The sequence below is a fragment of the Oncorhynchus gorbuscha genome, linkage group LG05 (assembly GCF_021184085.1).
Source record: "Oncorhynchus gorbuscha isolate QuinsamMale2020 ecotype Even-year linkage group LG05, OgorEven_v1.0, whole genome shotgun sequence".
NCBI lineage: Eukaryota > Metazoa > Chordata > Actinopteri > Salmoniformes > Salmonidae > Oncorhynchus > Oncorhynchus gorbuscha.
Window position 1 is genome coordinate 55,472,613 of NC_060177.1, and position 288,358 is coordinate 55,760,970.

The 288,358-nt window shown below is 42.6% G+C and overlaps 2 protein-coding genes, 1 long non-coding RNA gene and 1 pseudogene across 6 annotated transcripts; 1 reads left to right on the top strand and 3 right to left on the bottom strand.

The window, feature by feature from the left end:
- Positions 1 to 14,174: 14,174 nt before the first annotated feature.
- Positions 14,175 to 242,443, top strand: LOC124036092 (transient receptor potential cation channel subfamily M member 3-like). Of its 3 annotated transcripts, XM_046350235.1 has the most exons (26): positions 14,175 to 14,453; positions 125,446 to 125,525; positions 130,594 to 130,795; positions 131,270 to 131,483; positions 132,554 to 132,678; positions 133,262 to 133,433; positions 153,990 to 154,164; positions 154,647 to 154,770; positions 164,878 to 164,950; positions 166,710 to 166,810; positions 166,970 to 167,104; positions 167,467 to 167,517; positions 173,237 to 173,377; positions 179,338 to 179,367; positions 187,151 to 187,443; positions 197,593 to 197,821; positions 199,141 to 199,305; positions 204,645 to 204,785; positions 206,305 to 206,433; positions 206,818 to 207,069; positions 209,059 to 209,233; positions 209,765 to 209,857; positions 214,149 to 214,299; positions 215,390 to 215,583; positions 236,684 to 236,816; positions 237,969 to 242,443. In XM_046350235.1, the coding sequence occupies exons 1-26, from the start codon at positions 14,361 to 14,363 to the stop codon at positions 239,509 to 239,511; spliced, it is 5,214 nt and encodes a 1,737-aa protein (XP_046206191.1). In that variant the 5' UTR covers positions 14,175 to 14,360; the 3' UTR covers positions 239,512 to 242,443. The 3 variants fall into 3 exon arrangements, with proteins under 3 accessions (XP_046206191.1, XP_046206193.1, XP_046206192.1); XM_046350237.1 differs by lacking the exon at positions 209,765 to 209,857 and having other exon boundaries at positions 199,141 to 199,341; XM_046350236.1 differs by lacking the exon at positions 209,765 to 209,857.
- LOC124036093 lies at positions 34,978 to 36,795 on the bottom strand (annotated as a pseudogene).
- Positions 200,185 to 202,365, bottom strand: LOC124036095. The gene is made up of 3 exons (XR_006838850.1): positions 202,233 to 202,365; positions 201,058 to 201,330; positions 200,185 to 200,866 (listed from the first exon to the last, which is right to left on the bottom strand). It is a non-coding gene; the product is annotated as an uncharacterized LOC124036095 (long non-coding RNA).
- Positions 242,444 to 270,394: 27,951 nt separating the features above from the next.
- LOC124035155 (protein FAM219A-like) lies at positions 270,395 to 282,011 on the bottom strand. Of its 2 annotated transcripts, none has more exons than XM_046348576.1 (6): positions 281,751 to 282,011; positions 280,632 to 280,734; positions 276,064 to 276,166; positions 275,762 to 275,842; positions 275,515 to 275,569; positions 270,395 to 271,995 (listed from the first exon to the last, which is right to left on the bottom strand). In XM_046348576.1, the coding sequence occupies exons 1-6, from the start codon at positions 281,817 to 281,819 to the stop codon at positions 271,837 to 271,839; spliced, it is 570 nt and encodes a 189-aa protein (XP_046204532.1). In that variant the 5' UTR covers positions 281,820 to 282,011; the 3' UTR covers positions 270,395 to 271,836. The 2 variants fall into 2 exon arrangements, with proteins under 2 accessions (XP_046204532.1, XP_046204531.1); XM_046348575.1 differs by having other exon boundaries at positions 275,494 to 275,569.
- Positions 282,012 to 288,358: the final 6,347 nt, after the last annotated feature.

Here is a 288,358-nt window from a genome sequence, read left to right on the forward strand (position 1 = left end):
TTACATCTGCTGCAGAGGATAAGTTCATTAGAGTTACCAGCCTCAGATTGCAGCCCACATAAATGCTTCACATAGTTCAAATAACAGACACATCTCAACATCAACTGTTCAGAGGAGACTGAATGAATCAGGCCGTCATGGTCAAATTGCTGCAAAGAAAACACTACTAAAGGACACCAATAAGAAGAAGAGATTTGCTTGGGCCAAGAAACACAAGCAATGGACATTAGAGAGGTGGAAATCCGTCCTTTGGTCAAAATCAAATCAAATTTTATTTGTCACATACACATGGTTAGCAGATGTTAATGCGAGTGTAGCGAAATGCTTGTGCTTCTAGTTCCGACAATGCAGTAATAACCAATGAGTAATCTAACCTAACAATTTCCTGAAGTCCATGATCATCTCCTTTGTTTTGTTGACGTTGAGTGTGAGGTTATTTTCCTGACACCACACTCCGAGGGCACTCACCCCCTCCCTGTAGGCCATCTCGTCGTTGTTGGTAATCACTGTAGTGTCGTCTACAAACTTGATGAATGAGTTGGAGGCGTGCATGGCCACGCAGTCATGGGTGAACAGTGAGTACAGGAGAGGGCTCAGAACGCACCCTTGTGGGGCCCAGTGTTGATCTATGGTGTTAACCTCTTGCTCCTACCTGACACGCAGGCGTCCCATCTAGACATCTGGAAATGCAAATGCGCTATGCTAAATGCTAATAGCACTCGTTAAAACTCAAACGTTCATTAAAATACACATGCAGGGTATTGAATTAAAGCTACACCCGTTGTGAATCCAGGCAACAAGTCAGATTTTTAAAATGCTTTTCGGCGAAAGCATGAGAAGCTATTATCTGATAGCATGTAACACCCCAAAAGACCCGCAGGGGACGTAAACAAAATAATTAGCATAGTCGGCGCTACACAAACCGCACAAATAAAATATAAAACATTCATTACCTTTGACCATCTTCTTTGTTGGCACTCCTAGATGTCCCATAATCACTATTGGGTCTTTTTTCCGATAAAATCGGTCCATATATAGCCTAGATATCGATCTATGAATACTGTGTGATCAAGAAAAAAATTGCATTTTATAACGTAACGTCATTTTTTTAAATTAAAAAAGTCGACGATAAACTTTCACAAAACACTTCGAAATACTTTTGTAATGCAACTTTAGGTATTAGTAAACGTTAATAAGCGATCAAATTGATCACGAGGCGATGTATATTCAATAGCTGTACGTCTGGAAATAATGTCCGGGTAAATCTCAACCAAAATATCCGGTCGGAGACCTGAAGAAATGGGCTGTCTCTTCTTCGTTTGACTAAGAAACAAAGCCTAGGCAAATGACAAGACTGTTGACATCGTGTGGAAGCTGTAGGAATTGCAATCTCGGCTCCAGGTCATTTGCTTTCCCATAGACAATACATGCAAGTGGCGCATTGATATATTTTCCAATTTTCAGTGATCAGATTTTCCTGCGCTTTTCGATGAAACGCACGTTCTGTTATAGTCACAGCCGTGATTTAACCAGTTTTATAAACGTCTGAGTGTTTTCTATCCACACATACTAATCATATGCATATACTATATTCCTGGCATGAGTAGCAGGGCGCTGAAATGTTACGCGATTTTTAACAGAATGTTCTAAAAAGTAGAGGGTCGACTTAAGAGGTTAAATGCTGAGCTGTAGTCGTTGAACAGCATTATCTTTTACATGTAAAATTTTTTTACCCCTTTTTCTACCCAATTTCGTGGTATCGAATTGTTAGTAGCTACTATCTTGTCTCATCACTACAACTCCCATATGAGCTCGGGAGAGACGAAGGTTGAAAGTCATGCGTCCTCCGATACACAACCCAACCAACCCAACCACCTTCTTAACACAGCGCGCATCCAACCCGGAAGCCAGCTGCATCAATATGTCGGAGGAAACACTGTGCACCTGGCAACCTTGGTTAGCGTGCACTGCGCCCGGCCCGCCACAGGAGTCGCTGGTGCACGATGAGACAAGGATATCCCTACTGGCCAAACCCTCCCTAACCTGGACGACGCTATGCCAATTGTGCGACGCCCCACGGATCTCCCGGTCGCGGCCGGTTACGACAGACTTAACCAGCATGATTACCACAGTATTCTGCAGTGATACGCCATCTCATATGGTTTGCGCTTAGTGGGACTCTCATTTGTTTTTCAACAGGATAATGACCCAAAACACACCTCCAGGCTTTGTATGGGCTATTTGACCAAGGAGAGTGATGGAGTGCTGCATCAGATGATCTGGCCTCTACAATCACCCAAACTCAACCCAATTGAGATGGTTTGGGATGAGTTGGACCGCAGAGTGAAGAAAAAGCAGCCAACAAGTGCACAGCATATGTGGGAACTCCTTCAAGACTGTTGGAAAAGCATTAGACTCTCACGGACGCGTATGGTAACAAGCCTAATTAGTCAGTGGACAATACCAGGCACTAAACCAGCCTGTTGGGAAAAGAACATTGTCATTGATGGTGTTCTTTTCTACACATAAGACCATACAAAATGATTAACTTTCTTTCTGATGCATTTCAGTCATTTCAAACCATACTTCCTTCATATTGAAATACTTTCAAAAGTACTGTCAGACTGATTTGTAATAGACTGTCATAGCCCCAATTAAAATAGTTAACATTGGCTGTTTATTACATCACCTTTTTTACATGGTGGGGTCGCAAAATCTTTTGATATCAAAATGTGGTCACGGGCAAAAAAGGTTTGGGAAGCCCTACAGTAAAGGTTGATTCAGTCCAAACATCAACAGGAGTCGTGTTATCAAAGATCACTGAGCCTTGTTGTGCCAACCCTGCTGTTTGTCGAGGAATGAGGCCTGCCAGCAATCACTATAGCCATGCTTTGATGAGTTCCTTGATAGACATTTACTGTGGGAGATGGCTACTGGCAAGGAATGACAAGTCTAACAATCATTCATTTCAGGAACAGAGAGGAGGGAAAGTGGTGATCTCTGGAGGTAGAGTAGGGGATGAAATGAGATGGGGAGTGGTGAACATGTCATGATGACCTTCAAATATATTTATCCTCACTTGTTTGATGTGGATGCTGTCTCAGGCTTAAGTGCAACGTTTTTATTCTTACCGATATTTAGAGGAGGAAAAATGGTAATGGCCTGTTGCCATGGTGACCAGGATCTCATTTAACACTTGCCAGAAGATACCGATCCTACTGTTACACTTGTTTACACTGAGCTGCACTGGGGCCTGAAGGCATTACATTAAGACACCATGGAGCCAGCGCGAGATATGGGTCGGAAAATGTACCTCAATGCAGGGTTGGAATATGCCACTATACTCCAAATTTGACCTCTATCCTCACTGCTCCATCGAGAATATTGAAATACTGCTCCTTTTCTCAGAAAACTGCCCTTTTTGTCCTTATGCTAGCAACAGTTGCTACAGCAAGCCATTTTGGAATGGCACGTGGTGTTGAACAACAAAGGAGCTAATTGGCTGATACTGCCATTCCATAATGGTTGCTAGCTAGCACAAGGACAAAATGGGCAGTTCTCAATAGAGCAGTGTAGATAATGGTAAAATTTGGAGTACTTTGCATATCCCATTCCTGCATTGAGGTATTTTTTCCAACCCATATCTCGCGCCGGCTCCACAGTATCTTAATGTTCCAACCCCAGTGCAGCTCAGTGTAAACAAGCATAACTTTAGGGTCAATATCTTCTGACAAATTTAACACACCACTGGCAATGACCATTATCTGCATGTTTTTGAGTAAGTATGTTTGTCTTTGAGTTTATGTCATTGAATGCATGCATGAGAGAAAGTCAAAGAGAGATTGTGGGAGATTAAGGACAGTTTAGATTGATGGTTGGTCTGCATGCTTGTGATGATTATATGAATGACAGTGGGATTCCCACTCCAATTTTCTATGCGAAGGCAGCACTGGAAACGTAAGTGGGAAGATTGTGTGGATGCAGGAATTGAACCCCGGTCTTTGGGGTTGTAATATATGCGCTTGGAGCCAGTCCTGTTGCCACTCAACCACAGGCTCTTGCTGATATTTATGGCTTTGTGATAGTAGGATGTGTGATAGGAGCTCTGCCCTGGGGGCTAATCGCACCCTCTCCAGATGGCGAAAGCCCAGCCCAGCATAGGTCTTCCTGCCTCAGGGTGAGAGATGCGGGTTCTGGGATGTGGAGGAAGGGGGGCATGGAGGGCTGAAAGAGAGGGGTGATGCTAGCGCAATAAGCCATGTTCACACAGCACCTCCAGGAATAGAGCAGCTCAGAGAGGAGTGCAGAGACAGTCTGTCCCCTAACTCTGTTTGGTTCACAGAGAAGATGCAGATTTTTAATTTGTGTAATTAGGTATTTGAGGGATGTATTAGCACAATCTCTTCCTAGTGAGTGACAGGTGGAAAATGTTTTCATATTCATGCCTGTCACTTTGCAAATAGGGCTTGTCAGGTTGGGTCTAACTGCGCAGGGATGTTCCAGAGCAGAGATACAGTACAAGACTATAACACACAAACACACACAGTGGTGGTTCTAGCTTGGATGGCTCCCTGGGCGAACCCCCCCCAAAAAAAGCACCATTCTGCACTAACTGTAATTTCTATTCAGACATTTGGAACACACATAAATAATCATAACATTTAAAACTACATAAATATAAAAATATATACAAAAATAAGACTCATAAATATTAAAAAGAAGTAACAAAGAGAAATAGAAACAAATGTGTGTTGATTTGGCACTCGAGCATCAATACATTACCCATCCCACAACTCTGTCAACCAAGAGTCAAGACTACATTACCCATCCCACAACTCTGTCAACCAAGAGTCAAGACTACATTACCCATCCCACAACTCTGTCAACCAAGAGTCAAGACTACATTACCCATCCCACAACTCTGTCAACCAAGAGTCAAGACTACATTACCCATCCCACAACTCTGTCAACCAAGAGTCAAGACTACATTACCCATCCCACAACTCTGTCAACCAAGAGTTAAGACGAAACCAATTCACCTTGGTGGTGTGCAGATGGGTTTTATATTATTCTTAACTATTTCGCACAAACCAGAAAAAAATGCAACAATATCTCTGTGAAACTATATATTCCCAGTAGTATGAATGAATTGTAGTTAATTTGGTAGCATTTCGTAGTGTGTCTGATTTTACTAATTGCGTTAGTACTGTACAAAGTTAGAGGGGTGCTATTTGATAGATTCTCCGGCTCCCCCTAGCTCTGGCTTCCAGTGGGGAGAACTGAGGTCAACCTACCCCCACCCCCTCTCCATCTCGTACTTCTGAGTGGGAGACCTTCCCAGGCCCGCCTAGCTTACAAACTAGAATCAGGGCGTCCACTCCGACAAGGTTAATTGACCCACAGTCCCACACGGTGACATGATATCATTGACGTCACGTGCAAAAGAGCGATAGAAAACCGATCACGCAAATGTCACCATTACGCTAGTTATTTTGTGCGTCCACCTCATGCTGCACTGGCAAGATGCCACCTATAACTAATAATCTGCCACTGCACACACACACACACACACACACACACACACACACACACACACACACACACACACACACACACACACACACACACACACACACACACACACACACACACACACACACACACACACACACACACACACACACACACACACACACACACACACACACACACACACACACACACACACACACACACAGGGATACCATGCTGCATAAATCTGCTGTGTTACCATTTACCCCTCACACACATCTTTAATGGGTTTTATAGATGATGATACTAAACGGGTTATATTCTCCTAGACAAAAGTAGACCTAGAATTTAGTATGACTAGGAAGAATGTTTGGGGAATGGGGTTAGAAATAGCACTGAAAGGTGAACATTAGGCTAGCCTCTGTCTCACTCCTGGAGAAGGCAGAACATGTTGAAAGCGGATTGCAGCAGAGAACTAAAATGGTTTGTCTAAATCAGGCCATTTCGATTTGATGGTGGGCTCCAGACCAGTGATCAAGTTAGGAGAATGTGGCGCCAAACATCTGGCTGACAAAAAAATAATTTACCAGACATTTGAGAAATGTGCCGCATCCATATGCATTTTGTGCATAAACCTGATTAGGGCGTCCACGCATGATGCTCAGAATGACATAAATCGCATCTAGAGTATGGTAATTCATATTAACAACACATGCAAGTCGGGGATGCAACGCTGTGTGGTCCTTCTTACCTAATTCAGATGTCCAATTTGAACACATTAGAATAACTGTCCACATTAACTTTTCCTCAGACAACAAGACGAGTAATGAACAGAAAAATCACTATCCTATGTCAATCTACTATACTAGAAACTTTTAGGCTACCTTTTCTATTATCAGCTTGTCGACAAATAAATAGCTTATTCCAAACAGATTCTGGGACAGTTGTTAAACGATAGATCCCAAATTCATACAACCACTAGAACTAGGCTACATAAAAAAAAAGGTTAAAAGGCAATGAGTCTGACGCAACAGATCAGAACGCTTAAAATGTTGATAAACTATTACTTATTCACATTATAAGTGCAGCAATATGCACATGGCAGAAGGCTACGCGCAAATGTTCGTTCCATAATACGGGAAAACACCATTGTCAAAAAGGCACTGCACATGGGAGCGGTATCATGTGACAGAGACGAAAATATCCATTAGAAATTTAGAAAGAGAGGAGATCTAATAGGCTACTTTGAAGGTAAGCCATGCCTCATAATATGTATTAAAACATTCAAGTTTCAAACAATTAAGTATGTTTTCATTGCAAAGTGGTGTGTGACGCGCTGATGAAGCCTGCCTTACATTGCCGTTTGATGTCGCGTTCAAAACAACTGGGATCTCGATAATCTTAGACTTCAGTGCGTTCATGACAACTCGGAAAACACGAGCTCCGACGGTGAAAACTTGGTATGAACGGTCAACGAACTCAGAATTCCAACTCATGAACGCAGACTTTCTTTTAGAGCTACACTTTTCCGACATGAAGATAACTGAAGTCGTATTTGTCAGTTCCCAGTTGTCGTGAAAGCAGCTCTTGCGCTGTCTGTCAGATTTTCCACTGTTTGTGCGAGATGAACCAGACAATACAAAGAATATACTGTAGACATGTGTAAATTAAATGTAACTAAATTATGCAAATTTACCTGTAGCCTCATAAGCATGACCAGTTAATTGTATTTCCATTGACTGGTATTTCCATCAATGAATAGGCTTACATTTTCCAATGGGATTTTTTAAATCTGTTCCTGGACAATTGGCCAGTGCCAATTTAATTTATCTGCTTTTCTATTTTTTTAATGGACAATAGCCAGCTATTACGGGCTAATTGAAAAATCTGTCACAGACATCACACAATATAAAACCAATTTTAGGATTAGCCATTGTATTCAGATATTTTGTACAGATTTGCTATCAAATGTCTGATCTTGTACAAAGACCAATTTCCATCCCTACACTTTTCACCTTAGAGGGACAGTAAAAGAGTGATACAGGTGATTGGCATTAATTGTGATGTTTGCACTAGCACTGCTCAATACTAAAACACTTCAGTCATTCACTGTAAATTGCCTCACCAATTTCCTCCCTAAGCCATACTCAAGGTTCCTTTGGGAAAATAATCAGTCTGAGATGGTAAAATCCGGCCTGTTCGGTCTTGTTCGCTCTGTCATTTTAATGTCTTCTGAGTGCAGTGGTAATTGAATTGTTGATGGGCTTCGCCCTTCTTACTTACATGGAGCAGAAAACAGAATACAACATATTGCGCTCCATAGTAGTGGACAAATGGTATGTTGGACTGAGGCCCTCTGGTGGCAAACGTGTGTGCTCCAATTGGATTTAGACAAGCCTGTGGGAGAACGTGTTGCTGACACAACCCACTTATCCCATGGGTAACCTTCTGACAGCAACATCTTCCTCCGGAAGTCAATGTGTTCTCTGGAGCTCAGGGATGAGGATTGTGAAGTGATCACTGAAAAACTTCTCAAAACATAATTATTATGAAGTAGTGGGGCTGGAGCTGGAACTAGTGATCTGCATTAGAGGGTTTCCATCTAGTGCTTGTACAGGGGCAGTGCAGGACAGTGACTCCAGTCTGCTGTGTGTGAGGTGAATGCCAACAGGACTGCCGAGCCAAGAGCTGGAGAAGCAACAGGATCACAATCAGGAATGAAGGAGTGATCAAGGGGAGGGAGAAGAGGAAAGGGAGGATGAGAGAGAGAGTGGGATGCTTCTCTGTTGGTGGTTCCATTGCTGTACAGCACACAAACACACACACCCGAAAACACACGAGGTGCATTCAGTTCATTTGAGCATTTGCTGCGTTGCGGAACGGTTTGTACTGAACGGCACGTTTCCCCAAAACGTTCTTGTACATTCTTGAACAGACCATGAGGTTCGTTTGCTCCCATTTGGTTGGTGTGGCGAGCTGTAGCTCAGTTGGTAGAGCATGGCGCTTGTAACGCCAGGGAAGTGGGTTCAATCCCCGGGACCACCCATACGTAGAATGTATGCACACATGACTGTAAGTCGCTTTGGATAAAAGCGTCTGCTAAATGGCATATATTATATATATATATTATAAGTAATGAGTGACGTATTTAAAGGCCAGTTGCCATGCTGACAGCATTCCCCAACCCACAACCCAACCCATACCTGCTTGTCAACTGGTTGTTCACTACAGCACTGAACGCAGCTATGGACACACACGGACACTGTGTATATAACACTGTGATGTTGGATCATAGAGGTCTGTCATTCAGTATCTAAACTAGATTTGATTTGACATCTGAGCGATTGGCTAAGGTGACTCTGGCTGACAGCAAACTCAAAGTCCTTCAGAGTCTGGAAAGGCTGTTTTGATGTTGTCTGCACAATGTGTTGATAATGAGGGGGCTGGACTTTTACTGGTTGGTTCTCCTCCATGTCTTTGTCACTCAAACACCCACAGGCACAGCCACACACAGCCCCTGAACGCAGCTCCCTTCCATTACAACTGTTGCATTTTCAAATCCAAACAACGAGAGGTCTCAACCCGACAGGAAAAAAAGCCTTTGCGTGAACCAATCAATGTGTCCACTCAGTTTCTGAACAAATACTGCATTAAAAACAGCCTCTTTTCCAGACCAGTGAGTCACAGCTCTTCCTCGCTGTATTGTCACTTTGGTCATGTCAGCCAGGATAGAGATGACTGGGGTTAGAGTATGTCAGATTGTTGGCCTCAAAGGACAATTCCACCATTTTATAACCCGTTATTATGCTGTCAGTATACATGCACTATTGTAAGATTTGATACACATTTTGATGTTTTATCATTTATGTTAGTCAATTCCTCGGTTTTGTCATTGTTTAAGCTTCTGCCTTGCCCCCGACTACAGTATACTACAATCCCCAAGGTGCATTTCGCCTCCCAGGATCCAATGCTCCACCCAGTCTGCAGTTAGCTTAGATGGCTAGCAAGCCCAGACGAAGCTTATGTCACAACCCAAAACTAATGTAAAATACACTCATAACTTATATTATGATGCCTGCATGAATATATGTTCATGTCATTGTCAACAATCAACTGCAATACACAACAAATATAGAATTTAGATGCTAACCATAAATTACTGTATGTGATGGTTAGCTAGCATGCCAACTGCTACATTCAAAAAAATATTGACAGTCAAGTTAAACAACAACAGCCAAGTTCAAGCTTAGCAAATGTCTTATACAACAGTCCAAACAACATGTATGCCAGTTGGAACACAACATTTATTATGACATTTACAGTCAAATCACTACAGAATCCTAGTCTCATGCTTGAAGCCTGTATCTTTGGTGCTAACATTAACACTGGTAGCTAGCTAAGTAGCTAACCTTGCTGCATCTGACATAAAGTGTTTTCAACCATAACAATAACAGCCAAATACAGCCTTAGACACTGTCCAGGCAACCATTCAACAACACCTATCGGAACTAATAAAATGTATGAAGTTTACAAGTAATTCACTTTGAAAATATAGCCTTGAAAAGGGTGCAATGGCTGCCGGAGCTGCAACTTCGTTGGTGATGGTTGGAATAGTTTTCCAAATGGAATCATGGGGGTTTGAGTAAGCTGACAATAAATATAATTTTATAATTGTATAGGTTTTTGAGTCTATTACAAATATTTACAGGTGTTATTCGACCAAGACAACCAGAGCAACATGTAGCAGTGAGTTCCAATATGATCAGAAAACTACTTAAGGGAGTAGATCGCTGAAAATGACTGTCCATAATTAATTTTAATTAGTCATATCAGGGATCCTCCTTGAAAATGTTATACATTTCCCGATTGTGCTCATCAATTAACAGACAATAGACATGAAATCATAAAATTACACTAAACTGTGTAGGACATCACTAAATACTTCATAATAACAACCCAAATGTTAAAAGTGGCAGAGTTGACCTTTAACATTTTCTCTTGTTAGAATGAATGGTGAATTCAGTTCAGTCATTGTCTTTGTTCTGTATCTTAAAAAAAAACGGGTTTGTGGCTGCCGTGAACTTGTGGGCACACAGTACTGAGTGTGTGGTGTGTTATTGTACTGGTGTAACTGGGGAGTGTTCTTGTGTTTGTGTGGTGTGTGTTTGTACTGGTGTAACTGTGGAGTGTTGTGTGTGTGTGGTGTGTGTTTGTACTGGTGTAACCCAGGAGTGAAACTGAGCCGGTACAGAGAACCAGTAAAATAGATTAGCCGATCACAATAATAGCACCCCCTGGTTTGCACGTCAATCAAGAGCATCCCAAATATGCTCAATTGGTGACATGTCTGGTGAGTATTGCAGGTCATGGAAGCACCGGGACATTTTTACCATCCAGGAATTGTGTACAGATCCTTTCGATATGGGGCCATGCATTATCATGCTGAAACATGAGGTGATGGCAGTGGATGATTGGCACGATAATGGGCTTCAGGATCTCGTCACGATATCTCTGTGCATTCAAATTGCCATAAAATAATAAAATGCAATTGTGTTCGTTGTCCGTAGCTTGTGCCTGCCCATACCATAACCCTCACCTCCACGATGGGGCACTCTGTCACAACGGTGACATCAGCAAACCGCTCGCCCACACAACGCCATACACCTGGTCTGTGGTTGTGTGGCTGGTTGGACGTCCTGCCAAATTCTTATGGTAAACGACGTTTACTGCCTCGGCTTATGGTAGAGAAATGAACATTCAATTCTCCGGAAAGCACTCTGGTCGACATTCCTACAGTCAACATGCCATTGTGTTGTGTGAAAAATCTGCATAGTCTAGAGTGGCCTTTTATTGTCCCCAGAACAAGGTGCACCTGTGTAATGATCATGCTGTTTAATCAGTTTCTTGATATACCACACCTGTCAGGTGGATGGATTATCTTGGCAAAGGAGAAATGCTTACTATCAGGGATGTAAACACATTTGTTTACAACATTTGAGAGAAATAAGCTTTTAGTGCATATTAAGGAACATTTCTGGGATATTTTATTTCAGCTCATGAAACATGTTACGTTCATTATAATTCCAACCCTCAGATTTCCACAGACAAACCCATCTTTCCCAGTCCACTACCATTTTACTATTTCCTTTTTCAATACATGATGGCTTACGAGGTTCTGAACCTCTCTATTTGTACCATTTCTACCGGGATTGCCCTAAAAAATACATCTATGAGTATAATCCTATTTCCCATTGATTAATTGTGGTTTTTTAGATCTCCTAACAGTACTGTTTGTAGGTCCATCTGAACACAGAAATGATGACTTAACAACCAGTCCTGGACCTGACACCAAAACGGAGCCACCGAAGGACACAACCAAAAGGGATGATCTATTGGTTCTGTTTCCTAGTGGCAGACTCTGCACAGAAATGACTGTTTAATGCCCCAATATATTGAGCCATATTTTTGTGGCGATAATTTTATATGATAGTTTAAATTGAAAAAAATGGATTGATGTGTCAATTGCTGTTTTGTATATCAGTTCATAAATCCGATGCCATGATATTGGGACATAAAAAAATCTGTTCCCAACTATCTTGAATGTTATGTGGCATAGTTGTCAAGGACACTCCAAGAAACACTCACATCAAACCACACCCCCAAGCCAACTAACGTTTGGCTTCTGTCATGGCACCAGCATTTCTTGAGGAGGAAGCCAAAAAACAAGCCCTAATCAGCAGTTGCAGTTCCCCTTTAATATTTAAGTTTTAACCCTCCAAACTCATGTTCGTTATATAAGTATGCCCATTGAACTTTATCTGGTTTGCCATTCCAAATAAAATGACATTTCTTGCATGGTTTGAAAAGTTATTCTCCTGGAGTCAGTAGAACCATGAACAAGTATGATTTGTTTCAGCATCTTTAGAGAATGCAAATGTATGCTTAGGGACTGTCTTATGTACTCTAAACATGCTATTTTTTTTCGCCGACATAAAGGTTGACAGTATTTCATTTGCAACCACAGAAAATAGGCCTATGCATCCAAGACTTAACTGAAATACAATCTATCAGAAACATGTTGGATTGTTGTCACACATTTTCATTTCCTTAAAACCGGTCAAAATGATTTTGTATGGAAATCCCCAGGTCTCTAAATGTCCTCGCTCCAGGAGAGAAGCAGACATTAAAAGAGAAAAGTATTGTAACTTCAAATTGTTGATGATACATTCATTCTATGGATTTACGTCTTTATTCTGGTGAACAAGGCTTTATTTATTATTCTAAAGCAATAATTAATGACAGAAGAGAAACTTTGTGTAGCCTAACATATAGCCTACCAGATGTTGTAAATTATAATCAGAAAAATATCTAAATGATGTGTAAAAACATATTTTTTTCCACACCCACTGTCAATTTAAAAAAAAATGTTATTGAATGACTGCTTATTGAATCGGTCTGTACCAGTCTGAACTTGTGAAGTTTGCCACTGAGGAGATCATCACATTAGCATCACATTTTTTATATGAAGGTTTGTATGATTGGCTTATGAGAGTTTTCCCAGCTTGTCCCTGTGGGCAAGGTATTGTTGTGGTTATGTTGGTGTAAATCAATAGCATTCACTAGGGAGGGGCTATTAAAGTCTTCTCCCACGTGAAGAGGATGTTGATTAAAGAATCCCTTTGAGCCGTGGTGGAGAAGGTTAGCGAGGAATCAATACCAGAGCAAGGTAAGAGAGTTTTCTAAGTCTTCTCAGAGATAGAAAGTGATAGATCGAGAGAGAGAGAGGTCTACAATATGGACATTTTTCCTTAGTATTTGCTACAACCTTTTTTTTAGGAGGATTCAATTAGATTTTTTAAAAAGTGCTTGCTTTAGTCATTCTGATGATTTTACCAACATAGATGATTACTGATGTATTCAGTATTGAAATTATACTGATTTGAATGTTCTATTTTTTCCTATATTCTATTAATCTCCATTCCAAATGAAGGGAGGTGTATCTGTGACACTCACTCCTCTCGCTGTATCTTTCTTAAACGCCATACCTCTCTCCATCAATCCCCCCTCTCTCTTACTTGCTTGCTATCCTCACTCTACTTTCTCTTCTCTAATCTCCTTTTCTCTCTCTCCTTCTCTTTCTGCTTGTGCTCAAGCTCTGCTCTCCCTTTTACTCTCTCTTTACCTAATTTATTTATCTTCTCTCAGCCTATTTTCTCTCAGCCTTGTCCATTCTCTTTCTTTCTCTCTTTTTCTCCCCCTATCACACTCTCTCTCTCTCTCTCTCTCTCTCTCTCTCTCTCTCTCTCTCTCTCTCTCTCTCTCTCTCTCTCTCTCTCTCTCTTTTCGTCTTGGAGACGGTGCTGTGCAGCTCCCTGTCACTCTGCTCGGTTTACGTGCTATGCTCTGAGCTGCCGTGCTGTGCTGCGCTCCTCCTCTCCTTCTTGCTTCTCTCGACTCTCTTTCTCCGTCACCTGTTTGTTCTTTACTCTGTTCTGCTCTGCTAGTTTGGAACGTATGCACCGGATCGACTGGGATACTGGGATACTGCATGTGGAGAGAGGGCTGGATGCTTCAGGTGCTCAGAACTCGGCCGTCGGACCCCGTGGATCTGTGGGGTGGGAAGGGAGGGGAGGGGTGGGGGAGAGAGAGAGAGGGGAGGAAGGGCACCCAGGTGAAGGAAGGGCTGACCTGCTGTGGAACAAGGATGAAGGTGGTGGTCTGGTGTTGTGGGTCATGTTCTGCCGGGATCTGAGTTGTTCTATTTGGCTGGAGACCCCGTTGCTTTGCCCCCCCGGAGGGGCTCTTTTCCTGGAAAAGCCGGGAAAAGCCAGGCGGGAGGAGCGGGAACCATGAACCAGCAGCTGGATCCTCCGCGGCCAATCAACTGGACCATCAGGAAACTGTGCGCCGCAGCCTTCCTACCATCCGTACGCCTGCTCAAGGTATGGCTACCAGAGGGGACTGGGGAGTGGAGGAGGAGAAGTGGAGTAGGAGAGAAGGTTGTGTAGGAGGAGAGGGATGATGAATGTAGGGGGGGAGTTTGAGATTGACATAAGAGGGTGGTTAAGAAAAACCTAAAAGTACATTTACACAGGAATATGCTTCTCCCAGATCTGTTTATTCTGTCTTACCTACTCCTATTTGGTTTTTGGCAAGACAACTCAAACAGACCAGGCGGGGACCAAAGTGTCACAGGAGGAGGATACAAGGAAGAATAGCCATTATACTGTGTACAATGACTGTTTGGTGAAGATATCTGAGCAATTAGGTTCAAATAGTGTTATATCCAATCTACACTGCCCTGTTTTCTGTTTGCCATTTTTTGCTACAGTGTTAGGAGCTAGTAACACAAGCATTTTTCTAAACTTTGATTTGATTTGTTTGATTTGATTAGATGTGTGATTCATTCTTGATGTGCCTTCCTTGAGGTTTTGCTTAGCTGGGTGAAAGTGACCACGCTGTAACAAATGTTCTCTGGTGGTGGGGTGCCGTTTATGATTAGGGAGGACGATTATTATTTTAGGAAATTATGATCATGGCCTTATTTCTATTACAGCATATTGGAGCTCAATATAATGAAATCACCTGCACACACAGTTCACTTTCACAGCATCATCACGTCTACTGCTCTCCTCCTCTGATATTTTCACTTCACTTGTGGACTTCAGTGCACAACACAACACCTGTCTGGGACCAGGCGAAAAAAAACTATAACTAACCAATGATGTACTGTATATAACGCCTGGATGACTGACATGGGGCGATGTATTGAAGCCACCTCCCAGCCATCTTGGTACTCATCCTCCATTGGAAAAACAGATTTTGGAAGCTATATAAATGCATTTATTGATGTGTACATTCATTTTTGACACATTTATTCTGTTACACCTTAATGCATACTTTTCAATTATATTATGTTAGCTAAAATTAAGTATATTGTTTGAAAATACTAATGTTACTGTCCACACTAAAACAAAAAAGTACTTAAATACATGTACTTAAATACATGTAATTTTGTCAGTTAAACATTGGATTGAAATACTGTAGAATTACATTCATTCCTATGGAGGACTGCTCCTACTGGGGAGTACCAATATGGCTGAATGTTCCTACTGGGGAGTACCAATATGGCTGAATGTTCCTACTGGGGAGTACCAATATGGCTGAATGCTCCTACTGGGGAGTACCAATATGGCTGAATGTTCCTACTGGGGAGTACCAATATGGCTGAATGCTGCTACTGGGGAGTACCAATATGGCTGAATGCTTCTACTGGGGAGTACCAATATGGCTGAATGTTCCTACTGGGGAGTACTAATATGGCTGAATGTTCCTACTGGGGAGTACCAATATGGCTGAATGTTCCTACTGGGGAGTACCAATATTGGTGAATGTTCCTACTGGGGAGTACCAATATAGCTGAATGCTCCTAATGGGGAGTACCAGTATGGCTGAATGTTCCTACTGGGGAGTACCAATATGGCTGAATGCTCCTAATGGGGAGTACCAGTATGGCTGAATGTTCCTTCTGGGGAGTACCAGTATGGCTGAATGTTCCTACTGGGGAGTACCAATATAGCTGAATGCTCCTAATGGGGAGTACCAGTATGGCTGAATGTTCCTACTGGGGAGTACCAGTATGGCTGAATGTTCCTACTGGGGAGTACCAATATAGCTGAATGTTCCTACTGGGGAGTACCAATATGGCTGAATGTTCCTACTGGGGAGTACCAATATGGCTGAATGCTCCTAATGGGGAGTACCAGTATGGCTGAATGCTCCTACTGGGGAGTACCAATATGGCTGAATGCTCCTACTGGGGAGTACCAATATGGCTGAATGCTCCTACTGGGGAGTACCAATATGGCTGAATGCTCCTACTGGGGAGTACCAATATGGCTGAATGCTCCTACTAGGGAATACCAATATGGCTGACCGGTGGCTTCAAAGACTCTCAATAGCCAAAACATAGCATCAGCAAATCAGAGTTTATAAACACCATTGGAACTAACCCACAGTCCAATCCATGTGTATAGCAGTTTAATAGTTAATAGTGGCAATAATTTCATTTAACCGAAAGCTTACCTTGACTTGCATCAAAGCTGGGACCGAGAGACTGAAAAACAGCTTCTATATCAAGGCCATCAGACTGTTAAACAGCCAACACTAACATTGAGTGGTTGCTGCCAACATACTGACTCATCTCTAGCCACTTTAATAATAAAAAATGGGATGTAATAAATGTATCACTAGCCACTTTATATGCCACTAGCCACTATATGCCACTTCATATAATGTTTACATACCCTATGTTACTCATCTCATATGTATATACTGTACTCTATACCATCTACTGCATCTTGCCTATGCCGTTTTGCCATCGCTCATCCATATATTTGTATGTACATATTCTTATTAATTCCTTTACACTTGTGTGTATAAGGTAGTTGTTGTGAAATTGTTAGATTGCTTGTTAGATATTCCTGCATGGTCAGAACTAGAAGCACAAGCATTTCGCTACACTCGCATTAACATCTGCTAACCCTGTGTATGTGACAAAGAAATGTTGATTTGATTTTGATTTGACTTGGAAGAGTTGAAGTATTGGATAGCCTTAACCAGCTAGCTAACATAAATATTATGCTTCTCTGTTTGAGTCAGGTTGTTGAGTCGGCTAAATTAGCTGTATTAGCTAGCTAAGTAAGCGAAAGTGATGTTCTCCCTCTCTGCTGCTACTCAATTGTTTTAGAAATTAATTTGTCCAAAATGGCTCAACTATTGTCTTTCTCTGTTTGATTCAACTACTCACCACATATAATGCACTGCAGTGCTAGCAGGCTCTAACATATGCTTTTAGTACTAGATTCATTCTCTGATCCTTTGATTGGAGGGACAACATGTTAGTTCATGCTGCAAGAGCTCTGATAAGTTGGAGGACATCCTCCGGAAGTTGTCATAATTACTGTGCAAGTCTATGGAAGGGGTTGAGAATCATGAGCCTTCTAGGTTTTGTACTGAAGTCAATATACACCGAGGAGGACAGAAGCTAGCTGTCCTCCGGCTACCCTACAGAGTGCTGTTGAGGCTACTGTAAACCTTCATTGCAAAACAATGTGTTTTTAATGTTTCACTATTTTTATAGTGAATGGTTATCCTCTTCCTCCTCTGAGGAGGAGCCTCCACTGGTTTGGTTGTGTGCCTGTGTTCAGTGTATTTGCACATTGTATGAGAGGGAGTGATAAATGTGATTTACATATGAGGCAATTTATTGGCTGTCACAAGATATTTATAGACCTGGTTATAAACTGTCTTTATTCATTGGCTAGTGTGAACATGTTAAAGGCTGTTTATAACCATGCATTTTGACACACATTATTATAGAGCTCTTGTCTGTGTTCTCCCCAGTCTTCTTTTGATCTCTCAGCATCAAAGTCTCACAGCAAGTACTGTATCTCTATGATGTTAAACCAGGCCAGTTGAATGCGTGTGTGTGTGTGGACGTGTTTGTATTTGCATGTGTATAGCTCAGTCAAATGAATTCTATTGTAATATACTGCTGGGGTCTGTATGCATGAGTGTATAAGGCATTAACAGAGAGATGGGAAACGTGTGTGCATTGATGTGAGTGGCTTTCTAATCACTGATGGGTCTAGATAGTGTGTCTGGTTCATCTCAGGAGATGTCAGAATGGTTAGTGTAAGTTCAGCCTAATAAGCCTATCGTTATCATGTGTGCACATTTATGCACCTCAAGCCCTTGCCCAGTCTCCCGTGGCTTTAACCTAATTACCTGGCTACCATGTAAAGCATTGTCTAGTGTGTGTGTGTGTGTGTGTGTGTGTGTGTGTGTGTGTGTGTGTGTGTGTGTGTGTGTGTGTGTGTGTGTGTGTGTGTGTGTGTGTGTGTGTGTGTGTGTGTGTGTGTGTGTGTGTGTGTGTGTGTGTGTGTGTGTGTGTGTGTGTGTGTGTGTGTGTGCGTGTGTGCGTGTGTGTGTGTTTGCGTTCGTGCGGCTGTTAGGCAAAAGGTACAATCACTGAAAGCACACCCATATTCACATTTGCTCGACATACTGAAATAAATCAATCTTACCGTATTGCTCCACTCCTTTTTACGAGACCAAAAATAACATTCGGTGTGTCATTGAACTGCGAGAAATACTTAATTCTGCAGGAGTTAATTTCATATAAGGTTACATGAGAGATGTTACAGTCCTGTCAGTGATGGTTCTAGTGTCTTATATGCAATGAGCGCATGGCCCACAAACACTATGCACATTTTTATATAGATTGGAGTCTATTAATTTAGTAGCATTTAGATAACTGATCAGTAGTTCAATCAGATTTCAACCAAAAAACAGATATCAACCAAAATAAGATGTATTTTTCATTAAATCAAAAAGACGTCAGGAAAAAGACGACTGAATCTGGTTGTGACCTGGTTATAAGACACCCTGACCAGATTTCAACCAGTAAAATATGTCTTTATCACGTCGTATTCCCACTGGGGTGGGTTATAATCAAAGTAAAATGTCTCCAATCAATATTGTGCTAATATACTTCAACAAGTGCCTGTGGAGAGGAGTCTAATGTGTTGTCCTTTTTTCAGTCAATAATGCTCGATGGAGTAGACTACATGGGGAGCCAGTTTGTGTTGTCGGGGCTGTCTATCCCTGTCTAGATGGACAATATGCTGGATAAAGACATGGATGACTCCAAAGAGGAATTTAATACAACTTTAGAATCCATTGGTTAGAATGGAAAATGTGTATTCTCCCTTTCCCAACACCAACAAACACACACACGTTGACACAGGTTGAGTAGCAGTGCAGAGCCCCCTGATGGAGATCAATTGTGGGCGGTTAGGTGCCTTGCTCAAGGGTACAAAGGCAGGAGATGGTACAATGACCAACAGCCCTGCAGCTGCCAGTTCAGTTGCATTCCCATGTCTGTGTTGCCCGGCCCGGGGCTTAAACCAGCAACCTTCCAGCTGCTGGTCTGCCTCTCCAGCCTCTGTTTCTCAATCCTGGTCGTGGGAAACTAAAGGGGTGCAAAATCTTATTTTTGTCTCAACACTACACAGCTGATTCGAATGACCAACGTATCAAGCTTTGTTTTGAATCAGATGTGTAGTGCTAAGGCAAAACCAAAAATGTGCCCCCCTTTGGGTCCCTAGGACCAGGATCAGGAAACACTGCTAAGCTAGGCTACTACAGGGCTAGGCTACTACAGGGCTAGGCTACTACAGCACTAGGCTACTACAGGGCTATGCTTCTACAGCACTAGGCTACTACAGGGCTAGGCTACTACAGGGCTAGGCTACTACAGGGCTAGGCTACTACAGCACTAGGCTACTACAGGAGCAATGAATGAGTGCGGTGCCATGGCTACAATGGTTCATCCATTGTTGAAAATGTGATTTTCTGGATTTTTGTTTTAGATTCCGTCTCTCACAGTTGAAGTGTACCTCTATGATAACAATTACAGACCTCTACATGCTTTGTAAGTAGGAAAACCTGCAAAATCGGCAGTGTATCAAATACTTGTTCTCCCCACTGTATGTAGTATAAAAAAATAATAATTGCTATTCATATTTGAAAATATATTTACTCTTTTCCCTCAAACTTTCCCTCAAACACAAACGTCCTCTTTCTATCATTCCATCATTCCCTCCCTTCCTCACTCACTCACTCACTCACTCACTCACTCACTCACTCACTCACTCACTCACTCACTCACTCACTCACTCACTCACTCACTCACTCACTCACTCACTCACTCACTCACTCACTCAATCACACACACCTGCACGCTCACACACACTCACTCACTCTTCATACAAGGTCAAATGGGGAGCGCCAAGGCACACTGGATCCACCTAAAGGATTTGGTGTCAAATTAGCTCTGGAGGCAACAACAGAACTTCATGGAAAATCAAATGAATGTGCAAACCCCCCTGAAATAGAGAAGGGGCTATAGATGTTGCATTAGATTGATACATTCTGTATTTGTTTTGTACGCTGCCACCACTGCCATCCTGGTTAAGCAAAGCTTGCATAGCATCACCTCTCCTGTGCTTGAAGGAGAACTGGTCACAGACTCCTCTGTCTAAATTGTTTTTAACACACATCACGTTACATCTCAAACTAAATAAAGTTAGCTCTGAGGTGCTCTCGCAAACTTTACATGACCTTATGATCTACTATTATGGATAGCCTACAAAATTGTACTCTGTAACGGATAGATTTGAAACAGAACTTAAGAACAATACTTAATTCTAAACATACTTAAGTAAAAGTAAAATGACTCACTTTCAGTACTCGCAAAAGCTACTCAATTATAGTAACGAGAGTATTTGTATTTGAGAGAGAGTGTGTGTGTGTGTGTGTCTCAGTCACCAGATCTCAACCCAATTTACAGTGCCTTCAGAAAGTATTCATACCCTTGACTCATTCCAGCATTTTGTTGTGTTATAGCTTGAATTTTTTCTCTCACTCATTTATAACAATAACCGGTAATCACAAAGTGAAAACATGCTTTAATAAATGTTTGCAAATTTAATGAACATGAAATACAGAAATACAATATCTAATTTACAAAAGTATTCACACTCCTCACACCCCACATGTTAGAATCACATTTGACAGCGATTACAGCTGTAAGTCTTGAAGTGCTTTGCATGCCTGGATTGTATAATATTTGCACAGTATTATTTTTTAAATTCTTCAAGCTCTGTCAAATTGATTGTGATCATTGCTAGACAGCCATTTTCAAGTCTTGCCATAGATCTTCAAGCCGATTTATGTCAAAACTTTATATAGGCCACTCAGGAACATTCAATGTAGTATTGGTAAGCAACACCAGTTCATATTTGGTCTTATGTTTTAGCTTATTGTCCTGCTGAAATTCCATTGGTATCTTCTAACCAGCATCCTTGCCCACATTGATTTAAAGGTAATTCAGAATAATGATATTGATAGGCCTCCCAAGTGGCGCAGTGGTCTAAGGCAGTGCATCTCATTGCTAATGGTGTCACTGCAGACCCTGGTTCAATTCCAGACTGTATCACACCTGGCCATGATTGGGTGTCCCATGGCGCACAATAGGCCCAGCATCGTCCGGGTTTGGCTGTGGTGGGACGTCATTGTGAATAAGAAATTGTTCTTAATTGACTTGCCTGGTTAAATATATATTTTTAAAAACGGATGTCTGTCAGGGTGGGTATGAACAGTGAAAATAAAGATGAGATTTAGAGATAGCCAAAAGTGTTGGATGCTCATGGGTCCAGTGTGCGATGGTAATTCAATAAGTCTGTGCCATTATTCAGTCCGATCCCAACTGGTAATTAATCAAGTTCTCTGACGTTTTCAACCAGTAATTAAATCCCCCATTAAAAGAGTTTTCCCTTCGACCTTCAACCTTTTACTGCAATGGGCTAAATCAGAGTCACAGTGTCTTAAACAAATCTATGTTGAAACAACAGTATACACCTCACACACATGGTTATGGGCTTTAAAAAAAGAAGACACCTGTACCATAATACCATGTATTACATTTTGAGTTTGCATCACAATATTACACTTTATATACATCACAGAAGAGTGAAATATAACAAAACCGTTTGAAATAGAAACACCAGATTTTTGCCGGGTTTTTGAAATAATGTTAATTAATTATGAAATTCTAAAAAAGGTGACCGACAGCCTCGATTCGGTCTTATGTAGCAAAATTTGAAATTGTGTTTTTTACATTGGATTAAAGTAGAGACACAGAGCTAGAATATGGTATGTCATACACTGTAGTTGAGGAACAATGGGAAAGTAATTCTGCTTTGAAAGTTGATAATCCCGTAACCCCACTTTTGAGAAAATGGCCCTTGAATGTTCTGGTACAACTGCTGGAGAGCTGTTCTTTGTCTACACCCATTCAGAATCGTTCACACCCTCTTAAGCCTTTGCCCCATCCATCTCTTTAAGGAATCATATGTGAGGACATGTGGTAAACACACGCTACAAGAAAATCGAAGTTATTTGTAACATGCACAGGATATAGAAAACGGTGTAAACTGTACAGTGAAGTGGTTACTTGCATTGTAGCAATATCAACAACAGAAAGTGTCCAGATCAAAATATTGAATCAATATCTTATCATTATTAGATGACCCTTATTGATGGGTCACGTGAAGGAAATGATATAACACCCCACATCTAGCTAAGTGTATGGGTAAATATTGTCTAGACATGAAATACAATATCAAATCAAATCAAATTGAATTTGTCACATACACCACATACAACAGGTGTAGACCTTACAGTGAAATGCTTACTTACAATCCCTTAACCAACAATGCAGTTTTAAGAAAATACCCCCCAAAAAGTAAGAGATAAGAATAACAAATTATTAAAGAGCAGCAGTAAATAACAATAGCCTAGCTGGGGGCAATGCAAATAGTCTCGTTAGCCATTTGATTAGCTGTTCAAGAGTCTTATGGCTTGGGGGTAAAAGCTATTTAGGAGCCTCTTGGACCTAGATTCGACGTTCCGATACCGTTTTCCGTGCGGTAGCAGAGAGCACAGTCTATGGCTAGGGTGCCTGGAGTCTTTGTCAATTTTTAGGGCCTTCCTCTGACCCTACCTGGTGTAGAGGTCCTGGATGGCAGGAAGCTTGGCCCCAGTGATGTACTGGGCCGTACGCACTACCCTCTGTAGTGCCTTGCAGTCGGAGGCCGAGCAATTGCCGTACCAGGCAGGCAGTGATGCAACCAGTCAGGATGCTCTCGATGGTGCAGCTGTAAAACCTTTTGAGGATCTGAGGACCCATGCCACATATTTTCAGTCTCCTGAGGGGGAATAGGTTTTGTCATGCCCTCTTCATGACTGTCTTGGTGTGCTTGGACCATGTTAGTTTGTTGGTGATGTGGACGCCAATGAACTTGAGGGACTCAACCTGCTCCAGTACAGCCCCGTCGATGAGAATGGGGGCAAACTCTGTCCTTTTCCTGTAGTCCACAATCATATCCTTTGTCTTGATCACATTGAGAGGTTGTTGTCCTTGCACCACACGTTCAGGTCTTTGGCCTCCTCATAGGCTGTCTCATCATTGTCGATGATCAGGCCTGTCACTGTTGTGTCATCAGCAAACTTAATGATGGTGTTGGTGTCGAGCCAGGGTGTGCAGTCATGAGTGAACAGGGAGTACAGGAGGGGACTGAGCACGCACCCCTGAGGGGTCCCCGTGTTGAGGATCAGCGTAGAGGATGTGAGTAAGGGTGTAACCTACCCTTACCACCTGGGGGCATCCCGTCAGGAAGTCCATGATCCAGTTGCAGAGGGAGGTGTTTAGTCCCAGGGTCCTTAGCTTAGTGATGAGCCTTGATTGCACTATGGTGTTGAACGCTGAGCTGTAGTCAATGAATAGCATTCTCACATAGGTGTTCCTTTTGTCCAGGTGTGAGTGAAAGAGCAGTGTGGAGTGTAATAGAGATTGCACCATCTGTGGATCTGTTGGTGCGGTATGCAAATTGGAGTGGGTTTCTAGGGTTTCTGGGATAATGATGTTGATGTGAGCCATGACCAGCCTTTTAAAGCATTTTATGGCTACAGACGTAAGTGCTACGGGTCGGTAGTCATTTAGGCAGGTTACCTTAGTGTTCTTGGGCACAAGGACTATGGTGGTCTGCTTGAAACAGGTTGGTATTACAGACTCAGACAGGGAGAGGTTGAAAATGTCAGTGAAGACGCATGCTCGGAGTACACGTCCTGGTTATCACTAAGCTAAGGACCCTGTGACTGAACACCTCCAGTGCTTAATTTGAGCCAGAACAGGATCTGGCACCTTTCAAGTTTGGACTGCTTCCTTCCGGATCCCATTTGCCAGGATCCGGTACCTCTCTTGGCACGCAACAGCATTTTCACTGTTTGCAATGTAGAAATGACAATATAACTAATAAGAGTTAATTTAAGTTGTCTCTTCTGTAATACTCCTTCCCCTAAAAAATGTAACGTGAAAATGTGCCTGATATTCTAAGAATTGATTTGAAATCTGTCCGTGAACAGCATGCAGCCAAAACCTTTCACAATATTTCAAATACAATTGCAGGAAAACACAGGTTGGAAAGCAAATGGATTCTGCTGAAAAGAGATGACTAATTTGGCTGTAGGCTATCAAATTATGTTATCAACTTCCAAATACGCCTGTTGAGCAAACAGCATTCTTTTACAAAGTAAAATTTGAAACTGGAAAGATTTTTTTATGACTATATTGTTATTTTATATTTTTTAGGACTATTTCCTCCTCATATTGTGCAATATGTGTCTACACACACCAAGGCTATCGATGGATTCAAGACAATGTCGTTTTTATTGATCTCAGATTCTCAGTTTGTCAGTGTCAAAGTAGCCTTTCATTTAGATTATTTGTGAGGTATTAAAAAATATTACGCTAATTAGTCTTCAGTCATTTATAATGTTGTTGAATTTCGTTAAATGCATTTAGAAAAGACCACATTTTTCCCAGACCCTAGGCGTAAAAAAAGTGTGCGTCTTCTTCAAGTGAATCTACACTAATGCTTTATGCCAGCACATAAAAGCTATGATATGCATGCAATGCTTTATTATAAAGATGATCATTTTTTTAATACGTTCCGGTACCTCAGAGGGCCCCAGGTCACCCCCCCCTCTCTCATTCACTTTCTGATCCGGCACCTCCCAATTTACAAATTAAGCACTGAACAGCTCCCTCTGCAACTGGATCCTGGACTTTCAGACAATACGTCCCCAGGTGGTGATGGTAGGCAACAAAACATCCGAAGCTCAACAAGGGGGCCCTCAGGGGTGTGTGCTTAGTCCCCTCCTGTACTCCCTGTTCACCAACGACTGCGTGGCTGTGCACGACTCCAACACCATCATTAAGTCTGCCGATGACACGACAGTGGTAGTCCTGATCACAGACGACAATGATACAGCCTATAGGTAGGAGGTCAAAGACCTGACAGTGTGGTGCCATTACAACAGCATCTCCTTCAATGCCAGCAAGACAAAGGTCTGATCGTGGACTACAAGAAACGGAGGCCCTAGCACGCCCCCATTCACATCGACGGGGCTGTAGTGGAGCGGGTCAAGAGCTTCAAGTTCCTTGCTGTCCACATCACTAAGGATCTATTATGTGTGCGTGTGTATGCATCTTTGGCTTGGTTGATCACTGGCCCGTGGTCCCAGAAGTAATCACCTCCTGTCCTGACTCTCTTATGCACTCTACACCACACACAGTCATTGCTTGATGACAGTAAAAGGTTTTTGGTTAGGTGCACTTAGCATTATTAAATCAGTCTGATCAATTATTATAAGTGCTACCTTCTTCCTGTGCGCTTATAATGTGGAGTGAGACACTTCCATCTGGGTGTAAGTAGTTGTGAATGCATGCCTCTGTGTGTGTGTGTGTGTGTGTGTGTGTGTGTGTGTGTGTGTGTGTGTGTGTGTGTGTGTGTGTGTGTGTGTGTGTGTGTGTGTGTGCGTGCGTGCGTGCGTGCGTGCGTGCGTGCGTGCGTGCGTGCGTGCGTGCGTGTGTGTGCGTTCGTGTGTGTGTGTGTCTTCTAAGGCGTGTTTATTCTTGAGTATTTAAATGTTGTTGGTATTCTACATGCCTGTTAGTTTGTGCATTCATTGTGGGGTAATTGATAGATGTCCAATTGACCAAAGGTGAATCAATACATACATTTCTCTCAATACACTTCTGTTTGATGATGTATCTATGTTTATGGGGTATATTACACTCAAGGCTGTTAGAGTAATGAAGATGTAAATTAAGAGAAGTAAGAGGATACGTAGGTACATTTCCACTTGTTCAGACGTGTACCAGACGGGTTTGCTCTGGGTTATAAAACACCAAGAGTGAAGCTAAGCTGTATTGTGAATCTAGTCCCAGATTAAGACTATAATGTGGTCTAATGAGATGAAGCCATTATCTGCTTTGTAAGGAGTATTACCATAGTAGAATGTGCCCATATTAAGAAAATTCATACATTTCAATATACACTGCTCAACAAAATAAAGGGAACACTTAAACAACACAATGTAACTCCAAGTCAATCACACTTCTGTGAAATCAAACTGTCCACTTCGAAAGCAACACTGATTGACAATGCATTTCACATGCTGTTGTGCAAATGGAATAGACAACAGGTGGACATTATAGGCAGTTATCAAGACACCCCCAATAAAGGAGTGGTTCTGCAGGTGGTGACCACAGACCACTTCTCAGTTCCTATGCTTCCTGGCTGATGTTTTGGTCACCTTTGAATGCTGGCGGTGCTTCCACTCTAGTGGTAGCATGAGACGGCCGTCTACAACCCACACAAGTGGCTCAGGTAGTGCAGCTCATCCAGGATGGCACATCAATGCGAGCTGTGGCAAGAAGGTTTGCTGTGTCTGTCAGCGTAGTGTCCAGAGCATGGAGGCGCTACCAGGAGACAGGCCAGTACATCAGGAGATGTGGAGGAGGCCGTAGGAGGGCAACAACCCAGCAGCAGGACCGCTACCTCCGCCTTTGTGCAAGGAGGAGCAGGGGGAGCACTGCCAGAGCCCTGCAAAATGACCTCCAGCAGACCACAAATGTGCATGTGTCTGCTCAAACGGTCAGAAACAGACTCCATGAGGGTGGTATGAGGGCAGGTGGGGGTTCTGCTTACAGCACAACAAAGTGCAGGACGTTTGGCATTTGACAGAGAACACCAAGATTGGCAAATTCGCCACTGGTGGCCTGTGCTCTTCACAGATGAAATCAGGTTCACACTGAGCACATGTGACAGACGTGACAGTCTGGAGACGCCGTGGAGAACATTCTGCTGCCTGTAACATCCTCCAGCATGACCGGTTTGGCGGTGGGTCAGTCATGGTGTGGGGTGGCATTTCTTCGGGGGGCCGCACAGCCCTCCATGTGCTCGCCAGAGGTAGCCTGACTGCCATTAGGTACCGAGATAAGATCCTCAGACCCCTTGTGAGACCATATGCTGGTGCGGTTGGCCCTGGGTTCCTCCTAATGCAAGACAATGCTAGACCTCATGTGACTGGAGTGTGTCAGCAGTTCCTGCAAGAGGAAGGCATTGATGCTATGGACTGGCCCACCCCCGTTCCCCAGACCTGAATCCAATTGAGCACATCTGGGACATCATGTCTCGCTCCATCCACCAACGCCACGTCTTAGATGTTTCTGCTTCACTATAACAACACTTACAGTTGACCGGGGCAGCTCTAGTAGGGCAGAATTTTGATGAACTGACTTGTTGGAAAGGTGGCATCCTATGACGTTACCACATTGAAAGTCACTGAGCTCTTCAGTAAGGCTAATCTACTGCCAATGTTTTTCTATGGAGATTACATGGCTGTGTGCTCGATTTTATACACCTGTCAGCAACGGTGTGGCTGAAATAGCCGACTCCACTAATTTGAAGGGGTGTTCCATACTTTTGTATATATAGTGTATATATAGTGTATATATAGTGTATTTCAAACATTTACATACATGTGCATCTTTGCTAAAATGCATTTAAATGCATGACAATTTTCCCTGAAATGCATGACTATGCATAGTCTACATGGTGGCCAAAGTGGTTCCTAATTTGGCTTCTAAAATTACTCTTTACCTATTGATCAATAAAAATATATTTTAAAAAGCCCTAGGCTGTTTTTATATTTGTTTTGATTCAAGTTTTTATTGAGTTGAACAGAAACTATACATCGTACAACACTCCACAATATGTCAAAGGGTAGGTATATGTCTTGTGGTCCTTCTATAGCTCAGTTGGTAGAGCATGGCGCTTGTAACGCCAGGGTAGTGTGTTCGATTCCCGGGACCACCCATACGTAGAATGTATGCACACATGACTGTAAGTCGCTTTGGATAAAAGAGTCTGCTAAATGGCATATATTATTATATATTATTTTGTGCTTCCAATGAGTTAGTGGTGTTATGGTGTGTTTGTAAACCAAATGGGAAGTGGGAATTTTCCAACTGGTAATTACTAGTTAAATCCAACACAAATCTCCTTGTGACAGGGAGAATGGAAGCTTGGGCCAAATGTTTATTTTCAGCACTCTGAACAGCGTACAGTATGGTAGTGGTAGCCTTTAGGTGGAATGATGAGACAACGATGAGACAGCCTATAGGGAGGTCAGAGCCCTGGTCGTGTGATGCAACTGCTCGCACTACAGAGGGTAATGCATACGGCCCAGTACACCACTGTGGCCAAGCTTTCTGCCATCCAGGACCTCTATATCAGGCGGTGTCAGAGGAAGGCCCTAAAAATTGTGAAAGACTTCAGCCATCCTAGTCATAGACTGTTCTCTCTGCTACCGCACAGCAATCGGTACCGGAGCGCCAAGTCGTGGTCCAAACGGCTTCTTAATAGCTTCTACCCCCAAGCCATAAGACTCCTGAACAGCTAATTGAAGGGCTACTCAGATCTTCTATACGGTTTCTGTCCTCACTAGTATATTCAGGTTAGACCTTTTCAGACATTTTGACATAGACAAGTGTCAAACACTGAATTAGAATTCTATTGATATCTAGGAATCTAACTTTACAGTGTCCAGTCTCCCTGAGTCATGTGCATCTTTTCATAGATTATTTCAGTTGTCATTGCTCAACTCAGACAGTGTTTTGGTCTCTAACGCTTCGGCTCAGAGATGGTTTTTCATCCGTTTTTTCTCTTAATGAAACTCTTTTTGGGGATCCAATACCATGGCTTTGTTTGGTCCCAAGCTTGTAGAATACCTGAATCACTTGCTCTGAATAGGAGTTGGGTTTTTGGTTTGGCTTTTGGTTTTCCATTTTACTCCCGCTCTCTGTTTTTCTGACTGTCTCTCTAAAATGTGTTTAATCTCTCTTTCTCACCACTCCAGCAAAGCATATTATCTTTGTAGTGATGGTTTCTCTCATTAGCATTGAGTGGTGGCATCTTAAATCACTGGAGAGCAGTGTGCTGCTTCCATATATTTCCCAAAGCCAACACACACTCCCAGTACACAAGAACACACACACGCGCACACAAACTCGGAAGTCAGTTATCTGCTTCGTTCTGTAGAGAGTATTGTTTTGTTGTTTTCGTGTACTTATGTTTAGCGTAGCTCTCTGGAGCCGGGAGATAATAACCCAGTAATATAAGTGGATCAGTCCCTCAAAATGGACTTAATGGTTAAATGTCTGTCCCCGTTGGAGACGGCATACCTAATACAGACAGTCTGGATTTTGTTTACGCTCAATGTTCCCACTTAATGTTCCTTGTTTTACTACCCTAATGTGGACCCCGCAAGGATGGTTAAGCCAACCAAACACACACACACACACACGCACGCACACGCACACGCACACACACACACACACGCACGCACGCACGCACACACACACACACACACACACACACACTCTCTCTAACTGCAGAGCTCGGCTGACCTTTGAAACTGTGCTGCAGTATTAAGCCATCCTCCTCCTCTCCTCCTTAATAGCTGCTGTTAAATAGGCTTGATACCCGTGTCAGAGCGGCTATCTCAGGGATTAACAGGGAGCATAGACATTGTTTATTTTCTCTTGCTCCTGTGTGGGGAAAGGGTGCTTACATACCCCAGACGAACCAATAGGACAAACCATTTGGGAGTTCTGACAACAATCAGGTTAACAACACATGTTCACATCCATGTGTGTGTTGTGTGTGTGTGTGTGGGGGGAGGGGGGGGGTTGGTTCTTCTATCCTTGTGGGGATAGTAAAACAAGGAAAATTCTCCTCATGGGGACATTACCCATGTCCCCATGAGGACAAAGGCTAGGGTAAAGGGTTAGTGACTAGGGTTAGGAGTTACTTTTAGGGTTTGGGTTATGGGTTAGATTTATGGTAAGGGTTAGGGATTAGGGAATACAGAAATTGTACAGGAGATGGCTTGCTAAGTCACATTTTTATTACGGATATGCTGCGGTTATAGGTACGAGGCGGAACCTTGAGTGTACAATTGCTTTTCTACAACGGGCTACCAATTAAATAAAAAGCGTTATTTTGATAAGTGTATTCATAGGATACTACAGTACATTCCAAAGAATTTTAGACCCTTCACTTTTTCCACATTTTGTTGCGTTGCAGCCTTATTCTAAAATGGATTTTTCCTCATCAATCTACACACAATAGCCCATAATGACAAAGCGAAAACAGGTTTTTAGAATTCTTTTGCAAATTTACACTACCGTTCAAAGGTTTTGGGTAACACAGATTTTTTTCCTCAACTGGCAGCTTCATTAAATAGTACCCGCAAAACACGAGTCTCAACGTCAACAATGAAGAGGTGACTCCAGAATGCTGGACTTCTAGGAGTTGTAAAGAAAAAGACATATCTCAGACTGGCCAACAAAAATAATATATTAAGATAGGAAAACTAACACAGACACTGGACAGGAACTCTGCCTACAAGGCCAGCATCCCAGAGTCACCTCTTCACTGTTGACGTTGAGACTGGTGTTTTGCGGGTACTATTTAATGAAGCTTCCAGTTGAGGACTTGTGAGGCGTCTGTTTCTCAAACTAGACACTCTAGTGTACTTGTCCTCTTGCTCAGTTGTGCACCAGGGCCTCCCACTACTCTTTCTATTCTGGTTAGAGCCAGTTTGTGTTGTTCTGTGAAGGGAGTAGTACACAGCGTTGTATGAGAGCTTCAGTTTCTTGGCAATTTCTCGCATGGAATAGCATTCATTTCTCAGAACAAGAATAGACTGACGAGTTTCAGAAGAAAGTTCTTTGTTTCTGGCCATTTTGAGCCTGTAATCGAACCCACAAATGCTGATGCTCCAGATATTCAACTAGTCTATATTCATTTATTGCTTCTTTAATCAGGACACCAGTCTTCAGCTGTGCTAACAAAATTGCAAAAGGGTTTTCTAATGATCAATTAGCCTTTTAAAATTATAAACTTGGATTAGCTAACATAATGTGCCATTGGAACACAGGAGTGATGGTTGCTGATACTGGGGTTCTGTACACCTATATAGATATATATATTTTTTAAATCAGCCGTTTCCAGCTTCAATGGTCATTTACAACATTAACAATGTCTACACTGTATTTCTGATCAATTTGATCTATATGCTATTTTAATGGACACATTTTATTGTATTTTCTTTCAAAAACAAGGACATTTCTAAGTGTCCCCAAACTTTAACGGTATTGTATGTAAAATCAAAAACATGTCTTATTTAAGTATTCAGACCATTTGCTTTGAGACTCGAAATTGAGCTGGACATGATTTGGAAAGGCACACACCTGTCTATATAAGGTTCCATATGAGGTCGAAGGAATTATCCGTAGACCTACAAGACAGGATTGTGTAGAGGCACAGATCTGGGGAAGGATATGAAGAAATTTCTGCAGCATTGAAGGTTCCCAAGAACACAGTGGCCGCCATCATTCTTAAATGAAAGAAGTTTGGAACCACCAAGACTCTTCCTAGAGCTGGCCGCCCGGCAAAACTGAGCAATCAGGGGAGAAGGGACTTGGTCAGGGAGGTCGAAAAGAGCTCCAGAGGTCCTCTGTGGAGATGGGAGAACCTTCCAGAAGGACAACCATCTCTGCAGCACTCCACCAATCAGGCCTTTATGGTAAAGTGGCCAGACAGAAGCCACTCCTCAGTAAAAGGCACATGACAGCCCTCTTAGAGTTTGCTAAAAGGGACCTAAAGGACTCTGGTCTGATGAAACGAAGAGTGAACTCTTTGGCCTGAATGCGAAGCGTCACGTCTGGGGGAAACCAGGCACCGCTCATCACCTGGTTAATACCATCCCTATAGTAAAGCATGGTGGTGGCAGCATCATGCTGTGGGGATGTTTTTCAGTGGCAGGGACTGGAAGACAGGATCGAGGGAAAGATTTACAGAGCAAAGTACAGAGAGATCCTTGATCCTGCTCCAGACCGCTCAGGATCTCAGACTGGGGCAAAGGTTCACCTTCCAATGGGCCTAAAACCTTAACACACAGCCAAGACAACGCAGGAGTGGCTTCGGGACAAGTCTCTGAATGTCCTTTTGTGGCCCAGCCAGAGCCCGGACTTGAACCCAATCTAACATCTCTGGAGAGACCTAAAAATAGCTGTGCAGTGATGCTCCCCATCCAACCTGACAGCTTGAGAGTATCTACACAGAACAATGGGTGAAACTTTATAGTTGCTAGCCATGCCGGCTGCCCATTCATTATATTGGTTGGGTTGACAGAGATTCGACCCTGTCGTGAAGTCTTTTTGTTCTTTATCTATGGACCCAGTCGTTCGTTCTAAATGTTCCATTGCCATGCTGGCTGGAAAGGCTCTTATCCATTGCTTGCTACATGCTTTTTACAGTGGTTATCAAGTTAATGAATTGGCTGGCTGGGCGATGAGACAGTGGAATACGCAGGATTTCTCAGATAGAACAGAAAAAAAATATATACATTTTTGCATCCTAGGCTTACCCGTGCTAAGCTGTTTGTTTTTTACCATGGCTTAGAACGCATCTCAACCAATCACAATGCTTATTTCTACCAACCCATTGTAGAAAATAAGATTTTGAATGGAAATTAAATGTAGGTCCCCACGAGGATAGAAGAACATAACGTGTGTGTGAAAGAATGATGTGCACTTCATGTTTGTGTGCTTGCATTAATATATTTTTATGGGATTTTTAAACACAGGTAGATAAATGGGTGATTTTGTATGTGTGTGTGTGAGCGGAGAGCGAGAGAGAGACAGATTGCATGGAAAAGTTAATGGGATTGTGTGTGTCTCTGAGTTATAGGCCATGGATTAAAAATGGGTTTTCCTTCTCTCTCTTTCGCTCTGTTTTCTCTTGACCCTGCATAACCATGGACATGTCCATGTCTTCTCCATCTGACCCAGAGCCTCGAGCAGTGTTGATAATAGTTGCTCTAAGGGTGTTACGAATCCCTTTTGGCCCGACAGTCTAGGGGGGATGGTAATGAGATCCGTAACATAACTCATGCAAATTATTATTGTGACAAAGTAAAAGTGTGAACGAAATAACCACGACAACAGAAATCTACCGTCAAACTCTAGGTTTATTTATAAACACACGGTAATGGGGGGAGCAGGAAAAGGGGCTGAGCTGGACCCAAGGAAAGAAACAATAAATATACCAAAACACACCCCTAAGCTAGACTAGCCTACTTTAACAGCTAACTAACTAACCAAAAATACAGTGGGTGGTCCGCCCAGTTCTACCTAGTGTATTTAACAAAGTTCACCTACGGGTAGTGTATGCCCATGGGCGACTTGTCTTGGTTTCCCCTTTTCCCACGAGCAACAAACAAACACCATAACCAAAAACAATACTCACAGGTGATGACAAAGTGCTATGGAGGTGCTTAAACAAAAGAGAGGTTAAGACACAAAGCGAGAGTGAAACACAGAGACCTACAGACATGGCATTTACAGAGATATTGAGCTGAGCTGAGCTAGAGATTGAGCTGAGCTCTAGAACAAACAAATTATGGGGTTTTTAAACCATGGGGAAGGAACTGTGATAGGTCAGGAAATAGGAGGAGGTGTGTCTTCTGATTGATGATTGATTGTTGACTGATTGGGGAGTGATGGTTTTCACCTGTGAGGGGAGAAGGAGAGAAAAGAAACACACACACAGGATACACACACACACAGGATAACTGTATCCGTAACAAAGGGGTAGGGGTTCTTTGTGTGACGGGCCTGTTTTGGAGTCGCTGTAAGATGATGCTAGAGTTTGATGAATACCACTCAAGAGGTCTGCTCCATCTCAGGTTGAGACAAAGAGTGAGGAGGGCAGAACAAAAAATTGTTAACTGTGGCTGAGGTCTCGGGGATTTGATCTAGCAACCGTACGGTTAATGGCCCAACGCTCTAACCCAGGGGTGTCAAAGTCAAATGGACGGAGGGCCAAATAAAAAATTTAGCTACTAGCCGAGGGCCGGACTGTTCGAATGTTCATTGAAAAATTTTTAAATGACGCATATAGTCTAGTGAACCTAATTGAACCTACTGAAAACCTAACAAATATATTCCAATATGATCAGATAAATAAAGCAATATTTTCTTATGGCTCTGTCAGTAATCTTTAATTTTCAACAGACACAAAAGACAAATTTCCTTTATATAAAAATCCCCATAACATGAACATTAAATGAAAGAAACCGGTATTCAAGGCACCATCAGTAGCCTATATTTTCTATTTTAGCAAAAGTGGGCTAAATTTACTTCAAAGAAAAAAACAATAATAGCAATTTTCTATCATCCACTCAACTGAAATATTTTTAAAATATAATTGGATTGAACTACAATAAAATAAAGTGCAAAAATCTATTAATCAAAAACAACACTTTGTTTAAGGAGAAGTAACATGCAGTGAAAACAAATATTAAACTTTAACTTTTAAACTTGAACTGAGTAAAAACTCTAAATATGTGATTGCACAGTAATGTTCACTTGTTTGAGGTTGAGGGTGATACTTGGTGGTGTCCCATCTTTTCCACAAGTTCATCAATGTTCGGGGTAAGGCTCTGAGCTGAGGAAATCCTCAGAATTGAGTGGAGGTGTTCAGCAGTAAGTCGACTTCTGTGTGATGTTTTGTTCAAGTTCATCAAAGAAAACAGTTGTTCACACAGGTATGTGCTGCCAAACATAGACAACGTTTGAGCAGCCTGGATGCGCAGCTGGGGCATTGTGTCGGGAGGAAACGGGCGAACTCCGCAGCACCCACTGCCGCATATTTTGCCCTCAGTGCATCATTGCATTGGAGGTCAATCAACTCCATTTGGAGGTTTGGTGGTGAGCTTTCCACGTCAACAGCAAATGGGTTACCGAGCAGTTCCAACCTGCTTTTTTGTGCTTCAAAGTCAGCAAATCGGCGTCGAAAGTCAGCGGCAAGCATACCTATTTTATCAGCCAACTGTGCGCTCGGGAACGCACTGGTAGAGAGCTTCTCTTTCATGGTCTGGCAGCTGGGAAAGTGGCTCAAATTTTCTTTCCGCATCTGCGTCTCCCACAGAGTCAGTTTGGTTTTAAATGCCTTCACTGTACTGTACATATCAGAGATGACACGATCCCGACCCTGCAGCTGCAAGTTCATTGCATTCAGATGACTCGTAATGTCACACAGAAAAGCCATTTCACACAGAAACATTTTGTCTCGGAGTTGTGTTGTGTCTTTCCCTTTGCTGTCCAAGAACAGACAAATCTCCTCACGAAGCTCGAAACATCTTTGAAGCACCTTTCCCTGGCTTAGCCATCGCACCTCTGTGTGATAAGGCAAATCACCATGCTCCGTTTCTAACTCCATCAGAAATGCCTTGAACTGGCGGTGATTCAAACCTTTGGCTCTGATAAAGTTAACTGTGCGCGTGATGATGCTCATTACATGCTCCATTTTCAAGGCTTTACCGCACAACGCTTCCTGGTGTATGATACAATGATAAGCTGTCAGCTCACCTGTCGCGTTTTTCTCTTGCATCTTTTCCCGTATCTTCTCCACCAGTCCGCTCCTGTGTCCACACATCGCAGGTGCTCCGTCGGTTGTCAAACCCACGAGTTTTTCCCAAGGCAGCTCCATCTCATTTACACATCTTGACACCTCTTCATACAAATCATGCCCCGTAGTTGTGCCATGCATAGGACGTAAAGCCAAAAACTCCTCTGTCACGCTTAGGCTGGAGTCCACTCCGCGGATGAAAATTGACAACTGGGCAATGTCAGAAATGTCGGTGCTCTCATCCACAGCCAAGGAATATGCAATGAAATCTTTTCCCTTTTTCACAAGCTGCTCTTTTAGATTGATGGACAACTGGTCTACTCTCTCGGCAATGGTGTTTCTGCTCAGACTCACATTTAAAAAGAGTTGCCTTTTTCTGGGCAAACTTCGTCACAAACTTTAATCATGCAGTTTTTGATGAAATCCCCTCCGTAAATGGCCGGGCTGATTTAGCGATCTCTTCTGCCAAAATAAAACTGGCCTTGACAGCAGCCTGGCCTTGTGATTTGGCTTTTTTGAACAGAGCCTGTCGAGATTTGAGGCCTCGTTTTAATTCCTCTGCCTTTTGTAGCCTTTGTTCCATGTCCATATTCTTGTTTTTGTCCGCGTGTTTCGTTTCATAATGTCGTCTCAGATTATACTCTTTCAGTACCGCCACACTTTCTCCACACAGAAGACACACAGGTTTTCCAGCTACCTCCGTGAACAAATACTCCGACTCCCACCTTGTTTGAAACCCCCGGTTCTCAGTGTCCACCTTCCGTTTTGCCATTTTTGATGGGTATCTGAAAGTTAATTTTACTGTGATGCTGACAACTGCTGTGCCAATAAATATTGAAATGAAGCAGCCTACTGCTCGGTGCGTCACCGTTGCATTGTGGGAAATGTAGTATTGGTGCGTGTAAAAGATCTGCGGGCTGCCGGCTTGCTGCAGTCTGCGGGCCGGTTCTAATAACAAATCAAGATCATCCCAGGGGCCGTAAAAAACCTTCTCGCGGGCCGGATGTGGCCCGCGGGCCTTGACTCTGACATATGTGCTCTAACCACTAGGCTACCTGCCGCCCCCAAATATATAACTGGGCTGGGCTTGACAATCTGGACCCTCTATTTCTGAAACTATCCGCCGCCATTGTCGCAACCCCTATTCAACCTCTCTTTCGCAAGCCTGTTCAACCTCTCTTTCATATCGTCTGAGATCCCCAAGGATTGGAAAGCTGCCGCAGTCATCCCCCTCTTCAAAGGGGGAGACACCCTGGACCCAAACTGTTACAGACCTATATCCATTCTGCCCTGCCAATCTAAGGTCTTAGAAAGCCAAGTCAACAAACAGGTCACTGACCATCTCGAATCCCACCGTACCTTCTCCGCTATGCAATCTGGTTTCCGAGCCGGTCACGGGTGCACCTCAGCCACACTCAAGGTACTAAACGACATCATAATCGCCATTGATAAAAGACAGTACTGTGCAGCCGTCTTCATCGACCTTGCCAAGGCTTTCGACTCTGTCAATCACCATATTCTTATCGGCAGACTCAGTAGCCTTGGTTTATCGGATGACTGCCTTGCCTGGTTCACCAATTACTTTGCAGACAGAGTTCAGTGTGTCAAATCGGAGGGCATGTTGTCCGGTCCTCTGGCAGTCTCTATGGGGGTGCCACAGGGTTCAATTCTCGGGCCGACTCTTTTCTCTGTGTATATCAATGATGTTGCTCTTGCTGCGGGCGATTCCCTGATCCACCTCTACGCAGACGACACCATTCTATACACTTTCGGCCCGTCATTGGACACTGTGCTATCTAACCTCCAATCAAGCTTCAATGCCATACAACACTCCTTCCGTGGCCTCCAACTGCTCTTAAACGCTAGTAAAACCAAATGCATGCTTTTCAACCGATCGCTGCCTGCACCCGCTTGCCCGACTAGCATCACCACACTGGATGGTTCCGACCTTGAATATGTGGACACCTATAAGTACCTAGGTGTCTGGATAGACTGCAAACTCTCCTTCCAGACCCATATCAAACATCTCCAATCGAAAATCAAATCAAGAGTCGGCTTTCTATTCCGCAACAAAGCCTCCTTCACTCTCGCTGCCAAGCTTACCCTAGTAAAACTGACTATCCTACCGATCCTCGACTTCGGCGATGTCATCTACAAAATTGCTTCCAACACTCTTCTCAGCAAACTGGATGCAGTTTATCACAGTGCTATCCGTTTTGTCACTAAAGCACCTTATACTACCCACCACTGCGACTTGTATGCTCTAGTCGGCTGGCCCTCACTACATATTCGTCGCCAGACCCACTGGCTCCAGGTCATCTACAAGGCCATGCTAGGCAAAGCTCCGCCTTATCTCAGCTCACTGGTCACAATGGCAACACCCATCCGTAGCACGCGCTCCAGCAGGTGTATCTCATTGATCATCCCTAAAGCCAACACCTCATTCGGCTGCCTTTCGTTCCAGTACTCTGCTGCCTGTGACTGGAACGAATTGCAAAAATCGCTGAAGTTGGAGACTTTTATCTCCCTCACCAACTTCAAACATCAGCTATCTGAGCAGCTAACCGATCGCTGCAGCTGTACATAATCTATTGGTAAATAGCCCACCCATTTTCACCTACCTCATCCCCACAGTTTTTATTTAATTACTTTTCTGCTCTTTTGCACAAGAATATCTCTACCTGTACATGATCATCTGATCATTTATCACTCCAGTGTTAATCTGCAATATTGTAATTATTCGCCTACCTCCTCATGCCTTTTGCACACATTGTATATAGACTCCCCTTTTTTCTCTACTGTGTTATTGACTTGTTAATTGTTTACTCCATGTGTAACTCTGTGTTGTCTGTTCACACTGCTATGCTTTATCTTGGCCAGGTCGCAGTTGCAAATGAGAACCTGTTCTCAACTAGCCTACCTGGTTAAATAAAGGTGAAATAAAAAAATAAAAAAATAAAATAGGCCACCATGACAAGACAATTAGATTCCTGTGGAGGAACCTTTGTGAATGTCTGAGTGTGCTCTGTGCCTGTAAGCGTGTGCACATACTGCAGATTACACAGTCTGTTCTGGCGTACGCTCTCATTGGCATGCTTGTGCAATGTGCACACTTCAGTGTGTGTGTGTGTGTGTGTGTGTGTGTGTGTGTGTGTGTACAGTGTGTGTTTGTGTGCGGTGTTTGTTACCTACATAGAATTAGGAATTAGAATAGTAATTTCATAGGATCTCTGGTTACATATGTGTTGTTGCGAGACTTTGCATGACACATATGACTGTGACATTAGGGTTCTGTGCAAGAGTGCAGAGGCAGCACATCAATAGGATTATACCCTCGTGTGTAAAGGCAGAGATTAGTAAGTGGCTCCTGCATGAGAGGGCCATTCTTTCTGCCAGTCCTTGGCTATTTCCCCGAAAGATATATAACTCTTATTGCGATAGTGGTTATAATAATTATGTTCCGATATCCATAGACATACTGCTTAGAATGCATGTCCAATGATATTGCATTATGTAGGGATGGGCATGATTAATTGAATATCCGGATATCCAACTGGACGTTAGTATACAATTACTTGAGTGTTTTTTTTTGTCCGATTTTAACAATGAACAATCTTGGTGATATTTTTCCCTATAAAGTACATTACTTTTGATCAAATCAAAGTTTATTGGTTGCGTACACAGATTTGCAGATGTTATCACAGGTGCAGCGAAATGCTTGTGTGTTCTAGCTCCAACAGTGCCGTAATAACTAGCAATAAAAGATAAACAATATATGATACACAGAAAAAAAATATAAAATTAATTATATAGGATGAGCCATGACTAGAATACAGTATATACATATATAGTGGATGAAACAGTATGTAAACATTATTAAAGTGACCAGTGTTCAGTGACTCTATGTACATAGGGCAGCGGTCTCTAAGGCGCAGGGTAAAGTACTGGGTGGTAGCAGGCTACAACAGTGACTCAGGTTCAGGGCAGGGTACAGGAAGGAGGCCTGCTAGTGTTGACTGTTTAATTAACAGTCCGATGTCCTGGAGATAGAAGCTGTTTCTCGGTCCCAGCTTCGACGCATCTGTACTGTCTCTGCTTCTAGACGGTATTGGGGTGAACAGGCAGTGGCTCGGGTGGCTGAGGTCCACTTGTCTAAATTGATGGGTCATGTGAAGGAAATTATATAACCACCCCACAGCCACATCTAGCTAAGTGGATGGGTTAATATTGTCTAGACATGTACACATGTTTATGAAATACAATAGATGGCCGTAAAAACCCTCAGATACACCTGGCTAGCTTGATGGATCAGGTAATCATCTGGCGAAATGGAGCTAAACAATGAACCGGAATAATCCCAAATCATACTACTGCCAATGCAAACGTAGTCATAGCTGTAGTATGAATCTGCAAATAACATCACTCCACAGATCATGCACGTAATGCCAGATAGTGAGCAAAACACTTTAACTTGCAGTGAAAACGGCTTTCTGATGAAATGTATCCCATCTGAAAATGGAACTAGACTCTTACCCCCGTATACACGGATGAACGCTGACAGACTGCAAACCATTGAACATTTAACGTTTTGTTATTAGCTACATCTTGTTTGGCCAGTGTTGTGTCAAGTCACTCCGGTTCACACTGACCGTGGCGTGTTCAGAAAGCAGCCCAATCACAACTGATCTGTCAATAGAACCTGCTAAATTCAGGGCATCAATGTTGTTGAGAAAAGGTAGAAAGGTAGAAAGGTCTATCAACACTTACTGAGCATGCTCACGTTATAGACAGAAGCTCGCTCCATGGCAGACCAATCCAATCTCATCTCCTGGCATGTCCAGCCCACCCATTATCCCAGCCAATCATGGCTAGTTCCTGTCTTTTTCCGTTGCTAAACCAACTAGGCTCGTAATTTAACAATTGTATTCATATTTACGGATGTAATACAAGTTTGTTATTAAGGCACATGAATGTTCACATTTTCCAGAAAGGCATTTCTGCCCCAAAAAGTATTTAGATAAAAAAAATGAATGCTTATGTTCAATAGCCTCTCCTGTGAAGTAGTGACGTCCGACATTTGCCCAGTTCTCTGAAATGAGTCACATATGGCCTCAGGATATGTGGTTTCCTGTTTAGACATAGTCCAGTATAATCCCTTGAGAGTTGTCGCGGTGGGTGGGTGTATACAAGGCAGTGACAGTGACCAAAGAAAATGATCTTTGGCGATAATGCAGTCGGAATTTCATGCTATTCCAAATCGGGAGAACAAAAGGACTTAAGTTCCTGTACGTTACCACAATCACACCATTAGTTGTTATGAAACAAACCCCTCAACCTTTCTTTTTCCTGGAGAGTTCTTTCTTCCTGTCCGCACGATAGAAGGAGAACGCAGCTGACTGAATTGACGGGGACAATATATCCGGAGAGAGCCATGATTCCGTAAAACACATTATGTTACCATCGCTGATGTCTCTCTGGAAGGATAGAGCTTGTCTAGTTTATTGTCCAGGGACTGAACATTGGTGAGTAATATAATAGGAAGCGGTGGGCTCCACTGCTGCCTCAGGAAGCACAATCAAAAGATCCAGGGAAGTCAAATTTCTGTTTGAATTTCTGGTGAGGGACGGCCGATCTTAATATCCAAACGTTATTTCCGGCTGTCTTTAATAATACAAGAAACGTGCTGAGTAAATAACACCAAAATAAAGTTGTCTAGGGGCAAGAGACAGGGCGGCCGTGTCTGTCGGCGCCATCTTGACCAAAGCCCTATTACACCCTATTCCCTAACAAGGATATACAGTGCCTTCAGAAAGTATACCCCTTGACTTATTCCGAATGTTGTTGTGTTGCAGCGTGAATTCAAAATGTATTCAGTTGATATTTTTCCATTCACCCATCTACTGACAATACCCCATAATCCCAAATTGAAAACAGGTTTTTAGACATTTTTGCAAATTTCTTGAAAATGAAATACAGAAATATCTATGTATTCACATCCTTGAGTCAATACATGTTAGAGTTACATTTGTCAGTGATTACAGCTGTGAGTCTTTCTGGGTAAGTCTCTAAGAGCTTTGCACACCTGGATGTACAATATTTGCACATTATTATAAAACAAATTCTTCAAGCTCTCATAGATTTTCGAGACGTTTTAAGTCAAAACTGTAACTAGGTCACTCATGAACATTGAATGTCATCTTGCTAAGCAACTCCAGTGTATATTTGGCCTTGTGTTTGAGGTTATTGTCCTGCTGAAAGGTGAATTTGTCTCCCAGTGTCTGTTGGAAAGCTGACTGAAATAGGTTTTCCTCTAGTATTTTGCCTGTGCTTATCTCTAATCCGTTTATTTTTATCCTGAAAAACTCTGTTGTCCTTGCCAATGACAAGCATTTATTTGCAGTATTACTTTAGTGCAGTGGTCACCAACCTGTCGAACCCAATCAACTGGTCATTTCTAGTCATTACTAATTGATCACCAAACATTTCTGGAAAACACCCAACCATAAAGCCTTGTGTTCCGATTTTATTTTTTTCGTTTCGTGCTGTTGGAGTTAGGTGCACTTGATTCAGCAGCGCTAGCGCCGGGAAGGCAAAGTGTTTGATAGCATTCCATTGACTCCAACCATTGTTATGAGCCGTCCTCCCCTCAGCAGCCTCCACTGCTATAGACCTACCGCTGGCCAATCAGATAGCTCAGATCACCGTGTCTGCAAAGTTTCCTCGAGCCATAGACTGTAAAAAGAAGTCTCAAATGCACAGCAAAGTTGATACTGTGAGATTTCAAAACGTTTAAAACCATGACTAGAGAGAGAGAGTCAAGGAATACGTCAAAGAGCTGCTGTTTTTAGGAGTAAGATCATGTTTGTTGTTATTCAGCACTGTGAACACGTTGATCATAAAATGCCACGAAATGTTCTTTCTCCCTACTTCCACTCATGCTACTAATAGCACTGCAGCTGCAATGAATGTGTATAGCAAATTGTTCCGATAACCTTGCGTTATTATTATGTTATTATTAGAGGCTTTTTTAATAATGAGGAATATTTCACTTTCTCTGGTCAGAGGAGTAACACCATGAATTGGTGCATGAAGCAGAAATAAGGCAGTGCGACTTCAGTTTCGCCATCAGCTGAAAGATGTGTTATATGATCACACCCTTTTCTCAGCGGAGTGAGGGAAGGCAGTGGGATGGTGAGTCTGTGAGAGGCATCTTCATCACTGTTCCCTGCCTCCCCTCAGACTGACCATCAGATGCAGCCCATCAGTCCAGTAAAAAAATATATAAAAAATAATGATTATGCTCAGCTGTCTCACATGTAATACAACAAATCCTCAGTGTGATCATATAACACATTTTTCAAAATAGAATTTCTAAATGGTTTGAGAAGAACAACATTGTCAGGACAATTTAAGCATAGCCAATATGCGGTGATAATGTATTGGGCCTATAGCCTAAATGCACAAACATCATTGCTACAAAAACTGTTTTTGATTGGTTATTGTTGCATAGGCTTACGTTTTTTAAGTCATGTTTTAAAAAAATGTGAGGGGTAGATCTCGGCTTGCATTTTGACTAAGAAAGTGATCTTGACTCAGAAAAGTTTGGTGACCACTGCTTTAGTGTCTTATTGCAAACAGGATGCATGTTTCTGAATATTTTTTCTTTTCATTCTGTCAATTAGGTTAGTATTGTGGAGACACTACAATGTTGTTGATCTGTCCTCAGTTTACTTCTATCACAGACAATACACTCTGTAACTGTTTTAACGTCACCCTTGGCATAATGGTGAAATCCCTGGGCTGTTTCCTTCCTCTCCGGCAAGTTGTGTGGTGTGGCATATCTGGGGGGGGGGGGTGAACGGCTCCCCAGTGGGCCAGACTGGCTGCCAAGTGGGTGTACAACTTCCTCCGCATATTTGTAATCAAACGGCAGAATCTTCTCCATCTCCTTAGTTATCATACTCTGCTTCCACTGGACGTTCCATTGATTTTATAACTCAGTCCACCAGAAAGTGGAGAGCATTAGCACCACTTTCACAGTTTTATCTTTGAAAAGTAAATGGGTTAGAAAGGATTGCCTACACATACTTATCGACCGAAGCCTGCTACATGGCAGACCAATTCAAATTCATCTCTCGGTATGTCCAGCACATACATTATCTCAGCCAATCATGGCTAGCGGGAACATTCCTGACCTTTTCTGTGCCTAATCCATCTAGGCACGTAATTTAACAATTTTATTCTTATTTACAGATTGCATACACATTTGTTATTAAAGGCACATGAATTGCACATGGTCCAGAGGGTATTTTGATAAAAGAAATACATGTTTAAGTTTAAATGCCTCTCGTGTGAAGTAGTGACGAGCAATATACATATCTGTATTCCCAGTCATTATAAATGTATAGATTAGTGCCTAATGAATTTAATTTTCTATAACCTAGTAAAATCTTTGAAATTGTTGCATGTTGCGTTTATATTTTGGTACTAAATTCAATGCATAAAACTACAAATGTCAGCAATGACACACAATAGCATGCTGTAGTATATTTTGAAAAATTTGAATGAACGACTGACAAGCTTTCAATAATCGTAATTTTGTTGCAATGTGATTTTCTGGATATTTTAGATTCCGTCTCTCATAGTTGAAGTGTACCTATGATAAAAATGACAGACCTCTACATGCTTTGTAAGTAGGAAAACCTGCAAAATCGGCAGTGTATCAAATACTTGTTCTCCCCACTGTATATGAAGTTTCCACACTCGTTGTGCATGTAATATTTAAAAAAGTGAAAGTGTTTTTGTTAAGAGAGAGATGTGATTTGAGAAGCTATAAGATATTTGTTTTACCTAACTTTGCACAGTGAGCAGTCACCGCCCCGAAGTGAGGTCAGAGAGTGTCAGCCTTCCGGAACTGCACCTTTCGAGCAAAATGTATAAATTATGGGTTAAGAGAAAACAAACACACCAGACCAGAAAAACATGAAGCGGCAGCTGCACGTTTGAACCTCAACATGAGGTTGAGACGATAAACTCAACTCCCGGACAATCACTAGTACGGCTGATTAGCTGTCCTAAGTAAAGTATCTTCGAAAGCTAATTTAAGTAGGACCATCATGTTACTCTGCTCAAACCATCGATACGGCTGGCTAGCCTATCTTCAAAGAAGCATCTTCAAGAGCGAATGGAAGGAAAATAAACTCTGTAGTTCTGTTCAGGACTACACGACAAGTCACCAGATACTGGACAACTACAAAAAATGACAACAGTAGAAGAGTTGTTGGAACCATTTCCAACAATCAGAGCATGCCACGAAAAGGCCCAAACCCCTTTCCAAGGCTGTCCGGTTCACCGAGAGATCCCAGGTGAACCCAGGCATTTCACGTAAATACATAAATTATTTCTTGCTCAAAGCAGGTGGCGGTTTGTGTGCAAAGGATATGGTTACTGTAGGTGAGAATAGTTTCTGAATGTACCAATTGTAAGTGTCTCAGTCCCTCACTCTCTCTCTCCCCCTCACCCTCGCCCTCTCTTCTTTAACAAGCAGCCATGTTGTTGTCAGTCCGCTAGGGACATGTATGTTTATCCTGTGTTCCCATTTAATTAGCTAGTAAATAAATAATAAAACCGATTTGTGCAGAACTGAATCATAAGTAAGATTTGGGTTTTTGCAGATGCAAGTAGGTAATGACTGTTCAGAATGATAATAGGATATGAGGTTATGATAAATGTTATAGGTAAAGACCTTTTTAGAGTTTAATTTGGGAGATGGAAACTCTTTAATGAACCACTCTCGTGGTGCCCCAGATTGAAATTAAATTAATGATTTTATTTAACTAGGCAAGTCAGTTAAGAACAAATTCAAATTTACAATGACGGCTTACCCCGGCCAAACCCTAACCCGGACGAAGCTGGGCCAATTGTGCGCTGCCCCATGGGACTCCCAATCACGGCCGGTTGTGATACAGGGTCTCTAGTGACGCCACTGGCATTGGGATACAGTTCCTTAGACCGCCGCACCACTCAGGAGCCCTATTGAGATAGTTGTTACATGATTCATTTAAATTGGGTAACAATTGAACATAGTTAGTTAATTAGATAAATAACCGTCTTCAGATTCATGTTAAAGTCAAGTCACAACAAGACTAATTTAAATTGGCTGGGGTCTGTCCATAGACAGCTGAAGGATACATTGCAGGAGGGGTGAAATATGATAATTTTAGCTAGCTAGACAGTTCTACCTTGCCGTAAGACAAACCCAACCCTCATTATAAAGCTAGCTAGCGAGTTACCAATCAACACATTTCTTGACAAGCTAGCTAGCTAGCCCATTTAACTACATGATAAAAACGACTAACATACATTGGCTGTTGACTGTCTATAGGCAGCTGAGGCTGCAGACCAGATGGATCCACATTCAAGATGGGGAAAATATATACATTTTTGTTAACAATTATCTTCTAGTTAGTTCTAGCTTTTTAGCTAAGAGAAACCAAACCCTCACTATAGGCTAGCTAGCTAGCAAGCAACATGTTGCTAAGTAGCTAAAATATATATTGAAAGGTATATGGACACCCCTTCAAATGAATGGATTCAGCTATTTCAGCCACACCCATTGCTGACAGGTGGAGAAAATCGAGCACACAGCCATGCATTATCCATAGACAAACATAGGTAGTAGAATGGCCGTACTTAAGAGCTCAGTGACTTACAACGTGGCACCGTCATAGGATGTGTCACGGATCCCCTCGGTACATCTGCTCATTCTGTTCACCAATTCCGGAGGTCTACGTCATCGGCTTTCCAGGCTTCACTGAACAGGATTCATTATCATCAACCCGGGACTGTCTTGTCTGATTACACACACCTGGTTCCCATTTCCCCGGATTAGTATGTTATATATGTGCCCTCTGTTCCCTCTGTCGGTTATTGTTCCCATGTCCGAGTACCTTTGCGTTGGTGCAGCTGTTATGCGGCGTGCTTTATATACTGTGTATTACAGGTATCATCCCATGTTGTTCAACAAGGTTTACCCCTCGCTCTTTTGTTTGGACACAGCCCAGTGTTTTTGTATACGTGTTTGTTTTGGGTGTATTAAAAAACCCTATTGTGTATTCCTGTGCCTGTCTCCAAATCCTATATACCAGCGTGACAGGATGCCACCTTTCCAACAAGTCAGTTCATCAAATGTTTTGCGAAGTGGTAGGCCTCACAAGCTCATAGAATGGGACCGCCGAGTGCTGAAAATGGGTTGTCTTTGGTTGCAACACTCACTATCGAGTTCCAAACTGCCTCTAGAAGCAACGTCAGCCCAACGTCAGCACAGCACACCATCGAACCCCATTTGGAATGCCAAATGCGAGCCAGACCTAATCGACCAACATCAGTGTTCTCATGGCAGAATGGAAGCCCCCGCAGCAATGTTCCAACATCTAGTGGAAAGCCTTCCCAGAAGAGTGGAAGCTGTTACAGCAGCAAAGGGGGGACCAACTCCATATTAATGCCCATGATTTTGGAATGAGATGTTCGACGAGCAGGTGTCCATATACTTTTGGTCATGTAGCCCAGAATATTTAACAATAACTAGCATTAGCAGTTAAATTAGACTAATACATACAATTGACCTAATGTGGAGAGTTTGTGTTGCAACCTTACAGATCAATATCTTTGGTATTGTACCCCTGATTTTGTCACACGCGCTGGGGTGCTTAGTTCATGGAATACAGAGTTAATTTTCAAACTCTCAAATGGCACAGAATATTTTGGGTGGTCTCTCTGTAAAAGTTGCTGGCCACACACCAATACATGGATTTGACAGTCAAACTATTCCCTTAAGTAGCAGCCAATCATTGTCACTGTTGATGTCCTATGCCGTGTCTTAAGTCCTTGAAGTTAATTAACAGAACATTTGTTTTTTCCCCTTTTCTGTGATGGCAGCTTTGCACAATCTTGGCATTCTCTCAACCAGCTTCATGAGTTAGTCACCTGAAATGCATGTCATTAACACAACCAGTCATGATGTATTCATCTTATTGTCAAACAAATCACCTGCACATGTTCGTCCACTCCAAAATAATTCCAGCATCCAAACAGTGCACTCTGCACTCGACCCATTTAATGAATGGAAAGAGACAAAACACCAAAAAGTGTAATGACATTTGGTTATTGGGTCTACACTCTATGTGTACACTTTTGTACCCTGAAAGAATTGATGCATCTTGCTGACAAAATGACCTTTTTCGTAGAATGAAAAGTTGGGACACCTGAAAAGGGGTTGAGATAAGTGCAGCCACATGGGATGTTTTTTTTTTTTTAAAAATTTTTTTTACACAGAGTTGGGGGTGTTTGTTTAATTTGGAAGTTATTATTTTAATATTTACCACTGTATCATTTTAAACAAATAGGAGAATGTTTCATTTTACTGCTTTGAAACTTGTAAACTCACTTTTTAGAAAATGAAGGGTTTGGTAAACCTACTGGAGAGCTCTTCTTAGTCTACATCCATTCTGCATTGTTCACACCCTCTTAAGCCTTAGCCCCACCCATCTCTTTAAAGATTCACATGTGAGGACATGTACTAAACAACCAAGATGTAAAGACTGGTTTATAATACGTCTATTCGACAGTTGTATCAGTGACAAAATGAATATTCTATTGTCGTCCGCCATCAAACTTGTCATTGTCGTTATGAAAAAGTATAAACACAAAAACTACAGGCTGCATGACATCAGTAGCCTGGTGGTCCAACATAGCATAACTATTGTATTTTAACTCTAATAAACCCACCCATTTAAAAAATGAATTTAGTATATGTCAATCTGGCACACAAGGCAACTAAAAGCAACTCCCTAAACAAGATTTTGGTTAGTTTATAGCTTGTTAGCTGGCTAGCCAGGTCAGATAATAACCATATCATATAGCTGACAACTTATTCACTTTAGCTATTTGTCTTCATTATTACAGGAAAATGAACTCACAACTAGATCAATATTTACAAGTTAATAGCGAGCCAATGACAAAAACTGGCTTATGGTTTGTCTTGTTGGCCTAACATTATATCTTAATTTGACTTTGGTGCAGGTCTTGTTCTTCACATTACTGTCTTTGGTAAACACACACTCAAGTTTATTTGTCACATGCAGAGGATACAGATGGTGTAGTGAAATGGTTACGTGCGTAGTGTAGTCTCTTGTTTAGACATGTAGCTAGCTAGCTAAACAATGAACCATAATCCCAACTCATATCATTACTACCCTGCATGAATGTGCAGGTAGCTAACCAACCAGGTTCAATGTCAGCTAGCTAGATAACATTAGGCTATAACTAGCAATGCAAATTTCTCTGAGAAACGAATACTTTTACTGCACAGATCATACACGTAAGGTCAGCTAGCGAGCCAACCAGCTAACATTAGCTAGTTAGCTAACAGTGTGATTTAACTTGAAATAGAAACAACTTTCTGACAAAATTAGAAACATTTAATGTCTGAAAATGTAACTAGCTTGACTATACATGGATGGACACTTCTCCCTCTGTCACGGATACCATGGTTGAAGTTTGAAGATGTAATCCGGAGACACACTGTAAAAAATGATTTGTGGAATCTACTCAAAATACTGTAGGCAACACAATTACAATTACTATTATTGAGTAGATATTTTCACTTGTTTTTATGAGTAGATAAGCTTGAGTAAGTTGTTTAGCTGTGTTCAAATACATTGAGTAAAGATAATAGAATTAAAACGATTATATTAAGTTGATTGAACTCAAATAGATCCATGAAACTTATTAACAGAATGATTAATCTTATTATACAGTGCATTCGGAAAGTATTCAGACCCCTTGACTTTTTCCACATTTTGCTACATTACAGCCTTGTTCTAAAATTGATCATTTTATTATTGTTTATCCATCTACACACAATACCACAATGACAAAGCAAAAACAGGTTTTTAGAAATCTCTGCAAAAAAAATTAAATATAATATTTACATAAATATTCAGACCTTTTTCTCAGTACTCAGAATCTCAGAAGCAACTTTGGCAGTGATTACAGCTTTGAGTCTTTTGAGTCCTCTGATTACAGCTTTGAGTTATGTAGCTACAAGCTTGTTACACCTGTATTTGGGGAGTTTCTCCCATTCTTCTCTGCAGATCCTCAAGCTCTGTCAACTTGGATGGGGCGGGTTGCTGCACAGCTATTTTCAGTTCTCTCCAAAGATGTTCGATCGGGTTCAAGTCCGGCCTCTGGCTGGGCCACTCAAGGACATTCAGGGACTTGTCCCAAAGCCACTCCTGTGTTGTCTTGAATGTGCTTAGGGACGTTGTCCTTCTGGAAGATTCTCCCATCTTCACAGAGGAACTTTGGCGCTCTGCCCTTCTTCCATGATTCCTCAGTTTGGCCGAGTGGCCAGCTCTATGAAGAATCCTGGTGGTTCCAAACTTTTTCATTTTAGTATGATGGAGGCCACTGTTCTTGGGGACCTTCAATGCTGCAGAATTTGTTTTGGTACCTTTTGCCAACTCTGTGCTCAATTTTGTCTTGGAGCTTTACGGACAATTCCTTTGACCTCATGCCTTGGTTTTTGCTCTGACACGCACTGTCAACTGCGGGACCTTATATAAGTTCCTCGGCATACACATCACAGACAAACTGAATTGGTCCACTCACACTGACAGCGTCGTGAAGAAGGCGCAGCAGCGCCTGCCTCAGGAGGCTGAAGAAATTCGGCTTGTCACCAAAAGCACTCACAAACTTCTACAGATGCACAATCGAGAGCATCCTGGCGGGCTGTATCACCGCCTGGTACGGCAACTTCAACCGTAAGGCTCTCCAGAGGGTAGTGAGGACTGCACAACGCATCACCGGGGCAAACTACCTGCCCTCCAGGACACCTCACCACCCGTTGTTACAGGAAGGCCATAAAGATCATCAAGGACATCAACCACCCGAACCACTGCCTGTTCACCCCGCTATCATCCAGAAGGCGAGGTCAGTACAGGTGCATCAAAGCTGGGACCGAGAGACTGAAAAACAGCTTCTATCTCAAGGCCATCAGACTGTTAAACAGCCACCACTAACATTGAGTGGCTGCTGCCAACACACTGTCATTGACACTGACCCAACTCCAGCCATTTTAATAATGGGAATTGATGGGAAATGATGTAAATATATCACTAGCCACTTTAAACAATGCTACCTTATATAATGTTACTTACCCTACATTATTCATCTCATATGCATATGTATATACTGTACTCTACATCATCGACTGCATCCTTATGTAACACATGTATCACTAGCCACTTTAACTATGCCACTTTGTTTACTTTGCCTACACACTCATCTCATATGTATATACTGTACTCGATACCATCTACTGTATGCTGCTCTGTACCATCACTCATTCATATATCCTTATGTACATGTTCCTTATCCCCTTACACTGTGTATAAGACAGTAGTTTTGGAATTGTTAGTTAGATTACTTGTTGGTTATCACTGCATTGTCGGAACTAGAAGCACAAGCATTTCGCTACACTCGCATTTAACATCTGCTAACCATGTGTATGTGACAAATAAAATTTGATTTGATTTGATTTATATTGACAGGTGTGTGCTTTTCCAAATCGTGTCCAATCAATTGAATTTACCACAGGTGGACTCCAATAGAGTTGTAGAAACATCTCAAGGATGATCAATGGATCACCTGAGCTAATTCTTTGAATCTAATAGGAAACGGTCTGAATACTTTTTTATTTTTAATACATTTGCAAACATTTCTAAACCTGTTTTTGCTTTGCCATTATGTGTAGATTGATGAGGACATTTTTTAAATGTAATATATTTTAGAATAAGGCTGTAACATAACAAAATGTGGAAAAAGGGAAGGAGTCTGAATAATTTCCCACTGTATACTTATTGTTACATTATATTTTGACTTAGAAAGGTTCACATTTTTACTTTGGATGTACTCGATCAGATCAAGGTATCAGGACACCAGGAAGCCTTGAAAACCGTTGTTTAAACATCAACGGCTTGCAAAACAGCTCTTATTAAACTGTACAGAAATTATTCTCAAATTATTAGTTGTCAAATGACAGAATTGCAATCAACTTTGCAGGTACCTTCTAATTGCTGCAGGTAGGCAAAACCGTAGAATTAGGAACTAGAACACTAACACTAGCTAGTATAGGATCCTGTGGGCAGAACCATCTGGGATAGAACAGAGCTTCAACTCCATAGACTTCATAAGAACCAAAAATACTCTCATGGAAACCATTGATAACTAAACTCAGCAAAAAGAAATGTCCCTTTTTCAGGACCCTGTCTTTCAAAGATAATTAGTAAAAATCCAAATAACTTCACAGATCTACATTGTAAAAGGTGTAAATACTGTTTCCTATGCTTGTTCAATGAACAATAAAGAATTATTGAACATGCACCTGTGGAACGGTCGTTAAGACACTAACAGCTTACAGACGGTAGGCAATTAAGGTCACAGTTATGAAAACTTAGGACACTAAAGAGGCATTTCTACTGACTCTGAAAAACCCCAAAAGAAAGATGCCCAGGATTCCTGCTCATCTGTGTTAACGTGCCTTAGGCATGCTATAAGGAGGCATGAGGACTGCAGATGTGGCCAGGGCAATAAATTGCAATGTCTGTACTGTGAGACGCCTAAGACAGCACTACGGGGAGACAGGACGGAGAGCTGATCATCCTCACAGTGGCAGAACACCTGCACAGGATCGGTACATCCAAACAGCACACCTGAAGCACAGGGACAGGATGGCAACAACAACTGCCCGAGTTACACCAGGAACGCACAATTCCTCCATCAGTGCTCAGACTGTCCGCAATAAGCTGAGAGAGGCTAGACTGAGGGCTTGTGGGCCTGTTGTAAGGTAGGTCCTCGCCAGACATCACCGGGAACAACGTCACCTATGGGCACAAACCCACCATCGCTGGACCAGACAGGACTGGCAAAAAGTGCTCTTCTCTGATGAGTCACGGTTTTGTCTCACCAGGGTTGATGGTCGGATTCGCATTTATCGTTGAAGAAATGAGCGTTACACCGAGGCCTGTACTCTGGAGCGGGATCGATTTGAAGGTGGAGGGTCCGTCCTGGTCTGGGGCGGTGTGTCACAGCATCATCGGACTGAGCTTGTTGTCATTGCAGGAAATCTCAATGCTGTGCGTTACAGGGAAGACATCCTCCTCCCTTATGTGGTATCCTGCAGGCTCATCCTAACATGACCCTCCAGCATGACCATGCCACCAGCCATACTGCTCGTTCTGTACATGATATCCTGCAAGACAGGAATGTCAGTGTTCTGCCATGGCCAGCGAAGAGCCTGGATCTCAATCCCATTGAGCACATCTGGGACCTGTTGGATCGGAGGGCTAGGGCCATTCCCCCCAGAAATGTCTGGGAACGTGCATGTGCCTTGGTGGAGGGTGGGGTAACATCTCACAGCAAGAACTGGCAAATCTGGTGCAGTCCATGAGGAGGAGATGCACTGCAGTACCTAATGCAGCTGGTGGCCACACCAGATACTGACTGTTACTTTTGATTTTGACCCACCCTTTGTTCAGGGACACATGATTCATTTTCTGTTAGTCATATGTCTGTGGAACTTGTTAAGTTGTCTCAGTTGTTGAATCTTGTTATGTTCATACAAATATTTACACATGTTAAGATTGCTGAAAATAAACGCAGTTGACAGTGAGAGGACGTTTCTTTTTTTTACTGAGTTTATAATAATGGGGTCTCATGGAGTCTCAAATAGCTTGTTTGCACTGTGGGATATTTGTCAAACTAAAATGTTGGCTACAATGCAAAACAAAGAAAGAGATTACAACTCCAATAATCATGTAATCTGAACATCTTTACTAGTTTTTCCCATAACATTTCCCAGTTCACAAACACTGCCGATGGATGCCACCTATATTACCTTTGTAATATATAAATTGTCAAATTTTGATTTTTTTTTCTCCAAAAGTTCCCATAAAAGTTTCCAATAGAAATCCATTCAAAATAAACTACAAGGTTTTGTAGGTAGACTATCAGTGATGCAGGTAGCATTGTGATGTCATAACAACCATACTGTGCAGACAGACCTAGATAGAATTTAATTTTACCTGTGGTAAAATGGTTTTACCTTGATGAAATCTCCAAATTGTAAAACTGATTAAAATGTCAGTATTTCAAAATCAACCATATGGGAACACAATTTACATTTATGTTTTACAATGACATCCTTAATTAAAAACACATTTTGTAGCTTTGTGTACAAAACACAACTTAAATACAGTGACAGTGAATCTTTAACTTACACCTTGAGGACACCTACACATTCTGACCAGCTCATGTTATAGACATAAGCGTGCTACATGGCAGACCAATCAGAACTAATCTCTTGGCATGTCTAGACCATCTGTTATCTCAGCCAATCATGGCTAGCGGGATGGTTACTGTCGTTTTTTTTGTGTGTGGCTAAACCAACTAGGCTCATAATAAATCAATTGTATTCATATTTACAGATGGCATACAAGTTTGTTATTCAGGCACATGAAAGTTCAGACGTTCCAGAAGGCATAACTGCCCAAAAACTTTTAAAATACATTATTTTATTCACTTTCCTTCTGAGGCGAGAATTGCATACGCCTAGTTTCCTTAAACGAGTCACATATATGCACATATATTTTTTTTCTTTGTGAATTTGCTGAATACATTTATCCAATAGAAATATATGTTAATATATTGGTTAAATGTATTCAGCAAATACACAAAGAAATGTAAAAATGATTTTTTTAAATACATTCCAATACATATTTTTTCCTATATGGGGGACACCCATACACAAACCATCTCTCTTCCTTCTCACTTTCTCGCATCTGCATTTATTTGCATGTTTGTGTTTCAGCTTCTCCCCTTGGAATGTAATGGATTGATAGGAGGGGGGTGTGGGATGGGAAAAAAGCAATTAAACTTCCAGATGAATTATCACGGCACATAAATGTATGAGCATGGGATGGAGTCAAGTCCCAGGATTAATTATGTGCTGGCATTGCCATGAGACAAGTAATTTCTGCACCAGCGAGACACGTGCGGCTATTCTACATGGTAATGTCTGCGCCTGTACGCTGTGTTGTTACACTATTACGTGTGAAGGTCATATTTCATCTGGGTTCATGTATAGCAGCAATTTACATAATTTCTCTGGGCCATAACTGCTAACACAGTCATCTGATAGAATTACAGGGATCTCACCTCTTTCACCCCTTCTCCCCCAACTGTCTTTCTCTCTTTCTCTCTCCTACCCTCTCTCCCCCTCTGTCACTACATTCAGACACTTTTCACAAGTGAACGTGTAGATTGCCATTGGGTATCATGGGTAAAATTCTCAGTGCCTACAATGCATCTGCTACTGTGGAGCCCGAAACGGTAGAAATTAGGACAGTGTTATTTTTTTCTTCTTCTGTTAAGTGGTGAGCCAATCAGCGCAATGCAGGCAATTCCATAGGACTGCTCTTAGTACTGGATTTCTCCTTGAATATACTTACATTCTAGAAATATTGTGAAAGAAATGGTAAATGTTGCACCTGCCTATTATAGCAAGCTACATAGATGATGGAGGATGATATGTTATGTTTGGAAGTTACTGATGTGATGTGTATAACAACTTTGTTGATTATAGCCCTCATAAATCAATGCAGGTAATATCAGTAGTTGTCTCCCGCTTTGACTTGTGGAATCAGAAAGTCAAATGATGTGTGATCATGGTACTCTCTTGCTCCCTCTCTACATGGGCAGCCTTTCCCTCTAATCCTGTAACTGAGACACTTCCTCATTTCCATTCATTCTTAGCCTATCATCCTGGGAGCCAAGTTCTTGAGAGAGATGGAGGGAGAGAGAGATCCAAGTCAAAGAGGGAGGAAAATAGAGCAAAATGATACGGGAGGAAAAGTGGTACCAGAGCGAACAAACTTAGAACCCAGAATCAAATCTGACGTGCACTGTCCAGCTACTCAATTTGGCTTTCAGGGCTGAGATTTTCAAATCTGTACGGAACAGAGGTAGCAGAACAGTAGGCTTACCACCCACTCTAAAAGTCTCTGCCAAAGCCCGTCCCGCAGCCACCTACCATTCCAATGTTTTCGATGCTGACCATTATCAGTGCCACCTCTGCAAAATCAGGATTTGTCAAAAGAATCAGTGACACTAAACCACTGCACAAGAATAATTCACCCCCCCATCACAGACTCTGCACGAGGTGTACAGACTTTCACATTTATATTAACAGTCTGTCACAAGAGACCACAGAAAGAGATTAAAAAGACAGTGGTGAGGGAGGGAGTACAGAATAAGGGCAGCGGAGATCAACGAACAAAAGAGAGAAATGCAGGTCAAAAGACCTAATAGGAAATGGAGAGATGGAAGGAGAAGTAAAGAGAGAAAAGGATAGGGGGGGTGATAGAAGAGGTTTGCCCCCAATGATCCTGCGCCAGCTCTCCCTTGCCTTATCTGTCTTGTCCAGACATGGAAGACACGCATGTACCCACAATGCAGTGTGGTTCTTACCTATCAGCCTGGAAAGAGGCCCTAACCCCATCCCATCAGCGAGACGGGGTTGCCTGCCAAGGCACGGGGTTCTCCAGCTCCGGTTCCAAAGGTCTAAGAGCTTTACATGCCCTACAGACTGTGTTGCATCACAATTTGTGCCATTCTCAGTCATTCATTCAGAAATAGAACTTACTGTGTTACACTTCTAACCATAGGCCACAGGCAAGGGCCACTGATAAGAAGGCTATGCTGCAGTGCACGTAGATCAGCACCACTTGTTTGTGTAATGTCCGTTACATTAAAATACTTTAAAATGTTTGGGTTCATACTGTACAGTTTGTGCTAACAGGCGGGTTACGTTATAGGCATCGTGTTTGCATTGTCTGAGGTTACGATGTGTGACAAAACTACTGATACAGATTAACCCCTGGGTTGATGAGTTTTAGAAGCCACTCCCCAGTTCCAAGGAGCCATTCACTGGTGTGTGTGATGTCATTTCGCCACCACAGGTGTGAAAATAGGCTTAAAGTTGTATTTTAAAAGGTTTGATTTGTGTTCAGGAGAGGAAGGGGACAGAGACAGAGTGTTATGGAGAGTGTGTTATGGTAAGACACTTCAATTTGTAGGTTGATGTACATTGGGATGAATCTTGTCATGGAGGCAGAGTGATTTCCTTTAGATGGGCCAGGTGAAAAGTCAAATTAGCCATATATTGTTAAAAAAAATTGTCTTCATCAAATAAGCAACTACTTACAGTTATTATTATTATGTATTTATTACAAACATCCCAATAGGGCAGACAGGGGTCAATAATCCAGTAAGGTACAAAACGGCAGGCAGGCTCGTGGTCCTGGCAGGCAGAACGGTCAAAACCGGGAAAGACTAGAAGACAGGAGCAAGAAACAGGCAGGAGCAGGGAAACAAAAGCTGGTAGGTTTCACAAACAAAATGAAGTGCCAACAGACAAACAGAGAACACAGGTATAAATACACAGAGGATAATGGGGAAGATGGGCAACCCCTGGAGGGGGGTGGAGACAAGCACAAAGACAGGTGAAACAGATCAAGGCGTGACAATATAAGCATTTTATTATGTCACTTAAGCATTTTATTATGTCACTTATGTACATCGGATCATTTTAACATGTTGGTTATAGGGAGCCTATTGCACTAGCTTAGCTGTGCTTTAGAACAAATATACTAGATTGGTGGTTTCCAAACTGAGGGTCCGCGGAGGTAATGCAGGGGGTCGGTGGCCAGATATCTTTTTTTTCTTCTATATTGCTAGCAACAACTTAAGGGGCCTGTGGAACACGTTTAGAGAGTACTATACAATACAATGTAATATTATTAATCTACAATATAGGCTACCCTTAGATGCACAACAGGGCCTGGGAGGCTAACATGGATTCCTCAGTCCTCCATCAGTGATACATTTTTCAACTCAATACTTCTAATACTTCTTATGCACTCTAATTTAAGCTTGAAAACTGTGAAATGTTATTTCTGTTCCATGGCAGAATGTGTAGAATTGCAGGAAATTAACTTGAAAACTGCTACAGTTTCTCTCCGATGTGAAGAGGGGGGCCTTTAAAATTGTATTTTCCAGGGCTTGAGACTTGGTTAGTCCGTCCATGCGCTGCAGCAGTCATAGTAAAACTCCTTGTATGCTATTTCTATGGCATTCTAAAGTCGGAGTTGTGTTCTGATTTTGAGGGGTCCCTGATGAATTGGCCATATGGGGACACTGTTGGACAGGATAAACTGTTTATGCAAGCTCATTGGCTTATAACTGCCATATTGTTGGAGCTAGAGTCTTGGAAAATATTGCATCGAAAGATGTCCGTCTTTAGATGTTATTTACCAAAGTTGGTGTTGATTGGGTCAGCGGTCCTGGAAAATAAGTTTGAAGTAGGCCAATCATAACAAATTGTCCAAAATACATCAAAAGCATACAGCATGATCTGTTTGATTTTGAGTTCTGATATTTGGCAAGTGTGTGATAAGTACAGAAGTCGCTCATTTTAGGACGATGTGTCCAATTTGGCCTGATGGTGGCACTGTGGGGCTACAGCTTGAACCCTGCCATGGCTGCTTGCAGCTAGATTAAAATATTGATATTTTGTATCTACTGTTAAAAGGCTGGCATCTGTGGGACAGCTATGTGTCCTCTTTCATCATCATCATATTCAGAGTTTGGAACAAACATTATTTTCAATCATTTGGTTCTGAACAGAATCATTCTTATTTTCATTCCACTCCAATGTTCCGACCTGCAAAATAAGGTTCGAACAAAAAACCAAAAAGATTTATATAGTCCCGTTCTGTTCCTTTTTAAACCTCTTCAATCAATTTTTTAAAACATTTAGCTCGGCATTTAGCTCGGCATTAAAATAATCTATCCACACGAGTCAGTGTGGATAGAGCAGCTTGTTATGGAGCGGTCAAGCTATAGTTGTTTACATGCACGATGGACAGACAAGTGTAAGGAGTGAGATGCGACTGAAATTTTGTGGGTGGGGAGAGAGCGAGACAGGGTGGAGGAAGGGACTTGGCTTAAAGAACTGGCCATCTCGTTATGACATGTATTACCTCAATTACAGTAGCTATGCCCACAGAATTAAATCTTGGGAGGAATGGCTTTCATGGAGTCACTTTGAATGTCTTTGTACTTCCGAGAGTTGGCTTAACATGTTTGACTGTGCAGAGAGACACCAGAATTAAAAACATGTCTTACCTTTCTGTAGTTAATAAATCCAATGTCATATGTCATAAGTATATTATTTTTAAATAGCATTGAAAAGTTGATTCATTCTTCTGTAATTAAAATTATCTCCCTAATTTCTGAATCACACTTATGCTTCAGAGGGGGAGAGTCTGATAGCCTACACAAGCACACACATTCGCAAAGATTTTCAGCTGGCAGGCAATCGATAGAGGGAGGGCTTGGCATAGGCGCTTTGTTGCATTTTTGTGGGACTGAAACAAATGCCTGGAACGTAAAATAAAGTTTCTAACCAGTTTCCATGCTTTTAAAATAATGGCTCTGTTAAGGAAAAGTATATTTAGTATTTATTAGGATCACCACTTGACCTTTCTGCCGAGGGAGTGGCCTTTTCTTCCTGGGGACCAAAAAGGAAACAACACAACAATTAAAATACATAATATACAAAACTATGAAATAACACATATGGAGTCATGTAGTAACCAAGAAAGTGTTAAACAATTTGTATTTGTAAGTCGCTCTGGATAAGAGCGTCTGCTAAATGACTTAAATGTAAATGTAAATGTTAAACAAATCAAAATATATTTTAGATTCTTCAAAGTAGCCACCCTTTACCTTGATGATAGCGTTGCACACCCGTGACCTTCTCTCAACCAGCTTCATGTGGAATGCTTTTCCAGCAATCTTGAAGGAGTTCCCACATATGCTGAGCACTTGTTGGCTGCTTTTTCTTCACTCTGCGATCTAACTCAGCCCATACCATTTCAATTGGGTTGAGGTTAGGTGATTGTAGAGGACAGGTCATCTGATGCAGCACTCTTAATCTCCTTCTTGGTCAAATAGCCCTTACACAGCCTGGGGGTGTGTTGGATCATTATCCTGTTGAAAAATAAAAGAGAGTCCCACTAAGCACAAACCAGTTAAGATGGCGTATCACTGCAGAATGCTGTGGTAGCCATGCTTGTTAACTTCTAATGGCTGCAGGGGCAGTATTGAGTAGCTTCGATGAAAATGTGTCCATTGTAAATGGCCAGCTCCTCAGTCTCAGTTGCTAATATATGCATATTATTATTAGTATTGGATAGAAAACTTTAAAGTTTTCAAAACTGTCAAAATATTGTCTGTGAGTATAACAGAACTGATATTGCAGGCGAAACCCTGAGGAAAAACAAACCAGGAAGTGGATTCTATTTTGAAAACTCCATGTTCCCTAGCCTCCTTTTGCTCCATTTAAAGGGATATCAACCAGATTCCTTTTCTTATTGCTTCTTCAAGGTGTCAACAGTCTTCAGACATAGTTTCAGGCTTTTATTTTGAAAAATGAGCCAGAAAGATAACATCGCGTCAAGTGGTCGCATGAGTTTTGCTCGCGCAACAGAGTTTGGACAGCCATTTTCCCTCTCCTACTGATAGACATTTGTGGTTGATATATTATCGATTATATATTTTTAAAACAACCTGAGGATTGATTATAAAAAACGTTTGACATGTTTCTGTGGACATTACGGAAACTATTTGGAATTTGTCTGCGTTGTCATGACCGCTCTTTCCTGTGGATTTCTGAACATAACGCGCCAAACAAACAGAGGTATTTTGGATATAAAAATTATCTTTATGGAACAAAAGGAACATTTGTGTAACTGGGAGTCTCGTGAGTGAAAACATCCAAAGATCAAAGGTAAACGATTAATTTGATTGCTTTTCTGATTTTCGTGACCAAGCTACTTGATGCTAAGTGTACATAATGTTTGTCGAGCGATCAATATACTTACACAAACGCTTCGATTGCTTACGCTTTAAAGCACATTTTAAAAATCTGACATGACAGGTGGATGAACAAAAGGCTAAGTTGTGTTTTCCTATATTGCACTTGTGATTTCATGAATATAAATATTTTTTGTAATATTCATTGAATGTAGCGCTATGCAATTCAGCGGTTGTTGATGACAATCATCCCGTTAACGGGATTGCAGCCATAACAAGTTAAGAATGCCTTGCATTCTAAAGAATTCACTGACAGTGTCACCACAAAGTACCCCACACCATCACACCTCCTCCTCCCTGCTTCACGGTGGGAACCACACATGTGGACATCATCTGTTTACCTACTCTGCTTCTTAGAAAGCCATGGTGAAAATCACAAATTTGGACTCATCAGACCAAAGGACAGATTTCCACCGGTCTAATGCCCATTCCTCGTGTTTCTTGGCCCAAGCAAGTCTCTTCTTCTTACTGGTCTCCTTTAGTAGTGGTTTCTTTGCAGCAATTCAACCATGAAGGCCCAATTCACACAGTCTCCTCTGAACAGTTGATGTTGACATGTCTCTGTTACTTAAACTCTATGAAGTATTTATTTGGGCTGCAATCTGAGGTGCAGTTAATTCTAAGGAATTTATCCTCTGCAGCAGAGGTAACTCTGGGTCTTCCTTTTTTTGTGGTGGTCCTCATGAGTGCCAGTTTCATCATAGCGCTTGATGGTTTTTGCGACTGCACTTGAAGAAACTTTCAAAGTTCTTGAAATGTTCAGAATTGACTGACCTTCATGTCTTAAAGTAATGGACTGTCATTTCTCTTTGCTTATTTGAGCTGTTCTTGCCATAATATGGACTTGGTATTTGAGCAAATATGGCTATCTTCTGTATACCACCCCTACCTTGTCACTACACAACTGATGGGCTCAAATGCATTAACAAGGAAAGAAATATCACAAATACATTAACAAAGCACAACTGTTAATTTAAATTCATTCCAAGTGACTACCTCATGGAGCTGGTTGAGAGAATGCCAAGAGTATGCAAAGCTGTCATCAAAGCAAAGTGTCGACTTTGAAGAATCTCAAATATAATATGGATTTTGATTTGTTAAACACTTTTTTCGTTACTACATTATTCCATATGTGTTATTTCATAGTTTTGATGTCTTCTCTATTATCCTACAATGTAGAAAATAGCAAAAACACAAAGGAAACCCCTTTAAAATAGTATAAATAAAATCAAATAAAAACTTGAATGTGCAGGTGTGTCCAAACCTGTAACGTTCGTCGTCCTGGTCTGAGGACTAGTAGGAGAGATCGGACCAATATGCAGCATGGTACGTGTCCATGTTCATATTTATTAAACAGAGTACACTAAACAAAATAACAACGGCGAATGTAACGAAACAGTTGACATACACTAAACAGAAAACAACTACCCACAAATCAAGTGGGAAAAACAGGCTACCTAAATATGGTTCTCAATCAGAGCTGATTGACAGCTGCCCCTGATTGAGAACCATACCAGGCCAAACACATAGAAAACCAAAACTAGAACAACACATAGAATGCCCACCCCAACTCACGCCCTGACCAACCTAAACAAAAAACATGACAAAGGAACTAAGGTCAGGACATGAGAAAACCTTTGACTGGCACTATATATATTACAATTTAGCCATTCAGCAGACGCTCCCATCCAGAGCGGCCCACAGCTAATGCATTGATCTTAATATAGCTAGGCATTATAACCATATATCACAGTCGTATCACAACCATGTATCACATACATAATACAATGCAAAATACAGTACAGAATGTATAAAAATGTCCTGTGTGTCTCTTCACAGTCCCAATCATGCCATTAGATTTTCTTGTGCACCGGGGCCTCCCACTCTACGGACAATTCCTTTGACCCCATGGCTTGGTTTTTGTTCTGCACTGTCAACTGTGGCACGCTGCTACGCTGTGTTTGACACTTTTTTTCTCCATTTGTTCCGGTGCCTCAGAGCCCCCTGGATAACCCCACCCGAATTAAACACTGCAAAGGCTGCATTGAAATCTAACTGTGACTTGGTAAGGTTGGACCCAGGTGCAGAGAAGAGACCAGATGAGGAATCAGTGGTTAGGGATAAAGAGCATTCTTTACTGAGAGACGGTAGCCGCAGGATCACAGTACACTTGAAAAAACAACAAACACTGAGTCTCGAAAACTCACCCAGGAAACGAACGCACACGGTAAACAATTTAAGCTTCTGCAAAGGATCACCGAATACACACCTCTTTTAACCGGGACACAGTCATATAATAATAAGAAACACTTGAGTCAGATAAAAGTCTCTAGAGCTGTCTCTGCCGGCCTCTGGTGCCAGGAGGGACCATGCCACTAACAGTACAACTCCCGCAATCTTCTTATTACCAATTTTATTCAATCAATCATCAAGTAATTTTTGTCAGTGCAGTACATGTTGAGTGCCCTTATCTATAAGAATGCTGAAAGGCAGTTGTTAATTTGTTTACAGAGAAATAGCATTGAATTTCGTCAAACACCATTTTTTCTCCAACAGTTTGCTATGAGCTGCAGCAAGCTGATGGGTCTGCTGATAGAACCAGGAAAGGCCACTTTAACATTGTTGGGTAGCGGAATGACTTTGGCTTCCCTCCAGGCCTGAGGACAAAGACTTCCCTCTAGGCTCAGATTAAAGATATGACAGATATGAGTGGCTATAGAGTCAGCTAACATCCTCGGTAGCTTTCCATCTAAGGTGTCAATGCCAGGAGGTATGTCATTATTGATTGATAACAAAACATTATCCACCTATCCCACACTACCTTTACAAAATTCAAACTTACAATGCTTTTCTTTCATTATAGTTTTTTATGCATGTATGATGCACTGTTCGTTGTTGGCATTCCCTGCCTAAATTGGCCACTTTGCCAATGAAGCAATCATTAAAATAATTGGTGACCTCAAATGGTTTTGTAATGAATAAGCCATCTGATTCGATGAAAGATGGAGTTGAATTTGTCTCTCCACCCATCATTTCCTTTAAAGTAGTATTTTTTATTATTATCTTGACTTCATAATACAATTTCTTCTTCTTTTTGTTTGTGTGTGTAATTGCAGGCATGTGTCTATTTGTGTCTGTACGGATGCGAGTGTATGTGGGTGTGTAGGAGTGTTGTGTGGCCTCACTAGTTGGCCGGAGTGATGAGGATGGTGCTGTCTGCTTAAACCTGGCTGGGCTGACACTTCATTTTCGGGGACATAGCATTGTTGTCACACCACTAATCTTGGCATATCAAGTCGCCCAGTGATACACAACACACATGGGAGGAGGGAATGGAGTGTCAATAAACGGATGGCCTCTCTTCATCTTCCTCATCCCTGTCCTAAAGCCTTAAAGGGGAAATCTGGGATTCGTACACTTTGTTGTTTAAATCCCAGATTGCCGCAGATCTTTGCAATATACTTATAATTCCAATTAACATTAGCGGCAAATACAGTAGGGGAGGAACAGCCAACATTGTTTCGTGATTATTCCACCACTGTTCAGTTATTCCAACACAGTTCCACAGCTGTATTACATAACTGTTACATAACTGATTTATGAACCTCTTTCACTGTTAATCTATTCACTCACCTTTCCCGTCTCTGTAACCCTTTAGATACCTTTCAGAACATCCATTATTAATGCTTATAAATGCTTTATAATCACTTACAAATGCACATATTTTATTAATGGTAATCGGTATTATAAAGAGTTATCACCATCTGTCCAGAGCTAGGATTCAATGTGTTTACATACATTCATAATATTTCTCCTTGTCGCGTTCGTTGTACGGATGAGACCAAGGCGCAGCGTGAGATGAATACATCTTCTTATTTAATGAAACGAAGCACACTCAAACAAACGTACAAAACAACAACGTGAACGTGAACGTGAAGCTGTATATGAAAAGTGCAGACACAGGCAACTAACACATAGACAATCACCCACAAATTACCCAAGGAATATGGCTGTGACGTTCTTTCGTCGGGAGAAAGAGAGGAGGACCAAAGCGCAGCGTGGTAAGTGTTCATGATGATGTTTAATTAAAACTCAGAACACTAAACAATAAATGACAACGTGAATTTACAAAACCAAAACAGTACCGTGTGGCCCAAACAAACACCCACAAACACGCTACCCACGGCGGCCTCAAGCGCCAGGAGGGGTAGAGTGTGGGAGCAGACGTGACAGTACCCCCCCCCCCTCTCTCTAGGGGGCACCACCCGGCGTCCCACCTGGGCGAACCAGCCGAGACATGGGCCCTGGGCAAGCCGGTTGGGGCGTGGAAGCCCAACGAACTGGCAGGAGTGTGAGAGGCTGGCGAGCCGGGCTGATGGCGTGGAAGATTGAAGACACTGGTCGATCCCGCTGCAGAGAGGGAGCTCGAAGATCCGGTGGAATGTGACATGGAATGGGAAGCCGCCGAGCCAACCGAGGCAAGGAAACCTCTCAAGCCAGCTAGGGCGTGGAAGCCAGATGAGCTGGCTAGGCACCCCCGGTTCCATAGGTGGCAACCCAGAGCCGATGCCACCATACCAACTGGAACGCCAGTACTCCCCAATGCTTCGTGTGATGGCTTCTGCATTCTGTCACATGGAATTGAAGCTGGAGAGACGAAGCAGGTACGGAGAGTAAAACATTTACTATATAACGGACATAGAACGAGACAGGAACAGCATCAGCAAACAGGTAACACAAACAAAAGACAATCAATGCAGCAGCGGGGAACAGAGCTGGGGAACTGACAAATATAGGGAAGGTAATAACAGGTGATGAGTGAGTCCGGGTGAGTCCAATATCGCTGATGCTCGTGATGAGGGAAGACAGGTGTGCGTAATGGATAGAAGGAGTGCGTGATGCAGGGCAGCCTGGAGCCCTCGAGGACAAGGGGGGGTAAGAGCGGGAGCAGACGTCACAGTAATACACTGATGATTAGCACAAAACAAGCAAAGTTGCATATGAATTGGACATCTTCAGTTCAACAACAAAATGTACTGTACACCATGTTTACATCGATAAAGAAACCTACTCAAAGTTGCAATAGGTGACAGTATGGAACCACATACCAAAAATAAGTTGATACATAAGCCATCTGTAAATCACATGGTTTGTAGTACATAATGTAATTGACATCAAATACCTTACACAGTCCACTTCGTCTCAATATGACTATAAATGCATGGAAATGGTCATCAAAAGCGTTTCAAGGTTTGAGCCACCCAATAGAACTTGCTCATCTTTCACAGCAATGTCCTTGGTTTTGTAAAACAAAGGCACGTTCATGATTACTTCAACACGCACTGCATGATCAAGCCAAGGCAAAAGTCAGCACCTTAGTGCTTTAACCATTTAATTTGTTATGGCTGGGGACAGTATTGAGTAGCTTGGATGAATACGGTGCCCAGAGGTGCCCAGAGTAAACTGCCTGCTACTCAGGCCCAGTTGCTAATACATGGATATTATTAGTCGATTTGGATAGAAAACACTCTGAAGTTTCTAAAACTGTTTGAATGATGTCTGTGAGTATAACATAACTCATATGGCAGGCAAAAACCTGAGAAAAAAATCCAACCAGGAAGTGGTAAATCTGAGGTTGGTAGTTTTTCAAGTCATTCCCTATTGAAGATACAGTGGGATATTGTTCATGTTGCACTTCCTAATGCTTCCACTAGATGTCAACAATCTTTAGAACCTTGTTTGATGCTTCTACTGTGAAGTAGGACCGAATGAAAGGGGAATGAGTCAGGTGTCTGGCAGAATGCCTTGAGCTTGTGAAGCTCGTTCACGTGAGAGCGAGCTCTGTTCCATCGCAATTCTACAGACAAAGGAATTCTCCGGTTGGAACATTATTGAAGATTTATGTTAAAAACATCCTAAAGATTGATTCGATACTTCGTTTGACATGTTTCTATGGACTATAACGGAAGATTTTGACTTTGTCTGCTCGGACGTCATGAAGTTGGATTAATGGGCTGAACGCGCTAACAACAAGGAGGAATTTGGACATAAATGATGGACATTATCAAACAAAACAAACATTTATTGTGGAACTGGGATTCCTGGCAATGCATTCTGATGAAGATCCTCAAAGGTAAGTGAATATTTATAATGTTATTTCTGACTTCTGTTGATTGCACAATATGGCGGATATCTCTTTGGCTTGTTTGGTCTCTGAGCACCGTACTCAGATTATTGCATGGTTTGCCTTTTCAGTAAAGCTTTTTTGAAATCTGACACAGCATTAACCTCTTGAAACTAGGGGCACTATTTTCATTTTTGGAAAAATAACGTTCCCAAAGTAAACAGGCTATTTTGTTAGGACAAGATGCTTGAATATGCATATAATTGACAGCTAAATTGACAATAAAAATATTGTCTGTGAGTATAACAGAACTGATATTGCAGGCAAAAGCCTGAGAAAAATCCAATCAGGAAGTGACTCATGTTTTAAAAGCTCTGCATTCCAATGCGTCCCTATTGAGCAGTGAATGGGCTATCAACCAGATTCCATTTTCTACGTATTCCCCAAGGTGTCTACAGAATTTTGACGTAGTTTCACGCTTTTATGTTGAAGAATGAGCGTAAACGACTACATTGCGTAAGTGGCCGGCTGAGTGCTCTCAGAGTAATTCTTCCTCCCAGTCTTACTGAAAATACAGCTGTCCTGGTTGATTTATTATCGAATAGATATTTGAAAAACACATTGAGGATTGATTATAAACAACGTTTGCCATGTTTCTGTCGATATTATGGAGCTAATTTGGAATATTTGTTGGCGTTGTCGTGACCGCAATTTCCGGTCGAATTCTCAGCCAAACGTGATTTGCTATCTAACTGGGAGTCTCGTGAGTGAAAACATCTGAAGCTCATCAAAGGTAAACGATTTAATCCCACCACAGTGTCCGATTTCAATTCGGCTTTATGGCGAAAGCACCACAAAGGATTATGTTAGGTCACCGCCAAGTAACAGAAAAAACACAGCCATTTTTCCAGTCAAAGAGTCACAAAAATCAAAAATTCCAGTCACAAAAATCAAAAATAGAGATAGAATTAATCATTAACCGTTGATGATCTTCATCCAAATGACACTCATAGACAATACATGTATGTTTTGTTCGGTAAAGTTCATATTTATGTAAAAAATCTCAGTATACATTGGCGCGTTATGTTCAGTAGTTCCAAAAACATCCAGTGATTTTGCAGAGAGCCACATCAATTTACAGAAATACTCATTATAAATGATGATGAAAATATAAGTGTTATACATGGAACTTTAGATACACTTCTCCTTAAACATTTTCTGCAACGTCTGAAAAATTGGAACATAAGCAAACTTGTCAGTTACGTCTACATGATCATAACTTCCAGTTGTTTTGTTTCTTCAATTATCAAATCTAACACCAAGCACTTTCTACACTAGGTTAACCTGTTTCCCATTTCTGTGCAAAATACTTTTTTCTGTGTTTCTGTGTCCTGTAAATATTTACATTTCAGAGCTGCACAGGAGATTGTTGGCACTTTAATTCTGGAGGACGGGAATGGTGTCAAGTACACCAAACACATGGTTTCTATGTGTTTGATGCCATTCATTCGCTCCATTCCAGCCATTATTATTAGCTGTACTCCCCTCAACAGCCTCCACTGCAGAGCTGTCTCTTTAGCTTGACCGTGTATCTCAATAACTGCTTCTGCCATGGAAGTAACAAAACTATTTACAGTTGTCTGACCTACACCCACAGCTTGCAGTTGTGCAATAGCTGACGCACACAAATCAACGGTGTTCTTGTTGGATATTGGCAAGACATAAGACGTTATTGGCATGACATCAAAACCACTTGGCTGACTTAACATTTGCATTCACATCCATTTCAGTGTTTAATAGAACATCATCTTGTCCTTTGTGTACCATGTTTAAATGTTTTCTTAACCCTGAAAAAGTACCAAATACAAGACAACAACCTGTTTGACCACATTTCAGCTTAAGTGTTTTACCAGGCAAAGTTCATGAATCCACTTGAGATGCTACACAAGCAAGTTGGTACTCTCATGACTAACATGACAAACACAAATCCTATTTGAACTCAATATTTCTGTATTAGTGTAGGAAATTAGCTCTGCAACACGTGGACTCTCCTTAATAACCTTCCCAATATCTATCTTGTACACAATTGTCTGTAAGAAGGTGTACATACTGTGCAGCATAAGACTGTAAGAGTTCCCAAACACAAAGCGTGTCTTGAATAGCTCATCAAAGGCACCAAGAGCACTTGTAGAGTTGCATGGCAGAGCTTGCTTGTCCAGGATGATGAACTAACTATGGATACTGCTACTTTTGGTCCAGACAGCAAGGAGGTACGGTTGACTGCTTTGGGCAATGGCATCAAGGTGTTCCTGGATACTGGTTCCTGCCGGAAGACAAAAACAAAAAAAGAAACCATACCATTATTCTCAGCCCACTCAAGTGACGCATGGAAGAGCACCAGTGAGCCAGTGACTCAGCCCCTGTAATAGGGTTAGAGGCAGAGAGTCCCAGTGGAGAGAGGGGAACCGGCCAGGCAGAGGCAGCAAGGGCGGTTCGATGCTCCAGTGACTTTCCGTTCTCCTTCACACCACTGGGCCAGACTACACTGATCATAGGATGCACTGAAGAGATGAGTCTTCAATAAAGACTGAAAGGTCGAGACTGAGTCTGCGTCTCTCACATGGATAGGCAGACCATTCCATAAAAATGGAGCTCTATAGGAGAAAGCCCTGCCTCCTGCCAGCTGTTTGCTTAGAAATTCTAGGATCAGTAAGGAGGCCTGCATCTTGTGACCGTAGCTTACGTGTAGGTATGTGCGCCAGGACCAAATCGGAAAGATAGGTAGGAGAATGCCCATGTCTTGCTTTGTAGGTAAGCAGTAAAAACCTTGAATTCAGCCCTATCCTTAACAGGAAGCCAGTGTTGAGAGTCTAGCACTGGAGTAAGATTATACAATTTCTTTAGCACTAACTGAAATGTATTTAGTGCTTTATCCGGGTTCCCGGAAAGTAGAGCATTGCAGTAGTCTAATCTAGAAGTGACAAAAGCATGGATACATTTTTTCTGCATCATTTTTGGACAGTTTCTGATTTCTGCAATGTTAAGATTATGGAAAAAAGCTGTCCTTGAAATATTCTTGATATGTTAGTCAAAAGAGAGATCAGGGTCCAGAGTAACGCGGAGGGCCTTCACAGTTTTATTTGAGACGACTGTACAAATTTAAAACAACAAAAATCTCATATTTAAAATTCCTCAAGCATACAAGTATTTTACACCATTTTAAAGATACAATTCTTGTTAATCCAGCCACACACAGTGTCTGATTTCAAAAAGGCTTTACAGCGAAAGCACCACAAACTATCATGTTAGGTAAGCACCTAGTCACAGAAAAACACAGACATTTTTCCAGCCAAAGAGAGGAGTCACAAAAAGCAGAAATATAGATCAAATTAATCACTAACCTTTGATGATCTTCATCAGATGACAATCATAGGACTTAATGTTACACAATACATGTATGTTTTGTTCTATAAAGTGCATATTTATATCCAAAAATCTCATTTTACATTGGCGTGTTACGTTCAGTAGTGCCAAAACATGCGGTGATTTTGAAGAGAGCCACATCAATTTACAGAAATACTCATAATACACATTGATTAAAGATACAAATACTATTATACATTGAACTTTATATAAACATCTCCTTAATGTAACCGCTGTGTCTGTTTAAAAAAAAATCTATACGGAAAAAGCACACCATGCAATAATCTGAGTACGGTGCTCAGGTGACAAATCAAGCCAAACAGATATCCGCCATGACATTAGTCTGAAATAGTATTATAAAGATTCACTTACCTTTGATGATCTTCATCAGAATGCACTCCCAGAAATCCCAGTTCCAAAATAAATTTTGATTTGTTCGATAAAGTTAATCATTTATGTCCAAATTCCTCCTTTTGTTAGCATGTTCAGTTCACAAATCGAAACTCACGACGAGCGGGCAGGTCCAGCCGAAAGGTCGGACGAAAAGTCCAAAAAGTTATGTTACAGGTTGTAGAAACATGTCAAACGAAGTATAGAATCAATCTTTATGATGTTTTTATCATAAATCTTCAATAATGTTCCAACCAGAGAATTCCTTTGTCTGTAGAAAAGCAATGGTAACTCTCACATGAACACGCGTCACGGGCCCATGGCACTCTGCCAGACACCTGAATCAATCCCCTCTCATTTGATAACAAGGTTGTAAAGATTGTTGACATATAGTGGAAGCCTTAGGAAGTGCAAAATGACCCCACAGACACAATATATTTTAATGGCAATGAGTTGAAAAACTACAAACCTCAGATTTCACACTTCCTGGTTGGATTTTTCTCAGGTTTTCACCTGCCATATGAGTTCTGTTATACTCACATACATCATTCAAACAGTTTTAGAAACTTCAGCGTGTTTTCTATCCAAATATACTAATTATATGCATATTCTAGCTTTTAAGGCTGAATAGCAGGCAGTTTACTCTGGGCACCTTATTGATTCAAGCTACTCAATACTGCTCCCCAGTCACCAAGAAGTTAAAAGTAGAACTTGTGTCTGAAACACAGGCTTCCAGGGAGGGCAATTTTGGGGCCACCATGTTTCATCGAAATGTACAGCTGTGTATCGTCCGCATAGCAGATGAAAGTTAACATGATGTTTCCGAACAACGTCACCAAGAGGTAAAATATATAGTGAAAACAACAGTGGTCCTAAAACGGAACCTTGAAGAACACTGAAGTTTACAGTTGGCATATCATTCCGACAGATACAAACATATCTTTCCGACAGATAAGATCTCAACCAGGCCAGAACTTGTCTGTATAGACCAATTTGGGTTTCCAATCTCTCCAAAAAAATGTGGTGATCGATGGTATCAAAGCAGCACTAAGGTCTAGGAACACGAGGACAGAGCCTTTGTCTGACACCATTAAAAGGTCCTTTAACACCTTCACGAGTGCAGTCTCAGTGCTATGATTGGGTCTAAAACCAGACTGAAGTGTTACGTATACAATGTTTTTGAGAGGAATGGGAGATTCGATGTAGGCCAATAGTTTTTATTTTTCTGGGTCAAGGTATGGCTTTTTCAAGAAAGGCTTTATTACTGCCACTTTTAGTGAGTTTTGTACAAATCCGGTGGATAGGGAGCCATTTATTATGTTCAACATAGGAGGGCCAAGTACAGGAAGCAGCTCTTTCAGCAGTTTAGTTGGAATATGGTTCAGTATGCAGCTTTAAGGTTTAGAGACCAAGACTATTTTCATCATTGTGTCAAGAGATATAGGATTACAAAACTTGAGTGTCTCCCTTGATCCTAGGTCCTGGCAGTGTTGTGCAGACTCAGGACAACTGAGCTCTGGAGAAATACACAGATTTAAAGAGGAGTCTGTAATTTTCTTTCTAATGATCATGATCTTTTCATCAAAGAGGTTCATGAATTTATCACTGCTGAAGTGAAAGTAATCCTCTCTTGGGGAATGCTGCTTTTTAGTTAGCTTTGCGACAGTATAAAAAAAGCCATTTTGGATTGTTTTTATTCTCCTCAATTAAGTTGGAAAATTAGGATGATCGAAAAGCCGCGAGGGGTCTTCGATACGGCACGGTACTGTCTTTCCAAGCTAGTCAGAAGATTTCCGTTCCAATTTTCTGGAACCTTGCTTCAGGGCTCTGGTATTTTCTGTATACCAGTGCGCTAGTTTCTTATGACATATCCATTTGCAATGCAAACCCTGTTGCTGAAATTGCTATAGGTATCTGAAATACAGCCTAGACACAGACAGCTTTCTTGCTTGCCTGGTTTAGTGCTTACCGGTCATCTCTGCTGTGAGAATATTAATCATCTTTCGTCAGGTGCCATCAGTCAGCCCTTTGGTTCGAGAGTATTCCTTGATGACAAGATCACCACCAGATTCCTTCTTCAGTATGTAATGGATTAACAATGAAAAGAAGATGATCAAGCACAATCCAGAACCAACCTTACCCACTCTCATCGGACACCGCTGGTAAAAATGCACGCACTGGATTACAGCTCCCAACTGTCAGAAGGGTAAGCTGATATATGGAACATTAGTGAGTAGAAAGAGAGGTTAGCAAATGAATGATTCTAAACAGAGTCTCATTACATTACACTCAGAAATGTACATGTTTAGCTTCATCCTCAGCTCTTTGTCGTTTTCTTGAAGGGCTCCCATCATCGCTCAGAATGACAGTATCAATCGACTCAATGGAGGAGATCTCCAACAAAGAACTGGCAAAGGAGGAAGTCATCTGGGAAGATACTGTCCCACAAAGTGGTTGAATATTGTAAAGGTTTTGACAAAGACAGACATTTCAAATGAATGTGAGAAAGCAATATAGCTCTATACAAAGTGACTACCCCAATGGAGAGGCTGACAGTTAAACCCTTCTCTAACTTTATTACCGTGAAAAACGAACACATACCAGGATCAGTATCGTTGCCCAGTGTCATTGTGAAAACATCGGGACTTGCCTGTGTCACCATCTCCTTAATTAAACACTTCTCCATCAACTTCAGTTCCCGACTTATCAGCTTTGCATTCGTGTGGCTTGAGACTGGTATGTAAAATTTCAGGAATGCTGAGACAAACAATTTCAAAATAACGATTAGTGGGAGAATTACACTCAATTGTTCTCTTTGCTGTTCTCAAGTCTATTCTACAGATGCTTTAACAAAAAAGCATTACTATGTGAGTTAGAGTGTAACGGCAATCCTATAGCAAAACTGTGAAATGTTTGCATTAGATATTTGATTTATTCCCAATGGGAATAAATACGTTTGCTAAGCACTGAAATACATTTAGTTTACATTTCACAAAAGTAGTGCACTGGTCCTGTATTAGCAGACCGATATAGACATCTTCAACGCGAGCAAAAAAAAATAAAAAATGCCCCCCCCATTTAATTGGGAGACCACATAGCAATTTAAAGTTTGTGTCTTTTAGAGACCCAATCCGTAATAAAGAACATTTATCATAGTTGGGTTTTAGTCCAGATAAACTGGTGAAATTATCCAGGTCCTCAATATACACATTCAGGGTTTATTAAGATTGTGGACTCAAGAGAAAACCCAAATCATCGGCATACATTGATATCATTGTTTCTAATTCATTCATTTCTAAGCCCTTCATTTTATCATTGGATCTGATTCTATAGCTATAATTCAATGGCCATAACAAACAGATATGATGAAAAGGGCAACCTCAAAATTGCCAGAGAAATAACCATTATTTATAATTTGACATAAGAGTGTTGTTATACATTACTTTTATCGATCTTATAAGACCTTCCCCAAAATGTAAATAATCCAGCCACTAATAAATACATTGTAGCTGTACTTTATCGGAGGGTTTATCAAAATTTGCAATAAAGATTATGCCTCGTTTCCCTGCATTATTTCTAATAATTGTCTAATCTCCAAAATATCTTCATTTCAATATTCCTGTCTGATTGTGATGAATAATATCCGATAATTCTATGAGCAATACCTTTTGCCAATATTTTGTACTTAGACTCTGTGGCTTTATACTGTCCACCCAGCTCCTGTTTCAGTAGGAGAGCAATCATCTCTTTTTTGTGTGTCAGATAGTTTCACATATATATATGAATAATTGAAACATGCGGATTTTCATAAATAATAATTCATAAAATGTTTCATATTTTTATTGGAATACCATCAAGGCCAGGGGTTTTTCCCAGTCTGAAAGGAGTCAATTGCCAACCATAGTTCGTCCTGTGTAAATTGTCCTTCGTAAGATGGTTTTTGTGTTGCAGATAAGTTTACCAGATTTTTAAGGCAAAGGATATCACAACCCTTCATCAAGTGAAGATGAAGGAAGTTGAGAGGACATATTTGTGTAGAAGCATTTTGCTCTTCATTCAAAATGCTACGAAAAATATACAATGCAGTCGGAAAGTTCAGACCCCTGGACTTTTCCCACATTTTGTTACGTTACAGCCTTATTCTAAAATGGATTCAAATATTTTTTTCTCTCATCAATCTACACACAATACCCCATAATGACAAAGTGAAAACAGGTTCTTAGAAATGTTTGCATATGTATTAAAAATAAAAGACAGAAATAGCTTATTTACATACAGTGGCAAGAAAAAGTATGTGAACCCTTTGGAATTACCTGGATTTCTGCATAAATTGGTCATAACATTTGATCTGATCTTTGTCTAAGTCACAACAATATACAAACACAGTGTGTAAACTTTAAACTTTCACAGTGTAGGCTGGAAAAAGTATGTGAACCCCTAGGCTAATGACTTTTCCAAAAGCTAATTGGAGTCAGGAGTCAGCTAACCTGGATTCGAATCAATTAACTGAGATTGGAGATATTGGTTAGAGCTGCCGGACCCTATAAAGAACAGGCACACAATTTGAGTTTGCTATTCACAAGAAGCATTGCCTGATGTGAACCATGCCTTGAGGAAAAGAAATCTCAAAAGATCTAAGATTAAGAATTGTTGACTAGCATAAAGCAGGAAACGGTTACAGAACTTATTTCTAAAAGCCGTGATGTTCAACAGTCCATGGTAAGACAAATTGTCTATAAATGGAGAACATTCGGTACAGTTTCTACTCTACCTAAAAGTGGCCGTCCTGCAAAGATGACTGCAAAGCACAGTGCAGAATGCTTAATGAGGTTAAGAAGAGTCCTAGAGTGTCAGCTAAAGACTTACAGAAATCTCTGGGACATGCTAACATCTCTGTTGACGAGTCTACAAGACATAAAACACTAAACAAGAATGGCGTTCATGGGAGGACACCATGGAAGAAGCCATTGCTGTCCAAAAAGAACATTGCTGCACATCTGAGGTTCGCAAAAGAGCACCTGGATGTTCCACATTACTACTGGAAAATTATTCTGTGGACAGGTGAAACTAAAGTTTAGTTGTTTGGAAGGAACACACAACACTATGTGTGGAGAAAAAAAGGCACAGCACACAAACATCAAAACCTCATCCCCACTGTAAAGTATGGTAGAGGGAGCATCATGGTTTGGGGCTGCTTTGCTGCCTCAGGGCCTGGACAGCTGTAAGGAGGTCTGTGTGTAGCTGGTGTATAGGTGTCAGGCGCAGGACAGCAGATATGAGTAAATAAACGTATTTTACTCAACATATAATAAATGCAATACAAAAACAGAGCCCACAATAACGGACCTTCCTACATAGAAACAATCCCTCACAAACAAACATGGGGGAACAGAGGGTTAATGAACAGGTCATTGGGGGATGAAACCAGGTGTGTAAGACAAAGACAAAACAAATGGAAAATGAAAAGTGGATCGGCGATGGCTAGAAGGCCGGTGACATCGACTGCCGAACGCCGCCCGAAGAAGGAGAGGGACCGACTTCGGCGGAAGTCGTGACAACAGCTTGATATCATCGACAGAAAAAGTTTATCAAGACATTTTGCAGGGAAATGTTAGGCTATCTGTCCGCCAATTGAAGCGCAACAGAAGTTGGGTGATCCAACAGGACAACGACAAAAAACACAGTAGTAAATCAACAACAGAATGTCTCCAACAAAAGAAAATACACCATCTAAAGTGGCCCAGTCCTGACCTCAACCCAATAGAGATGCTGTGGCATGACATCAAAAGAGCAGTTCACACCAGACATCCCAGGAATATTGCTGAATATTGCTGAACTGATACAGTTTTATAACGGTCCTCCTGACCGTTGTGCTGGTCTGATCTGCAACCACAGAACACGTTTGTTTGAGATTATTGCTACAAAAAGGAGGGTCAACCAGTTATTAAACCAATTGTTCACATACTTTCTCCACCCTGCACTATAAATGTTTACACAGTGTGTTCAATAAAGACATGAAAACATATAATTGTTTGAGTGTTATTAGTTTAAGTAAATTGTGTTTGTCTATTGTTGTGATGTAGATGAAGATCAGATGAAATTCTAGGACAAATCTTTGCAGAAGTCCAGGTAATTTCAAATGGTTCACATACTTTTTCTTGCCACTGTAAGTACTCAGACCCTTTGCTATGAAATTTTGCTCGAAATTGAGCTCAGGTACAAACTGTTTCCATTGGTCATCCTTGAGATGTTGCAACAACTTGATTCGAGTCCACCTGTGGTAAATTCAATTGATTGAACATGATTTGGAAAGGCACACACCAATCAGGCCTTTATGGTGGAGTGGCCAGACGGAAGCCACTCCTTAGTTAAAATGCACATGAAGGCCCACTTGGAGTTTGCTAAAAAGGCATCTAAAGACTCTCAGACCTTGGTTAACAAGATTATCTGTTCTGATGAAAACAAGATTGAACAATTTGGCCTGAATTCCCAGTGTCACATCTGGAGGAAACCTGGCACCATCCCTATGGTGAAGCATGGTGGTGGCAGCATCATGCTGTGGGGATGATTTTTAGTGGCAGGGACTGGGAGACTAGTCAGGATTGAGGGAAAGATTAATGGAGCAAAGTACAGAGAGATCCTTGATGAAAACCTGCCCCAGAGGACCTCCAACTGGGGCAAAGGTTCACTTTCCAATAGGACAACGACCCTAAGCACACAGCCAAGACAACGCAGGAATGGATTCGGGACAAGTCTCTGAATATCCTTGAGTGGCCCAGCCTGAGCCCGGACTAGATTCCGATCTAACATCTCTGGAGAGAGCTGAAAATGGCTATGCTGCAATGCAACGATCCTCATCCAACCTGACGGAGCATGAGAGGATCTGCAGAGAAGAATGCGAGAAACTCCCCAAATACAGGTGTAACATGCTTGTAATGTCATACCCAAGAAGACTCGAGGCTCTAATCGCTGCCAAAGTTGCTTTAGCAAAGTACTGAGTAAAGGCTCTGAATACTTATTGGAATCTGATATATACAGTTGAAGACGGAAGTTTACATACACTTAGGTTTGAATGATTAAAACTCATTTTTCAGCCACTCCACAAATTTCTTGTTAATTGATGCTACCCATCCCTTTAGCGGGATAATTGTCATCAACAACCGCTGAATTGCATAGCGCCTCAGTCAAATAATATTACAAAAAATAATTATATTCATGAAATCACAAGTGCAATATAGCAAAACATATCTTAGCCTTTTGTTAACCCACCTGTCGTGTCGATCGCTCGACAAAACATTATGAACACCTAGCATCAAGTAGCTTGGTCACGAAAATCAGAAAAGCAATCAAATTAATCGTTTACCTTAGATGATCTTCGGATGTTTTCGCTCACGAGACTCCCAGTTACACAATAAATGTTCCTTTTGTTCCATAAAGATAATTTTAATATCCAAAATACCTCAGTTTGTTTGGCGCGTTATGTTTAGAAATCCACAGGAAAGAGCGGTCACGACAACGCAGACAAATTCCAAATAGTATCCGTAATGTCCACAGAAACATGTCAAACGTTTTTTTATAATCAATCTTCAGGTTGTAGTTAAACTATATAATCGATAATATATCAACCGCAACTGTCTTTTTCAGTAGGAGAGGGAAAGGCAATGGCTGCCCAAACTTTGTTGCGCCAAGCAAAACGCTGCTGGCACCCGCCCATACAATGACGCGATGTTATCTTTCTCGCTCATTTTTCAAAATAAAAGCCTAAAACTATGTCTAAAGACTGTTGACACCTTGAGGAAGCAATAGGAAAATGAATCTGGTTGATATCCCTTTAAATGGAGCAAAGGCAGGCTATGGAACATGTAGTTTTCAAAATAGAATCCACATCCTGGTTTGATTTTCCTCAGAGTGTCGCCTGCAATATCAGTTATTTTATACTCACAGACAATATTTTGACAGTTTTGGAAATTTTAGAGTATTTTCTATCTTAATCTGACAATTATATGCATATTCTAGCATCTGGTCCTGAGAAATAGGCCGTTTACTTTGGGAACGTTATTTTTCCAAACATAAAAATAGTGCCCCCTAGCTTCAAGAGGTTAACAAACTATAGTTTTGGCAAGTTGGTTATGACATCTACTTTGTGCATGACACAAGTAATTTACCCAACAATTGTTTACAGACAGATTATTTCACTTATAATTCACTGTATCACAATGCTAGTTGGTCAGACGTTTACAAACACTAAGTTGACTACAAACACTAAACAGCTTGGAAAATCCAGGAAGGGATGTCATGGATTTAGAAGCTTCTGATAGAAGCCTAATTGACATCATTTGAGTCAATTGGAGGTGTACCTGTGGATGTATTTCAAGGCCTTCCTTCAAACTCAATGCCTCTTTGCTTGACATCATGGGGAAATCAAAATAAATCAGCCAATACCTCAATCACATTGTATGATTTTTAAGTAATTAATTAATTTCATTTTATTGCATGACATAAGTATTTGATCACCTACCAACCAGTAAGAATTCCGGCTCTCACAGACCTGTTAGTTTTTCTTTAAGAAGCCCCCTGTAACGTCGTTCGTCTGTTGTATGAAGAGAGTCAGACCGAAATGCAGCGTGTAGGTTACTCATGACTTTAATGAAAATAATCGCGGTACATGAAATAACTGTATATGAAAACAACAAACGAAACGTGAAACCTATTACAGCCTATCTGGTGACTACAACACTAAGACAGGAACAAACACCCACAAAATACAACGGCCCACTCAGGCTACCTAAATCTCACGGTTCCCAATCAGAGACAACAAGATTGAACAATTTGCACCTGACTCTGATTGAGAATCGGCACCATCCCTAGGCAACCAAGCCTAACTAGACACACCCCTAATCATACATAATCCCAATTAATACAAACCCCAATACGAAACACAACATATAAACCCATGTCACACCCTGGCCTACCCAAACATATACCAAAAACACAAAATACAATGACCAAGGCGTGACAAGAACCCCCCAAATACAGGTGCGGACTCCCGGACGCACCTCAAAGTTGCTTTAGCATAGAGAGGGTCCGGGTGGGCGTCTGTCCATGGTGGCGGTTCTGGCTCGGGATGTGGACCCCACTCCACAAATGTCCTAGTTCCTCCCCATCGCGTCCTGGGATAATCCACCTTCTCCGCCGACCATGGCCTAATAGTCCTCACCCTGATCCCCACATAACTGAGGGGCAGCTCGGGGCCGAGGGGCAGCTCGGGACTGAGGGGCAGCTCGGGACAGAGGGGCAGCTCAGGACAGAGGGGCATCTCGGGACAGAGGGGCAGCTCGGGACAGAGGGGCAGCTCGGGACAGAGGGGCAGTTCAGGTCAGAGGGGCATCTCAGGACAGAGGGGCAGCTCGGGACAGAGGGGCAGATCGGGACAGAGGGGCATCTCGGGACAGAGGGGCAGCTTCGGGACAGAGGGGCAGCTAATATACAGAGGGCAGCTTTTTCGGGACAGAGGGGCAGCTCGGGACAGAGGGGCAGCTCAGGACAGAGGGGCATCTCAGGACAGAGGGGCAGCTCGGGACAGAGGGGCAGCCCGGGACAGAAGGGAAGCCCGGTACTGAGAGGCAGCCCAGTACTGAGAGGAAGCCCAGTACTGAGAGGAGGCTCAGTACTGAGAGGAAGCTCAGGCAGGTAGTAGGCTCCGGTAAACCCATGTCACACCCTGGCCTACCCAAACATATACCAAAAACACAAAATACAATGACCAAGGCGTGACACCCCCCTGTTCTCCATTTACATTTACATTTAAGTCATTCATTACCTGTATTAACTGCACCTGTTTGAACTCGTTACCTGTATAAAAGATACCTGTCCACACACTCAATCAAACAGACTCCAACCTCTCCACAATAGCCAAGACCAGGGAGCTGTGTAAGGACATCAGGGATAAAATTGTAGACCTGCACAAGGCTGGGATGGGCTACAGGACAATAGGCAAGCAGTTTGGTGAGAAGGCAACAACTGTTGGCGCAATTATTAGAAAATGGAAGTTCAAGATGACGGTCAATCACCCTCGGTCTGGGGCTCCATGCAAGATCTCACCTCGTGGGGCATCAATGATCATGAGGAAGGTGAGGGATCAGCCCAGAACTACACGGCAGGACCTGGTCAATGACCTGAAGAGAGCTGGGACCACAGTCTCTCCCATTCTTATGTCATTTTCTCTCTTCCCTGCCTGTACTGTAAAAGTCTTTAAGTCTGAGTTGTGTGAAAGTATTGAAGGGACATTTGTTTTAATGAGCGTTACCTGTGTTCCTCCTAACCAGCAGCCTTGTCTATAGACATGGGTTCATCCTAATTTAACTAATGGGAGGGTGTAGGACCACAGCAGCGTCTCCAGCACACAAGAGGAAAACCACCCACAGAGAAATAGAATAGAGCCAGCCACCCTCAAATACAAAGAGAGAGCCAGCAGTGCACTGTGATGAGAACTGGTATTGTCAACAGAAAAAAAGACTGAAACTTTTTAATGCAGCATACTGTAAGTATGCATTGTAGGAAAATGTTGTGGGCGTGGACAGAATTGTTGTATTTCAAATGGTTCTGTAATTCCACCCCACAGAATACAGAACCTTACTGAATTTTTGGAGCATCAAAAACCTTTTGGCCACTAGTGGGTGAATGGTATTGTTGTTTCTGGTTAATTAACATACGTTGCTTTGAAAGAGAATATATTTGTTGCACCCATGAGTGAGATTGATGTACCAATTTAACTCCTATGTGGTTATCGTGCTCCATCTATTTAAAATGTTATGTTATGTTGTTATGGCCTCCAGAGTTGCAAGTCATATAAAACACCAAATATTTATTAATATTCTGAAATGTTTGTAACGATTTTACCTAGCAGCCAACCTGCTTGCACCAATCTCTTGTAATTATAGTAAAATAGTGTGAAATACAAACCCCTCCCCTCAACAAATGTCATGAATAGATTCATTAATAAATCCATTAATTAATTGATTCATTCCGATTACGATAGCACTTTTTTACAGTATAAAACAGCCAATTTTACAGTATTGTTCTGTTTGTCATTACACAGTACTTGCTTTGATACTGTATTTCTATTAAACAAAGTGTAGTGTAATATATGAAATACAGCATTTTACTTGTCACTAAGCTGCCTGCAACTACTGTCAAATTCATGGCAACCCCTTTACTGTGTGTGTGTGTGTGTGTGTGTGTGTGTGTGTGTGTGTGTGTGTGTGTGTGTGTGTGTGTGTGTGTGTGTGTGTGTGTGTGTGTGTGTGTGTGTGTGTGTGTGTGTGTGTGTGTGTGTGTGTGTGCGTGCGTGCGTGCGTGCGTGAGAGAGAAAGAACAGGCACCTCGCAAATGGAGAGTGAGCCAGAAGAGCTGCAAACAATATGTTATCTTCTCACGCCTTGATCAGTGTGACAAAGACAAAAGTTAATCTTTAGAAATTCGAGGCAAGTTCTGATGCTATCGGAATGTTGGGACACCAAAAAAAAAGTTTACTTTATTTAAATGACACTCTATACCTAGAAAGCATGTTGTTAAAGTGTGTACAAGTGCGTGTGATTGTGTCATGATGACACAATCTCTGATTGTCACAGATCTGCTCTTGAATATGGATATCATCAGACATCCCCTCCCCCTCTGTGTTTGTGTGACTTCTTGATCTACCTATGTCAGCAGGATATGTCCCTAATCAGGTGTTGAAAAACAACGCAAAGCAGATGGGATGGCTTATCGCTGCAGAATGCTGTGGTAGCCATGCTGGTTAAGTGTGCCTTGAATTCTAAATAAATCACTGACAGTGTCACCAGCAAAGAACCCCCACACCATCACACCTCCTCCGCCATGTTTCACAGTGGGAACTACACATGCAGAGATCATCCGTTCACCTACTCCGCGTCTCACAAACGGCAGTTGGAACCAGAAATCTCAAATTTGGGCTCATCAGACCAAAGGTCAGATTTCCACCTGTCTAATGTCCATTGCTCGTGTTTCTTGGCCCAAGCAAGTCTCTTATTCTTATTGGTGTCCTTTAGTAGTGTTTGTTTTACAGCAATTCGACCATGAAGGCCTGAACAGTTGATGTTGAGATGTGTCTGTTTCATAAACTCTGTAAAGCATTTATTTGGGTTGCAAATTCTGAGGCTGGTAACTCTAATGAACTTATCCTCATCAGCAGACGTAACTATGGGCCTTCCTTCCCTGTGGTGCTCTTCAAGACAGCCAGTTGCATCATAGCTCTTCATGGTTTTTACAACTGCACTTGAAGAAAGTTCTTGAAGTTGTCTTAAAGTAATGATAGACTATACACAATCTTGATTTTTACCAAATAGGCCTTCAACCACCCCTACATTGTCACAACACATCTGATTGGCCCAAACGCAGTATTAACTTTTAACAAGGCACATCTGTTAATTGAAATGCATTCCAGGTGACTACCTCATGAAGCTGGTGGAGAGAATGCCAAAAGTGTGCAACGCTGTCACCAAGGCAAAGGGTGGCTACTTTGAAGAATCTCAAATATAAAATATATTTTGATTGGTTTAACACTTTTTTGGTTACTACATGATTCCATATGTGTGATTTCATAGTTTTGATGTATTCATTTTTTATTTAAACAAATAAATAATTCAACCTTTATTTAACCAGGTAGACTAGTTGAGAACAAGTTCTCATTTTCAACTGCGACCTGGCCAAGATAAAGCATAGCAGTGTGAACAGACAACACAGAGTAACACATGGAGTAAACAATTAACAAGTCAATAACACAGTAGAAAAAAGGAGAGTCTATATACATTGTGTGCAAAAGGCATGAGGAGGTAGGCAAATAATTAAACTTTTGCAGATTAACACTGGAGTGATAAATGATCAGATGGTCATGTACAGGTAGAGATATTGGTGTGCAAAAGAGCAGAAAAGTAAATCAATATAAACAGTATTGGGATGAGGTAGGTAAAATTGGGTGGGCTATTTACCGATAGACTATGTACAGCTGCAGCGATTGGTTAGCTGCTCAGATAGCAGATGTTTGAGGTTGGTGAGGGAGATAAAAGTCTCCAACTTCAGCGATTTTTGCAATTCATTCCAGTCACATGCAGCAGAGAACTGGAACGAAAGGCGGCCAAGTGAGGTGTTGGCTTTAGGGATGATCAGTGAGATACACCTGCTGGAGCGCGTGCTACGGGTGGGTGTTGCCATCGTGACCAGTGAACTGAGATAAGGCGGAGCTTTACCTAGCATAGACTTATAGATGATTATTAGTCTACAATGTAGAAAATAGTAAAAATAAAGAAAAACCCTTGAATGAGTAGGTGTGTCCAAACGTTTGACTGGTTCTATAGGATGAAGGTACTGTGTTTTTGCATGGGTAATGTAGTACACACATGCATGAGCACACCTGCACACCCCACGCACACACACACAATTTTAATTTTGTTTGTGTTGTTGTTTATTGTTGTGGGGGAGTTTACAGATACATTATCCATTTCAAATTATAAATGTATAAACCTTCTACCTGTAGGCTGACATTCCCCCAAAAATCTGAATAAACAGGAAAAGGAAAGAAAAAATACATGGGCCTCCACCCCCAATCTCCCATCAGACTCCCCTCATCCCCACCCAGCCAACATGTCTCCATCCACCAAAAAGAAAACAGAAAAGAAGTGGGCCTCCACCCCATTCCAGCAACCCCACCTGGCCAACTTGTCTCCATCCATATCTGGACTACATTTGGAAATATTCAGACCCCTTGACTTTTTCCGCATTTTGTTACTTAACAGTCTTATTTTAAAAAATGGATTAAATTGTAGTTTTTTTCTCATCAATCAAAAAACGGAGAAAATACATAACATAAGTATTCAGACCCTTTACAGTAATTTGGCAGTGATTACAGCCTTGAGTCTTCTTGGGTATGACGGAAGAAGCATGGCACACCTGTATTTGCGGAGTTTCTCCCATTCTTCTCTGCAGATCCTCTCAAGCTCTGCCAGGTTGGATAGGCAGTGTCGCTGCACAGCTATTTTCGGTCTTCTCCAGAGATGTTCGATTGCTTTCAAGTCCGGGCACTGGCTGGGCCACTCAAGGACATTCGGAGACTTATCCCAAAGCCACTCCTGTGTTGTCTTTGCTGCGTGCTCACGGTCGTTGTCCTTTTGCAAGTTGAACCTTCACCCCAGTCTGGGGTCCTGAAAGCTCTGGAGTAGACTTTCATCAAGGATATCTCTTTACTTTGCTTCGTTCATCTTTCCCTTGACACTGACTAGTCTCCCAGTCCCTGCCTCTGAAAAACATCCCCACAGCATAATGTTGCCACCACCGTGCTTCACCGTAGGAATGGTGCCAGGCTTCCTCCGTACGTGATGCTTGCGATTCAGGGCTAAGAGTTAAATCTTGGTTTCATCGGACCAGAGAATCTTGTTTCTCATGGTCGGAGAGTCTGTTAGGTTCCTTTTAGTAAACTCCAAGCGGGTTGTCATGTGTATTTACAGAGGAGTGGCTTCCGTCAGGTTCTTGGTCACCTCTCTGACCAATGCACCTGAGCTCAATTTCGAGTCTCATGGCAAAGGGTGTGCATTCTTCTGCAAATATTTCCAAAGATCTGTTTTCGCTTTGTCATTATGGGGCATTGTGTGTTGATTGATGAAGAGAAACATGAATTGGATCCATTTGAGAATAAGGCTTAATGTAACCAAATGTGGAAAAAGTCAATGGGTCTGAATACTTATCGAATTTCCTGAATGTGTTGATTTTTTTTGGATCGTTTATTTGTACTGTATTTGTTGGGCTTTAGCTGAAGGGTACAGCCCTACGAAGTTTTAACATGAGATCCTCTCTAATCTTTACAGGAATGTGGTTCTGAATATAAATGGAAACACATCCACCTTTGGCATTTCTGTATTTTCTTTAGATGTTATATACATGTATTACTACCACTGTATCATCAAATATATTATCTAAGTGAGTTTCAGAGATTGTCAGAATATGAATGTCATCTGTTAAAATGATCGATTTCATGAACCTTGTTTCTTAAGCTACATGTGTTAACGTGGGATATCTGTAGCACTTTTCTGGGATGATTGATTGTTGTCATTGCTTTACAGGGAAGCTTAGCGGAAGTACACATGCTCATGTTATTTATGTTACTGCAGGGTGAGCTGCACACAGTAGATGTCCTACTAGGACACACCGCCTCAGTGCTAACAGTATAACTCTGGTGGTTTATAGGCACATGATTACTCTGTACAATAACTGTAGGATCATTAGAGACATTCAGGGCAGTTACAGGGACATAAATTAGGTTACTTAAATTGTGTCTTCCAATGCCCATGGGATAATGTACATTTGCTGGAGAACTATGACAACTCAGCAACACAAATGGTAGGGATTAACTGAGCTTGGGTCATTGATAAGTCATTGTCTCAACACAGCCTTATAATGCTGTGAAGGGATCCAGGAACCCAAATGATTTGGGGGGATCTCATCCTCCTTGTAAAGAAGGTATCAAAATTGTCAATAATTGTTACACCCGCATAGCTGCAAAAGTCTTGTAGGCAGTTATGGAGGGCTGAAAGTCTGCTGAAACGTCCAATACCACAATTTAGGGAGGGCATAGGGCCAGACATTATGGGGCGGTTGTTGGTGTCAAGTAGAGACCCGATCAGTTCTTTAAAATACATCTTCAGATCTTCTGAGCTGCCCTTCATAATGTGCTTAAATCCCACATGAACTACGATAGACTCAATTTCCTGATGCTGGTTGAAAATGTTTGGCAGCAGTTTATTGATGTCTTGTACTCGTGCTCCTGGACAGCACACCATTTCTTGCTACAGGAACCGAGCCATTTCTAACACTCACACAATTCGTTGAACCTTTTCCATCTTCTCCACTACTAGTTAGAGGAGGAGAAGCAGATGGAGACAACTTCCTTGGCAGGCAAGTTCCAGGTAGCACAGGCCATTTGGATGGGGACAGATGACAAGGCGGGGAAGCATCCATCAGGCCTGAGCGGCGTCCTGCCACAGGAGTTTCCATTTCTGATGTGGAAAAAGAAACATTGCAGGTGTTTCCGATTGGACATTTCAGCCACAATATTTTGCTCAAGTCTGTGCATGTGCACATGTGTCTGCTCCTGAAATGTACTGCCCTCATTCCCAGCTATGCCTGAGGGGGTTTGGGAGGGAGGATAAGGGCTGAGCTTCATAGTTTTCATTATTCATAGTAACACAACACATAGCAGAGCAGGAGAGGGAAGTCGGGAAGATGGGAGGAGACAGAGGAGAAAAGTTGATAGAGGAGAAGAGAAGAGAGGATGGTGGGTGACGAGGGGTTAGTGTGTTATCTAAAATGAGAGCACCCCACCAGATCAGGGACCTGGTCTAGAGAGACACCCCGAGGGCTGGGGCTCAGCCAGTACAGAACCTCTCTCGCTCTAGCAGAAGGCTCAGAGGGTTAGTCTTGTCACTGACCACTCCACCAGTCTAGAGAGATTTACATTTTGCTTCCTTTCAGACTGGGACCCCAAACAAATAGTCCCTGGCATTTCTAACACACCAGACCATTTTGTTCCCACACCAGCTATTTTTTTCCTCAAGACCCCAACATCTGCCTATGTTTTCCCTTGAGGCGACCATTATTAGCCAGATAGTGATCATATTTCACACACAAAAACAAGTTAAACAAAGAACTGGGCTAAAAACGGACCTGCCCATCTAGCATTTCGGGCAAATGCCAGATGGGCTGGTCTGTTTTTAGCCCAGAGGCCCATCCACACCTGCTTCCCTTTTTCCCTCATCCTCCCACCCCAATGCATCTGGTCACCATAGCCCTCTATACTTTGCCTATAGGCTTTGAACGTCTCTCAAAGCCCTGACACGCACACTATGATCGGCCATCACCTGCTGTCCCTGCAGTTTCAGCGACCACCTAGTGTGTGGTTGAGAGAGGTGGCCACATTCCCCATTCAACATGTAGCAAATATTTTGTAGGAAACAACTTCGCCATCATGATCATGTCGTAAAATTGTCTTTAGACATAGGGCAATGTTGTCATTATCTAGTAAAGTTAGTGAAAAATAGCCAGAAATGCTAACGTTAGCTAGCTAAAATCTTGCGGTCTTCCCTCAATCTGAGCTAGCTAGCTAATGTTATTCTGCATCAAAAATCAATCTTTTTGATGCAGAATAACTATTCTAATTATTTGCCTCTTTTTGAAATGTAATTGTATTTCCAAACCACTGTAATGCACTTTGGATGAAGTCTTCATCAGCGCCAATTGACAATGTATTAAGTAAAATGCTCAGTCCGGCATCAGTCCTAATACGGATGTTCAAAACAATATTGTGACGTAGTAAACTGGATTAATGTCAAGGGGAAAAGTTAATAGAATTATGAATGTTGCAGAGTAGCTATCAACTTCTAAAATGTGATGTGGTATTATATTTCACAGTGAAAGGCTACTGGGGTTGACAGTGTGATTTCTTGAAGGCTACCTGGTCTGGTCCCTGTGGCAATTCCAATGGGGAGCGTCTTTGATGGAATTGGGCTTGGATCCACTGTGGTGTGTGATGCTCTTTAGCTGTCTGTCTACCCAGGGTCTCTAACACAATCATTTACATTTACATTTAAGTCATTTAGCAGACGCTCTTATCCAGAGCGACTTACAAATTGGTGCATTCACCTTATGACATCCAGTGGAACAGCCACTTTACAATAGTGCATCTAAATCTTTTAAGGGGGGGGTGAGAAGGATTACTTTATCCTATCCTAGGTATTCCTTAAAGAGGTGGGGTTTCAGGTGTCTCCGGAAGGTGGTGATTGACTCCGCTGTCCTGGCGTCGTGAGGGAGTTTGTTCCACCATTGGGGAGCCAGAGCAGCGAACAGTTTTGACTGGGCTGAGCGGGAACTGTACTTCCTCAGTGGTAGGGAGGCGAGCAGGCTAGAGGTGAATGAACGCAGTGCCCTTATTTGGGTGTAGGGCCTGATCAGAGCCTGGAGGTACTGAGGTGCCGTTCCCCTCACAGCTCCGTAGGCAAGCACCAAGGTCTTGTAGCGGATGCGAGCTTCAACTGGAAGCCAGTGGAGAGAGCGGAGGAGCGGGGTGACGTGAGAGAACTTGGGAAGGTTGAACACTAGACGGGCTGCGGCGTTCTGGATGAGTTGTAGGGGTTTAATGGCACAGGCAGGGAGCCCAGCCAACAGCGAGTTGCAGTAATCCAGACGGGAGATGACAAGTGCCTGGATTAGGACCTGCGCCGCTTCCTGTGTGAGGCAGGGTCGTACTCTGCGGATGTTGTAGAGCATGAACCTACAGGAACGGGCCACCGCCTTGATGTTAGTTGAGAACGACAGGGTGTTGTCCAGGATGATGTGGGCATTTCTTTAAATCAGGAATGACTAAACCAAGCACATAACTAAACCAAGCACGGCAATCTATCGAACAAGGCAGATTAGGGGATTTGCAAACCATGCAGCCAAACTGATTGAACTAGTTCTGACAAGAGCAGAATGACACTAAATTCAATTCTCAATATTTTGCCTTTGATGTGATTAGAACACCAGAGTGTTTGAGACTTGCATTATTGTGTTGGGGTGTGAGAGTGTTCAGGTGACTCTCAGGCAATTTGTATGCGTGTGGGACTGTGTTTGCGTGTGGGTGTGTTTGTATGTATGTAAGTGCTGTATGTATATCATTGATGGTGTGCCAGAAGATGAGATCTGTCACTGTCAGCTGTTCCTGCTGTGCCACAAGGTGGCAGGTAGCCTACCAATTAAGAGCATTAGGCCAGTAACCAAAAGGTTGCTTTTTCGAATCCCGAGCCGGCAAGGTTGAAATGTCTGCCATTCTGCCCTTGAGCAATGCAGTTAAACACCCCATCAACACCTGCTCCCCAGCCCCCTGAATCAGAGGGGTTGGGTTTAAATGCAGAAGACACATTTCAGTTGTGCAACTGACTAGGCATCCCCTTTCGAAGACTATATATATATTTTTTTACCTGTATTTAACAAGGCAAGTCAGTTAAGAAAAAATTATTATTTACAATGACAGCCTTGGAACTGTGGGGTAACCGCCTTGTTCAGGGGCAGAACAACAGATTTTTACCTTGTCAGCTCAGGGACTCGATCTAGCAAACTTTGGTTACTGGCCCAACACTCTACCCACTAGTCTACCTGCCATCCAACATAGAGTAATACACCTTTTAATGAATATACGTACATGCTTGTGTATACTTACATGCTTGTGTGTGTGCCAGAGGTGTACCAGAGGAAGCTATAGGAGAATGGCCTCATTGTAAAGACTGAAACGGAATAAATGGAACAGAGTCAAACGTGGTCTCCATATGTTTGATGTGTTTCATACCGTTCCATCAATTCCATTCCAGCCATTACAATGAGCCCGTCATCCTATAGTTCCACTAGCCTCCTCTGGTGTGTGTGTGTGTGTGTGTGTGTGTGTGTGTGTGTGTGTGTGTGTGTGTGTGTGTGTGTGTGTGTGTGTGTGTGTGTGTGTGTGTGTGTGTGTGTGTGTGTGTGTGTGTGTGTGTGTGTGTGTGTGTGTGGCAAATTGATTTAAGCCTAGCTGTTTATCTCTGCTTTTGCTCGGTAACTACAAATTCAAGTTTGATTATGTCCACGAAATTGAAACCGCACTTTCACTTTTGTCCCCAAAATGAGACGTGGGATGGGGAATGTTCTATGTTTTTCCTGCGAGAGACCCAGAAATAGAGCTTTTGTTCCAGAAGAAAAACATGCATTTCTGATTCACTCTATTTTTGTCTCTGAAATGGTTTTCTAAACCCTAACCCTAAACCCTAACCCTATAACCCTAACCCTATACTCTAGAAATGGCAATGAGTATACATTATAAATCACCTAATTCAGATTATTTTATTGAGCTCAAATGGATCGTAAAGGGCTTTTTTGATAAAGGCTACTCTAGTGAGATTCATCTGAAAAAATGTGGTGGTCCAAGTTTGATTTTCCTGTCGATCCTAAAGAAGATTGGATTCTGTCCCAGTGAGATTTGTGACGGCTGTTCTGCCCCAAGGCTACGGTTAATGGCGTCAGATGCGAATCGCTGTGTGTCCTCGGCTAAAAGTGTGCTATGTGAATCACCACAAGTTTTACCTTATCTACACCAATAGAATCATCATGAGAGAGAAAGAGAAAGTGAGAGACAGAGAGCGAGAGAGACAGAGAGTGAGAGAGACAGAGAGTGAGAGAGACAGAGAGTGAGAGACAGAGAGAGAGGCAGAGAGACAGAGAGAGAGGCAGAGAGACAGAGAGAGAGGCAGAGAGACAGAGAGAGAGGCAGAGAGAGAGGCAGAGAGACAGAGAGAGAGGCAGAGAGACAGAGAGAGAGGCAGAGACAGAGAGAGAGGCAGAGAGACAGAGAGAGAGGCAGAGAGGCAGAGAGACAGAGAGAGAGGCAGAGAGACAGAGAGAGAGGCAGAGAGACAGAGAGAGAGGCAGAGAGAGAGGCAGAGAGAGAGGCAGAGAGAGAGGCAGAGAGACAGAGAGAGAGGCAGAGAGACAGAGAGAGAGGCAGAGAGACAGAGAGAGAGGCAGAGAGGCAGAGAGACAGAGAGAGAGGCAGAGAGGCAGAGAGACAGAGAGAGAGGCAGAGAGACAGAGAGAGAGGCAGAGAGACAGAGAGAGAGGCAGAGAGACAGAGAGAGAGGCAGAGAGAGAGGCAGAGAGAGAGGCAGAGAGAGAGGCAGAGAGACAGAGAGAGAGGCAGAGAGACAGAGAGAGAGGCAGAGAGGCAGAGAGACAGAGAGAGGCAGAGAGACAGAGAGAGAGGCAGAGAGGCAGAGAGACAGAGAGAGAGGCAGAGAGACAGAGAGAGAGGCAGAGAGGCAGAGAGACAGAGAGAGAGGCAGAGAGACAGAGAGAGAGGAAGAGAGGCAGAGAGACAGAGAGAGAGACAGAGAGAGAGGCAGAGAGACAGAGAGAGAGGCAGAGAGACAGAGAGAGAGGCAGTGAGACAGAGAGAGAGGCAGTGAGAGAGCAAGGTGAAATGGAAAAGGGAGGGGAAGTATGTATTATGCCATGACTCTTTTTATGATTAAGACTGTATCCCCCCATTCCTCCACCCACTGAGTCAGACCGCATAAGAAGCAATTTCACAGCTCTCAGAGTCGTGCCACCTCAACACCTGAAACGAAATTGCACACTGTTCTAAAAAGCCATCATAGCATAGGACAGTACAGCACAGCAGAGCACACAGAAAGCCATATAACAGACTGGAGCCATATCTGCACACAACTGTAAACTATACATGGTGCAGCAGAGCCCAGTCGCTAGCATAGTATCTCTGGTTGTATGGATGTGCGATGTGTAATGCAGTGAACCATAGTGAACAATGAAATTGTAAATCCATCAATGGAGAAAAGAGTGTTGGCAAGGCTAATGTTCACAGAGCAACTGTAGTTTTGCAACAGAAGACGAAAATGTGTGTTTCTAATTGGTAGTCCCTAACTGTTTCAGTCTGTTTTCTTCTGTTTGGTGCCAAATGAACACAACCCAAGTAGAGATATCTGTTAAGTCATGCTGAAAGGACACTGATTACTTTATTAATTTAACCTCTACAGGATCGGTGACCCCTATTTTGACTGGAGCAAGATTGACCTTATCTCTGATGTGGAAACTGCCTGGAAATTCATTCATGATGTTTGTTTTTTCAAATAGTTAACAAACATGCCCCATTCCACAGGTTCAGGGTTAAAGGGCGGGATAATCCATGGTTTTCTTCTGTCTTGTATTATTCATGACCGTAATCTAGCCTGGGCTAAAGCAAGGAAATCATGTTCTGATGCTGATTGGCTACGAAGCAAGTGTTATTTTCTTCTCAGGAAGGCCAAGTCTGAATATTTTATGTCTGTTACCACTGATAACCTGAATGACCCTAGAAAGTTTTGGAAGGATATTAAGTCTATGTCTGGTAACAGTAATGTTAATGAATTACCGTCATGTGTTTTGAAGGACTCTGTTGCTGTATATGACAAAACTGAAACGTTTCAATGAGCACTTTGTATCATCTTGTAGGCTGTTTGATTCAGTGTCCTCTGTCTCTGTACAACCCCGTGTGGATGAACCAGTGAGAGCTGGTCAAACTTTTAGCTGTTTGCCATTCTCAATGCAGGTGGTACATAAAGCCCTGAAATCCTTAGATCAGAGAAAGCCTGCAGGTCCTGCTCTTTTGGATCGCTGCTTTTTAAACCTGGCAGCTGATTTCATAGCTGAACCACTTACATACTTGTTCAATCTTACCCTGGAATGTAATGACATTCCAACGATCTGGAAATCAGCATTTGTCCTACCACTTTTAAAAGGGGGAGATCCAACTCTTTTAAATAATTATAGGCCAATCTCAAAGGTTTCACCCCTGGTGAAAATACTTGAATCCCTTGTGAGTGAACAGCTAAAAGAGTTTTATTTATTAACTCTTTTATCAATGTACCAATTGGGCTTCAGGAAGAAGAATAGCACAATTACAGCAGCCATGAAGGTTTTAAATTATATTACTGAAGCCCTTGACAAAAAACAGCACTGTGTCTCACTTTTTATTGATCTCTCTAAGGCTTTTGATAGAGTTTATCATGCTATACTAAGGCAGAGATTGTCGAGTGTAGATCTTTCAGAGCATGCAGTTGCATGGTTTGCTAACTATCTGTCTGAGAGAACTCAGTGCACTCAATTTGATGGGCTTATGTCTGTTAAATTGTCTGTCTTTAATGGTGTGCCCCAAGGCTCTGTACTTGGTCCTCTCTTATTCACTATTTATATAAATGATTTAGACAAAAATGTCTGAAGCTTGTCCTCAATACTGACAAAACTAAACTAATGGTGTTTTTTAAAGCAATAAATAGACCTCTGAACCTTTCACCTATTACTACTTGTCAGGGCAAGGAGATTGAGGTTGTAACCTCATATAAATATCTTGGCATTTTAATTGATGACAGCCTCTTTTAAATTGCATATTCAACAACTTACAAAAAAATTGAAGCTGGAATTGGGATTTTATTTTAGGAATAAGGCCTGTTTTTCTTTTGAAGCCAGAAGGAGGCTAATATCATCTACATTTATGCCTTTACTAGACTATGGGGATATTCTAGATATGAATGCTTCCGCTCAGTGTTTGAGATCAATTGACACCCTTTACATGGCACTTTGAGATTTATTTTAAACTGTAAAACCCTTACGCACCACTGCACTTTGTATACCAGGGTTGTCTGGCCTTCTCTAGTCACTCATAGGCTCAGTCACTGGTATACTTTTATTTACAAAGCCATTTTGGGTTTACTACCTTTTTATTTGGGCATTTTTATTGTTCAGAAATGTGGTGGGTACTCTCTTTGTGAATTATATGGTTTTTACTAGATTATTGTAGTTTTTCATGTTGTTTGTCAGTCATTTTTGTAATGACTTGGTGCTGCCTATCTTGGCCAGGACACTCTTGAAAAAAAAGATTTTACATCTCAATGAGCCCTTCCTGGTTAAATAAACAAAATATCCTTGCTTCAGGTCCTGACTTACAGGCAGTTAGATTTGGGTATGTCATGTTAGGCGAAAATGTTTACAAAATGGTACGATCCTTATTATTGTTGTCCAGGCCATATGCAGATGCAGGAGTGTGGGTGTGTATGCTCATGTGTTATGTTTGATGTGTACTTTTATCTTGTATGTAGGAATCAACATTGATTCCCTGCATTTCAGATCAAGCACACACACACCAGGAGGGCTGTTTCCATGGTTATTTCCACGTATTACCAGGATATGGATATTCAGTATCTTTTTATCCTTTGCTCTCTTAACCAAACCTTTCCCGCCCCCATGCTGTTTCACAAGTAGCGTTACTTGCACTGACTGTTCAAGGCCCTGTCACTCTCCCTGTCTCTCATTTTCACTCAATCAGCATTCGTTTACTTTCTCTCACTCTCATACTGTACATTGTCTCTTTCTGGCATTCCTTTATTTCACATTCTCTCTCTCTCTCTCTCTCTCTCTCTCTCTCTCTCTCTCTCTCTCTCTCTCTCTCTCTCTCTCTCTCTCTCTCTCTCTCTCTCTCTCTCTCTCTCTCTCTCCTCTCTCTCCTCTCTGTGAAGGGTCAGGGTTGTCCCCTCCCATGTTCTCAGACAGAATGGCCTTGCCACTCCTAATTAGTGGTCGCTTGGGCAAGCGCCTAGCACGGCTTAGTGAAGGCCTATGGGAAAGAGAGCTGCTTATTCTACCCTCAGGAGATGGATTGAAAACGACGAGCCTAAAAAAAGCACTCTCTATCACACACACACACACACACACACACACACATGTAAACACACACACACACACACACATATATATATACACACGCACATACACACCACATATTTACTCATCTTATCTTTCCATTTGATGTGGCATGGTGCATTCATTGTAAGGTGATTTTAAGGGGCTGGCTAATCACACCTTGTTCCCAAGGATTAATGTGTGTTTGTTGTGATTGGCAAAAAGCCTATAGTCAGGGTTTTAGTAAATGCCTTCCCCTCGTCACTGAAAGAGGGGCTTTGTGGCCTGTTCGGATTGCACACATTTGTTTATGACTAGCCAATAAAGTCTGTCTGTAACTCGGCATACACACAGGGGCTGACACAATGAACACAGCTCTCACTCATGCTTATGCTGTTAGCTAGCCCAGTGACAGTTCAAGAGCACCCATCCTCCTCTCCTCTATCCAACGCTCCCTGATTTTCTACAGTATCTTCAACTTCATACAACTTCATATCATCTCCTCTTTTCTCTTCGCCTCGGCAAATTAGACAATCAGTTTCTGATATCTCATATAATAACACTTTACAGTACAACATAACCTTTCCTGTGTATGTGTGGGTTCCCAGTGTATGATTTATATACTGAACAGAAATATAAACACAACATGTAAAGTGCTCGTCCCATGTTTCATGAGCTAAAATAAAAAAAAACTGAAATGTTCCATACGCACAAAAAGCTTATTTCTCAAAAATTTGTTTACATTTCTATTAGTGAGCATTTTTCCTTTGCTAATGTAATCCATCCACCTGACAGGTGTGGCATATAAAGAAGCTGATTAAACAGCATGATCATTACACAGGTAAACCTAGTTCTGGGGTGTAATGAACTTCGTCTGTTGTTTGAAGAGAGTCAGACCGAAATGCTGCGTGTAGGTGACTAACACAGAGACAGGTACAATCACCCACGAAATACAACGCGCACTCAGGCTGCCTAAATACGGTTCCCAATCCGAGACAACGAGAATCAGCTGACTCCAATTAGGAATCGCCTCAGGCAGCCAAGCCTAACTAGACACACCCCTAATAATACACACTCCCAATTAATACAACCCCAATACGAAATACAACATATAAACCCATGTCACACCCTGGCCTACCCAAACATATAACAAAAACACAAGATACAATGACCAAGGCGTGACAGAACCCCCCCCCCTAAGGTGCGGACTCCGGGACGCACCTCAAGAGCATAGGGAGGGTCCGGGTGGGCGTCTGTCCATGGTGGCGGTTCTGGCTCGGGACGTGGACCCCACTCCATAAATGTCCTAGTTCCTCCCCTTCGCGTCCTAGGATAATCCACCTTCTCCGCCGATCATGGCCTAATAGTCCTCACCCTGATCCCCACATAACTGAGGGGCAGCTCGGGACCGAGGGGCAGCTCGGGACCGAGGGGCAGCTCGGGACCGAGGGGCAGCTCGGGACCGAGGGGCAGCTCGGGACAGAGGGGCATCTCGGGACAGAGGGGCATCTCGGGACAGAGGGGCAGCTCGGGACAGAGGGGCAGCTCGGGATAGAGGGGCAGCTCGGGACAGAGGGGCAGCCCGGGACCGAAGCAGCCCGTTACTGAGGGGAAGCCCGGTACTGAGAGGCAGCCCAGTACAGAGAGGAAGCCTAGTACTGAAAGGAAGCTCAGTACTGAGAGGAAGCTCAGGCAGGTAGTAGGCTCCGGTAAATCCTGGCTGGCTGGTGGACCTGGATGATTAAGGTTGTCTGGCCGATCTAGAAGATCTTGGCAAACTGGCACTTCTGGCGGATCCTGGCAGACTGGCACTTCTGGTGGATCCTGGCAGACTGGTGACGCTGGGCCGACTGGCTGCGCTGGGCAGACAGGAGACTCCGGCAGCGCAGGAGAGGAGAAAAGCTCTGGCTGCGCTGAACAGGCGAGGTGCACTGGACGCGCTGGGCCGACTGGGAGCACTGGCGGCGCTGGGCAGACAGGAGACTCCAGCAGCGCAGGAGAGGAGAAAGGCTCTGGCTGCAATAAACAGGCGGGAGACTCCAACAGCGCAGGAGAGGAGAACAGCTCTGGCTGCGCTAAACAGGCGAGGCGCACTGGAGGCCTGGTGCGTGGTGCTGGAACTGGTGGTACTGGCGCGAGGACACGCACAGGAAGCCTGGTGCGGGGAGCTGCTACCGGAGGACTGGTGTGTAGAGGTGGCTCTGGATAGACCGGACCGTGCAGGCGCACTGGAGCTCTTGAGCACCGAGCCTGCCCAAGCTTACCTGGCTCGATGCCCACTCTAGCCCGGCCAATAGGAAGGGCTGGTATGAGTCGCAGCTGGCTCTGCACCCGCACTGGAAACACCGTGCGCTCCATAGCATAACATGGTGCCTGCCCGGTCTCTCTAGCCCAACGGTGAGCACAGGGAGTATGCACAGGTTTCCTACCTGGCATAACTATTCTCCCTTTTAGCCCCCCCCAATAATTTTTTTGGGGTGACTTTCCGGTTTCCAACTGCGTCGCAGTGCTGCCTCCTCATACTCGCGCCTCTCCGCTTTAGCTACTTCTATTTCCTCCTTGGGACGGCGCTATTCTCCCGGCTGCGCCCAGGGTCCTTTTCCGTCTAATATCATCTCCCAAGACCAGAAGTCCTCATATTGCTGCTCCTCACAATTAACAGGGAGAGTAGGCTCAGGTCTGACTCCTGACTCTGCCACTCTCTCTCTGCGCTTTCCCCCGTTACCTACGGTTTTCGCTCTGTATAGCCGTGCTTTCCTTTTCGATTCCATCCGTGTATAGCCCTCTTCGCATTGCTGTAGGGAATCCCAGGCGGGCTCCTGCACTCGCTCTGGGTCAGCCGCCCAGCTGTCGATTTCCTCCCACCTCGTATAATCCCTGCTTCTGCCATCCATAGCGTCCTCCTTTAGCTCCTGCCAGTTCACACGCTGCTCGGTCTGTGAATGGTGGGTGATTCTGTAATGAACTTCGTCTGTTGTTTGAAGAGAGTCAGACCGAAATGCTGCGTGTAGGTTACTCATGACTTTTAATGAAGAAAATACGGTACATGAAATAACTGAAAATACGAAAACAACAAACGAGTGAAACTAATTACAGCCTATCTGGTGACTAACACAGAGACAGGTACAATCACCCACGAAATACAACTCGCACTCAGGCTGCCTAAATACGGTTCCCAATCCGAGACAACGAGAATCAGCTGACTCCAATTAGGAATCGCCTCAGGCAGCCAAGCCTAACTAGACACACCCCTAATAATACACACTCCCAATTAATAAAACCCCAATATGAAATACAACATATAAACCCATGTCACACCCTGGCCTACCCAAACATATAACAAAAACACAAGATACAATGACCAAGGCGTGACTAGGAATAATAAAAGGCCACATTAAAATGTGCAGTTTTGTCACACAACACAATGCCACAGATGTCCCAAGTTTTAAGGAAGTGTGCAATTGTCATGCTGACTGCAGGAATGTCCACTAGAGCTGTTGCCAGAGGATATAATGTTAATTTCTCTACCGTAAGCCGCCTCCAGCGTCGTTTTAAGAGAATTTGGCAGTGCGTCCTACTGCCCTCACAACCACAGACCACGTATAACCACGCCAGCCCAGGACCTCCGCATCCAGTTTCTTCACCTGCAGGATCTTTTGAATCTTTTGAATTTCAATAGACTAATTTCCTTATATGAACTGCAACTCAGTAAAATCTTTGACATTTTTGCATGTTGCATTTATATTTTTGTTCAGTATGTACATACCTTGATAAACTTTAGGTGATAGCCCATTAGGTTGCGCAAATGTTCTCATAAGACAAAAACTATGCAATAGTGGTTATGATTTTAGGTTGTTTAAAACATTCACCAGATGTTCCCAGAACACATTTAGTCTGTTCTTTAAAAGTTTCCCAGAATGCTTTATTAGGCTGTGGGAGCATTGTGTGAAAATGACAGGAGATATGTCCTCAAAATATCAAAACTGTCCAGTGCTAATGTTTCCATTAGGTTTCAAAAAACATTCGCCTAAAGTGGCAAGAACAGTCCTAAACATTATTTTTGAAATGTTATTTAAAAGTTCCTAAAACAGTTATTTAGATTGTGGGAACATTGTGAGGATTCGACAAGAGATGAACAAAACACTAAACTGTCCAGTTGGGCTGACATTCAGATAATGTTGGTATCAGAGTGCACAAAACATTCCTTTGACTTTGCAAGAATGTTGACAGAACATTTAATTAGGTTGTGGGAACAGTGTGGGTACATTACAAGATATAGGTTACTAAAACAAAAAAAACAGCACAATTCGGAAAGTATTCAGACCCCTTCACTTTTTCCACATTGTTTTACATTACAGGCTTATTCTAAAATGGCAAAAAAAAGTCCTAATCAATCTACACACAATACCCCATAATGACAAAGCGAAAGCAGATTTTTAAAAATGTTTGCAAAACTATTTAAAATAAAAACAGAAATACCTTATTTACATAAGTATTCAGGATCAAGGGAAAGATGAACAAAGCAAAGTTAAGAGCGATCTTGATGAAAACCTGCTCCAGAAGGCTCATGACCTCAGACTGGGGTGAAGTTTCACCTTCCAACAGGAAAATGACCATAAGCACACAGCCAAGAAAACCCAGGAGTTGCAAGTCTCTGAATGTCCTTGAGTGGCCAATCATGATGTTTTCAGAGCCTGGGAGACTTGAACAAAGCAGATCAAAAACATCTCTGGAAGGTTCACCTTCCAACAGAAAATGACCTGCCAAGAAATAGCTGTGTCCTTGAGTGGCCAAGACAGAGCCTGGACCCAGATCAAACATCCAACCTGGCAGAGCTGGCAGAGCTTGAGAGGATGTGTAGAGAAAAATGGGAGAAACTCCCCAAATATAGGTGTGCCAAGCTTGTTTCATCATACCCAAAAAGACTCAAGGCTGTAATCGCTGCCAAAGGTGGTTCAACAAAGTAATGAGTAAAGGATCTGAATAATTATGCAAATATGATTATCATATACTCATTATGGGGTATTGTGTGTAGATTGAGGGATGTTTTTTTACATCCATTTTAGAATAAGGCTGTAGCGTAACACAATTTGGAAAAAGTGAAGGGGTCTGATTACTCTCCGAATGCAATGTATGTTCAGCTGTGATGACAGTCAAACAATGTTTAACTTTAGTTGCGCAGGACATTCCCTTAATGTTTTAAGAATGAAATAAGTCTGTTTTTATGGCTGTCATATCATATTTGTTTAACAAAATTGTCACCTGACGTTTATGTAATATATATATATACATTTTATCTTGGAGATCATTTCAAGAACATTCATACAATCTTATATTTAAATTTGACCTAATATAATTATCAACATTCTCAGCATTAAAAATTAAAGCAGATTAGAAAACATCCCCATTATGTTTCTCTTCAATTTTATTTGCAATTTACATTTGAGGACTATTGGTGGTGGTATAGAGACACATGGCATTTTTTTTTTAATTCACAGGACACTTGAACAGCGTTTAATCATACAAAGACAACCATATTTTTTATGCTTCATGGGTTGACAATCTGCACATATGGGGTTTGAACCTGCAGTGTTTGTTTCCCAGGTCTTATATCCTTTGCGCCACCAAGTAAGCATGCTTGCATCTCTTTATATCTGTTGGTATAAAGCGATATGGTCAATCAGGAATTCTATGCCTCCTTTTTAATCTTCTTAGACATAACTAACTCAGCGAACTACTGGTAACTGGGTTAGCCATCACTTCGCACATCCTCTTTATATGCTGGGTACTTCTGGACCCATATTTACAATGTATCCAAGAGTGCTGATCTAGGATTATTTTTCTTTCCAGATCATGAAAAATAATCCAGGTTGTGGGAACAGTCTGGTGTAGTGTAAAACATTTGGTTGTGTTTGTATGATAATCAGTAGTGTTAGTGAGTGTTTTGCATGCATGAATGTGATAATGCAGGGTGTTGAAAGGTGCCAAAGCAAACAACCAAAAGGCCACCAAGAAACACAACAAAATCTAGAAAGGTGTTTGCAAGGAGAGAGTCTCCTCCATGAATGGGCAAGTGGTGTATTTATCCTGGGACACACCGGGCCCAGGTGTTTCCCATGTAGCTGACGACCCTCCCAACTCTGCCCACCGGCATCCTAATAAGGAAAACAAGAGTAAAGAGAGAATACGGCAGACAGAGTGGGAGGGTCGTCACAACATGCTGTTCAAATGTCCTAAATTAAAGTCCCATGTGTCTCTACTATCACCTACAATAGAGTCCTCAAATGCGAATTGACATTAAATCTAGGGAGAAACATAATGGGGATGTTTTTCAATCTGCTTTAATTTGCATGCTGAGAATGTTAGGTAAAATGTAAATATAAGATTTTCTAAATGTTCTTGAAATGTATTGAGGACCTCTAAGACAAGGTAAAATGTATATAGCATGAACATCAATGGAATATTATTTTAACCAAAAACAAATTTGTTATGAACTTCATACAAACAGACTTATTTCATTCTTACAACATTAAGGTAATTTATTGTGCAACCTAATTTAAACATTGCACGAATGTCATTAAAACTGAGCATATTTTGTTCTTTTACGAATATATCTCTTGTAATGTACTCACACTGTTCCCATAACCTAATTACATGTTCTGGGAACCATTAAAGAACTGCTGTGTTGTGTCAACATTCTTGCAACATCAAAGGAATGTTTTGTGCACTCTGATACAAACATGTATCTGAATGAAGCATAAATGGAAAGTTTGGGGGTTTTGTGAATATATCTCTTGTCATGTCCCCGCAATGTTACCACAACCTAATGAAACATTCTGGGAACCATTAAAGAATGGACTACATTCATCAGCACAACTGGACAGTTTTTGTGTTTTGGGAACATATCTTTTGGGATGTCACCACAATGTTACCATCAGACTGTTCTCACAACTTAATGAAACATTCTGGGAACCTTTAAAGAACAGAGAAAATATCTTGTAGGAAGGTTCTTGCAACATCAGGCAAATATTTTATACAAACATTCTATTATCATCACCATGAATGGACAGTTTTCAAGTTATGAGAACATTTGCCTCGACCTAAAACAAATTCTGGGAACTTTCACAAAACCGGTTTTGGTTTGCTGGAAAAACATTACTTGTCCATTGTGTTGTTACATTACCTGGAAACCTAATGATAACTTTTATGGAATGTTCTGTATGGAATGTTCTGTAGGTATTGTTAAAGATGTTGTGCACAACATCTTTGGTCAATTAGCAGTTACTCTTATCCAGAGTAACTTAATCCTTCCTCAGACTTTGGTTTGGCTGGCGCCTCGCTCAACTTGGCTAGGCGAACCGAACGAGTGAGCTCGCATACTCCCTTAAAAGACCTTCGCTTGATAAACAAGAAAAAAGCGGCAATAGTACTGTTTGTCCATCTCGAGACGCCGTAGCTAGTACACAATTCCTCAAAATTGTCCGGATTAATCTGTCATTAATTTTGACGATTTTGATCTTAGTAGTGCAATTTTTACATCTAACGAAGTTGTTTGGTTCAGTGTCTCTCAATTTAATTATTTTTTAATTAAATGTTTCTAGTTGAATAACAACAAACACTTAATTGAAGAATCCCTACTGTTGACCAATCACCGACAAAAGAGGCGTAGTGTTACGCTCGTCGATGGAAGGATCGGACCAGGGTGCAGCGTGGTAGGCGTACATTTTAATTTATTAAATGAACACCGAAAAATAAACAAATACAAAACGTAACGTCTAGTAGGGCTAAACAGCACAGTACCAAAAACAAGATCCCACAAACTACAAGTGGAAAAAGTCTGCCTAAGTATGATCCCCAATCAGAGACAACTATAGACAGCTGCCTCTGATTGGGAACCATACCAGGCCAACAAAGATATAGAAAACAGAGATTGCCCACCCTAGTCACACCCTGACCTAACCAAATAGAGAATTAAAAGGATCTCTAAGGTCAGGGAGCGTGACACATAGTGGCTACCGACTTTGGCTACCGATTTCGGCTTGCCTTGAGAAAAAATGTAGTCTACATGAACAGCCGAAAATGCCCTTGTCGAAGACCAAAATTAACATAAACATCACAAAATGTTGTAATAAATCCACAAACTGTTCTGCACTGTTTGGGATGGGAAGCATGAGGACACCTTTACAGTCAGCACATTCAACTAAGGTAGATAAACAACAACATATCACAGTCATATCATATAAAATGTTTTTGTAACCGTTACTGAGAATGATATTGCTGTTCGGGCCGATTCCTTACAAATATATTTCTGTATTTTAAAATAAAAAATACATGTATTTTTTAAGAAATACATTTCATGTATTTATTTGATATATTGATCTTTATGGTATTTTGTATTTGTATTTTGTAATTCTTGCCCATCACTGTGTGTTTGTGCGCATCACTTTGTCTGTGGGTTTGTGTGTTCAATATTTGGAGGGCATGGTTTTCTGTCACAATCACGCATGTATTGTACAGTACAGTGCCTTCAGATAGTATTTATACGCCTTAAATTCTTCAATATTTGTGACCCATTGCCTGGAAAGTTGAAAAACTTGTAACCTTACTTTTGAGAAAATGGCCCTTGAATACTTTGGTAAACCTACTGGAGAGCTCTTCTTTGACTACACCCATTCAGCATCGTTCACACCCTTTTTATTAATTTGTAAAAATCTTCAACAACATACCTCCAACTTTGGCATTATGGGGTCTTGTGTGTAGGGCAGTGACAAATAAAATACTTAATTTAATCCATTGTGAATTCAGCCTGTAACAAAAAAAAGTCAAAGCGTGTGAATACTTTCTGAAGGCACTGGACGTGGTCTCATGCTTACTATGAGTGTGGGAGAATGTTAATATGTATGGTATAGAGAATGGTCCCAAGGTAAAGCAGAGTTCATGGCCCTTCATGTGTACAGCTAATGTCATACAAATTGAATGAGCTGGAGCACTTCTCTGAAGTGGCCACTTCCTCTCTAGAGGCCATAGTTCAGGAAAGGTCTGGGTGAATTACATATAGTAGCTCAACTCATGACATATTGATGATAGGCATCAAGATAGCAGAGAGTCTGCTGGAGGTTTGGATTGGCAGTATGTTACTCACTGAACAGCTGAAATGGGAAATATGTTTGCAACCCACTCCTCTATTCCATCCACTTGCCGAGTAACCAGCTCACATGCTTTAAATGCAATGACCTTGACCAGTGTGCCTATGAAGGAAAAACGGTGTGTCAGATCCAAGAGGGTCTGAAAAGTTTTGCAAGGTACTGTAAGTTTCTGTTATGTTCTAATGAGTGTGTGTACATGTGGGGCTTGAAACATAAATGTAAATGTATTTCAGATCATTTGGAAATGTTCCCCATTAAAACAGCTTCCAGGTGTTATTGTCCACCTCTCCCCACTCTGCGTAAAAGCATTCAGGTCACAGCAAAATCAACTGGTTGGAAGATAACAGTTTGGTGTTTTGTTTTGGGGGTAAAAGGACCTTGAATTATCATCCGTTGAGGCACATTGGATCCATTAGAAATGGAACTTCAACATGACAAACACATCCTGCCGACACTCAGTCCATTAAAAGTCCATTAAAAGAAAACCAACAGAGTTCTTAATCTGTTTGGGGGGTCCCGTTTCTAAGTTCACGAACACTCATTCTCAGCAGAATACGGAATACAGAGTAGCTTTTGTTTTGATGTTGGCATCCATTTTATTTCATATTGGCTTCCTTTTTGTGGCATATTGGAGTTGGAGTTTGGAGAATAGGCGAGGCTTTATATGAATTGTTTTATCATGTCCTTGTAATATGTTTTCCCTTTGTGTTGTATCATTAGCTGCTCTCTCCACTCCCAATTACAGTATTGACATGGAAGCTGGTGATGCTGGACATACTATGGATGAAACTGAGGAACTGAACTCATTCTATAGGACCATTAGGCGAGTGTGTCTGCAGGATTTCTCAGCTTTCGTTGGCTATTTGAAAGTCATTGCTCGCAGATTAGCAACCTTCCTGACCTCCCAAGAGACATATCACATTCTGACTATGGATTTTTACTGTCACAAATGTTGTCTAATATTCCCAGTGGAAGTTCTGTCAAAATCTCAAGATCAGTTTACCACATTGAATCCTCAAAACGGAGAACATTTTGACTGGATTTTGTCCATTATGTACCTGGCTACAATACCATACTCATGGGTTGCGACAAGTCTAGATTTTCTCAGATGGCCACTGTAATTTGATGCTGCCCTGTATTAATAAACAAAGTGTTTAGATAAAGTATGTAAGGGATTTCTCTGTTTATTTAACTTGATGGGGTCAAGATGTCACTTTTTTTTGCCAATTCAACAGTTACGTCAGAATGCTACGCTGATAAGTATAATACACAAAGGCCAATGTGTATGGCTAACACAGGATACGTTGAAAAATTAGCATTTACTTCCCCCAGGCATTTCTTCGGATGGAAAGTTGCTCAGAGGGCAGGTCTGTTGGGGGTAGCTGGCGAGGTCAAGCTGTTACACAGCTCTTTTGAAGTGCTAGTTTATATCCTGTCTGTGCTTGGTCTGCTAATCCAGGGATTATACAGCTTTAAAAGTAATATGGGCAGGTTTTAATTAGCCTGAACAGGGGGGAAACCGGTGAAATAACACTCTAATAATACTCTAATCTGCACTAAATTAAAATCCTACTCAAACAAACACACGTACACAGACAATTGAGGGAAATACACAAAGCACACATGCATAAACTAAACACACATATGAACACAAAATTGTAATATGGCCTTCTGTGTTACTTCCTGCTTACACAAAAAAACAAAGAGCCACACAAATTCAAACACATGCACATGAACACACACAAACACAAACACACTTGCACTACTTTTCAAAAGTTTGGGGTCACTTAAAAATGTCTTTGTTTTTGAAAGAAAAGCACATTTTTTCATCCATTAAAAAAACGTCAAATTGGTCAGAAATACAGTGTAGACTTTGTTAATGTTGTAAATGACGATTGCAGCTGGAAACATCAGATTTGTTTAATGGAATATCTACAGAGGCCCATTACAGAGGCCCATTATCAGCAACCATCACTCCTGTGTTCCAATGGCACGTTGTGTTAGCTAATCCAAGTTAATAATTTTAAGCTAATTGATCATTCATTAGAAAACCCCTTTGCAATTATGTTAGCACAGCTGAAAACTGTTGTACTGATTGAAGAAGAAATAAAACTGGCCTTCTTTAGACTAGTTTAGTATCTGGAGAATCAGCATTTGTGAGTTTGATTACAGGCTCAAAATGACCAGAAACAAAGATCTTTCTTCTGAAACTTGTCAGTCGATTCTTGTTCTGAGAAATTAAGGCTTTTCAATGCGAGAATTTGCTAAGAAACTGAAGACTTCAGAGAACAGCGCAATCTGGCTCTAACCAGAATAGAAAGAGGAGTGGGAGGCCCCAGTCCACAACAGAGCAAGAGGACAAGTACATTAGAGTGTCTAGTTTGAGAAACAGGTGCCTCACTAGTCCTCAACTGGCAGATTCATTAAATAGTACCCCAAAAACACCAGTTTCAACATCAACAGTGAAGAGGCGACTCCGGGGTGCTGGCCTTCTTGGCAGAGTTGCAAAGAAATAGCCATATCTCAGACTGGCCAATAAAAATAAAATATTAAGATGGGCAAAATAACACGGGCACTGGACAGAGGGATATTGGAAAAAAAGTGTTAAGGACAGACTAATCTAAATTTGAGGTGTTCGGATCACAAAGAAGAAGATTCGTGAGGCGCAGAAAAAATGTAAAGATGCTGGAGGAGTGCTTGACCCATTTGTAAACCATGGTGGAGGCAATGTGATAGTCTGGGGTGTTTTGATGGTGGTGAAGTCGGAGATTTATTCAGGTTAAAAGGGATCTTGAAGAAAGAAGGCTATCACTCCATTTTGCAACGCCACGCCCTGTGGACAGTGAATAATTGGAGCCAATTTCCTCCTACAACAGGACAATGACCCAAAGCACAGCTCCAAACTATGCAATAACTATTTAGGGAAGAAGCAGTCAGCTTGTATTCTGTCTATAATGGAGTGGCCAGCACAATCATCAAATCTCAACCTATTGAGCTGTTGTGGGAGCAGCTTGACCGTATGGTACGATAGAAGTGCCCATCAAGCCAATCCAACTTGTGGGAGGTTGCTTCAGGAAGCATGGGGTGAAATCTCTTCAGATTACCTCAACAAATTGACAACTAGAATGCCAAAGGTCTACAAAGCTGTAATTTCTGCAAATGGAGGATTATTTGACGAAAGCAAAGTTTGAAGAACACAATTATTATTTCAATTAAAAATCATGATTTATAACCTTGTCAACGTCTTGTCTATATTTGCTATTCATTTTGCAACTCATTTCATGTATGTTTTCATGGAAAACAAGGGCCTTTCTAAGCGACCCCAATCTTTTGAACCAGAGTGTATATGGAGAAAGAGGAAAGAGAGATAATGTTATAATAATCTGCATTAAATCCAAGAAGGTCCCCATTAGGCCATCTCAGCAGTTCTTGGAGGTGTCAGGATTGTTATGTGCTGCTCACTCCTACCAATGGCTGTGGAGACAGGAAGCAGACAGGTGAGCACTAATAGAGGACTCACTGCAATGAATATATGAGTGACGTGATGCCCTGGCTAATATGGCCTCTTGCCAATCAGCTCTCCCTAGTGGGCAATCTCCTTGACAGAAAGCTGCCCACTGCTACAACAGTGAGAACTGGGAAGAAGGCCCATTCAGCCATTCATGGTGGAGAGAATACTTGTAGTGTTTTTACAGTAAATAAACATCTGCAGATGTGTTGTTGTCACAAATGTACTGTATATGTGACTGTATTTGTGTGTGTGTGTGTGTGTGTGTGTGTGTGTGTGTGTGTGTGTGTGTGTGTGTGTGTGTGTGTGTGTGTGTGTGTGTGTGTGTGTGTGTGTGTGTGTGTGTGTGTGTGTGTGTGTGTGTGTGTGTGTGTGTGTGTGTGTGTGTGTGTGGAATGATGGAAATGAGTATGTGTGTGGAATGATGGAAATGAGCAGAGTTCTCTCTATCTGATACAGTAATGAGGGATTTGTTACTTTTGGGGCATCTGATTGGATAGACCAGGGTGGTGAGAGAAAGGAGTTTGTCAAGGCTGTGGAGTTTCAGCAGTGGGTCTTCCTGATCAGGCTAATCCCCCTATAGTTCCACAAGCACACATACATACACCAGAGGAGGCCGGTGGGAGGAACTATATGAGGACGGGCTTATTGTAATGGCTGGAATGAAATTAATGGAACGGTATCAAACAAATAGAAAGTACATGTTGAACTCATTCCATTTATTCCATCCCAGCCATTACAATGAGTATGTCCTCCTGTCGCTCCACCCACCAGCCTCCTCTGACACACACACATTCCAGTGGGATCAGAGGGCCAGAGTGGCTCTGGTTTAGCCTTAAAGCCTTTAGACCGTGGGTTGGACTGGACAGGACTGGTGTCAGGGTCCAGCGAGAGTGTGAGGTTTAGAGAGATAGAGATGCCTTCAGCACTGGTCCTGTTTTTCACAGAACGCTCCCAGCAATGCAGCACAGCAACACACTCAGGTAAGTGACTAAGGTGTCTGATTCAGGAGTACTGTTTTTGATCTACAGTACCTTATTCTAACTCAGAGTCCCCAGTGACGGTTCTGAGGTGTAAACCTACTGGTTTCTAATATTACATAAGTACTTCTTATTGAATTTTCATTGTCCTCCAAGAGAGGCTAAAAAGGCCTATCTCTAGCAGCTAATGTAGTCTCATATAACAGCACAAAAATAACACATTCTCTGTGCAGAGGCATGATAAGAGAAACTGTTGTGAATTCTCACAGGTACTGGTTTTTATTGAATGACATTTTGATGTAGCCTAGACATAACAACCACAAGAGAAGGAAAATAATTGGTACCACTTAAAACAGAATGTTTTAGATGGTCTTTAATCCACTGTCAGTTCTCTTTATTCCATTAACTTTTCTACATTCAGTTTACGTAAATTCATTGCTGTATTTTGCATTCGTTAGGAAATGAAATGTTATTTTTGTCAAGAGATTCTGTTTCATTTGATGTATTACTTTCCTTTATAAAATCCTCATTTCCATTTACTGTTCTCCATGGCCTCTAGTGGCCTTCATTTGAATAATTTATGTACCTTTCTACGAACATAATATATACAATAGTATGTGAGCTTCAAATACTAACTGCTGTGGACACAGGAGAGAACATGAAAGATTTTTTAAATATTTTTTATATTTCACTTACTGTTCTGACCATCACTCATATTTAAATAATCTATAGGTGTAATAGTTTAATTTGATCACTTGTCACAGAGAAATGTCCTGTGCAGCAGGAAATGCAATATTGTAGTGTATTTAAAATGGCAAACTTGATTTGACCTAAAGAAAAAAAGTTATCACTCACAACAAACAAGAAATGTATGACCTGTTGCTGCAGGATTATTTTCCTGCTGTGGAAAACTGGTCAAATTATGATAATACTTATTCCCAAAACAAGTGTCTCACTATACAGTATGCTAAAGTGCATCTTCCTCAGTCAAAAGTAGGGTTGCAAAATTCCTGGACCTTTCAATAAATTCCCTTGTTTTCCAGAAATCCTGGTTGGAGGATTCCAGATTTCCATTTTATTCCCTCTTGATTCTCAGGAATCCAGGAAAACCAGGGAATTTATAGAAAGTTCCAGGAATTTTGTAACCCTAGTCATGAGTCATCTAACTGGGACAGTCAATTAAAATGAGATGCTCATCCAAAAAGCGTGTATTTTCGTCCAGACCATCATGAAAGAATGGGTTAATTGGAATCTTCCACTGTTTGCATTTGTCTAAAATAAAGGAAAAGTAATTGAAAAGACAAAGAAAATTCCAAAGGCATTTAGCTCTTTATTTCATGCACATGGTGATTAAAACAGTTAAAGTGCAATTGATACAAGTAGCTAAGCATGTAATCCTTTGGCTCACTGCTCCTGCCAGAGGTCCAATTAGTAAAACCAGGAGCATCTTCCAAAATCAGTTTGACAGCAATTAAGTTAAAGAGAATATCTTCACACAGTAACAAAACATAATTTCAGTTCTATTTTCAGAGTTTATATAGTTTTATAAAGTTAAGTCAAAACTCAAATCTAGACTACACACACAGAGATAGAGATTAAAGAGAAAGAGCACAAAGACAATGGAGGGTAGTACAGGGGTCTTGTGGTCTCTGTGTCCATTTGTATCCCAGTTATGGTTTTCTGTTGTTTTTGTGTTTTCCCTGTTGTGTGATTTTCTGATCTTATCTTATGTTGTGTTCCTTCGCTCCCACCGTGCTTTTACAGAGAACATGAAAACATCGCCAGTCTCATGCCATCGCTGTTACACCTACTCCCGTCGTAAACGGGAGGGATCTACTTTGTTCGCAGCAGTGTATGAGCAAGTTGGCTCCAAACTGTCAGGGGGGGGGATGCTCGCTGAGTCAGGTTGACCCATCTAAAGTAGCCCCCCTGCCCCTCCCCTCCCCGTGGCTTGACTTGTTCAGAGTAATGGTTAATCGTGAGAAGTCTGGTGTCAGGGTAAGTGTGCCTGTGTGGAGTTCGGCCTGCCAGGCGGTCGGGAGGTTGGAGGTCGTGCCGGCAAGGATTTTGGCATGCCGTGGGGTGACAGGGCCAGTCAGGCGGAGAGACAGTGTGTTGTTCTAATTCCGACGGAGGGGAAAGCCCTGTACAAGCAGAGTGGGTTGGGAATAAGGGGGATAGGATTTCTCCTAGAGACATTTTTTTTTTGCTGTGTGGTGTTCCTGCCATAGCTGCTGTGGGTTAAAGGGAGGCTCGGTTCCTATCCTGCTGTGTGTTTTAGCTGTCCCGTCCCGGAGTTGGGAGGTGCCGTGTTCCCAGACACCCCTACTGTCATGCTCAGTCCGCAAAACCTCATGCAAATTAACACTTCTTGTGTGGATGGGGTCTACGCAAACAACAACAAGTAATCTAGCAAATTAGCAACTACCTTATACACACAAATGTAAGGGATGAATAAGAATATGTGCATATAAATATATAGATGAGTGATGGCCGTGCGGCGTAGGTAATATGCAGTAGATGGTATAGAGCAGTATATACATATGAGATGAGTGACGTAGGATATGTAAACATTATTAAAGTGGCGTTATTTAAAGTGACTAATGATAGGCAAGATGCAGTAGATGGTAGAGAGCAGCATATACATATGAGATGAGTAATGTAGGATATGTAAATATTATTAAAGTGGCGTTATTTAAAGTGACTAGTGATACCTTTATTAAGCCCATTTATTCAAGTGGCCAGAGATTGAGTCTGCAGGTTGACCACAGCCTCTATGTTTAACATGGCCTTGAGACAGAAGCGGTTTTTCAGTCTCTCGGTCCCAGCTTTGATGCACCTGTACTGACCTTGCCTTCTGGATGATAGCGGGATGAACAGGCAGTGGCTCGGGTGGTTGTGGTCCTTGATGATCTTTTTGGCCTTCCTATTGTAACAGTATAACTTTAGTCCGTCCCCTCGCCCCTACCCGGGCTCGAACCAGGGACCCTCTGCACACACAGACAACTGACACCCACAAAGCATCGTTAGCCATCGCTCCACAAAAGCTGCAGCCCTTGCAGAGCAAGGGGGACAACTACTTCAAGGTCTGAGTGAGTGACGTCACCGATTGAAATGCTATTAGCGCCACCGCTAACTAGCTAGCCATTTCACATCGGTTACACTGTGACATCAGGTGCTGTAGGTGTCCTGAAGGGCAGGTAGATTGCCCCCGGGGATCAATCAAATATATTTATAAAGCCCTTCTTACATCAGCTGATGTCACAAAGTACTGTACAGAAACCCAGCCTAAAACCCCAAACAGCAAGCGATGCAGGTGTAGAGGCACGGTGGCTAGAAAAAACTCCCTAGAAAGGCAGGAACCTAGGAAGAAACCGAGAGAGGAACAGGCTATGAGGGGTGGCCAGTTCTCTTCTGGCTGTGCCGGGTGGAGATTATAACAGAACATGGCCACGATGTTCAAATGTTCATAGATGACCAGCAGCAAATAATAATAATCACATTGGTTGAAGAGGGAGCAACAGGTCAGCACCTCAGGAGTAAATGTCAGTTGGCTTTTCATAGCCGATCGTTCAGAGTATCTCTACCACTCCTGCTGTGTTACGAAGCGGCTCAAAGTCCGTAACAAAAAGGGAGACAACATGGAGATGAAGAATAACAAAATATATTTATTAACTGAAGTAAAGTAAATACAATTAACAATGGTGTGTGCACTCAGAAGTGTAAGTGAGTGGTTGCGTGTATACATGTGATAATGAGGGGTTTTGAAAGGTGCCAACGCAAACAAACAAAACAGCCACAAAAATGCCTAAACCAAAATATGTCTGTCTGCATGGAGAGAGTCTCCCCAATGATGGATTGAGTTCCCCCCCCCCCCCATAAAACCGAGGACCAACAAGGACCCCGGAACACCATACCAGTCACACAAATTTACCTGGCACAGTTGGTGTGCTTTTCTCCATTCTGGAGCGGCAACCAGATAGTTTTGCTCAGTGCACTGGCGCACAACGGTATATGGACCTTGAAACCTGGCTTGAAAAGGAGAACAAACAATTGGTGACGAGGCTAAGTTCGCCGATCAAATATGCCCTTCATCCTCTCCTGTGAAGACACAGGGACTGAGGGGGCTCGGGAGACTTCGTCGGGAGACTTCGTCGGGAGACTTCGTCATTCTGGAGAACAGATAGAAGTCCACGCACCCTATGTCCAAACACAAGGTCATTTGGACTGAAACCTGTATTCTCCTGTGAAACCTCCCTAGCGTCTAACAGTAACCAAGGCTACCCCTCCTCCCAATTCTTATCCATCTCAGTACAATAAGCTCTCAACAAAGACTTAAGTGTTTGATGGAAATGTTCCAGTGCTCCTTGACTTTGCACGTGATAGGCACTAGACAAATTGTGTTTAATATGGAGCTGTTGGAGAACCTGACCAAACAGATTAGAGGTGAAATTAGATCCTTGATCACTCTGAATGACCTTAGGGATTCCAATTAGTGAGATTCAGCGCCAAATTCAAACCACAGAAATCTCATAATTACAATTCCTAAAACATATATGTGTCTTATATCATTTTAAAAGTCATATTGTTGTTAATCCCACCAAAGTGTCCGATTTCAAATATGCTTTTCAGCAAAAGCACTACAAACTATTATGTTAGGTCTCCACTAAACCACAATAAGCACAGCCATTTTCCAGCTAAATATGGCATTCACAAAAAGCAGAAATAGAGATAAGATTAATCACTAACCTTGAATTATCTTCATCAGATGACACTCATATGACTTCATGTTACACAATACATGCATGTTTTGTTTGATAAAGTTCATATTATATTTTAAAAAATCTGGGTTTCACTAATCTAGATTCACTAGTTCCAAAAACATCAAGTGATTTTGCATAGCCACATCGTTTCAACAGAAATACTCATCATCAATGTATATAATACAATAATAATACAAGTTATACACATGGAATTATAGATATACCTCTCCTTAATGCAACCGCTGTGTCAGATTTCAAAAAATGTTTACGGAAAAAGCAACCCATGCAATAATCTGAGATGGCGCTCAGAACAGTAGTCAAATTAGCCGCCATGTTGGAGTCAACAGAAACCAGAAAATACATGATACAGTTTTCCTTACCTTTGATGAACTTCATCAGAATGCAGTCCTATGAATTCCGGGTCCACAATAAATGCTTGATTTCTTCGAAAATGTCCGTTATTTATGTCCAATTAGCAACTTCGGTTAGCACCTTTGGTAAACAATACCAAAGTCACAAAGTGTGTCCACTATAATGTGACGAAACGTCCAAAAGTTCCGTAACAGTCAGTAGAAACATGCCAAACGATGTACTGAATCAATCTTTAGAATGTTGTTTACATATATCTTGAATAACATTCCAACCGGAGAATTAGAATGACTTCAGATGACCGGTGGAACGCAGGTCCTTCCCCTGTGAACGCGCATGGTGAAAGCATGGTCAACTCGTGGCAGTGGCGACTATTTCCTGTCTCATTCAACCCCCCTTCATATTAAAGTCATCAGACAAAGTTCTATTGACTGGTGACACCTAGTGGAAGGCTTAGGAAGTGAAAACTCATCCATATCTCGCTGTAATTTCAATGAGAGATTGGTTGAAAATCTGCCACCCCCAGAAAAAATCCAAACAGGAAACAGCCGCAGCTAACGCCGTAGGCTTAGATTTAACGTAAGCACAAGTACTGAATTTACCCCTAGCCCTGAGAACCGGACATTTGTTTTTCCCATGACCCGAACCTTGACAGTAATGACACTCTTGACCAAAGTCAGCTTTACCACGGGAGTCAGGCTCAACCCTAGTTGAATGAAACTCTGCCCGTGAACAAGAGTATCTCCGTGAGCGAGGCCCAAATCTCTCTGAACGCCCCCATTCACTCCGAATACGGGGCTCTGCAAAAACACTTTTGTGAGTCAAAACATACTCGTCCTCCAAAACCACAGCTTCAGCGACAGTCTTTACTTTTCGTTCGTTAATGTACACGGCTATATGATCAGGCATTGTGTCCTTAAATTGCTCTAGCATAATCAGATCACACAGCCCTTGAAAAGTCATAACTGCAGAGGCGGAACACCAGCAATTAAACTGTGAAGATAACTCTCACGCTAATTCAACATGAGTCTGTTTATTATCCCTTTTTAAAGTTCTAAATCGTTGGTGGTAATCCTCAGGGACCAATTCGTAAATCTGTAACACAGCCATTTTAAACTTATCATGTTTGACACTAAGAGCTGAATATGCTTCATGCGCTTTACCAGTGAACACACACTGCAACATTAAAGTGCGGTCAGACTTAGGCCAACTCCTAGCGTCAGCAACACGCTCAAACAACCAAAAAAAAGAATGTCTCAGAGTCCTTCTCATTAAATTTAGGCAACAACTGTAAGTTCCCAACAATATCAAATGTGTCCGGGGCACGACCAAAAGAGGAACGACCCCTAGGTAAATCTGGGTCACCTTCCCAGAGAAAACACTCCCCCGAGAGCTTTCTTTCCCTAACCAGCTCTAGCCGCTCTTGTTGCAGCTTGATTTTAGCACGCGCCATACCTTGTTTAAATGCCAATTCCTTTTCATACTTTACACAATCATGCTCTAGCTGCAACAGAAGCAGTTCTTTCTGCTGTTCAAAAAGAAGACTACTAGGACTAACTGATGGAGCGGCCATTGTAACGTTACGGGGAGACGGGGAGTCCTCAGCAGAGGCTGCCCCAGTGGTGACTTCAAGAATACCACTCTCCATCAGATTGGCCTTCAATATGAACATAATATAATTTTTGGGACATTTATCACTAATTTTAACCTTGTAGTGTTCAGCAATCTTCAACAGCTGTTCTTTTGTACATAATTCCAACAGTACTTCTGATGGAAAGCGATTTAACTTGTCTACATTAGACTCCATAGTCAGAAGTAAATACAAAAAAAGAATCTCTGTCATGTTTTGTCATTAATTATCATGTCTTGTCCCTGTGCTTCCCCTTCTATTCGTTTCCCTCTGCTGGTCTTATTAGGTTCTTTCCCTCTTTCTATCCCTCTCTCTCCCCCTCCCTCTCTCACTCTCTCGCTCTCTCTTCTCTCTATCGTTCCGTTCCTGCTCCCAGCTGTTCCTATTCCCCTAATCATCATTTAGTCTTCCCACACCTGTTCCCGATCCTTTTCCCTGATTAGAGTCCCTATTTCTCTCCTTGTTTTCCGTACCTGCCCTGTCGGATCCTCATCTATAATTCACCGTGCTGTGTCTATGTTTTGCCCTGTCGTGTCGTGTTTCCCTCAGATGCTGCGTGGTGAGCAGGTGTCTGAGTCTGCTAGGTTCAAGTGCCTTCCCGAGGCAACCTGCAGTTCTCGATCAAGTCTCCAGTCTGTTCTCGTCTTTACGAGTAGTATTATGCTTTTTGTTTTGTAAAGTTTCTTACTGGATTAAAAACTCTGTTTTCGCCTAGTCGCTTTTGGGTCCTCATTCACCTGCATAACAGAAGGATCCGACCAAGGAATGGACCCAGCGACTACAGATGCTCGTTACACTGCCGTCGAGATCCAAGGAGCCATGCTCGGCAGACACGAGCAGGAATTGTCTGCTGCTCGCCATGCCGTGGAGAACCTGGCCGCTCAGGTTTCCGACCTCTCTGGACAGTTCCAGAGTCTTCGTCTCGTGCCACCTGTTACTTCCTGGCCTGCCGAGCCTCCAGAACCTAGGGTTAATAACCCACCTTGCTACTCCGGGCAGCCCACTGAGTGCCGCTCCTTTCTCACCCAGTGTGAGATTGTGTTCTCTCTCCAACCCAACACATACTCTAGAGAGAGAGCTCGGGTTGCTTACGTCATTTCACTCCTTACTGGCCGGGCCCGAGAGTGGGGCACAGCTATCTGGGAGGCAAGGGCTGATTGTTCTAACAATTACCAGAACTTTAAAGAGGAGATGATTCGGGTTTTTGACCGTTCAGTTTTTGGTGGGGAGGCTTCTAGGGCCCTGGCTTCCCTATGCCAAGGTGATCGATCCATAACGGATTACTCTATAGAGTTTCGTACTCTTGCTGCCTCTAGTGACTGGAACGAGCCGGCGCTGCTCGCTCGTTTTCTGGAGGGACTCCACACAGTGGTCAAAGATGAGATTCTCTCTCGGGAGGTTCCTTCCAGTGTGGACTCTTTGATTGCTCTCGCCATCCCTCCCATTTCTTCTGTCCCCACTTCTCAGGAGGAACCTGGCGATTTGACAGGAGTGCCGGAGGAATATCATGATCTGCGCACGGTCTTCAGTCGGTCCCGAGCCAACTCCCTTCCTCCTCACCGGTCGTATGATTGTAGTATTGATCTCCTTCCGGGGACCACTCCTCCTCGGGGTAGACTATACTCTCTGTCGGCTCCCGAACGTAAGGCTCTCGAGGATTATTTATCTGTGTCTCTTGACGCCGGTACCATAGTGCCTTCTTCCTCTCCGGCCGGGGCGGGGTTCTTTTTTGTTAAGAAGAAGGACGGTACTCTGCGCCCCTGCGTGGATTATCGAGGGCTGAATGACATAACGGTTAAGAATCGTTATCCGCTTCCCCTTATGTCATCAGCCTTCGAGATTCTGCAGGGAGCCAGGTGCTTTACTAAGTTGGACCTTCGTAACGCTTACCATCTCGTGCGCATCAGAGAGGGGGACGAGTGGAAAACGGCGTTTAACACTCCGTTAGGGCATTTTGAGTACTGGGTTCTGCCGTTTGGTCTCGCCAATGCGCCAGCTGTTTTTCAGGCATTAGTTAATGATGTTCTGAGAGACATGCTGAACATCTTTGTTTTTGTCTATCTTGACGATATCCTGATTTTTTCACCGTCACTCGAGATTCATGTTCAGCACGTTCGACGTGTTCTACAGCGCCTTTTAGAGAATTGTCTCTACGTAAAGGCTGAGAAGTGCTCTTTTCATGTCTCCTCCGTTACTTTTCTCGGTTCCGTTATTTCCGCTGAAGGCATTCAGATGGATTCCGCTAAGGTCCAAGCTGTCAGTGATTGGCCCGTTCCAAGGTCACGTGTCGAGTTGCAGCGCTTTTTAGGTTTCGCTAATTTCTATCGGCGTTTCATTCGTAATTTTGGTCAAGTTGCTGCCCCTCTCACAGCTCTTACTTCTGTCAAGACGTGTTTTAAGTGGTCCGGTTCCGCCCAGGGAGCTTTTGATCTTCTAAAGGAACGTTTTACGTCCGCTCCTATCCTCGTTACTCCTGACGTCACTAGACAATTCATTGTCGAGGTTGACGCTTCAGAGGTAGGCGTGGAAGCCATTCTATCCCAGCGCTTCCAGTCTGACGATAAGGTTCATCCTTGCGCTTATTTTTCTCATCGCCTGTCGCCATCTGAGCGCAACTATGATGTGGGTAACCGTGAACTGCTCGCCATCCGCTTAGCCCTAGGCGAATGGCGACAGTGGTTGGAGGGGGCGACCGTTCCTTTTGTCGTTTGGACAGACCATAAGAACCTTGAGTACATCCGTTCTGCCAAACGACTTAATGCCCGTCAAGCTCGTTGGGCGTTGTTTTTCGCTCGTTTCGAGTTTGTGATTTCTTACCGTCCGGGTAGCAAGAACACCAAGCCTGATGCCTTATCCCGTCTGTTTAGTTCTTCTGTGGCTTCTACTGATCCCGAGGGGATTCTTCCTTATGGGCGTGTTGTCGGGTTGACAGTCTGGGGAATTGAAAGACAGGTTAAGCAAGCACTCACGCACACTGCGTCGCCGCGCGCTTGTCCTAGTAACCTCCTTTTCGTTCCTGTTTCCACTCGTCTGGCTGTTCTTCAGTGGGCTCACTCTGCCAAGTTAGCTGGTCATCCCGGTGTTCGAGGCACTCTTGCGTCTATTCGCCAGCGCTTTCGGTGGCCGACTCAGGAGCGTGACACGCGCCGTTTCGTGGCTGCTTGTTCGGACTGCGCGCAGACTAAGTCGGGTAACTCTCCTCCTGCCGGTCGTCTCAGACCGCTCCCCATTCCTTCTCGACCATGGTCTCACATCGCCCTAGACTTCATTACCGGTCTGCCTTTGTCTGCGGGGAAGACTGTGATTCTTACGGTTGTCGATAGGTTCTCTAAGGCGGCACATTTCATTCCCCTCGCTAAACTTCCTTCCGCTAAGGAGACGGCACAAATCATTATCGAGAATGTGTTCAGAATTCATGGCCTCCCGTTAGACGCCGTTTCAGACAGAGGCCCGCAATTCACGTCACAGTTTTGGAGGGAGTTCTGTCGTTTGATTGGTGCGTCCGTCAGTCTCTCTTCCGGGTTTCATCCCCAGTCTAACGGTCAAGCAGAGAGGGCCAATCAGACGATTGGTCGCATACTACGCAGCCTTTCTTTCAGAAACCCTGCGTCTTGGGCAGAACAGCTCCCCTGGGCAGAATACGCTCACAACTCGCTTCCTTCGTCTTCTACCGGGTTATCTCCGTTTCAGAGTAGTCTGGGTTACCAGCCTCCTCTGTTCTCATCCCAGCTTGCCGAGTCCAGCGTTCCCTCCGCTCAAGCGTTTGTCCAACGTTGTGAGCGCACCTGGGGAGGGTGAGGTCTGCACTTTGCCGCTACAGGGCACAGACTGTGAGAGCCGCCAATAAACGCAGGATTAAGAGTCCAAGGTATTGTTGCGGCCAGAGAGTGTGGCTTTCCACTCGCAACCTTCCTCTTACGACAGCTTCTCGTAAGTTGACTCCGCGGTTCATTGGTCCGTTCCGTGTCTCCCAGGTCGTCAATCCTGTCGCTGTGCGACTGCTTCTTCCGCGACATCTTCGTCGCGTCCATCCTGTCTTCCATGTCTCCTGTGTCAAGCCCTTTCTTCGCACCCCCGTTCGTCTTCCCTCCCCCCTCCCGTCCTTGTCGAGAGCGCACCTATTTACAAGGTACATAAGATCATGGACATGCGTTCTCGGGGACGGGGTCACCAATACTTAGTGGATTGGGAGGGTTACGGTCCTGAGGAGAGGAGTTGGGTTCCGTCTCGGGACGTGCTGGACCGTTCACTCATTGATGATTTCCTCCGTTGCCGCCAGGATTCCTCCTCGAGTGCGCCAGGAGGCGCTCGGTGAGTGGGGGGTACTGTCATGTTTTGTCATTAATTATCATGTCTTGTCCCTGTGCTTCCCCTTCTATTCGTTTCCCTCTGCTGGTCTTATTAGGTTCTTTCCCTCTTTCTATCCCTCTCTCTCCCCTCCCTCTCTCACTCTCTCGCTCTCTCTTCTCTCTATCGTTCCGTTCCTGCTCCCAGCTGTTCCTATTCCCCTAATCATCATTTAGTCTTCCCACACCTGTTCCCGATCCTTTTCCCTGATTAGAGTCCCTATTTCTCTCCTTGTTTTCCGTACCTGCCCTGTCGGATCCTCATCTATAATTCACCGTGCTGTGTCTATGTTTTGCCCTGTCGTGTCGTGTTTCCCTCAGATGCTGCGTGGTGAGCAGGTGTCTGAGTCTGCTAGGTTCAAGTGCCTTCCCGAGGCAACCTGCAGTTCTCGATCAAGTCTCCAGTCTGTTCTCGTCTTTACGAGTAGTATTATGCTTTTTGTTTTGTAAAGTTTCTTACTGGATTAAAAACTCTGTTTTCGCCAAGTCGCTTTTGGGTCCTCATTCACCTGCATAACACTCTCGCTCTTTCCTTCTGCTGAACACACCAGACCAGACCACAAGATAAGTGACAATCACACTGGGCACCACAGAAGAGAGAGATGAGATATATATATGGAGCTACCCCAAAACCTACAGTAACTCAACCCTAGTCTTCGTGCAGATTTGCGGTGGGTAATTACGCACTGCAGCCCACAGGCAAGGAAATAAACCACCCAGCACGCTGGCAGATTCCCCTAAACCACGGATGTGCCCCGAGACAACTGCTCAATCCACACACACCACACAAAAATAAACAAAATAACCATGCCCAACGTATTCCAAAATGAAGCACGTAGCTAAGCCTAACAGGGGAAAAAGGCTATAGCTCCAGGTAGTAAGTGTCACTACCCTACCCAAATCTCCCACTGAAGTACTCAGCCGACTGTACTCACCTCCTCGAACCATGTCCCAACAGCGAGTAGAGCAAGAGTCTCCAGCCTGGGCAGTGGCCTGGAAACTAACCAATATAATCTCCTCAACGTAGCACAGAACCAACTATCCACTACAGTGGCAAGTTTACCAAACAAACAAAGGCCTGGTCCTACCAAACCAGTACTGGTCCTACAACTCAAACAAGCTGTAACAAAAGATGCAAACAAAGCACCTAAAGAGTTCGCAAACATTAACTCCACGTTTTCTCCCAAACACAATAAACATACTAGTAAGCCCAACGACACTAGTATTAGTCCTTCATAATGCTATGCGCCAAAATGTCTAGGAACCAACCTTATGATCCTGGACGAGCCCCCACTTGTCACGAACCGGCTCAAAGTCCGTAACAAAAAGGGAGACAATATGGAGATAAATAATAACAAAATATATTTATTAACTGAAGTAAAGTAAATACACTTAACAATGGTGTGTGTACTCAGTAGTGTAAGTGAGTGGTTGCGTGTATACATGTGATAATGAGGGGTGTTGAAAGGTGCCAATGCAAACCAACAAAACAGCCACAAAAATGCCTAAACCAAAATTTGTCTGTCTGCATGGGAAGAGTCTCCCCAATGAATGGGGAAGAGGTGCATTTATTCTGGGACACACCAGAGCCCAGGTGTGTCCCATTTCTCTGATGACCCTCCCGGCTCCGCCCACCGGCATCCTATTAAGGAAAACGAGCAAAGAGAAAGAATTTGGCAGACAGAGTGGGAGGGTTGTCACATGCTGTCTCTAGAGAGTTGAAAACAGCAGGTTTGGGACAAGGAGGTACCTTTGGTGAACAGCTCAGGGTTCCATGGCTGCAGGCAGAACAGTTGAAACTGGAGCAGCAGCATGACCAGGTAGACTGGGGACAGCAAGGAGTCATCAGGGCATGTAGCCCTGAGGCATGTTCCTAAGGCTCAGGTTCTCCGAGAGAGGGAGAGAGAGAAAAAGAGAGAGAACTTGAAACTTTCCACCTTCGCCACTACTGTCCCATCGATGTGGATGGGGGGGTGCTCCCTCTGCGGTTTCCTGAAGTCCATGATCATCTCCTTTGTTTTGCTGACTTTGAGTGAGAGGTTATTTTCCTGACACCACACTCCGAGGGCCTTCAACTCCTCCCTGTAGGCTGTCTCGTCGTTGTTGGTAATCAAGCCTGTAGTGTTGTCTGCAAACTTGATGATTGAGTTGGAAGCGTGCATGGCCACGCAGTCATGGGTGAACAGGGAGTACAGGTGAGGACTGAGAACGCACCATTGTATGGCCCCAGTGTTCAGGATCAGCAGGGTGGAGATGTTGTTTCCTACCTTCACCACCTGGGGGTGTCCCGTCAGAAATACAAGGCGGGGTCGAGCCCCAGGGTCTCGAGCTTAATGATGAATTTGGAGAGTACTATGGTATTAAATGCTAAGCTGTAGTCAATGAACAGCATTCTTACATAGGTATTCCTCTTGTCCAGAGAGATGTTTGTGTCTGTCGGCGCGATGCATGAAGAAACCAGGTGGCTGTACCGACTCTGACAACATATCCCGAGTGAGCCATGTTTCCGTGAAACAGAGAATGTTACAATCTCTGATGTCTCTCTGGAAGGCAACTCGTGCCCTAATTTCATCCACCTTGTTATGTAGAGTTGGACATTGGCGTGTAATATGCTCAGGAGTGGTGGATGGTGTGCTCACCTTCTGAGTCTGACCAGTAGGCCGCTCCGTCTGCCTCTCCTGCGGCGACCGTGTTGTTAAGAACCAGTGTCCAGGGAGGAGTTCAGAACAAAGGATCCACTTCAGGAAAGACATATTCCTGGTTGTAATGTTGGTAAGTTATCATCGCTTTTATATCCAACAGTTCTTCCCGGCTGTATGTAATAACACTTGAGATTTCCTGGGCAAACAATGTAAGAAATAATACAGAAAATAATACAGCAAAAGACTAGTAACTGCATAGTTTCCTTAGGACCTGAAGTGAGGCGACCATCTCTGTCGGCTCTACAGAGGGAGAGGCTCTGGATAAGAAAGACTCATAAAAGACTGAACATGTTTTCCTCTAGGAATTTGCCTGTGCTTAGCTCTATTTCATCCTAAAAAATTCCCCAATCCTTGCCGATGACAAGCATACGCATGTAAATGATGCATGTAAATGATGCAGCCACCACCATGCTTGAAAATATGAAGAGTGTTACTCAGTGATGTAATGTGTGTGATTTGACCCAAACATAACACTTTGTATTCAGGACATGAAGTTCATTTCTTTGCCACATTATTTGCAGTTTTACCTTACCTTTACCCCTCCCTGGTCTTGAGGGGTAAAGGTTGTTGTGGTTGCTGTGGTTGAATCTGTGTTTGAAATTCACTGCTCGACTGAGGGACCTTACAGATAATTGTAAGTGTGGGGCACAGAGATGATGTAGTCAATAGGGTTCCCCAGTAAACAGCCGGCGCAACAGCACACCATAATTGCTAATTAGCAAGTGATTTGGCTTGCTAGCACAAAATGACAAGTTCGTGTTTCTTGACCCAATCAAAAAACTGAACAAATTAGATATATACAGTACACACATTGACTTGTTCTTGCCAGCACAGTCACCAGATCTCAACCCTATTGAGCTGTTGTGGGAGCAGCTTGACCATATGGTACGTAAGGGGCGGTAGGGTAGCCTAGTGGTTTGAGCGTTGGACTAGTAACCGAGAGGTTGCAAGATCGATTCCCCGAGCTGACGAGGTACAAATCTGTCGTTCTGCCCCTGAACAGGCAGTTAACCCACTGTTCCTAGACAGTCATTGAAAATAAGAATTTGTTCTTAACTGACTTGCCTAGTAAAATAAAAGTTAAATTAAAAAAGAAGTGCCCATCAAGCCAATCCAACTTGTGGGAGGTGCTTCAGGAAGCATGGAGTGAAATCTCTTCAGATTACACCCCATTACACCCTTACTCCAAAACAAGATATGATTGAATAGCTAAATGAATAGTGTGTAATATAAATAATAAGCATAATGTCAGGGATGGGCTGGAACGGAAACCTGCACACCAAGTAACTAGATCTTTAGGAGCAAGGTTGGCCATGCATATTCTAGGTCTATCCGTTGTTACTTTTAACATAATTTTTGTAGTCCTACAACCAATTCTAAGAGTAAACCAATAGCATTTATAACCCATTGGAGTTATACTCCTCAGTCTCTCCAGGACCTGGGACTTTCTTTCGGACCTTCATCTGCAGAAATTAGACCAGGACTTGCTTCATTATTCTCAAGAGATATAATATTTCACATTTCGTTGCAATTGTGTTTTTCTATTGTCATAGATCTATCTTTGGGTCTGGAAATCTAATCATTAGCTATCTAGCTTAGCTAGCTACTAGCTAACATTAGCTGGCTAACATTGTTGTTTTTAGCAGATCAAGCTATAACGCTTGTGTAATAAATAAATAAATAATATTGGAATGCTGTCTATCCTATTTACATGTAGCTACCTAGCTGACGTTACCTAGAAAAGATGGATAACTTGATAAACAACTTACCCGTGTGCTACACAACCCTTACTATCCACAACGTTACTATCCATGCAGGCAATGCACCCCTTTGTGATGCCTCTTTGGTAAATATATAAACTTGTTGTAGCTCTCACCCTCAGACACCTGCAGTAGACATGACAGCAACATCCCACCGACACACACGTTTCTTTCCATTGGCTGTCAGTTATGCTAGAATACCATGGAAATGAGGAAATGTTCCATATTTATGGACTCCACAGGTGCAGGATGAAGAACTGCTCATATCTAATACATTCAAACAGAATTTACTGCCTGGGTGCACAGACCATCCGCTTACTCTCTACACTTTATCTCAATGGGGAAACGCCTGTGTCGATAACTATATAAAATCTTTGCCTTTGAGTGTGTGTTAGTTTGCATGGATGAGTTTGTGTGAGTTAAAATACAAGTGCATGTAAGTGTAAGCTTGCGTTCTGCTCTACTGCGGTGTGTGCGCACATGCTTGATAGTCATTTCCAACACTTGGTTTTAAGACATCAAATATGCACCTTAAATAGTCGATAGCAGATAGGAGACCTGTGGCTATGTGGTTTATATGTACGCACTTCAAATTCTGCAAGAGCTAGCTACCTGGTCCTTGAAGAGAATGTGTCTGTGTAAGACTAACTAAATCCCCTAGGTATTGAGAAGCTTAATATGGTGATCCTCCCTCCCACTCTAATGAAGTGCTTTGTCACTTGGTATAGACATGCCTCTCCTCCTCCCAGGTAATGAGTTGGGCTCAGACTGGGCTCAGACTCGCACTGAGGGTTTAGCTTGGTACTAGCTGCTTGCATGCTTCTTGATGTGGCACCTGTAATGCTCTAGCCTCACTCGCTCACATTAAGAATCCTGTTGTTTGAGTTTGAGGGACGAAGTGACTGAGCGTCTTCTCTTCTCTCTACAGGCACAGAAATCGTGGATAGAAAGAGCATTCAGCAAGAGAGAATGTGTTCATATCATAGTGAGCGCCAAAGACCCCCATAGGTAAGTGAGTTTTTGGAATATAATTTTGTCATCCAATGTGAAAGGGAAATTATATTACTTACATCCTCCCAGACACCATACATGGCACAGTTGATCATCGGCGGCCACTGATTGACAGAATACCTGGGGCACGAGATGGTTGTTGTCTACAACGCAGCATGACAGAAATATGTCATGTTTTCAAACTAATGGTATCTTCTTTGAGAAATAAAATGATCTGTGTATTTGAACAACAGCATAAATACACCTATTTCACTATTGCATAATAAAACCGAATGACCACTATTGCACTGCAATAATCGAAAACACATTTTCTAACTGGGGATAGCTAGCTAACATAAAGTTGCAAAGCATGATGCGCTAGCTAGTTAATAAACATATTTCTGTGTTAGTTAGATATGAGTTTAAAAGACTTGATATTTTCTAAGTATCTAGCAAGCTACTGTACCAGCTAGCTATAGCTAGCTAGCTGCTTATCAACGGTAGATAACTGGTTAATTTGACCAAAATAAACCGACAAACTATTTTTCTATATTTCTCAAAAATAGTGTAGCTGGTTAATTAATTTGTTAATTTGTTTTATTCTGTTTTTTGTCCACACAACTTGTCACCCTGCCACCTACAGTAGAATCTGACAAACTAAATCAGGGAGAAAATACAAAATTGGCTATGTTTTTCTCCCTACCAGATCCATGATGAGGAAGGTCTTGCTAGTTTATCCCTCTATCCTTATCCACTATTGTTAGTTGTAGTTGTCCGGTTTATCAAGTACCACGCTCCTATGACTGTTAAGAGGATTTTTTTTTACAAGTTAATTACAAATTGACTTTTTTCTTTAGTGCCATCTAATAGAGCAGATCTAGCCATGTCCAGGTTCCCATCTTCAACTTAGAGTCACGTGCAGAAGTAAGTCATCTGGCGCGAGAGACTGATTGGGACGAGACCCAGCCCCAGAAGTTCTGACTGAACGCACATTTGAGTGCCGCAGGAAGGTCCATTTCTTTGTGTTATTGTAAATTATGCCATATGCAGTTCTCACTTATGGCAACACAATCCAAGCAATGCTTGAACGGAGGCGGAACTGCCTCTGCTGGCAGTCACTGAGGGGCAGATTAGTAAATAACTGAACAGCTTGTTTGGAACAATACATTTTTCAAACTTTTATGAGCATTTAAAACAACGACAGTCCATCATTACTTTAAGACATGAAGGTCAGTGAATCTGGAAAATGTCAAGATCTTTGAAAGTTTCCTCAAGTGCAGTCAAAAAAATCATCAAGCGCTAATTGAAATGCATTCCAGGTGACTACCTCATGAATCTGGTTGAGAGAGTGCCAAGAATATAGCAAAACTGTTATAAAAGGCAAAGGCATACATTTTGATTTGTTTAACACTTTTTTGGATACTACATGATTAGTCATATGTTATTTCCTAATTTTGATATCTTCACTATTAGTCTACAATGTATAAATAGTAAAAATAAAGAAAACCATTGAATGAGTATACATATACTGTCTATATATACAGTGTATATATATATACACTGTCTATATATATATATATATATATATATATATATATATATATATATATATATATATACTGTATATATATATATATACTCTATACAGTGCATTCGGAAATTATGGAGACCTTTTCACATTTTCCACATTTTGTTACGTTCTACAATTGTTACATCATTTTTTTCTCTTATCAATCTACACACAATACCCCATAACGACAAAGCAAAAAACGTTTTTTATAAATGTTTATAAATAAAAATCAGAAATATCTTATTTACATAAGTATTCACATCATTTGCTACTGTATGAGACTCGAAATTGAGCTCAGGTGCATCCTGTTTCCATTAACCATCCTTGAGATGTTTCTACAACTTGATTTGGGTTCACCTGTGGTAACAACATTGACACACTCCTCTCTCTATAAGGTCCAGAGTTGACAGTGCATGTCAGAACAAAAACTATGAGCACGAAAGAATTGTCCGTAGCGCTCCGAGACATTATTGTATCAAGGCACAGATCTGGAGAAGGGTACCAAAAAAATTCTGCAACGTTGAGTGGCCTCTGTCATTCTTAAATGGAAGAAGTTTGGAACCACCAAGACTCTTCCTAGAGATGGCCACCCGGCCAAATTGAGCAAGTGGGAGAGAAGTGCCTTGGTCAGGGAGGTGACCAAGAACCCGATGGCCACACGGACAGAGCTCCAGAGTTCCTCTGTGGACATGGGAGAATCTTCCAGAGGGACAACCATCTCTACAGCACTCCATCGATCAGGCCTTTATGGTATGGTGGCCAGACAGAAGTCACTCCTCTGTAAAAGGCACATGACAGCCTGCTTGGAGTTTTTCAAAAGGCACCTAAAGACTCTCAGACCATGAGTAACAAGATTGTCTGGTCTGGTGAAACCAAGATGAAACTATTTGGCCTGAATGCCAAGCGTCACTTCTGGACTAAACCTGGCACCATCCCTATGGTGAAGCATGGAGGAGGCAGCATCATGCTGTAGGGATGTTCTTCAGAGGCAGGGACTGGGATACTAGTCAGGATCGAGGGAAAGATGAACAGAGCAAAGTACAGAGAGATACTTGATGAAAACCTGCTCCAGAGAGCTCAGGACTGCAGACTGGGGCAAAGGTTCACCTTCCAACAGAAAAACAACCCTAAGCACACGACCAAGACAACACAGGAGTGGCTTCGGGACAAGTATCTGAATGTCCTTGAATCCAAAAGCTTCCCACAATAAGTTGGGTGAATTTTTAAGTTGGGCCCATTCCTACTGACAAAGTTGGTGTAACTGAGTCAGGTTTTAGGCCTCCTTGCTCGCACATGCTTTTTCAGTTCTGCCCACAAATGTTCTATAGGATTGAGGTCGGGGCTTTGTGATTGCCACTCATTATGGCCAAACAGCTCTATTTTTGTTTCATCAGACCAGAGGACATTTCTCCAAAAAGGTACTATTTTTGTCCCCATGTGCAGTTGCAAACCGTAGTCTGGCTTTTTTATGGTGATTTTGGAGCAGTGGCTTCTTCCTTGTTGAGCGGCCTTTCAGGTTATGTCGATATAGGACTCGTTTTATTGTGGATATAGATACTTTTGTACCCGTTTCCTCCAGCATCTTCACAAGGTCCTTTGCTGTTGTTCTGGGATTGATTTGCACTTTTCACACCGAAGTACGTTCATCTCTAGGAGACAGAACGTGTCTCCTTCCTGAGCGGTATGACGGCTAATCCGTGGTTCCATGGTGTTTATACTTGCATACTATTGTTTGTACAGATGAACGTGGTACATTAAGCCGTTTGGAAATTGCTCCCAAGGATGAACCAGACTTGTGGAGGTCTACACACCTTTTTGGCTGATTACTTTTGATTTTCCCATGATGTCAAGCACAGGTACAGGTACACCTCCAATTGGCTCAAATGATGTCAATTAGCTTCTAAAGCTTCTAAAGCCATGACATTTTCTGGAATTTCCCAAGCTGTTTAAAGGCACAGTCAACTTAGTGTTTGTAAACTTCTAACCCACTGGAATACAGTGAATTATAAGTGAAATAATCTGTCTGTAAACATTTGTTGGAAAAAGTAGATGTCCTAACCGACTTGCCAAAACTATAATTTTTTAACAAGAAATTTGTGGAGTGGTTGAAAAACGAGTTTTAATGACTCCAACCTAAGTGTATGTTAACCTATGACTTCAACTGTGTGTATATATATATATATATATACACAGTTGTGTGTATGTGTGTGTATACTACCATTCAAAAGTTTGGGGTCACTTCGAATCCATTAAAATAATATCAAATTTGTCCGAAATACAGTGTAGATGATGCCAGCATCTGCTTTTCTTTTTCTTTTTTTTCATGTCTATTTTTTATTAAATCCTCACCCTGTACTTGCTTCCTGTCTCCCAGCGTCTGTCATCTCAAGACCGTTACAAAGGGTTATTCAAAAGTTCTGCTTTGGGAACAGTTGAAGAACCCTTTTTAGGTTCTAAATAGCACATTTTCTTCTAAGTGTATGTGATAATGTCAGTCGAATGAAGGAGAGGTGTATCTCTAAAGAATGTAATTAAATGTTTGTTTCAATGACTCTGCCATATGTTCTGCCTAAGTGGGCATTCAGAACAAACATAATAAACATACAATAAAATATTGTGAATCACCAAAATCACTATTTCTAGGGAGTTACATCACACTGAAATAAAGCTTGCAATTTGCAGAATGTAGCACAGAAAAAAATGATGTTTCCCATCCCCCTTCCCCTTCCCCTCTCTATCGCTGTCAAATGGTATTATGGAAATGTAGACTACTGCTATCGCTCCAGGTGACAGATGGAGAGGAAACTGCCTGACTCGAGCACAACCCACACATCACACTAGAAGCTACTGTTTGTAAGCTCTTTAGGAAAAATGTTGGTGCTCCAGGATCAAATTGTTACTTTTACATCTGTAAAAAACTAGTCGACGGCGTGCAGGTGGATAGAAATGTTTTTATTTTTATCTCAGGCCGGCACTTACATCATCTCAGAATAAAGTTTCCAGTTGTCTGCTTTCAGGGGCTCCTGTCTGGACCTGTCACATTTCAACTCCATTTATGTCCCGTGCATATGACCATTGACCTATGTCTAATGGCTACATTACATGGTTTAACAGATTTGAAGGAAGGAGAGAGAGTCTGCTGCATGGGGTTTGTGTGGACAGCCTTTGAAATCTGTTCTCTCACAGTAGATGAAAGGGAACTTTACCCACATGTCACTACCTCCTCCCCAGCTCTAGTGCACATCTGGGGTCTGTTCAGAAGGATGCAACACATTCAGAGAGAAATGTATTATGTAGAACAAACCTGAATGTCTGATATGTAGAATATGGGAATCATGTCAGCCCTATTCATGACATTTCGATCGGCAATGCTCTTTGTTTCACTTCACCTCTTGAGTTTAATGAGGAGAGTGAGGAGGAAGACGAGGAGGCTGGGAAGGAAGATGAAGAGGAGGAGAGTGAGGAAGAGGAAGCCAGCCCCTGCTCTGACTACCTGTTCACCTGTTCCCTCCTCAGGTGCTTCTGCGGCCGTCTGATTGGTCAGCACATTGGCCTGCCCCCCGGCATCTCCTCCAGTCAGAATGATAAGGCGGAGCGTCTGGTTAAGAATGACAGCCTATCGGAGAAATGGTCTATCAGCAAACACACCCAGCTCAGCCCCACCGACGCCTTTGGAACCATCGAGTTCCAGGGAGGGGGCCACTCTAACAAAGCCATGGTGACCGCTTTATACATGGGATTGAATGATATAACATTGTTTTACATAGACATAGGATTGATAGATAAATAAGGACATACTCACATTATCATTATCTGTAGACAGATAGGGCCTATCTACATGACTGCAGGCAGATATCTTGATGAGAGTTAAAATAATTCCAATGATATAATAAATAATAAATAATAAAATGATTCCAATGAGCTTATTAAATGTATGTACTCAAAGGTTTTGAACAGCTTTATTGTGCTCTCTCATTTTAATCTATATTTTACATAGATTCAATACCAACAAAACGATACCTATTGGATGATTATATTATACCAGGCATTTCTTTATTTTCTGTTTCACAAATATTTGTCTTACGTACAAGAAAATGCACTGTGATGGGAAAAAATTCAAGACAAAAAAAGTGAGAAGACATACATTAACATTAAACATACAAATGTATTTCATTTGTGTGTTCATTTGCAGTATGTGCGTGTGTCCTATGACACCAAACCAGAACTCCTGCTGCACCTTATGACTAAAGAGTGGCAGCTGGACCTTCCCAAGCTGCTCATCTCAGTGCATGGGGGCCTGCAGAACTTTGAGCTGCAGCCCAAACTCAAACAGGTCTTTGGCAAGGGCCTCATCAAGGCTGCCATGACAACGGGAGCCTGGATCTTCACTGGCGGGGTCAACACAGGTGGGCTGGGTGGGTGGAGGAATAAACCAGGCCCACTTAGCGGGCTAATAACAACCACGTGCTGTGTCGTTGTTACCCATTAACCCTATGCTTCTGTTTGTCGCTGCTCTTGTTTTGTGTTAATCGTTTTTTTAAACTCAGCTTAACCCTAATGCTTACCCTAATCTTAACTGTAGCTGCAACATTACATTTGGGTGTAATCTCGCTGGCGGGTGGTCACCTCATAGGGTTCAAACCCCCGAGCTGCACGTTCAAACCCCCGAGCTGACAAGGTACAAATCAGTCGTTCTGCCCCTGAACAGGCAGTTAACCCACTGTTCCTAGGCCGACATTGAAAATAAGAATTTGTTCTTAACTGACTTGCCTAGTTAAATAAAGGTAAAATAAAATAAATATGGGAAAGGTTATCAACAGAAAGAGAAGAGAGACAGGTGTGACATAAATGAGAGAGGCGCAGAGATTGGAAGAGAAGGAATGGGGGAAGACAGATGGTGAGAAACTGAAGAAATAGAATAGAAACAGAGAAGGAAAGAAAAAGACGGGAGGGTGACAAATGTACGGCGAGGACGCAGGGCACAGAAAGAAGTGAATAGTGAGTGTCAAGGCAGAAGGTTGAAATGAGATAATAATAATTGATTGGATTTATATAGCACTTGTTTACCAACTGAGGGACCCATAGCGCTTTACATACATAGTAGGGGGAAACTCACCTCATCCGGCACCTACCTGGGTGATGCACGGTGACCCTCCAGGCGTGACTGGGGGGAGATAGAGGGGAAGAGAGTTTGAGAGAAAGGGGGGGGGGGCTGATATATACAGTACCTGTCTGTCACTCTGGGTGCTGTGTTAATGTCTGACTTTATCTTTTAGTAGAGGGTGTGTCATTTATTTAAGATCAGTCTATGTATCAATAATGACAGGATGCCTCTCTTTCTTAATCTCTCTGTCTAAAACACATACACATAAAACTCTCACTCACATGTACAATCTATTATCTCTCTCATGTCACACACATATACACTCTCTCTCTCTCCCCCTCTCTCTGTCACATATTACAAACATACACTCAGGGGTGATCCGGCATGTGGGTGATGCGCTGAAGGACCATGCCTCTAAATCCCGGGGGAAGATCTGCACTATCGGCATTGCCCCCTGGGGCATTGTGGAGAACCAGGAGGACCTGGTGGGAAAAGACGTAAGTTACAGTGTGTGTGTGAGTGCTTGCAAGCCTGTGTGCATGTGTGAGTGCATTCATACATGTGTGCCCATACTGTGTGTGTGTGTGTGTGTGTGTGTGTGTGTGTGTGTGTGTGTGTGTGTGTGTGTGTGTGTGTGTGTGTGTGTGTGTGTGTGTGTGTGTGTGTGTGTGTGTGTGTGTGTGTGTGTGTGTGTGTGTGTGTGTGTGTGTGTGGACGTGCTATTTCTAGGGGGTTTAGAGTTAAGGTTAGAATTACATTAGTGGTTAGGGTTAGGAGCTAGGATCAGGGTTAGGGTTAAGGTTAGGTTTTTGGGTTAAGGTTAGGGTTAGGGTTAAGGGTTAGGGAAAATAGGATTTTGAATGGGACTGAATTGAGTGTCCCCACAAGGTTAGCTGTACAAGACTGTGTGTGCGTGTGCATGTGTGTGTGTTTGTGCCTTCTACTGTATTTCTGTGTATATGGGTGTTTCGGTCTCAAGCAGTTGACCAGAGAATAAATTTTGTCTTTGACAGTTTATTTTCTAAACATGCTGAGTAAGCGGAACGTGTTGATGATGAATACTTTGTCGTGGTCCAACAGGTGGTCCGACCGTATCAGACCATGTCCAACCCGCTGAGCAAGCTGACTGTGCTCAACAGCCTGCACTCCCATTTCATCCTGGCCGATAATGGGACAACAGGGAAGTACGGTGCAGAGGTCAGACTGCGTAGACAGCTCGAGAAACACATCTCCTTGCAGAAAATCAACACACGTGAGTGGAGCCGGCCCCTGTCAATCACAGCAAGAGCCAAAAAAAGATACCTGCACAGTGCACACTGTATAAATAATGACCTCCCAACGTTACTGTATTCACTTATGGGAGAGTGTTTTGAATTCAATTTTGTGCAAGTATTTTCAGTTATTTTAATATTCCCTAAGTAATTTACACTGCATCTGTTAAATCTGCTGGATGTTGGTACTCTACTACGACCCAATGCCAGGCTCGTTCATGTAGACAACCTGGTCAATATTTCATATTCATATTCATGATGGTATTCTGTCAGATTTAGCCTGATGTAATTCTCTTCAAAACGCTTTGAAACTGGCCCTCTCTATCTTGGAGATTTTTATCCACAACCAAGTATTTAATCACCTGATGACACAGGTCATCATCACCTCAACTGAAGCCAGTAATCCTCCCTTTCCACTTCTTCTAGTGTGTGTGTGTGCATGTGTGTGTGTGTGTGTGTGTGTGTGTGTGTGTGTGTGTGTGTGTGTGTGTGTGTGTGTGTGTGTGTGTGTGTGTGTGTGTGTGTGTGTGTGTGTGTGTGTGTGTGTGTGTGTGTGTTTGAGAGAGTACAATTAACTTTTTCAAATGATCTTAGTGATGGATACAGTTACATATCAGGACATTATTTTTCACAATATATCTCAATATTATTTTGGAGCTAGTCGGCTGTACCTGCGCAAAAAAAAACGAAATTATTTTTCCTTCTCTTGTTCTCCGTCTTTAAAAACAGAAAATGGTGAGCCAATATGTTTTCAGCACTTTTATTATTTCCATGACTGATGACTCGTTTTCTCATGGCTCTCTCTTATCCCTCTGCAGCAGACATATGGTAAGTAATATGTTTGGAACATCATCGCAATAAAATTGCAGTATCGAATCGCAATTCGTATGGAATCGTGATACTTAAAGAATTGCAATATATATCGTATTGGCACATCCGTATTGTGATAATATCAAATAGTGACATCCCTGGTAATTCTCAGCCCTAATATGTCTATTTGTTAGTGTATCCTCCACAACGGCATTATTTCTGAAGAAGGATTGTGAGCTTGTCTATGTGAGGCGCTTGTCACATCACATTCTTCTACTTGAATTTCCAACGTTTTATGGAGCCTGAGCACTACGTTTATTTGCATAAATATAAAATGCACACACCTCGTTGCCGCCACTCTTAAAATAGACTTCTCAATCATTTGAAATGGAGCAAATCCAGAAATGAACCTGCTTCTGAAAACTGTATTTTTCATCAGTTATTTTTAACCAAATTCCTGCTATGATTGATTGTACCTGTCGGCTGGTTTTATCAACAAATCCCTGTTTTCAGGGACACAAATGCTTCATTTGTAAATGATGTCTGAGTGTTGGAGTGTGCCCCTGGCTATCTGTAATTTAAAAAAACAAGAAAATCGTGCCGTCTGGTTTGCTTAATATAAGGAATTTGAAATTACTTAACAATTACATTTAACAATTACACTTTTAACAATTACATTTACTTTTGATAGTTAAGTATATTTAAAACCCAATATTTTAAGACTTTTAGTCAAGTAGTATTTTTCTGTGTGACTTTCACTTCTACTTGAGTAATTTTGTATTAAGGTATCTTTAATTTGACTTAAGTATGACAACTGGGTACTTTTTCCACCACTGCTTGGACTAACAACATGACTTTGACAATTAGAGTGTCGCTGCTCAAAACATAATTTAACTTCTACCACAGTTGAATGTCTGTAGACCGTCGCTACGACTGTCAGTTTCCTTGTCGCACAGACATGAAAAAAGTTAGTCTCTGCGACTGTCACAACGTCTGTTATCGTGGTTACCAGACTGCCATAGCAACCACTTCAAATCCTCCTGTGATGCAGATGATGCAGGAGTTCTACAATTCTCAGATAGATTTGCCTACTTTATTTTCGACACACTGTGGCAGTAAGCTATTTTCTGTAAGTTTGCCATTACCTTGTAAATAATTATATTGTTGTGGGTTTATTTTTTCCTTTAATAATGAATTAAAAGTAGCTAAAGTTAAGACGTTGTCAGCTATACCCTGTTCATTATTTGAACTGGCTAGCCAGTTAGCTAGCTAGTTAATTAACTAGCTAACAACGAACAAAAACATTGTTTTTAGAAAACTGCCTTTATTTGCCTGGCTTGCTAGGTTGACATTTACTGAATACATTTTTAAACGGATACGTTTATTGGTGTAAAAATAGAGAAGGTATGCTATTTGGAGCACAAGGCTGATGTCATGCAGAGGCTGTCGTTTTATGTTTATATTTTTCAAAACGACAACAACAAGTTTGATGTCGGACGACAATAGAATGTTCATGTCGCAGTGACAATTGTTTACAGACAGGTTGCTAGACGGACTGTAGACCAGACTTTTCTCCTATCTTTATGTACATATCTACCTCATATACTTCGTACCCCTGTACATTGATCTGGTACGGGTACTCCCTGTGTATAGCTTCATTCTTGTGTATAGCTTCATTCTTGTGTATCGCTTCATTCTTGTGTAGTGCTGGGGGAGTTTGGTTATTAAATAACTAATTGTCCTACATCGGTTCAATTACTTGAATTCCAATTAGTATTGGGGTTTTTTGTGAGCCAAACAGGCTATTTCTCTAGAGAAATCAAATAATTGACGAGAGAAATCAAGTCAAGAACAATGTGGGATGCTTTTGGTTGTAGTTGTAGTTTTCATGAAACAAATGTTCAACCTAGTTCAGCGCTATCTGATGCTGTCTGGTCCATAGCATTGAAGGCAAGGAAGCCAGCGAGCATCTGGCCCCCTTCACAAAACAATAAATAATAAATAATCAGTGTTGAGCTAAACTGAGCGAGCTGGTGCAACAAAAAATAAATGTCAAGGGAAGGCAGCGATGGATTTGGCGTCACTCCTAGCTAATCCCTTTGAGAGCATAAGTCATTGACAGAAAAACTTGAACTGTTGTATCTCGTTGTGTCCTCCGGTGGCTAGCTAGCCAGTGAGCTAAAATTGTCCCTTTCCTAAATTATACATGGGTGGAGATAAGGATTTCGACTTGTGGTTTGACTAAATTCTCCATACTGGCCAATGATTACAGTATAACGGCGGTTATGATCCAATCATTAATTCATACATTGTTGTGCCCCTGCACTGAGAGGATGGAAGTTCAATATGTAGCTAGATGTAGTAGGCTGATGTTAACTAGCTTACCGTTGCCCATGACTGGAATTTAGGTTAGCGGGGAAGCATTTTAGTCAGGTAGCTTAGGGCATCAAAAAATGTGTGTACCATAAGACAGAGTGATAGACTGTTTCAAAAACATGAAAGAGAGGAGGATGGCATTGGCGTTTCGCTTCAAGTTGGGTAAGTCAACATGTTTTTCTGCTTGCACAAACGTGCACACACACACACACGCATACAGAAATCAGAACCATGGACAGCCACATCATATTTAGCCTACGTTGATTGGACTAAATGGTTTTTGGTATCATTTAGTTGTCACTGTCTCAGACTAAGCAGAGGTGATTTGATGATGTTGAAATTGTGCTGGAATAGTGGAGGCAGCTCCTGTTTTCTTTGTAACTTGTGGTAACTCTCTGTGGTTCTAAATCAAAAGTTGTTTAGTGGTGTTTAATGTTGGAAACAGTAACTTGCTTGACGATGCTGTAGGTCATAGAACTAACTGTCTGTTACTGGACATGCAATATGCTTTGTGGACTTCACTGGACAAAGCTATGGATAAATGTTTTCTGCCAATGTGTCTTCTTATTGTCTCGGCCTTTAGGCCATATACAGCCGTGGCCAAAAGTTTTGAGAATTACACAAATACTAATTTTCACAAAGTTTTCTGCTTCAGTGTCTTTAGATATTATTGTCAGATGTTACTATGGAATACTGAAGTATAATTACAAGCATTTCATAAGTGTCAAAGGCTTTTATTGACAATTACATGAAGTTGATGCCAAGAGTCAATATTTGCAGTGTTGACCCTTCTTTTTCAAGACCTCTGCAATCCGCCCTGGCATGCTGTCAATTAACTTCTGGGCCACATCCTGACTGATAGCAGCCCATTCTTGCATAATCAATGCTTGGAGTTTGTCAGAATTTGTGGGGTTTTGTTTGTCCACCAGCCTCTTGAGTATTGACCACAAGCTCTCAATGGGATTAAGGTCTGGGGAGTTTCCTGGCCATGGACCCAAAATATTGATGTTTTGTTCCCAAAGCCACTTAGTTATCACTTTTCCTTATGGCAAGGTGCTCCATCATGCTGGAAAAAGCATTGTTCGTCACCAAACTGTTCCTGGATGGATGGGAGAAGTTGTTCTCGGAGGATGTGTTGGTACGATTCTTTATTCATGTCTGTGTTCTTAGGCAAAATTGTGAGTGAGCCCACTCCCTTGGCTGAGAAGCAACCCCACACATGAATGGTCTCAGGATATTTTACTGTTGGCATGACACAGGACTGATGGTAGCGCTCACTTTGTCTTCTCCGGCCAAGCTTTTATCCGGATGCCCCAAACAATCGGAAAGGGGATTCATCCCTGTACCTTTTGCAGAATATCAGTCTGTCCCTGATGTTTTTCCTGGAGAGAAGTGGCTTCTTTGCTGCCCTTCTTGACACCAGGCCATCCTCCAAAAGTCTTCGCCTCACTGTGCGTGCAGATGCACTCACAGCTACCTGCTGCCTTTCCTGATGAACTTATCTGGGATATGTGGGACTCTAGAGTCCCATCTCGCCAACAGCCAGTGAAATTGCAGGGCACCAAATTCAAAACCACAGAAATCTCATACTTAAAATTCCTCAAACATACAAGTATTATACACCATTTTAAAGATACACTTCTGGTTAACTTCTCTAGGGTAGGGGGCAGCATTCAGAATTTTGGATGAAAAGCATGCCCAAATTAAACGGCCTGCTACTCGGGCCCAGACGATATGATATGCATATAACTGGTAGAGTTGGATAGAAAACACTCTAACGTTTCCAAAACTGTTAAAATATTGTCTGTGAGTAAAACAGACCTGATTTGGCAGGTGAAAACCTGAGAGAAATCCATTCAGGAAGTATTTTATAATGTTGGTTTTGTATTTTTCTATTCAATGCCATTACAGTATCCATTGAATTAGGACTCAATTTGCAGTTCCTATGCCTTCCACTAGATGTCAACAGTCTTTAGAAATTGTTTCAGGCTTGTATTCTTATAAATTAGGGAGTAAGACCAGTCTGGACGTGTCACAGAGCTTTTTCATGCGCAATCCTGAGAGAGTGCATTTCTTGTTTACCTTTTATATTGACAACGTTATTGTCCGGTTGAAATATTATAGATCATTTAGGCTAAAAACAACCTGATGATTGAATACAATTAGGATTTTTTGTCTGCCTGTTTTGACTGCGTTTGAGCCTGTGGATTACTGAAGAAAACACGTGAACAAAACTGAGGTTTTTGGATATAAAGAGACTTTATCGGAAAAAAAGGAACATTTATTGAATAAATGAATGTCTTCTGAGTGCAACCATATGAAGATCATCAAAGGTAAGGGATTAATTTTATCTCTATTTCTGAGTTTTGTAACTCTTCTGCTTGGCTGGTTACTGTTTGTAATAATTTGTCAACTGGATTATCTTCTCAAATAATCGTAAGGTATGCTTTTGCCGTAAAGCATTTTTTAAATCTGACACCGTGGTTGGATTCACAAGAAGTTCATCTTTAAACCTATGTAAAATATGTTTTGTTTTCTGAATTTTTATAATGAGTATTTCTGTATTTGAATTTGGCGCTCTGCAATCTCACTGGATGTTGGCCAGATGGGACGCTAGCGTCCCACATACCCTAGAGAGGTTAATCCAGCCCGTGTATCTGATTTCAAAAAGGCTTTATGGCGAAAGCCTTTATGTTAGGTCAGCGCCTAGCCACAGAAAAACATACAGCCATTTTTCAAAGAAGGAGAGGTGACACAAAAGACAGAAATAGCGTTAAAATTAATCACTAAACTTTGATGATCTTCACCGGATGGCACTCCCAGGACTCCATGTTAGACAATAAATGTGTGTTTTGTTCGATAAAGTTCATCTTTATGTCCAAAAACCTCATTTGAAATAGGTATGTTATGTTCAGAAATGCATTGTCTCAAACAAACATCCGGTGAAAGTGTAGAGAGCCACATCAAATTACAGAAATACTCATTATAAACATTGATAAAAGATGCAAGTGTTAAACACATAATTAAAGATAAATGCAACCGCTCCTTAACCTCTTGGTCCTACCTGGCACGCAGGCGTCCCATCTAGACATCTGGAAATGCAAATGCGCTACGCTAAATGCTAATAGTACTAGTTAAAACTCAAACGTTCATTAAAATACACATGCAGGGTATTGAATTAAAGCTACACTCGTTGTGAATCCAGGCAACAAGTCAGATTTTTAAAATGCTTTTCGGCGAAAGCATGAGAAGCTATTATCTGATAGCATGTAACACCCCAAAAGACCCTCAGGGGACGTAAACAAAATAATTAGCATAGTCGTCCCTACACAAACCGCACAAATAAAATATAAAACATTCATTACCTTTGACCATCTTCTTTGTTGGCACTCCTAGATGTCCCATAATCACTATTGGGTCTTTTTTTCGATTAAATCGGTCCATATATAGCCTAGATATCGATCTATGAAGACTGTGTGATAAACGGAAAAAAATTGCGTCTTATAACGTAACGTCATTTTTTTAAATTAAAAAAGTCGACGATAAACTTTCACAAAACACTTCAAAATACTTTTGTAATGCAACTTTAGGTATTATTAAACGTTAATAAGCGATCAAATTGATCACGAGGCGAAGTATATTCTTTAGCTGTCCGTCTGGAAATAATGTCCGGGTAATTCTCAACCAAAATATCCGGTCGGAGAACGGAGGAAATGCGTTGCCTTGCGTCTGTTTGACCAAGAAACAAAGCCTAGGCAAATGACAAGACTCTAGACAACGTGTGGAAGCTGTAGGTATTGCAACCTCAGCCCCATTAAATGTGGTTCACCTTTATCAATGGGTTCAAGTCGTGCATGGATATATTTTCCCATTTTCAGTGATCAGATTTTCCTGCGCTTTTCGATGAAACGCACGTTCTGTTATAGTCACAGCCGTGATTTAACCAGTTTTAGAAACGTCTGAGTGTTTTCTATCCACACATACTAATCATATGCATATACTATATACTATATATGCATATACTATAAGCGCTGTGTCAGATTTCAAAAAATGTTTTACGGTAAAAGCACACCATGCAATTATGTTAGGTCAGCTCCTAGCCACAGAAAAACATACAGCCATTTTCCAACCAAGGAGATGTGTCACAAAAAAAAAAATTGCGTTATAAATATTCACTTACCTTTGATGATCTTCATCCGAATACAGTCCCAGGAATCCCAGGTCCACAATAAATGTTTGTTTTGTTCGATTAAGTCCATAATTTATGTCCAAATACCTCCTTTTTGTTTGCGCGTTTAGTACAGTAATTCAAATGCACAATGCGAAAGCATTTAGTTGAGACGAAAAGTCAAAAAAGTTATATGACAGTTCGTAGAAACATGTCAAACGATGTATAGAATCAATCTTTAGGATGTTTTTATCATAAATCTCCAATAATATTCCAACAGGACAATTCCTTTGTCTCGCTCTCACGGCCGCGTGTGTGATTTAGCTCATGGCATTCTGCCAGACCTCTTAGTCAAACAGCTATTATTCGCTCCACCTTCACAGTAGAAGCCTGAAACAAGGTTCTAAAGACTGTTAACATCTAGTGGAAGCCTTAGGAAGTGCAATATGACCCCATAGACACTGTATATTGGATAGGCAAAGACTTGAAAACCTACAAACCTCAGATTACCTACTTCCTGGTGGATTTCTTCTCAGGTTCTTGCCTGCCATATGAGTTCTGTTATACTCACAGACATCATTCAAACAGTTTCATAAACTTCAGAGTGTTTTCTATCCACATATACTAATTATATGCATATTCTAGCTTTTGGGCCTGAGTAGCAGGCAGTTTACTCTGGGCATCTTATTCATCCAAGCTACTCAATATTGCCCTCCAGTCCCAACGAAGTCAAACTCAATCAGCATGACAGAGTGATCTCCAGCCTTGTCCTCGTCAACACTCACACCTGTGTTAATGAGAGAATCACTGACATGATGTCAGCAGGTCCTTTTGTGGCAGGGCTGAAATGCAGTGGAAATGTTTTTGGGGGATTCAGTTCATTTGCATGGCAAAGAGGGACTTTGCAATTCATTTCAATTCATCTGATCACTCTTCATAACATTCTGGAGTATATGCAAATTGGCATCATACAAACTGAGGCAGCAGACTTTGTGAAATTAATATTTGTGTCATTCTCAAAACTTTTGGCCACGACTGTATATTTCATGGTCGCAAGGCATATGAATTTACAGGGTATAGAGTAAACAACACTGAATGTTTTGTACACTCAGTGTATGGCAGTCACTGCTCTGGTTTTTATCCTGTCAAACAGAAAGGGCCATGACTCTAGCCCAGAGGCTGAGATATCACCCACCAATGGCGACTGTGAAGTCAACAGGAAGCAGGTAGAGACTTGCAGCCTCTGTCCATCCTGTCATGTGACTTATGGGCTTCCCTTTGTCATCCTATGCCTGGGCTCATATAAAAGGGGCTGGGGAGGCAAAAGGACGCCAATTCGTCAAAACAGCATCTCAACTGGACATTCATAGCGTAATTAACAGCATCCTAACATACAAACCATCCCCAACCAACTCACCATTCCCAAACCAAGCAGTATACTATCCACAAAGCATTCCCAACCATCCATGAATTAACAGCATCCAAACAGACCATTCCCAAAATAGACCTTGATTTCGGGCTTTACGACGCTCGTTCGAAGCCTGCATGAATTTCATTCATTAAGTTGGAAAAGCCGACAGCCAGAGCATTGAGTCACACTGTTGGTTTTACTGCTCATTGACAGTACCAGGCTCCTATTATTAGGGCACAATTAACGAAACATAATGAGTGTTTCTTATTGGACAAGCTCCCATAGTACCTCCCCATTTCAGATTGTTGGCTTTCATTTTGTGCTTAATGAATACCACCCAAGGCTTTAGACGGCGCACCATTCCTTTATTTGATTACTTGTCCACAGTCAAGAAACAAACGCATACATTTCTCTCTCAGCAGGGTCCCCTGGGATATGTCACACCACAAGGTTTCTCAGACAAAAGTAAAACATCATTTTAGTTTGAATAGCCACATATCGGAATGAAAGGAACACAGAGATAGATTTCAATGATCTACCCCCGAGCTCTCCCCCTCCATCAATGGCAAATCTGAACATAATTCTATCCTCCTGATTTCTGCTTACAAGCCAAAATTAAAGCAGGATGTACCAGTGACCAGCGAAAATACGAGAGTGGTTAGATGACACGGATGCTATGCTACGGGACTGTTTTGCTAGCACAGACGGGAATATGTTCCGGGATTCATCCAATGGAATTGAGGATTATACCACCTCAGTCATCGGCTTCATCAATAATTGCATAGACGACGTCGTCCCCACAGTGACCGCAGTGACGTGTTGAGCGTGAAAAACCCAGCAGGGTTTCAGTTCTTGACACAAACCGATGCGCCTGGCACCTACTACCATACCCTGTTCAAAGGCACTTCAATCTTTTGTCTGGCACATTCACCACTCTGAATAGCGCATACACACAATCCATGTCTCAATTGACACAAGGCAGGCTTAAAAGGCTTAAAAACCTGTTTCCTCCTCTTGATCTACACTGATTGAAGTGGATTTAACAAGTGACATCAATAAGGGATCATAGCTTTAAACCTGGATGCACCTGGTCAGTCTATGTCATGGAAAGACCAGGTGTCCTTAATGTTTTGTATACTCAGTGTATATGCGTCAGCCTACTAATTATACAATTGTAAAATAGGCTCTATTATATGTCAAAATTCTAATCTGATTCGCTAGCCTATAATTGTAACTTTGTAGGCCACATGTCCTGCACCAGCATTGCATTCTCTCACAGCTTCATGGTTTGAACGAGATTTGTAATTCTAGTCCATATGACACAGTATAATACAGTACAGAACATTAATACAGTCCACACTCAAAAATATGATTTCATCTTCATTGCTCTCATTCTCAAACTGAACAGGATATCAGTAGGCTTAGTTCCACACGCACAGATATGACTTTATATATATTTATTTATTTGACAAATTGACTCGCCTTCTGAAGTTCCACTGTACACGGCACAGTCATTCGTTAGGCAGCACAAAAGGTTTTACATCAGCAAGAGCAGGGAAGGTCGTGTCCATTGCAGTGTGTAATGCAGTGTAGCTTAGTTTTTTTTTATACATACACCATCCCAGTAGCACAAAGACTATTGGAAATATAACTTTCCCTGTTTTTCTCTGAGCATGCTCTTCGAATAGGCTAGGCCTACGACCTAAAGTATAGGCTATGGATCGTTTTATTGAGACCACACAAGGCGCACTTGAAATTGCGTTACCAGCAGAGACTCGGGGAGGAGGGACATCATCGGGAACACATGAGATACCATAATAAGCAACTAATTCTCAAGCCCTGAGCAATATGAAATTTAATTGATAACAAATTGCATGACCATCCCCTGGACAAAGAAAACAAATACTAAACGCTCCCCCTGACTGAAATGTAAAAAGCATGACCCTCCACAATTTTCCTCTGGGTAACTATTCTGTCAATTCCGATCTCTCCCTTACTAATCTCAATGGCAGTGTGTTACACAATACCTGTCATAATTTTGCTAGTGAAAACGTAAGAGTCTAAGATTTCTTGTACCAAACTGTAGTAAACTTGGTGAAGGAACGTTATTTTAGATGAGTTATATCGATTAACATTGTCATGGATATTAGTCATTCTTTACATTGTGTTTCACTTGCATGCAGACCCAAGCCTCCCACCGCAATGCCGACGCATTTGGAACAACTAACCTCTTTTAAGCGTTGTGTGTTTGAGATACAGACTGTTTGATTCTTGGATTGGATTTATACACTTCTTCTGCAACCATTAGTCTGAGCTACAGCGGTGTTTGTGAGACCAGGGAGGATCACAAAAACAGTTATTCTCACAACAACAACAAAAAGTCTGTAAAGTCAGAACGGTTTGAGCTACAACCTATTATTATGAACCATCTATGAAAAGCTGAGACTCTCACGGACACGTACATTCAATGGAGGCTCAAGCCACACAATAGTTATTAGAAAGTAAGAGATTATTCCACATAGAAGATCATAGGAAATCCCAGGACGTGTTTTTAATATTGTAATAAACTCACATAGTTGCTGTCACGAACTCAACACACCACACATTTGTCACTGACGAGTTGGATGTTCATTTTCACATCAAGCAAACAATTTCTCTACTCTTTTGTAGCATACTTATTCATACATGATTTATTTATCAACATTTGTCGATTGAACTCATGAATGCAACTGTTCATGTCAAAATATTTTTACTAGTAGCCCTGGTTGTCCTGAAAATAAAAATGGTAAAACACTTCAATGTGAGGCTAAATATAGTATGAGGGCAGAGCATGCAGATTAATGAAAGTGGGGAATTTCAGGTTTTTCACTGTGGGAGGCCTGGGACCAATGGAGATAAGTCAAGGAAGAAATTGGCTCCTAGTAGATCTAATGACTAAAACATTCTCCTCACGTCTCTCCTGTAGCTTAAACTAAAACAGTGCTTATTTTTCAGTGAATACTCCCTCCCACTGCATATTACATGAGGCTGTTGCCTCGTGTGCTATTGTGAATGAATATCAAAGGGACAGCTCAGCTCAAGCTGAGGGTAAACAGAATAAATGGTTAGAGACAGGGCTTTGGGTGAAGTGCTGTTTTTAGTGGCTGTGGCCAGTACATTCACATTCCAGATTAGATACGGTACATGCTTCTCTCCTCCTGACACTGTCTGGCAGCAGCAAGAGATGCAAATATCCCTGACCAGCTTCCTCTAAAAACAACTGCTCCGGGTCAGCATGTATCCTCCCATCTCCTTAGCTGTTGTCCTTCTTCCCTTCTTCCTCTTGTCTTCTTACAGTATGTGCTCCTTGGTCTTTCTTACTGATAAAGTATGGATTATTGTTTTCAACATTGTGTTACAAAACATACTAGGTAAGAGAGATCCCTCAGCCTTCAACACCATAGTGCTCATCACTCGAGGCCCTGGGTCTGAACCCCGCCCTGTGCAACTGGGTCCTGGACTTCCTGACGGGCCGACCCCAGGTGGTGAGGGTAGGAAACAACACCTCCGCCACACTGATCCTCAACACGGGGACCCCACAAGGGTGCGTTCTCAGCCCCCTCCCTGTTCACACATGACTGCGTGGCCACTCACGTCTCCAACTCAATCATCAAGTTTGCTGATGACATAACAGTTGTAGGCCTAATTACCAACAACGACGAGACAACATATAGGGAGTTCCTTGGTGTGCACATCATTGACAACCAGAAACGGTCCATTCACACAGACAGTGTGGTGAAGAAGGCTGAAAAAAATTGGCTTGTCCCATAAGACCCTTCTATAGATGCACCATTGAGAGCATCCTGCCGGACTGTATCACCGCCTGGTATGGAAATTGCACACAACGGTAGGGCTCTCCAGAGGGTGATGCGATCAGTCCAACGCATCACCGGTGGCACACTGCCTGCCCTCCAGGACATCTACAGCACCCAGTGTCACAGGAAGGGCAACAATATCATCAAGGACCAGCTTCTATCTCCACAACATCAGATTCAACACTCACCACTAGCCAGCCTCCGCCCAGTACCCTGCCCTGAACCTTAGTCACTGTTACTAGCCAGCTACCACCCGGTACTCTGTCACTTAATAATGTTTACATACTGTTTTGTCCATTTTGTATGTATATACTGTATTCTAGTCAAGGCTCATATAACTATATATATACAATTTCTATTCATATGCAGTCCCAACTGTCTATACACACAATTATATACATTTTGGGGATTTGTGTGTATTGTTTTGTATTGTTAGGTTTTGTATTGTATGTGGATCTAGAAATATAAGCATTTCGCTGCTGTGTTAACATCAGCAACATATTTGTACGCAACCAATACAAATGTATTTGATTTGATTCGTATGACCATAGGAATAGCCGCTAGATCATCTAGCCATTGTCATCCATCCCCCTGCCCTCTAGTCCACATTCAGCATCTCTTATTTATGCACTTGTCATCTCCCATTGTCCCCCTTTAAACAACTCATCCTCACATAGCCTTGTTCCTATTTGTCCAAGGCCAGGCGACTACAGGAAGCCTTGAAGAACAGTGCTGTCTCTGTTCACACCAGACTCCCGCCTTACTCCCGTCTCTCCACATAACCAGCCAGATAATAGAGTGAGACTGCAGATGGAAGCAAAACTCTCCAGTCTCTGGTGATGGCCACAGTTCTCTGTTGTTTGCAATCATGCACTAGTCTCAGAGAGAGAAAGGGAATGAAAGAGGAAGTGGAAAGCGAGGCGAGGTGATTCCTTTGAGAGTACTCTTCTGAATAGGAGGATGAGAATATACAAGAGGATGGAGAGAGGAGAGACATTTGTCATGCTGTGTGAATTTTCTCTTCATGTATCCTTCACTTACTCCCGCATCAGCTCTGTGTAGGGGGGGTGGGGGGGTCTGTTCCTCAAAGTCACACCGTTTTTATTCACAGTAATATGTAAAGGATGAGAAATGGCCCCTACTGAAATTGGATTCTAATCAGATGCTATGAAGCCCTAACGTCACCTGGGATCCACAGTACAGATAATGAGTTTTTAGAAGAGAGTGGCCGTAGATGAAGAGATGATTGGAGTGGTTAGGACAGTGGACTCAAACTCAATTCCTGGAGGGCCTGGATATGCAGGTATGCTCTAACCCAGCACTAACACAACCGATTCAACTGATCAACCAATCATGATCTTCAATAGACACCTTCCTTGATTAGTTGAATGCGGTATGCTAATGCTGGGCTGGAGTAAAAACATACACACTGGCCAGGTAGATAATTGTATTTGAGACCACGGGGTTAGGAAGAGGTGAGTGAAATACCCATCACCTTTCATTTGTCATGGTGGAAGTGCAGTGCCTGTTGAAGCGGCGACTGAGGTGTGGCTATAAGCAGATGGCTAACGGTGTGAAGAGAGAGAGATGGCTCACTGTCAGTATTGTCATCTCTGAGACTGCCAGGGAAATCAGCAGGGAAGCCAGGGAAAGGGAATCATACCAGGGACAGGTGATCCACGTTATCAGGAGTGTCTCTGTCACCATGTGCACTGACCAAAACCAGGGGTTTTACAGGTGTCATTTCCCAGTAGAACAGACATAGTAAACAGACAGGACTCTGTCAGGATCCGGACCCAGAACAAGTTCAATACAGACCGTGGGTCCTGACTTTTAAAAATATAAATGAAAATAAAGTTGTTGTTTTTTTGTATAGAGGTTTTCAATTTATTGAGAGTTGTATAACAATAGAATACACAAGGTGCAATTTCGAAATTCTGTAGTGCATGTGCAGTTTTCCTCTTTTTATGTCATTCACTGACAGACCTGAGAGAGCTATTTATATCCTGAAATGTCCAGTTGATCAACTACTAGTCCATGTTAGCTAGATAGGTAAGTTAGGCTAACCAACTATCTAAATCTTGTAGTTATCATACCAGAATATGGACCCAGGGGCCTCGACCCCAGGGGGCCCCCATTTATTTTGTTGAGTCATTCTGTTTCCATATGAACACACACAAGACATGGCAAAATGTGTTTTGCAGGAAAAAAATGGCAACATCTTCTCTCTGCCATCAAGAGGGGTGTGAACATGTTGAATAGTTTGGGGTCGCATGGGTTGCTAGGTAGGGTTTTAGGCTGGATATCTGTATACCACTTTGTGACAACTGGTGTTGTAAAATGGCCATATACATTCGTGGCCAAAAGTTTTGAGAATGACACAAATGCTAATTTTCACAAAGTCTGCTGCCTCAGTGTCTTTAGATATTTTTGGCAGATGTCACTATGGAATACTGATGTAAAATTACAAGCATTTGATAAATGCCAAAGGCTTTTATTGACAATTACATGAAGTTGATGTAAAGAGTCAATATTTGCAGTGTTGAACCTTCTTTTTCAAGAACTCTGCAATCCGCCCTGGCACGCTGTCAATTAACTTCTGGGCCACATCCTGACTGATGGCAGCCCATTCTTGCATAATCAATGCTTGGAGTTTGTCAGAATTTGTGGGGTCTGTTTGTCCACCCACCTCTTACATTTACATTTACATTTAAGTCATTTAGCAGACGCTCTTATCCAGAGCGACTTACAAATTGGTGCATTCACCTTATGACATCCAGTGGAACAACCACTTTACAATAGTGCATCTAAATATTTTAAGGGGGGTGAGAAGGATTACTTTATCCTATCCTAGGTATTCCTTAAAGAGGTGGGGTTTCAGGTGTCTCCGGAAGGTGGTGATTGACTCCGCTGTCCTGGCGTCGTGAGGGAGTTTGTTCCACCATTGGGGAGCCAGAGCAGCGAACAGTTTTGACTGAGCTGAGCGGGAACTGTACTTCCTCAGTGGTAGGGAGGCGAGCAGGCCAGAGGTGGATGAACGCAGTGCCCTTATTTGGGTGTAGGGCCTGATCAGAGCCTGGAGGTACTGAGGTGCCGTTCCCCTCACAGCTCCGTAGGCAAGCACCATGGTCTTGTAGCGGATGCGAGCTTCAACTGGAAGCCAGTGGAGAGAGCGGAGGAGCGGGGTGACGTGAGAGAACTTGGGAAGGTTGAACACTAGACGGGCTGCGGCGTTCTGGATGAGTTGTAGGGGTTTAATGGCACAGGCAGGGAGCCCAGCCAACAGCGAGTTGCAGTAATCCAGACGGGAGATGACAAGTGCCTGGATTAGGACCTGCGCCGCTTCCTGTGTGAGGCAGGGTCGTACTCTGCGGATGTTGTAGAGCATGAACCTACAGGAACGGGCCACCGCCTTGATGTTAGTTGAGAACGACAGTTTGTTGTCCAGGATCACGCCAAGGTTCTTAGCGCTCTGGGAGCAGGACTTGAGGATTGAGCACAAGTTCTCAATGGGATTAAGGTCTGGGGAGTTTCCTGGCCATGGACCCAAAATATTGATGTTTTGTTCCCAAAGCCATTTAGTTATCACTTTTCCTTATGGCAAGGTGCTCCATCATGCTGGAAAAAGCATTGTTCATTGATGCTTTACTGTTGGCATGGCACAGGACTGATGGTAGCACTCACCTTGTCTACTCCGGACAAGCTTTTTTCCGGATGCCCCAAATAATCTGAGAAAATTACTTTACCCCAGTTCTCAGCAGTCAAATCCCTGTACCTTTTGCAGAATATCAGTCTGTCCCTGATGTTTTTCCTGGAGAGAAGTGGCTTCTTTGCTGCCCTTCTTGACACCAGCCATCCTCCAAAAGTCTTCACCTCACTGTGCGTGCAGATGCACTCACACCTGCCTGTTGCCATTCCTGAGCAAGCTCTGTATTGGTGGGGCCCCGATCCCGCAGTTGAATCAACTTTAGGAGACGGTCCTGGCGCTTGCTGGACTTTCTTGGGTGCCCTGAAGCCTTCTTCACAACATTCAAACTGCTCTCCTTGAAGTTCTTGATGATCCGATAAATGGTTGATTTAAATGCAATCTTACTGGCAGCAATATCCTTGCCTGTGAAGCCCTTTTTGTGCAAAGCAATGATGACGACACGTGTTTCCACGTGTTTCCAGGTAACCATGGTTGACAGAGGAAGAACAATGATTCCAAGCACCACCCTCCTTTTGAAGTTTCCAGTCTGTTATTCAAACTCAATCAGCATGACAGAGTGATCTCCAGCCTTGTCCTCGTCAACACCCACACCTGTGTTAACGAGAGAATCACTGACATGTCAGCTGGTCCTTTTGTGGCAGGGCTGAAATGCAGTGGAAATGTTTTTGGGGGGAGTCAGTTCATTTGCATGGCAAAGAGGGACTTTGCAATTCATCTGATCACTCTTCATAACATTCTAGAGTGTATGCAAATTGCCATCATACAAACTGAGGCGGCAGACTTTGTGAAAATGTATATTTGTGTCATTCTCAAAACTTTTGGCCACGACTGTATATTTCACGGTCGCAAGGCATATGAATTTACAGGGTATAGAGTAAACAACACTGAATGTTTTGTACACTCAGTGTATGGCAGTCACTGCTCTGGTTTTTATCCTGTCAAACAGAAAGGGCCATGACTCTAGCCCAGAGGCTGAGATATCACCCACCAATGGCGACTGTGAAGTCAACAGGAAGCAGGTAGAGACTTGCAGCCTCTGTCCATCCTGTCATGTGACTTATGGGCTTCCCTTTGTCATCCTATGCCTGGGCTCATATAAAAGGGGCTGGGGAGGCAAAAGGACGCCAATTACTGTACAGTAAAATACATTTGATTCAATTTGGTGGTTTGACAAAATCCAACCTTTCCCACCTAGGACATTTGTATGACCAGACCTACTCAAATAGTGGTTGAGTAGGCCTACCCCTGCAGTAAACAATATCCCACAATCCGGTGGTCTAGCGGTTAGTTCCACCACTTCCAGCACACAGTCATACCTGTGCTGGCATGGGTTCAAATCTCTTCCATTTCACACTTGCACCTTTCTTTCCATGCTATCCCTCTGAAAAGGTCAATTCCCACAATCTAACTTAATTCTCTTGGTCTTAGTGAGCATGACTCGTTTTGGGTCACAAATCCTTCCACGACGCAGCACAGCTGAAATAGAATTGGATGGATTCTATCCAGTAGAGAACAGAAGAACAGACCAGTCAAAGCGCGACGGAGACATAAGTAACGGAAATGGAGCAGCAGCTTTGTAGAACCCCGGACCTTTATGTCCATCTCTAACCTTCTCTTCTCTACATTTCACATCTTAATACATTCATGGCTCCAATTTGCCAGTCCTCTCTGAAGAAATAGGTGCTAGCAAATGCAGTCGGGATGATGAGGGTAGGCCGAGACGTGTGAAAACGACCCACATAGAGAAACCTCCTCCAGCCATGCTAATGTTTCTCTGGGTGAGTCAATGGAACCATAATGAGGTCCTTTTAAGCGTGTCACATGTGTTCCCCTCACAACCCCTCCCTCCCGGGCTAAAGATAGATGTTGGAGGATGGTGAGGCTCGCTCTAACGGCCCTTTTTCTCTCCTCCTCCCCTCTTCCATGCTGTCGCTCTCTTTCTTTCTCTGAATATTTTTGAGCAGTGGCCGTGGACGTCGGAGAGGGAGAGGTAGAGAGAAAGAGAGAAAAAAAGAGTGAGGGGGGGAGGAAGAAAGTAGATACAGAGGGGTGGTTGGGTGTGTGGAGCTGCCAGCGGAGACAGAAAGAGAGATGGAGCGAGAGCATTCAAAGAGAGAAAGGGATTGATCTGCTCCAGTTACGAGCTCCTAGCCTCCACTAATCTAACACAGAAAACTCCAAATTGATGTCTCTTATATAAATGGGATGGTAGTGAACATATTAGTGATGGGGTAATGGTATCTGTTAAAGAATCTGTTTGATATTGGGTTTGTAAATGCCCTGATTTCATTTCAGCAAGATGACTATTAGCTGTTGTGGAAACGTTATCAGAGGAGGTACTGACACAGTGTGTGCTGACAAAACAAATGACTTGTCTAGCAAAGCCTAACGTTCTACTCCATAGACTCCAGAGTAATCTCCTCCCCACACAAGTATGAGAGATTAGTTATCTTTTTGGGAAATGTTTCAATATTTTCCATTTTGGAGAGCTCTTTTCACAGCTCTTCTATCCTACCCAAACAAAGAGCACAAAGATAACTGTCCACCTGTTTCTAAATGGCTCTGTGATGTAAGTTAAGAAGGAATACTGATGTCCCTACTCTACCTGAGAGACCAAAGATATTCATATAATAACAATATAGCATGGTCATTTATCAGACCGCTTTTATTCAAAGCCATTTGCAGAACTGCTAGCATTGACACTTAAACAAATATTCTGTAGATGTGGCCCAAGTGGGAATGGAAACCCACCACTCAGCACCTTGTTGCGAACACCTTGCTCTAACCCTCAGACATATCAACTAGCTTTAGTAGGAGACATACTGTAAGACAGTGCAGTCTGTATCTGCTCTTTCATCCTGAGTTTGAGTGCTGTGGTGTGTTGTGGTGTATGCAGGCACCGCTCTCTCGCTCTCTCTCTCTAGCCAATTAGCAACGACCCAGCTGCGCTCTCCCTTCCTCATCTGGTGTCTTGTCAATTGGAGCCTAATCCCTTCAGGTGCGAGTGGTGTCCCTCAAACCGCAGTAGCCATCATCGCTTGCTCACGACACATGAAGAGGTAAAGAGTAAGAGAAGAAGTCAATTAAAACCATTATGAATAGACGAGCCTACTTGTTCTCCTGCGCCTGATGTACAGTGTGGTGATGTTCTTACCTTTAAAGTATGCTAGGCCCTAAAATAGCTCCCTCTTTATGTAACTTTGCCTGTAGCGAGCAAGACACAATGATGGCACATGTGTGAGCGGGCCCTGAGTCAGTGGCCCACCTATCCACAGTGAAATTATGCAGGCAAGGTTGGGAGGGAGGATCCAGCAGGGACATGGCTTTTGAATTTGAGTGAAAAAACTGACTGGCGGCAGCTAAATGAGAGGCAGAGAGTGTGACAGAAAGAGAGAGAGAGAGAGAGAGAGAGAGAGAGAGAGAGAGAGAGAGAGAGAGAGAGAGCGAGAAGCTCAGAGAGAACTGGGCGTCCTTGTGGGGGTTTGGTACTGTAGGGCTTATGTGCATCCTTTCTCTTTCCAAGCCCGTTCTCCCAGCCTGTGTAAGCTTCAGAACCCACCTGTTAATTACCTCTAATGAGTCTTAAAGGGATAGTTCAGGATTTTGGCAATGAAACCCTTTATCTACTTCCACGGAGTCAGATGAACTTCCGGATACTATTTGTATGTCTCTTAGTCCAGAATGAAGGAAGGTAGAGGTAGTTTCTCGGGCCAAAGCTAACTAGCTTAGCTCAGGAGACTGTCTTTGCGCTAACACTAGTTAGGACTTCATTGCCAAAATCCCGAAATATCCCTTTAATAGCTTCTGATTAGCCAGTTTGAGGCCGTCCCTCTGCAGCAGGAGGGTACTCGCTCCAGGGCATGCTCAGAAATATCCGTAGAAATAGGAAACTCTCTCTGAATGCTGTTGCCAGACCTGTGGCACAAATTCATCTTTAAGCAGCATTTCTATTTTAGTTGAGAGGTGAGATGTCGGGGCACTCGTTGAATCGTGGCACGCAACACGGCCCCCATTTAAATTTTGTCAGTCCCACCTCCCTCATGGCTGTCTGTCAGGGTACTCCTGTGGGATTTAATGAGTGCTTTTCGTTTGCACCTTTTTTTCTCTCTGTTTTCTGATTTCTTTCCTGTCTGGTTTTCCTTCCTTCTTCCACCACTATCTCTCTTTCTCTTTTGCTCCCTCCCCCTTCCTCCCTTTCTGTCTCTGTAGGTATTGGTCAGGGAGTGCCAGTGGTGGCTCTGATAGTGGAGGGGGGTCCTAATGTGATCTCCATCGTGTTAGAGTACCTAAGGGACACGCCACCTGTGCCCGTGGTGGTGTGTGATGGGAGCGGGCGTGCTTCGGACATCCTGGCATTTGGACACAAGTACTCTGAGGAGGGAGGGTACGTGTCACATATCACATACACAGATTTGCTACAGTATTGCGGGTGCATTAAGGTGCCTTAGTAGTGTGTCCCAAATACAGTCCTAATCCTTAGGATAAATGTTAAATGGATAATTAAGGCAATGAGGCCCTTTATGAACTCGTGGATACCAATTTTATGTCTGTGTCCAATATGAAGGAAGTTAGAGGTAGTGTTGTGAGCCAATGGCTGTAGTTAGCGCAACTACCTATAACGTCCTTCATACTGGACACAGAAACATAAAAATGGTATCCCCGAGTTCATCTGACTCTGGGTAAGTAGATAAAGGGCATCATTGCCAAAATCCTGAGGTGTGCCTTTAATACTTCAACTTAAATGTAAGTTTCCCGTCTAGGTCTCTTTTACCCTTATCGGCCACAATTCATCATCTCTCCTTTCTCCCTTCTGCTCTTCCTCCCTCTTTCCCTCCCCTCTTTCTCCTTTTCGCTAATTTTTACCAGGATCATAAATGAGTCTCTGAGGGACCAGTTGCTGGTGACCATCCAGAAGACCTTCACGTACAGCCGGACCCAGGCCCAGCACCTCTTCATCATCCTCATGGAATGCATGAAGAAGAAGGAGCTGGTGAGTGTTCAGGCTCGCTCACTCGTCACCTTGGAAACATCCCCTACCCCAACTCCCCATGCCTCTACTGCAGGGCTTTACAACCCTGTTTCCCGGAGAGCTACCCACCTGTAGGTTCTCTCTCCAACCCCAGTTGTAACTAACCTGACTCCGCTTATCAACCAGCTAATTAATAGAATCAGGTGTGCTAGATTAGAGTAGGAGTGAAAACCTACAGGATATTATAGCAGCTCCACCTCCACGTCTAATAGGCTAGTGGAATTTCTGCCATATTTGCTTACATCTGCATCTAGGGGATTGGGGCTGTGACAGGGCTATGTATTTAAAGGCCCTCTGATGTCATCCAGGACCTACTGGTTCGGCTTTAGGCTGCTTTCTCTCCTGTCCATCTGTCATATCCATTTGAAACATACTCCACAAGCTGTGTTTAGTGAACTGTCACTCACATAATTAACCTTCCCCAATTAACCTTCCCTAGCTCAGGCGGTGACAAGGTCTCTTCAAATCAGTGTTTCTTGCAGAGAGAAGCTGCATGCTTATTATAGTGATCATCCTCAATGTGTAGTACACTGTCCCACTACAAACACAATGATACATATTATCACTGCACTATGCCTGGCACAAAGTCACATTTCACAGTGCAAGAAACAAGCACTATGGTAAGTGGATAATGAAGGTAATCACATGGTAATCAGTGAGTTTTGAGTTCCAGACAGACGGTATTAGTCACACACACACACACACACACACACACACACACACACACACACACACACACACACACACACACACACACACACACACACACACACACACACACACACACACACACACACACACACACACACACACACACACACACACACACACACACACACACACATACTGTGCCTGACACTCACTGTGCCTGTACTCACACCTGCTGTGTCCATTCCAAACCATGAGATATTAATATGCAAATGCTAACTCTGTTATATAAAGGTTTTAAAATACATACTGTGCCTGAGATTAAAATAACACTCACTGTGCCTGTACTCATTAAACACCTGAGCCTCCATTAGTCTGCATGCACCAAACAAACACATGCTTTGCTTTAAAATATTCTGATTTAACAGTTGGTTACACAAGCACATGCATCATGTAATTTGCATGGAAAGAGAGAGAGAGAGAGAGAGAGAGAGAGAGAGAGAGAGAGAGAGAGAGAGAGAGAGAGAGAGAGAGAGAGAGAGAGAGAGAGAGAGAGAGAGAGAGATGCTCATCACAGATGTTGGGTGTGTAAGTGGACTGATCTGAGCTCTGTGAGGTTTCCACGCTCAAGCAGATGGAACTCCAGGGCACCCAGTCGCGTGGAGTCTCTAGAGCAGCTGTGGAGCCAAGAATATCTGATAGGCAAAAGAGTAAATCTCTTCCTCAACTACTGCCACCACTATCTACCACTGTTTTACTACAGTACAGTACGTCATCTATGGGATGGATCATACTGAGGAAGATTGGATGGTTTGTGCTGCCACCTTGGTCTAGTTTGGCTGAGGCTAATGCGGGCTAATGCTAATGCCAAGCACGGTAGTGTGACGTTGAGTAGATACAGCTTGATAGAGTTCAGACCAAGGCAATGCCGTAAGATTTCTAATGACGTGGGACTAATGTGTTTGGATGATGGAATATGACTGAGAATCCTTTGGGCTTGTAAGCCTATATGTCACCATCACATTCAAATCTGCACGGTTTCACACAGCAGGTGCAGTGCTCTTTCGTGTAGTCAGTGTTTCGATGAAGATTTCTATTAGTAGCCATCTCCCTAGCGGGTCATGTGTAAGGAATGTGTACTGAACACTAAACTTTTGACTACATTTTATACATTCCACATTTTGTTGTGTTACAGCTTGAATTCAAAATGTATGAAAACATATTTAATTCCTACCCAATTACACACAATACACCATAATGGTAAAGTGAGAAGTATTAGACATTTTTGAAAATGTATTGAGAATGAAATGCTAGAAATGTCTAATTTCCTTAAGTATTCACACCCCTGAATCACCTTTGGCATCGATTACAGCTGTCATTCTTTCTGGGTGAGTCTCTATGAACTTTGCACACCTGGATTGTACAATATTTGCACAATATTATTTTTAAAGCTCTGTCAAGTTGGCTGTTGATCATTGCTAGACAGCCATTTTCAAGTCTTTCCAATAGATTTTCAATCCGATTTAAAATGTAACAAGGCAACTGAGGAATATTAAATGTCTTGGTAAGCAACTCCAGTGTATATATTTGGCCTTGTGTTTTCGTTTATTATCCTGATGAAAGGTGAATTTGTCTCCCAGTATCTGTTGGAAATAGGTTTACTGTTAGGATTTTGCCTGTACTTAACTCTATTCTATTCTTTTTATCACATTTTTACTCCTGAACTGATTTAGGCTTACCATGACAAAGGGGCTGAATAATTATTGACTCAAGCCATTTCAGCTTTACATTTTTTATTCATTTGTAAAAACATAATTCCACTTTGACATTATGGGGTATTGTGTGTAGGCCAGTGACACAACATCTGAAAATAACACATTTAGAATTCAAACACCAACACAAAAAATGTGACCGACCACCTTGATTCAGTGTTAAGTAGCTAAATTTGAAATGGTGTTTTTTTCCGTTGGATGAAAGCAGGAACACAGGGCTACAAAATGGTATGTAATATACTGCATTTGACAAAAATGGGAAAGTAATTCTGCTTTGAAAGTTGATAAACTTGTAACCTCACTTTGAGAAAATGGCCTTTGAATGTTTTGGTCCCTACTGGAGAGCTCTTCTTTATTTACACTCAGCATCGTTCACACCCTTTTAAGCTTTAGCCCCAACCCAAACTCTGACTGTTTTACTCGGCCGAGCAGAGCTGGTTAGGTTGTTTTCATGTTATCCAGAGCATTGGTGACTGTAACTGTGCTGCTTGCAACAATTTAATTAAGCTTTTATGCCGACGTTTCCTGACACCGGCCATATTCAACTGTTGTTGAGTGTTCGTAAATTCATCAGTTATTCTGCACTCTGGCAAACTCAGATGAAAGAGCTCTGAAATCGGAGTAGATGGCCAGACTGAATTTACGAACGCACCTGAAATGGTTACATAGTGGAGTATTTTGTCAAGACATGTAGCTAGCTAGCTAAACAGTGAACCATAATCACAACTCTTGACGTTACTACCCTGCATGAATCTGTAGGTAGCTAACCAACATCGAGCCAGCCAGCTAATGTTAGCTAGCTAACAATACACTTTAACTTGAAATGAAACCACTTTCTTACCCATGTACATCATAGATGGACGCGTCTCCTGTCACGGATGCCATGGTTGCCCTTAGTTTGAAGAAGTAATCTGGAGACAGATGTTTTCTCCATCTCCTTAGCTATCATACTCGAATTCCACTGAACTCTGTCCTTCAGAAAGGAGACAGCAACACTTATGCAGTTTCACTATGCGATACATTTTAAAAAAGCCACGTCAGACAGGATTACCAACACATACTGACCAGCTCTAATAGACAGATGCGTGTTATATGGCAGACCAATCCAAACTCATCTCTCGGTATGTCCAGCATTCTCATTATCTCAGCCAACCATGGCTAGCGGGAAGGTTGCTCACTTTTTCTGTGGTTAAACCAACTAGGTTTGTAATTTAGCAATTGTATTCGTATTTACAGATGGCATACAAGTTTGTTATTAAGGCACATGAAAGTTCACATGTTCGAGAAGGCATCTCCGCCAAAAAACGCATTTTGTCAAAAAAAGGTTTACGTTCAAACGGCTCTGTGAAGTAGTGAGCCACGACATAGAGTACGTCTAGATTCCTGAAAAGGGTCACAAATGAAGAATAAGTCAAGGAGTGTGAGTAAATAGGGAATTAGTATTATTTAATCAAAGTGAAATGATGCCAATATGTTTGGCCACAGACAAAAAATGCTGGAGTATAGATCCAAATGAAAGGTTTTTGCTTCACTGTCCATATAAATATGTAGGAGTGTATTTATAGATAGACATGTTATACCAACGGTAAGCACTCAATCAAACATTTCCCTGTAGGATACAAATGGAGAAGAAGATGGGTGTATTTCTTCCCCCTGCAAAATGACAAAACAAATAACCCCCTTGTGATCAAATTATACACCTACCATTGACTAACACTAGCTGTGGCAACATGGTGCTCCCTCCCTAGCACATGGCTCCACAGAGGATCACCTTGGGGTATGTGTGTTGGAGTGTGCCCCTGGCTAGCCGTCAATTTTAAAAACAAGAAAATGGTGCTTTGCTGCTTTGTTTAATATAAGGAATTTCAAATTATTTATGCTTTTACTTCTACTTTTGATACTTAAGTATATTTAAAACCAAATACTTTTAGACTTTTACTCAAGTAGTATTTTACTGGTTGACTTTCACGTTTACTTGAGTAACTTTCTATTAAGGCATCTATACTTTTACTGAATTATGACAATGGGGTACTTTTTCCACCACTGACGAGCAACATGATCAAACAGCATCCATTCTCACTTAAAGGTGGTGCTTCCCACTAGTGACTAGTATGTCTCTTCTCTCCTCTGCCCTCTCCTCGACGTGTGATGGTGTGACAGGCGGATGTCTATGGTGTGTCATCAATCATTGCCGAGTGACACGTGTCAATCAATAGGCATGAAAGTGTCAGTCATCTACAGAATGAGATATTCCCTTCACACAGACTGTAGACCAATTGGTATTAGAGGCTACAGCATATCTGTGTGCAAGAGAAAAACATGTATGGAAGTATATGTGTAACCAACGAACGCATACATCACGATTAAATATAGACATGTTATACCAACAGTAAGCACTCAAGAAAATATTTCCCTGTAGGATACAAATTGAGAAGAGGAGGGGTGTATTTCTTACCCCTGCATACGGACAGAAAACTAAGCCTCTCTTGTGATCAAATTATACCCCTAGCTGTGGCAACATGGTGCTCCCTCCATAACACATGGCTCCGCAGAGGGTCACCTTGGGGGCTATGGTGGGTGGAGGAGGAGGAGGATCGGTAGGAGTAGGAGGAAGAGGAGAGGAAAAAATAAGTTGACGAGGTGGAGGCCACCTTCAGTCATCGTTTCTGTCATTCACATATAGGAAGCAGTGATCTGGTGGGTTCCACTGGAGGCTGCTGAGAGGAGGACGACTAAATATTGTCCGGAACGGAGCAAATGGAATTTGATACCATTCCGCTCCAGCCATTGCCAAAAACCCGTCCTCCCTAATTAAGGTGCCACCAATCTCCTGTGGTGGATTCACACACGCATGCGTGCACACACAACACTTACTCATCTGTGTGTTCTTGTCAGTGAGTTCCCACCTGTGTAGATCAAGTGAGGATTAGGGCTGTTTTAGTTCAAGTGTACCGGTGTGATTTGTGCACGAAGTGTGTGGAACTATGGTCACACACACAGACAGTCCTAAAGCCACCACAGGAACACACACCTGGTCATGTAACCCTCACTTAAGTAATCTATCCCTGACCACACACTGGCCTCCTCTATCTCTCTCTTTTTCTCTCTTTTTCTCTTTTTTCTCTCTTTTTCTCTCTTTTTCTCTCTCTCACACACACACACACACACACACACACACACACACACACACACACACACACACACACACACACACACACACACACACACACACACACACACACACACACACACACACACACACACACACACACACACACACACACACACACACACACACACACACACACACACACACAACCATTCAGACAACATGCATACCCACGTGTACACACACAATAATTACCCTGTCCTCAAACAGGCAATGAAGATGGATCGAAACCATCACATCCCATTTACTCTCCAATTTCACCTGGAGGGAGGCCTTTCAATTACTCTTACACACACACACACACACACACACACACACACACACACACACACACACACACACACACACACACACACACACACACACACACACACACACACACACACACACACACACACACACACACACACACACACACACACACACACACACACACACACACACACACACACACATAACACGTACTCTCTGACAGTTATATTTATATCATCCTCATGTACACTACCGTTCAAAAGTTTGGGGTCACTTAGACGTTTCCTTATTTTTGACAGAAAAGCAATTTTTTTGTCCATTAAAATAACATCAAATTAATCTGAAATACAGTGTTGACACTGTTAATTTTGTAAATGACTATTGTAGCTGGAAACGGCTGATTTTTAATGGAATATCTACATAGGTGTACAGCAACCATCACTCCTGTGTTCCAATGGCACGTTGCATTAGCTAATCCAAGTTTATCATTTTAAATGGCTAATTGATCATTCGAAAACCTTATTGCAATTGTTAGCACAGCTCAAAACTGTTGTCCTGATTAAAGAAGCAATATAACTGGCCTTCTTTAGACTAGTTGAGTATCTGGAGCATCAGCATTTGTGGGTTTGATTACAGGCTCAAAATATCCAGAATCAAAGACCTTTCTTCTGAGACTCATCAGTCTATTCTTATTCTGAGAAATGAAGGCTATTCCATGGGAAAAATTGCCAAGAAACTGAAGATGTCGTACAATGAGGTGTACTACTCCCTTCACAGGACAGCGCAAAATGCTTTCAACCAAAATAGAAAGAGCAGTGGGAGGCCCCGGTGCACAACAGAGCAAGAGGACAAGTACATTAGAGTGTCTAGTTTGAGAAACAGACACCTCACAAGTCCTCAACTGGCAGCTTCATGAAATAGTACTCGCAAAACACCTGTCTCACCGTCAACAGTTAAGAGGCGACTCCGGGATGCTGGCCTTCTTGGCAGAGTTGCGAAGAAAAAGCCATATCTCAGACTGGCCAATACAAAGAAAAGATGTCTGTGGCAAAAGACCACAGACACTGGACAGAGGAAGATTGTAAAAAAAAGTGTTATGGACAGACTAATCTAAGTTTGAGGTCACAAAGAAGAACATTCGTGAGACGCAAAAACAAATGAAAAGATGCTGGATGAGTGCTTCACGCCATCTGTGAAGCATGGTGGAGGCAGTGTGATGGTCTGGGGGTGCTTTGGTGGTGGTAAAGTGGGAGATTTGTACAGGTTAAAAGGATCTTGAAGAAGGAAGGCTATCATTTTGCAACGCCATGTCATACCCTGTGGACGGCGTTTAATTGGAGGCAATTTCCTCGTACAACAGGACAATGACCCACAGCACAGCTCCAAACTATGCAAGACCTATTTAGGGAAGAAGCAGTCAGCTGGTATTCTGTCTATAATGGAGTGGCCAGCACAGTCAACGGATCTCAACCCTATTGAGCTGTTGTGGAAACAGCTTTACCGTATGGTAGGTAATAAGTGCCCTTCAAGCCAATCCAACTTGTGGGAGGTGCTTCTGGAAGCATGTGGTGAAATCTCTTCAGATTACCTCAACAAATTGACAACTAGAATTCCAAAGGTCTGCAAGCCTGTATTTGCTGCAAATGGAGGATTCTTTGACGAAAGCAAAGTTTGAAGGACACAATTATTATTTCAATTAAAAATCATTATTTATGGGGCCTCCCGGGTGGCGCAGTGGTTAAGGGCGCTGTACTGCAGCGCCAGCTGTGCCATCAGAGACTCTGGGTTTGCTGCCAGGCTCTGTTGTAACCGGCCGCGACCGGGAGGTCGTGGGGCGACGCATAATTGGCCTAGCGTCGTCCGAGTTAGGGTTGGCTTGGCCGGCAGGGATGTCCTTGTCTCATCGCGCACCAGTGACTCCTGTGGCGGACCGGGCACAGTGCACGCTAACCAAGGTTGCCAGGTGCACGGTGTTTGCTCTGACACATTGGTGCGGCTGGCTTCTGGGTTGGATGCGCTGTGTTAAGAAGCAGTGCGGCTTGGTTGGGTTGTGTATCGGAGGACGCATGACTTTCAACCTTCGTCTCTCCCGAGCCCGTACGGGAGTTGTAGCGATGAGACAAGTTAGTAGCTACTAAAAACAATTGGATACCACGAAATTGGGGAGAAATAGGGGTAAAGAAATTAAAATAATAATAATAATAATCATTATTTATAACCTTGTCAACGTCTTAACTATATTTCCTATTCATTTTGCAACTAATTTCATGTATATTTTCATGGAAAACAAGGACGTTTCTAAGTGACCCCAAACTTTTGAACGGTCGTGTACATATGCAGATACTTACATTATTCATCATGTGAGCTGAAATGGGTATATTTTGGGAGATGAGCACTCATTCTGTTTGATTTGATGAAGAGCCGGTTCGGATCAAAACGGTGTCAATAAAGCAAGTAATTGGGAGAAGAAACAGTGTGAGAGCCTTCCTGTTCTTCACAAGCATTCTTTCTTAGCCCAGCACCGATGTTTTTAAGGATGTGCGTATGACAACAAACTTTGTTACATTCATTTTTCACACGTTAAACACAATCAGGAATGCTCATACACATGCTCATAGAGACACACAGTACTGGAGGTAACTCTTACACATACATACGCTCATTTCTCTCTCTGCAGGACCCCATTCCAAGGGGGCAATGTGTGTCATCTCTCAGTAGCAGGAAAATAATGAACAAGCAAGCGTACAGACAAATCCTCTCTCCCCTTTGGTGTCTGAAGGGCTTTTAGGAAAAGGGAAAGAGAGAGACGGAGAGAGCTACTCTATTGATTCATAACCTGAGGGGAGGCACGAGTTAAAGACAGCTGAAATAAAGGTGCACCACCAAATTGAGCCATTTAGAAGGGAAGATGGGTTTGGAGATGTGATGGCGGGAGGAGGGGGAGGGAGGAGGATGGAGGGAGGAGGGGGAGGGTGGAGGATGGAGGGAGGAGGATGGAGGGAGGGAGGAGGATGGAGGGAGGAGGATGGAGGGAGGAGGATGGAGGGAGGGAGGAGAGGGAAGGGAGGAGGGGGGAGGGGGAGGGGGGAGGATGGAGGGAGGAGGGGGAGAGAGGAGGATGGAGGGAGGAGGGGGAGGGAGGGGAGGATGGAGGGAGGGAGGGATTACAGGAATAGATTCATGACCCTGTGGCTGGGATCCTCAGCACGCTCCAGCGTTCCGAACACGCAGCTCATACGTGGAGCTGCAAGGTGCCCTTCACACACATGCCGTCATGCGACAAAATCTGGCAGAACTGCCGCATTCCCTCTCTTTTACCTTCCCCCTGCTTTCCCTTCCTTCATCCTTCCCGCTATCTTACCTCCTCTCTCCCTCTGATTTGCTCTGTACCCCTTCCTTCATCCTTCCCCTCTGATTTGCTCTGTACCCCTTCCTTCATCCTTCTATCTTACCTCCTCTCTCCCTCTGATTTGCTCTGTACCCCTTCCTTCATCCTTCCCGCTATCTTACCTCCTCTCTCCCTCTGATTTGCTCTGTACCCCTTCCTTCATCCTTCCCGCTATCTTACCTCCTCTCTCCCTCTGATTTGCTCTGTACCCCTTCCTTCATCCTTCCCGCTATCTTACCTCCTCTCTCCCTCTGATTTGCTCTGTACCCCTTCCTTCATCCTTCCCGCTATCTTACCTCCTCTCTCCCTCTGATTTGCTCTGTACCCCTTCCTTCTTTTTTATCTCTTGGTTACTGTACCATACTCCATCGAAGGGTCTTTCTCTCTCTCTCTCTCTCTCTCTCTCTCTCTCTCTCTCTCTCTCTCTCTCTCTCTCTCTCTCTCTCTCTCTCTCTCTCTCTCTCCTTCTTTTCTACTGGGACCACACTGCATACGAGCTACTTCACAGTTTTAATTTCCGTTTCCAAAGTGTGTCAACTATGAGAATATATGATACTGTATATTGCAGTTTCCTCTGCTCAGAGCTTCAGACAGCAGCTCTTTATACAGCTGATTCTAATCACATATATCAAAAGCACGGAGCTATGATGTGACTGGTTTACTCACAGTGTTAATCATCTCTATCAGTAAAAAACATTTAATTCATTTATTTCTTCACAAAGCAAGAAAGAAAGAAATCCCCAGTGAGTAGTGATGTATAGATCACATACAGATTATGTAAATGTCTCCCTCTCTCTCTTCCTTATTGTTTCTTTCTTTTCTCTCTCTGTATGTTTCAGATAACCGTTTTTCGGATGGGGTCTGAGGGACACCAGGACATTGACCTGGCCATTCTCACTGCTCTTCTAAAAGGTCATTGACACACAGCTAATATTTAAAGAGGCTCCTTAAGTCTGACAGCGGGCTTCAGAAGGTTATAGCACACAATCCTCCAACTGAGACAATCCGTTCGACTCTAGCACAGTTAAGACTCTCCCTCTCCTCCTCCCCTGTTTCACAGCTCCATCCCTCCCTCCATCCCTGTCGTAAATCCATCGTTTCGACTTGTTGTTTAGTGCATGGTATTGATCAGGAGCGTAGGATCCAACGCTGCTGGTTCCGAGGCCTTCGGATGCAGATCCTTTGGGCCCGTTTTCAAATATATACCAGGTGATTGACTCACTCTGAGTTCCTAAGTGGATCGCTGTATCTGAGGGCCGCCATAATTCATGTTTGGCAGCATGTCAGGGAGATGCATGTTTCTGGCATGTTTACACTCTCTATGCATCCTTCTCCCCCAGACTCATTATTCTTTTGCATCTCATCTCCTCCTGTTAATATCTCTCTGTCCATCTCCCTCTCTATTTCTGTGATTGGCCTCTGTATCTGGCATGATGGACTGTCACAAGCTTGGCCAGTATAGACGTTTATTATGCAAACTGTGTGTTTTCAGAGAGAAAAAGGTAGAAAGAGAGAGAGAGATTGTGTGTGAGAGACTGACACACTGAAAGAAATAGGGAGAGATCTAGAGAGAGAGAGAGAGAGAGAGAGAGAGAGAGAGACAAAGAGAGACAAAGAAAAAGAGAGTGAGAGAGAAAGAAAGAAAGATAGAGGGTCATCGATGCGGGATAAGGTCCATAAACTCCAGCGACGACAGAGCTGCGGAGAGCAAAGTGTTATTTAAAACCAGTGATAAACGCGAGCAGTCCCTTTTAATACCGACTTCTCTATTAAACTCCTATTACACCACTCTGCATCTCGTTACCACGCTCTGTAAAAACGCCCATTATTAAGCCTGTGAAACATCTCTGCTGAGTAGGACCGCCAGTCATCATAAAAGGTGTGTCGCCTCAAACTTGCCTCCCTTCAGCATTTAAGTTTTCAAACTACCGGTTAAAGTGCTTTTCACAAAAGAATTTATCACATCACCGACAGCTTGACAAATATATTTTCTCAAAAAGAAAGCAAGAGGTAGGTGTCGGAGGCCAAGAACAACTGCCTTGGGCTTTCCTTTAAGAAGAACCACACAAATACAGCAATCTGTAATGCTGCGGGTGTCGTGGGTGTGGAGTCAAACGCAGGAGACAGAGAGTGCAATGCTGTGCGTCTTTAATAGCACCAACGCACCACAGGGTGCTCACAATAGTAACGGCCCCAAACACAGGGAATGAAAATGTACGACGGAAAAATCACGACCAGGCACTAACACGTACCTCTACAACAGAGCCGAAGGTTACACTGAAATAATCCCGCACAACAACCAGGCGGGCCGGCTGTCTAATAAAGACAAACTAATCATATATAAACAGGTGCTCCCAATCAACATACAAGGAGGGGGAGGAAAGACAATCAGTGGCAGCTAATAGGCCGGTGACGACGACCGCCGAGCGCCACTTGTGACACAATCTCCTTTGTTGCTTGCTAAACAGTGATGTTCTGCCCACCCACAGAGAAAAAAAGCCTTCCAAAGCTAGCAGGAGAAGTGATTTGAGATTGCAGTCGGCGACTGCGGACGGAATGATCTACAAATCACCATGCCCCACAAATAACTATTCCTTATTATTTGTTGATCGACTGAGCAAAATTGATGCTCTCGAACATGGTTTATTGTCCCCTCTGTTCCTTCTCCTAGGTGCCAACGCATCGGCTCCTGACCAGCTCAGCCTGGCCCTGGCGTGGAACCGAGTGGACATTGCCCGCAGCCAGATCTTCATCTACGGACAGCAGTGGCCTGTAAGACCCATCCTATCTCTTCTCACTCCCTTGTTTACAGTATAGACTACAGCCCTGTCCAAGTGACGGTGTGAAATCTATGCCGTAATCCATCCATATGCCGTTTCTTGATGGTTAAGCCTGAGTTGACTGACTGTGCCTTCCCTGTTTGGATGGTAGGTGGGTTCTCTGGAGCAGTCTATGTTGGATGCCCTGGTGCTGGACAGAGTGGACTTCGTCAAGCTGCTGATCGAGAACGGAGTGAGCATGCATCGCTTCCTCACCCTCTCCAGACTGGAGGAGCTCTACAACACGGTACTTCAGCTCCACCATGGCTGACAGCTCTGAACTCTGACCTCTCACCTGACTCCATGTCACATGGAATGTATCAAACAGTCATAACATTGTTGCAACAGCTGCCATAACCCCTGGTGTTTGTAGAACAAAAATTGTTATAAGCTATTACACTCCCTCCTGGTGTTCCTGTAAGGTATGCATTCCTAAAGCCTTTATAGCGGCCACATAAGACAATATAACATCCTTCATATGTGTTCATTATGAATAACGGCATACGGTGGGGTACTTGATTCAAATGAACCATTTGTCGTAGCTCTGCAGCTCGCTGCAGGTCGGGGCGTGACTCGCGGACTGAACTGTGCTTGTGTTTGTTTTGTCAGAGGCATGGACCATCCAACACACTACACCACCTGGTCAGAGACGTCAAAAAGGTACAGTGTGTGACCGCGTAGGCGTTGGTGTGAGAGTTAGCCTGTGTGCGAACGCCTGTGGGCAGCACTTTTTAGATTGGTCTAGACGTTGTGTTGCTTTTGTTTTGCAGATTGTGTTTAGCTCTGTAGATCGCTATTGTTGCTAGCGGCGCATCTAGGAGCCGGATTTTCTCCTTTCTCAGCTGGGGTTACAGCCGCGGCTGCCGAGAGATGTCTCAGTCTTTTGTCTCTCCCTACCCCTCCCATTACTCTTTCTTTTGCTCTGTACACACTCACTCCATTTGAGTCCAACGCGGTATTATGTACCCATATGCACCACAACCCTAGATTGGTCAAACGTTTTGTAGTCCTGCAGATTTGACGTTAAACCAGGGAAGGCCCACCTCTAATTAGGGTTGTCACAGTTAACTTAGCCTAGGCCCAATTACTCAAAACGAGCTGCCATTATGTATTGCTATATGTGTAACTTACGCCAAATTGAGTATCTCTTCGAGTATTGAGTGTGTACGACATCATCATGTCATTTATTATAGATCCTTTTGAGTGCATATGAGGCATTCATTTCTCCACTACTCTCTGTCTCGGTGTCTGTCTTGCTTGTCCCTTAGCCCTCTAATACGGATTCTATCCTATAATACACCAGAGGCACTAACTGTATTAGCTTTAATGAACACGCTATTATGCCCTTAAATGTGGGTATATTCAAATGTTATACATGCTTTTGAATTGTAAGACTTATAAAACTTACTGCCTACACAGTATATGCTTATAAATGTGTATAATGTTTACAAATAACGGAATGTTTAGTTATTAATAGTTTATAAATTGTTCATTAATAAGTTATTATTAAATTTGTGACAGTGTTACCCCAAAGCCTTTAGATAATAATCTGACCGGACCACAGTACCTATGTAACAAAACAATTGTACGCGTCCTTAATTCAAGATTATGACCTCTAGTGAGAGCTCATAGAATGGTCAGCAGCATCAGTATTCAGATCAGATTAATCGAAGCATAATGGATTGCAGTAACATGTGCTACAATGGGAGAGCTGTAGAGGTTACGGTGAGTCATGGTGTAACCATCCACGATCGAAACTTTCCCAAAGTCCTTAGCTCTGTACGCAGGGTGAGAAGGGTTCCGGTACTTCAGGGGATTGGACTAATCAATCTCACGCACACACACACAAACACACGTGCACACGCACACTAGTGATGCTCAGGCCGCAGCCCCCGCGGGTTATATCTGTGAAGCGGGCAGGTTAAAGGTCATGAAATATTGTGTGGATGAAGGGCAAGTGGTTGGCGGTTGAATAAAGATAAAACAATGGGTTAAAATACATAAATCTGTCATTCTTTTGCAATTCATTTCTACAGGCTACATTGAGGTTTTTCTTTCATAATTTGTATATGGTGTCAGTGCGTAGCCTAAGCCTAAGCTTTTGGGTCTAACTGAAGTGTGCCAAATACACGGCAATTACCAAATGCCTTTGGGACCTTGGGCAGAAAAAGTTCACGTCGATCCACTGAGACAAAAAGAGTAATGAAGGACAATTACATTTTATTTTATTTTATTTGACAATGTCGGGGTTAAATTCAATAAGAGAAAAGCTGTGAAATGGAGAGTTAAAATAAATAGAAGGGAGGGACAGAACAGTCATCTAATGTTATAGAAGAGAGGACAAGAACAGTTGTCTAATGTTATAGAAGAGAGGACCAGAACAGTAGTCTAATGTTATAGAAGAGAGGACCAGAACAGTAGTCTAATGTTATAGAAGAGAGAACCAGAACAGTAGTCTAATGTTATAGAAGAGAGGACCAGAACAGTAGTCTAATGTTATAGAAGGGAGGGACAGAAGAATAGTCTAATGTTATAGAAGGGAGGACCAGAACAGTAGTCTAATGCTATAGAAGAGAGGACCAGAACAGTAGTCTAATGTTACAGAAGGGAGGGACAGAAGAAAAAGGGTTTAAAGTAGCCTCACTGAAATCTGGCAACCGATTGTAGGTCTATAACCTCTCACATACCCTAATATAATTATTAATCCTGCATAGTTAAGCATTTATTGCATAAAAATGTTACTCTTGAACATGTTCTTGAAGAATCTTAAGGGAATGAATGGTTAAGGATCGTCTCTAAAAGTGCTATATTTATCATCATCATAAAAGCTGATAGTGTTTCAACCACATCAAATATGCATCCAAGCTGAACTGAAATAATATAACAGCTTTATATTTCCTTAAAACCAGTCAAATTGGAAATGTTGCACCGAAAATCTTTCCCTTTTTAAAAATTTTGCATTTCCTCCCTGGGCTGTAAACACCTTTGCTGTACAAGAGAAGCAGAGATGAAAGAGGAAAAGGAAAACAAATTGTACCGACGTCAACTACATTGAAGCATTCCTTCTATCGATTTATGACTTTACTCTGGTGAGAAAGGGTTTATTTAGTTTTTCAGGGCAACAAGTAATGACAGGAGAGAAGCTACATATATACATTTACATTACATTTAAGTCATTTAGCAGACGCTCTTATCCAGAGCGACTTACAAATTGGTGCATTCACCTTATGACATCCAGTGGAACAACCACTTTACAATAGTGCATCTAAATATTTTAAGGGGGGAGGGGGGTGAGAAGGATTACTTTATCCTATCCTAGGTATTCCTTAAAGAGGTGGGGTTTCAGGTGTCTCCGGATGGTCATTGACTCCGCTGTCCTGGCGTGTTTTGTTCCACCATTGGGGAGCCAGAGCAGCAACAGTTTTGACTGAGCTGAGCGGGAACTGTACTTCCTCAGTGGTAGGGAGGCGAGCAAAGGTGGATGAACGCAGTGCCCTTATTTGGGTGTAGGGCCTGATCAGAGCCTGGAGGTACTGATGCCGTTCCCCTCACAGCTCCGTAAAGCACCATGGTCTTGTAGCGGATGCGAGCTTCAACTGGAAGCCAGTGGAGAGAGCGGAGGAGCGGGGTGACGTGAGAGAACTTGGGAAGGTTGAACACTAGACGGGCTGCGCGTTCTGGATGAGTTGTAGGGGTTTAATGGCACAGGCAGGGAGCCCAGCCAACAGCGAGTTGAATCCAGACGGGAGATGACAAGTGCCTGGATTAGGACCTGCGCGTCAGGCAGGGTCGTACTACATGTTGTAGAGCATGAACCTACAGGAACGGGCCCGCCTTGATGTTAGTTGAGAACGACAGTTTGTTGTCCAGGATTACTTTCTTAGCGCTCTGGGAGGAGGACAAATGGAGTTTCATTTGGAACGTTTTCCCCGGGAGGAAGAGCAGCTCCGTCTTGAGCAGGTGGTGATCCGACACTGATATGTCTGCCAGACATGCAGAGATATACCCGGTCAAATGAATGATCATATTCCACTTTGTCACATATAGTCAGGCGGTTGCGGATGGGTTATTACGGATGGGTTATTACGGATGGGTTATTACGGATGGGTTATTACGGATGGGTTATTACGGATGGGTTATTACGGATGGGTTATTACGGATGGGTTATTACTAACTCACACCAATTAACTGATATTGGAATATACACTACCGTTCCAAAGTTTGGGGTCACTTAGAAATGTCCTTGTTTTTTAAAGAAAAGCAAAAAGAAATGTGTCTATTAAAATAACATCAAATTGATCAGAAACACAGTTTAGACATTGTTAATGTTGGAAATGACTATTGTAGCTGGAAACGGCAGATTTTTTAAAATGGAATATCACCATAGGTGTACAGAGGCCCATTATCAGCAAACATCACTCCTGTGTTCCAATGGCACGTTATGTTAGCTAATCTAAATGTGTAATTTTAAAAGGCTAATTGATCATGAGAAAACCTTTTTTGCAATTATGATGCACTGCTGAAAACTGTTGTCCCTGATTAAAGAAGCACTAAAACTGGCCTTCTTTAGACAAGTTGAGTATCTGGAGCATCAGCATTTGTGGGTTCGATTACAGGCTCAGAATGGCCAGAAACAAAGCACTTTCTTCTGAAACTCGTCAGTCTATTCTTGTTCTGAGAAATTAAGTCTAATATTTAACCGTAGTGCATGGCTCTATAGGCATTTGCCAAATATCTCTGTTTTCCTCTCTTCCTCTTGTCCAGGGGTGTGTAGGTATGGTACTAGTAAATGTGTGGTATTGGTGTGCAGTAGTAGGATACATTGCCTCAACCAGGGTGGGCCAAACGTATACTGTTCCCCTTTTCTCTTTCTGGAGGAAAGCTTAGACTGTCATTGGCTACATCATGATTCCCAACCCTTCTGTTTGAAGTGTGCAATTGCCCATCATGGATTTAAAAGCATTGAATTGTCAGTGTAAGCATCAGATGAAGGGACGCCATTGTTAAGTCCATGAGCAGGAGTGTGCTAATGCACACTTCGGGTGAAGAGTGAAGAATCGGGTTGCAGGCATTTTTATTGATGCTTGTTATTGGCTTTAGTGTGTAACTTGCCCCTGAACTCTAACCTCTGGAGCCCCTGGTGCTGGAATGAGACAACCTGAAGTTACTTGTGATAAAAACGAGTTGGGTTCAGCCTTTTGTACCTAGCATCATGAAAGCAAGTTGTTACAGTAATTGTTACATATTTTTTTAAATAAAGGTTCATCAGTTAGTTGCCATATACATACAATTTCCCAATGCAATCAATTGAAGATAAAGGAGAAAGGCACTGTAGGTTTGATCAGAATGATTATGCTGTTTGAGAGCATTTTCCTATGTTAGAGAGCACATTTACTAATCGTGATGCTTCCAGCTGCAGCCCCGCATTAGCCTGTAACTTAAACTAGCTGTGACTAAGCTTTGACTGAGCTTTGGCTGGATAATTGTGAGGCTTTACTGGGATAACAGAAACCAAATGGAGCGCTTTTTGACAAGGGGATACAGGGAGCGTTCCACTAAAAGTGACCAGGGGATGAGATGGTATCAAATCATCCGTCGATGTATGATCATTGTCCCAGCCCATCCTCCCAATTTCTCCCTCCCCCAGCCCCCACTGGATCAGAGAGCTCTGATTTCTATCTGAAGGTGGATGATGAAGGTCCATTTCTATCAAAAAACGCTCTCTCATTTGTACTCCTGTTATCCTCATCTTCAGACATCTGTCCGTCTTTCTCTTCCAGCACTGAACCCCTGATACGATCTGGCCATACGTTACAAATGCAAAAGAGCAGAGAGTGATCAGGCAAATTAAGTAAGCATTGATCAGATTTGTACATTTTTAAATGTCCTCAAGATCTGCAATTTTCCATCTTCTCCTTAACATTTCCCCTATTTTCGTGGTCTCCCTCTTCTTTCCCCTCTTCCTCCTCCTCCCTGTACTCCTCTACCCCTCTTCTCTCAGAGTACAGTATACTGATGTCTATCTCAGTGCTGTTGAACTAAGTTAAATTAAACTAAGCTCAGAGAAGTTCATTTAAACTAGGTTATAAACTCTGTGATCTTATCGGGGGTCTGTGTCTCCCATCTCTCCTTGGCCTTGTGCTGTATACTCACTGACCTTGTGTGTTTTTTCTAAGCAAGAATATCCCGTGTTCAGTTGGATCTACTTCAAGGTGAATCAACTAATCACGTATTATTATTATTAACACAAAACAAGTGTGTAGATGTGTGAAGTGAAGTGTGTCTGATTTGTGTGGGTTGTTTTCCCTTCCTATCACCATCCTATGCTCAGCTGCCATGGGGGTGTGCGGTTTTGTCTGACCAATCTCTTGGTCCCCAGGGTAACCTGCCACCAGACTACCGCATTAGTCTCATTGACATCGGATTGGTCATTGAGTACTTGATGGGCGGAGCTTACAGATGCAACTACACCAGGAAGAGGTTTAGAACTCTGTATCATAACCTCTTTGGACCCAAAAGAGTGAGTGACGGACCAGCTTTACAGTTTCCTATTCTGCTAATGATGCATGTGCATGTGTCTGCATGTCTACTTGTCTCTGTGGGATCAATTGAATCGAACATTCATTGTGTTACTGTATTTACGCTTTAGTTCCTTTTTCCCATGGTTAAATTAACTCCCAGACGGGTCTTGGGTACAATAAACAAACCTACTATTAGTAATCTGGTAAACTTACCTCAGGTATGCTTTCAGTGAAAGCAAACCCGCGCCTCACTTTTGCAGTGATGTAAATTTGGTACTTACGTAACCTTTTTTTGGGACGATGCTGTAAATTAATATACATAAATATGCATATCCCTCTATGTCTAAATCTGCACTAGGGATACGGTCTCCTTTTCTCCCTCTGCCTGCAAACTCTCCCAAACTAGCAATAGAATGCAGAGATCATTGCCAAACTGCACTGCACTGCACTATACTGCTCGGACCAACGCTTGTGAAATGGGGCGGCAAGGGTAGCCTAGTGGGTAGAGCGTTGGACTAGTAACCGAAAGGTTGCAAGTTCGAATCCCCGAGCTGACAAGGTACAAATCTGCCGTTCTGCCCCTGAACAGGCAGCTAACCCACTGTTCCTAGGCCGTCATTGAAACTGCACTGCACTATACTGCACTATACTGCTAAGAATTTGTTCTTAACTGACTTGCCTAGTAAAATAAAGGTTAAAAAAAATAAATAATAGATGGGTTGGTTGGCAAAAAAACTGAGGCTATGGGGCAAAACTGACAAGGTTGGCTTAGGTTGTTTACCACATGTAAACTACAGTCTGTCTTCAATGTTTATTGAAAACGTAAATAAAGTTGCACAATGAGCATTTGTTTCCTCTCAAATACATTGTTACAGTTGGTACTTGGTAGTTAGCTAGCTATTGAATTTGAGCCATATCAGCAATAGATGGGCCATCAGTCAAAACACTTAAAAACCAGACATGGTATCAGGATAAAACTAATTGAAACAAGCTACTTTAGATTTCCCACATGGCACTTTCTTGTCATTGTTGCTAGCCATCTGGCCATCCAGTATCACCAAAAGACAGGGCCTTCTGCCCCAGTGAAGTGTGCACATCGTTTCTTGTGACGTTCTCAACTAAACCGTCTATAGAGATGTTTGTTGTTGTTGATTGTTCAGTTTCCAGGCCTCCTTCAAGACAAGGCTCCTTGAAGAACGGACTAAATGTCAACTATAGAACATCGCTATTCTAGGACTATTGTGTAGAGCAATGTCTAGTCCATCAACATCAACCAATGACTATGCAGTGTGTATGCATGTGTGCGTGAGGTTGAAAAGAGAGAAAAAAAGTGAAGGATAGAGCAAGAGAGACCGAGGATTCAGGACAAAGAGGTAGACATCTAAATGAGCTGTGATCTGTTTTAAAACGATTTGGGCACACTGACAGTGTCATCTTAGATGAAAAAGCAGTGTGAATACAGGAACAAACACACACACAAACACACAATGTGGTAGGAATAATCCTGAAATAGGTGCAGATATCAACATCCCCACAGGAGGCCTGAGTTATTTTTACCAGCAGTTGGGGAAGCAGGTCACATGATGGCTCATTAATGCATCATTTGTACACAGCCTGCTTTAAAACGAAGTGCCTGCTGCTGCATGGAGCTCCATTTAGCCAGCCACCCCCTTACACAGACAAACACACAGATATGAAATATATCAGGTTACAGTAACAGGTGACTATCTAAAGACAACAGGTTACTGTTTATCTATAACTGATTGCTGTTGATCTAGAACCGGTTACTGTCTGGTCTCGAACAGGTTACTGTTGGTCTCGAACAGGTTACTGATGGTCTAGAACCGGTTACTGTCTGGTCTCGAATAGGTTACTGCTGGTCTAGAACAGGTCTGGTCTCGAACAGGTTACTGTTGGTCTCGAACAGGTTACTGATGGTCTCGAACAGGTTACTGTCTGGTCTCGAACAGGTTACTGTCTGGGCTCGAACAGGTTACTGTCTGGTCTCGAACAGGTTACTGTTGGTCTAGAACAGGTTACTGTTGGTCTAGAACAGGACAGTTGTGCTATTTAATTGTGTTGGAACATACAGTGCATTCAGAAATTATACAGACTCCTTGCCATTTTCCACATTTTGTTACGTAACAGCCTTATTCTAAAATGTATTACATTGTTTTAATCCCCCTCATCAACCTACACACATTACCCATTAATGAAAAAGCAAAAATAGGTTTTTATGAATGTTTGCAAATGTAATACAAATAGAAAACTGAAATATGAGTGTTCAGACCCTTAACTTTGTTGAAGCATCTTTGGCAGTGATTACAGCCTTGAGTTTCCTTAGGTATGACGCTACAAGCTTGGCACGCCTGTATTTGGGGAGTTTCTCCCATTCTTCTCTGCAAATCATCTCAAGCTCTGTCTGGTTGGATGGGGAGCGTCGCTGCACAGCTATTTTCAGGTCTCTCCAGAGTTGTTAGATCTGGTTTAGTCCGGGCTCCGGCTGGGCCACTCAAGGACATTCAGAGACTTGTCCCGAAGCCAATCCTGCATTGTCTTGGCTGTGTGTTTAGGCTTGTTGTCTTGTTGTCTTCGCCTTACTCTGAGGTCCTTAGCACACTGGAGCAGATTTTCTTCAAGGATCCCTCTGTACTTTCCTCCGTTCATCTTTCCCTCAATCCTGACTAGTCTCCCAGTCCCTGCCGCTGAACAACATCCCCACAGCATGATGCTGCCACCACCATGCTTCACCATGCTTCACCTTAAGGATGGTGCCAGACGTGATGTTTGGTATTCAGGCCAAAGAGTTCAATCTTGGCTTCATCAGACCAGAGAATCTTGTTTCTCATGGTTTAAGAGTCCTTTAGGTGCCTTTTGGCGACTCCAAGCAGGCTATCATGTGCCTTTTACTGAGGAGTGGCTTCCTTCTGGACACTCTACCATAAAGGCCTGGTTGGTGGAGTGCTGCAGAGATGGTTGTCCCTCTGGAAGGTTTTCCCAACTCCAGAGTGGAACTCTTTGGTCTTGGCCATAGTGGAGTTTGGAGTGTGACTGTTTGAGGTTGTGGACAGGTGTCTTTTTATACTGATAACAAGTTCAAACAGGTGCCATTAATACAGGTAACGAGTGGAGGACAGAGGAGCCTCTTAAAGAAGAAGTTACAGGTCTGTGAGAGCCAGAAATCTTGCTTGTTTGTAGGTGACCAAATACTTATTTTCCACCATAATTTGCAAATAAATTCATTAAAAATCCTACAATGTGATTTTCTGGATTTTTTTCCCACATTTTGTCTGTCATAGTTGAAGTGTACCTATGATGAAAATTACAGGCCTCTCTCATCTTTTTAAGTGGGAGAACTTGCACAATTGGTGGCTGACTAAATACTTTTTTACCCCACTGTATTCTAAATCAGAACCGTCCAGAGTAGTGATGCTGAACAGGTGGGCAGGTGTGGGCAGCAATCGGTTGAAGAGCATGCATTTAGTTTTACTTGCATTTAAGAGCAGTTGTAGGCCACAGAAGGAGAGTTGTATGGCATTGAAGCTCGTCTGGAGGTTAGTTAACACAGTGACCAAAGATGGGCCAGAAGTATACAGAATGGTGTTGTCTGCATAGAGGTGGATCAGAGAATCACCATCAGCAAGAGCGAAATCATTAATGTATACAGAGAAAATAGTCAGCCCCAGGATTGTACCCTGTTGCACCCGCATAGAGACTGCCAGAGGTCCGGGCAACAGGCCCTCTGGTTTGACACATTGAACTCTGTCTGAGAAGTAGTTGGTGAACCAGGCGAGGCAGTGATTTGAGAAACCAAGGCTGTTGAGTCTGCCGATAAGAATGTGGTGATTGACAGAGTCGAAAGCCTTGGCCAGGTCGATGAATACAGCTGCACATTATTATCTCCTATTGATGGGGGTTATGATATCGTTTAGGACCTTGAGAGTGGCTGAAGTGCCCCCAGGACCAGCTCGGAAACCAGATTGCATAGCGGAGAAGGTACAGTGGGATTCGAAATGGTCGGTGATCTGTTTGTTAACTTGGCTTTCGAAGACCGAAGAAAGGCAGGGTAGGATAGATATAGGTCTGTAGCAGTTTGGGTCTAGAGTGTCTCCCCTTTGAAGAGGGGGATGACCGTGGCAGCTTTCCAATCTTTGGGGATATCAGACGATACGAAAGAGAGGTTGAACATGCTAGTAATAGGGGTTGCAACAATTTCGGTGAATAATTTTAGAAAGAGAGGGTCCAGATTGTCTAGCTCAGCTGATTTGTAGGGGTCCAGATTTTGCAGCTCTTTCAGAACACCAGGGCAAGTTGTTGTGGGGGGTTCAGGGCTGTTGACCGGGGTAGGGGTAGCCAGGTGGAAAGCATGGCCAGCCATAGAAAATTGCTTGTTTAAATTCTAAATTATCGTGGATTTATCGGTTGTGACAGTGTTTCCTAGCTGCTGGGAGGAGGTGTTCTTATTCTCCATGGACTTTATAGTGTCTCAGAACGTTTTGGAGTTTGTGCTACAGGATGCAAATTTCTGTTTGAAAAAGCAAGCCTTTACTTTCCTAACTGCCTGTGTATATTGGTTCCTTACTTTCCTGAAAAGTTGCATATCGCAGGGGCTATTCGATGCTAATGCAGTACACCACAGGATGTTTTTGTGTTGGTCAAGGGCAGTCAGGTCTGGAGTGAACCAAGAGCTATATCTGTTCCTGGTTCGAAATTTTTGAACGGAGCATGCTTATTTAAGATGGTGAGGAAAGCACTTTTAAAGAATAATCAGGCATCCTCTACTGATGGAATGAGGTCAATATCCTTCCAGGATACCCCGGCCAGGTCGATTAGAAAGGCCTGCTTGCTGAAGTGTTTTTGGGAGCGTTTGACAGTGATGAGGGGTGGTCGTTTGACCGCAGACCCATTACAGACGCAGGCAATGAGGCAGGGATCGCTGAGATCCTGGTTGAAGACAGCAGAGGTGTAATTGGAGGGCAGATTGGTTAGGATGATATCTATGCCGTGTTTATGGGCACCCTCATAGATGTATAGATTGTGTGTAGATTGATGAGGAAAAACATGTTTTGAATCAATTGTAGAATAAGGCTGTAACATAACAAAATGTAGAAAAAGGGAGGTGGTCTGAATACTTTCTGAATGCACTGTATGCATTTCCAGACTGGTCTCAAAGAGGTAACATGGTAAAAGGAAATCCGGGACACTCAAATTAGTATGATATGTTACGTTTGGTATTGTTACTTAAGATAGAAGGTAGGAAGTGTTGTTGGTCAAGGTGGATGGGTGGGCATATAATGCAACCGTCTAGTAACCCCAAGGTCGCTTGTTCAAATCTCATTACAGACAACTTTAGCATTTTTACTAATTAGCAAATACTTCGCATGTTAGCTAACCCTTCCTCTAACCCTAACCTGAACCCTTTTATCTAACCTTTCCCCTAAGCCTAATCCTAACCTTGACCCCTAACCCTAACCCTTATCCTAGCTAACGTTAGCCAGCTAGCTAAAGCTAGCAACCCCTAGCTAACGTTAGCGACAACAAATAGGAATTCGTAACATATCATATGTTTTGCAAAATCGTAGCATATTGTACGTTTTGCAAATTCAAAAGACATACAAATTCCAATTCGTAACATGTTGTACAAATTGCAATTCTTAACCTATCATACAAATTGTAATTCATAACATTACATAGAAAATGTATGATGGAGATCCACAAATGAATACATACCAAACACAACGTAACATATCATCCTACATAGAGTATTTCACTTTTAAGTGTAATATGAAGTGCTCTGAGACCAGAATGGCATTTCTCTCTGTATTTGAACACTTGGCCTTGTGAGTGTGTGTAAGTGGGTCTGTCTGTGTTCCTTTTTTTATGTGCATATTTTTTATGTGCCGAATTCCCATTGACGGTGTTGATTTCTCAATTGACCATGTTTTTGTTACCTTTCCAGCCCAAAGCCCTGAAACTGCTGGGGATGGAGGTGAGTCTGGGTTACAACATGGTTATTATTTGGTTACAGTTTGGTGTATTCCCCTGGTTTGCATAATGAGTGGCTGGTAACCCTTCATTTTACTGCATGGTATTCTCTAGGTAATAACTAGGTAAATAACTAGTAACAAAAAGTAAATACATGTTAACAATTTAGTCCCAAATGTAATTACCTGGAACCAAGAAAGTAAGTACTACATGCTTAATTAGTGTAAAACTGTAACGAAGCTGTCTGTTTCCAGGTAGATACAACGTAGTTACTTGTGAAATACCACCACATTGGATGACTCCATCTCATGAAGACAACAGCAAATATATCTGTGATCTTACCCTGTTTGTTTCATGGGACCACCTTCACACTTACAGGGTAGGTACAAAGGGTAGGTACTGGGTAGGTACGGCTTTAAAATGAAGCTGTTGCTAATACCATATGTAAATACCCCATACTTACAGGTCAACAAATGATTTAGTCAAATGATTGTGTAGACATAATGTACTAAGTCATTTTCCTAAAGTTACTAGGTATGTACAGTGCCTTCACAAAGTATTCACACCCTGTGACTTTTCCCACATTTGTTGTGTTACAGCCTGAATTTAAACTGGAGATGTTATGTCATTGGCCTACACACAATACCCCACATTGCAAAGTGGAATTGTGTTTTTCAAAATGTTTACAACAACAACAAAACAAAACATTTAAATGAAAAGCTGCAATGTCTTGATTCAACCCATTTTTCTATGGAAAGCTTAAATAACTTCAGGAGTAAAAATCTGCTTAATAAGTCACATAATACGTTGCCTGGACTCACTCTGTGTGCAATAATAGTGTTTAACGTCATTTTTTGAATGACTACCTCATCTCGTTACTTCACACATACAATTATCTGTAAAGTCGCTCAGTCGAGCTGTGAATTTGAAACACAGATTAAACAACACAGATCAGGGAGGTTTTCCCAATGCCTTGCTAAGAAGGGCCAACATTCGTTGCAATTACAGAGTGCGAAATTCAAAAATAGCAAATTCAAATATTTAACATTCTTGAAAATATGTGTGTTATACATCAAAATAAAGCTTAATTTGTTAATCCAGCCGCTGTGTCAGATTTCAATCAGGCAGGTGCGCCACAAAAGTCAGAAATAGCAATATAATTAATGCCTTAACTTTGAAGATCTTCTTCTGTTGGCACTCCAAAATGTCCCAGAAACATCACAAATTGTCCTTTTGTTCGATAATGTCCTTCTTTATGTCCCAAAAATGTCAATTTATTTGGCACGTTTGATTCAGAAATACACCGGTTTCAACTCGCCCAACAGGCCTACAAGTATTTAATAAGTTACCTGTAAACTTGGTCCAAACCTGTAAACTTGGTCCAAACATTTCAGACAACGTTCCTAATCCACCTCCAAGATGCCTTAAAACGTAAATAATCGATCAAATTTAAGACGGAATAAACTGTTTCTAATACCGGATAAAAATAATGTGAAGCACGCTCCAGTTCACGTGCACCAAAACAGTAGAGTCCACCTGGAGTGACACTTACAATGAACTACTTCTTCATTTCTCAAAAGAAAAACATTGAACAATTTCTAAAGACTGTTGACATCTAGTGGAAGCCATAGAAACTGCAACCAGGTTCCTAATAATAAGAGTGTCCCATGGAAACCAATTGGAAAATCCTATGACCTCAAAAATAAAATCCTCTGGATCGTTTGTCCTCGGGGTTTGGCCTGCCTTATCAGTTCTGTTATACTCACAGACATTATTTTAACAGTTTCAGAAACTTTAGATTATTTGCATATCCTTGCTTGTGGGCCTGAGTAACAGGGAGTTTACTTTGGGCACGCTTTTCATCTGGAGGTGAAAATACTGCCTCCTACCCAAGAGAGTATATCCCTTTGAGCATGATGAAGTTATTCATTACACGCTGGATGGGGTATCAATATACCCAGTCACTACAAAAATACATGCGTCCTTCCTACCTCATTTGCCAGACAGGAATGAAACTGCTCAGGGAGTTCACCATGAGGCCAATGGTGTTACATAAAACAGTTGCAGAGTCTAATGGCTGTGATAGGAGGAAATTGAGGATGGATCAACAACATTGTAGTTACTCCACAATACTAACCTAAATGACAGAGCGAAAAGAAGAAAGCCTGTACAGAATAAAAATGTTCCAAAACATGCATCTTGTTTGCAATAAGAAGCTAAAGTAAAACTTGAAGAAATGTGGCAAAGAAATTAACTTTGCATCCTGAATACAAAGATTTATGTTTGGGGCAAACCCAACACAACACATCACATAACACTCTTCATATTTTCAAGCATGGTGGTGGCTGCATCATGTTATGGGTATGCTTGTCATCAGCAAGGAATAGGGCATTTATTACGATAAAAATAAATGGAATAGGTCTAAACACAGGTAAAATCGTAAAGAAAACCTTCAGTCTGCTTTCTAACAGACACTTGGAGACAAATTCCCCTTTCAGCAGGACAATAACATAAAACACAAGGCCAAATATACACTGGAGTTGCTTACCAAGATGACATTGAGTGGAGGCGGAGACAGGAGGGTCAGGAGACACTGTGGCCCCATCCGAGGACACCCCCGGACAGGGCCAAACAGGAAGGATATAACCCCACCCACTTTGCCAAAGCACAGCCCCACACCACTCCCGAGTGGCCTTGTTACAATTTTGACTTACATCTGCCCGAAAATCAATGATCAACAATCAACTTGACAGAGCTTGAAGAATAAAAAAAAAAAGTGTTTAATTGATTGGACAATCAAGGTGTGCAAAGCTCTTAGAGAATATCCCAAAATACCCACTGCTGTAATCGCTGCCAAAGATGATTCTAACATCTATTAACTCAGGCGTGTGAATACTTATGTAAAGGAGATATTTCTGTATTTCATTCTCAATAAATTAGCAAAAATGTCTAAAAACATATGGGGAATTGTGGGTAGATGGGTGAGGAAAAAAATATATTAAATCCATTTTGAATTCAGGCTGTAACACAACAAATGTGGAATAAGTCAAGACGTATGAATACTTTCTGAAGGCATTGTATGTTGTAACAGGGCTGTAAAATAAAGTGGTGTCTGTTTCCAGGTAGATCCCACGAAGATGACAGCAAATCTGTCTGTGATCTTACCCTTTTTTTTTTACATGATACCATCTTCACTCTTACAGCGTAGGTACAGTGTAAGAAGGCCATAAAATGAAGCTGTTCATATTACCATGTACATACCAAATACTTTCAAGTTAACTACAGTGCAATTTAAAAATGCGAACATTTCACGATGAAGACAAGCACACATCTCAGAGTGAAGCTTATTTATTGAGAATCAACCAGAGGTAAGTAGAAGAACATTGTATTAGAACAGAGGTTTGGAAAGTGTGAGGTGCGCCTCCCCAGGGGGGCGCCAGAGAGTTTCAGGGGAGGCGTGAAAGGAAAGCCAAGTCTAACCGTCTTCGGGTCTCTAATAATTAACAAATATTAGGCCTGTTTCTTGCTACAATGGCAGGGAAACACATATTGCAATGGCTACATTTAAAAAGAAGGGTATCCCAGCTTTCTAGTGATAGTACGTTTATTTCTCAACTCTAAAAATTGCGGATTTAATTATGTTCTCTGAAGGGAGGCTCACTAGAATGACTAGGCCTACATTCCAATCATGAGCTAACATAGAAGATTGCTATCCAAAGCAGATGAGAAGGAAGATAACAGTCTATTTAACATAACAGAAGAAATGCTGCTAATTTACTAAACGAGTATACACAAACTATGCATAAATAAAACATTTCCACAAGCATATAAAATTGCTTCCAACACTCTACTCATCAAACTGGATGCAGTTTATCACAGTGCCATCCATTTTGTCACTAAAGCACCTTATACCACCCACCACTGCGACTTGTATGCTCTAGTCGGCTGGCCCTCGCTACATATTCGTGGCCAGACCCACTGGCTCCAGGTCATCTACAAGTTCATGCTAGGTAAAGCTCCACCTTATCTCAGTTCACAGGTCACGATGGCAACACCCATCCGTAGCAGGTGTATCTCACTGATCATCCCTAAAGCCAACACCTCATTTGGCCGCCTTTTGTTCCAGTACTCTGCTGCCTGTGACTGGAACGAATTGCAAAAATCGCTGAAGTTGGAGACTTTTATCTCCCTCACCAACTTCAAACATCTGCTATCTGAGCAGCTAACCGATCGCTGCAGCTGTACATAGTCTATTGGTAAATAGCCCACCCATTTTCACCTACCTCATCCCCATACTGTTTTTATTTATTTACTTTTCTGCTCTTTTTCACACCAATATCTCTACCTGTACATGACCATCTGATCATTTATCACTCCAGTGTTAATCTGCAAAATTGTAATTATTCGCCTACCTCCTCATGCCTTTTGCACACAATGTATATAGACTCCCCTTTTTTCTACTGTGTTATTGACTTGTTAATTGTTTACTCCATGTGTAACTCTGTGTTGTCTGTTCACACTGCTATGCTTTATCTTGGCCAGGTTGCAGTTGCAAATGAGAACTTGTTCTCAACTAGCCTACCTGGTTAAATAAAGGTGAAATAAAAAAATAAAATAAAAATATTATCTCCTAACAAGACTGTATCTAAACACTCAAAAGAGCTAGATACAATCTCTACAAAAACAAGCTAAGTTAGAAAATTAAGCTAGCTAGCATACTAACACACAATGCAAAAACAATAGCGATTTGTTAGCTTAAATTAACTAGCAGAGTGTCAGAGCTAGAATAAACATATAAAAACATAATTCCGATATAAATCACTGCATGTACTTAACTCTCCAGTTTTCGAATTTGGTTTTCAAAGTAAAAGTCTGCATTAAAAAGCTATATATTTGATACGAAATCAATATAATTTTTTGTCTTGCTATAGTGCATATAGTATGCACAACATTGTGAGAAAATATCACCAAAAATGTGTATATATTTCTACTGTGATGTTTCAACTGTGACAAATTTTCAAAATTATGTTACCCGGAATTGACTCGTTCGTGTTGCTATGAATACACTAAGCTAGCTACTTTTCAATGTCACCAGAGACGTGGACAAAAAAAGCACATTTTTAGGACGGAGACATACAGTACATCATTATATCCAAATCTCTTATGTCACCAATGATATACAAGCTCACCACAATCCATAGCCGTCCTTCTTTTTATAAAAAGTGGCATCATCTGTTAGTACACATACTGATTATCATACCGGAATTAAAAGAGTGCTATTTATGAACATATTAGCCTTCCATTCAAATGAATGGTGTTTAGCCGGCAGTTTTGGTTTCTACATATATATAAATGCAGTTCACTTTTGTTGTGATGCTAACTTGTATGCTTATATGCTTGTACATTAATACAAATGTGTTTCTACTGACCTCTTGTTGATTTTCATTAATTGAACTTGAAATGTTGACACTTTTATTTTGCACGGCAGTAAACTTGAAGGTATTTGATATTTACATGGTAATATGAACAGCTTCATTTTACGGCCCTCTTAATCCCGTACCATGTAAGTGTGAAGCTGGTATCACGTAACAACAGGGTAATATCACAGACAGATTTGCTGTGGTCTTTGTGGGATCTATCTGGAATCTACCTGGAAACAGACCCCACTTAATTTTACAGCCATTACAATATACTTACCTAGTAACTCCAAGAAAATGATGTGGTACATTATGGGCTCCCCAGTGGCGCAGCGATCTAAGGCACTGCATCTCAGTGCTAGAGGTGTCACTTCGATTCCAGGCTGTATCACAACCGGCTGTGATTGGGAGTCCCACAGGGCGGCGCACAATTGGTCCAGCCTAGTCCGGGTTTAGGCTTTGCCGGGGTAGGCTGTTATTCTAAATAATAATTTGTTCTTAACTGACTTGCCTAGTTAAATAAAGGTTAAAAAAATGTCTACACAATAATTTGACTAAATCCTAAAGAGTGTTAGTTGACCTGCAAGTATCTGGTATTTACATGTTATTAGCCAACGGTTTAATTTTACAGCCCTCTTACCGTGTACCTACCCTTCAAGTGTGAAGGTGGTACCATGAAACAACACTTTTCACTTTTCTTAAAATAATGATGTTAATTTAACTATATTATTGCTCACAGAGTGAGTCCATACAGCTTATTATGGGTCTTGTTAAGTACATTTTTACTCCTGAACTTATTTAGGCTTGCCATCACAAAGAGGTTGAATAATAATTGACTCAAGATATTTCAGATTTTCAATTTTAATTCATTTGTACACATTTCTAAAAATATTATTCCACTTTGACAATATGGGGTATTGTGTATAGGTCAGTGATTACATTTTAAATTCAGAGAGTAACACAACAAAATGTGGAAAAAGTCAAGGTGTGCGAATAATTTCTGAAGGCACTGTACATATTCTAGTAACTATAGGAAAATTACTCGGTACATTATGTCTACACAATAAGTTCACTAAATCATTAAGAGCATTAATGACCTGCAAGTATCTGGTGTTTGCATGGTATTAGCAATGGCTTCATTTAAAGCCTTCTTACCTTGTATCTACCCTGTAAGTGAAACAACAGGGTAAAATCCCAGACATATTTACTGTTGTCTTCATGAGAATGTGGTGGTATTTCACAAGTAACTACATTGTATCTACTTGGAAACAGACACAAGTTCATTTTACTGCCCTTTTAATACAAACATTTATGGTAACAGAAGGCAAAGTCCTTAGAAACAAAGTGACTTGAAGGTATTCATGTGGTAAGTGCAAGGTAAAAAAATATATATATAATATTACATACAGTGGGGAGAACAAGTATTTAATACACTGCCGATTTTGCAGGTTTTCCCTACTTACAAAGCATGTAGAGGTCTGTAATTTTTATTATAGGTAATCCTGTCTCTGAGCTCTGACATGCACTGTCGACTGTGGGACCTTATATAGACAGGTGTGTCCCTTTCCAAATTATGTCCAATCAATTGAATTTAACACAGGTGGACTCCAATCAAGTTGTGGATACAACTCAAGGATGATCAATGGAAACAGGATTCACCTGAGCTCAATTTCGAGCCTCATAGCAAAGGGTCTGAATAATTACAGTCGGAAGTTTACATACACCTTAGCCAAATACATTTAAACTCAGTTTTTCACAATTCCTGACATTTAATCCTCCTAAAAAATTCCCTGTCTTAGGTCAGTTAGGATCACCACTTTATTTTAAGAATGTGAAATGTCAGAATAATAGTAGAGAGGAGGATTTATTTCAGCTTTTATTTCTTTCATCACTTTTCTAGTGGGTTAGAAGTTTTCATACACTCAATTAGTATTTGGAAGCATTGCCTTTAAATTGTTTAACTTGGGTCAAACGTTTTGGGTATCCTTCCACAAGCTTCCTAAAATAAATTGGGTGAATTTTGGACCATTCCTCCTGACAGAGCTGGTGTAACTGAGTTTAGGTATCAGTTGAATGAGATATAGAAGTCACATGGAAATACCTAAATAAATATTGGAATAAATGTCAGAATATCCTAAGCAAGCAGACAGACATTAAACACCAAGGCCTTTTCACAGTTCTCAACTCTCAGTACTTTCATGCCATGGTACTTCATCCATCTCTCCAAGGCCTTAGCCAGTGTGAATTATATTACATGATCACACTCTCTCTAAATGTATGTTTGTCTCCCTCGATGGACAAAGGCTAAGCATCATATCCAAAAACCCATGAATCCATGTCTCTGTTCTCGTCTTGTGCGGCCTGAGGCAGGATGACATGCCGATCCGGAGGAGTCGCCAGAAGACTACACGTAAGCGGGAGGAGGAGGTGGACATTGACCTGGACGACCCTGAGATCAACCATTTCCCCTTCCCCTTCCACGAGCTGATGGTGTGGGCCGTGCTGATGAAGAGACAGAAGATGGCACTGTTCTTCTGGCAGCACGGGGAGGAGGCCATGGCCAAAGCCCTGGTGGCCTGTAAGCTGTGCAAGGCCATGGCCCACGAGGCCTCTGAGAACGACATGGTGGACGACATCTCACAAGAGCTGAACCACAACTCCAGGTACTATAGACCACAAGACACATACACATAGAGCTGAAAAAAAAAACACACACATGTAATCAGCCAAGCAATCACACATAATATTTTGTAGAGTTTGCCACACATAGACACATCTGCATACCCACAACTGAACATACCCACATGCACAAGCACACACACACGCTCGCTCGCACACACACAAACATCATAGAGCTGTCATAGAAATTCTTACAAAGGGACACTCAAAGTCATTCATAAATTAATCATTGTTTATTTGTCAGGACGCTGTAGGGGTTCCAACCAACTCAAAGCACCATGGTGCACATGTCAATCGGGAGCTCTGTCTGGGCAGTCCCAGCAGATGTTTTTACACAAACAAGTTATATTTGCATGATGTAGCTTAATTACCTAATCATTATCATTTTGTTTCATTCATATGACCGACCAATACTGTTTCATAACATGTGACAGACCAATACCTCACAAGCTTCTTATCTCTAAACTGAGACATTGAAACTGATGAATCCTTCATTTGTTCTCAAAAGAAAGTCTGGGCGAACTGCCAAATTGCAGCTGCTGATAGTCAGGAACCAATATACTCAGTCAGTTAGGAAAGCTAAGGCTAGCTTTTTCAAACAGAAATTTGCTTCCTATAGCACTAATTCCAAAACGTTCTGGGACTGTAACGGCTTTCTTCCGTCGAAGGAGAGGAGGACCAAAATGCAGCGTTGTTAGAGTTCATGTTTTTTAATAAGAAAACTAAACATGAACACAAATACAAATACAAAATAACAAATGTGGCAAAACCGAAACAGTCCTATCTGGTGCAGAGAACACAAAGACAGGAAACATTCACCCACCAACCCCAACACAAAACAAGCTACCTAAATATGGTTCCCAATCAGAGACAATGACTAACACCTGCCTCTGATTGAGAATCAGGCCAAACATACAAATAGACAAACTAGACACACAACATAGAATGCCCACCCAGCTCACGTCCTGACCAACACTAAAACAAGGAAAACACACAAGAACTATGGTCGGAACGTGACAGGGACACTGTAAAGTCCATGGAGAATAGGAGCACCTTCTCCCAGCTGCCCATTGCACTGAGGATAGGAAACACTGTCACCACCGATAAATCTACGCGGACCATGCTTTTCAACTGGCAACCCCTCCCTAAATCTGGATCCCTTCAAATCAGCTGGGCTAGACAATCTGAACCCTCTTTTTCTAAAATTATCTGCCAATTACTAGCCTAGTCAACCTCTCTTTCGTATCGTCTGAGATCCCCAAAGATTGTAAAGCTGCCGCGGTCATCCCCCTCTTCAAAGGGGGAGACACCTTAGGCCCAAACTGTTATAGACCTATGTCCATCCTGCCCTGCCTTTCTAAAATCTTCGAAAGCCAACTAAATAAACAGATCACCGACCATTTTGAATCACATCGTAACCTTCTTCGCTATGCAATCTGGTTTCCAGCTGGTCATGAGTACACCTCAGCCATGCTCAAGGTCCTAAACTATATCATAACTGCCATCGATAAAAGACAATACTGTGCAGCCTTCTTTATTGACCTGGCCAAAGCTTTCAACTCTGTCAATCACCACATTCTTATCGGCAGACTCAATAGCCTTGGCTTCTCAAATGATTGCATCGCCTGGTTCACCAACTACTTCTCAGATAGAGTTCAGGGTGTCAAATCAGAGGGCCTGTTGTCCGGACCTCTGGCAGTCTCTATGGGGGTGCCACAGGGTTCAATTCTCGGGCCAAATCTTTTCTCTGTATATATCAATTATGTCGCTCTTGCTGCTGGTGATTCTCTGATCCACCTCTACGCAGACGACACCATTCTGTATACACCTGGCCCTTCTTTGGACACTGTGCTAACAAACCTCCAAACGAACTTCAACTCCTTCCGTGGCCTCTAACTGCTCTTAAATGCTAGTAAAACTAGATGCATGCTCTTCAACCGATTGCTGCCCACACCCTCCCGCCTGACTGGCATCACTACCCTGGATGATTCTGACCTCGAATATGTGGACAACTACAAATACCTAGGTGTCTGGTTAGACTGTAAATTCTCCTTCCAGACTCACAATAAGCATCTCCAATCCAAAATTAAATCTAGAATGGGATTCCTATTTCTCAACAAAGCCTCCTTCACTCATGCCACCAAACATACCCTCGTAAAACTGTTTATCCTACCTATCCTTGACTTCGGTGATGTTGTTTACAAAATAGCCCTCAACACTCTACTCAGCAAACTGGATGTACTCTATCGCAATGCCATCTGTTTTTGTCACCAAACCATATACTACCCACCATTGCGACCTGTATGCTCTCGTTGACTGGCCCTCACTACATATCCATTGCCAAATCCACTGGCTCCAGGTCATCTATAAGTCTTTGCTAGGTAAAGCCTCACATTATCTCAGCTCACTGGTCACCATAGCAGCACACACTCCAGTAGGTATATTACACTGGTAATCCCCAAAGCCAACACCTCCTTTGGCAGCCTTTCCTTCCAGCTCTCTGCTGCCAATGACTGGAACGAATTGTAAAAATCTCTGAAGCTGGAGTCATTCAGTTGAAGTCGTAAGTTTACATACACCTAAGCCAAATACATTAAAACTCACTTTTCACAATTCCTGACATGTAATCCTAGTAAAGATTCCCTGTCTTAGGTCAGTTAGGATCCCCACTTTTATTTAAGAATGTGAAATGTCAGAAAAATAGTAGAGATAATGACTTATTTCTGCTTTTATTTATTTCATCACATTCCCAGTGGGTCAGAAGTTTACACACACTGCCTTTAAATTGTTTACCTTGGGTCAAACATTTCAGGTAGCCTTCCACAAGCTTCCCACAATAAGTTGGGTGAGTTTTGGCCAATTCTTCCTGACAGAGCTGGTGTTACTGAGTCACACACACTTTTTCAGTTCTGCCAACAAATTTTCTGTAGGATTGAGGTCAGGGCTTTGTGATGGACACTCCAATACCTTGAATTGTTGTCCTTAAGCCATTTTGCCACAACTTTGGAAGTGTGCTTGGGGTCATTGTCCATTTGGAAGACCCATTTGCAACCAAGCTGTAACTTCCTGACTGATGTCTTGAGATAATGCTTCAATATATCCACATAATTTTCATCCCTCATGATGCCATCTATTTTGTGAACTGCACCAGTCCCTCCTGCGGCAAAGCACCCCCACAACATGATGCTGCCACCCCCATGCTTCACGGTTGGGATGGTGTTCTTCGGCTTGCAAGCCCCCCCTTTTTTCCTCCAAACATAACGACGGTCATTATGGCCAAACAGTTCAGACCAGAGGACATTTATCCCAAAATTGTGCAGTTGTAAACGGTAGTCTGGCTTTTTCATGGTGGTTTTGGAGCAATGGATTCTTCCTTGCTGAGCGGCCTTTCAGGTTATGTCGATATAGGAGACGCATTCAGTTTTACTGTGGATATAGATACTTTTGTACCTGTTTCCTCCAGCATCTTCACAAGGTCCTTTGCTGTTGTTCTGGGGTTGATTTGCACTTTTCGCACCACAGTACGTTCGTCTCTAGGAGACAGAATGTGTCTCCTTCCTGAGCGGTATGATGGCTGTGTGGTCCCATGGTGTTTATACTTGCATACTATTGGTTGTACAGATGAACATGGTACCACCAGGCATTTGAAATTGCTCCCAAGGATGAACCAGACTTGTGGATGTCTGCAATTTTTTTCTGAGGTCTTGGCTGATTTCTTTTGATTTTCCCATGATTTCAATCAAAGAGGCACTGAGTTTGAATGTAGGCCTTGAAATACATCAACAGGTACACCTCCAATTGAATCAAATGATGTCAATTAGCCTATTAGAAGCTTCTAAAGCCATGACATAATTTTCTGGAATTTTCCAAGTTGTTTAAAGGCTCAGTCAACATAATGTATGTAAACTTCTGACCCACTGGAATTGTGATACAGTGAATGATAAGTGAAATAATATATCTGTAATCAATTGTTGAAAAAATTACTTACCGACTTGCCAAAACTATAGTTTGTTAACCTGTCAGTGCTAGGGCTGTTTACTGCCCCTACTGGAAGAATTTGGTGCCCTTATTAAACAGGATACATTTTTGTCAAAAGTTGCTAATATATGCATATAAAAAATATTATCGAATAGAAAACACTCTAAAGCTTCTAAAACCGTTTAAAGTTTGTCTCTATGTAAAGCAAAACTGCCAGGGCATGCATTCTCCCAAACTATCTCTTGTCATGATAAAAGTTGGCCCAACTTTGACGTCATCGCAAACACCCATCACAAACAGTTACAGCTCTGGGAACAGTTCCTACGTGTTCAGCGCGATCCCTGCTTTCAATGGGGCTTCTCATTGTGAGAATCGCGCGCTCACGGGGAGTTTGAGCGTGCCGAAAGCTCTCGGTCACGCGAAAAAACAGGTCACTTTTATGCGCGCTCTGGTCAAGTCCTGTCTTTTTTCCAAGATCGATTGAACGATGCCTGTGTTTCTGTTCGTCCTCACAATTGCTGTACACCTTTATAACATGTTACAGCTTGATTATGAAGTTAGTTTGACAAGTTTACTCGACATATAATATGTAAGTTCGACGTTTTGGTGCGCATCCACTTGACTTTTGGCTACATTTCGACCGAAATGTGTAGTTTTTGAGAACCGAAAGACGCAGACTTGAAAACTAAACGCTGTTTTGGTAAGTATAATCCCTTCCAGGTCTTTTGATGGAAGAACAGCAAAGGTAAGGGAATATTTATGTGGTAAATTTGGGTTTCTGTGGACTCCAAGATAGAGGAGCCAGAATGCTACATTTGGAGCGCCGACTCCTAGTATAGCCTAGTGAACGCAACCTGCAACGTTAAAAATAAATGTAACACAGCGATTGCATTTAGAAGAAGTGTATGAGTTTATGATGTGTATTCCTTGTTAGCTGACGTTATCTGCCGGAGCTATCGTCATTTCTCCTGACATTTTAGTAGCATTTTTTGAACGATGCGTCATTGTAAACAGAGATTTATGGATATATATTGCAGATTATTGAAAAAAAATGAATGTACTGTGTAACATGTTATATTACTGTCATCTGATGAAGATTTCAAAAGGTTAGTGAAATGATTTTTCTTTTAATCCTGCGTTTGTTGATTGCATATTTTTTCCTACTTGGCTATGCAAATGAGCTATGTCTGCGGTGGTGGTTTGACATAAATATGTGCTATGTTTTCGCCGTAAAACATTTTAGAAATCTGACTTGCTGGGTAGATAAACAACTTGTTTATCTTTCATTTGAGCTATTGGACTTGTTAATGTGTGGAGGTTAAATATTTTTAGGAATATTTTTGCGTTCCATGCGCCACATTCCAGCTGAGGGTGTGGGGGGGTCCCAGCTGGGAACGGGTGTCCCCAACAGGTTTTAACAAGACATTTTTGGAGTGGTTTAAAAACAAGTTTTAATGACTCCAACCTAAGTGTATGTAAACTTCCGACTTCAACTGTATATCTCCCTCTCTAACTTTAAGCATCAGCTGTCAGAGCATCTTACCGATCACTGTACCTGTACACAGCCAATCTGTAAATAGCACACCCGACTACCTCGTCCCCATATTATTACTTACCCTCTTGCTCTTTCGCACCCCAATATCTCTACTTGCACATCATCATCTGCACATATATCACTCCAGTATTAATGCTAAATTGTAATTATTTTCACCTCTATGGGCTATTTATTGCCTACCTCCTTACTCTTCTACCTTTGCACACACTGTACATATATCTTTCTATTTTACTTTTCTTTTGTGTTATTGTACGTTTGTTTATTTGTAACTTTGTGTTGTTGTTTTTGTCGCACTGCTATGCTTTATCTTGGCCAGGTCGCAGTTGTAAATGAGAACTTGTTCTCAACTGGCCTACCAGGTTAAATAAAGGTGAAATAAACCTTAAAAAAATAAAAATGAGGTGATCAGGCCTCACCAGGAAGTCAGAACAGAGGTCAGAGGTCAGTCAGCCCAATTAAGTGAGTGTTTGTTTTCCTGCACATCAGACATTATTTAAAGATATTTCAAACATTTCAAATGTGTTGTGTATTAGGTTTACATTGGGTCTTTCAGTACATTTCTTCTAATCAAGAGAATTTACATGTGTGCAACCAAGACTCTGACAATAGAAACGATCATCTGAGTACAGCATCCTTTCTAATCTGTGAAAAAACACCATAAACACACTTCTAAATCAAACAGAATATTAACCACTAATAAATGTTCATTAACAAGTGGGTTGTGTGTGGGTACTGGCATGTGTGTGTGGCAAAATGTGTAGGGTAAAAGACAAACAAAATGGCCAGGCCTTGCTTAATTTGGAAGGTCCCTTAATTAACAGCTGGATCAGGGCACTTTTAACTGCTCTCCCAAGGCATTGCCTCATGAAGCCTTTCAAAGGGAGAATCATTGATCAACTTGAAAAACAATCCTTGGTAGCGGACATTCCATCAGTCCTGGAAGAAAGAAAATAAACTATGTTACATTTTAATCCGTCCTAAAATGTTGTAATCATTAATTGAGTTTACTGCATCTTGGGTGGGAAGTCTCAATAAATCGTTGTGTATACAGAATTATACTTCAGACACATTTTTACTTCAGACATATCAGATGATACGGTAAAGCTGAGTTGGGCACCTTCTAAAGTAAACACTTCTCTTGTAATCTTAATCTTTTTGACCTGATGCATTGACATACAATTATGTACAATTTGTCCCTAATTACCCCACTGTGTTTCTCACAGCCTGTTTGATTTCAATGTGTATACCTTCAAAAAGCTACTCTATATTATTATTCCCAATCTCTATCTCACTTTCTGCTTCAATATTTATTAAATGTGAATTATTTTGAGATTCATGTGTAATGCTTTGGAGGGATCAATATATATCAACTTGTTGACACTGTCTCAGTCCCCAGTAGATGGCATGCTCTGTCCATAATAAGTCTCTACCTAACACTTTAAACTTGAGTAGAGGAATACAGAAAATCATTGGTTCTATTTAACAAGGTATTGTTTTGTTTCAAAATGCAAAAATAATAATTATTATTTTTCTATTCTTACTTCATCACATCGTCATAGTATTATACTCAATATTATGTAACTTTAACTCTAGTAACCCATTATGCATTTGTGTTACATCACAAATTCCTCCTCTAGACTCGTGTTCTATTCATACAGGGGTTTGATATTTACACTAGTTCTATTTAACAGCCAGCATTTTTGGAAATAGTTCTCTCTTCTTTCATATCTCCATACATTTTTTTATTTTTAAAATTTTAATAATAATAATAATAACATTATACATCAAATTCCATTATCCTCATATAATCTAAAGTCATGTTAATCTCCGAGACATGTTATCCGCGTTACTAACGAGACATGTTATCTTCTGAGACATGTTATGTATATGATTTCTGAGACATGTTATCCTCTACCTGTAGATCCAATGGCAGTGTTGGACAGACCCCTAGATAACGTTACAGATCCGCTCACACAGAACTGGAAAACTCAGCTCACACTCAGCTCACAGAGAACTGGTTGTGGCATTCATTCACCTCTTTCACATCTAAGCTAGTCCCCTGACAGCTCTGATTCACTCAATACTAAATAGCTTAATTTCCATTCTCTTATTATCAACATTGCAATCAGCTAATTATCCTAATGTCAAATTCCAATCTTATTAGTAATAATTTCAATAATTCATTATCCAAATGCCAATCAGCTCTTGTTATCCAAATATCAATCGTTCAGCTTATTATCCCATATCATAGCACCATAGTCCCTATAGTTATAGCATCTATGGTCCCTACAGCGTCTATAGTCCCTCAGCATCTACAGTCCCTCAGCATCATAGTATCAATAGTTTATAATTCCATAAATACTATGGTCTCTATAGGCTCTATAGTCTTGCTGCTTCCCATAAATGTAAATAACACCCCAAAATCAAGGGTCTGGTCTGCTTGGGTCCTCGTCCTCTTTTGGTCAGATCGGAATGTCCCTCGCGCTTCATAAAATGTGACACCAGTTTTCCTCACAGACACCCACTGGAAAGCTCCACAGGCAGAATCCATAATCCAGTTCGTAACACAACATTTCCATGGAAATTCTTACACAGGGACACTCAAAGTCAATCTTAAATGAATCATTGTTTATTTGTCAGCACGCTGGAGAGGTTCCAACCAACTCAATGCACCATAGTACACGTGTCAATCAAGAGCTCTGTCTGGGCAGTCCCAGCAGTTGTCTTCTATACGGCTATACACAGACAAGTTATATTTGCATGATTTAGCATAATGAATTAATCATTTCTGTTTAGTTTCATTCATGTGACTGACCAATACTGGTTCACAACATGTGACAGACCAATATCTCACGAGGCTTCTTATCTCTAAGCTGAGACCTTGAAACTGAGATATCTTTCGTTCATTCTCAAAACAAGGTCGGGGCGTACTGCCAAATTGCAGCTGCTGATAGTGAGGATTTGTTCAGCCACTTGCATGAACAGCACATAGATAGAACACAGAAAATAGTTATAAGAAAAGCACAAACATTAAAATTCCATTACACACCCATATAAGTGTTCTGAGAGAGATGCTAACAGAGTGTGCGCAGTCTGTTTTCTAGGCTGTGCCTCTTATGGAAAGTTTTCTTCTGAATGATTAAAGTTGAGCTGGGAGTCGGCAATGGAGCAGCATCCACACTCCTCCTCACATCGTGACCTGCTTTAGATAACACACAGATCTCATAGGACCGCGATAGATAAATGCAACTAATAATACCAACACACATACTCTAGCTAATGACACACATGTAGTTTAGCTAATGGCATGTGTGTGGGATGAAAGTGTGTGTGTGTGTTCTTGCTCAATTAAAAAGACTGTTATGGAAATGTTGGAAGTTGGTTATAGGAAATAACTCCCAGGTGCCACACACACACACACACACACACACACACACACACACACACACACACACACACACACACACACACACACACACACACACACACACACACACACACACACACACACACACACACACACACACACACACACACACACACACACACACACACACACACACGCACACACACACACACACACATACTGCCATACTCCTCAAAGCCCTGACACCACTCTTTCTGCCAAGTGCAAACCCATTTGGTTTGTATTTTCCGCAGAGATTTTGACCAGCTTGCTGTTGAAGTCTTATCTTAATCCTTTGACTAGTGTGTGTACATAAAGTGTGTGTGTGTGTGTGTGTGTGTGTGTGTGTGTGTGTGTGTGTGTGTGTGTGTGTGTGTGTGTGTGTGTGTGTGTGTGTGTGTGTGTGTGTGTGTGTGTGTGTGTGTGTGTGTGTGTGTGTGTGTGTGTGTGTGTGTGTGTGTGTGTGTTTGTGTGCGTGCATGTTTGTATATGTGCGTTTCCATGTGTGTAGCAAAACTTTCCATGATATAAGAGGCACAGCCTAGAAAATAGACTGCGAACGCTCTGTTAGCATCTCTCTCAGAACACTTATATGGGTATGTTATGGAATTGTAATGTTTGTGCTTTAATGTTGGTGCTGTATGATACAACAGGTTACCAACATATTCAAATCATACCATGGCTATAATTTAACATAATTGCCACTAGAAATATGTTCACTTGCTGGTAGAAATGTGTTCAACATCCACTGAAGTAAATAAAGGTTAAATAAAATAAAGGTCAAATGTATTTTAAAAAGCAGCGAGCAGGTTTACTAGATAGCTACAGTAGTTGCTGTGGTATCCAAACAAACAGACTTGCTAGTTTAGCTAATCAAACCATCAGTCCTAGCTTACTATAAAAAATAAAATAAACAATCAACAATACCAATACTGTTTTCAATTCGACTTTCACATTCAAAAGCAGCTCAAACAAATCTTGTAAAAATAAACTATAGCCATTGGATTCTACCGTGCAAATATACTGTGCATTATAGGGAAATAACGCACGCTCTAGAATGCCCTTCAAGCCAATCAGAAAGGGGTATTTCGCAATGCCATGGTATAACACTTAATTATGTTTATATGTCAAACTGCAATGTAGCGTAGTTCATCTCAAACATTCACTGTGTGACATCCTATGTGTGTGTTTCAGAGAGTTTGGACAGTTGGCTGTGGAGCTGCTGGACCAGTCATACAAGCAGGACGAGCAGATGGCCATGAAGTTGCTGACCTATGAGCTGAAGAACTGGAGTAATGCCACCTGCCTGCAGCTGGCCGTGGCCGCCAAGCACCGTGACTTCATCGCCCACACGTGCAGCCAGATGCTGCTCACTGACATGTGGATGGGACGCCTGCGCATGCGCAAGAACTCTGGGCTGAAGGTCAGGAGGGCCAGGGGTCACACGGTGCATTGTCTAAATGGGGTTTCAAAGGTTGACCATCTGACTGATTGACTGACAGACATACTTATGGAAGTAGATTTTATTGTAGACTACTGTAGATTTGAATTGAAGGTGAAGCATTACCATACCCAGCTGGAAAACCCTGTTTGACCCGCTGGGCATAATGGCTAATGATATCCCACACTGTAAAGGTTTGTGCTATTACTCAGCCCAGGCAAGTAGGTTAGCCAATGAGTTGGCTGAGGTTTGACAGCATACAGCTGCTTAGGTCATGAAAGGGCACAGTCATTTCTTATTTTGAGTAGCTGTGCACGGGGCCGCTGGTTGGTTGTGTGTAAGAAGGATCAAGGATGAATCAAGGTGCAGTATAGAGCTGGTTGGTAAACAGACACACTCATGACCTATAAAGCCCCACCACACACACCTCCCTGTCTGGGTTGTATTCACTAGGCACCAGACGGAAGAAAACAGACTGAAACAGTAAGGCACTACCTGAACTTGTCCAATGAGAAACGCTTGTTTTCGTATTTTGTTGCAAAATGTTTTCTACGGTGTGCACTAATGGATACGACTCTGGCCTGCTGCTGCAGACCTGAAACAGATATCTCCCTCCACAGTTTAACGACACTTCCCTTTACATTCCACTCCCTAATACCCCTCTCTCACGCCCCCCATCCCCCTTTTCTGACTTTAATGTAGTGGAGGTGTTAACAGCTTGATTATATCCTTCATCCCCTGGCTGTGTGTTCTTCTCATTTCTCTGCTACTCTAACCATCTCTAGCTGTCTGGACTAATGCCTCTTTAATTGATTCTCAGATAAGCTCGCTCGTCTCCACTGCATCAAACACGCAAACTATCTCACTGCACGTCAGCCATAGCATTATGCAATTTCACAGTGACGAGCTCCAAAATAATATGGACATGTGGGATACGAATGGTGGTGTCTGTGTGTCTGCGTGTATGTGTGTATGTGGATGTGTGTGTGCTCACCTGTGTCTTTATACAAATCCACTGGTTCAACAAGACATTTGAGCAACTTTTAATATCAAAGTTGCAAGATGTGAGGGATTTACCATAGTATGGGTATTACCAAGGGTATTCATAACATTTGTTTTGGGAAGAATGGAAAGGAACATGTTTGTCACTTGATCAGCGAAAACACTTACATGCAGTGGACCCACGCAATATGACCATAACTCTCCCAACGTCGTGCCACGTGACAACTTTTGAAGCAGCGTCCCTGTATCTGTTTGTGTGTATTGCCCCTCCATGTGTCTAACTCCACCCCCCTGCCCAGGTGATCTTGGGCCTGCTGCTGCCTCCGTCCATACTGAGTCTGGAGTTTAAGAACAAGGATGAGATGTCGTACATGCCTCAAGACCAGGACACCTACCTGCAGGAGAAGGAGGAGGAAGAGCCCGAGCCCGCCAAAGAAAAGGAGGAAGAGGACATGGAGTTCACAGTAAGATCCTACTGTGAGACGCAGTACAACTCTGTGGTGAGAGCACCCACCTCAGCCCTGCCTTCAGACTATACACACGTAGGCTGCGTCTGAAATGGAAGCCTATTAGTATTCCCTACTATATAGGGAATAGGGGGCCATTTCGAACACACCCATAGCCAGCTCCTGCCCCTCAACTAAACAAAATTCGAAGCACAGCTTTTCATGGTCAGATATATTTTCACCCCCCCCCCAGATCTGTGGTAAGGGGCGACTTCTATGTCCAGCTTAAAGTACACACACTTTAGTCTCTCTCTCTCTCTCTCTCTCTAGTTTTTCTCAATTGCTAAAACACAATTTCTGAAACCTTGCTCCAAACCTCATCTTCAAGCACTATTTGCATAACCTCTGACTCCTCTCGCAAAATGAAACATTCGCCTCAAAAACAGTTTTACCTGTGTTCAGAATCAAACACTGCTCTCAAATCATAAACAAGGTGATCAAAATGATATACACTCTCAGGCTGTCAGTAAACAATACACCTGAAAAATAGAAAACACATTCTCAAGGAAAAAGTACATTTTTAATCCAAAAACAATTCATATTTTTCTGTCATTGTTTTTTGATGAACGAAAACATGTTCTATCATAGTAGCTCAAAATTGATCAGAAATTACGACTCTGCTTTGCTCTTTGCAATTTTGTTTTTTGTTCTTCCTCCTCCTTGTACCCCTATTTTTTACAGTACTATACCCTGCAGCAGTCAGTACTGTTAATAAATGGAAAGCACAATGTTCAGGGCCATACAATTTGTCCATTGTACAGTATACAGCCTACAATGCACTGTGCTACAGTATACAATACTAAAAGGGACAAAAATCAAAGGAGTAAACATGTGATCAATGTGCTTCTTCTTGTCTTTGGGCTGGGTCAGGCCAGAGCACTTTGTCGACATCACAAGCGATATTGTCCCTCCTGAGGCAACGGGGGAAGAAGCCTCTTGTGTGCCGTATCCAGCCCTGACATGATTCCTCACCTATATCACCACAGGCTAAATCCATGGCTTGCAGCAGATTTACTCTGGTGTAGGGTTGTCTATCATACACTTTACATCTCCAAGAGGAGAAAAACTCCTCAATCGGATTCAGGAAAGGCGAGTACGGAGGGAGGTACAAGTTCATAAACTGCCCATTAATGTTAAACCATTCCCTTACCTGAGCTGCTCGGTGGAACCTGACATTGTCCCACACTATCACATAGGTGGGAATGGGATTCTCATTTAGCTCTTGACCCTGCTGCTTTTGAACCTGCTGCTCAAATAAAATATCTCTTAGATTGGCAATAAATCTTAGAAGGTGCTGGGTGTTATATGGCCCGAGTGTAACATGGTGATGTAGAACACCATAGTTGCTGATAGCAGCACAGATTGTGACATTGCCACCTCGTTGACCAGGGACTTCAACAATGGCCCGCTGTCCAATCATGTTTTAGCCTCTCCTTCTCCTCTTTGTTAGATTGAAGCCTGCTTCACCGACAAAGATGAACTCATGGGGTCTGTCCAAGGATTCCAAGTCAAATATTGTCTGTGTAGAAATACAACATACTGTATGTCGGATTTTGTAAGTCGTACAGAGACAGTGCTATACTGTAGAGTACAATTAGGCTTCTGATTCACATACATTGTTAGTACTGAAGAGTAATGTCATTCGCATAGTATGTGTTAATACTGTAGACAATCAAGGATTACAGTAAATGTTTCTGAATGTACACTTACTTGCACATACTGAGCTCGCAGTTCTTTCACCCTTGGTGAGTTGTGCTCAAAAGGTACTCTGTATACTTGTTTCCTTCGCATCCTGTTACGATGGAGGACACGGTCAATGGTGGAAATGCTCACACTGTCGATTCCCTGGAAGTGTGTGTTGTCTTGTATCACTCGTTCCTGAGTTGTATTGCATTATCTTGAAGGACCATGCCAACTATAACGGCCTCTTGCTCCCGAGTGAATATAGCTGTCCTTCCACCTGCATGTGGCAGCCTTGCAATTCTACAAAAAGTAGTTGTGCAGTTACAAAACATATTCATGCAGTACAATACATACAGTGATTAACTTTACAAATGTCTATTGAAACAGCTGCATATAGTGTAGTACAGTAAATTTACAATTACAAAAATACAGTAGTATCCTGTACCTGTTCTCTTCTCTGAATGTCCTTACTATGGTGGACACAGAAAATCGGCTCAAATGGTCCTGCTTCCCTCATTGTCAGTCCATGGACAAGAACATAACTATAACTGCTGGTCTATAACTGTTGCTCGAATTTAATCAGATATTTCCACTCTTTGTCTTCCTCTTCTTCCTCCTCTTCCTCTTTTTTGCCCTCCTCGTCGCCCACCTCGCATACACACTCGTCCTCGTCCTCTCACATTGTTTCTTCTATGCATTCTCAGACTTTCTCCTTCCCACCTTCAACAACCTGTTTGCTCTCTGAACTGGCTTATATTGGTTGTGTCGCATCATTTGAAACAGATTAAATCAATTATGAGTGGTTGTGTTCAATCATTGACATATGTTCTCTATTTGTATTTGATTGTTGCCACTTGTGTTTACTAGTAAGGATAACATGTGCATTGGAGTGCAGAATGTGTTTTGAGAATGAGAATGTGTTTAGAGTTTTGCTGAAAAGTCTAAGTGAGACCTGCAAATTGTGTTTTACCATGTGAAATGGTTTAAGGTATTGACAACAGACTGCATAATTAGCTATATGAGTCCAGGCAACTGAGAACTTTGTTCAGCCAATGGGTTTTAGTGTTTCAGAAATTGAGAAAAACTGTAACAAACACACTCCATTATTATTGTCCCTACACACTGATCCAAGCCCAGTCCCTACCCTATTACGGTCAACCAGAGGGGCAGTAAGAACAGCTCTGCCCTGCCCCCAAACCTACCTGTCGTCCCGCTTCTCATTTCCTGTGGTCGCGGCCGAAGACGTGGTTGTGGAGTTGTAACGTCTCAGTCTGTTTTGCCGGCCTAGGCTCGTTGTGTATGTCTCTCTCTCTCTCTCTCTCTCTCTCTCTCTCTCTCTCTCTCTCTCTCTCTCTCTCTCTCTCTCTCTCTCTCTCTGTGTCCCTCTCCCTTTCCCCCTCTCTTTTTCTTTCCCTCCCTCTCTGTCTCTCTTTCCCTTCCTCCCTTCTCTCTCTCTCCCTGTTCCTTTCACTCTCTTTGTCTTTTCCCCTCTCTCTTTCCCCTATCTCGCTCCCTCTCTCCCATTCCTAGCCAAGGTCTTACTAGAGGTACAGTACCATATGCGACTGCTGCCCCTCATTTTCACCAGTGGCGCTGGCAACCGCGCATCAACTTGCATGCTGCTAAGAGAGAGTGTCGCTCATCTGATTTACAGCAACAGCTTTAAGCTGCTCAGGCTACTAACTGTGCCTGCCTGCCTGGCCTGCGCTGATGCACAGTCTGTGGGTGTGTCTGAAATGGCACCCTATCCCCTGTGTAGTGCACCGCTTTTGACCAGGGCATGGTTTCGCAAAAGCATCTTAAGGCTAAGTTCATTGCTCGAACCTTCGTAGGAGCATCGTTAAATCTCAGAGCTGTTTCCCAAAACCATCGTTGGTGACGTTGCACTTGAAAACGTTCGTAATCGAACGCCTTCCTCAGACCACTCGTAGAACAGCGAAGTGCGTCGTTAGATGCCTTTTTGCCCTCCCCGCGTTTCTATACACAGAAGATCTCTGCTAAACATAGAATCAGATGGTTTATCCGCCTCTCTGTGACTGTAATAACTTCTGAACTAAGTTGACTACAAATAAGAAGATGCTTCAAATTAAAACTGAGATGGGTGCATTCAAATATAAATAGCCTTGGTTACAGGCCTATTTCAATCATATTGAAATACTGTTAATCGCTTGAGTTCCATTTTGTTACTTGCATGATGAAGTCTGTAATTGGTCTTAATAAATGTTATGATGTGTAGCCTAACGTGCACAACGACGTGCCAAATGTGGATTTAGTGAATTATTATAGGGTAAGCAATAAGCCGCCTAATATTTGCAGCCGTAGGTAATAATATCTGGCTAGGAGCTGATTCGTCATTAGTATTGTGCAATAATTCTAATGTTAAGGTAAGATTTGAATGGAGAAAGCTGATCAAAGAGCAGCGTAGCCTTTCTTATCAGGCCCATCAGTTTTGACACATGCCTCAGCGAAGCACTTACCAAACGTTCACTCTGCGTGGTGTTTTGGGCCGTTGTTGGAAAGATGCATTGTTAAAACACTCGCAAGGCTAAGTTCCATCGCTATCGGGAAACCGTGCCCAGTGCCCAAAGTAATACACTATATAGGGGATAGTGTTCCACTTCAGACACAGCCTGACTGTTTGAACACCCTCGCTTAATACAGAAATGGCAATTGGTGACTCGGTCCATCTAAATAGACATTGTGGTACATATTGTCATCTGCATTTAGTCAGCCAGCCAGCGCAAAAACTCATTGGGAACAGGAGTTTATGAGAATGCTGATGAGAGAGTTCTTCGACACCCCAAAAATAAACTCTGCCAAAGGATTACATCTGTCATGAGCTCTTCCGCTTGGCCTTGTGAGCTGCTGCTTTCTGAATGTTCAAATGCAGCCCAGAACCGAACTCTGACTCAGACAGGTTCATACAAATACATGTTATGCTACATACATCGGTATTGTATTGCAAGTCATCCTCAGATGCCTCCAAAAACAAACTGTAATCCCTGACACTCCCAACCCAGATGCAGTTTAAATATGCATGTTGGCATGGCATTGTGATTTTCACATGCATCTGGCTCTTTCATCGTGAGGTGTATCTCCCTTTTCCCAAAACATGCAATACAATACAATAAAATAAAATTTGCTGACTTCTCAGCAGTGTGTTGTGATATGGGCATCCATGATCATAACCTCTGGGATTGTAACCCCTGTCATGGATGACAAACTGGATGACAAACTGTGTTACTGTGAGTCCTAGAAATGGACGTCAGACATCCTTTTTTCCTCCTTGCTGTCCTCTCTCTTCTTTGCTTTCTCTCTCTCTCTCACTCTCTTTTTCTCTCTCTCTCTCTCTCTCTACTGTCTGTCACGGTCATCTGAGACTCGATCCGTAAGTGTTTGTCTCCGTCATATGTGTCATCATCCTCACCAGCACTCAATGTCCCTAACATGCAACATTCGGAATGAGTTTGCCTGTGCTTGCTTATGCTCATGCAACTAACGTGTACTGTAGGAACAGCTCTAATGCTCTTTAATTGGTTTCTTCTCTCTCTCTCCTGTATCTTTGTATCTCTCTCCATCTCTTTCTTTCTGTCTCTCTGGGTGGGATGCCCCAGGCCATGCTGGGTAAGGTAAGCACGGAGGCGTCTCGTAAGAAGGGTGTGGGGGAGGTCCAGAATAGGCACCGGCTCATCCCCATGGGCCGGAAGATCTACGAGTTCTACAACGCCCCCATCGTCAAGTTCTGGTTTCACACAGTGAGTCTGTTGTCAGGGTGCGTTGCTACCTAGAACCATAGGGTTTTCTGAATTAAAAAGATTTCATGTAGAACCTTACCCCTTCACACTGAACCCTTTTGAGAGCCCAGTGGATAGATGCAGTGTGTGACCCAGGGCTTGCTTCTGTGTCTGTGTGCATTGTCTGCGTGCATCGTATCTACAGGCTGGACATTTTAATTTGGCAATATCGATGTCTTCATCTTTCATGCTTCCTCTTTCAATCTGCCGATCCAATGAGAACATCACAATCACTCCCTAGCAGGCAGGGTTATCTCTTATTCATGGAGATAAAAAAAAGAAACACTTAATGGAATGCCGACCTCTCCCTCTCTATCGCCGTGCCGGTCAGAAAAAACCCATGTAAAATGTATGGATTCATTTTAGCGACAGATGCTCGGTCTTGTCACGCTGTATTCTACTTTTTAGCTCCCTGCGGTGGGATCCAGTTCCGTCAGCAACATTTACAACCCTGCGTCCTACTTCTGGCTTGCCTCTGAAACTACACAGGGACACGCTACACAGGGACATTGCCCTGTGTAGGGTGCTGTGTTTTCGGATGGATTGTTAAACGGGTCTTCTGACTTTCTGTGATCACTAAAGATCCCATGGGACTTATTGTAAGAGTAGGGGTGTTAACCCTGGTGTCCTGGCTAAGGTCCCAATCTGGCCCTCATACCATCATGGCCACCTAATCATCCCCAGTTTCCTAATTGGCTCATTCATCGACCCTCGTCTCCCCTGTAACTATCCCCCTGGTTGTTGCTGTAAATATGAATGTGTTCTCAGTCAACTTACCTGCAAAAACAAATTCTGTAGTAAGTTGTTGAGACTGGAAAGCTAACTAACTAGACTAGTTCGTAAAGCAGGCTCCATGAGGTCACTACATTACATGCCTCCCCTCTGGATTGTCTTGAGACTCTAAAGGTTATACCATTATGTACAGTGATGGGTACTAAGAAATCTTCTGCCTATAACGCAGTGCAACCTAACTTTCCTTGCTAAAACAATTTGATTGCCTTCTAAGACTACTCAATGGGGCAATCAGCAGCTGCCACATCCATTTTTAGAATTGATCAATTAATGATCCTGTATGTATCCGTTGATTCTCAAAGAATATAATGTGTTTAGTTCAACTGTCATACCATATCAGAACCCAAAATATAAGCTTGTTTTACTCCAATGTTTAGTAAACATTGTAAATGTAAATGCTTCACAAAAAAATGCTTCAAAACATGCTTACCTATCATTTTGATATCTTGCATGGTCGGTCCTTGCTTCCATTGCTATGTCTATGAATGTGAAAGTGGTTACATTTCTCCAGTTCCATCGCTCAGCTTTCTACCAAAAGTGGTGGGGAATCCGCTTTGTTATTATTTCGACTGCAGATTTCCCCATTAAGACCAACCTCCAACAACCTATGTCATCTGTAAGACCCTCTGGATGCAGTGAAGGCCCCCACGTGCTCCGAGAGGCCCTGACACTGTGTGTTTGTCCCCAGATGGCCTATGTGGCGTATCTGATGCTGTTTAACTATATTGTGCTGGTGAAGATGGACCTGTGGCCCTCACCGCAGGAGTGGATTGTCATCGCTTACATCTTCACCAATGGCATCGAGAAGATGAGAGAGGTAGGGCAGGGCACACACATGCAGAGAGATGACTGAACTCGTGGAGTTCTCAATACAGTCAAACATGAGCACATTTGATTTATAACACAGGTAAATGCTAGAGGGGGGGTTGCACATTTTGAAGTGTGTCAATCTAGCCAATTAACCACAGATTGTCCAATGGTCAAGATCAAATAAAATACAGGAGCAAAAAACAATGTACATAAGCGTTAATTACTGTGTCCAAACCTTTAGCCATTTATGTAGAACAGTCTTCAGGATGCTCTGTGACATTTAATAAATGGGCTCACACTGCCCTCTTATGGCGAGCACACTGAAATGCGTCTCTCTCGCTCTCTTTCCCTCTCTCTCCCTCCATTCCTCCCTCCTTGTCTACCTCCCCAGATTCTGATGTCGGAGCCGGGGAAGCTGTTGCAGAAGGTGAAGGTGTGGCTCCAGGAGTACTGGAACATCACGGACCTCATGGCCATCCTCATTTTCTCCGTGGGCATGGTTCTCCGTCTCCAGGAGCCGCCATTCATGAGCTACGGAAGGGTCATCTACTGCGTTAACATTATCTATTGGTACATCCGGCTGCTCGACATCTTTGGCGTCAACAAGTACCTGGGCCCATATGTCATGATGATCGGCAAGATGGTGAGAGGGCGGGATGTGCCACTGACTGTGTCCCGATTCTCTGCACTTGCACACTCCGTGTCATGGATTTACAAATGGTTGAAAGTCCATACAGTCATTGCTTACACCAAGCCAATCTACACACAATACCCCATAATGACAAAGCAAAAATAGTTTTTCGATTGATTATTTGTTACAAATAAAAACATGAAATATGACAATTACATAAGTATTCAGACCCTTTACTCAGTGCTTTGTTGTAGCTCAGTTGGTAGAGCATGGCGCTTGTAACGCCAGGGTAGTGGGTTCGATCCCCGGGACCACCCATACATAGAATGTATGCACACATGACTGTAACTTGATAAAAGTCTTAAATGGCTATATTATTATTATTATTAAGATAGATATGACAATAAAAGTTTGGCACACCTGTATTTGGGTAGTTTCTCCCATTCTCCTCTGAAGATCCTCTCAAGCTCTGTCAGGTTAGATGGGGAGTGTTGCTGCACGGCTATTTTCAGATCTCTCCAGAGATGTTCGATCGGGTTCAAGTCCGGCTCTGACTGGGCCAGTGTCCCGAAGCCACTCCTGTATTGTCTTGGCTGTGTGCTTAGTGTCGTTGTTCTGTTTGAAGGTGAACCTTCACCCCAATCTGAGGTCCTGAGCGCTCTGGAGCAGGTTTTCATCAAGGATCTCTCTGTACTTTGCTCCGTTCATCTTTGCCTTGATCCTGACTAGTCTCCCAGTCTCTGCTGCTGAAAAACATCCCCACAGCATGATGCTGCCACCACCATGCTTCACCTTAGGGATGGTGACAGGTTTCCTCCAGATGTGACACTTGGCATTCAGGCCAGATAATCTTGTTTCTCATGATCTGAGAGTCTTTAGGTGCCTTTTGGCAAATTCCAAGCGGGCTGTCATGAGCCTTTTACTGAGGAAGTGCTGCAGAGATGGTTGTCCTTCTGGAAGGTTCTCCCATCTCCACATAGGAACTCTAGAGCTCTGTCAGAGTGACCATTGGGTACTTTGTCACCTCCATGACCAAGGCCGTTCTCCCCTGATTGCTCAGTTTTGCAGGGCAGCCAGCTCTAGGAAGAGTCTTGGTGGTTCTAAACTTTTTCTATTTAAGAATAATGGAGGTCACTGTGTTCTTGGGCACCTTTAATCCCCAGATCTGTGCCTCAACACAATCCTGTCTCAGAGCTCTACGGACAATTCCTTCAACCTCATAGCTTGGTTTTTGCTCTGACATGCGCTGTCAACTGTGGGATCTTTCCAAATCATGTCCAATCAACTGAATTTACCACAGGTGGACTCCAATAAAGTTGTAGAAACATCTCAATGATGATCAATGAAAACAGGATGCACCTGAGCTCAATTTTGACTCTCATGATAAAGGGTCTGAATACTTATGTAAATCAGGTATTTCTGCTTTTTATTTTTAATATATTTGCAAACATTTGTAAAAAAACTTTTTTGTTATTACTTTGTTGTTATGGGGTTTTGTGTGTAGAGTGCTTTTAGAATAAGGCTGTAACGTAACAAAATGTGGAAAAAGTCAATGGGTCTGAATACTTTCCGAAGGAACCGTATAGTGTAGCTATAAATATGAATGAGTTATATCAAGTTCCTTTTATAGGGAGTCGAAGTCCTGAGTATGTGTTCGGCACATTGTGTCCTGACAAAAGCCCTTAGCCTCAACTCTATTCTGCCTTTGCTCATGAATGATCAGAGAGTGTGTTATAACAGTGTCAAGAAGACTAGATGAGGGGAAGAATCAAAGGACAGAGATGTCTGTTAGCTTCCCATGTCTGAGAGAGCTGTTTGAGATTACAACATAACACACACCACTTTGATATAGTAACAGAAAACCAGCACAGAAGTGGCTAAAAGTTGTTTTTCCTAATTAAGTCAGCTAACATTCTCCTTGTCTCCCTCTTCTCACCCTCTTTTTTCTCTCCTTCCTTCCTCCCTCCCTCCCTCCCACTCCTTTCTTTGTCTCCCTCTCAGATGATTGACATGATGTACTTTGTGATAATCATGCTGGTGGTGTTGATGAGTTTTGGGGTGGCTCGGCAGGCCATCCTGAACCCCAATGAGGACCCGTCCTGGATGCTGGCTCGGAACATATTCTTCATGCCCTACTGGATGATCTATGGAGAGGTGTTCGCCGACCAGATCGACCGTAAGCCCACATTGGGGTGGGGGGGTGGGGTGGAGAGTTGAGCACGGAGTGTAAGGCTTACTGCCTCAGGGTGCACACACAAACCCACACACACGCACACTCATCAGACAAGCTGAAGTCATCCAGGTGCTGAAATGCCACACACTTGGAATCTCTCATGTCAGTCCCCAGTTTCAGGGGGAACTTTAGTAGCTCAAAAAAAGACATTGGTGACCTGGTTCGTTCTTATTCACACTGGTCATGCAAATGCAATTTTGCCATAAAACATACCCATATTCGATTTTCTGACAAAACCTGAGGACAGATCACTAAAAGCTCACCTTATCTCATTGATAAGGTCAGGTCATGTGTAACAGCAGGTAACATTGCTTAGTAATGTAGTCATTGACTGAAATAAGATATATGATTGCTCTCTGAATACACCATCAGTTTTGTGAGAGAGTGTGTGCGTGCATGTTTGAGAGTGTATAGAATGGAAGGACTAGCCCAAAGCGAAGAGATCTGAAATAATGCTGTCGTTCTTTGTTTCAGATGTGCATAGTAGGAAGCTAAAGCACAGGCTGAATTCAAAACTCTGGATGGTCGAAAATCAATTTCGAGCACATGGAACCTGGCGTAATAATGGTCCATACCAACATTGCTGTGTTCAATCAGAATGCCAGTAAATCGATAATTAGACCCCCACCCCGTCCCCTCCCCTCCCTACACCATTCCAGCCTCACTGCCATGCCATCACTGAACCCTCGTCAAGGGGCTGCTATTTAGTCAGACATGCACATAGAGATGGATAGAGGGTGCACTTGCCACAAAGTCTGTTTTAGCATTTTTGCCATTTGTATGTAGTGAACTGGGTGGGACTTCTTATGGGTTGAGGAGGGAACCCAGAATTCCATCTAGGTCGGTAGAAGGGATGAGCCAATTGATTACAGTACCAGTAAAAAGTTTTGACACACGGACTCATTAGATGGTTTTTCTTTATTTTTAATATTTTCTACATTGTAGAATAATAGTGAACACATCAAATCTACAAAATAACACATATGGAATCATGTAGTAACCAAAAACTGTGAAATAAATCCAAATATATATTTTATTTTTGAGATTCTTAAAAGTAGCCACCCTTTGCTTTGATGACAGCTTTGCACACTCATGGCATTCTCTCAACCAGCTTCATGAGGTAGTCACCTGGAATGCATTTCAGTTAACAGGTGTGCCTTATTAAAAGTTAATTTGTGGAATTTCTTTCCTTCTTTATATATTTGAGCCAATCAGTTTTGTTGTGACAAGTTAAGGGTGGTATACAGAAGATAGCCCTATTTGGTAAAATACCAAGTCCATATTATGGCAAGAACAGCTCAAATAAGCAAAGAGAAACGACAGTCCATCATTAATTTAAGACATGAATGTGAGTCAATCAGCAAAATAACAAGAACTTTGAAAGTTTCTTCAAGTGCAGTTGCAAAAATCTTCAAGTGTTATGATGAAACTGACTCCCGTGAAGACCGCCACAGGAAAGGAAGACCCAGAGATACCTCTGCTGCAGAGGACAAGTTCATTAGAGTTACCAGCCTACCAGCCCAAATAAATGCTTCACAGAGTTCAAGTAAAAGACACATCTCAACATCAACTGTTCAGAGGCGACTGCGTGAATTAGGCCTTCATGGTCGAATTGCTGCAAAGAAACCACTATTAAAGGACACCAACAAGAGGAAGAAACTTGCTTGGGCCAGAAACATAAGCAATGGATAGATTTTTGGTTCCAACCGCCGTGTCTTTGTGAGACGCAGAGTGGGTGAAAGGATTGATCTCCTCATGTGTAGTTCCCACCGTGAAGCATTGAAGAGGAGGTGTGATGGTGCTTTGTTGATGACACTGTCTGTGATTTATTTGGAATTCAAGGCCCACTTAACTAGCATGGCTACCACAGCATTCTGGAGCGATACGCCATCCCATCTGGTTTGCGCTTAGTGGGACTATAATTAGTTTTTCAACAGGACAATGTTTTTCAACAGGACACACCTCCAGGCTTTGTAAGGGCTATTTGACCAAGGAGAGTGATGGTGTGTTGCATCAGATGACCTGGCCTCCACAATCACCTGGCCTCAACCCAATTGAGATGGTTTTGGATTAGTTGGACCACAGAGTGAAGGAAAAGCAGCCAACAAGTTCTCCTTTAAGACTGTTGGAAAATAATTCCAGGTGAAGTTGGTTGAGACAATGCCAAGAGTGTGCAAGGCTGTAATCAAGGCAAGGTTGGCTACTTTGAAGAATCTAAAATCTAAAATCTATTTTGGTTTGTTTAACACTGTCACTTGTGTAGAGAGGAATAGGCAGGAGGCAGTCGCAGGTTTAGAACTACAGAATTTATTTAAGCACCATAGATCAAAGTGGGACTAAACCCAAACGCTGTTGTGCTTAAATTATTTCTTCATAAACAAAAAGGCACAGGGCGAACCCAAAGTGCAAAATATAAAGTACTCAGGAAATAGTAGGAGAGATTCCTCTCAGGAAAACAAGTAACATTTACAATGACGACAAAGACAAATGGCAGAGGGAGATTGGGGATTGGAACCAGGTGTGTGTAATGATGACGAGACGAGATCGGGGTTGATGAGTGAAGGGGGTTTGCCAGCAGTCGGTTCGGCAGCAGCTAGAAGGCCGGCGACGCCGAATGCCTGAGCTGGACAGGAGGGGGAGCCAAAGCGAAGGCTGGTGTGACAAACACTTTTTGGGTTACTACATGATTCCATATGTGTTATTTCATAGTTTTGATGTCTTCACTATTATTCTGCAATGTAGAAAATAGTAAAAACAAATAAAAACCCTTGATTGAGTAGGTGTGTCCAAACTTTTGACTGGTACTGTATCCTCCTGAAAAAACATTCCAGCACTTTCAGGTGGCAGTAAATCACCAACCTTCACGTTGTGCCTTTTCAGATTATACACACTCCTGCACAGTAGGTGGAAGTCTGCACCTTTTCAGTTTCTTTATGGATCGCCAATAAACTCATAGAATAAGAAGAGATGGCGATAGCCCTCAGTGGCGCTGCCAGTTAATGACCTCTGCCCATACTGTCACAGAAGCGATCAAATGCAAAGATAGAAGGTGTGTCCTCTTTTCCAACTCTATGGATAAGCATGCAGCACGACACGCTGACAGGTCAATAACTGTGTTTCATGGCAGTAGCATTCTTATTTGGTTTCATTTGGTTGATTTATTGATTTATTTTAATGACAAAGGAGACTGTCATTGCTCCTTTGACATTTTCATAATTTTTGTTTTATTTTGGAAAAGTAAGTTTGCCAGGTAAACTCAGTCCTTCACTCATGTCATTTTTCGCAATCCCTCAACGCCAGCTCTGCTTTCACTAGAACAACAGGACTGCAACATTGACAAAATGTAATCTAGACACCCACACTCACAATAATGCCCGCTCATCCATACAGGTCAACATGATACGCAAATACTCATACAATAAATACAACCAAACACACACACACCTCATTCAAAAGCGCAGTTACTTATACAGTACACACCTACAGAATGTCAAAAGCATTCCTAAACACATACAGATGTAGGATCTTAATTTGCTCACTCTTTTGTTGCTGCACAGCAGGGAATGCAAACTTGGAGTGTATTCGATATTTAATAAGTACTCCAAAGATTTTAATTTCCACTTAAAAATGTCAGACCTGATTTGTCATATCAAAAAAATTATCAAACTCCATAAACAAATGTCTATTATAATCCACGCAATAATTTACATTTCCTTTTGCTGCAGTATTTACTCCCCGGCTGTATCAAACTGGTTCATATGAAGATCCTACATCTGTATGTACACAAGATCTAATATTATTCTGTATTCACACACACACACACACACACACACACACACACACACACACACACACACACACACACACACACACACACACACACACACACACACACACACACACACACACACACACACACACACACACACACACACACACACACACACACACACACACACACACACATCATAACCTTTCATCTACGGCAATCTGTTTTTTCACGTGGTTCAGTTGTCAGAGTTGTTAACCCAATTTCTTTGAGTGTAAAAATGCGAGATAAAGAGAAAATTACTTCAGTTCTCTACCTTTGGGCTGCCTTGTGTGATCAATTGAAATCCAGAGATACGTATGAATATAATGAGTATATAATGATTCATAGGCAAACAAACAAATGAGCATCCAAAGTGAACGTGTTGAGTGTCCCCATTATAAAGCCACAGCAACTGAACCATCACTGATGGAAAAAACATATGATGTATCTTAAATACATTTCAATTACTCTGTAGTATAATCATTATTCAGCTAGGATATGGCACACATATGTGACAATATATTTTAAACATCAATGCCATGTTTAAATATATTGGGAATGCAAGTTATTGCCATGAATATATTTGTTTCTATATTTTGAGATACACATTTCAGCACATAAGACCTTTCCATTCTAGAGCTCACTCCTTCCTATCCCCTCCAAAACAAATATGCATATATACAGTATGTTATGCCTCTTGTTTGTTTGCAAAACTTGAAGTATTTGTTGGCCTGTTTATGTGTTGGTTTGTTTATTTTAGATGTTAACATAATGATTGTTTGTTCTGTATGATTGCCTGGGTTTGCTTGTATGTATTGTATGGTGACATTTCCTTTCATTTGATTGTGTCTTCATCTTTTATGTTGGCTTGCTTGTCCTGGTCTGTATGTTTATTCGTTTTGACGCACAATTGGCACAAATGTTTGCCTTCATTTATAATGTTCCGTCATAGAAACTCTCTACAGGCTACCCATTTATTTTGTCATAGTTTGTCATTGTGACACCTTGAGTAACATCCTGAGCCTGTGGTTGTGTCATTGTGCTTAGCTCCCTGTGGCCAGAATATCACCGCGGACGACGGGCATGTTGTGATTCTGCCGCCATGTAAGACGGGAGCTTGGATCGTTCCTGCCATCATGGCCTGCTACTTGCTGGTGGCCAACATCCTGCTGGTCAACCTACTCATAGCTGTCTTCAAGTATGTGCTCTCTTTCTGTAAACTTATTACACTCTCCTTATGCCCACTCGGTTATACATACCAGGACCTTGTCCAGAAACGACCCCTAGCTCCTACACCCCATCCCCAAGACACTTGTGAAGATCTGAGAGGATTTGACAGGTTTAAATACATTGGTAATATATTTGCTTAGACCTGCCAAATCCTTTCAGCTTGCCAAAATTCCTTGGAGGTAGGATCTCTGGGTGTTTTCTCTGGACGAAGACAAAAATGTGCATGGGATAGGTTTATTTTACTCTCCCTCACCCACATAATTTTTAGGGGCCATTGCACAACATACTCCTATATCACCCGAGTTAGTTAGCTACGTAGGTCATTTCCATCTGTGATCCTTGTTAGTTTTATATAGCCTAACAAGTGAGCGATTAGGACTTTGATTAGTTATAAACAGTGCATAACCTGTGCTGTCTTTTGAGTGCAGATGGTAGGCTTTCAAATATATAATATGACACCTGTGTGTAACATGACAACTGCAGTTGCTTAAGTGCTGTTAAATTGCAGCCTCTCAAGGCCCATGGCAGAGCATACTGTAGCATATACACACAATAAGATGTTTCATCTCGTATTGAGAGCCATTATAGTGATCATTTACTGTTATTGTGCCTTATTGCCATCTGTGTGAAATACTGTAGTAAGAACGATCCCCTCCGCATTTCTTGACTAATTACCAAGAAATGCAAATGTAAGAAAAGTTCTAATGCAAATAGCGGTGGAGTGTAAGGAACATACTGTTTATACATCTCTGTTTTGCTGGCATCTTTGTTCAAATGTAAATGTAGGAAGATTTTTGTGATAGTAGTAGTAGTAGTTGTTGTTGTAGTAGTAGTAGCAGGCACAGTTGTAGGAGTGGCTGTAGTGGTACAAGTTATCGTGACTGTAGATAGGTAGGTGGATGGTTGAAAGAGGGGTTGAGTGTTTCAAAACATGGCCTTTAATCCATCTTCATAGAAACGCATGCATAAAACCTGTTGCAACAATGTTTGGTAAATAAACCAAGCTGCTGCATTCTTGGTTGGTTTGACATTTTGGTTGTTTCTGTCTGTTGTCATAGCAACACCTTCTTTGAGGTGAAGTCCATCTCCAACCAGGTGTGGAAGTTCCAGAGATACCAGCTCATCATGACCTTCTACGAGCGGCCCATCCTCCCCCCTCCCCTCATCATCTTCAGTCACATGACCATGGTCCTCAAGCACCTGTGCTGTCGCTGGCGGAAGCACGACGATGAAGAGAGAGATTATGGCCTTAGTGAGTACATGGGCTAGGCCCGATACAAATCCTTTAGAAATTATAAATTTACATTTGAGTCATGTAGCAGACACTCGCATCCAGAGCAACGTACAGTTAGTGCATTCATCATAAAATAGCTAGGTGGGGCAACCACATATCTCAGGTTTTGGAAGACGGACAGGACTCTGCTGTCCTAGCTTTAGGTGGAAGCTGGTTCCACTATTTGGGTGCCAGGACAGAGAAGAGCTTTGACTGGGCTGAGCAGGAGGGGTGGGAGTGGGAGGGCCAAGAAACCAGAGATGGCAGAACGGAGTGCTCGGGTTGGGGTGTAGATTTTGAGCATAGCCTGAAGGTAAGGAGGGGCGGGGTGATATGGGAGAGCTTGGAAAAGTTTAACTCCAGGCAGGCTGCGCTGTTCTGGATAAGTGGCAGGGCTTTGATTGCACAAGTGGGGAACCCAATCAACCGCAAATTGCCTGGATTAGGACATTCGCCACTTCCTGTGTGAGTCCTTCTGTAGCTCAGTTGGTAGAGCATGGCGCTTGTAACGCCAGGGTAGTGGGTTCGATCCCCGGGACCACCCATACGTAGAATGTATGCACACATGACTGTAAGTCGCTTTGGATAAAAGCGTCTGCTAAATGGCATATATTATTACTCTATGGATTTTGTTGAGCATGAACCTGCATGAGCGAGTCTCTGCTTAGATGTTAGAGAATGAGAGGGTGTTGTCCAGGGTCACGCCAAGGTTTGTTTCACTCTGGGAGGGGGACACAGCAGAGTTGCCAACAATGATGGAGATGTCTTAGAGCAGTCAGGCAGAGGAGCTCCATCTTGTTGAGGTTGAGCTTGAGGTGGTGGGCCGACATCAAAGCTGAGATATTTGCCAGGCACTCGGAGAAGCATGTCGCCACCTGGGTGTTGCATAGCAATGATAGGAGAGACCATGTGAGTTATATGATGGAGCCAAGTGACTTGGTGTATAAAAAAGAGGGCCTAGAACTGAACCCTGGGGGACACCAGTAGTGAGAGTAAGCCGTGCAGATACAGATCCTCTACACGTCACCTGGTAGGAGCGGCCTGCCAGGTAGGATGCAATTCAAGAGTGTGCAGAGCCAGAGACACCCTGCCCTGAGTGGGTGGAGAGGAGGATCTGATGGTTCACGGTGTCAGGATGAGAACAGAGAAGAGACAGTCAGCTTTGGCAGTGCGGAGAGCCTCCGTAACACAGAGGAGAGCGGTCTCTGTTGAGTGACCCATCTTTTGGCCTGACTGGTTAGGGAGAGATGGAGAGAGAGTTGGTCACACACAGCACACTTAAGTGTTTTGCAAAGAAAAGAAAGAAGGTCTGTAGTTTGACATCAATGGGGTCGAGGGGATTGACTCTAGCCATTTTGAAGTCAGAGAGGATGCAGCCAGTGGTCAATGATGAGTTGATGAAGGAAGTGAGGAATGGGAGAAGGTTTCCAGAGATAGTCTGGCGAAGGGAGGAGGGGATGGGGTCAAGTGGGCAGGCAGGTTGTCGGGCGGCTGGGCCTCACTAGTTACAGAATCTCATCTTGAGAGAGAGGGGTGAAAAAAGGTCAAGGCGTAGGGTAGTTCTGAGTGGGACCAGTGGACTCAATAGACCGAGTGAATGAGGAGCGGATGCTGTAAACCTTCTTTTCAAAGTAGTTGGCAAAGTCATCTGCAGAGGAGAAGGTGGGAAATAGTTTCCTAGGGTTAAAGGCAGAAGCTTGAAATTTACAGTGATAGAAAGTGGCTTTAGCAGTTGATACAGAGAAAGAGAAGGTAGAGCGGAGGGAGTGAAATGATGATAGGTCTTCCCGGGAGTTAAGTTTTCCTCCATTTTTGCTCAGCTGCCCACAAACACGCAATGAGTCACTCAGCCATGGAGCAGCAAGGGAGGGCCGAGCCGACCGTGAGGAAAGGGGACAGTGCTAGTCATAGAATGCAGAAAGGGAGGGGAGTAGGGTTGAAGAGGCAGAATCAGGAGACAGGATGGAGAAGGATTTAGCAGAAAGGAGAGATGATTGGATAGAAGAGGAGAGAGTAATGGGAGAGAGAGAGTGAAGATGGCGACGGTGCATGACCATCTGGGTGGGGGATGATTGGGAAGGGGTGGAGGAGAAGGAGACAGAAAAGGTAACAAAGTACTGATCAGAGACCTGGAGGGTGTTGGCAGTGAGATTAGTAGGCGAACAGCCTTTAGTATAAATGAGGTCAAGCGTATTTCCTGCTTTGTGATTGGGAGGGGATTGGGAAAGGGTGAGGTGAAAAGAGGCAAGGGGGGGAAAGGTGGAAAGAAAGTAATCCAAGGCAGACGTCGGGAGGTTGAAGTCACCGAGTACAATGAGCGGTGTGCCATCATCAGGAAATGAGCTTATCTAGGTGTCAAGCTCATTGAGGACTTTAACCTGTTAGTCCTACCCACACCGTATTCGGTAGCGTAATCATAGCCTCAAGCTCATTACCATAACGCAACGTTAGCGATTTCTAAAAATCGCAAATGAAATGAAATAAATATGCCTATCCTCAAGCTTATCCTTTTCTTAACAATCCTGTCGTCTCAGATTTTCAAAATATGCTTTAGAACCAGAGAAAATCAATAATTTGTGTAAGAGTGGTGATAGCTAGCTTAGCATTTAGCGTTAGCATTTAGCACGCAACATATTCACAAAAACCAGCAAAGGGATCAAATAAAATAATTTACCTTTGAAGAACTTCAGATGTTTCAATGAGGAGACTCTCAGTTACATAGCAGATGTCCAGTTTTTCCTGAAAGATGCTTGTGTAGGACACAACGTTCCGTTTGTTACTATGCATTTGGCTACCGAAACTAACCGAAAATTCAGTCACCTACACGTCAAACTTTTTTCCGAATTAACTCCATAATATCGACTGAAACATGGAAAACGTTGTTTGAATCCATCCTCAAGGTGTTTTGTCATATATCTCTTCATTGAAATGCCATTCCTGGAAGCCTGCATTGTTCTCAGATTCGGATGGAAAAATACTGGTACCTGACTTTTGCGCACCAATTTCCACGCAGACACCGTGCGGGACACTTGGTAATTGTAGGCTCTTATGGTCAATCTTCCAATGATATGCCTACAAATACGTCACAATGATGCAGACACCTTGGGGAAACGATAGGAAGTGTCGGTTCATTCCTGTCGCATTCACAGCCATATAAGGCGATCATGGAAAACGTGCCATCAGAAATCCTGTTGATTTCCTGGTCGCTCAAACATCTTGGTTTTGCCTGTAGGTTTTGTTCTAAGGCACTCACAGTGAAAATCTTTGCAGTTCTGGAATCGTCAGAGTGTCTTCTTTCCAAAACTATCAATTCCAAGCATAGTCGAGCATCTTTTCGTGACAAAATATTGCGCTAAAAACGGGCACGTCTTTTTATCCAAAAATGAAATACTGCCCCTAGAGTCTTAACCGGTTAAGGGCAGCTGGTGGGCAATACACTAAAACCTTTCCCTGCAAATTTACAGCATTTACTGGCACCAGAGTTGCCAGCTTAATAATGTAATTTTGCTTTACAGCAGAGATGAGGTAATATATTTTAGAGTAAGGAAAATAGAATTGTAAAATGTATTACAGCAACTCTGGTGCCAGTATAATGCTGTACATTTACAGTGAAATTTTCCCTGAAATCTAAATGTAAGAAAAATAATACCTAGTGAGATATACATGGAGGAGGCTCAATCAAGCTAGTCGTTTTTATCACTTTTTTATGTCATTCTCGCTGGCACCAAAAGTTTAAAAAGTGTTGATAGCGGGCAGAATGCGGTCAGACCATTAAATAATTGGCATATACATTACTCTTACAGAATGTCCACATGGGCCTATTTAATGACGGGCCTCCCGAGTGGTACAGTGGTCTAAGCTGTGCCACTAGAGATCCTGGTTTGAGTCCAGGCTCTGTCACAACCGGCCACGAACGGGAGACCCATGGGGCGGCGCACAATTGGCCCAGCGTCGTCCAGGTTAGGCGAGGGTTTGGCTGGCAGGGATGTTCTTGTCCCATTGTGTACTAGTGACTCCTGTGGTGGGCTGGGCGCAATGCACGCTGACACAGTCGCCAGGTGTTTCCTCCAACGCATTGGTGAGGCTAGCTTCCGAGTTAAGGGGGCATTGTGTCAAGAAGCAGCGTGGCTTGGCTGGGTTGTGTTTCGGAGGACACACAGCTCTCGAGCTTCAGTTCTCCTGAGTCCGCACGGAAGTTGCAGCGATGGGAAAAGACTGTAACTACCAATTGGATACCACGAAATTGGGGAGATAAAGGGGTAAAAAAACAGAAACTTGTTTTTAACTGGAACAGAATAATTTATAACTGACTTTTTCCGATATAACATAGTAACAGCAGACCCCCTTTGTGTGGGGTACTTTTAAATGTGCCTTTAGAGGCCATGCAATTCAATACTCATACTTAAAGCAAAAGCAATATAGGTCAAAAAGTTCACAAGTAGAAGGACCAACAGTACAGATAGACAGCAATAAAAACTGTACCATAGAGGCACAGAATAAGTTATAGGAAAATGAAAGGAACTGGTGGAATATATTCAAGAATGATCAAGTGTAATATGTTATAAAACATAAAGCAAACTGGATGTAATATGGAGAACACTGCAACATTCTTTTTAATCTTAAACATAGAAATGCTACAAAGAATAATGTTACTGAAACTTGTCACAAATGACAGTCACCCATGATTCGCCAAATGATCTTTTGAAAGAGGATTTTTATTTCTATCGATGATGTCAAATTAACAGCTGTACATAAAGACTTATGTGAAGGCTAAATTACAGAAGAGAAAGTTTTTGCAAATAAAGCCCTTAAGTCTGGGAATACTCTAGGGCTGGATGGCATACCAGTTGAGATACACTACCGTTCAAATGTTTGGGGTCACTTATGTCCATTAAAATAACATCAAATTGATCAGAAACACAGTGTAGACATTGCTAATGTTGTAAATTACTATTGTAGCTACCATCACTCCACACACGGCGGGTGCGTGCCTTTTGTGGATGTGTTTTCTCTGAGAGTGCCAGGGACTGCTTCACATTGCGTATTCGCACCGGCATGGGATTGAGGTAGTTCTGATTTACTCCGCCACAAACACTTCGAATAGGTTACAATCTCTCCCTAGCAGTAACGATACTGGTAAATGGTTTATCACCCCCACCTTCTTAGTGAACTTTCATCAGGGAGTAATTAACGGAACCCGTACCACTGGGTATTGTATTTTTTAAGGATCCCCATTAGCTGCTGCCAAGGTAGCGGCTATTCTTCCTGGGGTCCAGCAAATTTAAGGCAGTTATATACAATTACAAATATTACATTTCATAACACTTTTCACAACACATTAAGTTTGTGCCCTCAGGCCACTACTCTACTACCACATACTGTAACTACAATACAAAATCAATACTGTATCTACAATACAAAATCCATGTGTACATGTGTGTAGAGTGTGTGTGTGTTAGCATGTGTATGCGTGGGTCTGTGCCTGTGTGTGTCTCTCTTCACAGTCTGCACTGTTCCATAAGGTGTATTTTTATCTGTTTTTTAAAATCAGATTCTACCACTTGCATCAGTTACCTGATGTGGAATAGAGTTCTATGCAGCCATGGCTCTATGTAGTACTGTACACCTACCATAGTCTGCTCTGGACTAGGGGATTGGGAAGAGACCTCTGGTGGCATGTCTTGTAGAGTATGCATGGGTGTCCGAGCTGTGTGCTAGTAGTTTAAACAGACAGCTCTGTGCATTCAACATGTCAATATTTCTTATAAAACCAAGTAGTGATGAAGTCAATCTCTCCTCTACTTGACCCATTAGAGATTGACATGCATATTATTAATGTTAGCTCTTTGTGTACAGTTAAGGGCCAGCCATGCTTCCCTGTTCTGAGCTAATTGCCATTTTCCTAAGTCCCACTTTGTGGCACCTGACCACATGACTGGACAGTAGTCCAGGTGTGACAAAACTAGGGCCTGTAGGACCTGCCTTGTTGATAGTGTTGTTAAGGCAGTGCAGCGCTTTATTATGGACAGACTTCTTCCCATCTTAGCTACTGTTGCATCAACATGTTTTGATCATGAACGTTTACAATCGAGGGTTAAAACAAGCAGTTTAGTCTCCCCAACTTGCTATATTACCATATTATTCATTACAAGATTAGGTTGAGGTTTAGGGTTTAGTGAATGATTTGTCCCAAATACAATGCTTTTAGTTTTGAAATACTTAGGACTAACTTATTTCTTGCCACCCATTCTGAAACTGACTGCAGCTCATTGTTAAGTGTTGCAGTGATTTCACTCGCTGTAGTAGCTGACGTGTATAGTGTTGAGTCATCTGCATACTGTATATACACTGGCTTTACTCAAAGTGGCAGGTCATTAGTAAAGATTTTGAAAATTAAGGTGCATAGACAGCTGCCCTGGGGAATGATTTTAAGATGGATTATGTTGGAGAAGCTTCCACTAAGAGGCTTCCACCTCTTAGTGTTTAGGGTGCATTTGTTCAACTTTTTGATAAAAAGCATGCAAAATTTCAACGTCCTGCTACTCATGCCAGGAATATAGTATATGCATATGATTAGTATGTGTGGACAGAAAACACTCTGAGGTTTATAAAACTGGTTCAATCATGTCTGTGACTATAACAGAACTTGTGTAGGAGGCAAAACCAAAAAAACTATTCAGAAAAAGAAAAAAAATATCCCTCTGCCAGTTCCCTGTATTGTCTATGTCAAGGGAAATTAGATAGTGCCCAGTTTACAGTTCCTACAGCTTCCACACGATGTCGCCAGTCTTGGGAATTGGGTTGAAGTTAATCTTTGGTGAAATGAAGAATAGGCACTTCCTGTCAGAGGTTACACGGTGGAAAGTTATGAAAGAGAGAAAATCGTCCATGATTTGTGGATTTTATTGATTATTAACGTTTATAAATACCTAAAGTTGGATTACAAATGTAGTTTGAAGTATTTTGGCAAAGTTTATAGGCAACTTTTTAAAAAAAATTGTAATGACGTTGCGTTTTGGAAAGCTTTTTTTTCTGGATCAGACGGGCTTTATAAATGGACATTTTGGGTATACATGGACGGAATTAATCGAAAAATGGAACCAATTGTGATGTTTATGGGACATATTGGAGTGCCAACAAAGAAGCTCGTCAAAGGTAATGCATGTTTTATATTTTATTTCTGCGTTTTGTGTAGCGCCGGCTACGCTAATTCTTTTGTTTACGTCTCGTATTTCGGGGGGGGGGGGGGTGCATGCTATTAGATAATAGCTTCTCATGCTTTCGCCGAAAAGCATTTTTTAAATCTGACATATTGGCTCGATTCACAACGAGTGTAGCTTTCATTGAGTACCCTGCATGTGTGATTTAATGACAGTTTGAGTTTTATCGAGTACTATATGAATTTGGCGCTACGCATTTCCCCAGGCTAGTGGCTAGGTGAGACGCTAGCGTCTCAGTGGCCGTAAGAGGTTTTAAAGAACACCCTTTGTGTTCTGTTAGACAGGTAACTCTTTATCCACAATAAAGCTGTAACACATACGTTTTTTCCAGTAGCAGACTATGATCGATAATGTCAAAATCCGCACTGAAGTCTAACAAAACGGCTCCCATCAATTTCTCTCAGTCAATCATCATTCAATTGTGTAACTGCCGTGCATGTTGAACTGCCGTGCTGAAAGTCTGTTGTCAATTTGTTTACAATAAAATGGCATTGAATCTGCTCAAAACATGTTTTACAAAAGTTTACGAAGGGTTGGTAACAGGCTAATTGGTCATCTATTTGAGCCAGTAAAGGGGGCTTTACTATTTAGCGGAATTTATTTTGCTTCCCTCCAGGCCTGAGGGCACACACGTTCTTGTAGGCTTAGATTGAAGATATGGCAAATAAGAATAACAATATCATCCACTACAATCCTCAGTAATTTTCCATCCAAGTTGTCAGACCCGGGTGGCTTATCATTGCTCATAGAATGCAAAAAAGGTTTTGCTTCTTCAAAATTCACATTATGGAATTCAAAATGACAATGCTAGTCTTTGGTAATTTGGTCAGTTATACTGTACTTGGATGTGTAGGGTTGGTGTTTGTTGCTGGCAGGTCATGACTAAATTTGAAAATCTTGCCTATGGAAAGAAATCATTAAAGTAGTTAATGAGCCATCTTATTCAAAGAATGATTGAGCTGAGTTTGCCTTTTTGCCCAACATGTAATTTAAGGTGCTCAAAGCTTTTTACTACCATTCTTTATACGGTATCATTTATCTACATATTGTTACAGTAATTTTCTTAATGGGTTCATGCTTATGAGTAACTGGAATAAGCAATTTCATAAATATGTCAAGTGCAGAGTCTGGTGGTTCCTCATTACATATGACATCGTCAACAAAGTGTAGGAATCACTAATAAACATATTGTATGACCTCTTATACACTATACTAGGCCCAACCTTTGGAACTTTGGTTTTCCTAGATATGGCTACTATATTATGATCACTGTATCTGGTTGATTTGGATACTGCTTTGAAGCAGATTTCTGAAGCATAAGTAAAGATGCGATCAATACATGTGGCTGATTTCATTCCTGTGCTCCCATGGTAGTTTGACTGATAACCTGAATGAGATGGCAGGCACTGGTTACAGTTCGATGCTTTTTTTGAGTGGACAGCTTGATGAAAGTCAGTCAATATTTAGGTCACCCAGAAAATATACCTCTCTGTTGATATCACACACATTATGAAGTACTTCACACATATTACCACTTGGTACCACTTGGTGGTCTATAGCAACTTCCCACAAGTAACATTATTTAACCTTTTCGCATGTGAGTTCCAAATATCTCTTAACGGTAGCCCAGAGTGAGTTTTGTGATATGCGTGATGTCAGAATGCGCTCATTGTTCCAACATGTGATTGTTACACAAACAGGACAGTTAACACATTTTCCCCCTCAAACCAAGACACTAATTATCTGTAGGCTATATTTCATCTTGTCAATTTGAAATTATTTTCTAACAACAGTGTGAATTGAGGTGTGTTCCACCTCATTAATTCACATAGAAGTAGCCCATTTCACTGTTGCGGACAATTTATGTTTGAGGAATTACTGAACCGGATGAACTAATCTCTTCAATGAGATTTCAAGCATCACCCCAGTGTTTCCCCTGATCAAGTATGCAGACATTTATGTAGTCTAACACAAACTTTTTTTCCCCTGGCTTTTTTGTCTGGCTCTTGCATTGCCTTCATTGTTGTTTTCTTTACAAATAATACCTTTGGACATGTGCTAATTCCAATCAAAGTAAGTGCCTTATTTTCTGTATATCGTGTTGTCATTTCTATTGTAGCACAACGTATTTATGTTTGGTGCATAATGCATTTACTGTTTTCAAGTACTGGTGACAAATCATGCATTCCGATTCTTGCGTAGATAGTAATGAACACATATGATGTGTATAAAATAGTTTTTTGAAAGTTGTACTGATTATGATATTTATGTGTGGCGCCATGTTTGTTGGCATTATACAATGCAATCTGGGTGTCACGTAAAAGTCTGTCAGAATTTAGTTAAGATGTAGTAACAAAATGAGGTGAAAGATGAGTGAACCATCCCTCGAGTAAACCTCCGGAAGTGAATTAAGGAAAGTGAATGATCGTAGATGACAAACCCCCTTCAACATGCTGCAAACAGACCAAACGCATCTTCTCTGCCTATCAATTATTTGGATCAATGGTGAGCACACCGATGATGTGATGAATTGAAAATAGTCCTTTCTATTAGCTAATTCATATTAATTGTTTCTGTCAGCCGGGAGTTAGCTAAATATGACATTCTGTTACCTCAATCGTTCCTCAGTTAGCACTAGGACTGTTGTAGCCTACATTCTCTGGTTTGGATGATTGTGTTATGCTGCCGCCACTTCTGTGAATGTCTGAAAATTGCATCCAAAAATAAACGGGTCACATTCAGGACATAACGTTGTAAGGACTGTGTTTGTGCAAAATGTTTCTGTGACAAAAACACGTCAATTGAAACTGGACGTTCTAATTACACCGGTTTGAGTGTTCGCTGCAGGGACCTGTCATGTTTTGTCATTTATTATCATGTCTTGTCCCTGTGCTTCCCATTCTATTCGTTTCCCTCTGCTGGTCTTATTAGGTTCTTTCCCTCTTTCTATCCCTCTCTCTCCCCCTCCCTCTCTCACTCTCTCGCTCTCTCTTCTCTCTATCGTTCCGTTCCTGCTCCCAGCTGTTCCTATTCCCCTAATCATCATTTAGTCTTCCCACACCTGTTCCCGATCCTTTTCCCTGATTAGAGTCCCTATTTCTCTCCTTGTTTCCCGTACCTGCCCTGTCGGATCCTCATTTATAATTCACCGTGCTGTGTCTATGTTTTGCCCTGTCGTGTCGTGTTTCCCTCAGATGCTGCGTGGTGAGCAGGTGTCTGAGTCTGCTAGGTTCAAGTGCCTTCCCGAGGCAACCTGCAGTTCTCGATCAAGTCTCCAGTCTGTTCTCGTCTTTACGTGTAGTATTATGCTTTTTGTTTTGTAAAGTTTATTCTGGATTAAATACTCTGTTTTCGCCAAGTCGCTTTTGGGTCCTCATTCACCAGCATGACAGAAGGATCCGACCAAGGAATGGACCCAGCGACTACAGACGCTCGTAACACTGCCGTCGAGATCCAAGGAGCCATGCTCGGCAGACACGAGCAGGAATTGTCTGCTGCTCGCCATGCCGTGGAGAGCCTGGCCGCTCAGGTTTCCGACCTCTCTGGACAGTTCCAGAGTCTTCGTCTCGTGCCACCTGTTACTTCCTGGCCTGCCGAGCCTCCAGAACCTAGGGTTAATAACCCACCTTGCTACTCCGGGCAGCCCACTGAGTGCCGCTCCTTTCTCACCCAGTGTGAGATTGTGTTCTCTCTCCAACCCAACACATACTCTAGAGAGAGAGCTCGGGTTGCTTATGTCATTTCACTCCTTACTGGCCGGGCCCGAGAGTGGGGCACAGCTATCTGGGAGGCAAGGGCTGATTGTTCTAACAATTACCAGAACTTTAAAGAGGAGATGATTCGGGTTTTTGACCGTTCAGTTTTTGGTGGGGAGGCTTCTAGGGTCCTGGCTTCCCTATGCCAAGGTGATCGATCCATAACGGATTACTCTATAGAGTTTCGTACTCTTGCTGCCTCTAGTGACTGGAACGAGCCGGCGCTGCTCGCTCGTTTTCTGGAGGGACTCCACACAGTGGTCAAAGATGAGATTCTCTCTCGGGAGGTTCCTTCCAGTGTGGACTCTTTGATTGCTCTCGCCATCCGCATAGAACGACGGGTAGATCTTCGTCACCAGGCTCGTGGAAGAGAGCTCGCATCAACGGTGTTTCCCTGCTCCGCATCGCAACCATCTCCCTCCTCTGGCTCTGAGACTGAGCCCATGCAGCTGGGAGGGATTCGCATCTCGACTAAGGAGAGGGAACGGAGGATCACCAACCGCCTGTGCCTCTATTGCGGATTTGATGGACATTTTGTTAATTCATGTCCAGTAAGAGGCCAGAGCCCATCAGTAAGCGGAGGGCTACTGGTGAGCGCTACTACTCAGGTCTCTTCATCTAGATCTTGTACTACTATGTCGGTCCATCTACGCTGGACCGGTTCGGGTGCTACATGCAGTGCCTTGATTGACTCTGGGGCTGAGGGTTGTTTCATGGACGAAGCATGGGTTCGGAAACATAACATTCCTTTCAGACAGTTAGACAAGCCTACGCCCATGTTTGCCTTAGATGGTAGTCATCTTCCCAGTATCAGATTTGAGACACTACCTTTAACTCTCACAGTATCTGGTAACCACAGTGAGACTATTTCTTTTTGATTTTTCGTTCACCTTTCACACCTGTTGTTTTGGGTCATCCCTGGCTAGTATGTCATAATCCTTCTATTAATTGGTCTTGTAATTCTATCCTATCCTGGAACGTATCTTGTCATGTGAAGTGCTTAATGTCTGCCATCCCTCCCATTTCTTCTGTCCCCACTTCTCAGGAGGAACCTGGCGATTTGACAGGAGTGCCGGAGGAATATCATGATCTGCGCACGGTCTTCAGTCGGTCCCGAGCCAACTCCCTTCCTCCTCACCGGTCGTATGATTGTAGTATTGATCTCCTTCCGGGGACCACTCCTCCTCGGGGTAGACTATACTCTCTGTCGGCTCCCGAACGTAAGGCTCTCGAGGATTATTTATCTGTGTCTCTTGACGCCGGTACCATAGTGCCTTCTTCCTCTCCGGCCGGGGCGGGGTTCTTTTTGTTAAGAAGAAGGACGGTACTCTGCGCCCCTGCGTGGATTATCGAGGGCTGAATGACATAACGGTTAAGAATCGTTATCCGCTTCCCTTATGTCATCAGCCTTCGAGATTCTGCAGGGAGCCAGGTGCTTTACTAAGTTGGACCTTCGTAACGCTTACCATCTCGTGCGCATCAGAGAGGGGGACGAGTGGAAAACGGCGTTTAACACTCCGTTAGGGCATTTTGAGTACCGGGTTCTGCCGTTTGGTCTCGCCAATGCGCCAGCTGTTTTTCAGGCATTAGTTAATGATGTTCTGAGAGACATGCTGAACATCTTTGTTTTTGTCTATCTTGACGATATCCTGATTTTTTCACCGTCACTCGAGATTCATGTTCAGCACGTTCGACGTGTTCTACAGCGCCTTTTAGAGAATTGTCTCTACGTAAAGGCTGAGAAGTGCTCTTTTCATGTCTCCTCCGTTACTTTTCTCGGTTCCGTTATTTCCGCTGAAGGCATTCAGATGGATTCCGCTAAGGTCCAAGCTGTCAGTGATTGGCCCGTTCCAAGGTCACGTGTCGAGTTGCAGCGCTTTTTAGGTTTCGCTAATTTCTATCGGCGTTTCATTCGTAATTTCGGTCAAGTTGCTGCCCCTCTCACAGCTCTTACTTCTGTCAAGACGTGTTTTAAGTGGTCCGGTTCCGCCCAGGGAGCTTTTGATCTTCTAAAAGAACGTTTTACGTCCGCTCCTATCCTCGTTACTCCTGACGTCACTAGACAATTCATTGTCGAGGTTGACGCTTCAGAGGTAGGCGTGGGAGCCATTCTATCCCAGCGCTTCCAGTCTGACGATAAGGTTCATCCTTGCGCTTATTTTTCTCATCGCCTGTCGCCATCTGAGCGCAACTATGATGTGGGTAACCGTGAACTGCTCGCCATCCGCTTAGCCCTAGGCGAATGGCGACAGTGGTTGGAGGGGGCGACCGTTCCTTTTGTCGTTTGGACAGACCATAAGAACCTTGAGTACATCCGTTCTGCCAAACGACTTAATGCCCGTCAAGCTCGTTGGGCGTTGTTTTTCGCTCGTTTCGAGTTTGTGATTTCTTACCGTCCGGGTAGCAAGAACACCAAGCCTGATGCCTTATCCCGTCTGTTTAGTTCTTCTGTGGCTTCTACTGATCCCGAGGGGATTCTTCCTTATGGGCGTGTTGTCGGGTTGACAGTCTGGGGAATTGAAAGACAGGTTAAGCAAGCACTCACGCACACTGCGTCGCCGCGCGCTTGTCCTAGTAACCTCCTTTTCGTTCCTGTTTCCACTCGTCTGGCTGTTCTTCAGTGGGCTCACTCTGCCAAGTTAGCTGGTCATCCCGGTGTTCGAGGCACTCTTGCGTCTATTCGCCAGCGATTTTGGTGGCCGACTCAGGAGCGTGACACGCGCCGTTTCGTGGCTGCTTGTTCGGACTGCGCGCAGACTAAGTCGGGTAACTCTCCTCCTGCCGGTCGTCTCAGACCGCTCCCCATTCCTTCTCGACCATGGTCTCACATCGCCCTAGACTTCATTACCGGTCTGCCTTTGTCTGCGGGGAAGACTGTGATTCTTACGGTTGTCGATAGGTTCTCTAAGGCGGCACATTTCATTCCCCTCGCTAAACTTCCTTCCGCTAAGGAGACGGCACAAATCATTATCGAGAATGTGTTCAGAATTCATGGCCTCCCGTTAGACGCCGTTTCAGACAGAGGCCCGCAATTCACGTCACAGTTTTGGAGGGAGTTCTGTCGTTTGATTGGTGCGTCCGTCAGTCTCTCTTCCGGGTTTCATCCCCAGTCTAACGGTCAAGCAGAGAGGGCCAATCAGACGATTGGTCGCATACTACGCAGCCTTTCTTTCAGAAACCCTGCGTCTTGGGCAGAACAGCTCCCCTGGGCAGAATACGCTCACAACTCGCTTCCTTCGTCTGCTACCGGGTTATCTCCGTTTCAGAGTAGTCTGGGTTACCAGCCTCCTCTATTCTCTTCCCAGCTTGCCGAGTCCAGCGTTCCCTCCGCTCAAGCGTTTGTCCAACGTTGTGAGCGCACCTGGAGGAGGGTGAGGTCTGCACTTTGCCGCTACAGGGCACAGACTGTGAGAGCCGCCAATAAACGCAGGATTAAGAGTCCTAGGTATTGTTGCGGCCAGAGAGTGTGGCTTTCCACTCGCAACCTTCCTCTTACGACAGCTTCTCGTAAGTTGACTCCGCGGTTCATTGGTCCGTTCCGTGTCTCCCAGGTCGTCAATCCTGTCGCTGTGCGACTGCTTCTTCCGCGACATCTTCGTCGCGTCCATCCTGTCTTCCATGTCTCCTGTGTTAAGCCTTTTCTTTCGCACCCCCGTTCGTCTTCCCTCCCCCCCTCCCGTCCTTGTCGAGAGCGCACCTATTTACAAGGTACATAAGATCATGGACATGCGTTCTCGGGGACGGGGTCACCAATACTTAGTGGATTGGGAGGGTTACGGTCCTGAGGAGAGGAGTTGGGTTCCGTCTCGGGACGTGCTGGACCGTTCACTCATTGATGATTTCCTCCGTTGCCGCCAGGATTCCTCCTCGAGTGCGCCAGGAGGCGCTCGGTGAGTGGGGGTACTGTCATGTTTTGTCATTTATTATCATGTCTTGTCCCTGTGCTTCCCATTCTATTCGTTTCCCTCTGCTGGTCTTATTAGGTTCTTTCCCTCTTTCTATCCCTCTCTCTCCCCCTCCCTCTCTCACTCTCTCGCTCTCTCTTCTCTCTATCGTTCCGTTCCTGCTCCCAGCTGTTCCTATTCCCTAATCATCATTTAGTCTTCCCACACCTGTTCCCGATCCTTTTCCCTGATTAGAGTCCCTATTTCTCTCCTTGTTTCCCGTACCTGCCCTGTCGGATCCTCATTTATAATTCACTGTGCTGTGTCTATGTTTTGCCCTGTCGTGTCGTGTTTCCCTCAGATGCTGCGTGGTGAGCAGGTGTCTGAGTCTGCTAGGTTCAAGTGCCTTCCCGAGGCAACCTGCAGTTCTCGATCAAGTCTCCAGTCTGTTCTCGTCTTTACGTGTAGTATTATGCTTTTTGTTTTGTAAAGTTTATTCTGGATTAAATACTCTGTTTTCGCCAAGTCGCTTTTGGGTCCTCATTCACCAGCATGACAGGGACCCCTGTAGAATGATGCATCAAAGGGTTAACAGGAATGTGGCTCTGAATATAGACCCCAACACCGCCCTCATTGGCATTTCTGTATTTTCTGTAGATGTTATAACCGTGTTTTGCTACCACTGCATCATCAAAGGTATTATCTAAGTTTCAGAGATACACTTTATATACAAAAGTATGTGGATACCCCTTCAGATTAGTGGATTTGGATATTTCAGCCACACCTGTTGCATAGACTCTCTCTGTGCAATGATAGTGTTTAATATGAATGACTACCTCATTTCTGTATCCCACATATACAATTATCTAAAATCAAATCCAATTGTATTTGTCACATGCGCCGAATACAACAGGTATTACCTTACCATGAAATGCTTACTTACAATCCCTTAACCAACAATGCAGTTCAATAAATATAGTTAATAAAATATTTACCAAATAAACTAACGTAAAAAAAATCTAATCAATCAAAAGGTAATCCAAGAAATGTGCATAACAGTAACAAGGCTATATACGGGGGGGTACAGGTTAGTCTAGCTAATTTGTAAAGGGTGACTATGCATAGATGATAAACAGTGGGTAGCAGCAGTGTAAAAACAAGGGGGGGGGGGGGGGGGGGGGGTCAATGTAAATAGTCTGTGTGGCCATTTGATTAGTTGTTCAGCAGTCTTATGGCTTGGGGGTAAAAGTTGTTAAGGAGCCTTTTGGTCCTAGACTTGGCGCTCCGGTTCCGCTTGCCGTGCGGTAGCAGAGAGAACAGTCTTGGGTGACTGGAATCTTTGACAGTTTTTGCGCCTTCCTCTGATTGCGCCTTGTATATACAGTGTAGGTCTTGAATGTCAGGAAGCTTAGCCCCAGTGATGTACTGGACCGTAGGCACTACCCTCTGTAGCACCTTAAGGCCAGATGATGAGCAGTTGCCATACAATGCGGTGATGCAACTGGTCAAGATGCTCTCCCCTGAGGAGGAAAAGGTGTTGTTGTGCCCTCTTCACAACTGTCTTGGTGTGTTTGGACCATGATAGTTTGTTGGTGATGTGGACACCAAGGAACTTGAAACTCTCGACCCGCTCCCCTTCAGTCCCGTCAATGTTAATGGGGGCCTGTTTGGCCCTCCTTTTCCTGTAGTCCATGATCAGCTCCTTGCTCACATTGAAAGAGAGGTTGTTGTCCTAGCACCACATTGCCAGGTCTCTGACCTCCTCCCTATAGGCTGTGTCATTGTGGTCGGTGATCAGGCCTACCATGGTTGTGTCATCAGCAAACTTAATGATGGTGTTGAAGTTGTGCTTGGCCACCCAGTCGTGGGTGAATAGGGAGTACAGGAGTGGACTAAGCATGCACCCCTGAGGGGCCCTAGTGTTGAGGATCACCGTGACAGATGTGAAGTCCAGGATCCAGTTCTAGAGGGAGGTGTTTAGTCCCAGGGTCCTTAGCTAAGTGTTGAGCTTTGTGGGCACTATGGTGTTGAACGCTGAGCTGTAGTCAATGAACAGCATTCTCACATGGGTGTTCCTTTTGTCCAGGTGGGAAAGGGCAGTGTGGAGTTCGATTGAGATTGCGTCATCTGTGGATCTGTTGGGGCGGTATGCGAATTGGAGTGGGTCTAGGGTTTCTGGCATGATGGTGTTGATGTGAGTCATGACCAGCCTTTCAAAGCACTTCATGGTTACCGATGTGAGTGCTTTGGGGCGGTAATCATTTAGGCAGGTTACCTTCGCTTTCTTGAGCACAGTGAGCTCTTGGAAGAATGGGTCATTGCAGGGGTTGATAACAGCTGGCTTCCTCTGGGTCACTTTGTCATGTACTTTGTCCCATCTTCACGGTTCATCATCTTGAGTTGATTCAAACCAGGAATCTGTACAGCCATATATCCTACATCGTTTATGAAATCAATTGAGGCATTGGACAAATACAATTATGATAGCTAAATACACCCAATTCAAACCCTAGCTAACTAATAAAACATTGCTATAGCCTACACAATACCACAGATTATTTTCCTTTCTTTCTATGTCACCAAATGTTTGCACACTACTGGTAACGTGAACAGGCTTAGATTATACTGTAACATTATGGCACAATGCTGTTGAGAGATTATATGGATGTCTATGTCCAGCAGCTGAGCAGGGAGATGATACACTTCGAAATTTGATGTATATTCCGAGGATGTCAGAAAAATCAACAGCTAGTTGCAACAGTGAGCCCTATTACCATAAAATAGGCTTGGGTTTTCCTAAAATGTTGTGGATAAGGAGCACGGATGGGCATAATCCCGTGACTCTGAATCTGAAAGTTTGGTGTTCGATCCCAGAGGTGGAAACAGTTTTTTTTTTTTTTTAACCTTAACCCCTACTAGCTTAAAGGATTTGTTGCACGCTAGACCTAATTTTCCACTTACTTTTATTGTTAAAGCATCATCCTACGCAGTTATTTTGGTCGAAGTTTACATTCCTGAGATTTCTCTGGCTTTTTTTCAGTTGATCTAGGGACATGGAAAAACGTTACTCCTGGGTTGATAAGGGCTGGGAAATCTGCATGATCGTTCACAGACTGTTGTGCTGTGACTGACATCATCAGTGTCTTTTCCAGACAAATTTAGTTCTTCAAGTGTTGACATTATCAAGTCCCATCGGAACAGCACTGACACTCAATTTCAGGCAAAATTTGCTTTGCATTTTTCGAAACATTTTCACATTTACACAACCAGTTCCCTATGACTCTCTTTCTGGAAGCTGTTGCTGGTTGCTGGTCTACACGGATGTAGTAGTGACGTAGAAATTAGTTCCAAGACAAGGCCAAACAGGAAGTAAACACAGTTTGAGTAATACACATTAATGCTCGTAATAGTGGAAATAACCAAGTGTTTTGATATTGACATGCGAGTATAGCCCACAAATACGTGAGATGGCTGTAAAGTTTCTTGTGCGGATGTTTTGAAGCACTGGCCACTACAACTATATGGCTCATTCAAGCAATTAAGCCAGTCAAAGAAATCTCAGGAATGGAACTCTGACCAAAACAACTGTCTGGATGATGCTTCAACACTAAACCTATGTGGAAAATTAGGTCTAACATGCTGAAAACCCGAAATATCCCTTTAACCATTCAGAATGAGTGCCTGAACAAATTTGACATTTGGAGAAATGAAATGATACAGAACAGGAACATCGAAATTTGACTGTCTGAGAAATGGTACGATACAGAGCAGCAGCTTTTTAATTTGACATTTAGAGAAATGGAACAATACAGAGTAGCAGGAGCAACCCAGGGTGTTAAAAATACCTCGAAATTTGACGATTGGAACAACATGGACAAACCTCTAATTCCGCAGTGAGACAGAGATTATTGAGCTGACAGCCTAGTGGACAGAATCACACAGCCTGTGTCACAGGGTTGTGACAGCTAGGTAGGACACTATGTCTCTGGTATTGTTGCCGTTCATGCTCTCTCTATTAAGTAGACTGTGTCACGGTGAAATCTAGATGGCTACCAATATTAGGTAATTCTTGTGTAGGCTGCTATCCTACTTGAAATATAATCTTGGGAGGGAAAATAATTGGCTATGTAACTAGCTACTGCCGGCAACACTGATAGAGCTGCTCAGTGGAAGCACCTTAGGTCGGCAGATATCTCAAATCAACACCTGTGCACGGGTCATTCGCATCGTCTGTAGTGACAGAGGCTGGCGAGTAGTTTAACAGACCACAATGTGTTTTTTTGTGTGAAATGTGGCCTGTCAATCCAAAATAAAATTTGGTGCGCAGGTAATATGGGTCATATCTTTTCAACTGCTAGACACAAGCCATTTTCTCTGTAGTAAAGGTGAAAACCTAGCGGTCACAAGTCTGAGCTCAGTTTATTTTCTATGGCATCATCCCAATTATTATCTGGGCTAATTTTTTTAGGTCCCACAGCAAGATATTTACAAGGAATTTAGAGCAGAACGAAATGGCTTTTGTCAACTTGAGCTAGCTAGCAAACATTAGCCAGCTAGCTAGCTAAGTTAGCTAAGAAAACATGCAATAATTCAACATTGGCTAGCAGTAAAGTTACTTGTAAACAAGTCAAGGTACCTACCCAGCAGCTGCTGAAAATATTATTCCACTTCACAGCAGCTTCAAGAAGATATTTACAAAAATAGTCTGAGATTCAGGGACTGAAGGGCGTTCTTGTTCACAGGTGGGCAGTTCCAAATGCTGCCGGCAAACAGGTATTCCACATGGGTTGTGCACGCAGGGTACACTAAATTAGAATAGTTGCAGCCAAGGAGTGGGGTGCGTCTGTAAAGACTAAAAGGGAGAAGAGCGAACAGGCATAGAAAACACACACCAAGTTGAGACATTTACAAAAGAGCTAAATGAGATCTTCTGAAAATAACTAGGTAAGATACTCAGGTGAGAGAGTGAAGTGGAGTCTTCCTCGAATAACACTGCAGAACAACTCAGCAGAAACATCAGGCGACATCCTGACAGCTGATACACAGAAATGTTCCTGCAACATTCCCATGAGACGTGTCTGGAACATTAATATCTTATGTTCCGAGAACATGGAAACCATGATCTGTGTATGGTTTGGTGGGACCTTAATGGAATAGTCTCCTAACCCTCAGAAAACTGGACACATGAACGCTCTTGCAACGTTACCATGAAACGTCTCTAGGACATTAATATCTTACATTCTGAAAACATGATAACCATGTTCTGTATGTGTTTGATGGAAAGTTTGATGGAAAGTTATCCTAATTCTAATGCCAAAACATGCTAAAAAACGTTTTTAGCTAACATAGTGTAACGGGTTGCGCTGATCAAATCTGCTATCAGGATAAGTATGACACTGAGTCACCGATTGTATACTATGTACTTTTTATTAGCTAAGCAATAAGAGGTAAATGGAATTTTCGTATATACGGGTCTGCTGTAACGCCACGCAGGGAAGAACCGAGAACTGGCCAAGACCCTAAAGATATCTTCTGACGATACTCTGACAGCAGTAGTTCCTGCTTCCGAGCCGGAAGAGTAGAGATCAGAGTAGAGATCAAGTGTGATTTAAACTTACTCAATCTATGTTGATTGTTGGCGCCCCAACTGGTCCCAGCCCCCGGGCGCTCCCATTGGCAGATGTAGTTGTTGCTGGGTAGAATATCTATGCGCTCATCCCCTAAATACCGTTATCGCACATCTGGTTCTTGTTACTGCTAAGTTTGAGTTTTAACAAAAGACAGTCTGTTTAACTGCCTAAGTGCTGTACGTGTCTCCCACAACTCATGATAGCTGCCTATACCTCAAGGCCAGCCACAGCCTGTCCGCTAGTCACATCATATGTTGAAAAATGTTGCTTTTAACATACACAGACACCCTCATGATAGGCCAAGCATATTTTCAATCCTCACAATAGATAGAATGTTCCCCTAACTAATGGAAAATGGGAAACTCAGACTTTAGGGGAACATTAAGAGTAACATTATTAAAACGTTATCTCTCCCTAGAATTGTTAGTTTAATAGCTAGCAAAAAGACAATACTAGACAATAACAGATTAAGACAAAAACTATACTTATCGCTCCTTGAGATATCAGGAGTCCTCTAGCGATAGATTGATCCATCCTTCCTTGTTTCTGCTTATCCTTCCATGTTGCTTTTCATCATCCTTCCATCACAGAGCTCTTCATCACTGAAGACGAGCTGAAGAAAGTTCATGACTTTGAGGAGCAGTGCATTGAGGAGTACTTCCGTGAGAAAGATGACCGCTTCAACTCTTCGAATGACGAGAGGATCCGAGTGACGTCAGAGAGGTTGGACACAATCCTGTCATGCTTAAGTACAACACATGATGTAGGCTCTTCCTTTTGGTCAGCAAATCACTTCCTCATCCTCAGTGTAGAACAAAACATGAACAAAGGCTCCAAAAACACCCAAATATGTCCTTTTAGAAACTCTCAGTATAGTGATGCAGGTTTTTAATGTTGTATACATAAAATTGTGTCATTACGAACTTTATCCACAATTTAATATTCAGTTTTGTGCAACTTGAGTAATTTCCCCTATCCATCTGTTCCATTCTCCGTGTAGCCTGCTGCTACAGATAACTGCCAAAATTAGGGAAACACCAACATAGTGTCTTAATAGGGTGTTGGGCCACTACGAGCCGCCAGAAAAGCGTCAATGCACCTTGGCACAGATTCTACAAGTGTCTGGAACTTCCTGTGTGGACGCTCTGCATTTCCTTTATTTTCGCAGTTACCTGTAGAATGGACGACAAGGTATTGTTCGAGACGCAAATAAAATGGAATATAATGTTGCGGATAAAGTTCGGAACAACACAATTTCATGAGTACAAAATCTAAAGACTTGCATCAGTGTACTGAGAGCTTTGCCGTTTCTAAAATTATGTATTTGGCTGTATTTTGAGCCTTTGTTCATGTTTTTATTCCGTCCCCCATACTACACAACGAGAATGAGGAAGTGGTTGGGGTAAGTGGTTGGGGTAAGTTTCTCAAAAACTTGTGAATTCACAAAATACAGTGTCTGGACCCTTCTATAACATGCCATCATTTGGTTCAAACATTTTTATTTGGTTCTAAAAAAAATAACGTATTCTTTAAGTACATCACATGATAGACTCTTACTTTGCTGCCATTATTTCCAGTCATGGACAATATAATCACTTTCACCCCCTCCTCTCTCTCACCCCCCTCTCTCTCACTCCCCCTTCTTTTTCCCCCTCCCCCTTCCCTCTCTCTCTCTCTCTCTCTCTCTCTCTCTCTCTCTCTCTCTCTCTCTCTCTCTCTCTCCCTCCCACCCGCTCCTCTCTCTCTCTCTCTCTCTCTCTCTCTCTCTCTCTCTCTCTCCCCCTCCTCTCTCTCTCCCCCTCCTCTCTCTCCATCTCCCTTCTCTCTCCGCTTTCTCTCTTCTCTCTTTCTCTCTCTCTCCTCTGTCTGTTACAGAGTGGAGAATATGGCTATGCGTCTGGAGGAGGTGAATGAGAGAGAACATTTCATGAAGGCATCTCTACAGACCGTGGACATCCGTCTGGCCCAGATGGAGGAGCTGATTGGTCGGATTGCTGTGGCTCTGGAGCGAGTCACGGGAGTGGAGCGGGGAGAGGTCAACAAGGCCCGCTCTCGCACCTCCTCCGACTGCACAGACTCAGCCTACGTGCTGCGTCAGGGTGAGTGCCCAGATGCAGCATACTTTTTGCGCCAGAGCAGCTTCAACAGCCAAGAGGGGAACTCCTACCGACTCAATGAAGGTGCAGAGGGCTCCATGTCGCCGCCCTCCCCCACCAGTCTGGCCATGCGCACACGCAGCCACTCTTTCTACATGGGGGGAGGTCGCGATCGAGCCGGGGCAGACCGGGCTCACCGTTTCCTCAAGGAGCACTCCTTCAGCCTGCAACGAGCCAATAGTTCACAGTCGGTGGCCATGTGCTCTGCCCCCAAGGAGTCTAAGCCCCTCCCACTGGCCACGCTGTCCGTCTCCCAGCAGCACCGCCCCTCTTCCTGCGTCGACATCTTTGTGTCGGCATCCGAGGAGGAGGGGCCAGCCAAGGTCTTCTTCGACCCACTGAGGATGGCCCCTCCCCTCCGGCCTGACTCCTCGCTCCACTCTGAGATTATGGAGGCGGTGCTGTCGAGCGGGAGGGACTATGGTGGAGGCAGCGGGTTGGGCGACAGACACTCTGAGGGTGGGGCCGTGTTCGAGGACAGCGTGGCTGCAGACCTGTCACTATGCTCCGCCAACCTGCTCCCAGATAACACTGTGCCGCTCTGGGAACTGGACCCCTCTCCTCCACCATCAGCGGGCCTGTTGGAGCGCTCCAAAAGCAGCCGCTACCTGTCCACTGGCGGCGGGGGCTACCTGGAAGAGCCTCAGCTGGTCAAGTCTCACAGCCTCATGTTCACACCGCGAGGGTGCTATGGAGGCCTAGGTGCAGGAGTTCAGGTCAAAGCGGCTGAGTACACCAGCATCACCGACTGCATAGACACCAGGTGTGTCTCTGCCCCTTACTCCACCGACGACTGTTGCCACTCCCCCGGAGGCTCTACCTCATTCCCCTTTGACAAGCCCCCTGACATGAGCTCCTCCCACCCAGAGCGCGAGGCCGAGCTCAGCCACACAGAGTCAGAACCTGAAGACCTAGAGGAAATGGCCCCTGCCCCCGAGCCCCGTCGCACGGTGAGTGGCTTAGGAGGGGCGAGTGGAACCCCCTTCTGCTCGCCATTCTCCAGGCTGGAACGAGCCAACAGCTGCTCCTCAGACGACTCCTCCCACCCATCCTTGGCCCCTCCTCCCCACAGAAAAAGCATGTCGGTCAGTGAGAGCATGGAGAGGGGTGCAGACCGTGGGATTCTGGGGGAACCCAGGAACCCCTTCCTGAGGAGCAAGTCTGGGGCGCGGCCTGACGCCAAGACAGACAGCCTCTCCATGAGGAAGCTGACCACCCCCTCTGCGTTCCGCAGCTTCAACAGCAGACACAACTACACGTGACAATTATGAAGGGAACAACAATGGGACAGGGCACATTCTGTTATACAGGACCATAGGGCTGGCTCGGGGGAAAGCAAGGTCTATGGGGAGGGAACCTACCAGTCTTAAACAAAGTGCTATGAAGCTAGGGTAGTTCTGACCTCCTCCTCAAGCTGACTCTCATTGCATGTTTGGTAACGGAGGCTATGTACCTTGTCTGTCTACCATTTGTTTTGTCAAGTCAACACACTAATGCATCACATGTCACAGAACACTAGTCTAGTCCACATAGAAAGTATAGAGAAAAACATTTCTACTAATAACAGGTTAGTCAGAGTCTTTAGAAAATGATCAACTTGGCCACCTGACAATATATGACTGTAGGTCAGTATTGCCAAATTTCCTCAGGTTCTCCTTATTTTCTCTTTGCCCTTAAACCGCCCATACCCATGGATATTTTGTGCTTCCACCACAGACATAGCACCGCATTCTACTGTAACTGCATGCTACAACAGCAGCATAATTTGTAACCTAGTCTCCAGGGTAATTGTACGTATTGCATATAAGCCTGAAACGCCAACTACTCAAATCTGGCCTATGTGGTATTAAAAAATAGTCATGGCTCCGAATAAAAAAAACGTGTGGAGAGCTGAGGTGTTCGGAGAGAGGTGATTGATTAGAAATAAAGCCAATGGCTATTGGTCGGGACTTTTTCCTGATAATTCTTGGAAGCTTGGAAGCTGTTGTTGGAAGCTTTGGAAGCTGATGTTGGAAGCTTTGGTCCACCAGACCATCTGAACATTAGGGGGAAGGGTCAGGTGAACTAGATTACAGCAGTAGTGACTGTAGTAGAACACACATAGAGACCAGTCAGACGTTTTTTATTTTTTAGTTTTTATTGAACCTTTATTTAACTAGGCAAGTCAGTTAAGAACAAATTCTTATTTACAATGACAGCCTACTGGGCAACAGTGGTTTAACTGCCTTGTTCAGCGTCAGAACGGCAGCTTTTTACCTTGTCAGCTAGGGGATTCAATCCAGCAGACTTTCGGTTACTCTAACCACTAGGCTACCTGCCACCCCAAACTGGTGGTGCAGATTGAATTTCTGGATATAATAGGGCTCTATTATGTATAATGTATGTCCCTGATTTAAAGTCCATGCACACTGACAGTCAGGTAGCATTGACCCAACAGAGTTCCAGGGCACTCAAATATATTACCTCCATGAACTCTGTAACAAGGAAGATGGAATATTTAGTTAAATGTAGACTCATCGTAAGTGTCTATCTATTTACTTGCGTTGTCCAATCCCCAGTCACGTGGGTTTATTGTCACTGTGGCCTACAGTGTAGAGGAATAAACACGCACACACACATAATCATACATGCACTCAAAGTGTATGAAATGGGTGAAGAAAATCCAAAACAATTCCACTAATGTAACAGATTGTTTGATAGCACCAGCACCATCCCAATGTTATAAGTATTTCCCTTAGATCGCCTTTTCTCAGTAAAAAAAACTCCGAACTGGACACAAGAGGGAGCTGTGACCCTATTTAGAGAGTCCTTCATCCTAAGCAGTATGCCCACTATGAAATTGCAACACTTCAAAATCAAAACGATTAAAGTAGCCTTTTTAGCATCCAAACACCATTCCTTTCATTTCTGTGGCAGCAGAATTCTGTTGCTTGGGTCTGACATCAGTCTCAAGTAGCCAGACATTTTAATCTCCTGTTCGGTATGAATAGTGAGCTTCAAGATGAGAAGGCTGGAAAGCAAGACAGACACTAACATTCATACCGTCCTTCTGACCTTTTTTTGCAGTCATTCGTGATTTCTTCTATTCAAATTGAAGCACCAGACTGACCAATGTAATCACCTAGAATGGTAAACTTAAACCGGCAGAGAATTGTCTGCAAAAATGTGTAGGACTACAGAATACTGTATGTATGAGTAGGCTAGAAGAGAATGGTTAGATAACGGAATTCCACAAGATGGAGTTATTTGAAACATTTGCAAAAGAGTCAGCTCTATGAATCGTATGCATTTTATGAGAGGTAGAGACACCTTTCAAGTTAATATAAAAAGGAAATGGCAGAGAACCAGTGTTTTTTTAAATCCCTTAACGCATAATAATCTGACTGGTGTGGAATGCCTGTTACCACGTGTTTGTAAAGATGGAATGAGATGAGTAACATTTACATCACAGGTTCTCAAAAAAACAAGATACGTTTGTGTTTTATATTTGATCAGTATTACATCACTTTAATTGAATTACATTGCAATTGTTTTGATTGCTTATATTGACCTATTTCTTTGCTTACAATGAATAATTGAATGGCTGATTGAAATACGAACTGACTATTTATACCTTCTCAGTGCTTTTTTTGTCAAATTTAAAGTATTGAATTATTACAAGCTTTTAACATGTATAAAAAGTGTCACCTATAAGCACTGATGTATTATATGGTTAATTAATAACTTAACTTAATATATCATGTGATTAATTACTATATTGTACATTGCAATCACAAGTATTGAATCATTTGTTTATATTGTATGTTCTTGAGCAGCTGTCAAAGAGAAAGAGAAATATATTTTTGAATGTTGGATATTTTAAAGCAATACTCCTCTACAAGCATTACCAAACTGAGGGTGCCTTTCAAGCATGCGGTGGCTATTTGAAATTCACAGTAATTAAAACATTTACAAGAAATCTGCACGTTGATTTTGTTTGTAACTTTTCTCGTGAATCTAGTTACACAATTAGGACCCATGGTATTATTTTCCTGAATTTCTTAACTGTGGGGATAATGCAGTCCAAGTTGTCACAGTGTTTTGTCGTACACTGGATAAAAACATTGATTTCAATGTGCAAGACCTAGGAGATAGACCTAGGAGACAGACCTAGGAGATAGACCTAGGAGATAGACCTAGGAGACAGACCTAGGAGATAGACCTAGGAGACAGACCTAGGAGACAGACCTAGAAGATAGACCTAGGAGACAGACCTAGGAGATAGACCTAGGAGACAGACCTAAGAGATAGACCTAGGAGACAGACCTAGGAGATAGACCTAGGAGACAGACCTAGGAGATAGACCTAGGAGACAGACCTAGGAGATAGACCTAGGAGGTGACACTGGCACTCTTTACCTTTTGATAGGTTTTTTTTGGAGAGGGGGGGGGACTGGCTGCTCTCTGTGTATCTTCACTCTTGGTCTGAATGTTTCATTTGCCTTATCAATGTCCAACATTATTGAATGGGTATTTTCACATGTTTCCTACACTGCTTCTTTGTTTTGTAAGGATGTAGATGTGCAAGTGACACTCAGCAGATGGAGGAAATGTGTTGTAAAGTAAGGAATATTCCAATCTCTCTTGAGCAGACAGGCCTCCGCTAATCACTGTGCGTATGCATTCAACCCAAATTCTCATGGGACCATAGATCTATATTTTTTGTGTGTAAGGAAATGTAAAATGACCTCTCTCTTCAGTTGTGTTCCATGAAACCCGACCCTCCCGCCCCTTTTGTGGACACAGGAGTCAAAGTTAAAACCAACTAAAACCAACAATGAGCTTTAATACAATCACAAAGTGTGAAGAATATTCCGTTCAGCTTGTGCTTTTGTTCAAAGCCAGTGTAAGAACATCCAACAACTTTCAGGTGCAGGGTGCATATAGTCATGAAAAGAAAACGGCACAATGTTGGATTCTTATGTTGTTAGTTGTTGGTGCGGTTTTGTCTCACAATACACGGGATAGTTCACTTTTCACAAAATGTTTCGGAAATAAATACGCTAAAGTTTAACAAAGTGAACAAACTGTTCTAAAGATGTCTGAACACCATTGAACACACTCGTTGAAGGAACATTGCATTGCAATAGAAGAGTGATAAGGTGAAGGTCTGGTTCTCCTTTGGGTTTTAGTCCAGGCACTGGTTTGAATCCTGGGTCCTTTAATTAACCTCAGTGAATGGGCTCTTAGCACTCACGGGGACAAAATAAGTATTTTTGTTTTCCTTATGGAAAGGGGGCATGCAAGGACAAACATGTCCATAGCACTTCTAAATCATGTGTAAATGCTCTGTAAATGTTTGCTCTGTTGTACAATACACTAAGATATCAAAATAAAAGGGAGATCTATGTACTGTACCAGGCAAAAGTTTGGACACACCTACTCATCCAAGGTTTTTTTTGTACATTTTTACTATTTTCTACATTGTAGAACAATAGTGAAGACATCAAAACTATGAAATAACACGTATGGGACTAAAAAAGTGTTAAATGAATCGAAATATATTTTAGATTTTAGATTCTTCAAAGTAGCCAACCTTTGCCTTGATGACAGCTTTGCACACTCTTGGCATTCTCTCAACCAGCTTCACCTAGTAGGAGTTCCAACATATGCTGAGCATTTGTTGGCTGCCTTTCCTTCACTCTGCGCTCCAACTCATCTCAAACCATCTCAATTGGTTTGAGGTCGGATGATTGAGCTGTTCTTGCCAAAATATGGACTTGGTCTTATACCACATAGGGTTATCTTCTGTATACCAACCCTACCTTGCCACATCACAACTGATTGGCACAAACGCATTAAGGAAAGAAATTCCACAAATTAACCTATAACACGGCACACCTGTTAATTGAAATGCATTAAGGGAGATTACCTCATGAAGCTAGTTGAGAGAATGTCAATAGTGTACATAGCTTTCATCAAGTGAAAGGGTGGCTACTTTGAAGTATCCAAAGTATTAAATATATTTTGATTTGTATAACACTGTTTTTGGTTACTACTGTACACGATTCCATATGTAACCTGGAATGAGTAGGTATGTCCAAACGTTTGACTGGTACTGTATGTCTGAGGACACATATGACAGTAGCCTAATACCGAGAATTTTGCCAATGCGATCCAACAAAACCTAATGTACAGTATTTTCTCAATATTTTCCTATACTGTATCATACAGTTTTGTGAATGATAGATTATGGTTATAATTCAAAGAGGTTTTCGTTTCCCCTCAGTCTGTTGGAGAGTAGGCTATTTGTCTCCTAAAGGAGCGTCCAAGCACATTTCTGCAATAATGCTGATATTGTTACTTGAGGGGACTTATCTTCCGGCAGTCTCACTTTATTTAGTGTCCTTTAATGCATGCAGTTCTTCCACTGATTATGTACAGAAATACATTGTGAAATTGATATGAGAGAGAGAGAGATTTTAAATGACCTCACGGTAGTGATTATTTGGATGCAAATGCAAATCTGTATTCTTCAATATGAATAGGATCATGTCTGGCATGCATGATTAAATAAAGAAATTAATACATAAATATGGTGTCTCCGTGGCAGGTTATTTTTCAATGTGTTATGAAAACGATGTATCGTGTTTACCAGGAACACCGGTAATAATGTTATAACTAACTTGTGACTTTGTTGTTAAAGTGATAGTTCACCCAAATGACATATTGGTTTCCTTACTCTGTAAGCAGTCTACAGAAAAGGTATGAAAGCAATCAACGCATTGGTTTTATTTTCCTGGCACTGTTTTTAAATGCTAACATTTTTGTGTTTTAACTTTTGCGGCACAAATCCGAAGAAAGTCACGGTACCTATATTAACATATTTCACACATCAAGCTCAAATCATCCGTATCTGAAATTGATTGGGTAGCTCAACTGATTGGGTAGCTCATGATTTGGTCATGATGTCAAAAAAATGCTGATATACGTACAATGACTTGCAGTTTATTTGTGCCACAAATGCTAAAACGTTAGCATTTGGAAATAATGCAGTGGGAAACAAAACCAAAGCATGGATGCTGTCATCCTTTTCCATAGACTGCTTAACAGGGTACAGAAACCAACAAGTAATTTGTAATTTGGGTGAACTATCCCTTTAACATCAAAGAGAAACAATGCTTAGTCAATGGAGCACAATTCTCTGCAGTAGTCACCACATATTATCACCCAGTTATTTCTAAAATCACAGTAGTAGCCCAGTCTTATATAGATGCTGATTGCAGGTTCTCTGAACGGACATCATTCACTGAATGGACCACATTCACAGTCATTGATTATTCAAAGTTAGACTCCCTTGTGACATTGTGTTGTTTTGAATGTAGGCTACCTGGGACTGCAGATATATGAAAACAAAGAGAATATGCCAAACTTTGAGGAAAGTGGTCAAGAGGGGTTCAGCTGCATTATCTTGCAGAGCAGTCATCCCTCAGTGTAAGACCCACAGATGATGCAATCTCTATTGCACTCCACACTGCCCTTTCCCACTTGGACAAAAGGAACACCTATGTGAGAATGCTATTCATTGACTACAGCTCAGTGTTCAACACCATAGTGCCCTCATAGCTCATCACTAAAATAACAACCCTGGGATTAAACACCTACCTCTGCAACTGGATCCTGGACTTCCTGATGGGCCGCCCCCAGGTGGTAAGGGTAGGTAATAACACATCTGCCACGCTGTTCCTCAACACAGGGGCCATTCAGGGGCTCAGTCCTCTCCTGTACTCCCTGTTTACTCATGACTGCATGGCCAGGCACGACTCAAACACCATCATTAAGTTTGCTGATGACACAACAGTGGTAGGCCTGATCACCGACAACGATGAGACGGCCTGTAGGGAGGAGGTCAGAGACCTGACCGTGTGGTGCAAGGACAAAAACCTCTCCCTCAACGTGATCAAGACAATGGAGATGATTGTGGACTACAGGAGAAGGAGGACCGAGCACGCTTCCATTCTCATCGATGGGGCTTAAGTGGAGCAGGTTGAGAGCTTCAAGTTCCTTAGCGTCCACATCACCAACAAACTAACATGGTCCAAGCCCCAAGACAGTCGTGAAAAGGGCACGACAAACCTATTCCCCCTTAGGAGACTGAAAAGATTTGGCATGGGTCCTCATATGCTCAAAATGTTTTACAGGTGTACCATCGAGAGCATCCTGACGGTTTGCATCACTGCCTGGTATGGCAACTGCTCGGCCTCTGACCGCAAGGCACTACAGAGCATAATGTGTACGGCCCAGTACATCACCGGGGCCAAGCTTCCTGCCATCCAGGACCTCTATACCAGGCGGTGTCTGAGGAAGGTCCTAAAAATTGTTAAAGACTCCAGCCAACCTACTCATAGACTGTTCTCCCTGATACTGCACGGCAAGCGGTAGGATGGCTTTCACTTCAGCAGTTATAAATTAATTAACTTCTTTGAGGAAAAGATGATCATTAGAAAGCAAATTACGGACTCCTCTTTAAATCTGCGTATTCCTCCAAAGCTCAGTTGTCCTGAGTCTGCACATCTCAGCCAGGACCTAGGATAAAGGGAGACACGTGTTTTAGTACTATATCTTGACACAATGATGAAAGCAATCACGGCCACTAAACCTTCAAGCTGCATACTGGATCCTATTCCAACTAAACTACTGAAAGAGATGCTTCCTTTGCTTGGCCCTCCTATGTTGAACATAATAAACGGCTCTCTATCCACCGGATGTGTACCAAACTCACTAAAAGTGGCAGTAATAAAGCCTCTCTTGAAAAAGCCAAACCTTGACCCAGAAAATATAAAAAACTATCGGCCTATATCCAATCTCCCATTCCTCTCCAAGATTTTAGAAAAAGCTGTTGTGCAGCAACTCACTGCCTTCCTGAAGACAGATAATAGATACGAAACACATCAGTCTGGTTTTTGACCCCATCATAGCACTGAGACTGCACTTGTGAAGGTGGTAAATGACCTTTTAATGGTGTCAGACCAAGGCTCTGCATCTGTCCTCGTGCGCCTAGACCTTCGTGCTGCTTTTGATACCATCGATCACCGCATTCTTCTGGAGAGATTGGAAACCCAAATTGGTCTACACGGACAAGTTCTGGCCTGGTTTAGATCTTATCTGTCGGAAAGATATGTTTGTATCTGTCGGAATGATATGCCAACTGTAAACTTCAGTGTTCTTCAAGGTTCCGTTTTAGGACCACAGTTGTTTTAACTATATATTTTACCTCTTGGTGATGTCATTCAGAAACAATGTGAACTTTCACTGCTATGTGGATGACACACAGCTGTACATTTCGATGAAAGCCAGTGTTTCAGACATAAGGAAGTGGATGGCTGCATATGTTCTACTTTTAAACTCGGACAAAACAGAGATTCTTGTTCTAGGTGCCAAGAAACAAATAGATCTTCTGTTGAATCTGACAATTAATCATAATGGTTGTACAGTCGTCTCAAATAAAACTGTGAAGGACCTCGGCGTTACTCTGAACCCTGATCTCTCTTTTGACGAACATATCAAGATTGTTTCAAGGACAGCTTTTTTCCATCTACACAACATTGCAAAAATCTGAAACTTTCTGTCCAAAAAATTATGCAGGAAAATGTATCCATGCTTTTGTCACTTCTAGGTTAGACTACTGCAATGCTCTACTTTCCGGCTACCCGGATAAAGCACTAAATAAACTTCAGTTAGTGCTAAACATGGCTGCTAGAATCTTGACTAGAACCCCAAAATTTGATCATATTACTCCAGTACTAGCCTCTCTACACTGGCTTGCTGTTAAGGCAAGGGCTGATCACAAGGTTTTACTGCTAACATGGGCTTGCTCCTAGCTATCTTTCCGATTTGGTCCTGCCGTACATACCTACACGTACGCTACGGTCACAAGACGCAGGCCTCCTAACTGTCCCTAGAATTTCTAAGCAAACAGCTGGAAGCAGGGCTTTCTCCTATAGAGCTCCATTTTTATGGAATGGTCTGCCTTCCCATGTGAGAGACGCAGACTCTGTCTCTACCTTTAAGTCTTTATTGAAGACTCATCTCTTCAGCAGGTCCTATGATTGAGTGTATTCTGGCCCAAGAGTGTGAAGGTGAACGGAAAGGCACTGGAGCAAAGAACCGCCCTTGCTGTCTCTGCCTGGCCAGTTCCCCTCTCTCCACTGGGATTCTCTGCCTCTAACCCTATTACAGGGGCTGAGTCACTGGCTTACTGGGGCTCTCTCATGCCGTCCCTGGAAGGGGTGCGTCACCTGAGTGGGTTGATTCACTGATGTGGTCATCCTGTCTGGGTTGGCGCCCCCCCTTGGGTTTGCCATAGCGGAGATCTTTGTGGGCTATACTCAGCCTTGTCTCAGGATTGTATGTTGGTGGTTGAAGATATCCCTCTAGTGGTGTGGGGGCTGTGCTTTGGCAAAGTGGGTGGGGTTATATCCTTCCTGTTTGGCCCTGTCCGGGGGTGTCCTCGGATGGGGCCACAGTGTCTCCTGACCCCTCCTGTCTCAGCCTCCAGAATTTATGCTGCAGTAGTTTATGTGTCGGGGGGCTGGGGTCAGTTTGTTATATCTGGAGTACTTCTCCTGTCCTATTCGGTGTCCTGTGTGAATCTAAGTGTGCGTTCTCTAATTCTCTCCTTCTCTCTTTCTTTCTCTCTCTCGGAGGACCTGAGCCCTAGGACCATGCCCCAGGACTACCTGACATGATGACTCCTTGCTGTCCCCAGTCCACCTGACCGTGCTGCTGCTCCAGTTTCAACTGTTCTGCCTTATTATTATTCGACCATGCTGGTCATTTATGAACATTTGAACATCTTGGCCATGTTCTGTTATAATCTCCATCCGGGCACAGCCAGAAGAGGACTGGCCACCCCACATAGCCTGGTTCCTCTCTAGGTTTCTTCCTAGGTTTTGGCCTTTCGAGGGAGTTTTTCCTAGCCACCGTGCTTCTACACCTGCATTGCTTGCTGTTTGGGGTTTTATGCTGGGTTTCTGTACAGCACTTTGAGATATCAGCTGATGTACGAAGGGCTATATAAATACATTTGATTTGATTTGATTGATGACTCCTTGCTATCCCCAGTCCACCTGGCCGTGCTGCTGCTCCAGTGTCAACTGTTCTGCCTGTGGCTATGGAACACTGGCCTGTTCACCGGATGTGCTACCTGTCCCAGACCTGCTGTTTTCAACTCTCTAGAGACAGCAGGAGCTTCCTAGGTTCTGGACTTTCTAGGGAGTTATTCCTAGCCACCGTGCTTCTACACCTGCATTGCTTGCTGTTTGGGGTTTAGATTGTTTCTGTACAGCACTTTGAGATGTCAGCTGATGTAAGAAGGGCTTTATAAATCTATTTGATTTGATGTGAAGCGGTACCGGAGCGCCAAGTCTAGGTCCAAGAGGCTTCTAAATAGCTTCTACCCCCAAGCCATAAGACTCCTGAACAGCTAATCAAATGATCAAATGGCTACCCAGACTATATGCATTTTCCCCCCATGCTGCTGCTACTCTCTGTTATTATCTATGCATAGCTACTTTAATAACTCTACCTGCATGTACATAATTTCCTCGACACCGGTGCCCCCAGCACATTAACACATTGACTCTGTACCGGTACCCCCTGTATATAGCCTCCACATTGACTCTGTACTGGTACCCCCTGTATATAGCCTCCACATTGACTCTGTACTGGTACCCCCTGTATATAGCCTCCACATTGACTCTGTACTGGTACCCCCTGTATATAGCCTCCACATTGACTCTGTACTGGTACCCCCTGTATATAGCCTCCACATTGACTCTGTACTGGTACCCCCTGTATATAGCCTCCACATTGACTCTGTACTGGTACCCCCTGTATATAGCCTCCACATTGACTCTGTACTGGTACCCCTGTATATAGCCTCCACATTGACTCTGTACCGTAATACCCTGTATATAGCCTCCACATTGACTCTGTACCGTAATACCCTGTATATAGCCTCCACATTGACTCTGTACCGTAATACCCTGTATATCGCCTCCACGTTGACTCTGTACCGTAATACTCTGTATATAGCCTCCACATTGACTCTGTACCGTAATACCCTGTATATAGCCTCCACATTGACTCTGTACCGTAATACCCTGTATATAGCCTCCACATTGACTCTGTACCGTAATACCCTGTATATAGCCTCCACATTGACTCTGTACCGTAATACCCTGTATATAGCCTCCACATTGACTCTGTACCGTAATACCCTGTATATAGCCTCCACATTGACTCTGTACCATAATACCCTGTATATCGCCTCCACATTGACTCTGTACCGTAATACTCTGTATATAGCCTCCACATTGACTCTGTACCGTAATACCCTGTATAAAGCCTCCACATTGACTCTGTACCGTAATACCCTGTATATAGCCTCCACATTGACTCTGTACTGGTACCCCCTGTATATAGCCTCCACATTGACTCTGTACTGGTACCCCCTGTATATAGCCTCCACATTGACTCTGTACTGGTACCCCCTGTATATAGCCTCCACATTGACTCTGTACCGTAATACCCTGTATATAGCCTCCACATTGACTCTGTACCGTAATACCCTGTATATTGCCCCGCTGTTGTTATCCACTGCTGCTCTTGAATTATTTGTTAGTCTTAACTCTTTCTTTTTGGGGGATTTTCTTAAAACTGCATTGTTGGTTAATAAGAGCTTGTAAGTAAGCATTTCACTGTAAGGTCTACACCTGTTGTATTCGGTGCATGTGACAAATACAATTTGATTTGATTCATAAGGAGAAGTGGGGGTTTCAAAAGATGCCACTCAAGACGTCGTTTGGGTAATCAGATATTAGAAATTACAGTTGTGCAAAAAAAGATGTGTATTCACTCACTGTGAGCTGTGTCTTTGAACGTTACCTACTGGTAGCCATGTATGCAGTAGTGTAAAGTACTTAAGTAAAAAATACTTTCAACTACTACTTAGGTCGTTTTTGGGGGTATCTCTACTTTACTTTACTATTTATATTTTTGACTACTTTTACTTTTACTTCACTACATTCCTGAATAAAATATTGAACTTTTTACTCCATACATTTTCCTTGACACCCAAAGGACTCGTTACATTTTGAATGCTTTGCAGGACAGGAAAATGGTCCAATTCATGCACTTATCAACAGAACATCCCTGGTCATCCCTACTGCCTCTGATCTAGCGAACTCATTAAACACAGGCTTTGTTTACAAATTATGTCTGAATGTTGGAGTGTGCCCCTGGCTACCCTTAAATAAAAAAACAAGAAAATGGTGCCCCTGGTTTGCCTAATAAGGAATGTGAGTGTAAAGATTGTAATTATTTATAATTTTACTTTTACTTTTGATACTTAAGTATATTTTAAACCAAAGATTATTACTTGAGTACATTTACATTTACATTACATTTAAGTCATTTAGCAGACGCTCTTATCCAGAGTATAATTTTAATGGGTGACTTTTACTCTTACTTGACTCATTTTCTATTAAGGTACCTTTCCTTTTACTCAAGTATTACAATTGATTACTTTTTCCACCACTGCATGTATGTAACGTTACGTTTTTTGTAAATGCTAGCTAACGTTAGCTACCGTAACTTATATAAAATGCATTAATTTGACAATGTATTATTTATTATTGAATATTTGAAATAATAATAACTTAAATATCAAGTCATGGCAGTTCTAGTAGTTACGGAATTCCAGTGCTTCTAGTGTTCGGTTAAATCAAATTAAATCCAACTTTATTTGTCACATGTGCAGAATAAAACAGGCATTACTGTGAAATGCTTACTTACAAGCCCTTAACCAACAGTGCAGTTTAAGAAGAGTTAAGAAAATGTTTGCCAAATAAACTAAAGTAAAAATATATATACAGTATATATATTAATAATAAAAAATAACACAATAACCTAACAATAACGAGACTATATACAGGGGATACCGGTACCGAGTCAGTGTGCGGGGGTACAGGTTAGTTGAAGTAATTTGTACATGTAGGATGGGGTGGAGTAACTATGCATAGATAATAAATAGTGAGTAGCAGCAGTGTACAAAACAAATGGGGGGGAGGTCAATGTAATAGTCGGGTGGGCATTTGGTTAATTGTTCAGCAGTCTTATGGCTTGGGGGTACAAGCTGTTAAGGAACATTTTGGTCCTAGACCTGGCGATCTGGTACCGCTTGCCATGATGTACATTTACATTTACATTTAAGTCATTTAGCAGACGCTCTTATCCAGAGCGACTTATAAATTGGTGCATTCACCTTATGACATCCAGTGGAACAGTCACTTTACAATAGTGCATCTAAATCTTAAAGGGGGGGTGAGAAGGATTACTTATCCTATCCTAGGTATTCCTTAAAGAGGTGGGGTTTCAGGTGTCTCCGGAAGGTGGTGATTGACTCCGCTGTCCTGGCGTCGTGAGGGAGTTTGTTCCACCATTGGGGGGCCAGAGCAGCGAACAGTTTAGACTGGGCTGAGCGGGAACTGTACTTCCTCAGTGGTAGGGAGGCGAGCAGGCCAGAGGTGGTTGAACGCAGTGCCCTTGTTTGGGTGTAGGGCCTGATCAGAGCCTGGAGGTACTGAGGTGCCGTTCCCCTCACAGCTCCGTAGGCAAGCACCATGGTCTTGTAGCGGATGCGAGCTTCAACTGGAAGCCAGTGGAGAGAGCGGAGGAGCGGGGTGACGTGAGAGAACTTGGGAAGGTTGAACACTAGACGGGCTGCGGCGTTCTGGATGAGTTGTAGGGGTTTAATGGCACAGGCAGGGAGCCCAGCCAACAGCGAGTTGCAGTAATCCAGACGGGAGATGACAAGTGCCTGGATTAGGACCTGCGCCGCTTCCTGTGTGAGGCAGGGTCGTACTCTGCGGATGTTGTAGAGCATGAACCTACAGGAACGGGCCACCGCCTTGATGTTAGTTGAGAACGACAGTTTGTTGTCCAGGATCACGCCAAGGTTCTTAGCGCTCTGGGAGGAGGACACAATGGAGTTGTCAACCGTGATGGCGAGATCATGGAACGGGCAGTCCTTCCCCGGGAGGAAGAGCAGCTCCGTCTTGCCGAAGTTCAGCTTGAGGTGGTGATCCGTCATCCACACTGATATGTCTGCCAGACATGCAGAGATGCGATTCGCCACCTGGTCATCAGAAGGGGGAAAGGAGAAGATTAATTGTGTGTCGTCTGCATAGCAATGATAGGAGAGACCATGTGAGGTTATGACAGAGCCAAGTGACTTGGTGTATAGCGAGAATAGGAGAGGGCCTAGAACAGAGCCCTGGGGGACACCAGTGGTGAGAGCGCGTGGTGAGGAGACAGATTCTCGCCACGCCACCTGGTAGGAGCGACCTGTCAGGTAGGACGCAATCCAAGCGTGGGCCGCGCCGGAGATGCCCAACTCGGAGAGGGTGGAGAGGAGGATCTGATGGTTCACAGTATCGAAGGCAGCCGATAGGTCTAGAAGGATGAGAGCAGAGGAGAGAGAGTTAGCTTTAGCGGTGCGGAGCGCCTCCGTGATACAGAGAAGAGCAGTCTCAGTTGAATGACTAGTCTTGAAACCTGACTGATTTGGATCAAGAAGGTCATTCTGAGAGAGATAGCGGGAGAGCTGACCAAGGACGGCACGTTCAAGAGTTTTGGAGAGAAAAGAAAGAAGGGATACTGGTCTGTAGTTGTTGACATCGGAGGGATCGAGTGTAGGTTTTTTCAGAAGGGGTGCAACTCTCGCTCTCTTGAAGACGGAAGGGACGTAGCCAGCGGTCAGGGATAAGTTGATGAGCGAGGTGAGGTAAGGGAGAAGGTCTCCGGAAATGGTCTGGAGAAGAGAGGAGGGGATAGGGTGTCATGTTTGTCATTTATTATCATGTCTTGTCCCTGTGCTCCCCATGCTATTCGTTTCCCTCTGCTGGTCTTATTTGGTTCTTTCCCTCCTTCTATCCCTCTCTCTCCCCCTCCCTCTCTCACTCTCTCGCTCTCTCTTCTCTCTATCGTTCCGTTCCTGCTCCCAGCTGTTCCTATTCCCCTAATCATCATTTAGTCTTCCCACACCTGTTCCCGATCCTTTCCCCTGATTAGAGTCCCTATTTATTCCTTTGTGATCCGTTCCTGTCCCGTCGGTTCCTTGTTTTGTATTCACCATGCTGTGATTGTGTTTCGCCCTGTCCTGTCGTGTTTTTTGCCTTCATCAGATGCTGCGTGTGAGCAGGTGGCTCTATCAACTACGGCCTGCGCCTACCCGAAGCGACCTGCAGTCTGTGGCCGCTTCTCTAGTTATTCCCCTCTACAGACTAGAGGATTTTTGTTATTCCCTGTTTGGATTTAAATAAACTCTGTTTCTGTTAAGTCGCTTTTGGGTCCTCTTTCACCTGCATGACAGAAGGAACCGACCAAGGAATGGACCCAGCGACTTCAGACGCTCGTTACACTGCCGTCGAGATCCAAGGAGCCATGCTCGGCAGACACGAGCAGGAATTGTCTGCTGCTCGCCATGCCGTGGAGAACCTGGCCGCTCAGGTTTCCGACCTCTCTGGACAGTTCCAGAGTCTACGTCTCGTGCCACCTGTTACTTCCTGGCCTGCCGAGCCTCCAGAACCTAGGGTTAATAACCCACCTTGCTACTCCGGGCAGCCCACTGAGTGCCGCTCCTTTCTCACGCAGTGTGAGATTGTGTTCTCTCTCCAACCCAACACATACTCTAGAGAGAGAGCTCGGGTTGCTTACGTCATTTCACTCCTTACTGGCCGGGCTCGAGAATGGGGCACAGCTATCTGGGAGGCAAGGGCTGATTGCTCTAACAAATTCCAGAACTTTAAAGAGGAGATGATTCGGGTTTTTGACCGTTCAGTTTTTGGTGGGGAGGCTTCTAGGGCCCTGGCTTCCTTATGCCAAGGTGAACGGTCCATAACGGATTATTCCATTGAGTTTCGCACTCTTGCTGCCTCTAGTGAGTGGAACGAGCCGGCGCTGTTCGCTCGTTTTCTGGAGGGACTCCACGCAGTGGTTAAGGATGAGATTCTCTCCCGGGAGGTTCCTTCAGATGTGGACTCTTTGATTGCTCTCGCCATCCGCATAGAACGACGGGTAGATCTTCGTCATCGGGCTCGTGGAAGAGAGCTCGCATCAACGGTGTTTCCCTGCTCCGCATCGCAACCATCTCCCTCCTTTGGCTTTGAGACTGAGCCCATGCAGCTGGGAGGGATTCGCATCTCGAATAAGGAGAGGGAACGGAGGATCACCAACCGCCTGTGCCTCTATTGCGGAGTTGCTGGACATTTTGTTAATTCATGTCCAGTAAAAGCCAGAGCTCATCTGTAAGCGGAGGGCTACAGGTGAGCGCAACTACTCAAGTCTCTCCATCAAGGTCCTGTACTACTTTGTCGGTCCACCTACGCTGGACCGGTTCGGGTGCTACATGTAGTGCCTTGATAGACTCTGGGGCTGAGGGTTGTTTCATGGACGAAGCATGGGTTCGGAAACATGACATTCCTTTCAGAGAGTTAGATAAGCCTACGCCCATGTTCGCCTTAGATGGTAGTCATCTTCCCAGTATCAGATTTGAGACACTACCTTTAACCCTCACAGTATCTGGTAACCACAGTGAGACTATTTCTTTTTTGATTTTCCGTTCACCGTTTACACCTGTTGTTTTGGGTCATCCCTGGCTAGTATATCATAATCCTTCTATTAATTGGTCTAGTAATTCTATCCTATCCTGGAACGTTTCTTGTCATGTGAAGTGTTTAATGTCTGCCATCCCTCCCGTTTCTTCTGTCCCTACTTCTCAGGAGGAACCTGGCGATTTGACAGGAGTGCCGGAGGAATATCATGATCTGCGCACGGTCTTCAGTCGGTCCCGAGCCAACTCCCTTCCTCCTCACCGGTCGTATGATTGTAGTATTGATCTCCTTCCGGGGACCACTCCTCCTCGAGGTAGACTATACTCTCTGTCGGCTCCCGAACGTAAGGCTCTCGAGGATTATTTGTCTGTGTCTCTTGACGCCGGTACCATAGTGCCTTCTTCTTCTCCGGCCGGGGCGGGGTTCTTTTTGTTAAGAAGAAGGACGGTACTCTGCGCCCCTGCGTGGATTATCGAGGGCTGAATGACATAACGGTTAAGAATCGTTATCCGCTTCCCCTTATGTCATCAGCCTTCGAGATTCTGCAGGGAGCCAGGTGCTTTACTAAGTTGGACCTTCGTAACGCTTACCATCTCGTGCGCATCAGAGAGGGGGACGAGTGGAAAACGGCGTTTAACACTCCGTTAGGGCATTTTGAGTACCGGGTTCTGCCGTTCGGTCTCGCCAATGCGCCAGCTGTTTTTCAGGCATTAGTTAATGATGTTCTGAGAGACATGCTGAACATTTTTGTTTTTGTCTATCTTGACGATATCCTGATTTTTTCTCCGTCACTCGAGATTCATGTTCAGCACGTTCGACGTGTTCTACAGCGCCTTTTAGAGAATTGTCTCTACGTAAAGGCTGAGAAGTGCTCTTTTCATGTCTCCTCCGTTACTTTTCTCGGTTCCGTTATTTCCGCTGAAGGCATTCAGATGGATTCCGCTAAGGTCCAAGCTGTCAGTGATTGGCCCGTTTCAAGGTCACGTGTCGAGTTGCAGCGCTTTTTAGGTTTCGCTAATTTCTATCGGCGTTTCATTCGTAATTTCGGTCAAGTTGCTGCCCCTCTCACAGCTCTTACTTCTGTCAAGACGTGTTTTAAGTGGTCCGGTTCCGCCCAGGGAGCTTTTGATCTTCTAAAAGAACGTTTTACGTCCGCTCCTATCCTCGTTACTCCTGACGTCACTAGACAATTCATTGTCGAGGTTGACCTTCAGAGGTAGGCGTGGGAGCCATTCTATCCCAGCGCTTCCAGTCTGACGATAAGGTTCATCCTTGCGCTTATTTTTCTCATCGCCTGTCGCCATCTGAGCGCAACTATGATGTGGGTAACCGTGAACTGCTCGCCATCCGCTTAGCCCTAGGCGAATGGCGACAGTGGTTGGAGGGGGCGACCGTTCCTTTTGTCGTTTGGACAGACCATAAGAACCTTGAGTACATCCGTTCTGCCAAACGACTTAATGCCCGTCAAGCTCGTTGGGCGTTGTTTTTCGCTCGTTTCGAGTTTGTGATTTCTTACCGTCCGGGTAGCAAGAACACCAAGCCTGATGCCTTATCCCGTCTGTTTAGTTCTTCTGTGGCTTCTACTGATCCCGAGGGATTCTTCCTTATGGGCGTGTTGTCGGGTTAACAGTCTGGGGAATTGAAAGACAGGTTAAGCAAGCACTCACGCACACTGCGTCGCCGCGCGCTTGTCCTAGTAACCTCCTTTTCGTTCCTGTTTCCACTCGTCTGGCTGTTCTTCAGTGGGCTCACTCTGCCAAGTTAGCTGGTCATCCCGGTGTTCGAGGCACTCTTGCGTCTATTCGCCAGCGCTTTTGGTGGCCGACTCAGGAGCGTGACACGCGCCGTTTCGTGGCTGCTTGTTCGGACTGCGCGCAGACTAAGTCGGGTAACTCTCCTCCTGCCGGTCGTCTCAGACCGCTCCCCATTCCTTCTCGACCATGGTCTCACATTGCCTTAGACTTCATTACCGGTCTGCCTTTGTCTGCGGGGAAGACTGTGATTCTGACGGTTGTCGATAGGTTCTCTAAGGCGGCACATTTCATTCCCCTCGCTAAACTTCCTTCCGCTAAGGAGACGGCACAAATCATTATTGAGAATGTATTCAGAATTCATGGCCTCCCGTTAGACGCCGTTTCAGACAGAGGCCCGCAATTCACGTCACAGTTTTGGAGGGAGTTCTGTCGTTTGATTGGTGCGTCCGTCAGTCTCTCTTCCGGGTTTCATCCCCAGTCTAACGGTCAAGCAGAGAGGGCCAATCAGACGATTGGTCGCATACTACGCAGCCTTTCTTTCAGAAACCCTGCGTCTTGGGCAGAACAGCTCCCCTGGGCAGAATACGCTCACAATTCGCTTCCTTCGTCTGCTACCGGGTTATCTCCGTTTCAGAGTAGTCTGGGTTACCAGCCTCCTCTGTTCTCATCCCAGCTTGCCGAGTCCAGCGTTCCCTCCGCTCAAGCGTTTGTCCAACGTTGTGAGCGCACCTGGAGGAGGGTGAGGTCTGCACTTTGCCGTTACAGGGCACAGACGGTGAGAGCCGCCAATAAACGCAGGATTAAGAGTCCAAGGTATTGTTGCGGCCAGAGAGTGTGGCTTTCCACTCGCAACCTTCCTCTTACGACAGCTTCTCGTAAGTTGACTCCGCGGTTCATTGGTCCGTTCCGTGTCTCCCAGGTCGTCAATCCTGTCGCTGTGCGACTGCTTCTTCCGCGACATCTTCGTCGCGTCCATCCTGTCTTCCATGTCTCCTGTGTTAAGCCCTTTCTTCGCACCCCGTTCGTCTTCCCTCCCCCTCCCGTCCTTGTCGAGAGCGCACCTATTTACAAGGTACATAAGATCATGGACATGCGTTCTCGGGGACGGGGTCACCAATACCTAGTGGATTGGGAGGGTTACGGTCCTGAGGAGAGGAGTTGGGTTCCGTCTCGGGACGTGCTGGACCGTTCACTCATCGATGATTTCCTCCGTTGCCGCCAGGATTCCTCCTCGAGTGCGCCAGGAGGCGCTCGGTGAGTGGGGGTACTGTCATGTTTGTCATTTATTATCATGTCTTGTCCCTGTGCTCCCCATGCTATTCGTTTCCCTCTGCTGGTCTTATTTGGTTCTTTCCCTCCTTCTATCCCTCTCTCTCCCCCTCCCTCTCTCACTCTCTCGCTCTCTCTTCTCTCTATCGTTCCGTTCCTGCTCCCAGCTGTTCCTATTCCCCTAATCATCATTTAGTCTTCCCACACCTGTTCCCGATCCTTTCCCCTGATTAGAGTCCCTATTTATTCCTTTGTGATCCGTTCCTGTCCCGTCGGTTCCTTGTTTTGTATTCACCATGCTGTGATTGTGTTTCGCCCTGTCCTGTCGTGTTTTTTGCCTTCATCAGATGCTGCGTGTGAGCAGGTGGCTCTATCAACTACGGCCTGCGCCTACCCGAAGCGACCTGCAGTCTGTGGCCGCTTCTCTAGTTATTCCCCTCTACAGACTAGAGGATTTTTGTTATTCCCTGTTTGGATTTAAATAAACTCTGTTTCTGTTAAGTCGCTTTTGGGTCCTCTTTCACCTGCATGACATAGGGTCGAGCGGGCAGGTTGTTGGGCGGCCGGCCGTCACAAGACGCGAGATTTCATCTGGAGAGAGAGGGGAGAAAGAGGTCAGAGCACAGGGTAGGGCAGTGTGAGCAGAACCAGCGGTGTTGTTTGACTTAGCAAACGAGGATCGGATGTCGTCGATCTTCTTTTCAAAATGGTTGACGAAGTCATCTGTAGAGAGGGAGGAGGGGGGGGGAGGGGGAGGAGGATTCAGGAGGGAGGAGAATGTGGCAAAGAGCTTCCTAGGGTTAGAGGCAGATGCTTGGAATTTAGAGTGGTAGAAAGTGGCTTTAGCAGCAGAGACAGAGGAGGAAAATGTAGAGAGGAGGGAGTGAAAGGATGCCAGGTCCGCAGGGAGGCGAGTTTTCCTCCATTTCCGCTCGGCCTTCCGGAGCCCTGTTCTGTGAGCTCGCATTGAGTCGTCAAGCCACGGAGCGGGAGGGGAGGACCGAGCCGGCCTGATTTAACTCGCCAGATCAATTCCCATCAATGGATGTCGATTTAACTCGTTTGACAGCTATGATTAAACAATAAAGGACAAGGGAGTATGGTATTATGGGCAATATACCACGGCTAAGGTTCTTCGCATGACGCAACATGGAGTGCCTGGATACAGCCATGGTATATTTGCCATATACCACAAATCTCTGGGGTGCCTTATTGCTATTATAAACTGGTTACCAACGTCATTTGAAAATATTTAAAGTATTTTTTTGTCATACCCGTTGTATATGGTCTTATATACAGCATTCAGGGCTCGAACCAGGTGTATAATTTTAAATAAATCCCCTTTAAGAATGTCCATAACTATAGATAAATTCGACAGGAGAGTTAGAGTGATGAATGTTAGACAGATGTTCTCGAAATCTCTTGAGTAAGAAACACTTGGACAATCTTTTATTTTTAAACTAATGTTAGATTATTTTCTGGCAATTGTGCTATTTTGTGCCAGATGACTACAAGCCGTTATAAATAGCCCATTTGCTAGATTGACTTGTCCTTTCAATAGGCATAGGCTACAGACAAAAATCTGGGTTTATGTTTCTAATTTAACTTGCCATTGTTTGCTTAAGGCAGGTAGGCTATAGCCCCTGATAGGCCTACATCTCATGTCAGATAGTCTACAGTAACCTGTAGGCAAGATGTAAACTGAACGATCTAGCAGCTTGCTTAGTTCAATTTAACAGACAAATGTATTCAACACGAATAGCGAGGCGATTTTGAGGTAAGAAGTGCTTGTGTTTCCCAATAGCCTTCTAGAATAGGGTACTGAGGATGGGGTCATAATTTCAATCACTGAATTAAATATTAATAATATGTATACTAAATAGAAATATAAACGCAACATGCAACAATTTCAAAGATGCTACTGGGTTACAGTTCACATAAAGACATCAGTCAATTTAAATAAATAAATGACGCCCTAATCTAAGGATTTCACATGACTGGGAATACAGATATGCATCTGTTGGTCAAAGATACCTTAAAAAGGGTATCAGAGAACCCGTCAGTACCTGGGGTGACCACCATTTGCCTCATGCAGTGCGGCACATCTCTTTCACATAGAGTTGATCAGGCTTTTGATTGTGGCCTGTGGAATGTCTAATGCGTTCTAACAACTGGTCGGCAGTTTCGACAGCGCTTTGATAACTTCCAATTTAATTAACTAAACATGCCCATTAATAATTGTATAATAACACAAGGCTACAACAACACTACACTTAAGTTATGGGCTATTTATTAAATTTGTTTGCCAGCTCCAGGTAGGCTATACAAGCGGCACATTGATTTGTAATGACTTATTATTGTATCAAATGGTAGCCTACAGTAGCCCGGCCCCACATTGACATATAAATGAGTAGGCCAACAGAGGCAAATGTATAGTTGTCCATATTTAATGTCAGTTTCATTGAGGACTTTTCCCCATAAAAATAACCACGTGAGGGAGTTCCATAAATTCCATTTCAAATGTGCACATCTGCAGCCCCCGAGACCCAAGAACTGAGCATGCCGTAGTAATTTTTATTATAGCTTGACATGGCAACCCTGGTGGTAGTAGTAATAGGGGATATATTATGAAAATTCTGATATTAGGTTAGAAGCTAGCCTACCTATGTCGATGAACTGCATAGTCTATAAATCCGAAACATAGGATAGAACATTTTCATTGATAAATACATCTCATTTTATTTGCGGGTTGCTTTGGGGAAGTGCGCCTGGTCAACATGTTTTCCAAAACACGTTTGGAGCGGGCGTGGAAGGCTACGGTCGGTCCAATGCCAGTTGTAAATATTCACGTTGTAACGCCCATCTAACAATGTTTAGCCTACAACAGACACTGTAGCATATACTACTGAATCATGTTACTAGCCTACCCTTTAGAAATATGATTAGGATAGAATATAATGGAATATACCACTAGCCTAATTAACACATTTGGCACGTGGATATTGCTGTCGGAACTAACAGGCTATCACACGGTTTCACGAGGACTCAAGCCGCTGGTTGAACTCGAAGAAAGGGGTTAGGTTAACATTTGGCTGACTTCTCCTGCCTCTCCGGACTTCAGGGCTATGCATGCCTTAGTTGCAATTGGGTACGTCGTGATTGTCAAATTGAAAGTGGGCTAGTATCTAGTGGGCTAGTATCTGCAACTCAAGTAGGGCAACATTGTTTCAAATTAGTGGCTTTCCTTGACAGTAAAATTACAAACCACATGACATGTTGTCTGAAACATGAAAACACGCTGTCGCTAATAAAAAATACAATAGGCCTAATTATTATAACCCTGAGCTTTAACGGAAATTACTCCCAAAGTAAATGGTAAACTACAGTCGGGATTTGGGGCACTGTTCAAATGTCTTTTTAAATGATTGATATTTCCTAATTGATTCTTGAATAATGTAACCCATAAATGCCCACGAGATTACTCCAGGACCGTGTTTATTCCATACAGGCTACAGATGAATAAAACAAACCGCAATACTTTTAAAGTTTAGTGTTATATATTTAGTAGCCTAGACACCAAAAGGGTGCTTATTTGTCACATTTCATTAAACATATTCACAAAGACGGCACGTGTGAAACTAAAAACCCACATGGTTCCTGAAATCACTGCGATGTGAAGATAGCTCAGCTTCCTGACAAATCACAAGGAGAGTCGGTTTATTAAAGCTGAATATAGCAGCATCCGTGTAGAGAACTAATTTTTTATCGGCAAAAGAAAAGGCTTCGGCAATGACGGAGGTTGATCTCGCTGCACAGTGTTTCTTTTTCCATCTCTAACCCGCCACCGACGGACGGTTGTCCCGATGCCAAACCGACACAGGACATGTCGAAAGAGAACCAAGAAAACAGGATTTTGTTAATGGTGGTGATGATTTTGATCGACCTGAACAAATGTAACCAGAACACACGCAGTGGGACATGTGGTGGGGGTAGTAGATATCTGGGCCAAAGTGATGCCAATAGCCAGATTAGCGGACACCGGTGTGGTCACAGGGTGAGCAGGGACAGCCGGGGTACTGCAAGGGCGCAACAGAACAATAAGGCTGTGATTATGAACGTGTCCCCAGAGAATATACATTGTTTCCCATTCAGCAGCTGTGGGAAGATGTATGGCAAGTCATCCCACCTCAAAGCCCACCTGATACGTTTTGTAAAGGTTATGCTACATAGCATTATCTCTGACTATAAAGAAAACTACGTTTTAGGGTAAAAACACGGGAGTTACATTATTAGATTCTTAGCCTGGCTACTGGTTCATTCTGTAGGCGCACACTGGTGCGACCAGTCCGTTTTTCAGAAGGATTGGATCTGTTTTTATGGCCTATTGCAAAATCACAAAGCTCTCTCTCTCTCATAGTTTGGTCTTCATAAAGAATCTAGATAACCATCATGCGTATGCACTGGAATAGACCTACGTATGTGTGCATTTCTGTTATTCAAAAAGCGGGGGGGTGACCATGGGCATAGAGGAACGTGCAGGTGGTGGTGCTGTTCTCTTTGACACACACATTTAAACTTCTAGGCTTATATTTATAGCCTACCATTTAAACCAACCTGGTCTCATAGCATTTGGGGCGGCAGGTTTTTTGTTTTGTTGATAGAATATAAATCATAGTGGACACTTTGAATAAAGTGTTGTTTGACATGACATGCGAATGAAAATGCCATGGATGAGTTATTATGACAGGGTGGGAACAAAAGTGATGTTCAGTGTTTCCTAGGGGACCCTATAATATTTGGGTACATTAATTCTTTATTCGTGTAACCAACATATCCATGTTTCGCCTATTCCTCATTGATTTAGAAGATACTGTTGCAGAAACAACATGCTGATGTAGGTCTCCACCAGCACTGGTATCAGGCTGTATTAGCTAGCTATGTTTGCTCTGACTCTGCTTTTATCAGCTAGTTAGCCAGCGATTAGCATTAGTGGCTAACACAAGCTTCACTTGCGAAGAAAATACAAACTAGCTGTTTACAGATGTAAGAAACACACACTAAAGACCGGTGTTAAATTCCCAGCTCCAACCCTTCAATCTGTTTATCCCACCTATCTGTATCCCGCTGTCATTTCATAACTGTCTCAATAATTTTCAAAATAACCCCAAAATACTTTTAAGTAACCCCAAAATTATTCAAGTCGTTTCACTGATTTGCTACTTTCATTTTACCCCCCCCCCCCAAAAAAAATCTAAGAATAAATCCAATGAAACGTGTTGCTCAAAATGTAATTATCTTTCACGAGGATAACAAGAGAGAGCAAATTGAGTGATTGATTGATTGGTCTTTGGTTTTAATCACCTTGCATTTCATGTCTTACCATATGCCTCACATTTTAGAGGATTGTGGGTAATTCAAAAATGTTTGACTTTAGGATTCTTTCACAATGTTGTATACAGTACAAGTCAAAAGTTTGGGACACACCTACTCATTCCAGGGTTTTTCTTTATTTTTACTATTTTCTACATTGTAGACATAAAAACTATGAAGTAAAATGTATGGAATCATGTAGTAACCAAAAGTGCTAAACAAATCAAAATATATTTTATATTTCAGATTCTTCAAAGTAGCCACCCTTTGCCCTGATGACAGCTTTGCACACTCTTGGCATTCTCTCGAACAGCTTCATGAGGTTGTCAATTAGCAGGTGTGCCTTGTTAAATGTTAATTTGTGGAGTTTTAACTTTCTTTCCTTCTTATTGCGCTTGAGCCAATCAGTTATGTTGTGACAAGGTAGGGGTGGTATACAGATGATAGCCCTATTTGGTAAAGCCGAAGTCCACATTATGGCAAGAACAGCTCAAATAAGCAAAGAGAAACAACAGTCCATTACTTTAAGACATGAAGGTTGGTCAATCTTTGGGGCAGCAAGTAGCCTCGTGGTTAGAGCGCAAGATCAAATCCCAAGCGGACAAGGTAAAAATCTGTCATTCTGCCCCTCAACAAGGCAGTTAACCCACTGTTCCTAGGCCATCATTGAAAATAATAATTTGTTCTTAACTGACTTGCGTTGTTAAATAAAGGTAATATATATATATATATATATATATATATATATATATATATATTATATATATTATATCTGGAAGATTTCAAGAGCTTTGAACATTTCTTCAAGTGCAGTTGCAAAAACCATCAAGCGCTATGATGAAACTGGCTCTCATGAGGACCGCCACAGGAAAGGAAGAACCAGAGTTACCTCTGCCACAGAGGATAAATCATTAGAGTTACCAGCCTCAGAAATTGCAGCCCAAATAAATGCTTCACAGGGTTCAAGTAACAGACACATCTCAACGTCAACTGTTCAGAGGAGACTGAGTGAATCAGGCCTTCATGGTCGAATATCTGCAAAGAAACCACCACTAAACAACACCAATAAGAACAAGAGACTTGCTTAGGTCAAGAAACATGAACAATGGACATTATACAGTCTGATGAGTTAAAATTTGAGATTTTGGTTCCACCCGCCGTGTCTTTGTGAGACGCAGAGTAGGTGAACGGATGATCTCCGTATGTGTGGTTCCCAACATGAAGGTGTGATGGTGTGGGGGTGCTTTGCTGGTGACATTATCACTGATTTATTTAGAGTTCAAGGCACACTTAACCAGCATGGCACCCACAGCATTCTGCAGCGATACGCCATCCCTTCTTGTTTGCGCTTAGTGGGACTATCATTTGTTATTCAACAGGACAATGACCCAACACACTTCCAGGATGTGTAAGGGCTATTTGACCAAGGAGAGTGATAGGGTGCTGCATCAGATGACCTGGCCTCCACAATCACTCAACCTCAACCCAATTGAGATGGTTTGGAATGAGTCGAACTGCAGAGTTAAGGAAAAGCAGCCAACAAGTGCTTAGCATATGTAGAAACTCTTTCAAGACTGCTGGAAAAGCATTCCAGGTGAAGCCAGTTGAAATCTGTCATCACGGCAAAGGGTGGCTACTTTGAATAATCTAAAATATATTTTGATTTGTTTAACACTTTTTTTGGTTACTACATGATTCCATATCTGTTATTTCATAATATAATAATAATAATATATGCCATTTAGCAGACGCTTTTATCCAAAGCGACTTACAGTCATGTGTGCATACATTCTACGTATGGGTGGTCCCGGGGATCGAACCCTCTACCCTGGCGTTACAAGCGCCATGCTCTACCAACTGAGCTACACAGGACCACATAGTTTTGATGTCCTCAATATTATTCTACAATGTAGAAAATAGTAAAAGTAAAGAAAACCCCTTGAATGGGTAGGTGTGTCCAAACGTTGACTGATACTGTACTTGTTTACAGTTTTTTTGGATTGCTTACACACTAAAATTAAAAGTAGTACCCTATTAGCAAAACCTTACACTCAAGAAGCAAAACATCAGCCCATATTTTACCACACCATCCAACCAATTGGTTCAACACAGTCATCAGGTGTGTAAACACTTGTTTGCTTAATTGTAGACACACCAATCAGGTGTATAAACACTATAAAAAGCAGCAGGTGAGTTCATCGGTCTTCAAGTACAATGGAAAGAGTCAGAGAAAGAGTAAGACGAGGAGGAGCATGAGGACGAGGAGGGCGAGGAGAACGAGGAGGACGAGAAGGAGAACGAGGAGGAGGAGGAAGGGAAGGAAGAGGAAGACAAGAAGGTGCTCAAAGAGGACCGAATCTGACAAATGAGATCCGCGCAACACTGGTTGACCACGTTGTCAACCACGGCCTGACGCTGAGGGAGGCTGGACTGCGAGTACAGCCAAATCTAAGCAGGTATACAGGGGCAAGTGTGATGAGAACATTTAGACTGGAAAATAGGTATTGTAAAAATATCATCATATCAAAAACATCTGCACGGTTTCAGTAACTGCTTACAGTACTGTATTCTATGCACTATCAGCACTTCTGTTACCTTTTCCTGTGAAATTACTGTACTATTGTATACTGTTTTTTTCTACATAGGATTGAGGGTCAGGGACGACAAGGGGGAAGACCTCCTATGTTCACAGAACAGCAAGAGAGGGAGATAGTAAACATGGTTTTGACCAACAATGCTATAACACACACGCAGCTCCAAGCTAACATTGTCAATAACCACGCCATTTTCAACGATATCCATCAGGTCTCAACATCAACACTGGCACGCATCCTAAAAAAGAAAACATATTCAAATGAAGCAAATTTATCGAGTGCCTTTCGAGCGCAATTCCGAAAGGGTGAAACAACTGCGGCATGATTATGCAGAGGTATGTATTCACTTTAGCAGTGTGATCTTGCATACTGTCTCATAATCTTTTACTGTACTGTAATATGTATACTAGATCTACACTGAACTACACATTTTGCCTGACACTGTTTTTCAGAGAGTTTTACGAATGGATGGAGAGGAGATCCAGCATGAGTTCATTTATGTAGATGAGGCTGGGTTCAACCTGACGAGTACACGAAGGAGGGGAAGAAACATCATTGGCCACAGGGCTATAATCAATGTCCCAGGGCAACGTGGGGGTAATATAACACTCTGTGTAGCCATTACACAGAATGGGGTCCTCCACCGCCATGCCCATATGGGCCCTAACAACACAGCACTCATACTTACATTCTTGGACCAATTGCACAACATAACAGCAGAAAATCAAATCGATCATATGCAATACATTGTTGTCTGGGACAATGTGTCTTTCCACCGCTCTGCTCTGGTTCAGAACAGGTTTCAGCAACATCCACATTTCACCGTCCTATATCTTCCACCATACTCTCCATTCCTCAACCCTAAAGAATAGTTTTTCTCGGCATGGCGGTAGAAGGTATATGATCTCTGTCTCCAGGCTGAGGTACCCCTCATCCAAGCCATGGAGGAGGCCTGTGACCAGATGTAGGTAGCAGCAATGCAAGGATTGATTCGTCATTCAAGACGTTTCTTTCCAAGGTGTCTTGCTAATGACAACATTGCCTGCGATGTTGATGAAATACTCTGGCCAGATCCAGCTAGGCGAAGAGACAATGTCTAGTTATTATTATTTAAAAGAGTTTTGAACTTACAATACGTAAAGTGACGTTTGGTTACAGTATTATGAATCTCCATGTCAAAATTTTGGACGTATTGAGAAATTAAATGAGTTTCTTCAGTCTGCAACATTGGTCTTGTGTAGTGTTTGGTGAATTTACATTATATTTGTACTTTGTTGATAGTAGCCTACTCTAATCATAGGGAAGTAGAAGTGCTAAAAGTGTTTTAGGTTTATCACAGCAGAGTGTAACTCGTGCAAACAGAGTATAGTAATGTGAAACGTGTGTGTTTCATATGGTAACAAAGTGTGGTTTTTAAAAAGAAGTGTATAGTTTTTACAAGAGTGTTTAATTTTGCAAAGGATCTGTAGTGTTTTGCTAATTGGGTGTGTGGTTGTGCTAATTGGGTGTGTGGTTGTGCTAATTGGGTGTGTGGTTGTGCTAATTGTGTGTGTGGTTGTGCTAATTGGGTTTGTGGTTGTGCTAATTGGGTGTGTGGTTGTGCTAATTGGGTGTGTGGTTGTGCTAATCGGGTGTGTGGTTGTGCTAATTAGGTGTGTGGTTGTGCTAATTGGGTGTGTGGTTGTGCTAATTGGGTGTGTGGTTGTGCTAATTGGGTGTGCGGTTGTGCTAATTGTGTGTAGTGTTTTGAAAACACAGGCCCTGTTTTGAAAATCGTGCTTAAGCAATCAAAAAAAAACTGTAAAGAAAGTTCCTTTCAATTAAGCTTTTGTGCCATCATGAGGTGTAATGGATCATGACGAGCGGATACCAAAACCGTCAGGCAAATTGCAATATTTTAAAAGCTCTTATGTGCTTATAGTAAGTTATTAAGTATTACACCTCCAGTTACTGATCTGTAATTCCAATAAATAAGTGGTCTCAAAACCGACATTTCCACTCAATTGCACACCTTTGGAATGCAATGTTGGCTAATTTCATTTGTTATGATTTTTTTGCCTTTGTCATACTGTCATTGAGAACTCCTGAGAATGACTCAAATTATTCCCTCTTTGTCTCTTGGTGGCTATGGTCTCCAGGCGAGAGGCCATTCCAGTGTACCTGGTCAGGCTGAGATTTTCACATTCAGATGAGTTGACGTGCCACTACTACACACATACTGGGGGAGAAGCGCTTCACCTGCCCGCTATGTGACAAACATGCACACGCATGCGCAAGCACAAACAAACACACAACAAAATACACTACAGGTAGGTGGAGTTCTCTTAGAAAAAAGGTCCTATCTTGAACCTAAAAGGGGTTGTTCAGCTGTCTCCATAGGAGAACCCTTTGAATAACTATTTTTGGTTCCAGGTAGAACCCTTTTCAGTTCCATTTAGAACCCTTCCCACAGAGGGTTCTACATGGAACCCAAAAGGGTTATTTCTACCTGGAACCAAAAAGGGTTCTCCTATGGGGACAGCTAAAGAACCCTTTTGAAACCTTTTTTTCTGAGTTTAGGCTAGTTACTTTACTTTCTGTTAAATGTTTATAAAAATGTTTTGCTACTGTGTGCCCAGTGCCCTACTGAACATGACTCTGTGTGTTTTCTGTTTAGTAATAGCTTTGTACTGGTCTGTAGTGACCCCTGGTGGTGTGAGCAATATCGGCACTGAAATGTTTGTTTATTTGGACAATGTCTTTACACTGCCAGACAATTAGAGGCCTTGTGTAGAAAAGTGCCTCATAATGTAATAGTATAAATCACCTTGGCAGTCATGTTTGTGCTAGTAGTTGATAATAAATTGCCTAAATTATAGTTATGTTATACCTTGTTATAGGCTACCACAAAGCAGTGCAGTTAAATGAGTATTCATTTATGGGATACTCATCAAACTGAGATTGGTGTCAAAATGCCAACTGTTAAAATATCTAAATACAATGTGAAGTTCTGTTGCATCTTAGATTACTACTACAACATTTGCAGTACTGCGAAATTAACAAACAAATACATTTCTCAACATTTTTAAAACTTTGTACATTCATTTTGTTATTTGCATAGGGGTTTGTGTAACAATCTGTGCCTCTCAGCTTGCATTTCTGCATCAGCATTATTGAAGTTGTTTTAATTTTCTGAAAGTCTGACGCTGTCATTTTCAACGTGCATCTGTGGATAACCTGTGATACTCCTTCTCCCGGTAAATACCTGTGTAATTAGTTGTCAGAGACCTTTAACATTAAAACAATTAACTTTGTACATCTGTATGATCTATGTGATGCAATTACCGTACACTTCCCCTACCCATATGATCAACAGAGTGCATGCCAAGCCCCACAGCTGTACTTGCCGTCACCCTGCACGTTTTTGTCATATTAACAATAACTGGATGTAGCAAAGCAATTTGGAAAAGGAACTTTTTTAATGTCCAGAACTGTAGATATTAGAGACACCCTACGCAGGTTCAGATGGCTTTGTGTTTATTGATATCGTACACTACACAGAACAATAGCACTGTTAAATCCTGGAATGGAAGTGTCCACATGAGAACATAATCATCATTTATTTTTTTGTCCATTTTTTTAATTTATTTTTTAAATGCATACCTTCATATATGGCAAATCTCTTTGAAATACGTTAAGTCATGAGACTGGCGATAAATGTACACATTTTGTTTGAATGTTCTGTACTTCAGGCATCCTCTAATCGCAAATCAACTCTGAAGGGTGTTTGAGTGAGCGTGATCGTGAGGGATCAGTGCTCAAAGTGAATGGTACGTATGATCACTAGATCACGTTCCAATTGCACCCCACTCATTTAGTTGATGATGCATGTGTGTTCTCCTTTGACATGATTTAGAATGATTGTGCCAATCAAGACTTGTTAGCAGGATGTCATTGGGGAGGGGTTAGTTAGACACACTGTGGGAGGGACATGGTAGGATGTCATAACAGGCTGTATCCAAAAAGATCTTGAATGTCAGCGTATACTGTTATTACACAAACACTTGTTCCCTGTGGCCTCTATGGGGGTGAATATAGTAATCAAGCTGTGAAATCATTGTGTTCTAGAATGAATCCAATGTTAGGTGAGCAAAGTATGAATTCTATATCTTCCTCTTGAATAAGGATCATGGCAGATCAGGGACATATGTACGCATATCACCTTAGAACCCAAACAAATTCAAATGTGCAAGAATTATACATTCAAAAGTGATAAATCAATGAAGAATGGCCAAAATAGCAGTGTGCAGCAGTAAGATCTCCCAATCCGTTTACAGTAGGTGCTCATCATGCATGTCATCCCTTTGCAATACATTCATCCCTAAAAACCAAAACCATAAATACCTCAAACCAATAAAAAATAAATAAGAAAGAGGGCAAGAATGTAGACTGAATGAGTGTATTGACCAGGCCGGTGCTACACAACCCTGCTTTCAGTACCAAAATACAGATACCAGATATAACATAACCAGATATGAATCTTCAAAAAACACCCCAGCATGTACAATCATACAGATCCTTCAAATAAAAAGTCCATGACCATTAAAATATACTGAATAAAACGCAATAAATATGACCTTGAAGTCAGGTAAGCAGAGCAGCTTTGATCAGCAGCAGTTACAATAATATGTCTTATTCTTAGGGGCATGAAAATTATTTTGTAATCATTTTCACTTGTATAACACAATGTTGGCCCGGAGGAGGCATCTGAGAGGCCTCAAACACAAACAGAAGTGCATGTCCTACCATAGGAGGAAGTAATCACTGTTAGTTGTATTTGAAAATGTTGGTGTATTTTTGTCTTAATTCTCCTCGTCTTAATTATTTGTTGTCATATAATTATCATGTTCTGTCAATTCTCTCTGTCGCTGCTCTAGTGACAGAGTGAACATATTGCGCATGCGTGAGCTACTGGATTTGACAGGCGGTGGAGGAAGAGGCTTGGCAGCACATGCAGGTGGGGTTGACAGATTTGGGCAGGATCAGATCCAGGTCCTCGTCGTCAGGGATCTCGTCCAGCCGGTAACCATCCTTCAACAGCTGGATATTCAGGTCCTGGTTGATTTGCTGTGAGGGTGGAGATAATGGACATGTTACTAGGGGTGTAGGGGATTGTCAGCCATGTTACTAGGGGCTGTAGGGTATTGTCAGCCATGTTACGAGGGGCTGTAGGGGATGGTCAGCCATGTTACTAGGGGCTGTAGGGGATTGTCAGCCATGTTCCTAGAGGATGTAGGGGATGGTCAGTCATCTTACTAGGGGTGTAGGGGATGGTTAGTCATGTTCCTAGGGGCTGTAGGGGATGGTTAGTCATGTTCCTAGGGGATGTAGGGGATGGTTAGTCATCTTACTAGGGGTGTAGGGGATGGTCAGGCATGTTACTAGGGGTGTAGGGGATGGTTAGTCATGTTCCTAGGGGCTGTAGGGGATGGTTAGTCATGTTCCTAGGGGCTGTAGGGGATGGTCAGTCATCTTACTAGGGGTGTAGGGGATGGTTAGTCATGTTCCTAGGGGATGTAGGGGATGGTTAGTCATCTTACTAGGGGTGTAGGGGATGGTTAGTCATGTTCCTAGGGGCTGTAGGGGATGGTTAGTCATGTTACTAGGGGTGTAGGGGATGGTCAGTCATCTTACTAGTGTAGTGGTTAGTTTCATGTTCCTAGGTCCAGATGGTTAGTCATGTTCCTAGGGGCTGTAGGGGATGGTTAATCATGTTCCTAGGGGATGTACGGGATGATCAGTCATCTTACTAGGGGTGTAGGGGATGGTCAGGCATGTTACTAGGGGGTGTATTGGATGGTCAGGCATGTTACTAGGGGGTATATTGGATGGTCAGGCATGTTACTAGGGGGTGTAGGGGATGGTCGGGCATGTTACTAGGGGGTGTATTGGATGGTCAGGCATGTTACTAGGGGGTGTAGGGGTCTGTCAATAACATTACTGAGGCTGAAGAAATGTTACCATAGACTTAAAAAGGCTGGCTAGTAGTCTTCAAGGAGTACCCATCATGTAACTAAGGCTCGTCATATTGTTACACAGGGAAATCAATGAACACTATGACTTACTGGAGTCTACTTACTTCAGTGATCATATCAGGAAACCAGGAAAAATTCTTGGTACAATCGCTAAATGGTTTCATGATAAAGACATAAGGCTAAAATAATGAATGGAAGTGGCTTGGAGAATGAGTCAGTTGTGGTGTTGGTTTGATATTTGGATAATGAATATAGGTCGCCTGAATTTCTATCCAACAGTAATCTGCATTTACTGTAATTAGGTTTGTGAAGGGAAAGAACCTTGAGATTGTGAGTGTGTTGGGGAGTGAGTGGCAATGGCTTGGCATGACTGTACAGCCCATTACAGATACAATGGCCGAGACAAGACAAGATGGTTTAATGCAGTTTGAGAACAAAGTTTGCTTGATCAAACAGTCTAGTTTCACAATGTCTCATGTCGCCTAAAGATTTGAAAAGAGACGGGTCCGTTTAGAAAATCAGAGAACAGTACGCAGAAGTTCTGTGTTTAGTCCAGCAGTTAACTCGCTAGGCAAGCAGACAGCTACCTAGCTACAGTCAGATCCAAAATTATTGGCAGCCTTGACAAAGATTAGCAAAGATTGCATAAATTAAATAATTGTCACGTTCTGACCTTAGTTCTTTTGTTATGTCTTTGTTTTAGTATGGTCAGGTCAGTTGGGTGGGTTGTCTATGTTCCTTTTTCTATGTTTTGGGATTTATGTGTTTGGCCTGGTATGGTTCTCATTCAGAGGCAGCTGTCAATCGTTGTCCCTGATTGAGAACCATACTTAGGTAACCTAGTTTCACTTTTTTTGAGTTGTGGGTGATTATTTTCTGTGTCTGTGTGTTCCACAAGGAACTGTTTCGGTGAGTTATTTCACGTGTCGTATTGTTTGGTTTCAGTGTTCGCTTGTTTTAATAAAGAGCATGAACACGTACCACGCTGCGCATTGGTCCTCCGATCCTTACTACTCCTCGTCAGAGGAAGACAGCCGTTACAATAATACAAATACTGAGCTATATTGTATGCTCAAACATCTTTCAAAATTAGAATATTTCATACTAACAATTGCTCAGAGGAATACATTTTGTTTAATAAATCTCAAAAAGACGGGTTAAAATAATACTCCAGCACCCTCTCCTTTATTTTTTTCTAGAATGTTTAATGAGAATAGAGAACGCATTGGGAGGGATCTTAGACCATTCGTCCATACAGAATCTTTCCAAGATCCTTGATATCCTTTGTCTGTGTATACGGCCATTTTCAATTTAGACCACTGGTTTTCATTGGGGTTCATCTCCGGAGACTGAGATGGCCATTGCAAAATGTTATTTTTTTGGATAAATTAACCATTTCTTTGTTCATTTTGATGTGTGCTTGGGGTTGCTGTAAAATCCACTTGTGGCCGAGTTTCAGCGTCCTGGCAGAGGAAACCAGGTTTTTGCCTAAGATGTTCAGATACTTGGTAAAGTTCATGATGGCGTTGACCCTAACAAGGGCCCCAGGAACCATAACATCAAAGATCTCCACCAGATCTCCACCATATTTTACAGTAGGTTATGAGGTTATTCTCTGCATATGCATCTGTTTTTCGACGCCAAACCCACCACTGGTATTCATGGCCAGAGAACTTATTTTCATGTCATTTGACCATATCACTGGTTCCAATTCAAGTGCAGATGCCATTAAGCAAACTCAAGGCGGTGCTCTGGTCAGATGGTCAGATGACTTGAAAATAAAGCTCTTTGGAAAGACTGATAACCTTAAACACACATCTAAATCCACAAAGAAATTGTTAATTGATGACAAAATCAATTAATGGCAATGGCCATCTAAGTCTCCGGACTTGAACCCCATTGAAAACCTGTGGTTTATTTGAAGAGGTGAGTCCATAAGTGCAGACGAAGGATATCAAGGATCTGGAAAGAGTCTGTATGGAGGAATAGTTTAAGATCCCTCCCGAAGTGTTCTCCAATCTCATATAACATTTTAGAAATAGGCTCAGTGCCAAGGGTGCTAGATTATTGAAAACAGGGGTGCAAATAATTTAACCCTATCTTTTAGAGATTTGTTTTATTACTTGTTAAAAATAAATTTCTTTCTCTGAGCAATTGTATTAGTATGAATGAATACAATGGTACTATTTGCATACAATATTGCTCAGTATTTGTATATTTCTTTGCTCATCTTTATCACGTGTGCCAATAATATTGGATCTGACTGTATTTTGCTGCAGTTAGCTAGCTAGCCTAGCAGAATGTGTGCCCTATTTCTGGTGCATGTATTTCATGACGCTCGTTTGCTCCAACACCTTGCTACAACCAGTGGCAACTTTGTTTCAAAGTTGTATTATGTCATTGCAGAGGTACCATCACCATGGAAACGGTCTCAACGGCGTGTCTCGAAATGTTTTATTTGAATGCAGCTGTCCTTAGTCAGCTGTCCTACACAAAATTCTAAAACTGGTTAGTTTTGTCTTGCCTCTCCTTATGATGGCTGTTGTATCTTTACCGGGCTTAAGTAGTGTTACCCAGAGTGCATAGATACCTGGGCCCTCACACATCTCACCTCGGCTGAGGAGTATCCCGATGAGGAGTATCTGGACATGTCGAAGTCATCGTCACTGCAACATAAATGGAAGTGTATGGTTTTGCATTTGCATAGATTCATGTCATCACTGTTGATCTTATATTTATTTTCACCTCACACACTGCCCTTAACCTAAATGCTATATCTACAGTATGTTGGCAGATCTGAGACTAAAGGGTGACGGTGGACATTTCTGTGTATTACAGTCATTGATGTTGTCACATACCTGTCTGTATCAATGGCAACCAGGGGCTTCTCATCGGGGCTCTGGTCTAAGGAGGAGTAGCCCTTATTGGGCACCACCAGCCTGTGGAGAGGGAGAGAGGGAAGAGTTATAGGTGGGCAGGAGAGTGAGTCCACAAGGAAGAAGAGGTGGAACAGACCAGGAGGGAAAAAAAGAGAGTGAGTGAAAGATACAGGAGAGGTTCAAGATACCAGTGAAGATGGAGAAATAGGGAGAAATAAAACAATAAATAAATTAGGGACAAAATCAAGAAGGCCCTAATCAGGACCAAAGTCAGCTCTCACCGTGTTCTGGCCATCACATTGTTTTTCTTCGGCTGCTGGTTCACTGGACTACCTGCATTACCATTCTTCAGTGATCCCTTCCTGGTCAGCTCGCGCTGTTTCTCTGCACACCACAGAACATTAGAGTATGAACAAAAAAATACATGGATGCATGACTCTACAAGGAGTCGAAAGCATCCAATGCTTCCCAAAGTTGTGTCAAGTTGGCTGGACCATTTTCGATACGCACGGGGAACTGTTGAGCGTGAAAACCAAGCAGCGTTGCAGTTCTTGACACACTCAAACTTGTGCGCCTGGCACCTACTACCATGCCTCGTTCAAAGTCACTTCAATATTTTGTACTTGCCCATTCAGCCTCTGAATGGAACACATACACAATCCATGTCTCAATTGTCTCAAGGCTTAAAAATCCTCCTTTAACCTGTCTCCTCCCATTCATCTACACGGATTGAAGTGGATTTAACAGGTGAGATCAATAAGGGATCTTAGCTTTCACCTGCAATCACCTGGTCAGTCTAAGTCATGTTTTGTACACTCAGTGTATACAGTACAGACACAGACAAAATCCTGGCATGGCAGCTCTCAGCTGACCAGTTTCCTGACACCATTAAACTGGTCATCTGGTTTCGAGTCAGTACTGTGTCATATATATCAGGCAAGGGCCATCTTAACCTTATAACTGAAGAACAGAAAAAAGAAGATGCTCTACAGGAAAAACAGCGTCCATCCGAATCATCTTGGCTCCTGGACCCTGTCCACGCATTTCAAGGCTGCGTTGAGACAATGACTTATCAGTGACCCAAGCCCTACCCTTGTGTCGCTGAGTTGTCATAGTGATGCTGCAAATGTACATTGTCCCGGGGGCACTGCCAGTCATAATGTAAATAACCTAATTGATGTCCCTCTAACCCCCCTGGATGCCTCTGTTAATCCTACAGCTATTGTATGCTGTAATCATGTGCCCATGAACCTGAGTTATACTGTTAGCACTGAGGCGGTTTGCCCTAGTAGGAAGCTCACTATGTGCAGCTCACCGTGCACTATCAACTCAAACATAAATATCACTGTCATGTCTATCTCTGATGAGCCTCCCAGGAAAGCAATAAAAACAATCAAGAATCCCAGAAAAGTGCTAAAAATAGCCCACATTAACATACAGTACATGTCCAAATGTGTGTGGACACCTGCTTGTTGAACACCTCATTCCAAAATAATATGCATTAGTATGGAGCTGGTCCCTCCTTTGCTGCAATAACAGCCTCCACTCTTCTGGGAAGGCTTCCAGTAGATGTTAGAACATTGCTGCGGGGACTTGCTTCCATTCAGCCACAAGAGCATGAGTGAGGTTGGGCACTGATGTTGAGCGATTAGTTCTGGCTCGCATTCGGCGTTCCAATTCATCCCAAAGGTTTTCGATGGGGTTGAGGTCAGGGATCTGTGATGGCTAGTCAAGTTCTTCCATACCGATCTCAACAAACTATTTCTGTATGGACCTCACTTTGTGCACAGGGGCATTGTCATGCTGAAACAGGAAAGAGCCTTCCCCAAACTGTTGCCACAAAGTTGGAAGCACAGAATCATCTATAATGTCATTGTATGCTGTAGTATTAAGACTTCTATTCACTGGAACTAAAGGGCCTAGTCCAAACCATGAAAAATAGCCCCAGACCAACATTCCTCCTCCACCAAGCTGTACAGCTGACAATATGCATTGGGGCAGGTAGCGTTTTCCTGGCATCCACCAAACCCAGATTCGTATGTCAGACTGCCAGATGGTGAAGCGTGATTCATCACTTCAGAGAACGTGTTTCCACTGCTCCAGAGTCCAATGGCGGCAAGGTCTACACCACTCCAGCCGACACTTGGTATTGCACACGGTGAGCTTAGGCATGTGTGCGGCTGCTTGGCCATGGAAACCCACTTCATGAAGCTTCCGACGAACAGTTAATGTGCTGACGTTGCTTCCAGAGGTAGTTTGGAACTCAGTATTGATGTTGCAACCAAGGACAGACATTTTTTTACACACTACGCGCTTCAGCACTTTGCGGTTCCGTTCTCTGAGCTTGTGTGGTCTACCACTTTGCGCCTAAGCCATGATGCTCCTGGACATTTCCAGTTCACAATAACAGCACTTACAGTTGACAGGGATAGATCTAGCAGGGCAGATATTTGACAAACTGACTCGTTGGTAAGGTGGAAGCCTATGACGGTGCCAAGTTGTATGTCATGAGCTCTTTAGTAAGCCAATTCTACTGTCAATGTTTGTCTATGGAGATTGCATGGCTATGTGCTCGATTTTATACACCTGTTTGAAGGTGTATAAGGAGTTTCCACATACTTTTGGTCATGTAGTGTATATCAGGAGGTGTGAATGAAAGGCCCAAAAAATGTTGATGTCTCCAGCCACCCAAGCTATAGACGGTTTTCTCTGCTTCCGCATGGCAAGCAGTACCGGAGCAACAAGTCTGACACCAACAGCCTCCTGAACATCTTCTATCTCCAAGCCATAATACTGCTACATAGCTAAAAAAAAATGGCTACACGGACTATCTGCATTGACTGTTCTATTTTTAAATGTTTTTTGTTGCAACACACACACACACACACACACACACACACACACACACACACACACACACACACACACACACACACACACACACACACACACACACACACACACACACACACACACACACACACACACACACACACACACACACACACACACACACACACTTAATTTGCTCACACACAAATAACACAAATTCATACTGACTCAACACACACGCACACTCATACAATCATCATATACACTGCTACTACTCTGTTTATCATATATCCTGATGCCTAGTCACCTTAACCCTGTACATATCTACCCTTACACCTCCAGGATCCCTGCCCATTGTAAATATGGTATTGGCACTGACCCTTGACCCAGTGACCCTGTATCAGTGGTGTAAAGTACTTAAGTCAAAATACTTTAAAGTACTACTTAATTCGTTTTTTGGGGTGTTTGTACTTTACTTTACTAATTATATTTTTGACAACTTTAACTTTTACTTCACTACATTCCTAAAGAAATAATGTACTTTTTACATACATTTTCCCTGACACCCAAAAGTACTCGGTACATTTTGAATGCTTAGCAGCACAGGAAAATGGTCCAATTCACACACTTATCAAGAGAACATCCCTAGTCACCCCTACTGCCTCTGATCTGGCAGACTCACTAAACACAATGCTTATTTTGTAAATTATGTCTGAATGTTGTGTGCTCCTGGCTATCTGTACATTTTATAAACAAGCAAATGATGCTGTCTGGTTTGCTTAATATAAGGAATTTGAAATTATTTATACTTTTACTTTCGATACTTACAGTAAGTATATTTTAGCAATAACGTTTACTTTTGATAATTATGTATATTTAAAACCTAATAGTTTTAGACTTTTACTCAAGTAGTGATTTACTGGGTGACTCCCTTTTACTTGAGTCATTTTCTATTAAGGTATCTTTACTTTTACTCAAGTATGACAACTGGGTACTTTTTCCACCATTGCCCTGTATATAACATACTTACTTTCTCATGTTCTTTTTATTTATATTTCTTGTGTGTTTTTGTTCTACTTTACTTTTTTTTATATAGTACTACTGCTATTGATTACTGAATTGTTGGGAAAGAGCTCGCAAGAAAGGCATTTCACTGTACCTGTGTACGTGACAATACAAAACATGAAACGTGAGATAGACGGGCTAGAAAAAGAAAAAAAATTGTGATGCTTGCATTCAATTGTCACTCCCTGTTGCACACAACAAGCTTCCATTCCCCCTATCACAAGGGAATTCATGGCTGATTTAAGATGAAATGTTCAACCGTGTTACTTTATTTGGCACTTAATAGGCACTTACTATAGTCATTTATTATTTAAACTCTTGAGAGTTACACTTCTAAAAATGCAATGAATCGGTGGAACGAGCCAGTATCCAAATCTGTGGGTGATGTGTTCCACTTGTGGGGAATTTTTTTACTCAAATAAATGTTTAACAATCCTAAATGTTGCATCACGCACAGACGAGGAGGAAAACAGTGTACAGATGTCAGGCTAAAGGCTGCTGTGGGCTAGCTTGAGGTTTTGATATATCAGACCTTCTGGGGCTTGGGGCGGATATCTTTGGGACCAGGGCTTTCAAAAAAATTGTCCCTCCCTCTTCGCAAATGTTATGGGAACATATTTGTTGAAAGGATATCATGAGGATCGGTTGGTCATCAAAGACACGTCTTACAATATTGCTAAATTTGCTACCTAAAATGCTCCTTTCTACTCTTGATTCATACAATGATTTTACAGACTGAACATCACAATGGGATGTGTCAATGTGTTTATATTTATGCCTTTACATTTTGGTAATATGGTTTTGGGGAATGATTGAGCCTTGACTCCAGTACACCTAGCCGTTGTATTGCTTCCCACATCTTTGTATTGCTCTACAGTCATGTGACCCCTGTCCAAGGTGCTGAAATAAACAGAAGCAGGCAGTGAGTTCGGCTCAGCCTTCTTACACTCACCTATCTTCATCTGCAGAGGAGAGGGCTTGTAGTTAATAGTGACTGGCTCCTCCTCCCTCGTGTCTGAGTCTGCTTCGGAAGAAGCTGTGGATGATGCAGGGTCCTAGAGAGAGAGAGAGAGAGAGAGGACTCCCATACATATCATCTGGGATGTTCATGACATGGCTAGTAAATGGCTAGTAAATTCATGGCTAGTAAATAGAAGCCTAATACAATTCTGTCTTTCATTCAGACACACCAAAGGTTGTCAGGCAGTCACATCTTCATTGCACACAGTCCATTCATCGACTCCTATGATGCACATTTCACTCAAAGCTCCCAAAAGCTACACCACCACGGAAATCTCGGTATTCTATTGCAGATAGGTTCAACTGTACCCCAGGGCCCTGAGAAACGAACTCTGTTCAGCAAACAAAGATGGCCTACTGACGAGACACATCACTATATGCCTAACAACATCTTATGCGAACCAGTGGGTTTGATTCAGAGTTAAACACCACATATGATGTCGTGGAGGATACTGCTCCTCGCAGTCTCTGCGTGATGAAGAAATCGAACATCAGCTAGGCCTTAGTTGCTCTGATAGGCTACCCGATTGCTTTGTAATGTTCAGTAAGAGCCTACAATTCAATAATAACGTAATCGGTCACATGCATTCCAATCAACTATTTAGGATTTTTGCAGTGACCGTGTTAAAGCTGGCCTTTGCCTCATTGGCCTATGCTTGTCCCCAGAGCGGATGTGCTTCTGCGAACGTGTAGGGATGTTTTTTTTTCTCCAGGCATCACCGACGACAGCTCGCCATCTCAATCTCTTAAAAAACGGATAGTCTATTGATTGAGGTATTCTCTAAATTCGCTTCTCATCGCAATAAAGCCAGGCATAATGTTTTACTGACCTTATGGCTGCCTACCAAGAACAATGCTACATGTGTTACCTTTAGAGATAAAAAATAAATGCTACAAAATATCACCAGGCCAATATCTAAATTCAACAATCCATTATAGCCAGAATGTATGTTATAAAACACCTAGTAGGCTAGCTTAGTCGCATAATATAGGAACATAATATATTAGCCTATGACTTTATCACTACAATGAAAAAACACATTCCACTTACAAGTGGCTGCATCTCTCCCTGGACAGCGCTCGGAACCTGAAATCTATCTACTGGTATCTCTTCCATCATTTTGGCGACGTGTTCTACCGTTTATGCCTCGGTAATTATACCGCAGCGCCGTGTATTGGGCCAAAAGTGTGATTAGTTGTGCCTCAGATTTTCGGTTTCTCAGATTTCTATCAATAACGGCGATTCTCCGGTTCTCTGCCACATCCCAGCAGGCAGTATCTATGCAGTGGTAACCAGTCAGTAACTCAACCACCCACTTCCGGGTACAGATCCGTTATTAATCGGTCTCGCCCATAATGGTCTCACGCTGCCCCAGAATGAGCGTAAAACCGTTTCACCATTGCCTGACAATGTGGACCAGTGATTTTTTTTTACGGTATAACTCCAAAACAATCCACATTTGTAGCCTAGGCTAGAAACATCGATAAGTGCACTTGTCAATATATATACAGTACCAGTCAAAAGTTTGGACACACCTACTCATTCCAGGGTTTTTCTTATTTTTATATAGTGAAGACATCAACATGATGTTCTGCCTTATTATTATTCGACCATGCTGGTCATTTATGAACATTTGAACACCTTGGCCATGTTCTGTTATAATCTCCACCCGGCACAGCCAGAAGAGGACTGGCCACCCCACATAGCCTGGTTCCTCTCTAGGTTTCTTCCTAGGTTTTCGCCTTTCTAGGGAGTTTTTCCTAGCCACCGTGCTTCTACACCTGCATTGCTTGCTGTTTGGGGTTTTAGGCTGCGTTTCTGTACAGCACTTTGAGATATCAGCTGATGTACGAAGGGCTATATAAATACATTTGATTGGATTTGATTTGATTTTTGAATAACACATATGGAATCATGTAGTAACCAAAAAAGTGTAAAAAAGGCATTTTATATTTGAGATTCTTCTAAGTAGCCACACTTTGCCAAGATGACAGCTTTGCACATTCTTGGCATTCTCTCAACCAGCTTCATGAGGTAGTCACCTGGAATGAATTTAAATTAACAGGTGTGCCTTTTCAAAAGTTAATTTGTGGAATTCCTTTCCTTCTTAATGCATTTGAGCCAATCATAAACAGAAGATCGTCCGATTTGGTAAAAGACCAAGTCCATATTATGGAAAAGACTGCTCATATAAGCAAAGAGAAATGAGAGTCTATCATTACTTTAAGACATGAAGTTCAGTCAATATGGAAAACTTTTAAAGTTCCTTCAAGTTTGCAGTCGCAAAAAACATCAAGCACTATGATGAAACTGTCTCTCATGAGGACCGCCACAGGAAAGGAAGACCCAGACTTACCTCTGCTGCAGAGGACAAGTTCATTAGAGGTAACTGCACCTCCGATTGCAACCCAAATAAATGCTTCACAGAGTTCAAGTAACAGACACATCTCAACATCAACTGTTCAGAGGATAGTGCGTGAATCAGGCCTTCGTGGTCGAATTTCTGCAAAGAAACCACTACTAAAGGACACCAATAATAAGAAGAGACTTGCTTAGGCCAAGAAAAATGAGCAATGGACATTAGACCGGTGGAAATCTGTCCCTTGGTTTGATGAATCCACATTTTGGCTCCAAACGCTGTGTCTTTGTGAGACGCAGAGTTGGTGAATGGATGATCTCCGCATGTGTGTTTCCCACCGTGAAGCATGGAGGAGGAGGTGTGATGGTGTGGGTATGCTTCGCTGGTGACATTGTCACTGATTTATTTAGAATTCAAGGAACACTTAACCAACATGGCTACCACAGCATTCTTCAGTGGTACACCATCCCATCTGGTTTACGCTTAGTGGGACTATCATTGGTTTTCAACGGGATAATGACACAACACACCTCCAAGCTGATTAAGGGTTATTTGACCAACAAGGAATGTGATGGAGTGCTGTATCAGATGACCTGGCCTCCACAATCACCTGACCTCAACCCAATTGAGATGGTTTGAGATGAGTTGGACCGCAGAGTGAAGGAAAAGCAGCCAACAAGTGCTCTGCATATGTGTGAACTCCTTCAATACTGTTGGAAAAGCATTCCAGGTGAAGCTGGTTGAGAGAATGCCAAGATTGTGCAAAGCTGTCATCAAGGGAAAGGATGGCTACTTTGAAGAATCTAAAATCTAGATGATTTGTTTGACACTTTTTTGATTACTACGTGATTCCATATGTGTTAATTCATAGTTCTAATATCTTCACTATTATTCTACAATATAGAAAATAGTAAAAAATTAAGAAAAACCCTTGAATGAGCAGGTGTGTCCAAACATTTGACTGGTACTGTATATATTTTTATTGATGTATTACAGGCAACATTTCATATCAATCAATCAAATGTCTTTTCTAAAGCCCTTTTTAAATCAGCAGTTTGCTTTACAAATTGCTTTACAGATTTCCGTCCTGCAGAACCAGAAGCACAGTGGCCATAGCTTTTTCCCCCAACTATCCATTTAAATACATAAAAAATAATAATAATAACTGACTTTTGCTTTTAGTGTTACGGATGGCTAAGTAATAGTCACATTTTTATTTAAATGGCTAGTTGCAGGACCAAGGGACAACCTCCATAGGAAGAAACCTAGAGTGGAACCATGCTCAGAGGGGTGGCAAGGCCTCTTCTGGCATATGACAGCCTATAGTTTAAATAAATGTTTTTTAGAAATATATTGCATTTTTTTTGTCAGAGAACATCTATTCCAAACTGCTTTGTGCCTTACCCTCCATCATATTTCAATGGCTGGCAATTAAAACAACATGTCCATTATCATTCCAGCCAAGAGCAGCAATATCATGTACTAACGGCACACTAATTAATAACAATAAAGGCTAGTATATTTAGACATTATTATTTTAAAGGACAGTTGTCATTGTCTTGAAAGGACAGTTGCCAGTATGAACCAGTAGATGGTGCCCCAAACATAGGCTATGTGATGAATGGAAGGTTGGTGAGACATTGTAATTCCATCCCTACAAATTGCATGAGACCAAGGTAAGGTCCCAAAGGCCATGTGTTAGGCTTATGGTCCTTCATATTGACACAGAGCTTATTGTGTGTGTGTGTGTGTGTGTGTGTGTGTGTGTGTGTGTGTGTGTGTGTGTGTGTGTGTGTGTGTGTGTGTGTGTGTGTGTGTGTGTGTGTGTGTGTGTGTGTGTGTGTGTGTGTGTGTGTGTGCGTGCGTGCGTGCGTGTGTGTGTGTGCGCGCATGCATATCTGGTGTGTGTGTTCCTGCGTGAATACCAGTGGAATCTGCAGAAGTGGTTTCAATACTCTTCAAATGTATTCCCTATCAGTTTACAATTCAACATTCTTGGGGAGAGGGGAAATGGAACCATAGCATGAGGGAACATCATGGCATTCACTACAGGTGTGGTTTAGCCCACTAGCCAATGGTGCTGAAATCGCGGCTAGATGCTTCTGTATTTTTTTCGCCATGACTTGCGGTCACTGTCCATGGCACTGAATTGATAGTTACGCGTGCGCAGTGCACAGGCCAACATTACGCCTTCCTTGGACTTCTCCAATATGTAGGCCTATGTTAAAAGTGCTGGACATTTTCTCCTGAATCGCCTGTTTGAGCTACATGCTTAAGACGTCTGTATGTTCTGGATCCGCACATAGCAGCCACTCATCTCAGTAGTAGACGGCAACTGCGCTAGAGCGGGGTGTGTAAGACAACATCAAGTCTGAACGGTTTGAACTACAGACTATTATGACCCCATCATAGTGAGTTTAGATTACTTTCACGAACACAGGACTCGTTAGAATGTAATAGTTGTTCGATATGCAAGCTCATAAAGAAGTAGTGCATTGTGATCATTCCTGAGGTTTTCTTGAGTTTTCTTATAGCTAGCTATCAGACAGACTTCAAACATGGACAGACCACAGGCATGGGTATAAAACAATGGTGATGTTTTGTGGATATATCAGTCCATTTGATCAATTTCCACCCAGGGAATAGTGTCTAATACTTTGTTCGACTCGTTTTTTTTGCTGTCGCTAACTTCAAGTTGAATACAGTTGTCACAAACTAGTTTCATACTGAGTCAACATTTACTGTACTTACATTATTCTTAGAAATGCTTTTCTATCGTGTTTTTGTTTGGCGGAACTCATATTTGAAGTGAAATGAGTGAATAAAACTCCTTCTACTTATAGCTCTGGTTTTCCAGAAAAGAAAACAGCAAATCACATGAATGTGAGGCTAAATATGACAGAACACAAGAAGATACAGTGCCTTGTGAAAGTATTCGACCCCTTGAACCTTAAGACCTTTTGCCACATTTCAGGCTTCAAACATAAATATATAAAACTGTATTTTTTGTGAAGAATCAACAACAAGTGGGACACAATCATGAAGTGGAACGACATTTATTGGATGTTTCAAACTTTAACAAATCAAAAACTGAAAAATTGGGCATGCAAAATTATTCAGCCCCCTTAAGTTAATACTTTGTAGCGCCACCTTTTGCTGTGATTACAGCTGTAAGTCGCTTGGGGTATGTCTCTATCAGTTTTGCACATCGAGAGACTGAAATGTTTTCCCATTCCTCCTTGCAAAACAGCTCGAGTTCAGTGAGGTTGGAGGGAGAGCATTTGTGAACAGCAGTTTTCAGTTCTTTCCACAGATTCTCGATTGGATTCAGTTCTGGACTTTGACTTGGCCATTCTAACACCTGGATATGTTTATTTTTGAACCATTCCATTGTAGATTTTGCTTTATGTTTTGGATCATTGTCTTGTTGGAAGACAAATCTCTGTCCCAGTCTCAGGTCTTTTGCAGACTCCATCAGGTTTTCTTCCAGAATGGTCCTGTATTTGGCTCCATCCATCTTCCTATCAATTTTAACCATCTTCCCTGTCCCTGCTGAAGAAAAGCAGGCCAAAACCATGATGCTGCCACCACCATGTTTGACAGTGGGGATAGGGTGTTCAGGGTGATGAGCTGTGTTGCTTTTACGCCAAACATAACATTTTGCATTGTTGCCAAAAAGTTACATTTTGGTTTCATCTGACCAGAGCACCTTCTTCCACATGCTTGGTGTGTCTCCCAGGTGGCTTGTGGCAAACTTTAAACAACACTTTTTATGGATATCTTTAAGAAATGGCTTTCTTCTTGCCACTCTTCCATAAAGCCCAGATTTGTGCAATATACGACTGATTGTTGTCCTATGGACAGAGTCTCCCACCTCAGCTGTAGATCTCTGCAGTTCATCCAGAGTGATCATGGGACTCTTGGCTGCATCTCTGATCAGTCTCCTCCTTGTATGAGCTGAAAGTTTAGAGGGACGGCCAGGTTTTGGTAGATTTGCAGTGGTCTGATACTCATTCCATTTCAATATTATCGCTTGCACAGTGCTCCTTGGGATGTTTAAAGCTTGGGAAATCTTTTTGTATCCAAATCCGGCTTTAAACTTCTTCACAACAGTATCTCGGACCTACCTGGTGTGTTCCTTGTTCTTCATGATGCTCTCTGCGCTTTTAACGGACCTCTGAGACTATCACAGTGCAGGTGCATTTATACGGAGACTTGATTACACACAGGTGGATTGTATTGTGAGCGTACCAAGTAATTAGGCGTCACTCTAATGCGGGAAGGTGGAATAAACGAGTCAGGAGTAGGTTTTTCTGATTGAACACGGTTCTCTATTGAGGGTATTTTGTCAACAAAAACATTCTAACATAATCAATGAAAAATCTTCCAAGGGAAAAAAACACATCTTCTCCAGATGAAACAAGAACACAATAGGATAATCTTTAAACTACAACAAACATAAATCACGGGTTTGTCACCGTCTTCGTGGTTCTTTCAGCACAGCTTCTCTCTCTCGGTGGCCATCTTCCAGAGATAGTTTTCTCCCTTTTATAGGGGAAGGAGAGTATCTCATTAGTACCGTCAGCTGTGCTTAATTGACTCTGGTTACCTTGTCTCCCAGGCTTTGTTGGGCTACTATCCATGAGCCCAGCCTGCCCTCTAGTGGTCCTTCCACAGTATTTAACATCATTAGTCATTTAGGTCAACATTGGATCATTCAGAGATCCTCACTGAACTTCTGGATAGAGTTTGCTGCACTGAAAGTAAAGGGGCTGAATAATTTTGCACGCCCAATTTTTCAGTTTTTGATTTGTTCAAATTTTTTGAAATATCCAATAAATGTCGTTCCACTTCATGATTGTGTCCCACTTGTTGTTGATTCTTCACAGAAAATACAGTTTTATATCTTTATGTTTGAAGCCTGAAATGTGGCAAAAGGTCGCAAAGTTCAAGGGGGCCGAATACTTTCACAAGGCACTGTACATGAAATTAGTGACAAAACGGAACTGATAGGCTGATTTGTTGAATTATAGTGATTTACATTTGGGAATCGGCTTAATAAACCCGATTTCAGAATGTTTATTTTTTTTTTTTGGGGGGGATCCCATTGGCACCCATTATACAGATGTGATGTGAGCATATGTGATGCTGCCTGGTGACTCATTCATTATTCACTTCCACTACTGTGTGTCCTATGCCCCATTATCTTTCAATAAGACACACACACACACACACACACACACACACACACACACACACACACACACACACACACACACACACACACACACACACACAC

Bases quoted from the DNA above. Each gene is read 5' to 3' on its own strand.
- LOC124036092 (XM_046350235.1), top strand. From the start codon at position 14,361: ATGAACCAGCAGCTGGATCCTCCGCGGCCAATCAACTGGACCATCAGG. The intron at 197,822-199,140 runs GTCAGGAGGGCC...CCCCCTGCCCAG, and splicing joins GCAAGAACTCTGGGCTGAAG to GTGATCTTGGGCCTGCTGCT. The intron at 199,306-204,644 runs GTAAGATCCTAC...GGGATGCCCCAG, and splicing joins AAGAGGACATGGAGTTCACA to GCCATGCTGGGTAAGGTAAG.
- LOC124035155 (XM_046348575.1), bottom strand. From the start codon at position 281,819: ATGATGGAAGAGATACCAGTAGATAGATTTCAGGTTCCGAGCGCTGTC. The intron at 280,735-281,750 runs GTAAGTGGAATG...CTCTCTCTCTAG, and splicing joins AGGGAGAGATGCAGCCACTT to GACCCTGCATCATCCACAGC. The intron at 271,996-275,493 runs GTATCTATGCAC...CCACCCTCACAG, and splicing joins TGAGATGTGTGAGGGCCCAG to CAAATCAACCAGGACCTGAA.